Source organism: Accipiter gentilis, chromosome 14 (assembly GCF_929443795.1).
Source record: "Accipiter gentilis chromosome 14, bAccGen1.1, whole genome shotgun sequence".
In the NCBI taxonomy this organism is placed as follows: Eukaryota; Metazoa; Chordata; class Aves; order Accipitriformes; family Accipitridae; genus Astur; species Astur gentilis.
In genome coordinates this window covers 13,909,643-14,198,000 of record NC_064893.1, presented here as the reverse complement: position 1 = coordinate 14,198,000, position 288,358 = coordinate 13,909,643, and the positions used below count along the sequence as shown (strand labels likewise).

At 43.2% G+C, this 288,358-nt stretch overlaps 5 protein-coding genes across 15 annotated transcripts in view; 2 read left to right on the top strand and 3 right to left on the bottom strand.

The window, feature by feature from the left end:
* Positions 1–9,792: 9,792 nt before the first annotated feature.
* On the top strand, positions 9,793–76,090 carry EEPD1 (endonuclease/exonuclease/phosphatase family domain containing 1). Its single transcript, XM_049817006.1, has 7 exons — positions 9,793–10,786; positions 45,255–45,306; positions 63,635–63,745; positions 68,042–68,176; positions 69,430–69,562; positions 75,045–75,239; positions 75,348–76,090. The coding sequence occupies exons 1-7, from the start codon at positions 9,933–9,935 to the stop codon at positions 75,545–75,547; spliced, it is 1,680 nt and encodes a 559-aa protein (XP_049672963.1). The 5' UTR covers positions 9,793–9,932; the 3' UTR covers positions 75,548–76,090.
* Positions 76,091–84,225: 8,135 nt separating this feature from the next.
* MATCAP2 (microtubule associated tyrosine carboxypeptidase 2) lies at positions 84,226–114,900 on the bottom strand. Of its 3 annotated transcripts, none has more exons than XM_049816147.1 (7): positions 114,627–114,900; positions 106,888–107,570; positions 96,410–96,553; positions 94,144–94,276; positions 92,634–92,939; positions 92,018–92,115; positions 84,228–87,541 (listed from the first exon to the last, which is right to left on the bottom strand). In XM_049816147.1, exons 1-7 carry the CDS (start codon positions 114,649–114,651, stop codon positions 87,380–87,382), a joined length of 1,551 nt encoding a protein of 516 aa, XP_049672104.1. In that variant the 5' UTR covers positions 114,652–114,900; the 3' UTR covers positions 84,228–87,379. The 3 variants fall into 3 exon arrangements, with proteins under 3 accessions (XP_049672106.1, XP_049672104.1, XP_049672105.1); XM_049816148.1 differs by lacking the exon at positions 84,228–87,541 and adding an exon at positions 91,397–91,762; XM_049816149.1 differs by lacking the exon at positions 106,888–107,570 and having other exon boundaries at positions 84,226–87,541.
* An 11,834-nt stretch (positions 114,901–126,734) lies between these two features.
* Positions 126,735–159,817, top strand: ANLN (anillin, actin binding protein). 3 transcript variants are annotated; one of them, XM_049816136.1, is made up of 25 exons: positions 126,735–126,842; positions 131,613–131,766; positions 132,123–132,407; positions 132,845–133,191; positions 133,897–134,116; positions 135,044–135,237; positions 135,374–135,481; positions 135,968–136,088; positions 137,577–137,693; positions 138,259–138,485; positions 139,046–139,197; positions 139,508–139,655; positions 140,306–140,441; positions 140,786–140,968; positions 142,775–142,901; positions 143,878–143,926; positions 144,006–144,062; positions 145,538–145,576; positions 145,940–145,961; positions 146,949–147,061; positions 148,718–148,771; positions 152,181–152,267; positions 153,805–153,912; positions 155,936–156,108; positions 156,496–159,817. In XM_049816136.1, the coding sequence occupies exons 1-25, from the start codon at positions 126,825–126,827 to the stop codon at positions 156,617–156,619; spliced, it is 3,363 nt and encodes a 1,120-aa protein (XP_049672093.1). In that variant the 5' UTR covers positions 126,735–126,824; the 3' UTR covers positions 156,620–159,817. The 3 variants fall into 3 exon arrangements, with proteins under 3 accessions (XP_049672093.1, XP_049672094.1, XP_049672092.1); XM_049816135.1 differs by having other exon boundaries at positions 126,767–126,874; XM_049816137.1 differs by lacking the exon at positions 148,718–148,771.
* Positions 159,818–161,383: 1,566 nt separating this feature from the next.
* AOAH (acyloxyacyl hydrolase) lies at positions 161,384–241,991 on the bottom strand. Of its 4 annotated transcripts, none has more exons than XM_049816145.1 (22): positions 241,883–241,991; positions 241,295–241,449; positions 227,225–227,320; positions 222,667–222,727; positions 221,483–221,582; positions 213,289–213,348; positions 207,365–207,435; positions 204,933–204,993; positions 204,370–204,440; positions 203,113–203,161; positions 202,625–202,673; positions 201,404–201,498; positions 193,045–193,136; positions 190,586–190,668; positions 183,978–184,014; positions 182,903–182,977; positions 176,586–176,758; positions 173,680–173,738; positions 173,540–173,599; positions 171,859–171,955; positions 167,995–168,071; positions 161,390–161,761 (listed from the first exon to the last, which is right to left on the bottom strand). In XM_049816145.1, exons 1-22 carry the CDS (start codon positions 241,912–241,914, stop codon positions 161,633–161,635), a joined length of 1,782 nt encoding a protein of 593 aa, XP_049672102.1. In that variant the 5' UTR covers positions 241,915–241,991; the 3' UTR covers positions 161,390–161,632. The 4 variants fall into 4 exon arrangements, with proteins under 4 accessions (XP_049672100.1, XP_049672102.1, XP_049672101.1 ...); XM_049816142.1 differs by lacking the exon at positions 161,390–161,761 and adding an exon at positions 161,793–166,060 and having other exon boundaries at positions 241,883–241,966; XM_049816143.1 differs by lacking the exon at positions 167,995–168,071 and having other exon boundaries at positions 161,384–161,761; positions 241,883–241,966.
* A 23,826-nt stretch (positions 241,992–265,817) lies between these two features.
* ELMO1 (engulfment and cell motility 1) overlaps positions 265,818–288,358 on the bottom strand; it is a 311,101-nt gene continuing 288,560 nt past the window's right edge. For all 4 annotated transcript variants that reach the window (XM_049816140.1, XM_049816139.1, XM_049816138.1 and 1 more), the window contains 4 exons: positions 280,956–281,063; positions 277,279–277,361; positions 271,729–271,806; positions 265,818–267,122 (listed from right to left, as the gene is read on the bottom strand). In XM_049816140.1, coding sequence (XP_049672097.1) covers positions 266,922–267,122; positions 271,729–271,806; positions 277,279–277,361; positions 280,956–281,063 — 470 coding nt within the window. In that variant the 3' untranslated portion in view covers positions 265,818–266,921. The remainder of the gene's footprint in view (positions 267,123–271,728; positions 271,807–277,278; positions 277,362–280,955; positions 281,064–288,358) is intronic.

Genomic DNA, 288,358 nt, shown 5'->3' with positions numbered 1-288,358 from the left:
GAAGAATGCCCCTGGCACTGCTGAGGGACTTGCAAACACCTCAGAGAACTTGTGTCTGAGTATTTACTTCAGCTTATGATCCTGCAGTAAGTTGGTGGAATGTTTCTGCCGGGCAGCGCACCCACATTACACATGCCAGAGCCTCTGCCCGGCAAAACCAAATGAAATTCAGAGCTTAATGAAGGTGAAAATACAGTACCTTCCCTGATTCGAGGGATTTCTTCTCTAACAATGTTTCTTTCGTGGTTTGTCCTTGTGATACAGTCATCATTGTGCCTTAAACAATTACCAGCTTCAATCCAAAGGGAATCTGCAAATTTGTCTCACCTTACCTAAAAGCAGCAAGGACAAAAGAATACAGACAGAGAAAAACTCCTTCCCCATTTCTTTTCAGTTTACTGCAAAGACATCGACAACCCTCAAGTGTTTGTCTTTGCAGAATCAGCCTTTTCAGAACCAGATGGTATCAAGATCAATTGATGTGAATGCAATTTAGTGTCCCTGCCAACTGTTAGCGTGCACGGCTGCCTATCTCAAACACACCCTGGGAAGGCCATGTGCTGATACCCTTCCTCATTGCTGGGCAATCCCCTACACTCCAGCTAGTCATTATCACGCTAGAGAAAGTTGGATTCAATGAGGGCAGTGCAGATGGCAGATCCTCATGCACAGCATGCAACGGCAGGCTCAGGTCCAAAGACCTCGCAGAGCTGGGCCAAGAGCCATTAGAAACCTGCAAACCCCTATTGATATGATAGATAATGACTATATTGAATTTGTATAAAATAAATGGAAACCATTCCGGGTTCTCTTTTAACCTGCCTTTCTAAAACCCTACTGTCCTCCGCTATTAGGAGTAATGCCTGCAAGCAGTGAAATGCAATGGGAAAAGCTGCAGGGAAAAAAAAATAGTATGAGTGATGCCTTGGTTTGCAGAAAATCAGTCTCCCCATCCCTGTGCAACATGAAGGTGACAGTGCACCTAATAGCAACTGCTTGCGTAGTTTGGGTAACTCATCCCTGACAAATGTAATGGCCTGAGAGGTGAACTGTGGGCAGCCTGACAACTTTGCCTATGAGTGCTGGATGTCAGGCAGGCCAAGGGAATTGGCATATCCAAAAGAGGTACCTGACACCCTGAAGCCCAAGGCATGAAGGTCGCCATGCCATCAGGCCTATACTAAGAGTGGAGCGAGTTCACATCCAGTTTGGGATGGCAGTATGGTATACATACTGAAGAAGCAGCGTTTGTCTTCCCTGAGGTGTTTGACTGCCACAGCTTGCATGTGTGTGTGCATGAGAAAGATTCAGCAACTGGCACCTCTGGGATGGCACCTTAGTCAGCTTAAGCGAGTCATTCATCCAACCATTTCTCTGAGCTTATTGTCCCCACTGAGTGTCCTGTCTTCCTTCTGTCCTATCTTAGGAGTCATGCTGGTGAGATAGCAGCATCCCCTGACGTCACTTGGTAGGTGGCAGGATAGGGATGCCTGGCACCTTGCAGCATCAGGAAACAAGTACGTCTCCTGAGTCACAGGAGGAGCACCCCGTGTCCCATAATCATCTGCCACTGTGTAGGTTAAAGGCAGGCATGCTCCATGACTAACATGGGAAGAATGTGGCTTAAGTACCAGCTGGCAAGCATGTCGATATGTGACATGGCTATCTGCGGCATGAGATCAGAATTAATCAACTGCATGTTTCAGGACACTTAGGAGAAGTATGAAAATCTGATTTCAGGTTACATAGTGAGATTGTTTTTGAAGGAGGAGGTTCCTAAACCACAGCAAAGCCTGAAAATCCATCACAGGAAAAACTGAAGTCCCACAATATTCAGAACAATGTTTGCATAGAAATTACAGCCAACCAATATCTCCTGTGTTGTTTTCATGTTGAGTCATGCTAACGAGTACACCAGGTGACTAGGAATGAACATCCTGCAGAGTGTGGGGAGCTTGTACTGCTAACAATGCAAAAGCTTGTGTAAGATCGTGACAGCTATTTTTCCTCATGGCTCTTCAAACTTTGGAAAAGCCTCTTCAAAGCAGACGATACCTGGCTAGAATAGGGTTTGGAGCTGTGGACATGACCTCAGCTGTAACGTCACATACAGTGAAAAGAACGGTCTGATAGCTCATGTAATTTAAGCCCTTATTTAGGCAGCAAACTCCTCACCCTGGGCTATGCAAGGTTTATTCCTGTCCAACACTACTTCATAGTCCCTGCGATTCAAATTAAGCTTTTTATCAGAGTATATATTACTCAGCATAAGCAAGGACTAGTATATAGGCTTAAAACAGTAAGCACTTCAGGGCTGTGTGTTTTGTTTTGGGGGAACTGTTTGGTTTTTGCAACTTGTACAACATCTGGCAGTAATTCATCAATACTTTGGTATGGTGGCTCTAAGCATCATGTTCTTGACTGTAATTGTGTCATTGCATACCTATCTTCCTAAATCATGTTGTTAGGATTCATGAGATCAGCTAGAAACAGCCTTTACCTAATAGGCCCCCCTGCTGATTCCTGTTTACATTGTCGAGCCTTTCCTGCCCCATCTGTGGCTCAGTTATTCCTCAGTTTGAATGGATACTGTGGATTTCTCCTCCCTAAGTCGCTACCAAAACTCACCTTGTCAGTTTTGGCACATCCCTCTGTTCTGTGAAGACTCTTTCGAATTTTGATCCCACCCGCCCAAGTCCTTGCAGGCCCTCCAGCTCGGTGTCACCCGCAAACTTTGTAAGTATACTCTCTTCCACCCCCTTTGTCATTATCAGCTGTTTCTGTCCTATCCCTCAAGCCAGTCACCCCATCAGAGAAAAAAGTGAGTTTGGTAAAGCCACACTGGTGGGTTTTTTTGAACACCTAATTATCTGTCAAGAACGTAAAATCCTTATCTGTGCCAGGGTCTTCCCAGGGATCAAAGCTTGTTTTAATGGGTCCTTCATTTTTGGTTTTAAATAGCTCAGTGCTGTTCATCTCCAGGTGCTTAGGAACTTGCTTGTCCTCCACTGGTCCAGTATTACTCAGACGTTCTGCTGCCCATTCCCCCAGATGCTGCTGACCTGAGTTCTCCTGCCTTCTCCAAGCGGCCATCCTACAGGACCTGGTTCTAGAGGAAGACCTCTATACTGTCCTGCTTTCTTACCTCCTTCATTCTTTCATTTGAACAAACCTGGCTTTCAGATGGACAACCATGCGAGTCAATTCCATCAACAGCACAGGTCCGCCTGCTCGCGTAACTTGGCAGAGCACCCTTTTGAGTCATTCTGGGCATTCTTCCTCTGTCTTTATGGGAATTGGATCAAACCTTCACAGAAGATGTTGTAATAATTAGGGAGCTAGGTGTGCTTGTCAGGGAGGTTCCTCAGAGAAGTTCAAAGTCTGCTGGGAGTGGTTGAGGCCATGAAACCATATTAATTGTTGGTGCAGGACTTGAAATCCAAGAGACAGATTTTCTCAAGAGAGTAGTGCAGAGATACTAATTTACGCAAGATACTAAGTTTTGTGTGAAAAGTCTTAAACAAAACATTTACTGTTTCTTAAACCAATGACCTGATCCTCGACAGAGCTCTGGCTTTATACTGAGGCTCTGTCCTCTGCAGATCTCCTCTGAGAATTTAGGGCTAAGGGAAAATTTGACTCTACTTTGTGGTTTATTTTCTTCTTAACAAACAGAAGTTTATACACGAAGAGGCAAAGACAGGAAACAAATGAATCTTAGCACAAGTAAACAACACAGAGACCTGACTGACCTCTCCTTACAGCTGAGAAAATTAGGAGAACTAAGAGTCCAGGTTTTGTCTCTCTGAATAATTTCACGGTCTGAAGCAGAACTGCCCATGTGAATGAGAAGTAGAGCCTGAGCTCTTAAGTTTTTATACCAAAAAAAAAACCCCAAAAGCAAAATCCCTGAATAGCAGAAGTTGTAAGTAATAGATAAGTCTGGGCGGAGTTGCATTGGCTGCTACAGTAACTGCAGAATCATTTTGAGTTAAAAAGCTGTATGCATGAGTTAACTAATATTCATGAAACTCTTTGAAAAGTCAAAAGTAAACATGAATTTTTTTAAACATTTCTTTAAAATTTGTTAACAGGACTTTTAATTGTGTTTAACTCTTCATGTAGTAGAAGGTAACCTAGTAACAACAAGTAAGGTATAAATGACAAATAATGCAAAATAATAATTTATGCAGTGAAACAACAGAATGATCAGGAGACAGGCTGCGATATTTATCGTTATTTCTGGCACTGAACATTCACAAGTTACCCTGCTTTTGAAATGCAGATGTTTAGAAGGGACTAATGAAACTCCCTATGAAGTCCCCGGTTCACTATAAATTAGTGCGCTGACTTGCTTGCATTTTAAATCCCTATCTGTTAGCAAAAGGCATCACCTAAAGACATTTGAAGGGTAAGAGGTCTATAGGAGAGGCAATGTTTGACAGGCTGGCTGTGCAGCTGTTGATAACCAAAGCCCTGTGAAGTGCTGAACATTACACTGAACGTCTCTTTCCAGCATCTCTGCTTACCTTCCCTCTCCTCTTGCTTGGCTATCGAGGTGCCTAAAACCTCATCGCCCATATCTTTTTCACAAAAATCCACTTGATGCTTGCTTCTGGGTGGAACTGCAGAAAGCTTGCCCAGGGTAGCAGCTTAGACACCTAGCTCGCCAAGTCGCAAATTCTGACTCTTCCCTCCTGCCAAATTCACAAAGTAGTGATTTGCAGGCATTTTTACTGGAGGTTTTCCAGACTAGGCCTTAAAGGAAACATTAGTTATGATACAGGTCCCCTGTATGCCATAGTTCTCAACTGGGAAGTTCAGGAGATGCCACCACTGGAGGCCTGGAGCAGGGAAGCTTCTGTTTCTGTATGCACAGCTTCAGTGACTCTGCCCGAGGTGAAGGAAGGACTAGATTTTTTAATTCCTTTCCAGCCCTGTGACCCAAGAGTTATCTGAGTAATTAAGTGTCACCTCAGATGTGGGGGAAGAGTCCCCTGGCTGTCTAAGGAAACTGGAAACCACATCCCAAGCTCTGCTGGAGAACATCTCCTCTGGTGTGGGTTCCTGTCTTTTCCTTCCAGGACGAGCTGTCCCACCATGGGCTGATGAGACAGAACTGTGGGCCAGTGGCTGGGATCTCCTGTGGGAAAGAGAGGTCTGGATTTCAGACCCAACACCAACCAAAATGAAGCCTTAATCAAGGTATAAGGATGAGTCACTTCTGCTCACCCTTCTGAGTGTATTTCTCTGCAGGATGTGACACTCGTAACTTGGCAACCCAGAACCAGTGACATCACTTAATCTTTTTGCAACAAGTTTGGCAGCCATATAAAATGCCTTACAGGAAAAAGAGCTCACACCATAGACACTGGATTCCTAAGAAAAAGCTCATGCGATTGTGTGCTCTGCTATTCTGCTCGTTATCCCCTCCCCAGGGATTTTATTAGCGTGTGGGCTAATTTCAAGCAAATTTGACAGAGGTTAAATGTCTCAAAAATACAGAGTTCCTACGAGTGCCACAACAATTGATGGCCATGTAGAACAGAGACATCCAAATTGATGACCCCACTAAGAGACTAATGGATACTCAGCGTTATTATGATACATCGGAAAATCAGCAGAGGAAAGAGCCACCAGAAATCAGACTTTGTAAGTCCCTCTGCTCATGAAATTGCTAACTCCTACTTGTTATTACTCGTCTTCATAAAAACACTGCCTGACTTCTGCCTCAGGCATCTGTTACAAGTGTTACTGAAGATGTTCTCTCGGAAGGAAAACAATTATTTTAATAGCTCCTTTAAATAAAAATACAGGCACTGCAGTTAATCAGCTGCCTTTTTGAGTCCTTGCCCATTAAGACCTCAGTGCAGCAGATCTGAAAACGTGGTCCCCAGGAGCGTGACTGCTTCTCAGCACCAAGTGCCCTGCTCCCAAAAGCCGTGCAAGTGAGAGCTGAGAAAGGCACTGCTATCATGTGGTGGGCTGGTAGGAATTGCAATTGCTGCCTGAAGACTGAAAGCAAACTCTGTGGTATTCTGTTGAGCAACATCTCCTGGCTCCTTCTAAACCATCACCATGAAACAGAGTTTATTTGTTTAGAGTCTTCCAACGTAGATGGTGCATTTTGGAAAATGTGAAAATAGATTAATAGATTTTTTCAAGACCATCTTAAAATGCTGGGAAGTTATGCCCTTAAAATGTAGTGGCCTCTAGGCTGATTCTTTGCATGACTTAAGCCAAAGGACATTGCTCAGCAGTATCTGCACCCACCCCATCATTATGGGTTCAAGCAATTCCATATCCTCCTTAAACATTGCATTTAAAGGCTTTAAGTGCTGCAGAACCTCCTTCTTATGGAAAAAGTTCAGTTTTTTTCTTTCTTCTTTGAACAATTCCTGCAGGGAAGAGGAGTTTGAGACCTCCAGAGCTGGCAAGCAGATGACACTACCCTACCTCTGCATCTCTCACGCGGCCAGCTGCTTGTCCCGGTGCCACTCAGCTGTCCAGGAACCTGTTTCACTAGATGCTTGGTGGGACAGGGTGCAAGTTGTTCAGCCTAGGAGGGCTCTAGACAGTGGCAAAGCAAGTCCAAGATCAACAAATGACTGCTCATTGGCCCCTAGCTGCTTGCTTCATAACCCTATATAGTGATACACGAAAAAACTCTGCGCAATGGACGATGGCTGCTCCCGAGGGACTTCTGCAGGTGTCCTCCCCTTTCCTCTCACTGCCGAAGCCTGCCTGGCCCTGTGAGGTCCTCCCCAAATTCACACCCACGAAGCGACAAAAGTCAATTTTGCCTACGCTGAGAGGTTTTTAAGCCAGCCCTGGCAGGCAGCCAGCTGGTTGGTAGGCAGCGAGCTGATCCTGAGGAATAAGCCACCCACGGCATATCAGAGCCCTCTAACCTGTTGGGGCTGACAGAGGTCCAGGAATCCTGGAATTGTGGCCACTTGCCACGTTAGGTACTGAGCAGCCCAGGGAGCCTACCTGCCAGCCAGTGAGCACCAGCAGATCACGATCAATCACTTCTTGAATAAGTTTAAATACACTGAGCTTGGGATTGGATCAAAGATAAAATGCAGTATCTACCTGGGTTTTACAAGATTTGTTTTCTGTTGCCTACGCTGGCTGTCAATAACTTTGCCTTTGTTTTTTCAGTCATTTACTGACTGCACCCCATTTTTAGCTTTCTCATGGTAACGGATTTCCTAACACTGATGTCAAGCCAGTCGACTTTTTTTTTTCTTTTCTGACCTTTTAAAATACAAACCAAACCTGCACTTTTTCACAACCTTTGGTACTTCCCCAAAATACCAAGATGTGTCAAAAGTTGACTCAGAGCTCAATAAGCTCACTGTAACTGTCATTTTCATAGTGTTGACAAAAAAAAAAAAAAAAAAAAAAGGGTAAGGGGCTAATGGAGTGATAACTCCCCTTCTCCCACCTGCACTTCACATGAGCACGGGTCATACTCTGGATTAGGTGGTGGGACACTCATTGCATCCCTCTGAGCTGTGCTTCCTCAGCTGCATCCAGTCTCGCAAGTTATCTTGGTGCTGCAGATTCAAAAAATGTTGAGTAGTTGCTGACAGCAGAAAGCGCTGGATGAGAGGGACGTCTGTTATCTTCTTTCTGGACGTGCTCCTGCCTTCTCTCTGAAACACGGAAAACCTAGTGCTGCCTGCAACATAGATGATGCCTCAGATGGATTTTTGTGATTTGCAGCTTCAAAACTTATTTAATGAGCCTGGATCAATTCGAAACAACCTGCTGTAGAAAGCAGAAGAGTATGTTCTCCATTGAGATAACAGCTTGTGGAGCTATTACCGTAATAATACTGCCTCGTGAAGAATACTCGTTTCAACGGTTAATTGTTTCCAGCTCTGCGCTGGTATCATCCCAGCAGGATTAGGCCCAGCATGACTTCTGCTGCATTGGTCGCTGTTATATCGCAGCGCACAGAGCACTTTCCAGTAGACGTGGAAGCATTTAATCACCTAAGTGAGCACTTTCCCCACTCCAACAGTCAGCAGAGAGCCAATACCCTAATGCAGCCAGCACCCATTCCCGTAATGATAATATGCTGACTCTATTGCTCAGGTGAACAGAAATGTGTGATCTGCAGCAGAAGATCTAGTGCAAATGTTAAAGCAGCAGTGCCCCGTGCAATCTGAAAGCCCTGTGCGGTCTATACTCCCCTATGCACGTCGCATTCTCCTTCCCCAAGAAGCTGAACAAATTCAACCGTTTATTTTAGGTGAACCCAGATAATTTCCATCAACTTGCCATGAAAAATACATGTATAAGCCACTATTACAAGCTGCTTAATTTTCATTAGAGGGCCAACCAGGAGTCTTGTTGTTGAAAATATACGTGCACCATTTTTTGTCCAGTTAAAAGAAATATATGTATCCTGTCAGCATCAGGCAGCATCAGGGTGCATAGCTGTCATCTGCAAGCATATGTTGCTCTTTCTTTTGTTTTTTCTCCTTCCTTTCAATTACACCCACCGATTATATTTTGGATTCATTGACATTGCAGTCACTTCTGTGTGGGCATAATCAGGCTAGTTTCAGATGAGCTAATTTGGCTACAGATAGCATTGCAGACAGTGCAGCATAGGACTCGATGCAGTACAAGCTGGGTAAATACTTCAGCGGCTTTACCAACATGGACTGTGGTGGGCTGCCACAGCTCTCAGGACACGAACGACCTACGTTAAAGGCAGCTCAGGCACACGGGTGGTACACAACCACGATGTTGGTGCAGAACGGTGGTACTCTGTCTCAGGGAAGGGTTAGGTAACGCAGTAGACCAGGGGCCAGGGGCTGAAGCAGACCTAGTATGCAGATCTAACACGCCCAAAAGCACCATTCTGCAGGGAGTTTCAGCTTGTTGAGTGCTCGAGCTCACCATTGCTTGAGATGCATGTGGGTGAGGAAAAAGCAAAAAAAAAAAAAAAAAAAAAAAAAAGCAGACTTTACCCAGATGTATAAAAACATAGCGCCTGCAACAGCACAAAAAAAAAAAAAAAAAAAAAAAAAAAAAAAAAAGCCAGTGGAGATGACTGATGAGGCTTTCGTGGGGTTTTAAAACACACTTACGCCCTGCCAGCTGCCTAGAGGCGAGCCCGGGGAACTTCAGGGCCGGGAGTGGCGCGGCGAGCGTCCGAGCACCTGAGAGCCCGGCGTCCCCCCCACCCGGAGAGGAGCGAAGCCTGCCCTTAGGGGCACGCTGACAGCAGTGGGGCCATTTTGGGTCGCCCTGGGCCCTTTCCGGGACGAGTGGCCAGGCCGGGAAGGGGGAGGTCAGTCCCCTCCCGCCTCCTCCTCCGCCTCCTCCCCCCCCCCCCGCCCCACGCAGGCGCTCGGCACGGAGCCGGGGCCGGGGTCCCGGGGCCAGTCCCGCCGGGGCGACCGGCCGCCCCTCCCGCAGTCCCCGCCGGTCCCCGCCGCCTCCACCGGGCGGGGGCGGGGCGGGGGCGGGGCCGGCGCTGGTGACGCCCCGGGAGGCGGGGGCGGCGGCCCTGGCCCCGCCCTCTGCACGGCTGAGGGGGCGGGAGCTCCCGCCGAGCTACTACTACCGCCGGCGGGGCAGCGGCAGGAGCCGCCGTGAGCGCTGCCGCGGGCCGGGCCGGGCCGGGCCGGGCTGGGCCGGAGCGGAGCGGAGGCACCGCCGGCGTCAAGGGAGCGGGGGTGTCCCCGGGAGGAGGAGGAGGAGGAAGGGCGGGGGGTCGCGGGGGTCCGCCTGACCGGGCGTGCGGTGCGGTGTCTGTCTGCGGGGTGCCCTGCAGCCGCCGGGGTCCCCTGGCGCGGAGCCGCGGGGCGTCGCCGGCCTCCCGCCGGGGTCCATGAGTCGCGGGCGGGCAGCCCCGGCAGCGGCCCTCGCCCGCTCCCCCGGCGGCCCGTGGCGGCGGAGGCGGTGAGATGGGGGGCAGCCTGGGCTGCCACCGCTCCATCCCCCGCGACCCGGCGGACCTGTGCCACAGCCGCAAGTTCAGCGCGGCGTGCAACTTCAGCAACATCCTCGTCAACCAGGAGCGGCTCAACATCAACACGGCCACGGAGGAGGAGCTGATGACCCTCCCCGGGGTCACCCGGGTGGTGGCCCAGAACATCGTGGAGTACCGGGAGTACATCGGTGGCTTCAAGAAAGTGGAGGACCTGGCACTGGTGAGCGGGGTGGGGGCGGCCAAGCTGGAGCAGGTGAAGTTCGAGATCTGCGTGAGCAGCAAGGGCAGCTCGGCGCAGCACTCGCCCAGCTCCCTGCGCAAGGACCCGGCCTCCGAGCACCACCTCTCTGCCACCAAGATCAACATTAACACCGCCACCCCGGCCCAGCTCATGAGCATCCGTGGCATCACCGAGAAGATCGCCAACAGCATTGTGGACTACCGTAAAGAGCATGGGCCCTTCAAAAGTATCGAGGACCTGGTGAGGATGGACTGCATCAATTCCTCCTTCCTGGACAAAATCAGGCATCAGATTTTTGCAGAGCGGTCCCGGCCCCCTTCGACGAACACCAACGGTGGCCTCAACTTCACTGCCAAGCCTCACCCCAGCCCCACTTCTCTGAGCCTCCAGAGCGAGGACTTGGACTTTCCTCCTGGGGGCCCAACCCAGATCATATCCACTCGCCCCTCTGTGGAGATGTTTGGGGGCGTGAGAGACGGCAGACCCGTCCTGAGGCTGGCTACCTGGAACCTGCAAAGCTGCTCCAGTGAGAAAGCCAACAACCCAGGAGTGCGGGAGGTTGTGTGCATGACACTGCTGGAGAACAGGTAAGAGGCAGCACCTGACCCATGGCCCCAGCTCCATGCAGGATGGCGGGTTAATGCCTTTGGGGTTTGGGGACTCTAGAGTCCCCCGTGATCCTAGTGGGACTCCCTCTTTCCCAGGATTATTAAATGTTTCTGACTTCTTGCATGGAACCCTGGTTGAGTCTTAATGCTGGGACTGTAGTGACTGTCCCTTGATAAAGCCGCTATAGTCCTTGAAAGGTGGTGGACCTCCTGAGGGGGTATGTGTGTACACACATCTGTGCGGTGAAGACTGAGCTGTTACGGTCAGTCACGTTGGGCCTGCTAATGGTTGGTCAAGGATTGTTTCTCCATCAAGACCCTTTTGAACAAGTCACAGAGGACTGTCTTTCCTGTCAGAAACTACGGGGGGGGGGGGGGGGGGGGGGATAGCAGGGGAAGGGCTGCTCTGTACGTACCCTGTTTCTTATCGTGTTTCCCACAGCATCTTACTGCCGCTTTGGGAGGCAGGATGCAGTGCTACATCCACCTCTCTCAGAGCTGCCAAGCTGAGACCTGCTAGTGCCCCTTCTCCAGAAAGTCTTGTTTGGGTGGTGACCTCCTTAATGTCAGCCTTAGGGCTGTAGTCTGCTCTCCCTCGGATCCTCTCCTCAAATCAAAAAGGCTTCAGAGCACAGTCACATTCGTTTGGGCTGTGTAACAAGCGTGGAATGGCACGGCTTGTCCCGCAACAGTGACACAGCTCGTTAATGAGTGGTCATGGGGCATCTGCTGAACTGGAGGGACTGCTCATCCTTGGGGGTGTGAGACATCCTTGGACAGCTGCCTGGGGAGACTGTGCTGTCCCCTGCGCCAGGCTGGCCCCTGATTTCACTGAGCTAGTGGGCACAGAGCAAGGTCTGTTTGTGTGGTGTGGTCAAGTGGGATGGTACTTCTGGTGTTAATGGTTGAGAAGCTGAGCGCTGTACACTTTTTTTTTTTTTGGTAAGGTAATCAGACAACAGTGCTGGGGATGTCTCTCTTGCTAAACTTTCTGCTTGATACAAAAATGTAAGAATGCAATAAGGATTTTGAAATAACTCTCACCCTCTCCTCTCCATGTGTGAAATCTGTCCCAGCTGGTCTGGCATGTAGTTTACGACACTAGGGAACTAACTTTTCTTTCTGGCTTCTATGCAAACTTCCAGCTGGAAATGAATAGGGGCTGGGGACTCTTGGACTCTGGAAAAGGTGTATTGTGGGGAGGGGAAGTGCTGATGAACCGTTATCTCTGGCAGTGGCTGAGAACTCTGTCCTTTTCCAGTAATATGCTGAATAATGGCTCTTGTCGGTGTGGTTGTGGAGGTCAGGCATGCGAGAAGGATGGTGACAGTGATGTAGTGTCCTGCGCTGCGGTACGGTATTTGGAGTTGGGGATACTTCTGCCGTGAACTGCTTGGGAGCCTGATGCTCCCACATAGGAAACATCTGTCATTTCACAGCCATTGTTGTTTGATAGCCAAAATGGAGATGATAGCCCAGCGGGGGTATTCAGATGTTACACTGATGGCTTCAGCCTAACAGCTTTTGGTATTCCTCAACTGCTCTGCTAGTTCAGGTATCCCATGCTTCCCCCTTCACCACTGCTCTTGTTCTTTTGTGAGCATTGGCTGGAGTGGACCTTAGGATAAAGTCTGGTGGCGTTGGGCATTGGGGTCAGGGGCAGAGGTGGACAGATCTGCTGAGGAAAGAAGCATCTCTGATTATTACTACTCTCAGGATTATTCTAATAAACCAGTTCTGGAAGAAAAGTTACTTTGGTGATTTATTTATATTTATTTACATATATATATATATAATGGGGTTTTTAAGGACCTTATCCAGTGAAGTGTTAACTGTCATTTCTGCATCTTCAGCATTTGGGGGGAAAAAAAACCCCACCCAAAACAGTCCACCTGTTACAAAAGCTAGGCAGAGAAAGTGACTTATAAAATAACCCCGTGTTCACTCAGGCTGGCCACTGCAGAGCGTGACCCTAGCAGTTTGTTTTATTTTGCCCTTAAACTGCTTGGTACTTTGTTTCCACCCAGCTTAGCAAACAGGTACTCAGTTGTACTGGGTGGTGTGAAAGGACTGCCTGACACTTCGAAGTTTAAAAGGAGCCTCATATAAATACTTGGTTTTATTCCATTTTATTGCATGTATATGTGCCATCAATGACACAGGGAGAGTACGATGCAATTGTTTTCTGTACTTGATCCTGTTTGTGGTAATGTGAGAAGCTGGAAAGAAATCAGAGTAATGTGCATCAGCCTGCAAAGCTTTCCCGGGAAAAAAATGTGGGAACAGGAATAAAATCAACACAATGCAGGAAAAAAGTATATGTTGGGAAAAGTCATACTCAGCACCTCAGGGAGGAATTTCCTTTTGCTTGTGCTAGCATTGCTGAGGTCAGTGGAGCTTTGCAGCTGTAAAATAGCCTCAGCTGAGGCCAGAAACTGCCTTTCTGTATGTGAACTCCATGGTCTCCCTCTCCACTTCAGTTGTGTGCGCTGGGAACTGATAAAATGCCTTGCAAGCTAACCTTTGCCCAGGTAAATTAACTTCAGTTGATAATCAGCTGGAGAAAATAATCTCTTGCTTCTGCAAGCAAGGAGAGACCGCTGCACAGGGCTCACCAGCACTTCAGCCTCCTGAAATCCATGGGGTGTGTCTTCAAGGCGCTCTGCGTGCTCAGCAGATGTCCCACATGTGTTGCTGAAGTCTCCACCTATGACCCAAGCTGTTGCCTGGTGGATCTGAAGGCTATTTAGTCCGACAGTAGGCAGGTGCTCTCACGAGCTATGCTGATGGGCGCCTGCTTGCTGATGTACTTTGTGCACAGCCTCCATCACGTACGTAAGCGTGCTCCTGCATGCCAGTCCCTCGTAGTCCGGGGTGGTCTCAGGAGCTGGAGTCCTGCTGGAGGGCCTGCCTCACCTAGCTTTTAAATTCCAGGAATAAAGCACAGTAAGTCAAGAAGACTATTAAAACTGTGTAAAGAACAGTAAAGAATCTTAATTGGAGATCTCGGGGACTTTCATGCCAGTTGAAAGGCTGGTTTGGGATTTGCTTTGGGGTTTGTTTTGTTTGGGTTTTTTTTCATGAGCAGCTCATAGCAAGTAGCTTTGAGTCCCCTTGGCCTTGTTCTCTCAGGCACTAACAATGAGGAAAATTACTGCTCATTTCCAGGTGAGGCTAGAAGATGAAGGTCCTCCTGTCTTCCAGCCCTGCATAGCCTTTGCACTGAGGGAACAGTTGTGCAGGAAGGAAAGAGGGCCATGCCTTCATTCAAAACAAACAAAAAGCAAGAAAATGTCGTCATGTAATCTGCTGAAGGGGGGAGGGAAAAAACCAAACCAAAACCTTCACAGTCATGCCCAGAAGTTCTAAATTTTTGAAGAACAGCAAATGGAATGTATACCAAATCAGTAAGCATGACTACTACCGCTAAGCTATTTTGAAATTCATTGCTGCAGTACAAAAATAATGAAATACAGCAAGGTCCTCACCCTCTTTCTCGTATTACAAGGATCTATGTTTATCACAGTATTTGGAGTGGAGGAACGAGGTGTTTTCATTCAGAGGACTAGAGGGTAACTTTAGAAGAGATTAACATGATGAATGTGGAGGCGAGCGTGACGCATAATTGGATTAAAGTATCAAATGTGGGGTGAATTTGCCCAAACCTGCAACGTTTCTTGCAGGCATGGTTTGGCAAATCTGAGATTTGTTGACAGGGGGTCAGAGCTGGCCTGTCTCTGGGGATACAGGTCATGCCCTTCAGCTGACCTCCATGTCCTCCCCATTCTCAGGGGGATGAAGAAACCAACAGCTTCTTCTCACCAAAAAAAAGGGAAAAATGTAGGGTTAGGGTAGCATGATAAAAAGGGCGAGTGAGTTCAGGTGAAAGGCATGAAGTGTTTTCATGGGGAGCATAAGTGGCCCCAGTTTCCTCTGGCCAAGGTCACTGGAGGTACCCCAGAGCTGTTGTGTACTCCAGGTCCGTAGGGAAGGACACTCTTTCCACTATTCACCCATACCTGCCTCAGGCCTGTCCTTCCTGGCTGTAAACTGAGCTTGTGACTCCCATGACACCTTGCAGCTGACTCTCCAGCTGTTATGTGCTAGGGTAACCACTGGGTGACCACATCAAGAGGGATGACGCAGGTGTGTGCAACACTGACCGATACACAGAGCATGGTAAAGGTGCAGCCTCTAGTTTAATTGCTTGCTTGAAAGTTTGCTAGTGGTTGAGGGCAGCGATCAGTTGCGCAGCTTTCTCAGCACGGTTTGCAGTGGAGGTTTTCCATCTGGTTTTCATTACACTTTATAATACTGAGCAGTAACTTTGTGAAGACCTCTTAATTATTTTTTTTTTCTTGTAAGCACACTTTGCAGTTGAGTATATGAAAACTGAGAGAGTCTGAAAGCCAGAATTTGTACTCTCTCAAAAAGAAAAATTTAAAAAAAGAGAGGGGGGAGAAGAGAGTGTGTGTGGTGAGGTACCAAGATTGAGGCTCAGGTCCATGGAGCCCAGCTTTGTTTCCTTCCAGATGTCAAGCAGTTCAGCCTGCTTTTTCCCTCTGCTGCTTCCTTTGGTCAGCTTCTTGGTGAGGTTACATCTTCTAGATGCAAACAGTATAAGTAATAAAGCCTTAATATCTGTTGCAAAAATCAGAGAACCATAGAAGAACCCAGGCTGGAAGGACCTCAGAAGATCATCTGGTCCAACCTTTGGTGGGAAGGATGCAATTACCTAGCACCCTGTCCAGTCGCACCTTGAAAACCTCCAGGGATGGGAGCTCTTCCACATCCCTGGGGAGGTTGTTCCAGTGATTGACTGTTCTCACTGTAAAAATTTCCTTCTTATATGTCTGTAGAGTAACAAATACAAGTACCAATATAGGGTTTGTACTTAGCACTAATGATTTTTTTTTTTTTTTTTTTCTTTTCTTGGCTTAGTTTCTCAGACAGCAAGCCTCCATGCTTACCCTTTAGGAACATGTCAGCCCCTCTTCCTCCCCCAGCCTTGTAACCAATTAGCTGTTTTCACTTTGGTTAGATAGAAGTGTAGAGGTCTCTCAAAGGTAAGAAATTAACCTCAATTTCCGTGGCTCAGAGACCCAAATTGGTGTTCCTTCTGGGGAAAGGGTAGGTAAATCTCAGTCCAGAATTGCCTCCTGGGAGGTAGCAGGTGGACAGCCACTCTTTGGGTAACCCTCACCATGCCACCATACTCAGAAGCTCTTCTTCCTACTCCTGCCTACCCCAGGTGGGTGTCCCAGGGCAGTGGTCACCCTCAGCACATCTTCTCATCACCTAAAAAAAAAAAAAGGCAAGCTCCTGAACCACTCTCTGGAGGAGCCTCTTTCTATTAAGAGGTGAGGAAAAAGCCGTCTCGTTCAGGTCCCCGCACTAGGTGCTGGAGGCAGGAGAACCACTTTCCCATCACTCCCCTACGTTAAATAATAGGGTGGGGGTTTTGTTTTCCTCTCCAATCTCTTAGTCTGGGCTGAGAGGTAGGGTCATTACAAGGGACAATTATTTACTACTGAGGCTTGATGCTTTGTTTGGGAAGGGCTGCAGTGTGCTACCTTGGCTGCTGCTTTGTAGCTGTGTTTGCTGGCAGGATGATGGAAAAGGATCGCACACACACCATGCCCCCCCCCCCCCCCCCCCAACGGACATCGTAGTAGCGATGGTTGTACTTGCATGCTTTGGAGGCTCAGCACCAGCTTGTATTTGTTATTTCTACTCTGTCGCTGCAGCTCTCAGTGGCCTGGAAAAGCCCCGAGGTGCATCTATTTTATGTTTCTTTATACAGCCGCCTGGTTTTTCTCCATTGGGTTAATACTAGGTTGGAGCCTTGCCAACAATAATTCCCCTGCAAGAAAAGATCAGGAAAGAGGGCCTGGCTTGAGTAACCTGACTGTGCTAATAAGTCTTAAATGCCAAAAGAACAAATACACCCTCTCCTCCTTATGTAATAGGGAGGAAATCCTGCCTCCTGCAAGTTCTGGAAAAACTTGAGAAAAAAGGAATTGTTAGATGATATCTTCTATGTGCACTTCACAAAGGGATTTTTATGAGCACTAGAAATAGAGATGCCTGTAAAGCCACCATTAATTTGCACTTTCTAATACCTCTGAAGACAAAAAAATGGGGTGATGGAAGAGCTGTTGTGTTTGGGGTTTTTTGGGTTGGCTTTTTTGTTGTTTCTTTGGCCTCTACCTATATGAGATCAACAATATTTTACTTGCTGCAGACTAGTGGGAGACTGAAACTGCCTTCTGCATACCACCTGGCAGGGGAAAGCAGCAAGATCTTCTCAGGTCAGACCCTGAGTTACATCATTTTTCCAGTCAAATGAAAGTCTACTGATTTCCTCCTGTTCAGGATTTGGCCCATTCCTTTGTCTGTGTCGAATCACATGAAGGCAGCAGAGCTCAGGGCTAAAAAGCACGACCGTGTCCCTGGGGGTTAGGGCTCCTCTGCAATACTGCTCCCATCTTGGGTAGGGATCCCAGCCCCTTTCAGTGCTGCTGCTGGGGGAACAGGTGATGTCAATTAATTCCATTTCCAAACCTCTGCTTCATATGGGTGCAGAACCAAGACCCTCTATACAGGCACCGCCTGCTCCTTGCTCAAGGGTCACTCCCTCAAGATACTTTGCAGCTCCGGGGTCTTTGCAGGAGAGATCAAAAGCAGCGGGTGGTCTCACAGCAAGATCATGAAGGGGGAGAAATCACACCATCCCCCTGTCCAGACTCTTGGAGAAGGCATCTGGAGCCATGCGTGCTCCCAGAGATCTCGGGGGTGGATGCACTGAGCTGTCTGATCCCGCTTCATCTCTGTTGATAGCTGTGGATCTGGTGGGTTTGCCCCAGCCCCTGCAGCTTTCCTTCCTCAGACATGACACGGGAATGTAGGACAGGCCCTTGAGATCACCCCTGAGCAACCTGCCCAGGGATTTTCTCTTTTAAAGAGAGATCTGGGCATCTTGTTGACTTTGAACAACTGCCTCAGTGTATTCCTTGAACATCTGAGAGGCTGTACTTAACCAGCCATTTTTATCTGCTTTAAAGTTGAGAATGTGACTGGGAAAATGGTATAGTTAAAGGCCAGTTTATCCATATAAAATAAACCTTATTCTTCTCCTTTTTAAAATTATACTCATACCCTGCCACTGTTACTTGTGCCATAAAGCCTGACTAAAATGGAACAGATCAGTGGGGAAAGCGTTTGTTCATATATTATTTTTTCTCCCCACCTGTGTACTTGATACATCTGGCAGCACTTATTGGCTGCATAGTTTCAATCCATGCCTGCTGGGCTATTCTGCACATTTATTTCATGTCACTGGATTCATGTTGCAGATCGCAGGTATTTTGGTAAACGAGTTGCCAGCTTACTCCTGCAGGTCCTGCAGAGTTTGCTGTATTTCATGTGGCAAAGCTTAAATGGGTGGGCTGATTTATGGTAATAAATCAGTGAATTAGTAAGCAATGCTTTACTGCCTGCTCCTGAATCATGAGCAGAGGCCACAAGGCTATAACCTCATCCTGCTAGACTTCTCAGAAAGCTTGTGCCACACGACTGTAGAAAACAGACTAAGTATCTACACATAGGGCTCCATCTTGTAAACAAAACCCTTCAATGCTTTGTGATTCCTCTGCAGTTTGGGGGCTCACGATACAGCTGCAGGAAGGGTGGTTTTCTAGCTTTGGCTTTAAGAAGAGCAATAGGACCGTTCCTGAAGGCGAAAGATGCTGCTACTGCTGTTCTTACTAGGAAATAAAGGTCAAGGGACTAATATCATGGGAATTAAATACTCCAAGTTTCTGAGAAGGTGTGAGCAGAAACTTGGTCATTCCCACTTAAATAGAAGAAAACACTGTCTCTGCAACCAAGTGCTGGTCTGGCTTACTGTGAACATGGGTCTCCAGCTGTGTTAAACAGGGACATTTAAGAGACAATCTGGTTTTACAGATTTAGCTGCACCCTTCTTGATGGAGTTGGGCTTCAGCATGTTTCCTACAGCTGTGTTGTTAGGAGAACCCTGCTTCTTCAGTCTCTATTAGCGTTTCTCTGGGAGTCTTGCCCAAATAATGATTTCAAGGCTTGGCCAGATGAGCAGAGAAAAGTTGGTAGGACACAGATTACAGTGTGCATGTAACTTATTTTTAAGTCACATTGTTCTTCATTGCAATGCAGGTGTAAGCTGGCAGACAGAGGCACAGTGTCCTTACTGAAATAATTACAATATGCTGCAGTAATTTCTCAACACTATTATATGGTGTGGTGATGGAGACAAGAACCGTGGCACATTATTAATAACAGTGCTTAAAAATAGAAACTCAGTAGCTCCTTCATTTCCAGATTTTTTTATTTATTATTTTACATGAGGGACTTTGCTTTCTTTGAATAATAGGTGGCAATCCCCACTGATTTATCGGAGGATAAAAGCACATGGTGGCTTTGCTGAGGGGAGGGTGAACCTACTGAAGACCTCGTCTCCTGTGTTGGAGATGTGGATGTGCTTTCCACCAGCCTTCGGTCTGGTCCCCTCCCTCGTCTCCAGCCTGGGTGATTCACGGTGGGTTCTGAAATGCCCTATAAGGTGCTGAGAGCAGAGTGGGCATCATGTCAACAGCAGATGAACAGTGAAGGGAATATGCAGCTGTGATAAAAAAGATGTTTTCTGTCAAGAAACCTTTTCATCTCACCCTCGGCATATGCAGCATGTCCACATCCCAGTCAAGCTGTGTGGCATTTTCAAATGGCACAAGTGTTTTAAACTGCTTGGTCACTGTCGGGGAGGATCAGCGCTGCTGACCTCGTTTCCATCGCCGCTTCTGGGGGGTTTGTGCAGGCAGGAGCCCAGCATCAGTGCTGAGCTGTTACTTTCAGTGCCTGTGGTAAAATTATTAGAGGCTAGTGCGTAAGAGAAATACATTTACCCTGCTTGTGCCCCACGTGTGTGCACGTTCCAGAAGTTGAACTGTGTATAAAAATATCATTTAAAAAAAAAAAAGTTAATTCTTACGGAAAAAGACATTTGGGATCATATTGTCATCTACACTACGGGAGGTCGGGAATACTGGGGTTACTACGCATGCTGTGTTTGCAGTGGAATAAATGCAGCCAGCTCACGCAGAGCAGGTTGGAGTCCCTCTGTCTGACTGTGCCTGGCACCTCCCGTCTGGAAGGGAGCCTCATGGCTAGGCAGGCTGTCTGTCTGTCCATCCTGTCTCTGTGTCTGTCACGGAATGGCGGGGAGAGCACAGTAATGCCCTCCCGCTTTTTGTGCGGAACAGCCCATGGGGCAAAGCTACTCCTGGGAGCAGTTCCTGCTGTAGGTTTACGGATACAGACGAGGAGGAGGAATTGGAAAAATTTCATTTCTCTTCTGCGTTGCTGTTTTTTGCTCTGTTTTTAAAGGTGTTTCAGGTAATGTGCTCGAGCTCCTGTGCAAATTTAGCTACAACAGCTGTCCAAGCCGTTCACAGCTGAACGGGTTTTTAATGGGTTACTGAACAGCTAATTGATCAACCAGGCTTTTGCCGCGCGCTGTGGCGGCAGCCTTCCTGCCCTAAATCCCTCACGCTCGTGACACGCTGCCAGTCCTGTAAAACTGCTGGGCCCTTTGCTTAACAAGGCAGGGGACAGCACAAACCTCTCCCGGCTGCAGCCTGAAGAGGCTGTTGCTTTTGCTTTCAGGCTTCTCCTTCGACTCCTTTATATTTATAGCTCCGTTTTTCCCTTCTGCTTCCGTGTCGGTCCGTCCGTCACAGGCCCGCGGGTGTGGAGGCGCAGGCGCTCGCCCATCGGCTGCCGAGGGCTTGCTCCAGCCTTGCTCAGGGTAATTGCCGGTCAGTGCCCTCCGATCCTCCCTTGCCCGGGCTCGGCGGGCGTAAAGGTTAGCCAGCTTGCTGCCGAGCTGGAAGCGGTGTGCTGTTGGATATGCACTGGATGTTAACTTAGAAACCTTGTGTTTGGTTTCTTTATTTATTCCATTTAAGCAAATAAGACCAAGCGCTCCGCCTGCTCAATGCCACTGAATTGCAGGGTGTTGTGGCAGAAGCAACTCTAATTTGGTATTGAAAAATGAGCTGTAAAAATAGGCAAGTTTGTTGCTTTTATGCATGCAAGGTCAGTTCCATAGGTTTGCAGTCAAACCTACTGCTCATAGTGTATAAAATAACTACTTTACTCCTCTTTTTTTCTCCTTCTAAGCAGACAGAAATATGGAGAAGCGTGAACCCCCGTCAGGGAGGATAGTCCTAGGTGGGAAGGACCCATATAACTTGATTTAAAACAGTTTGCATTTTAAACAAGGCAGCAATTTTCCAGTGGAAATACCATCTTGAGCTAACATAGGCAGAAGTGGGCTCTTCCACTGGAGGCAGTGACCGGGTCCCACCTGCGCAAGTACCACCTTAGGGAAGTCTTTTGCGTTGTTTCCCCTCTCGTGGCATGTGGGACTGATGGTGGTGAGTCACATACCGGCACCACAATACACGGGAGAGGAAGTACACTGTGTCTGCAAGAGATCCCCACCATGTATAAAACATCAGAGCTGCCGCTGAATTGTTAAAATAAATGTTATTGGCAGGAAAATGCCGCAGTGGCACCTGACTACCCTTTGCAACCTTTATACTGACCAGCCCAACTTTACCTATGATTTTGGCAGCAACGGTAGTGCAATTTTTGGCTATCTATCTGTCTATCTATATCTTCCTGCTAGTCCTTTGTACAGCTCCTTCTCTTATCGCTAGCTGTGTTTACACTCTGCTTTCATCATCAATGGAGACTGCGCTACCAGCACTGCCCGCTGTCCTCCGTGCTGGCTGCTCTCCTGAAAACCCGGCATTGAGCAATGTGCAGCATGTGGCCTGGGTGAGGGCAAAGGGGTCGGTACTGCTGGCAGATAGCTCAGCCTTATTTCCAACAAGTCTCAGAGGGATTTCTTGGTAAAGATTACCCTTTGGTTACCAAAAAAATCCCCACGATTTCTTGGTTTAATTGCTTCTGAGTTCTCTGGTGCAAAGCAGCACCGCAGAAGAGGAAACTATGGCTTAAAGGACAAGATAAAGGTTCAGGGATTGAACAGTCCTCAGTCAGCAGCTTGTGGATTTAACAGATATTTGGACAATTTCCATGCAGAGCTATTGGCAGTAAAAATTCTGGAAGCGTTGCCGGTAGATGAAGGTTGTGCTGCACAAGCAAAAGACACCTCTAAGCATGTGGTGTTTCCTATTTCTTTTTTAAGCTGAGACCACTTGGACTTGGCTGTGGTTTGACTTGCTTCTCCATTCTTTTTGACCTTTTTTTTTTTTTTTATATGTGTGTGTAAAGTACAGGAGCTTTTTTGAGGAGCTGTGTGCAAGGATGGTGGTGGCCCTCTGTATCTCCCAGCTGTGCACTCAAATTTGGCAAAAAGGAAGTGAAAATAAGAGGATGAGCAGATTCCTGTATATTGATTGTCCACAGTTTGAAAGGAAATTGCCTCATAAACCTGCCTCTATCTTTGACCGGACCTTTGAACCTTGTTCTTGTAACCTGAACATGACCCCCTTCCTTGTCCTCTCTCCAGTCCTGTGGAACCTAAAGCTTTTTCACTGGCTTCACTTGGCTTTTAAATTGTCTTGCCACACCTTGAGCGCTTCCGGTTATTGCAAGTGCTTCTTGATCAAGCCTTTGCTTTCACACCGTGAAGGTTGAATGGTATCATCTCCCACCTACGAGGCTGAGGACTTAAGTCTCCTTGGATCATCCGTGATATTTCCCCCCAAATCAGTCTAATGCCGTCTTATCTTTCTAAGATGTGCTGCAGCATTTCTTTCTCCTCCGCTGGAGCCTCTTGCTAGGCAGTTTGAAAATCAGTACCTTTTAGGATATCTCAAGTTTCAGGCCAAACCTGCTTGAAAACTGCAGTCTTGCCTTTTATTTCAGGGGGTGTTATGAATTCTTGCAAATCAAGGAGGCTCCTCTACCACTGCTTTAAAGGAAAAAAGTATGTTTTTGATTTCTGTTCCTCAGAGGTACTTAAAGCTCTGCAGAAAAATACCTTGCTAACTTCCTGATATGTTGGATGTAGAATTATTTTTAACTTGCAAGAGCAGTTGTTTAAAAGGAGTTTGTATGTACGTTAGGAGCTTAGCAGCACAAGTGCTCAGCATTTTTTTCCTATCTTCACTTGAGCCTATCTGATTATGCTGTATGGGTGCATGCTGCACCAACAGTTTACGATTCCTCTTCCATATGCATCTTATCTTCCTAAAGATAGTGTCTGGAGATGTCAGCTCTGTGAGGAGAGACTGGTGAATTTATATCAGAAGAATCTTTTTGTCTAGCAGCTCTTCAACATGGCGCAGTGTTCAGAATATTCTTAAAAATAGAAAGCACTGGAGGAATATGAGCTTTGTCATGGTGGCGTCATTTGTCTTGAGTGCCTAGGTACAGCTTGATTTGGCTGAACCCTGGTATTTGTAGGAGAAAGCCTGAGTAGTCCATACAAGACTCCCTGTGCCCCAGTTTTTAAAGTACTTACTGGTATGTTTTGGGGGATTGTTTGGAGTCTACAGCCAGATCAGCACTAGGCGTGGGTACTCTTAGTACATAAGTGTGTTTTTTCGCTACGAATGCAAGTATGGTGGTCTGAAAACTTCAGTTCTTCTGGCGCAGAGATTTGCCAGATGGCTATACAGTCATTCTGGGGTTTGGGGGGATTTTTTTATTTTTTTTCATGCTCATGAGATCTTCCCAGGGTTATTAAAAGCTAAAGACTTGATCAGATGTCGTCCATAAACTTTGCATGTGTATTTATCTGCTGCAGGGCAATTTAATGTTATTGGGGAGCAAGGGTCATACAACAGCTTGAATCTACTATTCAAAGAAAGCACAGAGGTTGTTGCTTCCATTTTTATTATTCCCAGTACTTGACTCGAGTTTCGTCTCCCAGTTCTCCTGGAAATGCTGCCAAATCCAGAAGTTTGTTCCCACTGAGTTGGTGGTTACATTTTTGACAGTTTGTTTATTCCTCGTTTCCATCCTCCTGGATGCTGCATCCAGTCAAACACTTCTGCACACCCTATTTTTACACCCTGTCCTTCATACTGACATTTTGCCTTATGGGGGCAATGAATGGCAAGCTTGATATTTTAGTACTGTATTATTGCCTATAGGTATTAAATCATTGGTTTGATTGTTTTTATAGATTGTTTCCGTGACACAACTTTAGGAAGCAGTCATGTTAACAAAACCTGTGTGAGGCACACCTCTTCAAATAACCTGAAATGCTTTCCATGGAGCAATGATTATTTTAGCCTCAGAATAATCAAGGAATGGGAATGAGATCTGTGTTGTGAAAGGGTTATAATTTCTGCTCCATGGACTTTGTAGGCCTGCAGGCGCGTAAGCACCATTGAGAAGAATCACTGGAGCCCTCTTCATGTTGCTTTATGTCCAATATTGAATCCAATAAAATAGTCACTGGGGCTTGGCATGCAATGTTCTTGCTCTTGCTCCCTGGGGGTGCCCGCATTGCCACCTTCACCGTTTCTTCACCAGTTTGGGGGGTTATCACCTGTTCAAGCTGGAGGAGATCTCTGGCAGACTGGAGAAAGGCATGGCATTGCACGGGCTGGCAGGGCATCAGGGCGAACCGATGGGGAAGGTCTTTGTGAGCATCTGCACGATCCTGTTTCATGCCCTGCACGTAGTTTGTTAAGAGCTGCTTTATCTGCGTTGGAGCTTGTTACAAACCATGCGAATCATGTATAAAGCTGCATGAGGCATAATTTCACACCACTGCATGCAGCCCATCAAACACGATCTCCTCCTGTCATCCCTTTCTAACATATGATTGCAATTCAGCTCCAATATTTGGAGAGCTCTGAGTTGGGACAAGCAGGCTTTCTCATTCCCACGGAAGACTGGTGTTTCTAAGACTGGTTTGTGTTGCAGCCTCTGACCTAAATGAGGTTAAGGATCTGGACTACACAATTAGCACCCGGTGCCAGGAAAAAAAAAACAAAACAAAGCTAAGCTCGAGCCACCATTCCCCACTCTGCCAGGGCCCGTCTGCATGCGAAGCTCTGCAGTCCTCTTGTATCCTTATGCTTTAAAGACCATTCTTATGTCCAGACGTCTCCGAGCCTGGCACACAGGGGTAGTTTGTGACTGGGAAGCTTTCAAAACTCCTTCCTGCGTGTCATTGTGCAGCTGGAAGCTGGGATTGCTTCCAGCTCACTGAAGACACTCTGACATTGTTCCCTCGTAATCCCCTCCACCTCACAGAGTATGGTTTTTTGGGAGGCTAGCATGTTCCCTTGTTGGCTTTCCACAGTGGGAAGTCAAGCAGCGGTTCATGGGAATAACGTAACCCCGAATTAGCGATGAGCCAAGGTGGAGGGCAGCTATATGGCGTGAGGGTGGTATGAGTACGAGCGCTCAGCTCTGCGGCTTGCTAGCGAGGATGCCTCGCTAGCCGGGCTGGCTCATGGCGGTGCTCCACTTATCTGCTCGCTGGCCTGCCGTCAAGAAGCACAAATGTTCAGCGCGGCAGGGCTCCTGGCTTTCAGCAGGAAGAAACGACACCTCCCTCTCAACCCTGCTTGCAGTCGCTCGGGGGGGTGATTTGCTGCTGGTTTGCTGTTTCTTTTTGTGTGCAGGTAGCCGGGGGAAATAAAAGCAGGTTAATGGGACGGGGAGGAGGGTTCTTTCTACTGAAGTGACCTTTTTTCTTCCCAAAGCCAGGTGCAAGGAGAGAGAGAGGACAAAGTAATGAATATATATTCAAATGCCTTTACAAGGACATCTTTCAGTGGAGGGGTTTGACCTTGGAGGTTTGGATCGCATAATTTATAAGATGGTGGTCTTGAGGTCAACCCACCTGATACCTGAAGGTGCTGCTCCAGAAGACTTCACGCAGCTCTCTAGGCATTTGCAGACCTAAGGAGACTCAGCAAATACAGGTCAAAAAGGGAATTTTTTCCGGCTAACTTATTTCACCTTTTCCTGCCTTCTAGCAGGGCAGGAGCTCAGGTGAAGTGAGAACTTCTCCTGGTACACCCGGCTGTGCTTCTGTTTGCTCTGCTGCCCCTTCTGGTATTATTAGCTGTGGGTGTTTGGAGTGCTAAAGGAGTTGATTTGAGGAGAGGGAAGCTGGGGTAGAATTAAAGCTGAGGTCTGAGGTGCACTGAGGTGTGCTAGAGGAGCCCGTATGAGCAGTTTGATAGTTTGGTTTTTCTTCTGTCTCCTAATTACAAGAACCTGTAAACAGCTTTACCTGTGAGCACCAGCCAGCTCAACTGGGATGCCTGAATTAATGCCATACAGATGTAGGAGTCCCCTTTTGCAGGGTTGGGCCCTAACCTTCAAGTACTGCCTGTTCTGAAGGTTCAAAAATCGTGAAGATAGTCTCTAAATAAATAACGGGATTAACTCAGAGCTACAGTTACAAATTTTGTGATCCATAATCTCACAACTTTTGCGTTCATCCCTCAGAGCCGTGCCCTGTGGAAAAGGCTGCATTCTGTCCCAGAGAAAGGAAAGCTACAATGGGAGGTGGGTAGGATGCTTAACAGCTAAGTCCCACATTGCTACACAAGATCTGCTGCTGTCTGCCGTGATTTGGGGCATATCCTGGTACGACTTGAAGAGCACAGCAGTCAGAGGCCTGTTGCTGCACGTCCTCCAGCTAACAACCCACATCCCTTTTGCGTTTCACATCCTGTAGACACAATGGGTGTTTCCCTTCTTGAAAGAGTGTTTCAGAGTGTTATTGTGTTTTGGGATGGGGGTGGGGGAGAGAGGAAGGCAAAAGCCCAACACCCTGGCTCTGCTGGCTTAGGAAATCGGATGGTTTGCCTACCATGTGAGAGATTTCATCAGTGCAGAGCTGGTGGTGAGGTGGTTCGTGGCAATGTCGACTAATTCATGATAGCAGTGTTTTCCTACATGGGGGGTGGGGGTTGTTTGATCCCAACAAAGTGTTGGCTCACCTCGTGGTGTTACCCAACTCCCTGTGCACGCTGTCTTTGCATCTGTGCAGGCACGTGTCAGCCCTGCTTACTCATCAGAAGAGGTTGTCTCCCCACTGCTGGCTTTCTTGCTGTGTGTCAGGGCAACGTGCATTTATTTGGGTGTTTTATGACTGAGCAGAAATTCCACTGTTGTTACCGTGTATGCACATGGATAACAGCTTCTTACAAGGCTGGAAAGAAAACTGGGTTGTCTTTGTCTTTCAAAAAGTAGCAACTGGTATCCAATAACCCGGATTTCTTTGCGTAGGCAGAAGGTATGTCATTTACTGATAACTGTGTGCCTCTGCTCCTCCTGCGTGGTCTGTCAGACTTCAGCTGGTGGGAGGGTGGGAGGTTTTGTAGTGACCCTTTCTCTGCTCTTTGGGGCTATGGGAAGAGAGGACCCTGGCACCCTTTGCAGTGAAGGGGGGAGCATCTCCGCTGCAGATCTGCTCCAGTGATTGCTCATCCTCTTTTTCCATGCGCTGCCCCGTCTGTCTATCCTGACTATTAAATTGTACTTCAGCCCTATCAGTACAGTTTTTGCTTGAATTGTTCGTGTTTTTTTCTGAAGAGGGGAAGGAAAATTTGAAATTGTCCGTTCTGCTCCTTTCTTCTACCCTGCTTTTCTTGGGAAGGCTGTCCTTAGCATTTTTTTGTGTGGTTGTGTCATGAGGTGTTACATATTTTGTCATCTCCTCCCTATGCTCTCCTAAAAGAGGAAGGGCTGACTGCCACTTCTACTTGTTTGTAGCCTTCCCTCTGCAAGTGTAGAGCTTTTCTCATCCTCCTGTGTCACTACATGGTCATTCGCACAAGCAGTGCTATCCCAGGTGGGATTGCCTGAGTTCATGCATGGCTGGGGAGCTTACCTTCATTGCCTCCCTGAGCACCTTGATAACAGATTGACTTTGCTCTACGGTGTCACCCAGAGACCCATCATACTCCTGCACTCCATTAGGACTCCCTTTTTCTTTCCCTGAGCTCATTCCCTTGCGGATGGTGCTGCTTCACGGTGACCTTATTGAGAGTGAGATGCTAAATTGCAATCTTGTGTTCAGCTTTTTTCTTCAGTGAAGTGCTGGTGAATGCTGCCATACCTGCTTTCTTTTCATTGTCTATGACGTGGCTGGTCTTTCCTGAGTATTGGGGTTTGCAGCATAGGGGAGGGGATGATTATCATCTTATACGTATAGGGCATAGTAGAGTTATCATTTGAATAGTATTTCATTGCTTAAACTAGTGAAAGATTGGTGAGCATCCAAGGGGCCATAGGCAGGTCTGTTTTAGGACAAAGCTGCTGCCATGTTCTGGAAGTCCCAGATGCCTGGTTGGCACCACGCTGGGAGATCCGTGGACTCCCCTTCATCAGGAGAAGGTGTGGAGGCTTTCCTTCTTGCTGAATATCCTGGCCACCTGGATTGCAAACCAAAATCAGTCCTGTCAGAGGAATTAATGTGGTGCTGTGTCTATAAGCTCCAGCACCCTTACAATTGCTGCGCTGCTGCCTAAAACCGCTCCGCTTCATCAGGGCGAGTGGTGAGGGGAGCTGGTCATTGGCTTAGAAAGAATGGGCTTGGAGGCAGAGGCCTTGAGTTTAGTCATGGAGGAATAAGCAAGAAAACAAATGAAATCACCTTTTTGATCTGTATGGGATGTGAAGAAATGCTGGAGTTATTCCCTATTAGAAGTTCAATAAACTCTATTAACCTTTCTTAGACTGCTAGGACTTGCATAATGTCAGGAACCTTTTTTTTCCCCTCTTACACTAGTACAGAGGCTATGGGGTGGATGCTGTTTTTCTCTATAAAGCTGAAAAGACATCTTTTTTTGCCTAACCAAGGGAGATAAGAGAACTTCCTCTTATTAAATCCTGTGGTGATGCAATCCCAACCACATAATATCCGACTGAATTTAAGCACACAGAGACATCTGCCTTTGGCAATTTTTATTTTTATTAGCGAGCGAGCGAGAGTCAGTGTTTCTCTTCTTCAAATGTGAATCCTAGTAACCTCTAAGACGTCTGGCTGGATCCCTGCCTGCGCAGGGTTACTTCAGTTCAGGGAGTTCACGCTGCCCGCAGCTCATGGCAGGCTGCATCCACTCACAGGCAAAGCACCTTAAATGTTTGCCCTACTCACTCGGCGTAGCACAAATAAGATGATGGCGAGAATCATGTGTTTAACAAAATCTCCTTTTCATGTCTCTTTGAAAGGCGTTAAAAAGATTTTATTTTTTTTAAACCCCCCCCCAAGCTCACAAACTTTTAAAATCAGAAGGATTTGGGGTTTTGCTTTTAAATTTACCTGTGTCCTCTCTAAAGGAAAACCTTTGGTGACAGAGCTGACACAGCAGAATCATGTTTATTGTCCCATGTTATGCATCTGGTGAAGCAGATATCACAAGTCCTCCTTGCTTTAGACCTTAAACATTGCTTTAGAGCTTAGTGGATACTAGCAGGCTGGTTAAAGAAAATTCCTCCATAGATGCAGCCCTCTGCAATTTATGTAATGGTTATTTCTACAACCTTCTGTAGTAACTGGTTATTTACCTGCACGCTGGCTGTGTACTGTGACAGTTGTGGCAGTTTGCAGGCAACTGTGTTTAATGAGAGCCTTGTAATGAAATTAATGTCCATTTCCATCTTCCCAGCCTGTGTGATTCTTTAGGTGCTCTGCTTTTTGTTTGTATTTTTATTTATTTTAAATTTTTTAAAAATAACCTATAGCCATTTAAGACTAAGCTGTAGCTGTTCTGTGTTTGGGAATTTATTTGACGCTCTTTGAGAAAGAAGCAGCCTAAAACTTCTGCTGCTTGACAGCCTTGCTGAGAAGACGACTGTGATGCTTCCCGTTGCTGTCCAGTGCTTCTAAACTAGCACTGGTCATCCACAGGTTTTTCTCCTGCCTCCAACCATAATTAATCCTTCACAAAACAGCATTTGCAAACTGTAATCAAAATTATAGCTAGGAACTATTTGGCCAAATGAAAAAAAAAAAAAAAAAAGATTAAAAAAGGGGGTGTGTGCTACAAAAATCAGAGCAGTGATTCAAACAGCAAAGAGTAACTGCTGAAGTAATGAATAAGGCATTAATGCTTTCCTTAAATCTGAAGTAGGAGCCCTTTAAACTATATAATCAGCACTTACATAATACGTATGCTTTCATGCACTGTAAAATGTCTAAATGAGGCATTAAGAAGTGAGGTGGTCTAAGAGGAGAAGGCTGTGGCTGTGGACTGTAGCCACCATGGCTCTGTCCCATCTCCCTCTCTGACATCATGTTGGATGAGTGTTGCCACTTCTCTGCAGCTTCAGGTGGATTCTCATTGCCACTTAAGAAACACGTGTTTCTGAGATCCTCCTGCTCGCTGCTTGTTACTTTTTCTCAGCACCCAGAGCTGATTGAGGTTAATCTGGGAGCTTCTTGTCTGCCGAGTGAACTGGCTTCACTTAAACAGCTGCTGAACGTGGCTTGCTGAATGGGAGCGGTGACTGCTCAAACCACCTTATCTGCAGGTGCAAGAGAAAGCCAGTCTATGCCCTGGCTGTACGTGTTGGGGGTAGTGCCATTTGCTGCCTCTGTGAAGCACGTGGAGGTCTGCGAGGAATAGGGTATGAAGACCCCAACTTTAAAATACACAGGTGGGAGAGCTGCCGTGTAGGCGAGATGTGGCATGGGGAGAGGTTCACCAGGTGGTCACCTTTGACGTCTGGTCAGCGCTGCTGCCCGTCGGAGGAGACGGAGCTCTGCCAGACAGCCATCCCAGGAGGATGGATGCGGCCAGCACAGTTGTGGTGCTGGCGCTGGGAGCAGGGTGCCTGCATGGTGCTGTAGTGTTTCAGCGTGATGCTGCTCTGCCTGACGATGTCCAGCCACGCCGCGCTGTTCCTTATCAAATCGGAGCACTTAGAGACTGACAATATGGCTCATTTGGGTGTTTTTATAACTCTGACAAATGCAGTGGTTGTATTTGTCATAAAGAAGTGGGAAAGTCATGACTGATGCCCTTGAACTTGCAGAAGTTGTTGTAGAAATGGTGTGGGATCCTGGCTTCATGGCTATTCTGCCTATTTGCCTCGAGGTTCAGGAGGCTCCACTTTAACGGTAGTCTTGAGCTTCCACAGCACACCTCTTTTCCTTGTGACCGAGGAGAAACTGTGAGCTGCCTTGCTCCTGTGTACAGTCCTCTGCTGCAGGGAAGCATTTACTGGGTGTCCCATTGTACACAGGATTTTTGCAGACATTAACTGAAAGATGGTTAATCTGCTTTTGTAATGGTGCCTGTTATTGCTAGCGACATAAGCTTCCGTGTATGTACCCATACGACACTCTTGATCTGAAACTTGTTATTCTACATATAAGTATTCCACAATTTAAAACTTTCAGTGATATCTTCCATGGTAGAAACTTCAGATTTCTCCTCTTCTGTAGAAGAAATAGATCATTTTAATGAGGTTCCTTAAATGATGAGGTTTGTTCTGATCTCTAAGTCATGAGATAATAGAACAAAAAGGCTGCAGTGATAAGTGAATGTAAAATAACTCAACTGTGCTGTTTTCCAGTACATATTAGAATAAGGGAAAAACCTTCTGCTGTGCTTGCTTCAAGGGTATTTTTAACATGGCACATTAATAAGCCCATGCCAGAAAATGCCACACTGGTTAGGAGCTCAGCAGAAGCTCAAATAAAGGATTAGTTGCCCTCCACCTCCCCCATTCCTGAGGTGCGACTGACATGACTGTGGTTTCGTGGTGGGTGAGATATCCCTTCTATAGTATCTTTTGGCCAAATGTTTCACAACAGCGTGTAATCTTCTATGGAGAACAGCTTCAATCTTGACAGCAGCTTGCAGCCCGGAAAGCTTGGGAACCACCAGATGAGACACTTATATGGACAACGTGACATCCTGTTATGTGAGATGAGAGTGGGGGGAAAAGCGGAGAAGCTGTTTGCCTTCTTTACTGTGTGTCTCGCTCTGTCCTCTGAAGAGTCTGGCACAAGCTGTTGTTGGGGTGGGAGAAAGAAAACATTACTTGACCCATGTGTCTAATCAGATAAACCCATTCCTCTGTCAACAAAGACCACTGTGGTAGTATGTATTTGCTACACCGGGTAATTATCTTTTATGATAGGTAATAAGTTATTATGCTCTATAACAGTACATAATTTGGGGGAGTGGTTGCTGTGGCAGATGGTAGACCTTCAATCCAGAAGATCCTGGAGAAGCTCAGCTAGGTCAGCAGAAGCCTTTTGAAGTTCAAAAGGAAAGCACATAGCCTAGCACTGCAGGTAAAATAACCCCTTGCTTTAGTACAAGTGGGCAATTGGCTGGTTCAGGATCTTCAGAACAGACATTGGAAGAAGATTCCTCAAGTTGGTGCAGCACTGGAAGGGATTATCTTGAGGCCATGGAGTCAGTGTTTTTGGAGGTTTTCAAGACTTAGCTGGGTGAAGCCACAGCTGACCTCATGATAGTCCCATGTTGAGGGGGTTTTTGCATCAGATGGTTGGTTTTGACCAACATCTCTGTATTTTTGGTTCTGTAGTACTCTTGGAGACAGACACCCAGGATTTGGTGATGGAGGATACTTCTCTTTACCACACACAGTCTCTAGGAATTTTGGGGGATGCAGTTGAAAAAGTGAATGGTAGCAGCCTGTGGAAATAGGCCGTAGTCTGTTCTGCTATGTATGTTGCATACTTTCTTTTTGAGTGGTCTGTCCCTTCTGCTTAGTATAGCTCTGCTGGAAAATTCTGCCAGCAAACCGAGCAGAGGCTGGTTCAAGGACAGCAGCTGGCTGGGAGAGTGCCAACTCAGACAGTTTTTCTGACTTTGAGAATTGAGGAAGGATTACGTTCTCTTCTCTCCCAGATTAGAGTTGCAGCTATGTGACGCATCCCCTGGAGGTTTAAATCAAAACCTTTCCGTGTTACTCTGATACTCAGAGCAAAGGCTATATGAGGTTGTGGCTTTTGGCTAACCAGAGGCTTAAGCTTTGTGTAGCCGCCATCGCACTTCAAAGTCATTATTAAAGTAAAAAACAACTGGACTGATAGAAAGACCGTCTGATCTGCTATTTGGGTTAAAGTTATATAAATGGCACTCCAAATGCCCCATAAGCTAAATTCCCTATTCTAGTGCAGTATCACGTGGTGTTGTAGATGAAGCTGGTAGAATACTTCTGTAATTAGCTTTTCAAAGGAGGCTTTTAACTTCTTACCCTTATGTGACAGGTGGTTTTCTTATCTAATTTGTGCTTTCTGTGGGCTCTTGCAGATGTAACCTCAGTATTGGCTGATTATTATTTTCTGACTACAATATTCTGTTCATTTCTGGTGACCTAAGAGTGTAGCATCAGCATAAACAAAATTCTTTATGGCTTGACTTCAAGTCAACTTTGTGAGTAGCCTTATTCAGTTGTCTACAGCGGCGTTTCTGACAGTTAAAGGCTTGGGTGCGTGCAAGATGGAGGAATGCCATCTTCATTAGTATGCAAAACTCAGGTTTTCTGCCTTTGCTCCCTCTGGCCTGCTTCTTTTCACAGTTTTCCATTTCTTTACTTCACATTTTGGAATGTGTGATTGACCTCAGTTTTAGGAAGATGGATGTATGTTCATATTAATTCAAAGCCTGGGTACCAAATTGTTCTGTTTTCTATAACCTTTAAGTGGGCTAGCCAAGTGACAGTTTTGAGGAAGTCTCATCTACCGCAGCCTTTCCTTCACCATATGGTATAGATGCTATAAAGAGAACAGCCCGGTTGTTGGCAGTGGATCCTGCCGCCATTCCTGTTTGTGGTGCTATAGATGGCTGCGCTGGCTGACACGCTCAGCTCTGTTGACGTGCAAACTCAATAGTGTTAGGCTAGGCCTGCGCTGGAGACTTATGCTGAAGTAGTAGTGCAGAAATGTTGTCCTGTCAACGCCCCCCTTTTTTCACCCTCATGGTGACAAGGCCGCAGTCACCTTGGCAAAGTCTTTTCTTCATCCTTTGACACCTGCCCCTTGCTCTTGCAGGGCACCGCAGCACCAAGGTCTTGTCACCAGCTTCCTGAGCTCCGCTCTAGAAACACGGTTGGGCTGGCTTCTAGCCACACAGTGGGAAGTCCTTAAAACGTACAGGCTGTCTCCTACTACAGTTTCTGCTTTATTCTCTACCTATTGTAAAGATGCACTTCATTTTATCCTTTCTGTTGAAATGTCTTTAAATTTGTACAATGACATAAGCTGCTCGTGAAAGAGGCATAGGGAAAGGTACGCTTGACCAAAGCACCACTCTTGATTTCTGTAGTGCTCCTACAGCAGTGCATCTCCTCAGCAATTTCATAGCGTCTCTCCGAGCACATCTTGTGTACGTTCTCCTAAATTAATCCCTGGTGTTCAGCCTCCTCTGCTGTTTAAGCAATTCCACTTTGGCATGAAGTGTTTTTCAGAATATGCTCATACAAAACACACAATTGCTATGGTGCTCTGCCAGCGTCTTCAAAGTAAGAGCCAACTTTTGAGAGTCAATCTCTTTGTTAAGAGCATACTATAGAAGACTTTGAAGTCTGTATCTGGATTCAGCCAGAAAGCTTCAATACTCTTTGCATAATGGCAGGCTAAATTTTTACTGGCATTCGGATGCCACCAGCTGATTGTGGTTCTCCTGCCACCAAACTGCAGTGTTACTCTTGAGCCCTGCATTTAACAAAATGAACTGGCTTCCACTGTATTTCTTTGTAAGGTTTTTAACTGGGCAAACCCGTTTCTCTGACAGGAGGATGTGCGTGTATGCCAAGGTAATAATGCATTAAGTTTCTGAGAGTGAATAAGGGGACACGAGGAGCTTTCGTAAGAGCTTGATAGTATATGGTTCACATTCCCGACGGAGAAAGGAAATCAAACTATTGCAAATCACATTTTGTCACTTCCCAAGTTCAAGTCTGTTTTGCAGGGACACAGAGGTAAATTCAAGTAGAGTCCCTATTAATCACTTTGCCTCCCAGGGCCCCATAATTTTATTGGTAGTTTTGTTCTTCATGGCAGAACGATAGTGTGGTGGTATGCCCTTTCCCAAACATGCCCATTCAATTTAATTAAGGACAACTCAGTTTTTCCGTTGCCGCAGTACAGCAGCATTGGATTGACAAAGGTGCCATTTCTGGAACTAAGAAGCTCTACCCCAGCAGGGAATGATTCAGAAAATCCGGAAAAAGAACCAAATGTCAGAGACCACTTACACTATAACATAATGCCTATATTTGGAAGCTGTAAGTCACCTTTGATTTTTATGACCATCTAAATTTTTGTTTTCAGTCTTGGTCTCCTCCCTTGTTGGACAGATTTGAATAATTCAGTGCAAGTTAAATAACTTGCCCATGTCCAGTTTTAATGACTCAGAAGAAATCAATGTTGCTGCAAACACAACACTCTTTGTGAACCTCTCTTCCTGCAGAATTATAAGGAAACAGGCATCCTTTGAAAAATAAAAAATAAAAATAAAAAAATCCTAAGACTGTGAACATTACACAGACAATTTTCTCTGATTTCAAAACCACTTGATGTGAGGTGAACCGGTTTGAAGGGAGGTGTTATTACTCTTAGCTAAAAATAGTAAGAAATGTAATATGGAAGAAGGAAAATACATGTTATCGTGATACAAATGAACCTAAAAGCCAGCTCCCCCCTGTTTTAAATACGGCTGACTGGTTTTGGTTTGCTGTCTGTCAGAAGTGAGTTGAAACAACTCCTGCATTTTTTGTGAGTAAATATAACTGTCATCAGATTGTTTCCTGTCCCCCCCCATCCCTGTCCCCCCAGTAGTATTCCTTTCTGCTGCCTGAATTATCATGTAGTGAAGTGTTTGGCACAGGAGTAATCAGTGAAGGAGTAGGTGGAAGTGGTGACCAAGAAGTCTCCTGGGATTGTCACCCCAAGTTTTGAACGATGTCGGAAGTTAAGCTGCATTGCCGCTGCCTGGACCTGGTCCCTGTTAGTAGATATATGCAGACAAGATTGCTGCGCTCAATATAATTTAATATAGGTATTTGATTTGCTGCTTCTTTATTCATTAGGCTACTACTCTGTAATCATTATGTTACTGGCAGTCTCAGGCCTTCTGTGGTTTCATATCATGCGTTTGAGAATTTGGGGGTTATTTTCAGCTACCTAGTCTATTTTAAACTCTTTTAAAATAAAAAAAAAAAATAAAAAAATCAACAAATAATGAGTTAGAACAGATTGATCCTTTTGAGCCATTTGTCTAATTAACCTTTGACTCTCAGGAATCAGCTTTGGTTCTGTTCCATCAAGTGCAGTGTATCCCAGCCCTTAATAACCAACATTTCTTCTGAGGACCCTGGAAGTCTTCCATTACTCTTCCTTCCCTAACTGCTGCCACTTTCTTGGCATTGCACCGGTTTGCAGAGACAGACTTGTAAAAGGATAGGAAAGAATAATATGAGGACAGCAAGAGAAAAGGGCATAGGATGGCCTATAACTTAGCAAAGTGTTTCTAAACAGTGCAGTTAGCTCAGGGCTTGTGTTTTCATTATTCTGCAACCCAAATTGAGATGGGTTAGCAAATCTCTGTGAACGTAATAATGAGTGAATGGAGAGTATTATGCACACCCTGCATGCACCCAAAAGGAAGTCCCTTCTGCAACTTCCTATGGTTTAAAAGTTTGAGGGAATCCTCAGAAAGAGAGACTTTATGCAAGTGGAAATGAGTAGACAATGTCCAGTCTTCTTCCCCCTTTGCTGAAAAGGGGAAGAATCAGGCCTGAGATGTGATCTTCTGTGTGGAGGGGGAGGTAAATAGGATGCTTCCATGCTGCTCTTAATCCTCTCTATGATAGAAACCCCCAGAATTTGCAGAAGTGTTCTGTCCAAGCATCAGTGCCTCACAACTCGGGAGTCATCTTTTCTGGGTAGATGGACAAGAAAAGAATGATATTTCTTTAGCATCATAGAGAGTCTGGGAGTTTTGATAAGCTCCCCTCTTAATTTCACCTGTGCATGACCTGCTCTGCTTACTGACACAGGAAATGTCTGTATGCATAGCAGCAGCATGGATTTTGTCCCTTTGGAAAGAGCCTGGAACGAGTGTTCCCAAGGAGGAGGTCAAGAAGCCTTCCAGGTCTCATTATACTTGGGCATTCATGTGCTTTCCGCTGCTGGTTGTGGTTTGGGTTATTTTGTGAGCACGTCTTCCTCCCGTCCAGAGCGCTAGGGAGAAGTTTGCTGTTCTTGCAACCTCCCTTTCTGGTTTTGCACTCATGCATTGGGAATGAATAATGTCCAGGGTTTATGAATCAGCGTTCTGTTCCTGCTGTGATACAGCTGTGCTGAAACCACAGCATCAGTTGAACATCAGATCCTCAATGTAAAGTTCATAGGTCCTGCAAAATGATGGCTTTGCCACAGGTATAGGAAAGAGAATAGCAAGGAGAGAGCTGTGTGTGAGAGAGGATTGAGAGAGCATCCCTGGACCCAGGGAACTTCTGAAATGGAAAAAGAAAGGAGTGAACTAATTCAGTTGCCTCCTGCCTCTTAGCTTGGGTAATGCTGCTGTTTCCCCCCTTCAACTCTCAGTAGTAACCATCCATAATTCATGTTTTCCCTCTTTTAGTTCCATTACAGTTTCCTTTCTCCCCATGACAAATACTCCAATCACTCACATAATGTAATAGGATCCGTGAATGCAAACATCGGGGGAAGAGTGTTTGTCTGGCCTGTGTTACACCACCAATTTGCTTGATGGATTTCAACTCCTCTGCTCCTTCTATTTACTCCTGGTTCCCTTCCCAGCTGCAGTGTCTTGATCTGCTTTTTGGTTTCAAACCATTCTGCAGGCAAATCAGTGATGACTAGACATTGAAGAACAGCTGCTTTCGTCTGAACTGGGAAACTGCAAAAAAGTAGCCCTAAATAAATTTACATATATATATTGAGAGAGAAAGAGAGAGAGAGAGAAAAAAAATATAAAAATGTTTGTGAAATTATGTATAAAATTTATAATAGCTATTTAATATGTAAGTATATATAATGTATTTATGTAAATACATACTATGCTATAATATAGGTATATATATAAAGTAAATATATATATTTTTTAAAGGAAATGCAGCTCCCTGGTTTTATCCTAATTTCTACTTACTGTAGATACATTTTTCCTGAGAATCTTCCAAATCAATTTGTTGTGTCATTAGCTGGCAGCTAGTCCCAAAGCAATATGGCATCGTATTCTCATCCAAGCCCATCAGCTTACTTCATAAGCTCTCCCGTGGCTTCCAGCAGCCGTTAAGACGTGGCAGCAGCAGACGCGATTTTTCCTTCCATTTAAGGAGTGATTGAGAAGATGCAGATGCTTTTAGTGGAAAAGAAGAAACTGATTTTATTTCCTTGACAGACTTCATAGGGGTAGATGGAGGAAGTTTATGAGGCTGAAAGTCATTAAGCATGCTTTTTTTTCTTTCTTCTGTCTGCTTTTGTTTTTACTGGGGTTTGAGTGAACAGGGTCTTGGGGGGGCGGGGGAAGACAACTTTGCAAATGGGATATGCCAGCAAAAATGAGATGGTTTTTCACATTGCATGCACTGATGAACATCTTAAAATTTACTCATTCACTGTAAAGGCACCACATGTAGGTCAGCCATTGCCCCGGTTGGCATGGGCAGCCCCAATGAGGGAGAAGCACAGATCGCTCTGCAGCCCCCCAGGGCTGGAGCTCGAGTCAGTGCTCAGAGACTTGCTCCTCAGTAATCTCACCGTGTTAAGCATAGTCCGCTGTACTGTGGGTGGGAGCCCGCCATGCCTTCACTTGCCTTTGTGCAAGGTAATCATCACCGTGGCAAGCAGAGTCAAGAAACCAAGCCTCAGCTCTCATTAGACATTAGCAGCAAGGGACAACTCCAAATGTGTCAGCAGCAGCTCTGTATTTAAAACAACCAGCCAACTAAAAAAAACCCCCAAAACCTCCACCCTAAGTACTTCCCGCTCCCCCCGGCCCCATATTTGCTTAAGCAGCAAGATAAATGTTTTTGTGTGTTTGTCACGTTTTGGCTGTTATCATTCCCCACCCACCATGTACTTCCCGAAGCAGCATGCGCTTGGTGCCTAAGCTTCTGCCTGCGCTTAAAACAATTAGAAAACAGTTAATCATGGCCCTTAACCTCAGACTGTCAACAGCTGGCTGCAGCGGGGACGCACCACAGCCCTCGCAGTGAACACATACCTGCGACGGCCACTTCCCCATCCCTTATCGTTCCTCACCCTGTCATCTGGCAGACGCCAAAAGAAAAATAGGGGCTGCGGGCTGCTATGTGAATGGTGATGAAACGGAGCGTGTCCTTTCGGCAGGAGAGCTGGGGACTGAGGTCAGGTATGGATGGGGAGAGCAGGCAGCTGATGGGGAGTGCTCCCTCCCAGGTACCAAGGGCCATTAGCACAGCTCAGCTGCATTTTTTTTTTTTTTTTTGGCTTTTTTTCTTCCAACTCTCATGTTTCGTGCCATTTCTTGGAGCAGAACTGATTTATGAGTGAGGTCAGTTTGTGTAGATATGCAAATACAATTTTAGCATACAAATTTAATGACCCAAGGGGTCTCGTCCTTTTCTTTCTGTTAACTAACTCCAATGTGAGTTTGTCATCAAGCGCTTCTGTTACGTGCATCCATGCTCTACTCTTGGATATGTAAGTCATCCATAAAACTTCACTGTGGGCCCTAACGTGGTTATGGGGATCTTATCTCAAGAACAAAGGGGAAAAGTTTATAGACTGAAAGGGAGGGAGGAGGGAAAGATTTAATCATGCTCAGAATAATGCTTTGGGATTGAGTGCTTTTTGCATAGGCTATTTATAATAATGTCTGTGAGTCTAGCTGAAGCATGATTCGGTACAGCTGCATGCTAAAGAAGGAGCCAGAAAACTAAGAGAAGTCAAATGGCATTTCTTGATGTTGTTAAACTTTAGTCAGGCTTATGCCCCGACTACTAGAAAGCATGAGGTTTTTGGAAAAACTCAGGCTCCGAGCAAAGATGTATAAGCTTGCAAAGCAAATTGAGACCAATCCTCAGTTCACATTGCAGCTGGATGACGAACCCGGGTCGGTGATGACTGTCTATGAGCCACGTGCCCTACCTACCCGCAGGCAGGAGACGGGCAGTGCCGGCTGTCTGGGGAGCTCTGCTCTTCCAGGCTGAGGAGGAAGAGTTTGTGGCTACTGGGAAGGAAAAGCGAAATGGTACTAAATCCAGCTGTGCCGGCATGCCTGGAGACTCACCGTGCACCAGCTGTTTGCAGGCTAACAAGGTGTGGAAAGCTAAGGTGCAGGCACCGGGAGTGCCAGCTTCCAGGTGGGTTCTTGCTGCTCTACCTTCACAGCTGCCCTGCATCACAGCACCTAGCAGCTTCTCTAGGATGCCGTTGTGAGGCCAAGTGTTTGTTTAAATGCGTTGCTGACTCTCTGATCATTGAACTTAATGCTTCACCTTTTTCCTCACTTCGTTCTCGTTCTCTTTTTCTCAAAACCACCAGGTTCTGCGCTGAATGGGAACCTCAGCTCCACTCTGGGGTCGGCTCAGCAGATGCAGGTCACTGTGCTTGTCGATGCAGGGCTCTGCTCTGGAGAGCTTCTCCCGTGACAGTGGCAGCCAAGTTACCTGTGTCCAGAATGGCTGCAATTCTAGTGCTGTGCAGGGATGGTCCAGAAACTGGCTGTAATACTAAATCCTGCTGGAGCACCCTTCAAAGCTAGTTTTGGAGGAAGCAGCTTCTCTTCGTCAGGTGCATTCTGGATGGATCTTGGATCTGCCTTGCGCAGCGGTTTCTGTCTATCCCATCTGCCTTGCTGCGGAGCCGTAGGTTTGCTGCTTTGCAGGCAGATGACCCTGTGGTGGGTCTTAAGAAGGCCCTGACATCCCCTATTGCAAGAGCAGATGGGATTTTGTGAGCAATGCGAACTCAAGCTGGGAAGTGAAGCGCAATGCAAATAAAACGGGATGATGGCTCATGGTGAATAGGAATGCACCGACCAGCAAGGGACCTATTGGCAAGTTTGCAGTGTTGCAAAAGGTTGCTGAAAAGGCTTAAATTATTTCTGGGTATGTGGGATTAGAGAGAGGAACCTAATGTTACGTGGTTTTAAGTAAGAAGACTTTGAGGAAAGGATTGCAACGCTACCCTGAGGAGTAGAAATGTGCTGTAGCTGTAGGCATTTGCTCAGCACTGTGACTAATCTTCTGGAAACCAAAAGGAATTCCCTTAGAGGAGAATGCCGTGCGTCACCCGCAGCCAAAAAAAGAGGGAGTCATGTGTTTCCTTGACAGCACATCATGTTTGCATATTTTTACTGCTGGAGGAGAGTCCTTCATCCTGATCACTGCATGTTTTCAAGTATTTTGAGTGTGCCTGGGGTGCCAGGATATTAATTTCAATAGCTTTGTTTAAATAGATCATGTAAGTAATTGAGTCAGTGACTATTTTTAATAGGGTTTCAGATACAAGTAGGGCCATTTTCATCAAGTTGGTGTAGTTACTTGTGTTACAGTTTTCTTACCAGTGTACTTTAAAGCTCATAGATTAGAGCAGGTGCTCCAGGAACCAAAAGGTTTCTTCAGGAAATATGATTTTTCTATGGCTTTATTCATGAGTTAGTGTTTGTGTACCACAGGTGAGTATGAAAGAAATGATGCAATGGTGTATAAAAAGAGTACTTAAGTCTTGTGTTGTAGACAGCAAGAGCTTGGGCTTCAGCATTGGCTTGTGGTAACTCTCTTTGCATTTCCGCTTTATTAGAGAGTTTCCCCCTCCCCCCAGCTCAGTTACTTTTTATGTTCCCATCTAATCTGAAATCCTTGGCAAACACATAAGCTACAAACAGCATATGTAGTTATGAGCTGCTTTCAGTGTTTGTAGGATTGCTGATGTAGTGCCTAAATAAGCAGCCTGATTTTTTTCAAAGCGTCAAACCCCCCCAAGCAGCAGCCTTGAAAGAAGCTGCATTTCCAAGCTGATATTGAATAAAGTAGCACATACTAATGTTGCTTGGAATTCCTGGAAGAAATAGCAGTAAATAACTGGCTATCAAGAGCAATTTTCCAGGTAGTGGACTGTAATCCAATGCGCAGAGACAGCATCCGTGATGGTGCTTCAAGGAAAGAAGCATCTTGCAGCTGGTTATATGAAGGCTGATATTTGCATTTGCTGATTCCTTTTGACCCAGAAAAAATACCTGGTGTCACCTGGGGAGGAAAGAGTAAAGTACTGGGCAACCATTGAGCTCTGTAAATTTGTAACAGTAGAGGGAAGTCTTTTTCTCACCAAGAGTCAAACCAATGTTTTTGCAAATCATGTAACAATGTTGAAATCAGATTTTCTTCTGGTCCTGCACATGCAGTATCTCTGCAGCACGTAAACATTTTGTATGGGTTCTTCATCTCTGAACAAGAGTGCAGCATCCCTGTAAATACAATGAGATAAAGTAAAAAGATTCCTGCTCCCTGTTTTATTACTTACTTCTGTGTAACTCTGTATACTTTGTTTTAAATAAAAGCATACCAGTTGAAGGAGTGCTTGTGGGGCTTTACTAGTGTAAATGGGAAGGAGAGTAGGTTTGTACAGTAAGATGATGATCTGTAATGAAAACAGTACTTGCGTTTGGGGCAGTCTATGTCTTTCTTCTGCAGCTATTCAGTGTCAGATAATCCACAATTAACATTCTAGAAATAAATCAGACAATTGGTAGAAGCACCAGCAGCCTTGATTGATAAATTCTACCTTTTGGTGATTAAGTGATTGAAAAGTCTCTGGCTTCAAAAGGAAAAAGACAAAAGTAATTTGCATAACCAAAACCACATTGTTGTACAGCTTGCTGAAAGGAATGAGAAAATGTTAGATTTTACTACGTACACACAGACTTGAAGCAGTCTTTGCAGCAGCCCAGCTGGCTGTGAGCATCCTGGATGCCTCCACATGTGTGTTAGACTACCTCCCTCTCACCTGTCCTGTGTTTTTTCTGAAGTGCACTGTAACAGAGGCGGCTTACCCAAAACTGAGGTGAGCCCTGAATTCCAAGACAGGTCTTGATTGTGGCTGCATTGCTACTGCTCACGCTATTGGACTTTGCTCTCCAAGATGCATCAGCCTAGGCTCCTTCTGAAGTTCAGGGCTGGACACAACACTGCAGTGTTTTTTAAATGGAGGTGCCTTCTTTGCTCAGTGCCTGGCCTATCTTTGTTTTGCTTGCTGGCTGAATTGCAAGGAAAATGATGTCAAAAAATACCTTGTATTGGCTGTGTACTTACCTTTCAGTTTGGCTGCATGCTTGTGTGCGGCCTAATGTGTTCACCAAACGGTAACAAAAAACCGTGTGCCCCCTGCTACTGTAGTGATTGGACTTTCGTGGAATACCTTTTTCTTTTTCCTGACTATCCCATTGTTTTCTGAACCATCTCCACCCTCTCTGTCTTAGTAATAATAGCCTCTACAGACTGGAAATGTGTGGTCTGGGGCTCTTTTATAATTCATTGGATATAGGCTTTTTATGATGCTTTGAAGACGTCTGAAAACTAGAAGTACATTAAAGTGAAAGCACATTCGTGTTTAGGGGTTAGGCTGTGAATACCTGTAGTAGAAAGCATTGTAACACAGTAGAAGGACAGGACTAAAGTTATGTTTTGCCAGCTGCTGTTACAGGATGGATGTGCATAATTAATATATAAGATGTCAATGGACATTCAAGAATTACTCAACATTACTCTAAGGTTTTGAAAGGGTAATAAAACTTCTTGTAGTACATGGCAAATTATATCCTTTGGCAGACTTCTACGTCGACTATTTGCACAGTCTTGAATATGAGCTTTTAACTGTACTGGCTCTTTGCTGTGTCTGTCTACAGAGTTGTGAGAGTCATTTAAACAATATTAGTATGCATCATTTGATTCTTCCACTGCCATGCACATGTTTTTGTATCCCTGGGTAAAGGAAATAATCCTCTGGAGTCCAAGGATAATATATTAAGCGACTGGTTTTAGGACTGGGTAAGGAAGGTGAGCAGTCAGAGTTGCAATACTGGTCTACTCCACAGGTGAAAAGTCTGCCAGCTTTCTGCAAGCCTGACTTGGGGCAGTGTAGCGTAACAGCAGCTTCTGCTCCTGTGGGAGGACATAGGGGATGATGCCAGGATAAGTGGGTTGAACTGCCCTGGGGAAGTGAGGTTCCTCTCTCATTTCACTGACCATATAGCGAATCTAAATGTTAGCTTCAATTAGGCACCAAAGTTGGAGAGAGCTAAAGTTTAGGTGGGCTGAATCGTAACCATGCCATCCTAAAGTAGGTGCCTGGCTCTGTAAGTGGACGTGTTGTTGATTCCTTCTACTCTCCGGCCAAGGCAGCTGCTGTGGGCTGCTGATGGCAAGTGCCCAGGGATGGGGAGGTGTGAGCTGTGGCCTCACCAGTGCTGCCAAGAGGGGAAGGATCAGGATCACCTCCTTCGACCTGCTGGCAATGATTTGCCAATACTTTTCAGGTTCATACCTGTCCTGTGAGCCCTGCAGCTTGGTGGGGGTACAACAAGATCTCTTCCTGAAATTCCTTAATGTGGAAAGGATTGGGCTTTTGCACTACATGGGGATGCAGGCAAGTAACTGAAGTTGGATGAAGGATGGGTAATTTCTAACGACTCATTAAACCAATTATGAAAGTATAGATGTTGTACAAGGTTCTCTTGTATACCTCGATTTAGCTGTGATTTTACCTGTCTTACAGGGCAGAATCCTGCTTGAGTAACTCTCATAATTTTGTTGAAGTGAATGAAATTCGGTGAGCGGGATTTAGCCCTGAGAGGTAAACTTAGAAAAGATTCAGTAGGTGAAGAAATTTGGGGTTGATTAGCAAATGGCATTACAAGAATAATAATTACGGATTATCTCTCTACCCTACTTTCAAACAGTTATGCACATTTCCCTCACATCTCCCTCAGATGTCTTGAGCTTGGTTGTCTTAGTTACTGTACCTCATATATAATATTGTAAATCCCTGGGAATGACTTTGGGACTCCCAGAAACCTGTTGATACTGAAGAACAAAGCTGACCAAAACCAATAGAAATGTTTAGACTCTTTCTCTATGTTTGTTGTTCAGAAGATCTTTCAGTGTTAATTTAGGTTATTAAAAACGTAATGATTAATGCAGTTTCTCTGTAAGGTGAATTCAGATACGCTTGTAGGTCAGAAACGAGAAAAATCTGTTTAGGACAGCTAGTTCAAAGCAAGCAAAGTAACACTGGTTCTCTCTTGCTTTGGTTTATTCTATCCTGAACAGTTTTTGTATCTGTACCTCTGTAGACTCTTTTGTCAACTGAGAAGATAAAAAGAGCTTCGGTTCTGCTCTTACTTGTGTTTCTGTAATGCTTGCGATAGAGTGATTCATTCTTTTTTCTCGCTGTTTTTTCTTACAGTATCAAGCTTTTGGCTGTGCAGGAGCTGGTCGATAGAGAAGCGCTGGAAAAGGTATTTAAAAATATATCTGATAACTCTGTCATAATACATTTAAGCTCTTAAAGCTCTCTGTATTAGTTGGGCTTCCTAGCTTCATGGAAAATCATGCAGCATAAAATAGACATCTTCCTAGCTACATAGTACATGAAGTCAGAGGGGCGATGTTTTGTCCAAGTTGACTGCATGCTTTTGGTGTTTTCTGATTTTACAGTGGACCTGGGGTAAGCAATGCCTCTAGCCTGCCCACGTTAGCTTTCCCAAACTCAGTTCCTTGCTAACAGCTGGGGATAAGTAGATGATTTGAACCCACAAAGATGAATGTCTGAAGCAGAAAGAGTGTCCTGAGGAGCCCCTTTTGAACATCCAGCTCAGGAGAACGGCAGGAGGTGCCTTGGCAGAAACGTGGTTTAATATAGTGATGACGGGATCAAAGCGGCTAGCTACTCAACATGAGCCCTGACACCACCTGCCAAGTATATGGCGCCTGTTCGCCTGAGCTCTCCTCCTGTCTACTTCTTGCAGGGATAGGCCTGCTTTTAAGCCTGATCTTCCAAGGAGCTGAGGGACGTGCCCCAGGGATGGTGGGGTTTGCAAATAGCCTGCACTCGCTGCATCGGGGGCAGAGAGGAGGAGCTGTGCGGAGCCTATGGCTTTCTCCGTCCAAGCAACGTGGTCCTGTTCAGGGGGCAACCCCCCCCCGCTCCAGTGCGTCAGACCCCATCTGTTTAGCCAAGGCACTGGTGCCTCAGAGGCCTGAGATCCCACCTGCAGAGCCGCAGCAAAACCAGTAGCCCCAAAAGGCCGGAGGGTTTGTAAATAAGAACACCTAGTGTTTCTCCTCAGCCAAGGGTATTGCAAACACAGCAGCACCCTATAGATCATTTCCTTCTGCGTGAAGAACCCAACGTTGTATTTACTGGTTTATGGGTTTGCTGGCCTGGAGGGTAGGACTGGGCTCCGAGTGCCCACGCTGGGACCGGTGGGTTCCCTTCATGTTCTGCACCAGCTCCTTCGTCTAGAGGACCAAGGCGCCAGCTGGGAGGCAGTGTGGAAATATGAGAGACTTGGTAGGATTCAAAGAAAACAACTAGATTCATAGCCCTGCTGGGAAGACTGCGGCCTTACGGCAGGCATTGAGCTGGTGCTGACCCAAGCAGCCCCTCTGTGGCTACGAGTGACCTGGCAAGGCTCAGCGAGGAAGGAGGAAGCCTTCTCCTGCCTCAAGCACATCCTGTCTCTGTGAAGGAGAAGGTTCTCCAGCACTGTGTTAAGGCTGCATCTGCCAGGTACTCTAGAAATACTGGGTAAAATGAAATCCGGTGCCAGCAGGTGCTTCAGCCTTGTGCTTTGCCACTGACTGGAGATGCATTTCACAGAGGTCTTTCGTACAACCCAGTTAATTCAAGAGGGGCCTCTCTTCATTGGCTTTGGTGAACTCTGATTTTGACCCAAAGAGGTGGATTTTGTTAAAAGGCGGCGACAGAGGGCTAGGCAGGTGATACTGTAGTTTTTTGCATGCGCAGAAGACACTGTTCTCAACCACTCATTGTGCAAAACAGGTTAACATTCACAAATTGTCATCGTTTGCAGCAGTGGGCTTCTCTGGCACCTTGCACCTTGTCAACTTCCCACCTTTCTGTCGGGCCTATGCTTCCCTTTGGCCCAATGCCTCCTAAAACATGGCTTGGCAAGGGCAGGTGACCTCAGCCTAGTGGGAATGGCTGTTTGAGGCATTGTCTGGAACTCTGCAGGAAGCTCTTCAGAAAGGCTCAGCCTCAGAAAAATGATCTTTCTAAATTAAGCTCTCTGAATATTTGGTATCTGCTTTCATACAATGCCAAGCTTAAAGAATTTAAAAGGCCAGTTTAGCCCTCTGGAAAATAACAGGGCGGAATTATGTAAGTTCAAAGAAGTTTGCTGTCTTTATTTTTTAAATACAGGAAGGGAAAAAAACCAGACTAGAATAAAATCCCTTGTCCTGCCTGCTTGCAGAGTCAGGTTTTGAGAACACGTGCTGAGTTTTGTACTTGTAAATCATTATTTATCACATTATATTGCAGGGATACAGAATGTTATCAAATGATAATATTTTAATATTCATTGCAAGATTGAGTTTTCTGGTTTTTAAAGGGAAGTTTTCTTTAAGATAGCTGTGGACATGATAACTTAAAAGTGTTTTTCCTATAGGACACTTTCTAGTCTGTCATAGATGGCTTTGAACTTTTGTAACCTTATTATTTCTAAAATGCAATGCTCAGCTTTGAAAGTGTTGTTATATATTTTTGACACTTGCATGGAAACCCAGAGTGAGTAGAAGCATGCTGGTGAACAGCAGTGCCCCCTGAAAAGACTTACGGGCACACACTAGTGTTCGTGCTGCAGGCTAGCTCCATTAAATCAAATCACATTGAAGTTAAGTGCATGTGTAGCAAGTCTCTTGAGAACCAGGGCCTTGAGCCAGTATCAGAAGATTATCTGGTGCTGCAAAACACAGTTTACCATCACCTTTTTGAAATGAGATGACAGTCTGGGAGGTGAGGCACACGAAGCAGCAGGCTGTCAGAACAGGCTGGGAGAACCTATTTGAACCATTGGGGTCTTGAGAAGATGGGAACCCCCTGCAGGTATGTTGTGGAAAGCTTTGTCCTCACGTATTGGAGCGCTGCTGAGCTTCAGAAGCTGCTGGACATCAGTTATTTACTGGTTGCTTACAGCAAAAGGGTTTAATGCTGTTCTGACTATCTTAGATACTTTAAATGTTTTTCCCAGCTTGGCCATTGAAAAAAAAAATTGATCACACCTTGAGAAGTTTTGTGTTATGTAAAGACTCTATTTGTTTAATTTCCTAAACCCTAATTTTTCACCAAATTTGGCCAAAATGGCCCTTTAAGCCAAAAATCTACCACACTTGGCTGCATTTATGCCTAGGGTTGCTGAGACAGAACGGATGATTGGCTGGGTGTAATTACAGCTCATTCTGGCTCAGGTCAAGTTTGTCTGACCCTTGGATGCTGCTCATCAGCTGGTTTGTTTCTCTGAGGTGCCATGGGCACCTGTAAACACTGCAGAAGGGGGTGCTGCTTGTGGAGCTGGACCCCAGTGCCATGCTTGCTTTCATTAAAAGGAACAGGAAGATAGTAATTTATCTCAGTGAAACAGGACCAGGTCACATTAGAAGAACAAGAGTCTTCACCTGGAGAAAATTCTGGGTCAGAGATGGGTTGGTTTGTGTTTGTTTTGGCCGTAGCATATCAAACCCATTCCAGCACGTACTCCGCGTGAGTGGTCTCACCAGCAGCTTAAAACTAAGCGCATGCTTACTTGCATTTTGACTTACCTTGAACCTTCAAATCGATCTGTTTTCTTCCCCCTCCCTCCTCACTGAGCTTGTCCCGGCTCCCGTGGGATTGCGTTGCTGGCATGCCTTTGCTTAGAAGTGCTGCTGCTGTTTGCCAGGGGCAGTAACGAACGCAGGCGGCAAGATGCCAAGGGAAAGCTTGTGGTCATGGCAGTCTCCTCCCCACAAGGGTTCAAGGCCACTAAGGCTTTCGAAAGAAGTATCTCAGGCACGCAGGTTTGTTGGCGTCCTTTATGAAGCATCTCTTCCTCTTCCAGCAGCACAGCTCTGGGAGAGACACACACCCCCCCCCCCCCCCCAGAGACACTCACTCTTACCCCAATGTGTTTTTGAGTACTATACTTGGTCTAATTTTTGGAAGTCCTTAATTGCAGATGGAAGAATTCTACTTGGCAAGTGTTAATTGTACTTATTTGGGGAAGGGGAAAAAATAATTCTCCTGAAAAATACATCTGTTAAAGTAATTAGGCAGGTGACATTTCACATTGGTTGCTGGTTTAGCCTTTAAATCTGTAGACCTTTTCCATTGGCAACAAGTATGCCAGAACAATTGTTCTCATTGGTGCTTGATGCCAGTAGGATGTGCAGGAAGAGTCATCCATGTTGTAAGAAAAATACTCTTTGCATTCTGTCAAATATTCCCCCCTGCACCTTTCAGGTATTAACACGGGCTTTTGAGCTCATTTCTCCTTCAGAGGTAGGTTACTGAGGAAAATTAGATAATCTGTACAACAACATTATATTTAGTACCCCCCTGACAGCTTTTTATAAGATAAACCCGCTTTGGGAACAAGCAACAGTAACCCATTATTTTCCTGTTTGCATATTAATAAGCAAGTGCACCTGCTATTACTTGGGATGAGAAAGGACTGTCCACTTGAGTCCAGAGACAGAGCAGTTTGTTGGCTTCTCATCTAGGAAATGCAAATCGTGTAACTCTGATCTACAGTTTGTGGAAGCGTGGAATTCGTCTGCAAAGTGATGATTATTCTGCTTGAAGTTGGAAGTGATCTGCCTAAACTGGCATGAGAGATATGCTGCGTGGGCTGAAGCACGGTAGGAGTTGCGGTGAGAATTGTGATTTTGTTCAGGGATGGTGTTCTTGAAGTTGATGATAACTTGCAGCTTGAAAATCAGGATAAGTAACACAGGTTTTACTATCAAGGTCTGTCTGTGCCAGTGATGGCAAATTTATGCACTGTGAGCTACGTCCAAGACGTCAGTGAAAAGAAAGCGAGAAGAACAAAGTAATTATCAGTAGGCTTACATTTCCTGTATGGGGATTTTCACCTTCAGTGGAGAAGTTTTGGAGGTCACAAATCAAAAGGGATTGAAAGTCTTTCACCTGGTGTTTGGAAGTAGAGGTCCTGTAGCTGTGAAGCACAGCATACATTCTCTAGGCCTCAGGAGAGGCAGTGGCGTAGCTTCTAGCCATCTTACTACAGGCAGGGATCTCTTTTGTCTGCTAGCCAAATGTTACGTGGTCATCCATTGGGCATTTCTGCTGGTGTGGACATGAAGAGTTGAGATGATAGAATGAGAAAACTGATAAGCCTTCCCCTCCAGATACATATTCCGCTCGCCCCCCGCCCCCCCCCCCCCCCAAGTTATTTCTCTTTCCTCGAAGAGAACATCTTTACCCTGTTGAATAAAATGGAAAGCTTAGCACTGTAAGCAAGCAATCCCTAAGATCTGTGCTCATTTTTTTCCTTTTTCCACCTCCCTCAGCAGTACTAATGGCTGGAGTTCTCTTCCGTGATGTGAAATCTGTTTTGTGGGTTTCCTCACCTGTAGGAAAGACTAGATGTCTGTATTTGGGAGATGTTCACTAGATGCAGCCCTTTCCCATCATGCAGAATTTTCATACTGTGCCTGAGGAATCAATGAAGAACAACTGGGGAGGTGGCATTGCTTTAGTGAAAGAAAATTAACCTGCCTGTCATTGATTAGAAGCAGCTTTTGTCTCAGGGGAAATGCAATGACTAATGTTGCCCACGTTTGCAGGGTGAGACCCAGGAGATGGGGACAAAAGGGAGTGCTTGTTTCTTTCTAGTGGCATCACTCTAATAGTGCAATTTCAGCTACAGTCAAAAATGGGTTTGTAAAATGCTGAGCTGCCCTGTGCATTCCCTGCTGTAGCCCTCTCCTTTCTACACAACACACGGAGAATTTTAACTAGAAATTTGCTTTTGTTTTCTTGATCCAGTGTACTGTTTCCTCCAGATATTATCTGAACATAAAAAGTATGACGTCAATTCAGGTTCCAGAATTTCCAGTATGAAATGCATCTGCTGGAGGTTTTTATTTATCTTTTGTCTGCTTTTGAGTAGATTGAGCCAGATCAGTGTTTAATCATGATTAAGCCCATTGTAATCTCTGTTCTTTATAAAATCCCTCTCGGAGCAGAGCAGGTTGTTTATTTGTGAAAGGTTATCCCTAAGAGCTTTTTGGTGTTTGAAAGAGAGGTGCTGTTTTCCATTTGCAGGGCTAAGCATAGACGCATCACTTCTTGCTGTGGTAAGGATATAAATATGTTTGTGTGTGCATTTGCTAGGGCAGTTGGAAGTGACCTATAATATGCCTTGGCATGGAGCAGCTGGTCACCCAAGGCCATTTTTCTGGCTGGTCACCATTTCTTTGGTAAAAGTACTAAGTGGCTGGTCATGGAGTCAATGCTGCCCTTCCAGGCAAACATTATTCCTTGTGTATAAGCTGGCACTGGCATGGGAGCCACCATCAATGTCTCCTGAAGGAAGAGCAGGGCAGGGCTGTTGACACCCCCTCTGCAGGGTGAGGGTCTACCACTGTTGGATCACCTGGAATGTATCTGTTGCCTGCTCAGCCAAAATGTCCTCCACTGTTGCTGCTGTTCAGTTTTTTGGAGAGTGCAATCACACAGCAGTCTCAGAGAGGTAGGGAAGAATTGTTGTTATCCTTGATTCATGGAGGCATGCTGAAGTTACAAGGAAATTGCGTGATTTTGGCAGAGTCACCCAATATGACCGACTCTGAACAGAGTCAGGAAGTGGATCTCAGTCTCCTGAGTCCCAGGCACTCTTCTAATGCCAAGACAGTCCTTCCTCTTTAATGTGAATTTTTTTTTTTTACTGCAGCAGACGTGTACCCCAGGAACACAGTTAGCTCAGGACTGAGTCTTTGTGTGCAAATTTTTAACTACCATAGTCCTCCTGTACATTGTGAGCCCTGCCTTGCAATCTTGTTTTGCTTTGGAACTGCTGGTTAAAAAAGATTATAAGGCAATGGGCAATGAATTAATTAGTTGCTGTAAATGAGTTATATTTACTGCTTGTTCTTAGAACTATCCTTCCCAGAAAGAGGCTGACCCCTCTGAAACTTAAGTACCTTTGGATGTACTCTAGAGTCAGATAAGGAAACAGCAGTCTCGCTTTCAGAGAACAGGAAAAGGGAGATGTAGACTTGGCCACTGACTCAGTGGGGAGCTTTGATCAGTCTCTTCCAGCCCTGTTGCTGCCTCATTTTTCTGTTCCTGATTTCTAGAGAGGAGAGGGGGAGTCAAGTCTATTACAATATCCTTGGCCTAATTCAGCCTTGGGATGGACTTCTGCATAATTTATCAGCTGAAATAGGTCCTTCTGCCCTGTTCCTTCAGAGCCACTGTGGAGTCAATGATTGACCACTCAGAGTAAAAGGAGGTAATTCCAAATAGTCCAACTGATTTTATTTTAATTCTTTTTCTCACCTTATTCCCTATTATTGATCCTTTTGCTCTCCCACACCCTTCCTATATTTCTTCTTCTCTCTTTTCCTTGTCGTGCTCGTTTATCTGAGTGCAGGTAATACACAGGGGTGCAAAGTCTCTTTTTTAGACTTCACCTCCTGGGGTCAAGAAATCTCAGAGTGAAGGGAAGTATAGATGTTATTGTGAAGGAACCATTTTTGGCTTAGTGGAGCTGGAAACGATGTTGACACCGTTTCTTGCAATATGGGAGGCTTCCTTGGGATTATCCCATCCACTAAATTGACATAGGAACCCTGCAGCTATACAGTGTTTGCCTCTGGCCTTTCACTTCTTTTCTTCCTTTCTGTCCTCTAGGAGGGATCTAGATGGCTAGAAGTTTAAGGAGATGTATTGGTGGACCTTATGGCTCTGGCCAGTTCCATGATGATTTCAGTAGCTCTCTGGAGGGGATCTATGAATACTTTGTCTTTCCAGGCCTCTGTACTGCAAACTGTTGTCAAGCGGTCAGCAACATTGGAAACACAGGTTCTCATCTACTAGTATCTCTGGCATCTTTGATCTTGGCTGGATTTTTTTTCTCTTTAGTTGCATTGCCCATCTACTTTCTGATGATCAGTGGACTTCAATAAACAAAACACTAGAAGCCATGCTATACACATCACAGGGAGCCATGGAGAGCACAGTTGCTCTTAAAATGCTGTCCTTGAGGAGGTGTCCTCTTCTCCCCTAGAGCATGGCTGTGCCTCTCTGAGAAGTGGTGGTATGGAGATTAATTGTTATACTAGCTTGGCATTCTTTTGTGAGGCATCTAGTCTTATCCCTGAACAGAAGCCAAACTTACCCATTAGTAAAATGATTCTCTACACTTCCAGAACAAGGAGAAACAGAAAATAAGTGTTTACAAATGCTGGCATGTGTTTTAAGGTGGGGTTTTTTTGTGAGTGGTAGAAGTACTAGGGGTCCTTAGTCAGTCCTTTTTCCTGGCTTTCTTCTACAGGATGGCAGAATGCAAAGCAAGTTCATAGAACAGGGCCGGTTCTGAATAGTCAGCAATTTTGGGGAAGGGTGGAGGTTTTTTCCTTTTTAATAGATTGACATAGCAGCAAGAGTGGTTTAATGTCAGCCCAAATAATTTTTTGGTAGTTTGTGTGGGTTAAGTAATGCTCTCTATGGGAAGCCAGAGTCCATTGTATCTGTTAGAGCAGAACTTTGGTCAGGGTTGGAGGACGGTCCCGTAGACTCTGCGGAGGGTGTGCTAGTGAGTAAGGACAGAAACCCATCTATTACTCATGCAAACCTATAAATAAAGACTGTGCTATTTCAGAGAGGAATCAGTGTCAGATTGGGCTCTTTTAAATTAAAGGCTAGAGGTGTGAAAAAGAATGTAAGAAGTATGTGAGATTATTTTTTTTTAAAAGGTGAGATGACATGTCCTAATGCTAGCAGTCTGGAAGAGATCCTCCTAATAATAAGCATCAAAAAAAAAAAAAAAAAAGTAATGGAATAGGATGCGAGACAGATTTAAATAACTTTACAGAAGGTGGCACAGTGTTCTGTACAGTGGTGTAATCAATGCCTGAAGGAAGAATAAATATTTGAGGCTGGCAATGGTTGTGAGTCATATTATATATTTTTCTCTTCCTTGTTTTTGTGTTCTTACCATGGGAAAGAATGCTGCTCTAAACAGAGATGTAAATCAGTTGGGGAAAACAGTAATACTAACAGTAGGAAAGAAATGGATGGAAGTAAAATGCCCAGTGAATAACTATTTTTGATGCAAGGCTCTGCAGAGGTGGCCAAACTGTGACCTTGTAAAAATGAGGACTGTGCCTTTTTCCTTGTGTCACAGCAGTTTTCTCAATACACTGCTTTTATTCTTTCTCATCCAGCACATCAGCACAGTCCCGACTGTCTTTCCCACCATGTCTATACCAGAAAGGCATAATTTTTTAAATTAAAAAAAAAAACAAAACACAAAACAATTCACTTGCTAACACCTCTGGAACTGAGTAAATTTTTATCATGGGAATGGAGAGAGACCTAGTTATCTTACATGCTTAAGCAGCTTTCCTTGATTAATAACATTCAAAACTGTGATTACCGTTTTCCCTTTTGGTTTTGTTTGTTCTTCTTTTGTATTAGCACATTTTTTCCCCCTCCTCTTTTCCTCTGGCTGAAGGCAACGTGCAGGTAAGGAGATTCAGATCATGGGAAATCTATATAGCTCACTGGTCGGCTTGTTTGTTTGGGTTTTTTTTAATTGGTGAACAAGAACCCATCTCTTACCACTCTTGTGTCTGATGTTTCATAGGATGATTTTCTATTTGCTTTCCATATTAAGGGCTACGTTCTGATAAATTGATTTTCACCTAGTCCCAGTGGTTACTGGGTTGTACTTCGTGGTATGGTTTTACACTGCACCGCAGAAATCGATTCCGGAGTTTCATGTTTCATGCAAAAACAATCGGCCCAGGGATTAAACAAAACAAAAAGCCCAAGCATAAGAGGGGTTCTCAGGAAGCCATCTGGTTGCCCAGTGCCTTATATCTAGTCCAAATGAGCATGCAGCTTAGGTCTCCACACATCTGCTGCACGTTCCATGGCCGTGCAGTAGCTCACTTTGTGCAAGACTTGGATCTCTTTGTGTCGGTCACTGCTTGAAGCAGTAGCTGTAGTAATACACTTGAAGTAGTATTTCTAAAATAGCTGATGCTGCATTGCTCTAACAATCTCCAGGATACCTTCCCTAAGGATTACATCCGTGTTCCCAGAGAGGTGTATTTCTGGTGGCAGAAGTGGCAGCAAAATGAAACTTGTTTTCTTCATTTGGAAATAATGAGTTGGTGAAAAAAAAGTGGAAAAGCACCTGAATATTTACAGCAGACAACATAGTAATAAGTAAATAATTCAGTCATGGGGTGTCTATGACTTTAGCACAGCTAACCGGTTGAGCAGACTGTTTTGTGACAATGTAGTGAAAATGTTTGAACTCAACCATTCATCTCTTGTAAAAGCAGCTTGATGAAAAAGATAGCCTTATAGTCATGAGGGCTTCTTTTTATTCTTTATAACACGTAAGTTTCCTTAGCATGCCATTATTGCTGTTAATGATTATACTGCCTACTTATGCAGAATAAAACAATCTCTTGTAAAGGCTTCAAGAATAAATTGCAAAGATTTGTGACCATCCTTGAGCCTTAATTCCCTGTATTATGTTCAAAAATTTAAAAAGTCCTTACGGGTATGAAAAGAAGTAGTCAGGAAATGTCTTCTGCAACATGAGTGTGTCCCATGAAGTATGAGGAAAAAGCTCAGCTTGTGAATGGAAACATGAGAAAATAAGAACCCACGAGGAGGTTGGCAAATATGGGTGTTCTCTTCCATAGTGAAAGGGCAGCATAGGTTTCCACCAAGCATCTGTGAAGACAGCTTCCCATTAAATGGAAAACTGGCTGAAAGATGTTACATATCCCATTTTGACAATAGGTGGTTAAGCATCCCATAATTGTTCAACAGTGGCCCCAGCTCTTAAAATGTCTTAGGGGAGTTACTGCATTGCCTCTTTCAGTTGTTGTTGTTTCACTGCTCTGCACCAAAGGTTTCCGTGTCTTCCTTTTGAAGATCTATAAAAAGACATTGTTTATATAAATAATCACTTTCTTTTAGGATGAAGGTAGGAGCACATGCCAGTGAGTGATCTGCATTGTTGTCCGGGGAACACTATGATTAAGGGCGAGCATAGAACTGGTTTTATGAGCTACAATCTGTTTTTTTAATCATATATTCAAAGATAAAGAAAGTAATTTCCTCTCAGATATTAGAAAGAATTAAGCAGTTGGGTGACTGTGTTGAGCTGTAATTCATCTGGGAGGGCAGTGTAGAAACTCACTGCTAAATTTTTCCAAAATAAATACTTGAAAAGGAAAGCAAATACCTTGAGAGTGCAAGCTTAGGCTCCTACCACTCCCCAACTGATCCTGTAAAGCCTGACTTTAAAAAAAAAATCTGATTTGATTCAAACAGGTTTGTGTATGGAAACAAATCATTACACACTTTTGATCATTGAGATAATGTTAAGCTTATCAGCGTAATTATTTCCCACACATTCATGAAGTACAATGGGTGAGTAACACAGCAGTGGCAGGAGAGAGGCACGTGTCCAGCTGGATTCACATCCACGGGCCAGTTCAAACCAGGGCCAAGCTCATGAAGGGGCTCAGATACCTGACACACAGGAAACGATGCCTTCACTTTGAAAAACTTTCCAATCCTTTAGCTGCTACCTAACCCCAGGGGTGCCTAAATGATGGAGTCCTCTGATGCTTTGCTTTCACGCTCCTCAGGTAAGCGGCATGGTGCCTCTCTGCAGACCCAGAATTACCCCTGCCTGAAGCAGGCAGAGCAGGCTTGGACAACTTCATTTCTAGCCTATGATAGTTGGGCTTGAAAAACGAGCCTTCCTCATCCTATCTCCTCTGAGGAGCTCAGTCCCAGAGGTTTCCATTCTTAAGTATTAAGCTTAGAAGTGGTCTTTGCAGCAAAGCCGGGAATTTGGGTCGCCATGTGGCTGTGGGGTGGTGAGGCTGCAGTGTGGTAAATGTTTGCTCTCTGGGCCATAACATGGTGCCTGGAGCACTGATTTCAGAGCTGAATGAGAATCTGATTCTCAGAGGAAGGAAATCCTTCCTCTGTGGGTCTCTGAAGTACTGGGATGCTCTTTAAGCAGCAGCAGCAGCACATTTTCCAGGAAGAAATGAGTCCTGCTCAAGTTGATGAAAAAGCCGTAGGTACCTTCAGATGGAGGAGGACTTGGGACCCCAATATGCATGCACGTTATCCTGGCAAATGAGCTTTGTATGTCCATAGCATGTAAAGGCTCGCAGAGGTGATGACTGTGCCTATAGGTGCTGTATTATTTCTGAAGAAAGACACTTGTTGAGGATTTGGCTGGGCTGAAGGGTTCTGCCTCGGTTTTGCTGCTTGCAGTGAGTTTATAGAGCTCTTTGAAGGATGTGGCTAAATAATGTTTGTGAAGAACATGGAGGACGGCAAGGATTTATTGGATCATGAATCTGGATGTTTTGGTTTAGCTCTAGGAACAACAAACCAGCACATAAAGGATGGGAAGGTATTGCCCCAGGTCTCAATGACCCAGTGCAAGCAGGACATGCTAGCATGGCAGAAGGGGCAAATAAGTTTCCAGGAGTAATTCTGTGGCTGCTGCACTTTCAGTAGATTGGTTCCTTATCTTTTTTTTTTTATCCTAGAATTCTTCTCCTAAACTTTATAAATTTTTTATTATTTCTTCAGCTCTAACTTCATTGTAGAATTATGTACAATTATGTATAAGAGGGAGAAGTACAAAACTTTTTACAACACTCATGTATAGATATGGCTGAGACTGAAACTGGTTCCCTGGAGGGCGTTGCTGTCCTTTGAAAACACTCATAATTATCTGTCTGTCAGACCCCCATCTGCCTGCCAAGTTTTATTTGTCTTTATGTAATATCAATACTTGAACAACAGAAGCAATAACTACTATGCAATCTTTAATGAAGCCTTCCTAGAAGGGACTAGTTGAATGGGCATGTCAAAAATGTTATATCTTAACATAGAGCCACCCTGACTTTCCCTCGTGTTATTTATATGGTTCCTCTGAATAGAGTTTGTGAGTGCATCCCCCATGCCACTGGATACATCTATTTCTTGTGTGTGTATTTTTTGGCTACTTTTGCAAACAGGAAGGGGATACGCTCGAGGGAAAGGCAAACAAGCAGAGAAGGCCTGAGACGACAGTGTTGTCAGTGGGAAATGGGATCCAACATTGAGTCTCTGTTTCGGGCTTTAACCATAATAAGGCTTCCTTCCCTGCTGTTACATTCGGTTATAGGAGAATCCAGATGTAACCGAAAGGCCTGATGTTCCTCTGTGTCCCCTTCCTTAGTTGCTCCTGCCTGTGGGAAGTGGATGCAGTGTTACTCGGCTGCAGGAGTGTGCTGAGCATCCTGGCCCCGCTGCATCTTGCATCCCCTCTTGACTTGTCTTGCGCTGCACCAGGACAATGGTCCTGAAGCCTTCGACCTTTCCTTACCCCTACCTCAATAGACAGTTCACTGAAACACAACACCCACAAATCTCTGCACCCCCTAACTCTGCCTCTTCCTCCTTGCAAACATGATCTAACGAAACACTCTTCTTCTTCTGGAGCATTGGTGTCAAATCAGGATGCTTAACTTGAACACCAAAGGTGTTGATTTCAAGTTCTCAGAAATATTTGTAACTTTTCTGCTCCTGGCTTTCTAGGTCAGGCTTCATTAGGGTGCACCAACTGTAGCTGTGTCCTGTACATGGTATATTGGATTAGGATTACAGGTCTTCGAGACTGCTTTTTCAATTGGAAATAAAAGTACAGTCTACTCGTCTGAATAAAGAAAAGAAAGGATAATGTGCATTTAATTAATGAACATTAAGTACATTAATTCCAGGAACATGATTTTTAGCTTATACAGTACCCAGTGATGGAGCAGGGAAGGCATACATATATCAAAGGATGGATTAAAAAAGAGCAGTGCCAGATGGTCTCATGAAGCCACTGTCAATTTTGTTGTATCTTCTATCAGAAATATGAGATCATGTTTCAGGATGGGACTTCTATTGGAGAGGGTGGGGGGCTTCTCCTCAAGTGCCACTGCACAATTTACAAGGTGTATCTTAGAGCTCTTCTGTTCACCCTTTCCTGAAACACCAAGTCCATCACTGGGAGATGCTCTGTAGCACAGAATAGCCCTTACCTTGGTGTTTTCCAGCCCATGACCTGCAGATTCCTGTGGGCCACGAACTACTAGTAAGAGCTCCCTCCGAAGTAACAGGAAAGTGAGCCCACTACCAGAAGACTTAAGTTTTTCATGCACAGGTACGGATTTCTACTTCAAGATTTATCCAGGATCTATAATTTGAAAAAAGGTGGTGAATTTTGACCTAATAATATAGTTTAACATCTTTTTTTGCTGGTCAGGGTCTCCTTTTCAACTCTTGCCAGCTCCTACACTCAAACTCCAAGTCTCTTTCACCATGATGATGTCAAATCTTTACTAATGTGACACCTCAACACAGCTGAGGTGATAAGGAATTGATAGAAGTTTCATATGCATCGCTGGTACTGATTAGAGCTGCTCCCTCTAGTGCCTGTTAAAAATAAAGGAACTGTGTATATGTGACATTTAGAAATGGAATATTTATTCCCTAGCTCTCATCTCTCCTCTTGGTTAAGGGGAACCAAAATAACCTTTGCTTTGTTGTTTACTGCAGTGCCCTTTTGGCCTGAAAGCTTCTGTAGTAATTAACCAAAACAGACAGTTAATTGCTTTGAGTGCCTTTCTAAAGTTCAAGCGGTGGTTACTGCACTGAGACGTACCGTGCCGTAACAACAGGCTCACCCTGGAAGCTCCTCCTCACTGTTCCTTCTCTCCTTGCCCTCCTTACAGCCTCTGCTCTGACTCCAGGTCTGAAATGAAAGTGTCCTCCAAAGAGAAATCAGCGGCTAATAAAAAATGTGTAATTTATTAAGCCCTAAAACATTTTTTCCTGGGTCACGTTTAGTTTCCTCAGGGTTTAGGAGCAGTGCACCCTCTTTTCGAGCAAAAGATGCTCAGCTCGAGGATGGTTGCTGACTCAGTGCAGTCCCCAGTGCTGGTATTACAGGAGTAACACTTGACAGGCAAAGGTGTTCAGCACGGAGTGGTGTCATCCTCTGGAAGAGATGACCCTGTTGTGCCTGGTTTGGGACTAGCCGCACAAATAGCACCCTAAAAGAAAACAAAGATTAACCAGGGCATCCTGAACAAGAGGTGGTGAGATCTGCTCATGGGCTAGTGCAGGGTGCTCCCTGGCAGCTCTCCTGGTGTGCACAGTTACTGCACTGGAAGAGATTTAACTTAATGCACAAATTAGCTGCTCTTGCTGGCAGTGCTTGGAGTGTCTTGGGGCGTGTTGGGGAGTCTGTAACTCCCTTATGATCTCAAGCACGTGCCAGCCCAGCATATGTTCTTCTCCCTGCTCCCAAATTAGTCCAAGACCCCTTGCCTTCCTGTCTCCAGTCCCTCCTCCAATGTGCATTTCCCCAGCTTCTTCCAACTGCCCTCCGTTCTTTTCCAGTGTCAGTCATAAGCTCATTCCTTCATCCCCAGCTCTGCTTCTGGAGGGGCTGTGAGCAACAGGCAGTTGCTCCATATCAGAGTGGACAAAGAGCAATTACGTCTTTGGATCCTCTCTTCTTGGGAAAATAACGTGTTGCTGATGAGCAAAGGCAACGGGGTTTGTCCCGGTTCCTGGGGTGGTGGCCCTTGTTGGTGCTTTGCGTGCCAAATGGGGGCAATGGGCAGGTCCCTGGCACAAGGGGGTTGACCTCTCAAGAGCACAGGCTGCTCCTTGCCTAGAGCATGCCTGGAGCCTGGTGCTGCTTCTGTTCCTGTTCCCTGGCAGCACTGCCTGTCCCACAAAAACCAGTGCCCAGCTGGAAGAGAGTCTGCGGCAGCCTAGGTGTCATACAGGGCATCCTTGTAAATAAACCCTGGTGCTGTTGGTATTATGGTATGTGCGTGAGTTTTGACTCGGTATGTGTAGGATTTAATGAAGAAGCTGACTGAATTTCAGGAACCATGCAGCCTGAAAGGCTCTAGAGAGAAACAAAACTAGAACTTTTTTTCCTTAGGAGGATTTTGGAAAAAAAAAAGTTGTTCTGATTGACTGAGATTTTAATTTTGATTTTTCTTTACCACTTGAAGAACTGCTCCTCAAAGGGATCGGTGTAGCTCTAACTGAGTTTTGCAAAGGAGGAAAGGCATTTTTTTCATTCCCAATGTGGGCTAGGAGTTGCCTGTGTATTTTTACTGTACGAGGGAAAGCTTAATGTTGTTTGACATTGGGTTTTGTGGCAGAACAACATGATCTGAGAAATGCCCTTCTCACTTCAGTAAAAAACCATGACCTAAGCAAGTATGCTGTCACAGCTTCAAAATCTGTGTGCCTGTAAGCCCTGGAAAATGGGCACAGATTAAAGTCAGCTGCTGCAACCGTACCCAGAACAGGCTGACAGCTTTTTTCTGAACAACCCGTGTAATCTTATTTATCATCTTTCTAGTTTCAGCAAAGTTAAATCAAGGCCTTAAAAAAATAATAAATTTGGAGGGAACAAAATATTCCAACTAGTTGATTGCAGATGCTCTTTTTAATAAAGTGATGGTTGCTGTAGGATTTATGCAGCCCTGTCGTATACTTTGTGCTGGCTGGACTTTATAGGCAGCTGCAACCCAGAGATAAGTTAACTCTTTTGTCAGGTTACAGTTGAACTCCTAATTTCAGCAATTATTTTTTGCTGATTTAAACTATTTAAATGTTAGAAAACTCATTCATCAAATTCACACTGTTTAAAGTCACCAGAATGACATCAGGAATGAGTAACTGTTGCTGCCATGATTTGCTGCGTTTGTTAGGGTAGCACCTGGCAATCAGCAGAGAGCAGAGCTCTGTTTCCAGGCCATGCAAACACCCTGTGTGCCTCCTTGTTTAATGAATCAGGCCAGCCCTAGTGCTGCGTGAAGGTATATAATAGACAATAATGCAGTACGTTAATGCAGTATCTTAATGCAGTCTCTTGAATAAGAAGCCCCAGCCAATCTCTGCATTTCAGAAAACTGTTTTAAAAGGTGTGCCAAGCATTTTTGCTTTGGGTGCACAACCAAAATGACTCTCAGCCCTCCGAGGCAAAAAAAGGTTGCTGGGTTGTGTGTATCTGAGAAGTCAGTGCTTACAGCTTGAGCCTCCGGGATGCTGAACTTGCAGACAAGGCAGTTAGTGAAAGAGCAGGGTTTGATTTTTATTTTTGAATCAAAAGATAAAATAAACATGAGAGTAGCTGTCCCACCATTTTGCTGATACCCACGTAGGAAACACTTATATCCCTGCAGTTTATCGCTGTAGCTCTTCAAACTCTGGCAAGTCCCACTGCAAAGAGTCAGTGTGTACAGGAGGTTATCGTTTGCCTTGAAAATCCTTCTTCGTTAAATTGCTGCTTGATTTGGAGGGACATTATGGATACAAGATTTTGTTGGAGGATACTCTTTCACTGTGAAAACCTCTGCGTTTCAACCAGTTTCTCCAATGTCAGATATAACTAAAAGATGCGCAGCGAAAGTCCCTGTTGCTCTTTCACAGAGATTGCTTTTTCTTAACCCCTTTCCCCACGGCCCGAGCTGCTGCGTGCAGACCCATCTGCCTGGCCAGGGTGTTGGGCTGCTTCCTCTCCCTGCCAGCCTCCAGCCTAAGTCTGCCTAGACCTGACATCAGCTTTGCAAAGGGCTGTAGCTCCTCCTATTAAGCTTTATTTTGAAACTCCTGGCAAGAATTATTCCATATTGTCCGCATCAAGGGCTTTCAGATTCTAGATTTTTCTGGGTGAGGGTTTTTTTTACTTTTTTTTTTTTTTTTTTTTTTCCAATCTCAAGATGTTAGCCAGGTGGACTTGGAGACTTTCCATGGTGTCCACAGATACAGTATCCCTGATCTATTGGGCATTAGGGCACAGCCTCTATAGCTCTGACTGTATGCTTGGACACATAAAGGTATCCGAGTGCTGTGGCAGTGCAGCAGTGTCCAGGAAGCCTCTGGGGAGCATCAGAAGGATATGGTGTGTGCAAGTGTGCAGCTGATCCCTTCGTGCACGGGAAGTCTCAAGCGTGTGTCCCTGGCATAAAGTCAGAGGAGCCTTAACCCCAAAACGCCAGCTATTGAGCTTGGGCCATACCCTCCCTCTTGCATTGTGCCGGTGGCCTTGGTGTTGGAGTGGAGTCAGCCATGCTACGGGGGCTTTCTGCCCCCCAGGAGGATTCGGCAGCTGTCCATGAAGCCCCTTGGGGTGTGGGATATGGTGCAGTCAGCATCTTTGGAGACGGCGCAGAGGAAACTCCTTTCCAGTCAAACAAGTAGCTTTGGGGAAAAAAAAGAGTCCGAGGGAGAAACGTTCTACTCGCAGCATTTGCACTGAGTTATTTTAATTTTTATTTTTCTCCAAGTAATGTCCAGTCAGGGGTGAGTCAGCCTGGGATGTGGCCCAGACCACCTCCTTTGTGTGCCTTCAGGGAGGGCAGAGAGCACAGCCTGTCCTCCACGGTGTCTGCCTCGCTACATGCTTTATTTTACAATTTTTCTAAAACCCTACAAAGCTGATCTTTTTTTTTTTTTTAATCCCTTTCCTCTCTCTCTAGTTTTGTATGGAGCTGAACCAGCCGACGCTGCCAAACATCCGCAAGTGGAAGGGCCCTAGAGGATGTTGGAAGGGTGTTGTTTCCGAAAAACCTTCAGGCCAGCTACACAAGGTACATTAATCCCTAAGTCTGAACTTTGGCTTTGCTTTTTTTTCCCCTCTAACCAAGGACATATTTGGAAAGTTTAAGGCAAAACATTTCACAAATTGTTTTTGGCAAGGTTTGTATCTGTTGTTTTTTAAGCTGACTCTTCCTATAGCTTTCAATTCAACTGTACGATTGATTTTGGAAGAATTGTTTTCCTCAGCTTGTGGCACACTTGTAAGGAGGAAGGTGTGTGTGTTTGGGGTGGGTATGGTGGATAAAACCAGTATAGAAATATAGAAGAAAGGCTACATATTAGGGCAAGGAAAGAGTCCTTGGTTTTGCCCTGACAGGCTGCAGTACGTCTGAATTTTTTTGTGCTAGTCACCTGAGCTTGTTCCCTAGCACAGCTCTGGCTGGCATTCAGAAGGGCTCCCCATTTTCCTGGTTTGCAAGTGAAGACCCCGCAGAGGGGCTGTGCAGCCTGCCATCCTCAGCTGGAAGAGGAGCTTGTCTCATGCATTCCCCAAAGTGCTCTGCACAGGTGTTTAAAATGCTGTGGACTCTGTCTGAAATCTGCACTGTGCTGCACTGTGCTTTTCCCTGCAGCATCTTCTGCTATGGGAATAATATATGTATGTACTGCAGTGAGGTACTGATTTATAAGATGGTGACAGCTGCACCTGCTACCCTTGACAGTATTCAAGGTATAGCTACGTTGGGCTGGACACCACTAACGGTGCCCAAAAGCAGCCTCTCCCAAGGGAAATCTCTCTTTTTTCCCTTTAAGGGCACTAATGAGTTTTCAGGGCAAGGTCCTCCTTGGGCTCAAACCTGTTGTTGCTGAACAGGATCATTCTCATGATGCAGTTATTGCAGCACGGATGTTGTTGTGGGGTAGAAGCAGGAACCGAGACCTGTCATGTAATGAATGGTGCCTAGCAGTACACAGGGCTGTCTTCATCTCTTCTGAGCGCTGTCGTTATTAAATACGTGGCTGCAGTTGTATCCCATAATCACACTGTTTAGAATCCATGTTTCCTTAATTTGGTTTTTCCAAATTGGGTTGCATCACCGTTCACTGTTTTTGGACTGATGTTTTGGGATGTGCACCTCCTTTTATTGCGCTTCTGAGTAAAACCCAAGAATGAGGGAAAAAAAACCCAAACCCCAAACTAAAACCCAGCACCTGAGCAGCACAGGGATTGGAGTCTAGCTACTACTAGATAGAGATGGAGGGTCTGAATGTGCCCAAGGTTTAACACAATTCACACGTAATTCTGATGCAGAGTGCAAATCCCCTTCAGGACATTTTTATTCCTGGCTGGAGTTTTCCTTTGGGATCTCTTGTTAGGCCAGAACATTAAAACACTGAATTTTAAAAGTTGTGCAAAGCTGTTGAAGTTGTTCCCTCCACTTTTTCTTTTTTCCCAAGAATTATTAATAATTGCCTCAGAGTTTCTATGTTAAATCCAGAGTCTTGAGTCAGTTCTTTCTTGAGCTGTATTTCCAAAGATAACAATGAAAGTTTTGACTATGGGCTGAGTAAATACAAATCATCGTCTACCTTGTTTTACAGGTAGGGATGTAAGGATGAATGGTTCCCAAAATTATGGGAGAAGTCTGTGGCCAAGTGTATTGGTTTTGTCTGGCAAGGTTTTGGTAGCGGGGGAGGGTTACAGGGGTGGCTTCTGTAAGAAGCTGCTGGAAGCTTCCCCTGTGTTCGAGAGAGAGCCCATACCAGCCGGCTCTAAGGCCAAGGCCGAGCCAATCAGCGATAGTGGTAACGTGTCTGTGATAACATTTTTAAGAAGGAAAAAAAGTTGGGACAGGGAGGAAACAGCCGCCGGAGTGAGGAGTGAGAACACGTAAGAGAAACAAGCCTGCGGACACCAAGGTCAGTGAAGAAGGAGGGGGAGGAGATGCTCCAGGCGCCGGAGCGAAGATTCCCCTGCAGCCCGTGGTGAAGACCCTGGTGAGGCAGGCTGTCCCCCTGCAGTCCAGGGAGGTCCACGGTGGAGCAGATATCCACCTGCAGCCCGTGGAGGACCCAACGCCGGAGCAGGTGGGTTCCCGAAGGAGGCTGTGACCCCGTGGGAAGCCCACGCTGGAGCAGGCTCCTGGCAGGACCTGCGGATCTGTGGAGAGAGGAGCCCACGGAGCAGGTTTTCTGGCAGGACTTGTGACCCTGTGGGGGACTCACGCTGGAGCAGTGTGCTCCTGAACAACTGCACGCCGTGGAAAGGACCCATGCTGGAGCAGTTCGTGAAGAACTGCAGCCCGTGGGAATGGCCCACGTTGGAGGAGTTCGTGGAGGACTGTCTCCCGTGGGTGGGACCCCACGCTGGAGCAGGGGAAGAGTGTGATCAGCCCTCGCCCTGAGGAGGTGAAGCGGCAGAAAATAACGTGTGATGACCGTAAACCCCATCCCTGTCCCCCTGTGCCGCTGGGGGGGCTTGGTGGTGAAATCCGGGAGTGAAGTTGTGCCCAGGAAGAAGGGAGGCGTGGTTGGGAAGGTGTTCTGAGATTTTGGTTTATTTCTCATTACCTTACTCTGGTGATTTGTAATAAATTGAGTTAATTTTCCCAAATTGAGTCTGTTTTGCCCATGACAGTAATTAGTGAATGATCTCTCCTGTCTTTATCTCGACCCGCAAGCTTTTTGTTATATTTTTCTCTCCCCTGTCCAGCTGAGGATGGGGGAGTGATAGAACGGCTTTGGTGGGCACCTGGTGTTCAGCCAGGGTCAACCCATCACACCAAGCTAAGAATAGAAATGTTACCTACTGACTCTTCATTTTAGCTGCTTTAACAGAAATCTGGCTGTGCTGGAGAACCCTCCACTAAGCCAAAAAGTCTCTTCTACCCCTTGGGTTAGTTAATGAGTCCGTCAAGTTTGAACACTGTGTACACCAATGCAATAGAGTGAAGTAACCAGTGTCACCCTGAGTATATAGCATCTTTGGCACAAGCTGGTCTCAGGACATGCTACAGGGCTAAATAATGCAAAATGGTGGATGGTGCTTCAGGCTCGTGCTTCCACACATCCCTGGCGTTTGGCCTTCAACCAAGCAATGACTTCTGACCACCATGTTAATGTGAAATCTGGAGCCAGGAAAAATAGTGAACAGCTGTTGACAGCAGTTTTATTCTTCCACATCTTTTCTTATAGCAGTTTTCAGACCTTAGATTTACAACTGGTGGAATAATTTTGTCAGTATTTTAAAGGTGAGTTACCTAATGGAGCTACCAAAGGATTTTAGCCAACCTTAAGACTTTATTTCAAGGCTCATGGGAAGTCAGCAGAGCAGATAACACTTGTTTATTTCAGCTGAAATGGAAAAAACTCTTCCTTGCAATGGATTTAACTACGATTTGCTAAGGGAAGCAGGTATGAATGATACCAAGGAAAATGGTGTCTGGGTGATGGGAGGAGAGGCTGACAGGCTTTCAATTAGATACTGCTGCTGGTGCGACTGGGGCAGGCAGCTTTCTGAAAGTGTCAATTCCACATCCTGAAGTAATTAAAAAACCCCATGCAGGGTGATAGAAACAGAGCTGAAAAGAGCAGAGAGCTGAGCATGAAACATTCGAGCTGGAAGAGAGAAGATTGACAGGGCTGAGAGGTCTAGACCAGATTTCATGCCAAGAGACGGAAGAAGCCCAGATATTTTTAGCTTGCGGGCAACAGAAGTCTGTGAAATGGCGTATGGCATGGGGAGAAGGAACAACTGTGCACAGCATCATCTACGCAAAGCCCTAGCAGTCGCCGAGTGAGACCGCGAGGTACTGAGCTCAGGGTTAGACAAATAATCCTATGGGTAACAACCTACCACGTTATTGACCACGCTCAGGAGAATCCAATGCCTTGCTTGGACTAGGAGAAAGCGAGGACTGTATCAGCCCAAACACATGCACAAGACGCGACATCTTTATCTTTCACCCCTGCGGCGGTCCTGAATGTGCTCCACCTGTATAAGGAAGGGTTCCTCCCACATCTGGTTGGAGTTTTGGCCACGGTGAGATAAAGAAGTGTTTTCACTGTTCTCTTGATGTCCTACCAATAGCCTAGGATGCTGTTTCTCCTTTATACTTGGGCACAGTCAGTTGCGCTTCCTGCCTTCAGCAGGCGCCAGGCCCAGATATAAACCTGCATCATCTTTCACTGCCTTTGCATATTTTGGCAGTGATGTACACCACTGCCAACAGAAACAGTGGTACGGAAACTTTTGGGTGAAAGTTTCATCTAGGGGGCTGCATTTGGGAAGAATGTTTTGGTTTTGCCTTCTTACTACTAGCTTTTCTCTTTTTTTTTAATTCCAGGGACCTGAATATTCCGGCTTCCTCTGGGATACAACAGCTGGCATTGAACTGAAAGATGCCTCATCTCAGGAGAGTGCACAGACTAATGGCAATGGGAAGCACTCATATCCTCACCCGTATCTTGCACATTTCAAGGTAACTGTCACTTGCAGAGTTTAGCTTTTATTAAAAAAAATTTGGGTAAGACGGAAAGAGACAAAGTCTTCCAACATAAAAATTTGCATGAGGTTCTAACCCATCTCATCACTTCAGCACTCTCTCATGAATTATAGAAAGGTGCTTAGGGGGCCTTAATACATATGGCAGATCACCAGAGTCAGTCCTTTCCCGTGCTCCTGTGGGAGCAAACCCTGCTGCAAGGCAGCATTCGGGCTCATGAGGGTTGGTGGGTCTTTGGTAGCATCCACAGCCCTTGAGAGAGTGACAGAAGTCACCAGTCACCTTGTTCTGTTTTTACTAAATTAACACAGCAAGAACGAGGTGCATATCCAGCAGCAGCCAGCCACAGGGCTGTGGTTCTTGTTACTGCCACACATCGTGAATGGAAATGGGTAAGTGTAGTCAAAATGGATATATATAAACATAGAAGGCACAGCACTCCTGAGAGACTCTGGCTGATCTCTCACATGTTTCCATTTTAAAGCTTTTTCACTAGGCTGAACCCATCTCAAAGAACAATCATGCATTTTGGAAACTGTTCTCGTACATGTGCTAGTGAGCATACAGCCCCCTTCTCTGCACAGGCTGTGATGAAGGGGTCCAGTTTGGGAACTCGACATCTGTGGTAATGCCTCGAGAGAAGCATTAATAAAATAATTATAGATAAATAATAATTATTGATAATTAATATTAATTCATTAATAATGTAAACAGGTCAATATTAGGAGCAAGTATTACTTGTGCCACATGACAAAGTGAGTCCCAGAAGGTAAGCAGAAGATTGCAGGGAGCCAGCAGCCCCTTTCAAGGTACATTAAGTTTCTTGGTTAGTCTCTGTGGTGTGCCAGAGCTAATCACAAGAGAGTCATAATTAGCCCATGTAATGACCACAACGTTATTTTTAGCTTATTAACAACTGATTTTGCATAAACTGATTTTCATAAGCAGGCAGCGTCTTTCACCATGCAACCGTGGTGGAAAGAAGCTGTTTGCTTATGCAAACCACTTTCCCCAGAACTGAAAGGGTTTCAGGTTATTGCAAACAGAGCTGCAAAATGTCTTCCCCCTTTTCCTCCCAACAAGACCAACCAAAACACACCACACACATAGTGAAGTGAGTCCTAGTCACCCAGACCTAGTGAAAGTACTGGGAACAGGCACGTGGTTTTGCTTTGTGACCTTCTGTGCCCTCTCTGCATGGCATTGATTTCTCCTCCTTCCTCCCCCAGGTTGGGATGAATGATCTAACGCTGGTTAACCTTCACCTGGCCTTGTCACCCTCAGCAGGAGAGAATACCGGGAAGAACCACAACAGCCACAAACTGGCAGCCTTTGCACAGACTTTGCAGGAGACTCTGAAAGGTTCGGCGTTTTTTTCCTGCCAGCTATCACGTGCACACTGGTCATCTTATCTAATCAAAAGGAATTTTAAAAAGATAATAAAATCTGTCTCAGTTCAGGTTTCACAAATATCCTCAACAGCTTCTCAATGTCGTTACTGGTATTTGAATTTGAGTGATCCCTAGCCTGGCAAACGTGCTTTTCCCCTGCTCATTGTCTTATAGTCTCTCCTAATTAACACAAACAGCACAGGGGCTCCTACTGGCTTTGACACCATTTTTTCAAATGAAGTTCCTTCTGATTTTATGCTAGTGTAAGAGCAAGTTCAGCCACAAAAAAAAAAAGACGACCCTATTTTAAGTGCTTTGTGGAAATGACACCTACATGATATCAGAACAAAGCTTAATGGCTTTTTTCAAAATAAATAGATTCTATATATTTACTTTTGGATAATTGGAAGCACTTTGGAAAACCCAGTGCAAATCAGGAGATGGCTGCTAAGGAGAAAAGAGACCAGCAACGAAATCCTGCTTTGGTACCTGGATGTAATATGCAGGATAATTGTGTTGCTTTCAAGTAAGTCGCTCTGGGTTTACACCAGGATGAAGGACACCAGAATTCAGACCTGAACTAGAGCAATGTAATAGCTAGCTGAATTTCTTTACCTCATTTCTGAGAATTTGCTTCTTTCTTTGAAGCTTGCAAATTAAATTCAATTTCCTGCAAAGCAGAACAGCACATTTCAGGTTCTAAATGTTGCTGATTTTGTTATAGGAATGGAAAAATCTAGCCCTTCATTTACTACTTAACAAAGATGCAAAAGGGTTACATGGTTATATGCCTGATGATTTTCAGCTTGGCCCAGTTTCACAAGGTTGGTCAGTTGGAAGCATTAATATCCCTCTTGTATAACACAAGAGGCATTTGCAGGTTTTATGCGTGTTCTGTTGTTTTTCCTTTTGAGCTGCAAGAACTTAGAGCTATTTTTAAGTGCTACTGATTTAAGTATTTGTCCACATACCTTGAAATTGGAAAGGATGGAAGTAAACAAAAGGATTGTTTGTTTAATCCCCGAAGGCTGAACTGAGACACAGATAAATGTGTAGCTCTTCCGAAATCAACGGATTTGCATTTCCACTGCATCTAAATTTAGACTGTCAGTGTTAGGGCTTTTCTTTATTTCATGTTTTTAGTTTCATATGGTAGGCACGTTACCGGAGCATGCTTGTTCTTGGCTTAGTCTTTCACAAAAGAAGAGATTCAGATTCCTCCAAACTTGTGGGATGCAGGTCATGTTTCTTAAACAAATGGTAGTGCACATGTGTTACTTTGAAGTGCTGAATTACCCTGCCAAAATCAATGTCATGCTTAAAATTACTGCCATCCTTCAATTTCTTCCAAATCAATCCATAAAATATGGGTAATAAAGACTGGTTTTTCTGAGGGTACTGCAGTAAATTGGCGTTTCTGCTCCCATTTTGCTAACGGACACCTACTCTGTTATCTTTCATTCTTACAAAGGGGCACATGTGCATCTGAGGGAATTTGGTTACTGTCCACAGCCTCCTGTAATGCAGAGCAGTAGTATCCCTATATTTCTCCCATCAGACCAGTGGGTACTGGTTCCTTTTCCCCCCTCTTTCTTTTCCTTTCGGCAGTACTGGAGAGATGCGGTGGCTGTTGGCTGCTCATAGCTAACTCTCTGCAGCAGCCTTTCTGCCTTCTCTCAAGCACTCCACCTGTTCCATCTTCAGTGTGATGAGCATGGGTGGCACACAGATGCTGTGTTGGGTGTACTGGTAGCGCTTGGACCCAGGGACTGGGGTGTTGGCTTAGTCATCTTCTCCCATCTGGCTTGGCTGTATTCCATGGGTTACCCATGCATCAGGCACTAGGCTTAGAAGACCTTCAAGAGGAGGTAGGGAGCCTTTTAGCAGCCCATGTACCATCACATCCTTCTCATCACCTGCTTCTCACTCTCTCCAGGAATTATGTGGGGGTTTAAGGGTCTGTTTAATTCAGAGGGGACTCATTCGGGGCATGTGGAAATCAGGGAGAGCATCCTACAGGTGTCTCTTTGGACTGCCACGAAGCAAAGGAGGGTTTCCCAGTTCCTGCAGGAAAGCAGATTTCAACATTGCAGACTTTCTGCAGGCACCAAAAGTTCCTCAGCTGATTGTGTTGGCACACCGGTGCTCAGCTGCTGCGACACAGGGCTGATTTAAGGCAGTGCTTTGCTTTGCTGGTCGAGAGCCACCCACAGACACTGCTAAAAGTTGCTGGTGCTTCAGTGAATTTGCAGATGCGTTTGGAAACAGACTGGACTTTTTTCCTCACTAAAGAGTTCTCCATTGACAAGGGCAGGGTTGCTTTGAGCCCGATGGGTCTCAATGTGATGGCGTGGGAGCACACCTGAGAGGTAATGGGAGATGTGCCTGTCTGCCAGAGACTGTCTGCCACTGTGTCCCACCAGAGAGAGGCTCTGGGTCCTCGTGGGATGGGGTAAGTCTGTGGGAGGGACCTTTGCAGCAAAAGCTGGGTCGGTGAGGGAGTGCTTGCTGATGTGTCCTGTGGGAGGAGGAGGACCGGATCGCATCAGCTGAGGAGCCTCTGGGCTGGGCTGCCCAGTCCCGAGGAGGAAGAGGAGGTGGAGGAGCGAGTCCTGCCAGTCTCAAACTCTTGTCTCATCCAAAAGAGGAAAAATCACATCACAGCACCAGTAGCATTATCTCCATTTTCTTTTTTTTCCCCGCATCTGATTGTAACTGTGGACATTGTGACTGCAGTTTTTGATCAGTTATCATCCCTTGTTCTGGGCAAGGGCATGAATTCTTCTGGACCTTTTGCTAAGTTTGGCCAAGAGCTGTTGGGGCTGATCCGTGAGACCCCTGAGAGCTGCAGCTGCTGTGTGGCGGCTCTGCTCCCTGCCTCTGCTGAGGGACCCAGGTGCGACTGATTAGGCGCAGTCACGCACCCGGGAAGATCCAGGCAGGTTTGCTTCCTTCCCTCCTGCTGCTTGAGGTCCGTCGGGGTCTCAGGAGGCAGACAAGACATGAAACTGCTGTGCATGGCTTTGCTGTCACAGGAGCTGGCAGATGCAGAAGCAGGGCTGAGAGTGAGCCAGAAGAAGGAGAAATGAAGTTGGTGGTTATCTAGAAAATTGGCATTACCTGCTTTTCCTGCTTAGCACAGGGTTGCCTGCCCTTTTGCGCAGTCATACACAGTCATGGGGAGCCCCAGAAGCTCCTGTGAGAGGGGACCAGAAGCAATCCTTTTCTTCTCCGATGGCAAGTTGGGTTCAGCTTCTTTGACATGCCCCAGCCTATTCCGTCTATGAACTTTACGCTGCATTATGATTTTATGCTTAGTTATTCTGCATGCAAAAGTTTAAACAGATGAAGAATACAGTGATTCCCTCCCTGGGCCTGCCTCAGGCTGACTGCTTACGTCCTTCCGAGCACATGTCCAGGTGCTGGGTCTTTTATCCTCTGCTATTTCTAAACTGTCCAGAATGGAGCAGTCAGTTAAAATTTTCACTTGTATGTTTGTTTCATAGGTTTCTCGTGTAAGGGAAATAGGCTTGAGGATTTGATAAAAGAAGTGCAAATATTTTAAGACTAGACTAGACTAGACTAGAATATATATTTTGTGGGGGATCAAGATACTGCTGCTAAGATTCCAGCCCTCAAGGATGTGCTCCAGTGGTTTCTGTAATGGTCTTTCCCCACTTACAAGGCTGAGCTGAAAGCATGGAAGGAGCCAAGTGCTCCCTCGGCCATTAAGCAAGCATTAGTCCTGAAGGACTGAGATGGTGTGGTCACATTTCAGGCTTCCCAGTCCTGACAAGTGAGTGGTCTTGGGTTTTTGCGATGAGATGCGTGCAAAACTGCCAGCTCCCAGAAAGTGCTGTCGTCCCATTAGACAAGCACTGATTTTTCTTTTGGGTTCTGATGGAGCTCAAAATAGCTCAGGTTAAGATTTGGGGGTTTTATTTCTTTTAAAGGTGGAAAGGCCACTGTCATGAACACTTTATAGAATAATATTTAATCCTCATGTCTTTTCCAATATTATCTGTGACTTGCAAAGGGTAGAGAAACCACAAAATGTTTCACTATCTTTTCATCGCCCCTCTGCATCTTAGCAAGCAGCATGTTTTGAAGTATTTGTAAGTCGTACGCTATCAATCTCTCCTCTCTCCTGCCCTTTCCCAATTCATCTTCTCATGCAGCGCAAGACAGGAGTGGAATAGATTTTGTTGTTGAACTTGCGCTCCCTCTCCTGGCTAGCTACCTCTGCAGCAACAGCACAAACGGGAGGTTTAATCGTGAGCACTAGGGATGGTAGACCAATCCGTCCATCCAACCCATCTCCTCCCACACTTCAATCCCAGGAAGAAAAAAGCGTACAGACTCTCGTAGTCCTCTTTTCTGAAGTCAGCTTTGGGATAATTTTTGGTGCATTTTTGCCTCCTTTTAGCATCTTCCTTCTTCACCAGTACCAAGCTGTAAGGCAGCAACATCTCTGATTAGCTATCAGCATTCTTGAGTTTCTCTTGCCAGACGTTTCTGGCAGTGGTTTGAGATGGGCGCTGGGACATTTGCATTGTCCTCTTACCCCAGTGCACAGCTGGGATGTCTCTGTCTGCAGCTGTGGAGCTGGGAGAGCACACATTGTGGATATGAAATTAGGGTCCATAGTTTCTTTTTTCACTTCATTAGGGTTGGAAATAAAATGTAACTGAGGTAATTTTCTATTCACATGAAGACAGGATTTTTTTGATGACAATTTCAAGTAATTCCCTTTGTTTCTTTGAAAATTCAGCCCTAGACAAAATCTAAGACATCCCAAATTCAGCAGTATCCCTTTAGTCAGCCAGGCAAAGGAAAGCTGCTGTAATCGGTGTCCATGTGGTTTGTGAATTCATCTTCTGCCATCAGGCTTGCAGGCTGCTCCTCAGGCTTGTTCCTTGGGATTTTTTAAATGCAGAGGGTTAGAAGAAGCACTGCACTTTTGGGACTCTGGTATATACCAGCTGTGTATATAAGGCTGTGTCTTCCTGGGATCCTCACAAAATTGTCCTTGACTCTTACAGAAAATCTATGAAAAGACAATGTCAGGACAAGTTAAAGCCAACATGTGTTTCTCGCAGAAAAAGAAAAAAATAAGCTTACAAAGTCACAGATCTCTAAAAACCTCGAAGACCAGAACTGCTTGTCTTTGAGTTTCTCGCTATCAGTGAATAGCAAGCAAAGCATGCCAATATAAATGAGATGATATTTAAAAAAAATGAAATGTGTACTGGCTGTTTTTTATTGTCATTACAGAATGGCCATGAGCCAGAGAAAAAGGCTTTAAACAGCATTTCTTTCAGGAGTTCAGAGTAAAGTCAGCTTTGCTACTCAGTATTTATATTTTAACTCCTCCCATTTATCCTCTCTCCCTCTTGTACTTAAGTGATGGATGTCTATTCCTCCCATTCATTTCTATTTTTCCTGTTTTCTAGGAGAAAAAGACGTGATCATCCTTGGAGATTTTAACCAGGCCCCGGACAGCAACGATCACGACATCCTGAGGAAGGAGAAGTTCCATCACCTAGTCCCTTCCAGCACCTTCACCAACATCAGCACAAAGAACCCACAAGGATCCAAGTCACTGGATAACATCTGGATCAGTCGGAGCTTGAAAAAGGTTTTCACAGGTAGAGTTGCTTTTTAGTGAGGTCATGTAACCTTTAGTTATGTTAGTGGCATGTGTCAAATTTGAGCAATATTACTTACCTTTTTCTCTGTGATTCTTTTTCATGCAGGCCACTGGGCTGTTGTGCGAGAAGGTCTTACAAACCCATGGATCCCTGATAACTGGTCCTGGGGTGGGGTGGCTTCGGATCACTGCCCCGTGCTTGCTGAATTTTATGTGGAAAAGGACTGGAACAGGAAGGAGGTGACACGGAACGGGAACGGCGTGATGGTTGAACGCAATGACTCCCACGCTAAGCACGAACGATGACGTGAACTTGAGGGTGCCTCTTCTGCTTCCCAGGGAGCAGTCGAAGGCTCTGTTCGCTCGCAGCTCAGCAGTGGAGCAGGACTGCCTCCCCCTCTCCCTCCCTCCCGCTCTCCTCCCCACACCTAGAAAGCATCAGTACTTGATTTTGATGGCCCTGGCTTTGTGCCCCTCCTGGAGAGTTGTGGGGTGTCTCACAGCAGCGGAGCAATCTGCAGTTTTTTTCTGGGGACGCAGTGGACATTTCCACACCTGGAGATTTGAATGAGAATTGTACAGAAAATAAAGTGTACTTTTAATACTGTACAGGATCTGTGCGAAAACGCAGCCGAGCAGGGCTTTGCTGTGAGGGTGAGGTGGGAGTAATGGTTATTTTCCTTTGCCTCCTTGTAAATTGAGGGAATAAGAGAGGCCCCAAAGAGAGACACCGTGAAAATTCTTGGCAAGTCGCAGATGCCGTTCAGCACTCACAAAAGCTGCCGGAGCTGGTCCCTACGTGACCCAAAATGAGGCCTGAGTGGTCCCTCTGGCTCAGCCTGGAGAGGCCCTGTTCCTCCGCAGCCCCATGTGGATGTGGGCACCTCTTGTCCTTCCCTTCCTCTCTCCTTATGCTCCTGGCAGGGTGCATTTTGCTCCAGAAGGGCTTCCTGGAGCTTGGCTTTGGCTTTTTGTTTGGCGTGCAACATTTAGTGTTGTTTTTTTCCTGCACAGTAGCCTTCAGGAGCTGGGAAACCACTGACTTGTCTCTCTGCAGAACCTGATCTACTTCTCCAATACCCTTTGCTTTGTTCCCAGTTGGGGATCTCACAGGAACAGCCCTTGTCCTCTGGCCCTCCAACTGGCATCAAAGAGGAGATGTAGCCCTAAATCTTTGTCTAAGAGTCAGGTGTTCTGAGCAGCTCTCCAAATCGGGGAGAAATAGGTCATACATTGGTGGAAGGTCTATAGACGAGCCCACATTCATGTGATCACAGCAAAGGCTGACATACGTGTTGCACCAACCTCTGCCCCTTGATTTTTTTAGGGGTTTTCAATTTCTCCTTCTGGAAGAGCAGGCAGTTATGCATCACTTTCCTGAGCTGCTTTGCTGCATAAGCCTGGTCCAGGCATCACAACAGGGAGTCTGAATACAGCGTACGGTCATCGTGCATATGGCAGGGATGGGGTCTGCTTCTCAGGAGGTTTGTTTCTGTGCACGTCCTGGGAGGACTTCAGTCAGCAAGCTGCCACAACAGCACTGAGGATGGAATATTAAATTTGCCACCTACATAAAATTTTTCAAGTAGCAGTTAATAAACAGTGACCTAGAAGGGAAACATCTAAGGACTGGAAAAAGCAATTCAGCATCTGCAAAAGAAATAGGTTGAGTGTGAAAGGCGCTGAGCTGCCTGCTAGCCCAGCGCCGCCTGCTCCGGGCTGCAGATGACCACACATTTTGCTGCTGAGTGGAAAGGAAAGCTCTCTGGCATGACTTATTGGGCTATAAAGGGAAAACTACTCCTGACAGCAGTGCCACACCAAAGGAGATGTTGTACCTGAGGGCTTTAGAGCAAAACAGTCTCATATTCTTGTAGCTTTTTCATTACTTTTAACATTCTGAAATAATCATCTCATTTCAGGTAGCAACAACTTTATAAATTCACATGCAAACACACAGTTGAATATTTCAAACAGCTTTTCTGACTATACACAAAACTAAACCTGGAGGAAAGTGGAATAGTCTGGGTGTGACTCTCAGACTGAGGGAGGTTTCACTGACATTTCCAGAGGTTAGGTGAATGACTAAGAGTTCAGAGCATCAGACCAAAAATCTAGCTTTATGTGATCAGCATTCCCTGTTGAAAATGGGAGGACCAGGCACTTGTCCCTGGTCATTAAAGAAGCCAGCATGAGAGCTTGGCTCCAGCTTTCATTCTGCATCCTTGCTGCTGCCTTGTCCTGTTCCACCAGGCACGATTTTGCTGCTCCCCCCCGCCCTTAATTTGAGCAGCCCCAGATCCCCAAGCAACTCTGACTGGACCACTGCAAAATACAAGTGAGGATGCAACAGAGTAGCCTTAGTCAAATGAATACCACATGCGGTGAGCAGCAGTAAAAGTCCCAAGAACACACTCACACTCTTGTACCAACTAGTTTTTGGTAGTGTTTCCCTGCTACAAATATGTTTGGAGGCTGAAGTGACTTTATAGCTCTAGAAATGAAACTCAAAAGGGCCAGATCCCATTTAACCTGTTGCAGGTGTAAATAAATGCCGAGGCACCAAAGCCTAGAGAAGCACCTGCAGTCTTCTGTGCAGGTGGTGGTCAGTAAGCAGCAGCACTTAGAGTTGCAGGAGGGGCCCTTGCTTTGGATGAGTTGCCTGTTAGCATGGGCTGACAGTGGGGGAAATGAGCTGGACTGCTCTCATAACCCATGTGTGAGTTGTAGGGAAGGTTAATGAGGCTGGTGTGTAGCCCAGAGATTGCTCAGCCCAGCCTGCTGGGAGGAAACGGGGAGCTCTGGAAAGGTGATTATTTAGTGAATAGAAAGATGCCTTGGAGTAAGATGGGTCCTACAGGATCAGAGGAAGGAGGATAGAGGACTTTGATACTTGCAGGTATCTCTGCCTTGCATGTAGCATCAGTACGAGGCATGTGCTTGGTTACTTCATGTTGGGAACCAGCATGTCTTGATAGTTTCACTGGTTTTAAAAAGTTTGCTTTGCTTTTTATGTGTGACACCCTTGGAGGATGATGAGGTGCTTTTGAGTCTGATGGATTTTGGAGTTCCCAAGAGCATTTGTCATGTTATGGTGCTTCAGAAGCTGAAGTGGTGGCTGGCTTCCTCCTGTGACTGGGGAAGCAAACCTGAATAGCAGTTTTGTTTCAAGATGCTTATAGTAGAAGCTAGGCTAGTCCAGCTTTCTGTAGCTGTATTGCCCTGGCAGTGCCAAGGGAGGCAGCACAGAAATGGTGAGCCTTTCTTGCAAAAGGCCTAATACAGGCTCTACACATTGCAGGTTTTGGGCTCCCCTCAGCAGCCCAAATTTTGGGAGGGTGGGTCCTGCTTCATGAGTAACATCACTTACAGCTACAGACTGGTTTGGTCCAGGTTTATTTTTTCTTAAGAATAGTCACTTCTGGAAGGCGATTCAGCTCACCAGTGCACAGCAAAGGGTGGTGGAGTTCTTCCCAGCCCACTGCATGTGAAGCCTGGCTGCTTTCTTACAATGAAGTGCTGCCTTTTCCCTCCTCCTGACACATGCCATCCTTGGACCTCCCCTGGCCAGGTGACATGGTGGGAGCTGATGCGCAGCCCATGGTCCCTGTGGTGGCTGTGGCTGGTGAGGACCTGCAGCGGTGGCTTCTGTAGAGGAGCTCTGTCCTTCCTGATGGGCACGGATGAGTTTTCAAGTTGAATTTTTACCTTTTAGCACCTGCTGGAATAAAAGCTTAAAGCAGTGTCCTGCTTGCCAAGGCTGAGAGGGCCACGTCTGGTGTTTGGCCTCTTCTCTTTGCTCCCCATGGTAAAGACTTTTAAAATATTCACAGCCAAATTATTCTCCTTTCCTATTTGCTCTGACCTGTTTGCTTCAGGGCAAAGGCTCTGCTGTGCCCTGTGGGCTTTTTAGGAGGATTTTTTTGGTGAATGTCCATTTGGTCACTTGGCTTTGCAGTGGTGTTGCACCAAGCGGTGCTGCGAATCATCTAGAAAAGGAGTTGCAATACAGGAGGAATAATTTGAAGAGCTGCTAAAACCCTCTGAGGAGCAAACACAATTAAATAACTGTCCTGGAAATGAACTTCTAAGATCCAGAACCAGGTCATGGCAGCAGTGGGTTGAATGAATCCTGGTGCAGCAGGGGTGGAAGCTTGATCACACAAGGTAACCAGTCTTGGTCTTGGCACTCTTGAGCCCTCGCGGGAATCAGGGCTCAGTGTTCCTAGAAAATGAGAGAAAAGGGTCAGCCCAGAGGATTTCAAGGTTTTCCCAGACATCTAAATGCCTCCTTTTGAGAACAAGTTGATTTTTTGATTTTAGAACTGGTGCTTTGAAGGAGCAGGCTGGCCATGGGCAGGAACTGGATGCGATGGGAAGCTGAGCTGCTGGAGCAGCAGCTACTGTTCCCTGGGGGCACTTCAGGTCATATATTTAAGCACCCAGAAATTGGGTGGAAATGTCCTGTATTTAGGTTACAGGCTTTTCCTTAGCTGCAGGAAGCAAGGCAAAGCCATGCAGGCATTTCCCAGCCTTTGACTTTCCAGATTTCACACTTTTCATACAGTTTCTAGATGGGAAAAACTTCTTAGGAGGCTTGTGTTTGTTTTTTCCAAAGCAAAACACAAAGTTCTCCCCCGTGCAAGGAGTCACGTTGACTGCAAAGCAGAGCTCTAGTGGGAAAAGTAGCCTGCAGCAGCTTTTTACATCCTCCAAAGAGGTGCAGCAGCTACTCTTTGTGAATCTGCCGCTCTTGGGGCACGACTGAAGCACCTTGCCAGCAGGCTGCACAGCTCTCACTGTTGCCGCTCAGGGCTTCTGGACTGCGTCCCATGTCCCGCAGAGCAGGACATGACCGCAATTGCAGTTGGAGCCCTTGGCCACTTAACCAGCTCCTCTGCTCATTCCAGTGGGTTTGGGTTGGGTTTCCTCCCTGCCCTTAAAGCACTTTAGGAAATAATAAGGTTTAACAGCTTGTAACTTTGGAGCAACTGAGAACATACCTTGTACGAGGGAATGGCAGGCACCCTTGCAGAGGTGTTGCTACAAACCTTTCGCTGTTCCCAGTAACATGTTGGCTGCTGCCGGTTACTGCTTTGGTTGTAAGTAATGTCAGGAGGCTGTAACTCTGTGATCAGGTGCCTCTTATGGGAGGCCACATGTATATAGGACAGTATATAATATAAAGACACATGCACATTCCAAGCAGACCCTTTTCTCATCAGGTTATAACATAAGATAACAAAAGTCTTTTTGTTTGGTTGGGTTTTTTAGGTTTTTAAGTAATCTTTACCTCCATATCCAGAAGTAAAAAAGCTCTTGCGTAGAATCAAAGCAGCTAGAAGGGCTTAGTCCAGAGTACCCATGGGTTACATGTACACTTAGGAAATATGTGGCTGGGTGGCCCTTTGATGACCCATCCTGCTGGCCATCTCGTAACCCTGCATGATGAGATGTTCCCAGCCTGAGGGACACCCAAAGGTGTCTTTTTATCAGCTATGTGAAAGCACAGGGGGCCTTGTTTAAAAAGAAAATAAAATGGAATGTGCACTGACCTGAATGGCAATATTGTTCAAACCTTGTGTGAAGAGGTGACCCAAGGAGCACCAGCACTGAGCTCTCAGAGCATTTTCCCACCAGTTTGTAGGCAGCGGCCTTCAAGGAAGCTCTTCCTTCTCCAGACCATCCCTTTACACCTCCTTCATCCATTGGCACGCTGGCAGACAAGAGGGGCTGCATTGCAGCTGGGTGTTTACTTTATGTCCCCCTTCTCTTATTGCTCAAGGCTATCAGCCTGCACCCACAAAGATCACTCACAGCATGTGACTGGCTGGGCACCTCGGTACTCCTGCATACTCTCGTTTGGGGGAATCTTAGCTGATTCTTTCAACTGTAGGACTAGTATTCATTTTCCTAGTAGTTTTGTGGTCATGCTACTCTTCCCCTTTGCATGTGAGGTTTCCCCAGCTGCTTTAAAGGGACTTTTCACCCTGTTGTCATCCACCCAAGTGCTCCCTTGGGTCAGGAAGGTGCCAGAGGAGAAGCACTTGTGATAGGTTTCCTCCCTGCCTTCTGCCCTGTGCCAGGGGCAGGGGGTTGGTTGTATGGAGGCATATGGAGACCCAAAGGGTGGCAATACTGGTCAGCTGATACACACCGTGCTTTTCCTTGTCTGTCACCTCTGGGATGGAGAGAGTAGTACACCTGCTTGTAGCACAGTGCTTTGCTTTATCCTTAGAAATAAGCCTGTCCCACCAGGCTGGTGACCTGCCATTGCTCCTTTCTGTTTGCAGCAGGAAGGCAGCCATGTAACAGGCAGGGCTCCGGATCAGGAAGGTGTGACCAGAGCTATGCTTAACCACATTTTTTCACTTCAAAACAGAAGGAAAAATGTTTCTTTTGCTCTTGGGACAGCTGAGGACCTATGAAGGAGCCTCAAAGAGTTGGGGGGGGGGTGGGGGTGGAGGGGATGTGTGAGAGATTGCAAACAGACAGGGAGTGGGGGGATAGCGGGAGCATGACAACGGACAGGCAGGAATGGCACGGGGGCTCCCTGAAGTGACGTGTCTAGGACATAGCTGCAACACGGAGGGTTCTAAGGAGAAGGGTGGAGAAATGTCTAAGCAAGGATGCTGGGAGCCAGAGGAGTGTGGGGCAGAGAGGGGCTGGGAAAGTAGGAAGGATGGAGGTAAGAGAGCAGATGGAGAAGTGAATCACAGCTGGAGGCTTCTCCACATGGTCCTGTGTGTCTGGTGACAAATCTTGCCCAAATCTGGAAGAGCTTCTTTTCTGAAAGCTGTAAAGAAAGGTCAAAAATACAGGGGACCTCAGCTTTAAAATACTGCTGGGGGGAGAGGAAGGAGAGGAGGGTGACTCATAGATCATGTATGGATTTTTTTAGTGGGTGGAAGTGACTTACTTTCTAGGCTTAGAGATGGATGATGTGGTAGTGAACATATTCTTAAGATAAAAAGGAAGGTGAAGGACTGGGATTAAATAAAGCCTGAAGGATGAGTGTTAGAGACCAGGACAAAATCCAAGCAGGAAAAATAAGCAAGTAAGCTGGAGGAGACAGCCTGACTGGTCTCTTGTTTGGGATTTGGTGTGAGATGGAAATTGGGCCCTAACGTATATACATGAAACCCTCCAAGCACAGTTTTCAGAGCATTGCTGGGACAGGGCGTGAAAGTGAGCCCAGCTCTGCTCTATTAGACTAGCTGTGCAGGGGGGCCGGTGTTGGCATGTGCCCTCTGTTACTCCTCCAAAGCCCCATAGCATCACACAGGCCAGCGGAGAGGGTCCCTGCGGGGAGGCATCCACCCTGCTCTGACCCTGTGGTGTGAGAGGAGCACTGTGGCCTGGAGCCAGCTGCTCCTGTGTCACTGGTCGTGTTTCTCCCACCACTGAATTTTTTTAGGCATTTTTTTTTCTCTTCAGAACCCTCTCTATCCACCCCAATCCTGCTCACTTGCGTGAGCCCTGACTATGTGGTCTCCCTCCATGTTCTTTCCTGCTCTGTATGGTGGCCAGAGTAGTTCTAACTTCAGCCTTGGTTTCCTCATTATCTAAAGAGCTGAAATAATGCTGTACTTTGCCCTGCATGTCCATAGACTATTCAGGAAAAGGGGCATAAAGTGTCTCAGAGGGGGGAAGATACAAAATATTTCAGCAGCACCATGAGAAGTGAATTCAGACAACTTTAATAGGAAGGGTATGGCTGTGCCTTGAAGGGTAATCCTGATGGCATCTTTTTATTATTGAATCAATGTAAATTAATGGGTTTAAAATTCAATATCCAGATTTTTCTGGTTTTAACCTAATATAGACTTTCAGTTGTGAAAAGTCCATAATTGTTCAGTGAAGCCAAAATAGATTTTCCCCTCTATTATTAAAGACACACAATCTCATTTTAAACTGCATACTGAAAAGAACTGAAAGAACTTCTTAATTTGGTGCTAATATATTATGAAAATTATTAAGACACTTCTAAATGCACTCTTCTCTAAAAAACCCCAATTGTTCCAGCTGTTTCCTTTTGCTTTTCTCTTGCCTTAGACAGTGCCTCTCTCAACTTCCACCCTGACTCATGTGTTGTCAGACTTCCATCCTGGTTTCCAGCATAAATGATTTCCAGCTTTCCCACCTCGCCAGGCAGGCAAGAGCATCACCGAGACCCTTGGTGCGCCAGTTGCTCCTGAAGCTGCTTGCAGGGCATCCAGCTTCGCAAGCCTGGCACTCGAGTGCCAGAAAAAGGATTTCAGAGTTGCAGTAGTCCTGCAGATCACCTGTAACAAATGTGAAGTTTATTCAGTACTGAAATATACCTGCCCAGCAAAGCTCAAGCATTGTGTTTCATGCTGCTGACACTGTAGAAGGGATATCTAACATGCACTAGGTGAGGGAGAAGAGTGGTGATTTGGGAGCCTGCAGAGGGGGGAGATTTCAGGCTGAGTTTTCCAAACTGGCTAGTAAGGGAAGGGGAATGTAATGCAATAATATTTAGCTATCTTGCAAGGCAGATCAGCTAATGACTTTTAAAGAATTTCTATTAAAAAGAACCCACAACCCTTTACTGTTATCCTCACTTACATGTGAGGGAGCTGAACCATAAGGAGATGACAGGACTCCCTGGAGATAAGCAAGCACATTTTATAATGTGAAAAGGGACAAAGAGCCCTGAAATGAAGCAGCGGGGAAGAGGGGGGCTGCATCAAAGTGTTAAAGCGGAGCACTTGGAGTTGCCATTTCCTGCATGGATGGTGCTGAGAAATGCATCGCAGCAAAATGGTTCCGATGATGCCTCAGACTGTGTTCTAGAAAAAGGGAGGGTGTGTAATTTCCTCATGAGCAGCCAGGCCTTCTGACAGAGCAGAGGGAGGCCTTCTGACAGAGCAGAGGGAGCTGTACCTGATGTAAGACTTCAGCAGAGCCTTCATGACTCCAGCCCCAAGTGGTGTTTTTCAAACTGCATCAGAAAGCCCATCTCTTCCATGCACATCTTGGGATGTCCAACTAGCTGTAGAGCCAATGCCATCGAAAGAGAGTAACACTCTCACACCACACAATGTAACACTTCAGTACTCTAGTCTCTCATTCTTTCATTTATCTTTATTTGTAAAAGTTGTATAAAATGCCTTTTAAAATTGGTCTGGTGAAACGGGGAGGCTTTTCCAGTGTTGACTAGGTTTCTGTATAGGAGTAACGTAGAAGTAGCAAGACATGGATACACAGCAAAGCAACTGAGCCAGACTGCTAGGTAAGCCTGTCATCATCATTGGCATCATGAACTGTGTAGTGACATGAGCTCACGTCCACTGCTGTCCGTACACTTTATTACAGAACTGCGGTATCATGACTTAGTAACCAGCCTCTTCACAGTGGGGGGAAAAAAATTCAGGAAAATTTACAAAAGCTACACTTCAAAATTTGAAACACTTTTACAAAGGATGAAGAATGAATCTGATGCCAAAACCAGAAGCTGACAGCTTCATCTATTGCTAAGGTATTACTTTGATACCAACCACTTCCAGACTCCAACCCTTGCACAAGGCAAATCTATTTCTAGAATAACGAAGAACAGAAGTTCTGTGGCACCTACTAGTTTGAAGAAAACGTGATGCAGGTTTTTGAGTAAAGCAGAAAGGCTGTAGTAGTGTTTAGGGCTACAGAGTGGTAAGAGTCAACTGGCTGTTGGATGAAAGGCTGTAGGCATGGTATTTTGTGGCAAAGCAGGGTGACTAGCACAGCCTCCTGATTTCAAGGACATGTTATGTACATACACTTAGATTATAAGATGTTATTACTGGGGGAGGAGGAAAAGCACTTTGCTTATGTAGAAGTCACTGGAGGAAGGCAGGGATCTCTCCTGTGAGAAAAAAATCAGTTCAGAAAATCAGTTTCAGACTGAAAAATCAGTCCCTTTCATAAAGGACTGGGCCCTTTGCATACCCCTGGGTCAGCAAAGTGAGCCAGATTCTTCCATGGTGTAGCTCAAACGATCTCTGCCCGATTTACTCCAAAGACAGCTTTTGACTGCAATCTTTGACTCAACCTCAGCCACGTGTGGCTTCCTTGCTGCTTCTGGCAAAGGAGCCAAAACCTGGAGCATGTGGGTGTGTGACTGCAAATGGTTCCTGTCAGGCTGCTGCAACACGATGTCTAGTCAGCACAGCTCTAAAACAAAGCTAGGCAGGCGAAGTTACCAGTGATCAAACTAGACAGCCTGAAGGGGGAAGGAGAGAAAAAGGGCTTTTATTTCAGCATACAGAGGCTGAAAGGCTTTCAGCTCATGAACAATACTGACAATACAAAATTAAGGCTGCTGTGAGCAGTTCTTTGTCCCTGCCTTGAAAATAACCAAATTTAGTAAATTTATGCTTGTTGAGTGCATTTTCTTTTTTGAAGCAGTCAGCCAGCCAGCCACTGCAAACACACCTGCGATACCAGCTAAAAGGCAGCTGTGTTTATGGAATTATTCAAAACCCTTCAGACCTCTTAGCCAACTGGGAGCTTTCCTCACAGATTTTCCTATGGATCAGAAAATGTGTTCTCAAGACTTTACTGTCATGGCTGGTAATGTCCTGGGTGTAAAATAAGGTGGGAAGGTTATTCCATCCATTTCATTAAAGAACAGGATAAGCAGGGAGGGAGAGATACCAGGGCTCAGGTCCATGCAAATGTGGTATGGAAGAAACCTTGGCTCCATCTACTCGCCTTATCCAATGCCAGGCCTGTTACCAGCGGGCCAAGGCAGAAGGGGAAGAAATGGAAGAAGTCCTGTCCAAGGCTCTCGCTAGTTCCTGCCCAGCCTCTCCTACCATAGCTGCTTCCTGGGATTCCAGAGGAGCCCTGGTAAAATGCTTTCTACTAAAACAAACCCCTTTGTCAGAATGCTTACAGTGCAAAACTCAATTTGCATCAATAATTCCATAATACCCTGGAATCAGAAAATATAGTTTATGTAGTAAGTCCTCCTGGGTCATCTAAGCTATTTATCATGTGACTAGCCATGCCTTACAGTAAGGTGCTTTCTCTTCTTGGTTCTGGATGTAGCACTGGCAGTTAAAACAGAGGTAAGGTTGCTTCAGAGTGGTGCAGCACTTCTGTTGGAACACAGGAGTAGGGCATTTGTGAGTCATCTTTCCCCCCCATTCACATCTTGTTTCTTCAATGATCTCTGCAAGCTTGAGCTTGCTGTAGCATGGAGGTACTGCTCAAAAAGTTGACTTGACCCTCTGTAGGCTAAGGTGACCCAGAGAAGAATTGGGTGTTGCCTGCTGTGCTGAATTATGTCTCTGTGTTCCTGAATTTATTTAAAACATATAAGTAATGAAATCACAGTTCTGCCCAATCCTTCTTCTAAAACACTGCCATATTGAACTTCCTAGGCATGCTATGCTTGTCCTCAAGAGGGAGACCCTTTCCAGAACTCAGCTGCCTGAAACATGTACTATACAGATGAAGATGTGGAACAGTGTAACTTTTTGAGGGATAAAGGGGGATACCTGCTTACAGTCATTAAAACAGCAATAGCTATCTTTTTTTTTTTTTAAATGCTAAGTCTTCCAGTAAAAAAACCCAAAACTTTTTATAGCATTACAGACCTTCAATCCTATGGCACAAAGACCTGCTTCTGTGCACTGTGTTTTTAAACTTTCTTTTTTCATTGTAATGATGACCAAATGGGAAAGAGTAATGCAGACAGCAATGTAGCATAATCTACAGCAGTTCTATCACTATGAACCATGAAAGCTATAAACAAAGAAAGGGAAAACACAAGTGAACTAAGGGGGATTTCTCCCCTTTCTCCTTTTCTCCACCTCTAAACCTGAGTGGGAAAAGGCAGTATCTTACAAAAGGCAGTGTCAAGCACCATACCTAGCATACAAAACAGAGTGAATGATTGGACAGATCATTGCAAAGGAATTCCTAAGCCAAATTTTGAAAAATGCATAAACCCTTTAAAAAATAATCAGTATACAATCACAATACAAAAGGAAAATAAAGGGCCTTTTTTGGAATTTCACATATTCTGGCCACCCTTCCCTCTTGCCCCACCCCTCATAAATCCATTTTTGCATGCTCTGGGAAGTCCAGTTCTACATCCTCACAGAGTAAGTGAATGGTGGGCTAATACTGTTAATTTATGAGATCCTGGAGCTCCTCATCAGTCAGCTCATTGACTTCCATGATCTTTTCCAAGTGCTCCATATACCGGGCATGGTCTTGCAAAAAGTGTGGTACCCTCATATTCTCGATCACAGCTAATCCTTTGAGGCGGTCCACATCCTCATACGAGATCTGTAAGGAAGACATGGATTAATTTCCCACTATAGTCCTGTTACTTCTCTGCTGTGGCTCTAAATTCTCTCTTGTTGATAAGAAAAAATTTCAGAGCCGGAGGATTTAAAAGCTCGTGAGAGTCCTTTGAAAACACAAGTAACTGTACCTCAGTGGAAGATGCAAAAAAAAAAAGTGATTTTTAGCAAATGCCTCCATACTTCCCAATTCTGCTTTTGATTCAGTCAGTGAACAGACTCACAGGAACCTGAATGAGAATGACCTACAGCAGCTTCAGGAATAGAGAGGGAAAGGATGGAGCACTTGTGAGTCTTCGAGTCTCTCCTCAAAGAGGTGGAAAGATTGACATGAGAATGGAAAAAACACTGTGCCAAAGATTGAGGAACCAGAAAGGGAGTGCAGGACAGGCATGGCACAGGCTCCAGCTTTGGGAAAGGCATGGTGCCAGCTGACCAGAACTCTGATGTTTTTGTTTTCACTAGGTTTTCATTAGCTTATGCAAAGCTAAATTAAAATGCACCTCTAGTAATTAACTACAGCATGGGCAACTTAAGCATCCCAGGTTGGTTTTTTTTCCCAATCAATAGCAGGGCAGAGACTGGGTTTGCCTCTTGGCATCAGAGCCTTCTGGGTATAGGTGTGACACTCTCAAACGTTTTCCAGCTACTGCAGGGCCTACTACTTGTTTTCTAATGAAAGCTGAGATTTTTCTCCGTAGTCTTATCGTTCTATGAGCTAGGACTTCAAGTTTTGAGTTCACAGTAGCTCAAGGTGCTGCGAATGACAGTCCAGAAAGGATGAATGCCTTGGCTGTGCAATAGCTAGACAAGCTGCTCTGCAAGCACAGAACAGGACTCCTTGGGCAGCTGTCCAGCATGATGAAATTCATGTGGTTGCTGCTTTGTCTCCAGGCTGCATGTTCTGGGCACCCTACAGACAGAAGCATATGTACTGGCAAAACCCACGAGCCTGGCTATGCTTACTAACTGGCACATCCTATTTCCTCACAGCAGGTTTGTGCCAGGTGGCTTGAGAATGGAGCCTGCTCCTTCCAACCTTTTTACCCCGTGTTTCTTCTAAGGAGCACTGCACGGTCAGGGTTCCCTGGAAACAGCCTGCCCTCTTTGCAGGTGATGGTTTCTATTTGGGAAAGATTAAAGTGAGCACGAACGATCCACCAATGTGTAAGGGGCATGGAAGGACTCTCTGGAAAGATAGGACTATGTAATCCAGATTGCTAAACCTGATTCATAGATGCAGTCAGAGATAGGTGCATATCTTGCTGAGGATAATGGGAACAAAGTCCACAAAAAGAATGAATTTGCAACTGGGTACATGTGTGCTTTTCTAGCTGCAATGACAAGATGCATCCTGATTAAAAAAAGGAACATACACCCATGCCCAGGCTTATTCAAGTCACTGAGATACTGCTGTTTAAAGATGCTGTGACATTACACCTGATTAACGTATTTAGAAGTAGATACAGAGGAGCTATACAAAATCATACCATCTCCTCTCAGTCTGGAGACACAGCACCAAATGAGATTAAATACTGACCTTCCTTCCTGTCCCAGCTTGAAATTCTACCTCTTTTCCTCTCAAACAAAGGAAAGAAAAAGGACCCTTTGCCCCTTGTATTTATTTTCAGGGTTTTCTGTTACTGCTGCAACCAAGAAATAAGTATCTGTGATCTGAGGTATGGTTTGAATGGGATGTATTTCCCCAGTCCTTGCAATTGCAAAAAAATGACAAAAGTTGACATCTTGAGGACATCAAAAACATAATCTCATCGTACTGCAGCAACAGGTTGTCTTCCTTACTACATGTAATTAAAATCATTGTACTAGGTAAAAAAGACTGAGGCTAAAACAGGCTTGGCTGTTTGTAATGTGTTCTCATTCTTGGGAAACACAATAGTAGGTGACAGTTTGCTGCTTTTGCTTTTTAAAACCCTGGTAGTTATGCTATACTAAAGTGTACCAATATCTGCATTCTATTTCTCTTTAATATTACTTGCATGCGATTATTACATGCATGTTTTGCAGTGCTTCCCAAATTTGATTCTTTCCTGCAAAGTTTTAAAACGGCTCCTTCTAAAAAAAGCATCTTTTCTCAGGCTTCAAGCTCTTTTCTTAGTCACTTCTAGGTACACCAAAAAGCTTGCTTGTGTGCTGTTTCCATGCACCGCTCTCTTCTACACTGTAAGAAATGTCAGAAGCATCAGGAAGGCATGGCTGCCTCCATCAGCCAGATCTCTAGCACTCAGATGAGAAGAGAAGACACAGAAACTTCAGCATGGCTCTCTTAAATACATTCACATCAGAAAGCGGTGCTCTGATTTTACAACTTTGTTAACTACCTACTAAAGCACAGAAGCAATTTGTTGTCAGCAATATAGGTGACTGCTTTCGTTTCCTATTGTGTTCATAACTTTATTGTGTTGGCAGTGAAAATATGTCTAAGGTAGGCATGCGGGGAAAGATGAGCTCACTTGTTACAATACAATGCTGAGAATCTTCAAAAGGCAATGAAAATTTTCCCACTAAATGCTGGGCTTCCTTATGTTTAAATCCTGTGCTTTTTCTTCTAACCTGAAAGATACTCCAGCCAAGCTTAATACTCCCTTTGGAACAACCTCATCCTCCTATTCCGCCCTAAACAAACAAATTGCCCTTTAGAGTGGCAATAAATGCATAATAACCACAGGCTAGATCTCAGTGCAAGTTTCATATTTCTCTACATTCACAGAACTTGTTTTTCCTGAGAGTATATGGAGATATTGGAGCAGGGCCAGTGAAGGGTCACTAAGATGATTAGGGCACTGGAGCATCTCTCCTACAAGGACAGACTGAGAGAGCTGGGACTGTTCAGCCCGGAGATGAGAAGGCTCAGGGGGATCTTACCAGTGTGCGTAAACGCCAATGGGAAGGAATGACAAGGAGTCAGGCTCTTCTTGGCAGTGCCCACTGGCAGGGCAAGAGGCAATGGGCACCAGTTAAAATGCACAAAATTCAGTCTGAACCCAAAACTTTTTTTTATGGCGAGGGTGGTAAAACACTGGCACAGGCTGCCCAAAGAGGTGGTGGAGTCTCCATCAGGAGAGATATTCAAAGCCCAACTGGGTGTGGTCCTGGGCAACCTGCTCTAGTTGACCCTGCTTAAGCATGGGGGTTGGACTAGATCATCTTGAGAGATGCCTGCAGACCTCAACCAATCTGGGATGCTGACAGCAGGCACTGCTCTTATACACAAATTTCCAGTTTGATTGCAGAAGATGTGTGCAGGAAAAACACTCAGAGCAGACTTTAAGATCCCTTGATTTTAGAAGTTGTAAAGTCAAGCACTTTTAAATTATCATACTGATAGAATTAAATTGCTTGTAGACCCTTAATGTGGATGCCTTGCCATGTAGATTATAGTGGACTCTGTAATTATATGAAGAATGACTTATTATGTTTTTGAAGTGGCTTGACAATCCTGTAGACTCCCTGAAGAGAGAAAGGGGTAAGGCAGTGCAGGAACAGTATGCGCTCAGTAGTTTAGCAGACAGAAGCTGTGTTGAGTTAACCAGGCTTAGAGCAAAAGGAAGTTTTAGAGAATAAAGTCACAGAGACTTATTTGACAGTGCGATTTTATTTTCAGAGCTTCCTAACTTGGTTCAGTTACCAAAATAGTTCTGCTCACCAGTGTTTCTGACACTAATAGCAAAACTTCTTTAATGTGGACCAAAACCCTCTATCATAATATGCCATTTCCCTTTATCATCCATTGATTGTTAAGTAGGCAGAAATGTTGGTACACCAGCTCTAAATGCAGGTATAATAACATAAATTTGGATGCTGGTTTATGTGAATATGAACCCTGCTTTATGAACTGTGGAAACTTAGCAATCCAAGGATCTGGTTCAGGAAGTGTGACAAAGTTTCCACACACTTTAGTATGATTTTGAGAACAAACAAGCAATGACAGTTAGAATGGACATAAAATATGTTCTGTGAATATAGTAATACCATGTATTCTGGGGAAAAAACCCAAACTGATATTTGAAAAACATCAGAGGTGCCACCAGGGAGAGAAATTTGAGATTAAAAACTCTTTGTGGTAGAAGGGGATGCATTAGCATCAAATGGTTAATTTTGTTTTCTACTAGGACCACCACCTCATCTAGCACCTGTCCCACTTGCCCACAGCGGTCTGTTGTACTGCAAGTCAGGCAGTACCCTGTAAAGGGAGGAAAGGAAAGTCTGAGAAACATGACCATAAAATCTTAATCTGATAAGCAAGGAATGAGAAAAAGCTGATAGAAATTTTTAGGACCTCAAAACATTTGTAACTTGCACTGTGTAATACAAGGTGCTATACAGAACAGAGATTTCTAGATCAAAGTAAAACAGAGCACAATGACTCATAGCTCTTTACAGGCAGGCTCGCTGAAACGATAAAACTGTAGCCTTTGGTAAGAATGAGTCCACTCACCTTTCCAAGGGCTGTCAGAAGATGGAAATCAATGGACTCCCTGTATCTCAGGATTCGGAGGATGCCATCCAAGTACACCTGATCCTTATTGAAGCAGCCTAAAAGGAATCAAGACACATCACACTCTGTCAGGGTTTGTTCAAGGCATATTCTCAGAAGCCATTATGAGCAGAAGAATTTTATTTTTAAAAGTAGATATTTAAATCCCAGACTTTGAAAACCTTCCCAAAAACTAACTAGAAGGCTAAACCCACTAGCCAGAGAATGAAATCAGACACAGAAGACAGTGTCTGTAAATATCAACAGCAACATTACATCTCTTGTAATAAAAATGAAAGGAGGTCAAACTGTGAGTATGAACTTTTTCATGGTTATACCCACTTCCAACAACAACAACAACAAAAAACCATTACTGATTCAGTTTGAAAGTCTCTTGGATGTACATTTTCAGCCCTGTTTTCAAGAGCAGAAATCCTGCTGCCTCATTTCAGAAAGCACGGAGTCCCATTTCTCCCTTTTGCAAAGGTTTTACTGTGTGACATGATGAAGGAGCTCAGTAAATGTTCTGAAAACCTCCCTGAAGTACAAAAATAGAGAAGACAAATAGGGAACCCACCTGGTTGTGATGTGTCAGTCCACCCTCTTTTAGCTCGTACGCAGTAATCCCACCTAGTATTGGGGTCCTTAACAAACTTCCCCACGTCCTGGAAAAGCTGACTGAAGGACATTTGGCTAGCCTGATACACTGTGTAGTAGAGCAGGGCAGCTCTCCAAAGAAAAGGGTCTTTGCGGAACAGGACACTGTGAATGCTTGCTAGCCCTTCTTCTGTAGGGTTGATTGGTTTTAACCCGTGTTTTCTACGTCCGTTCCAGTTGCACCAAGGCTGGCTGTTGTTGTTAAAACCCCGAAAATAATGAGTTCCTGAAAAGAAAGGAATATGGGACTTAGAACAGTAGCATCTAATGATTTTTTAAAAATTATAAAATATGGAAGGAGATGCCTATTTCAGAACTCTGAACTACTAGGACTGGGCACTGGGAGAAGTGCAAACTTTAGCCTTGTCTACAACAGAGAATTTTGTCAGAGCTAGATACATGGTGCAATTATTCACCTGCTGACTGCAAGTGGGACTTCTGAAAATGCATAAGGAATACAAATGCCAGCAGGACTTGAGTTCCCAAATCTGTGGAAAGGAATTTTCAAAAGGGTCTTTCATGCTGAATGCCTTTAGCATAGGCTAGGCATTGTAGTGAACAGAAGGAAGGAGAATCAAAGTAAGGAGGCAGAAATGTTGCCTCTTGAAGGTGATTAAACAGCCCTACTGCACCCTTGGAAGACACTATATCCCTTTACAATATGAGTAACAGTGGTTCAAGGCAATTGCAGGTCTTGTTCTTCAGTTGAAATTCAGGCACTAGCCAAGTTTATCCACTTTTGATGTACTTAATTAAAACAGATTCACTGAAAAGTTTGTAGAAATTTCCCACGGGGCTGGGCCAACCTTGTGTAATGCAAAATGAAGGCAATCTTACACCAGTTTAGGGGTTGCTGGGTAAATTCTTCATACCTAAAGCATGCCTACATTTGCAAGCAGTGCAGCATAACAGAAGAAAATTTGTAAAGTGTAATGGCTGGTGCTGAGGTTGCAGGGTCACACTATTTTCATTTCCCTTTTTTTACTCCAGACTAGCTGTAAATTGCTGTCATGAGCAAAATGTCCCTGAACAGTGACAGCACAGAAGGTATGCCCTGCCGCATAGCCTCTGGGCTAGCATCATCTGAAAGGATTACACTTTGCCTGCTCCAAGGTTCCTCTGGCATGTGAACTTCAGTGCAGTAAATGGGACTAGCTGGTAGACTCACTTCAAAAGCTGGCTCCTGCTCTGACCTAGAATGCTAATGTACATGAACCCTACAAATCCTCAAGTGGATTATCTTCCTTTTACTGCTTGCTGCACTGATAAATAGGTTTCTCTTTCCCTATAGCATACCTACAGCATAGGTTCTTTAGACAGGGACATTCCTTCCTTCTGTATATGTGCAGTGCTTGGCCCATCATTGCAAAATAAGTAAGAATGCATGCAAGTACTCCCCTTTGCCTGAAGAACTGATGTCATGCTCATACCAATTTCATGTCTCAGCATCCCTTCCAGCCAGTGCTCTCGTGCAGTGGAGATATTGATAGTGAGAGTGGGGCGGCCATTCACCACTGTCATTGAGGCTCGAGATAGCAGGTCCTCCGTGAGATGGACCACAATCTGAAGATGAGAGAGTTCAGGTAGCAAAGACCTCTCTTCTCCCTCCTATTCCTGCTTTTTCCTTTGGCCCTTCCATTATTTCATTTCTCTTTGGTCCCTTGCCCTTCACAACTCTTCCTTGCTACCAGCAATCACCTACGAGAGACACTTCTGACTCCACTGAGTTACCCCAGTCATCTGTGCTGCTGACAAAACCTCAGACTTTAGTAGGACTCAGCATGAGAGTTAAGATAGACAGCCATGAGACTGCAAAATTTAATATGGTAACACTGACTAGATTCAGGGGGCAGGGAGCAATCATATGCAGAGTAAATCAGAGGAAATTCTATTTTTTGAACTGTGTCTAATTATCTTGGTATTACTGAGAACTGAAAAATATTAGATAAGCACACATAAATTGACTAGTTATCTATATGCTTAACTTTTTAGTTGCAATTCTAAAGCCACATGAATGAGAAGGGGAAGTACTGTGTACTTTGTTTCCTGATACATGATGCAGCCTTGAAATATTATTAAAATACTGGTATTGTTTTGTTTTATACAGGAATGTAGTTCTTGTTTTCATGTTTTCTCTTGGAAAATTGGTAATCAAAACCAAAATTGCCAGAGAAGAAAATTAATGCATATTGATATATTTTGTTATTCGAGTTTAAAAAGACTTTTTGAACAAGTGAGTGGGAGGGAGAAGGGAAACTCTCTTTGTTGAAGACTAAGCACCTTTCCCTCTTCATGTAATGCCTAAAGAAACAGTACTGCTTAGAAGAGTACAAAGGAGAGTACCTACAAGAGAGATCTTTTTTTTAAATATCAAAGTTAACAGAAAAGGACCCAAGGATCAAAGGCATTAACATGACACTTCCCTGTATTCAAAACCCACCATTCAGCTTCAAGTTCAACAGCAAACAATCAGTCCCATAAAAATTGTATTTAAGACACAGGAAAGATAGGTAAATCCTAAAGCATTTAGATTTAAAGCACAGGTACCACTTAGCTTTATTAACATCTCTTCAACTGGAAAGAGTACTTCCATAATATTTTAGACCATACTAAGCATGATGTATTACCCCTATTTTTGCAGAAAAAGTAAAGCATTTCATTAAGAAGGACATGGGATGTTTGATGAGGGTGTAGGATCCTGCTTCCATGAAGACAAACCAAGACAAAAATGAATGCAAAGGGAGATAAAGCACAGCAAAGACCAAAAATATGATTTTTTTCTGCTTGCTCTAAACTGTAGTTTTATAACCTCACTCTTAGAAACACAAGTCTAGTATCAGTGTCAAATTATAGTCTCCCAAAAAGGTGTGTCAAGTTTAACCATTTCTCTTAATAATATTATGTTTACTAATTAAACCTAGTTTCTGGGAAACTAATTTTTGTCTCTTGAGCTCACATTCCAGACTCTTCTTGCTCATTGCCAGTGATCTTGTCCAAGTCTTAGACTCTGTCAGCTGGTGTTTTCATTTGGAATAATTCTCTTTTTATACATTCAATTTCATCTGATTCTTCCAAGCAATTTTATGTAACTCAGTCAAACTTGACTTCTTAAATCCCCAATATAGGAAGTAAGATTTTCACACAGGGCTCTAAAAAATTAGCTGGTTAAAGTCAGGAAAAAACAGCACTCAAACCAACTCAACAAGCCAACCTCTTTCAGACATTTTTATTCACTTATGTCACTTTCATTTGTGTTGCTTCTTATAAATCAGTCTCTTGGGCTGCTGCTTATTTTTCTTGGCCTTTTCTTAACTCTTTCCTTTGGTGTAAATAATCTGACACAAGAGAACGGATGGCAGAACTGATGAATAAATGGAAATGTGCTAGTCTCCAAGTAGCTGAAGAAAGGAGGGAAGGAAGGGTGTCGTTCTTGGGTACTCCCAAAAGAGGCGAGTTTAAGAACAAGCATATATGAATCAGAAAACAGGCTCAGAGGTGGCTGAAGCATTCACAAGGAATTTGCATCATTTCAATTGTTCAAAAATTAGACTGGGCACAGCCATAAGAAAAATATGATGCAACGAATATTCTTGTAATTATGGAGGAAAGGCCTCCCAAATGGCTCCTCTGGTCCATCCATGGGTAATTTCTAAGATCTGCATAAATGTTTCTTTTCTGATCCATTGTATGACTTACCTCACCAAGACAGCCTTCTTTCACCATATATTTCCTGACATGATTCCAGATGCGACTTTTGGTCAGCAAGCTGCCTCCAGTGGCCTGTTCAAATTTTTCATAGCTTCCGTATTTCTGCAATGTCCGCTCCATAATGTTAATGGACTATAAAATACAAAAGCATAGCAAATATGAATGCAGTAAGACCCCTGTGTCAGACTGGCATGTGTACTCTCTCTCTCTCTTATTTTAATCTTCTTTTTTAACTCATTGGGAGTCACTATCAAAGTGTAGTCATTAGATGCAGGCTGACACACTTTGTAATCAATTTATACCATCTTCAGACATACCTCAATGCCAAAGTACTGAAAAAAAATTCTGATCAACTCATCTTGGACCCACATACATCAGCATGACACAGATGATTATCAGTCTAGTGAAATAATACCCATTTTCTCTTTAATTTTGGGAATGTTGTACAACTGCTTTGTAAATCAGACACAACAGGTCACAAGGACATTTGCAGTTTAAGTTGTCAGCATGTTTCTTTTTATGGCTTTCCAAAGAATTTTACAAAGATCAGCTATTCCTGTCATCTTGCTTCATTTCTTGGTATATTCTAACTTAGGAATCCTGAACCACGATTAAGCAGATGTGTAACTATAATTTTAATGGTAATATTTCTACTAATAATGTCTCTTCACGATGAAATCCTCTCTACCATGGGTGTCTGTTTCAGAAAGGAGGAAAGAGAACAGGAACTTTCATTTAAGCCTTTCATTTATATCACAATACTTCTTTATAACCCCCCAAAATGAAGGAGGCATGTTTCTTTAGACAAATAAAGTGGCATCAACAATCCTCTTACGCATTGCTGCTAGAAGAAGTCACTTGTGGGTGGAAAGCAGAGCACAATGCCTATAATGTGATCTGAACTCTGCATGTTGAAGATGTTACTGGTGGGGTGCAAAATGTTAATTCCCAGCAATCTACTCCCCAACATGTCATTTCACACCCTTAAAAGAAAATGTGGTATAGAATAACTTCTTGTCCAGCAATAGCCCAGCTACAGGGAATGGCTTTTTTCATAGATTATGGTAACAGAAGCTCCCAAGAATCTCACGGAGAAAAAAATATTACTGATATTACCTTAAAAAAATTAATGTCCTTGCTAAGAAAATGCCACTAATGATGAAGGTGGAAATCTCGCAGACTGAATCTCTTTTTACGTTGTACACTTATATCCATGCACAAAGCTGGAAAGATGGTTGTTGTTTCCAGTTATGTAATTCTGACGTTGTCAGATTGGCTTATTGTCCACAAAAATAGGATTAATTTTGTACCTCTCACAGCTACTAACAATCCTATTCTAATTTTTTTCAAGTCAAAACTAAGAAACCGTGAGTAATTGCTACTGAAAGCCATAAATGCTAGCTAGATGTATTCTTAAGGTTCTGCAGCTCTTTGATGAGAGAAATATCACTTACCTGAATGCCAGAGAAATACTGCACCTAATGTTTAGCATTTCTTTGTCCGTCTCTAATATTTGTTATTAAATTTGAAGGGCCTCCTGGTCAAATCTTAATTTCTTTTTCAAGAATGAAGAAAGCAGCATAAATTACTACCTTAACACAGATTAAAAGAAAAAAAGGTTTAGCTTAAAGAAGGCTGTTGTTTTGGGGGGTTAAGCGGTCTAGGAGCAAAGAACCTACCTCCTGTGTCTCACTGCTGTGATCTCTATCGCCACTGCACCTGAGTCTCCACAGTAAGTTTTTATTTACATAGAGAGCATTAATACTGAATCGGAAAGTCCAAGATCTATACCACCAGTTCTTCAGGGACAGCCCAGCAGCACCGCAATACGTTACTCACAGAACTTGGCCAAATAGTCAGTGCACGTGGCCTCACAAGAATGGTAGAAAAAGGCTCACCATAAAGCCACCCAGTGCTGTTACATGAACCCTGTCTCCTTTCACTGTCTCCTGTGTGGCCGAAACTCCCTAGCCACCATGCTAGCTCCAGCAGTAGTTTCAGCCTTCACAGGGACTTGCACTGGACCCCCTGGGGGCCTGGCGACATTTGGCTGGTTCTCAGGATCTGGCCCATTTGGGCAGCTGTGCCCTTGCACTTGCAGAAGCTAGGAGTGAGAAGCAGTTCTTATGAAGAAAGGCACCAACAATGAACACATTCTTTTCTTTTTCAAGTTTTCTTTATAAGATTAGGTGTCAGGATGTCTGCAGAGAGGTATTATAATAAGAGGAATGCTGTGCCACCACCTGAGGCACTGCAAATTATTTGGCTTTGCCTCTCCCTGTTACAACACTGCAATGAGCACACGTGGTGGCACACAGCCCCGCTCGGCACCAAAGGTAATACCCAGGAGAATCAGTAGGCACCTTGCTGACCTTTGGCTCGATTGTTTGCAGAGAAAATAAATCCTACTGCTCCTAAAGACAAAAGGTGATGGGACTGCTGCTATGAAAACTGCAATGTCCTTCTGCAACTTAAATCATGTTTTTCAAGATGAATGTATGAAAAATAGAGGATACACCCTCATCTGGTGCAAATGGGGTAGCTCTGGCGTCATTTTGCTGACCCACTGCTGTAGGTATTTGACAGAGGTTCAGTGCTGTTATTTTTGCTGTTACTCCCATTAACTTATTGCACAGAAATATGAGTAAGGACAACTACACATCTGTACTGGTGACCTACGAGGTAAATGGGATTTTGGTGTCAAGTCTTAACATTGCTTGTCACCTAAAAATGACCTCAGATAAATGAAGCGAGGTTAGTGTCTAAGTATTAAAAAAAAAGAATACGAGTCCCTCATGCAAGGCCTAATGTTTCTGGAGACTAATGACACTTTTTTCTAGCAAAATTTAGGATCAAGGGCTAGCTGTAAAGAACAAATCAGAGCAAAATCTAGTTCTTGTTTAATAGCTTGTATATTTTACCAAAGGATTTTTTCCTTTTTTTTTTTAAATTACATATGAATTTTTAACTTCTAAAAGCATTGGCTGTTTTATAAGTTTTTCAGTGTCTGCAAATGCTGAGGCATTTTCCTGCCTTACACAAAATCCTTGGTTATAAAGAAGCAACCAAAAATTCCTGCCCCTATCCCAGGAAATTCATTCTCAGCCCGCAGCCTGAGTAATTAATGATAACAGTTCTTCTCTGTCCTTTGCAAGGTGCCGGATCCTTAAGATACTTATGTTACCCACTAGTTGTTTGGTGTATCTGGTTTCTCTGAACAATTAATTAACTTTATTTGTTCACTCTGGAAGAAGTCATCTCTGAATTAACCTTCTGGCATGAAATTTGTCTTCACAACTTGTTCATATTAAATTTCAATTAAGTCTATTAGATTAAACACCCTAAGTACCCATTTAAATTCTTGGACACTTCAGTTTCTTTGAATGTACACCAGTGATTTCCATTCCTAAAGAGACTTGCTGCCCAGCAGCACCACATTTCGTCTCCTGAACTTCTTCCTTTTCTCCCCATCTCTTCCTGTGGCCAATTCTGTCTCTCAGTAATAAATTATGGAAAAAAAATCATTATAATTAATAGCATTTTATAAAAATCACAGTGAGATGAAGCATTAAGATGTAACAGCACTTACCAGAGAACCACAAACCCTGGAGGAGCTACACTATGCAGTGTCCCCCAAGCCCTCACTTTCTGAGATAGGCCTTTCTATGTTCAAATGTACAGTTGTACAGAATGGCAATTCCCCTCAAAAGTTTTCAGTAATATGATTTAAAACGCAGTAGATCCTGTGGGCAGAAAGATTTGGCTTTAAATTCTCTGGAACTTATTTACTGCAGGAACTGATGCAAGGATGGATGTTATTTTCAAAAGCCACCAGGGTTTGGTCCTTTCCTTCTTAAGGGTTTTTAAGGCATCTTTCAGAAAGTATCCAGCACTCAGGCTATACCTCTCTACTAGTAAATCAAAGACAACCAGGATATTGGCTCAAGTGCTGGAAGGGGTCCAGCCATTTAGCTGAATGGTTGGTTGGCCCCCAGGCACAGTGTTGCCTTAGGTGAACCAACACTCCTCTCTCAGGCAACACCTGGCTGTAGATGGCTTCCCAACAGAAGTGGGAACAGGGTCACTACATTTTGATGCCCATCCTGCCTCTCAGCAAACCAAATATCAGGTCCAGTTCAGTTTCACATCAAACAATGAAAAAAAGCTTTTCCAACAATGCGATGGCAAAGCCTTTGGATGGAGAAGAACAGGCAAGTATGATTCACAGGCTAAAGGAAACCAATGAAGATAGCAAAAGATAAGAATTAGGCTTGAAGAATAGCAAAGATACATTACACACTTTTTGAAAAGAGTAGGATAAATCTAGAGGGCTGATCAAAGTTGAGTAGGGGTGGATGAGAGCAGGTTCGGTGAAGCAGAGGACTGCCAAAACTGTTTGAGAGCAAGGGGGCAGTTTCTTCTCAATGTGAAAGCCCATAAAAATAACGGTGTTTTGAGACTGGCTTGTAAACTTTATTAACCAGTTCTCTGTTTTGATGCTGTTTATAAAGACATTACTCCTATGAGATGAAGCATTATGTAGGTTTATTTGGTAGTGTTATCCCAGAGGACCCTCCTACCTTAGAGTGCAGGTATTTTCTAAAACCAACTCACCACAATAAACAGTGAAAAAACAAGCACTGAACGGGCGTTAAAACTTCCTGCTTGGCTGTCTGTAACAGCAAATTCCCCGGAGCTGAGACCTACACGTGCCAAGGGAGGCAGCATGAGTTTGGGAGTCAGGAAGCCCAAGTTCTAGCTCTGCCTGCCTGTCTGCAGGCACCCTCCTGAACTCTTCCTGGGCAGTTTAAAGCTTTTCCTAAATTGCTGTGAGACACTTTAATCAACAGCACAACATGAATAGAAGGTTTTCAGATACATCCCCCTGAAGAAGCACAGACCCACTCTGACCTCTCCCACTTCAACCCGGTGCAGTGTTTGCAGCTTCAAAAGGAAGGGTGGGATAGTGAAGGGTGCTTCCTCTACCTTATGTGCCATGCTGAGTAACCTATATCCTGGCAGTCCAGCCACCTCCAAATAGGTGTTGCAAGTTTGAACCCATGCATATTGAGAAAGTCATTAAACTTAAGCCTTATGGCTCAACATCTATTCTCTGGGGTAGGAAATTACTAAGAAGGGTGCTCACCACTATCACCTTCTCCCTTGACTCCATTTCAAGCAAAACAGAAGAAGTCCTGATGATTCTTTCCAAGTGGGCAGGTGTGACTCTGGAAGCATTGAAACAGGGACAGCCATCACATACACACACACACACTGCCACCAGCACACAAATCTCTGGGGAGTGGCAGATCGCCCCAGCACCGAGATGGGCTCCATCGCCAGTGACGTCACTGGTTTTGACACTTCTTGTCACAACCACCCCAGCTGGTGGTGGTTCCTGAGGGGAAAAGGTTTGGGATATTTTTGGGTCCCAGGCACTGAATGCAACATGGAGTCCTTCATTTGGGGTTCTGCACCTGTCTCTGAGGTGAGATGACTCAAAGTCAGGTGTTGCAAGAACTTGCTGGGAAAGGGCAAAATCCAGCCCAGCATGCCAGCTCTTGCCTATTCCAGCATCCAACTGTGAGCTTATTTTCCAGCCTCTGGGCCAGCAGAAAGCAAGGTACTGATATTGCCAGAGTTCCTAAGGCCAAACTGTAAACTCTTCAGCAACAGGTAAAAAAATGGAAAAAAAAAAAAAGACTATGTGGCTGTGCCAGCTTACTGGTTAGGAGTAGTAATTTCTGTTATTTTCATTATTATCTAAAAGGTCTGGTTTAATCCCTCTTATCACTACCAAAGAGTGCCAAAAGAAGCAGCGGTCCCAAGACAAGTCCTCTTGCACAGCAAACTCTGCTGATGCTCAAGAAAATCATGTCACAGAAGCACTACCAAGAGCAAGACGAGGATCTGTTTAATTGATAGGTTTAGGTTGTGGTGGTAGTGGCTTTTTTAAACAAATTATTTACAGCCAAGAACGTCTCTGAATCCCAAGTCACCCATGTGCAGCAGCACAGCTTAGTTACTTGAGAGTTATTGTAGATACATGCTCATGAATCATTTAAGGCAACCACCTTAGAAAATGGGCTCAGTGACCTAGGTGTCAGCCCCCTGCATTCAGTCAGCTCATCCTACATTCAGAAGCAGCCCTGCTACAAAAAGGTTACAGTCTCTGCTGAGATTTGCAAGACAGACAAGGTTTGCATGTATCATCACTTTACTTTCCTCCCTACATAGCTTATTTGCTGGAAGCCTCCCAGGTGCATCTTTAGGTAACATGAAGATGTACCAGATGGAACTTGTTAGTCTAATCAACAGCCATAAAATGGTGGCTGCCCTCCTTTTTGGGGTCAAGTGGAAAGGAAGGAGAGAGGTAAGAGCAGATTTTTGAGGCCAGTCTACTCAGGCTGTAGTGTTTTGAGTTTTATTCAGTGTTTTTAGCGGCTTTTTCTTTTGCATGCTTGTTCTCAGTGTGAGAAAGAGCATTGTTTAAGTAATTTAGAGCTGGTAGAAATATTTTTAATGAAAAACTTTTCAAATACTTTGTAAGGAATTAAAAATTAATACTCATTTGGGTTTTGTATGAGACTGTGTCCTGAAATAAACCTATGCTCCTGCTGTAGTATCATCTGACGTGGCCTAGGCTCTTTCAGTGGAAGAGAGAAGTTTGTGTAGAACTCTGACAACTTGCCCTACTTGGATGGCCTGATATGCTTTGTCTTAACACACTTACCTATAAACCTTACTTTAGGAGGGAATTTGTTACCAGTGCAGAATGAGGTGTTTTACAATTAACTGCTCTTCATAGCCAGTGACACATTCTTGAATCTTCAACGTGCCTAAGCTGTGACATCACCTGGACATTGCAAAGGATTACTCAGTATTGAATGTCATGTTGTTTAGCCTTCCAGCTCCACCTAACTATTTTTTCAACATCTGATAAATTTGCTAATTGTAGGCTACTTGTATTAATGACTTAACAGCTGTGTAATACAAATACTTGCAATATGGCACAACTGATTTATTTATTTACTAACTCAAAACTGCTATATTTTTAGGAGTACAAGGGAAAAGGATATACAACTCTTTCATGGGGGGATTACTCATTCAACAAAATAATGATTTTAAAAAATATATATGTATATAAAAACAGATTTCCTGCCTTCATGTACAATTCAAAGAAACAGGTGTTAACACACAGGTTACTTGAAGTTGCAACTTCCTTGTTGATTTTGGTTCAGCAAATTGCAACTGTTAAGTTGCTCTGCAGACACTGGGGACAATTACTTCTAGCTAAGTATTGTCACCTCTAGCATCTGTGCAAAAATAACAAACACGTTAAATGTTAAGAAAACTTAACAATGAAGGACAAGTAGTTTGAGCCAGAAGGAGCACTAATAAGAAAACTTGCATAGCACTTATGAGTACACAGTTGCTGCACTGACCTTGAAACACAGCACTAAGAGAATCAATTTCTGTAATATTAGATATGTTAATCAATGTGAAAAGCTACAAGTCTACATACTGGTTTTTATTCTCAAGTTCTCTTCTGTAAAAGCACATATAGTGTGACTATAGTGTGACTCATGAAAGAACCTTATTAGGAAGAAAACAAGTAGAAAGAGAGAAACAAACAGAACAAAGTATGAGAAGATGAACATTAAAAAATACTGTTTTCAAATGTATTAATAATTAAAAAATGTTTACACTATGTCTGTGAAACGTCAATCAATAAAAGTGTTGGGCTGTGCCCAAGGTTTAAAATCTTTGATTTGACTAGAGGCCTGAGGGGGTGAAGTGGGTACTCATAAGCCTGTGCATTCCCCATTGGAGCACTGCTGTGTTAATAGTTTGAAAATTAATAGTGTTCTTTGCCTTTAAAAAAAAAAAATGGGGCAAGGTGTGACTTGTCTTCCAGATATGTTGCAGTAATGCTATATTAACCAATTCCACAGACACACACAAAAGCAGAAAGGGCAATAAGAAAACACAATCTGTTTTAATATCCTAGCAGGCTATGCACAGCTGTGGGTAAAAATACTTTTGAAATTATTAAAAATCATCTAAAATTCTGAAATGTCAGGTTTTGAGCTCATTTCACAGAACTACCCTAAAAGCCCCCTATAAAATTGGTGAGTTCTGCCAGTAAAAAGCTAGTTTTACAGAGATATTGGTCACAGAAAAGCAAGCAAGTCTAAGTTGCTGTGAGCACCTTTTATAGAATAAAATATGAAGAGTTCCATTCCTGCTCATAGAAAGCAAAGCTTCCTAAAATAAGTACAGCAAAAAAAGAAAGCCAAAAATGTTTTTTTAAAAAAAAAACAACAAAAAACAAATTAAATTTATCCTTGTTGCAGGAAAAAGGACAACTATACACAGTTGTGTTTTTACAGCTGACCTGAATCTTGACACTATGAGTACTTTTTTTGCAACTGAAGACATCTTTCCTGAACTTAACACTTCTTATAAGATACCTACATGTTTCTTCTGACAAGTAAAATCTGCATGGGAAAAAAAACATAGCACTGGGAAAAAGCAAGTGCTTATACAATATTTGCTGATTAAAATTTTGATTCATGCTGCTTTTTCTGGATAGTAAATTTGCATGGAGATGAAAATTTCTAAAGCTACTTGTAGATAAAAAAGAGAGAGTGCCACCTGCTGGGTTTGGAAATGTGTTAAAGCTGCTTTTTTGGTCATTTATATGAAGTGCAATACTGTTGTTCAGTATTTTTAGGAGTGGAACTTTTAAGTAATTTTTTTCTTGCTAAGAACTTCTGTAAACTACATCTTATGAAACAATTTACAGCCTCCTTGGTAAGTTTCAGAAATATCATACTTAATTAAATATTAAATCCTTCACTGCTTTTTATAATGTTTTTATAAAGCCTTTATTTTCCCATGCGTTGTATGTAAAGGGGAAAAGGTAGAGCTACAAATTGGAATAATATTGAGGAATCATTCGTTGTTAAAACATTCATTATTTAGGTGTGGGTTTTTTTTATTAAAAGAAGGTTAAATCGATGATAGGTGTGCTCCATAAAATCATCATGCATAAAACAATTTTTAAGGCTCTGCTACCTCCTACTGAAAGGGATAATTTGTATTAAATTCAGTTTGGCAAATTAATTATTGTTGATTTGCTGTAATTTATGATTAATGTTGCTAATATTGCTATAAAAATTAAAGGAAAATTTGCTAAAAAGCTTTAGTCAAGGAGTAGTTTTATTTGGTGTCAATATGATTTAGTTGGTTGTTTAGAAGTATGGAAGCTGATTTTAGGAACAGAACAGCTGTTCTCTGTTCTCATAAGAAAATAAATTCTTAATGAAAACCCAGCTATTGAGTTTTTAAAATTTACAGATATTTTTAATGTGAAAGTGCAGACCAAGCCTTACAATACAATGACTTAATGGGTAATAACACCTACTTGTGTTCTTGGATTTGGACAAAAAAAAAAAAAAAGCATACACTTTACAAGTCAAGAGTCAGTTATTAGAATCCATGGTACTTCATGTATCCTTTTCACCAGGAATTTTGGGGGTTTTAAAGTGAAATATTCATATCACAATGAAACTTGTGGAATGGCAGGATCTATTCCCAAGTTAAGTATCACTTTAAACATGAGATTCTCTATTTAGAAAAGCTTGTCAGACATAAATAAGATCTTTCTAAACCATTTTAAAATAGCAAAAGTGGGAAGATGACTGGTTCTGTTATTATATAGATAAGCACTGGTTTTTGTCACTTAGGTCAAAGTTGAAAGCAAGGGTTTTGTTGTTGTTTTGGGGTTTGTTGTATCTCAAAGACAGGCAGGAAGCCAGGGTAGTTACACAAAATGGGAATGTCTGTAGCTCTATTACCAGTGTGGCTGCATGTTGGGGGGGGGAGAAAAAAAGAAAAAAAAAGGGGGGGGGTGTCTTTTTAAATTTTACCTTTCTCTGGAATGGAATTGTCTGCTGTTGACTGAGCCTAATGTATATGCAAATATGCTTTCAAAGTTGATTAAAACAGGGAACATCAACATATGCTTATCCAATAACCATGACCTCAAATAATTGCTGTTCCCTCCCAATCCCTGTGTCACCAAGAGGATTGGCAAGACTTCTACACTGCTTTTTTCCTCTGTTCATTAAAGCCTATTTAGGCATTGTATTTTTCCAGTATTGGACTCTGCTTCATTGCCTAAAAAGCCTTCTTGTCTTAAATTATGTTTCATGTAAACCCATTTTTAAGGACCTGTACCTTTATCCTACAGAATCCTGTAAGTATTAGGAAGGCTTTCATTTTTTAATCAAAAAGTTGTTCTTTCAGTTCTACTACTATATTCTCACCTTCCATGCATTTTTCAAACAGTAAGGGAGGATGATAAGGAGAAACAACTTGCTAGAAACAAAGCCAAATACCACCTTAATAGGCATAGGAAAAAATAACCAGTGGAAAAGGAGGGGAAAAAGTAACTATACCTGCTTAAGAAATCGGTCAGATGCATGGCTGTGCTTAGCTAACACGCTTGGCAGAGCGGGGTTTGCATATTCAAATTGAGGATTGTATGTGAAATCTGACTTGAAGAATTTCATCTTCTCTTTCTCTACATTGGAAGGCTTGATTGCAGTTAGTAAACAGAGTTTTTGGCCTGAGACATCACTTTCTTTTCCATGGCTTTTTGAGGACTGGGATTGCTTTGGCTTTGTTAGATTAAAATGCCTCTTAGTTCTATTTCTGGGTCGTGATGGCAGTCCTACGCTGCTCCCTGCAACCGAAATACTGTTTGTAAACTTCATGCTGGTAGACGCTGGGCCAGTGACAATGATCGAGGGCTGTCTGTTTGTGCAGTACCACCCACCACTGAGCAAGGGTAGTGGGACTTTGACTTTGTGGTGCTCATTGCTTCGCAAGGTGGTAGAACACTTGGTAGTTTTTCTGTGTTTCTTGTGGTGAGCAGATGACTGCTTTTGAGCGTGGTGTTTTTTCTCCTCTTTGCTCTGCAGAAGGACATTGTAGCTACTGGTTCCTGTTGTGAAAATGTCCTTAAGGATCCCAGAAGGTGGGTGCTGGAGGCTGTTTTCATTATTAATGTTCAGCTTATGTTCTTCTGGACTCAGGACTGATTTTTTAGAAAGCTCAGTCTTAGGCCAGTGAAGTTTTTCTGCATTGAGGGGGGGGAAAAAAAAAAAGCTGAGGAAAAATTTGATTGTTTCATACAGCAATACTAATCTTAAGGACTCAAAACTGCAACATAAATGAAACACATAACTTGTCTTAACTGGAGTCACATCAAGTTAATCTTGACTTCTAGACATATGGGAGAATTGTGTATATATCACTTTTGAACAATTAGACTGGGACTTGGAAGATCCAGCTAAACAAGTATTTTATGCTTGCAACTCCATGCGTGAGTGCACTGTTGGCAGCTAAGAACTAACTTGTCTAAAACAAGACTCTGTGCAGGACTTTAGGAACATTTACTGTTACATTAATAAATCTTTAGTTTTGAGCAAAATCTGATTGACCTTTAAAATCATGCAAGGAAAGCTTTGTGTATGGATAAAGACTAACTTAAAAAATAGGAAACTGTATAGGAGTATGTGAGCAGTATTTACAGTGAAGTCCCACAGGGATCTGTGCTGTGATATAAGCAGTCTGGTGTGGTCTCATCTGCAAAATCCGATTCACAGAATTTACTCTCATAAAGGATGAGAACATGGGAACGGGCCCGCCACTATGAACAATTTACAACACCGTACAAATAGTAATATAAGTTTAAAAGATTTCAGTTTCGCATATTCCTTCTTAATACAGACAGTAAGCTATAAAGAGGAGAGAGAAGAGAGATCAGCTAGTTACAAACACACCTCTGAGAATCCTTAAGGCAACACTGTCATTTCATCTATTCAAAGTTGTTTTACAAAAACAGCTGGCTTTAAGAAAACACTTGAGAAGAAACATTGTAAACAAAGCTGAATGCAAGAAGTGAATAAGGTTCCTTTAATGAATGAACCTTCCTTTCTTGCTTTGCTCTGACCCCTGGCATAGCCTTCGGAGGAGGTAGGTCCCTGGTGCAGAGTAGCTGCATGGAAAAGTCATTGAGAATTAAAACTGTATTTAATATTTGTGCTGGCTTGTCAGAGAGAAGTGACCTCTCTTCACTGGTTCTAACCATCCCCTTCTCTGGCCAACCACTTTATCCTAGAACATTAGGTGAGCCGAAAGAAAGGGCACAAATAAATCCTGCCACAGAGCAATGCTTCCTACTTCTGCACCTAAAAAGAAACAATTCACGGAACAGGAGATATGGCCGGGACCTGATTAAAGCCTGCAAAAGGGATTTGAGCTTCAGCCCACAGTTATAGATAGCTGAGCTGTAATTACTTTACATAGTGTAATTATACTCTGAATGGAATATTAGCAAGAGATCATTAAATGCCTCCAAGGGAAAAAAAAAATCAGTAGTAGTTTAATTTCAGCTTTATTTTCATAGTAAAGTTAGGTTTTGCTTCCAACATAAGCACCATGACAATGTATTTCATGCTGTTGGATCTCTGTCAGTTCCATGTCAATCTGTGTTCCTCAGATCTCCTGAAGATGCTGCTCTAAAAAAGTAAAAAGACAGAGGCCCTATTTGCATGAACATATGATGGGAAATCTGCAGCCTGGGTGTTTTCTCCACTGGAAAGAGAGAGATATAGAAGCATTAGATTATTCTCTTCCACTAAAGCATGCATATCTTATGCAAGCTTAGTTTTGTTTCACAATAAGTTTGCAAATCCTCTTTCTATGCTTGGTGCAGGAACATGTTTCTTGGCATTCCTGTTCAAATTCTGTCAGATTGTTCTCATCACATACATGACAGCCTGTCTACATGGCTTATCTTGCTTTACCATGAGCTGTTGTGGTGAGAAACCACAGTTCCCATCACAAGGAAAACACCATCAAAACAACTACCATAAAATGAGATGCATTTCTTAGATAACAGAACAGGATGGCTGGTCTCGCGTATTTGTTTCTTGGCAAGTACTTGAGGTTGACTTCAGGCCTGTACCAAGTATTAGAGTATGAGAATCCTTACCTTTAAGAAGGGCAAATGAAAAGGAAGGTTTCCAGAATGTCTGAACACAGAAATATTACATTTCTGAGCATGTGACTTGGCTTGTGTAGGCAAAATTGAAGTTGGAAATTACACAGCTGCTACTTAAAATACAGATGAGATAATAATGTAACACTAGCGACGTTAACATTTCACCTTCTCTACTAATCAATTCTCAGAAGCCACAAAGAGCAGAGAAGCCTTATATTGCTACTACATAGGGAATAAACTGAATTAATACCACGTGTATCTAAGAAGTGATAAAGAGAAACAGAATTCAAAGAAACAACTCAAAATGGCCTTAAACAGCCCCCAACCTCTTCTGTCAGTTCAATACCAGAAATTCATGACAGTAAGCTTTCAGAGTACACTTGGCCAGTAACAAATGCATTTATATCTGGATAATTTCTGAACATCACAAGTCAGAATTCTCCTTCAAGTGTCACAAATGGTGGTCAAGTGCTGAACATGCACTAGCAGGTTTCGCATGCGTGTGGTTGACATCAAAAATAGTTGTCCCCAATTCTGTAGTTACTTTATATGTGCAATCTCATAGCAAAGTGGTTTTTCAGCTGCCAAACTAAGTATGGCTATCCTTAATTTTCTCCCGACGAAAGAAGGATACTGTTTCATGCGTATTTGTTCTGGAAACCTGGAATCAACAGATAATCCAGCAGATTTGAAAGATTATATTAGATAACACGGCAGTTTTCACACAAGTCATTTAACTGCCAGTCTGAATTTTTTGATTGGTCCTGGGAATATCATTATTTTACAAAATAAACTAGAAAATAATATTTAAGACAACATCAAAATCATGTTGCAAAACACCAAAGTTTAAAGTTCTTTATCTAGTACATTTGTTTAATCTGTAATAGTCCCATTTTAAACTCACATCTGTAAGTCAGACAGCATCAACCAAAATAAAAATACACTGTCTTTGAGGAAACTCAGCTTATTAAAACATTTCCAGGAGTTTCCAAGGATTAGCAATGCCTGGTGATTGAAACAGAGGTCTAGTATTCTGAATATAAAAACAATTCATAGCACAGCCTGTGTTCTGGAAACGTGCTTCAGTGTTTTAAGAAGTACTGAGATATCATACCACTATAAAGTAGCCAGGCAGAGAATGGATTATCAACCCACATTAATCACAGATTGGCCAGCAGTGATTTCCAGGTTTTAAACTCTGGATACCATAGGACAGATGTCAACAGATTACTTCTAAAATGTCTGAGAAAAGCAAATTGAAAGTCACTGTACTATGGCATAATTCTATGCTGCATATCACGCTACATATCATATAGGTTTTATCTTTTGTATCTCATCCACATGTGTTCTGAGAAGTACAAATTTGAATTTCCTGACTTCACATATTTCAGTTTTTGCAGCAGAATACTGACAAAGAACATATGCCCAAGCCTCCAGTTACCTTTGAGAACCTCCATAAAACCATGTAATTTATGTACAAAGATTCTCTTCATTGGTCTCACTTCTAAACACTCGAAGCTACAAAGCCCCAAGTCCTTCAACAATTAAAAAAAAAAACCACAAAAAAACTAACATAGTCTCTCCCAGAAAGATTTCCCATCATGTTTACTTCCACTTATCTATATTTTGTTTCTCTCTGCAGCAGCACAGTAATAAAAACATAGGTCCTAGAAACATGGCTGAATTGCTAAAGGAAACAATCTATCAGGTTTGGAGTGGAAGGTGATGATGTAAAAAGAAGCAAGGAGGGGGCAGAAGAGCTGCCTGTCCCCATGTTGGCATCATTAGGGTACCAAGGGACAGAAGACCCTCCCGCTCAATGGAACCTTGCTCTGTCTTGGCCTGGAGTAGAGTTCTGCCCCTCTTTGGAGCCACTATGTTTGGTTTCTTCTACCCCTTAAGGCGGGTTAGCAGGGCAGCCAGCCAGTGGCAACTTCCCCCGTGCGTCTAAAGCATCTCACGTGAGAGCAGGTCATGCTGTAGCCAAAATCCCATCGTTCTCAAGATATTTGCTGGAATTGGCAGTACTGGACTTACTCCATCCTGCAGATGCAAATGTACCATGTGTCACAGAACAACACAAAATACCACAGGCTTGATTTTGCCCACAGGGGAGTTTTACCCCTGTGTAACTTCATTTTATATACATGTAGCTATTCCAGTGTCACAGCAGTACTGGAGAAGCGATGTGGCCCAAGACTGCTAACAGAGGATATGTGGGAACCACAAATCTCATTATAATTCTGCACTAATTAAATACTTTCCATGTCTAAGTTGCACCCCAGTCACTAGCTGTGAATCTTGTAGCATCACAGACACTGCCTAATCTTGTCAGAGGTTATTTATTAGGAAAAACAAGTTAGACTTTATGTTATATTCAGGAGGTAGGTTATATTGTTGATTTCCATCCTTTAGAAATTGATGAATTGAGCTGATCTTTTATTATAATACGTGTGGTAAAATCCCAACGTAAGAATTTTTCCAGACTTTGGAGAGTGTTATAGAAAAATCTTCCTCTAGGCTACTGGGTAGCTACTATCCAAGCAGCTTCTTAAATACCTGTTCCATAGATGGAATGAGGTTAATGATAGATATTTGTGGGCACAGATCTCTGTGTCCAGCTAGCCTTGCTCTAAACAAAGTAGAGAGCTCCTGCAGTTTTCAAGCAGCTGTCACTCAGGTTATGTACGCATAATGGACAAATCCTTTCCAAACTGTAGGTGTGATTCTTACAGTGCTTAGCAAAGATGTTCTTGGAGCAGATCCTCCTATCCTAGGAATGTAATGGTCTGAGCCACTGCTTTTGGTTTTCAGTTCACCATTACCATGTTAGAATACACTTGAATTTTTTATGTGTAAAATCAGAAACCACTTCCAATAGCTTGACTTGAATTTTCAAATTTATAGAAATGCAGATAATGTATGTGATCTGTCTACTATTAATGTGAAAATAGTGAAGTTTGAGAGATGAGAAGAAAATACATGGATGTGACAAGTAAGATTTCTCCTTTGACACATTTTGCAAATGTACAATTACATTACAAAGAAATATTTATCTTCAATATTCAGATAATATGAATAGATTAACAACTACATGTAGTTTATGAGCTCTAGACTGTATGGTTTGTGGGTACAGAGGGCTGTAGAAAGAATATTTTGCAAAAAACATGCAACAGAGTGTTGTATATGAATCTATAATGTTCTGCTGCCTCTCAAACACTACAGGCTTATGTTTGTGGCGCAAGAGAATCTGACCAGATTCCTGTGGTCTATTTCCTCACCACTATAAACACCCTTAAGGTTTACAAACACTCAAACTTTGAACAGAAAGTGTCAGGCAACTTGAACTAGACAGCACTGGAAGCTCTGTCTATAATGACTGAAAATGGTTCAGCTATAGCATTAGTCAGCGAGCTCCTGTAAAAATACTGGCATTGAGCTATTTTCTATTTTCACAGCATATTAGTTATTAACTACAGCCTGTATGATGATGTGAATTTTGACATTTAACCTAAGACGACTTTTTCCCCCCAAATATCCACCTATTTACTTTCCTTCTGTAACAGCGTTATCTGTCATTCAACTTTAATTCTGAGCTCCAAAACCAAGGGCAAGTTTCAACTTATAGGTCTGATTCATTAACTGCCAGTGTTTGTAAATAACTCTGAAACATCCAGCATTTACAGGACTCATTGGCATGATTTTGGACTGTGCAGTTTTGTTTTTTCTTCTTTAAAATTACAATGATATTTAATATGTACTCTTTCTACCTTAAAAAGTATGAACTGACTTGTAAGCAATTTCTTGCATGCATGTTTCTACACTGCAATATATTATGTAAGTGACTCCAAATTCAGGTTCTTCAAATTGAATTACATGAGCACAGTAATAATCAGTGAAAGTAAAGACTTGGCCCTAATGAAATGAAGTAACAAACTCCCATTGATTTAATAGACTTGGGATATAATCACAAAACACTGATTTATAGACAGACCTGCACAGGACAAAGCTCCTATCCAAGGAGATCTCTAGCTCACTCTACTGCAGCACGGGTGTGTTCAGGAATATCTGGTGGAGGGGTATGGACCCCAAATAACTATCTTTCCTTTAAGAAATCTCAATCCTTTAAGATTACAGTTGCTGTTGTATGTCTCTAGGAATGCTCTGTCTGATTCCATGAACTTTAATTCTACTGCCATTACCAGAAGTAACATCCTACTGATATCCATGCAGAGACGGAACAGCGTATAAATTACGCAGAGGAGAGTAACTGTAAGAAATATCGATTATGATTGTGACAGTATGGTATGAGGTACACTAAGCTATCTCCACCGGATCTCTTCTAGATAGACTTCCCCATCACAAAGTAACATTGGCTTGAGGCAGCTGAAGTAATGACACATGAAATGACGTCAAATTCAAACAAGAAACACATCTGAGTGAAAAATTTGTTTTGCAGCAGCAACTGCATTGTAGGTTTTCCTACATACCACAGACGCACAGCACTGAAGATAATAGTTTTGTGTGGTATCAAATACTTTTCCATATTATCGTTATATAGTCATAATACAGGGGTTTACATACACATAACTTCTGTGAAAACACAGCAAAGAGGAGAGCCAGAGTGAAAGACACCAGATGTAATTAGTAACAGTTTTATTAGCGTTCTGACTTGCATCTTCTGCCCCTCGCTCCGCTGAAAGGCAGGCGGGTGTCACCTCCCCGCTCTCCAGTGCCCCTGGGAAGGGACAGGGCCTGCAGGTAAACTCAATGCCGTCCCCATTCACCGACGGGGCTCCCGCCTTCCCTCAGGTGCGAAGCACCTCCCCGCCCTGTCCCCGTGGAGCAGGTACTCTCACGGGAACCCCTCGGCTGATTTTTTTCTTTTTTTTTTTTTTTTTTTTTTTTTTTTTTTTTTTTTTTCCCCCGCGGGGGAGCAGCCACCAGCACCCCACCTGCCTCAGCTCCCGCGCTCCGGGCGCTGTGGAGAGCGCCTGAGGGGCCGCCACCTCGCCCCTCCTCCTGCCGCCGCAAGCCCCCGGCCAAGCCGGTAACGCCCCAGCCGCCCCGGAGGCGAAGCCGGTGCCCGGTCTCGCCTCAGGCTGCCGGGCCGGGAGCGGTACTCACCGGTGACACGGATGGACTCCAGCATGGTGCTCCGCGGGCAGCTCTTGCCCCTCTGGCTTCCCCCTGCGCGGCGGGCTCGGCCGGGGCGGGCGGCGGGCTCCCGCCTCCTCGGCGGGGAGGAGCGGGGAGCCCTGAGGGGAGGCGGGGGGGGAGGCAGCGAGCGGCGCCGGGCGCGGCGCGGGCTCTGCCGGCCTCGACGCCTCACCGAGGCCGGCCCGGCCCCGCCGCGGCCGAGGGAGCCCGGCTGGCCCCTGCCCGGCAGGCAGGAGCCGCTCCGCCCAGACCTGCAGACTACAAGTCCCGGCACGGCCTGCGCCGCCCGAGCGCTGGCGGGGGGGGCGGCGGGGCGAGCTGCATCCTGGGAGCTGTAGTGCAGGGGACAGGGCGGCGGCGGCGGGGCGGCCCGGCCGGTGTCCTGGGATGGCGGCCGGCCAGGCGGGCGCCGAGCTGCAGCCAAAAACGTCGCCGAAAGAGCCGGCTTTACCACACCGGCACGGCTCGGCGTCAGGTGCCGGCAGCACCGGCGGGTTTTCAGCGTCGTCCGCTGCAGGAGCCTCACAGGCGTAACTTGCACTGAATCCAGCGTCTGCGTTGCAGTATGCCGATAGTTATCAACTGTCGCCACTGCTGCAATTGATTAATAATTGGTATGATGGATAATTATCCGCCGGGCCTGAGGCAGGCGGAGAAAGGGCTGCACGGGACAGGGGTGCTCAGCAGGGTACGTGCCACCCTGGGAGAGCACGACAAGGAGCTGTTGTCTCTCGCTGAAGAGACGGGAGGAATTGCATCAGAGCAACAGTTTGGGGCAATGACTGATTTTAGTAATCGGGAAGGTTATCATGCATTGACAAGTAATAAATAGAATTTACAGCAGAAGAGAGACTTTATCTTGCACCCTCCTGTTGCTTTACTTGTGCAATCTGTTGCTTTGCTTGTGAAACCTTTCACTCCTCAAAATGTAATCGGCACATTTTAAAATGCGTATTGAACACCAGTTAGGAACAAGTTATTCTACCTTAGCAATTACAGTTGTGTAACCAACTAATGTAGGCATGGCGTAGGAAGATTTTGTACTCTTCATGCAGACTTAAGGGCATGACTGAAGTCAGATTACACAAGAATACATTTTAGTGTGTTAATGCATTTACTTTTCTAAATGGTCAACACTTAACGGAGAAATTTAATTGAAAGTGACTTAACAGCACAGAAGTGCTCAACATACATTATGTGAATGTAGTGATCTGCCAGGGAGAGGAGAGCTGGGAAGTTGTGCCCTGCTTTGGTTGAATATCTTAAATGTCTGCCACCTTCCCTCCCATCAATAAATTCATACCTGCAATGCACTGTACACACAGATACTCTCCATAACATTGTCCTATAAAGCATAAGGTCTGGCTGTATCATCACGTAGCAGGGATCGGAATTCCACAGATCACAGCTCGTTGATACTTCTGAGAACCCCTTTCTGTGTCCTACCTGGAAAAGTTTTACTGAACTTCATGAATCCTTCTTACAGACATTTGCATGTATGCAATCATATGACTGAACAGATGCTGATCAGATAGTTCTGTCTGCTTTCATAGCACTTTTCAGAGGCAATAATTAAAAAAAAGAGTTTAAAGCACATATTTTCATTTTATTTACTAGTGCTTCACACACAAAGACAGGCATTCTTAAGACCAGCTACGAAAACACTGAGGTGTCATTTTTTTCAGTCTGCTAATGAAGAGCTAGTGATGAAATACACTTCTACCTAGCTGACAAATTTTACGTCCCTTTTAACTTGAATTCTTTGAGGAACAGAGAAGATATATGCTCTGTCAACATGGCTAAGTTTAACCTAAAATACCCTCTAAAGTACTTTGCTAATACTGTAGTCTCTGGAACCTGCAGCCTTGTCTCCAAATCGCAAATTGCAGGAACTGTAGAAACACTTCTAAATTTAGAGAGGCAAAGCTATCACTAATGGGTAAGAGTTTGCTTGTGATACATGGCAATGACAGAAAAAAAACCCAACCACAAACAAGTGAATCATTTCAAACAGTGCAAATAATCAGCACAGCCAATGAAGAAATGATAGATGGCTGCTACAATGTGAAGTCAATGTACCATTTTACCATAACTTCCCAATGGTTTTGCTGTGTAGACCCTAAATTGTCCTCTTAGGGATGATACTTCATATATGCTTGGAAGCCACAGCAATGAAATCGGGCACTTCAGCTTTTGATGTGTATTTTACACATATATCCCCTCTTCTCGCTCCCTCCGGTGGATGCCTTCTCTCCATGTTTCTCATCTCCTGCCTACTTCTCTCTGGTGTCTGTGCATCCTTTTTCACTAAGTGCTTGGGTATTCAGTCACCCCTGAATCTGCTGCCTCCATCTTATTTTTTCTTTTCCCGCTAGCCTCTTTCCTTTGCAGTGTGGCTTGCTGGTTTTGTTAGGTCATGCTGGCTCCTGGCTCTTGCAGGAGGATGCCAGAGGCAGTAGCAGAAGGCATAAAGGCGGGATGCTGAAAGGCCACCTGCCCCTGTTTTCTGCTTTGGCTCCGAGCAAGCTTTGTCACGTTTGTTGATTAAAGGCATAATGTGGAAAGCTCAGTCAAGAAAAAACATTACTAAGTATCTCAATGTGACAAGAATGCTATATGTGTATATACATTTAATGTACCTCTAGCAGTTCTGACCTCAAAGGCGTCTTAGCTTGCAAGTCTGTCTGGACGGACAGTGGGAAGAAGATGAGGTACTCTATCACAAAAAAAAATAATCCTGGAGGCTATCAGTGCAGCTGGTATGGATCGCATTGTAGCAAGGTGAGGGCACATGGGGACAAATGGTAAGGTTTAGGTGAGCCACACTGTGGAATACAGCTTAAATAATCCAGTTCCACAATACAAATAGTTCTGTATCTTGGTATCACATATCCCTTGTTAGGAGACAGAATTAAAACTGACATGCATCTTATATTTCAGCTTCAACATAACATTACTTCCAGAGATAATTTCAGATTTACCTGGTCATGACTTCAGAGATAATTTCGTATTCACCCGGTCAAATATACTGCAATGTCTTGCATGCAGAAGAGTATCTTTATAGGAATATTATCATCAATAAGCTCTGCAACAGGTACAGTCTGGAAGAACAGGGATAGATTTTATTGGTCTCTACATCTGTCACAAGATAACACTGCAAAATTCAAACACACAGAGAGACATATATAAATATATATGTATTTATGTGCATCTGGATTTTAAGTATATATATACATGCACTCGTTTTAATGTTGGTTTCATTTGGTTCCTCCCCCATATTCACACCAACATCTTTCTTCCGCTTCTTTGTGCTGACAAGAAAGAATCCCTGAGGAACTAGGAAAGCTGAGAATGAGAGTCCTTAAATAACTCTGCATAATTTGGCACAACTTCAGGGCCATCAGAGCGGCAAGGTTAGCCTCCCCTCCCTGACTTAATGATCCTTAGCTGGCTGAATATCTTCTGACCAAATAATTTCATTGACCAAGTGGATCCAACTGACCATCCTTCCGAACACATTCTAGAAACTCCTTCTGAAATGTCTGAGATTGCCATCTGATTCCAGATGGGTTGTACATTTCTAGTACACAGCAAAGGCAGCACATGTTTGTGGGAGCTGCTTACTCATAGTCTTATTCAATGGGACTGCTATTTTAAGATGCCTTGAAGAGCACAACTTGATACAGCTCCAGTATTCAGATTGATTTATCCACTGAATTTGTTCCCGCTTTATGCTAAGGAGGCTCAATACCATAAACTCAGCCCAACAAGGGAAAACAAAATGCAGGCAAACCTTGCAGTAAAGTTCAGAGAAGTGAAAGCAATCTAAGATCCTTGTGATGTGAACCTACAAATGTAGTTGACCGTTGTCCGTTATCATATGGGGAAAAGAATAAAAAATGTCTATTGTACACTCACAAATGCACTTATACCTACTAAGAAAAAAGAGGCTGCTTTCCTGTGGCAGAGAACTGGCTTATATAGATAGATTAGTCACAGTAAAGCATGCACCTGCTTACGTATGGACAGTATGGACTGATGGACCAATACACCCCTCTTGACCTTTCCTCCTCTAACCGTCTGCCCACTTCTGCAGCAATGCCTTGTCACTACAGGGGTTCTTCTGAGAAAGGCAGGATGTTGCCGTCAGCAGTGGCAGGCAGGACTGGCAGGCAGCCCGAGTGCAGACTGTCTGCTGAACCACAAACGCCTGCAGATGAGTCAGACACCTTGCTGTGGCAACACAGATACCAGGTCAGGCAGCACAGGGATAACGACAATCTGCCCCCAAATAATGAGAATTTTTAAAATGTTTATACTTTGTCTTTGGGCCTTTTGAAGTCTGCCAACTCTTTTGTGGTACTGAAATAATTTCAGTTGAGAAGCAAATGTTTTCACAGTAATGCGTCACCCTTTTTGGCTGATCAGGTGGGGACTTCACTTGCTCCTTAACCAACCTGAGAAAAGCACAATGTTCCTCTCCCTGTTGCCGTTCATTTCCTTAACCCTTCCTCTTCCACACCGCCTGCCTGATCCCCTGTTTTTCGCTGGTCCAGGCTGTGCAACAGACTTAGAAAATGAAACAGGGATATCCAAGAAACACAAAACGCCATCCTAGCAGCTTCTTACAAGATGCAACTTGTGCAGTGATAGATATGACTACATGGTGCTTTGAAGAAAGAGGCCTCACCTGCATGCTGGGGCCAGCACTGTCCTAGAGCTGGAGTACCAGTGCTGGGACCAGAGCACCCATTGCAGTTGACCCCAGTGGGCAAAGACCCAGCAGCTGGGGAAAGAGCGATGATCTATTTCTTCATCATAGCATTTCATTTCATGGTACATTCAGATCCTCTCACTTAGGACAGGATCTGTAGAGCAGAAGGGGCTTTGCTTGGCCTGGAGAAGGTAGTCTGCTGGTAAATCCCATTTTCAAGGAGAAGAACTGGACTTAACGAGGGGCAAGAACCCAAGGTGTAAGCCCACTCTCCTTTTCCAGTTTCCAAGTACAGGCCTGGCACTGCTACCTAGCTTTACCTTGCAGGTTCCTGCATAGTTTGTGGGGTTAGATGGGACTATAAAACAGCTGGGGCTATGTTTATTTACTCCATGGTGAATAATACCTTTCAAGTGGTACTAGTGACAAATTCAGCTGATGGAAATAGTCTTCAGGCCTGGGAGAAGCACAAGCCAAGACAAAGTTCTTTTCAGACTTTATTCTCCTCTCTCTCATGTCTGTTTTTTGAAGATTCCCTGGGTACCATTTTATGATGGTGTTACCAGAGTCCCAGAGTTGGAGCTCCAGAGTCTCTGAGTGCAGGGCAGTGCAGAGCACACACACCGTCTTGCCTTCTTTACAGATCCACTGACTTCAAAAGAGATTTTTGGATTAGACATACAAGAAGACAAGCTGCCCATACCAAGCCACTTGCAAACCATAGTCAGGGAGTAGCAGCTCTCTTCATGGCCCAAGACCTCCATCATTGCCATGTGGGCTCTGACTCCAGGCAGCCAAAGCCCCTGGAGGTGTGGAGAGACATGTTCAGGGCTCTGACAATCCTCACCACCACTGGAAGGACAAGGGAAGAATCATTTAAAATAACCTGTTGGCCATTTCCACTCCCTTTGCCTTCTTTCATGCTTTATTGCGAGGTGAGGCAACACTGCATCATACCACACCCAGACATTCAGTGACATTGTATTTGTACTATAGACTGCTACTTTATGTTTTACTCCATCAGATGCTTCTGTCCCTCTCATCAACAACGAGCCATTATCTTATTTTCCTATTCCTTTAGTTAATCTATTTTCCACCTCATAATAGTTTTTTAAGCAAAAGCAGACAGAAATATTAGAGATATTTACTCATCTACAACAGCCTCAGTGTAATTGCATATGTAGTTTCAACTGAAGCGGAGATGACTGTATTACCACTGTCCCTCATGGGTATGTGTGTGGAAAATATCATCACCGTTACATTTTAATTGTGTTTGTTCAAATTTCGGTAGAATTCGTCCCACTGAAAATAGCTTCTTTTTATTTCAGTTGTGCATTTTTTTCCAAGTATTGAAAAAGAGATTTCCAAAGCAAAACACTAAGCAGCTTAAAATCCTGTCTAAGTAGCACCCTCTAGTGTAAACACGCTACTATTGCAGAAAAGATTTCATGTTGGTGTATGGGCTTTTTTCAGACGAATGACATGGAAAGTAAAGAGAAAAAAAATATCATGAACTCCTGTAAAACCCATTTCATATCCTTAGGTCTTTCCTTGTTTAGCAAAGCATATAGTTTATGCTTAACTTGGAGCACCTACCTTAGTTTTTTAAAGTAATTTTGTAGGTAACATTCTTGGCCTTCCTTATGCATCATTTATGATTTGTTTTATGTGTGTCCTATAGTTTCATTTATTTATTTAAAACATGAGAATAAGATGGAAAGAATGAGGTCAGAAAATTAGCACCTGTTGAGCTTACAGCATACTGAGTCTTCAACAAAGGAACTAGAACTGACAGAACACTTTTTTTGGTGAAAAATGGTTTTTCAACAAGAATCTCCCAATTTTCCCATCTTTCAGAAAATTATTTCAAGAATATAAAATGTGATACAATTTGGCTGGTGAAATTGCTGATGTGATTATGCGATTACTCTGTTTGCATTATGCTGCAGAGTTGTAAGCAAGTACTGTAAATTAACATAATGGTCTAAATTAACACAATGACACTTAAGTACTCTCAGGCCCTTTGCTTCATTTAAGAATTTTTATGTCAGCAAATGGTACACCTGTGCCATGTGGACAGAGAAAGAAAAGTGGGTATTTTATAACTGAGACACAAAAGAAGGAAGTCTAATTCCCCTTCTCCTGTGCAAATCAGTCAGGAGACCTAAATGAAAGGTCCTGAGAAACTTTCTGTGACTTAGTGATACAAATGCAATATTAGGCTAAGAAAACTGTGAACACAGTACGTCTTTTCAGAGTGCATGACAGGCAAATGTTTCTTAACTCCCACAGCCTTGTAAAAATGCACAGTTCAACCATCCAGAGATTTTTTCTGAAACTGAGTCCACTTAACTCTCTTTTGCTGTTAATGAAATGAGTTTTGTCTCATTCCTTGTTTCACTATTTTTCCATTTTAATGTATTTTCTCTTCTGTCTTTTCCTCCTGTTTTCTTTGTTATCCTCCCTTGTTATTTGCTATTCTCCACTCTTCTCTTTTTTAATTCTTTCTCCACATAATGTTTTTGCTTTTCCCTCCAGCTTCAATTTCTGTGTGATTTTCCCTCAGTCGCTCCTCATATGAGATGGTGCATTTCAGCTCTGACAACAGCTAACACTAATCCATCCATGTCATCATACAGTAATTTAGTGTAGAATATAAATGACAGGGTGCTTTTCCAACTTTTAATACAAATGTTGTCTTCAGTGAGCCAGTGTTTTCTTGACAACTGCCCATATTCTGCAAACAACAAGTGAGAGAATAAATAAAATTCACACTGTTTGAAATTCATTCTGTACATTCTGAAAATGTAGCATATCTTCCCCCAGCAAATGTCCAGTTTAAGGGATCCCCCCACCCCCAACATTTACCAAGGTAGATTAATAAATGAAGCCTTTTGGTATGATAAAGCACAGTCCCAGCTGAAAGTTGGTCTGTAATGGCTATGGGGTCTCACATTCCTTTAGTCTGGTTGAGCTGGTTATCAATTTCCTACTTGGGCTACTAGAAGAGATGCTTGTGCTCTGAGCATTACTAATTTAGATCTATGTCACGCTTTGGGTTACTTACTCAAAAAACTTGTCTTATTCCTGACATAAATATATTCCTTTACTGCATAATGTCAGCCTAAGTTGCCTCTGTGATTATCACAGGAGTTGACAAAAGCAGTATAATCGCCTTTGGCTTGCCACAGAGAACAGGTCCTAAATGCTGCCCATCAAAATGTTTCTGATTATGTATAGTCGCAATAGAAAATACAGATTAATCCAAACTGCTGTGTTTTGCCATACTATGGACCAGCCCTTCTAGTCATTGTCTGGGAGTGAAATTGCCTTTTCCCAGTCCCAGTCTCTGGCATGCTAGGATATTCAAGAGGATATGAGGGCACAATTTGGTCTTCATTTCAGAATCACTGAGGAAAGGATGGATATTATATTCTTACTGCTCTTCTGTAGTGCAGGATTCCCTTATACAGGGGTCCCAGTGTGGAGCTTGTGAAGAAAGGAATATCTTATGGCCTGGCTTCATCTTAGGCACCGAGAAATGGAGAGTCAGACGTGCACTATGTATCCTCCAGGATCCACTCAAGGCAAAAAGATGGTGGGCTAGGGGAAAGGGATGTGCGTGCTAGTGGCACAGTCCTCAAGAAGCTCTGTAAGGGCAGCCTCCTTAACTCTTCCCCAAGGTTAAATCCTTTGTCTGAAGTCACTAGAAAGAATTAATTCTAATGGTACTATTGTCCAGAAATAATGATGCACAACACTGTGTACTAGACTATACATTTACTTCTCCTCTCTATGGCATCCTATGCAGCCATACTACCAGTGTGAAATGAGTATCAGCATCTTGACAGCTCTCCATCTGATTAGTGGAAGAGTTAATTTTCTGGCAAAAATTGCCTTTTGAAGGTAAATCTAAACTACAAGGAATACTACAATCTACTGTGTTATAATGCACTGTATTACCATTCAATAGATTGAATCTGCTTGCAAGGGCAAGATAGGTGAGCATCAACTTTCACTTAGAATTATTTAGCTGTGAATAAAAGGAAATTAGACATTGGAAAATACTATTTTTCTCTAAATGACAGGATTACTGAGATTTTTCTGTGAATCAAAGGAAGCATCTTGCTCATCTTTCCTTTGGAATCAGAATCGTGAACTCAATTTCTCAGCAGACAGGAAGTTTTAGGAAATATTCTCTGAGGATTACAGAATGGAGCTATACAGTGGACTACACTGGGATGAGCATTTTTGCCTTCAGTATTTTACATTTATGATTGCATCGGTATTGTAAGAAAGCCAGAGCTACAAAAACTTTGGCTAGTGCTCTCCTTATTAATTAAAAAGTGTTCTATTCTTATAGAAGTGCTATACTATAGTATATAGTATAGCTATAGTATAGTATAGTGCAAAATTCTATAACCTTCCAAAAATGAAAATACACCCCTGAAAACAGTCAATATGCTTTACAAATTTTGAAGGAAAACTTGGGAAAGTAAAAATGTTTTTCTTGCCATGTTAAAAGACAAATGACTGGCTTCCATGCCCATGCTCTCAATTCCCATGAAAATTGCAAGCCTGCAAAAACCATTCCCCAAGTGCTTTGTATTATGTTATTGTTACAGAAGGGATTACTTTTCATTAGCCAACCCCTGGCAAGAAGAACTCTTAAACCATATCACGTAGGGTGAGGAGACAGTGAAGGGTGTGATTCACAATTTTGAATGCAAAAGGCTGGCATAAAATATAATGCTGTTCAGCGGGCAGAGCCGGCTCATTGTTCTGCTGGTTTCAACATGGCATTCCTTTCTTTCCCTTTCTTTTTCTTTATGCCTTCAGACTGTGAAACATCAGTTGATTTTTCCCATAAGACGCAAATAGTTTTATTACTTTATTAAGAAAAAAATAACCCTGACTGGCAATTCCATTGCTACAGGCTGTACCCCTTACCATTAGGCAGACAACAGATCTCGTAGCCATTTTATAGCAACGTTCCTGAAAAAGACTTACTTTCTTTGGCTCTTTGGAGCAATAAAAGGATAAGATACATTTACTATCCACTGCTGTTCTGGAAGACAGGTGTAACCCCTTGAGAGGATGAGAAACTAAGTATTCTATTTATTTCTAGCAGGGCCCCATTGAGTCTGGATCAAAATGATGAAGAAATTATTGGCTCTGTAGAGACCAAAATGAAAGGACATTTGTCACATGCACATTGCATTGACATTTTAAGCAGTTATACACTCCTAGGAATCTCAATTTCATTTTTCAGAGTATACTTTATAGAAATATTTTTTACAAGAACTTTATTTTACAGAATAAAGCATTATTATCTCCCTCTCTTTTAATATTAAATAGCAGATGAGATTATTATGTATACTAACAGTGCAGCTAACACCATTTTGGTTGGCCCTCAGACTGAGCATCATGTGCTATGCCATATCATCTGAAAGATGACAGCAATGGATGGAGCCACGTTTGGAAATGAACCAATGATAGCTGGAGCTGCACTGCATAAATCTCATAGATCCACATTTAAAGCAGAAAGTATGCAGTAATTCTGTTCTGTTTTAAAGGACTCAAATTGTGCATGACTCTTCTTCCTTCAGGATGGCAGGAAAAAGACAAGACTGAATGTTAATTTTCTCTTTTTATTTTCTGCCGATGACTTCAAGCTCCATATTGGCTATTTAGTCTTCTGGTATTTGCCTGCATTGATTCTCTACTGCTCCATTAAAGGAATGCTTCTGCTATTTCCCAGTGATAGCTATACCTAGTTTCTCCTGAAGGAAATAAAGCCTGTCCTTTCTTATCACTGTACAGGCTGGTTCATAGATTATGAATGAGTGATGAGTCTCACCTGGTAAGTCCCAATTTTCAGCCTGGTGTGTGAACAAGTTCTGATGCTGGATCTTGGGCTACTCTAACCCACGTTTATCTGAGAACAGTGCAGGGATGATCGTTGGCCAGCGTGTCCAATCTTGAACATTTCTTCAGAAAAGGATTATTTGATACTGTTTTTAGATTCTGCTGCACACTGATGCCATGCTGTTTGCAAATAAGGCATTGGAAAGATTTTCTAATGAGGGACAATTAGAAGAGCGCGGTTTGTTTAGCAAGGCAAAGTAAAGGTTGGAAGAAGAAATGACTGCTGCCTATAAATAATCCAAGAGGCAAGAAGCACAACACTAGGGAAGAAAAGCATTCATGCAAGGTAATGAAAACTATTTGCATACAAGCAAAAAGGTATAAAGGGGTACCAATATGTATGGATAGACTGGAAATTTGATGAGGTTGAATCACTTGGGCTGTCAGGCTGATAGCAGCCTCCCAGGGTGAACAGCAGATACCAAAAACCAAGCTGTATTTGCAATTGCATTCCAACACATTTATGGGAAGGGAGTTTGAAGTGGTGCCCAGATAGTGAGGACGGGATCTGTGCACCTGATGGGTCTATGCCAATTCAGCATCCCTGACACTTGCATATTAAGAAAAGTCTATCAGTGAAATGGAGACGGGGACAGCAGGAGAAACTGGTGGGTGAGACTGGATGACACCATTTGCTGTAAAGCAAGCAGAAGCATAAAGGGCACGAGAAGAAGCTGCAACTTTCACAAGTGCACTGGGATAAACATGCTCTCTGTTCACAGAATTACATTAAAATCATTCTTTCCTGTCAATGCCAGCTGAAAAATGAAGCTTCAAATGAAAAAGGCTTGGGAGACACTCCTGCTGAGTAGCTGCAGCAAGATGTGCAGTCAACCAGGCCGTATTGCTCTACTTGCCTGTAAAGGAGGCAAAAGCCTCAAATTTCTTTTTAAAAAAAAAGGCACAGTTTGCGCCCAGCTAGGCTGACGAGGAGGACTAAGGGAAGGTGGCAGGGCCGCCGTAGCTGGATGCACTCCCTGCACGCCACACACGGAAACCCTGGGCGGCACGACCACACGCAGGGGTTCAGACCCAGAGCCCGGGGGTGCAGCACGCGAGGCCAGGCCAGCTCCCGGAACCGGGAAAGGGAGAGGGAGAGCCAGCCCGGCCGCAGCCCGGCACAGGCCCGGGGAACCTTCCCACTCCCCGCTCTCTCCCTCACAGGGAAGAGAAGCCGCGCGGAAGAGGAGAGCGAGCACGGCAGCCTGCTGTCTGATTGGATAGCACTCCTGTCAATCAATGCCCTCTGCCGCGCGGGGCGGAAGGTTGTGCGCACGCGCGCGCCTCCCTCCTCCAGTAGTGCCTGCCTCTGATACGGCAGGGGCTGGTGCCGGGTTGGGGGGGGGGCGGCATGCCCCCGTGTCACGTGACTGCGCGGCGGCCGCGGGCGTGCGGCCGCCTCGCGCATGCGCATCCGCGGCGGGCGCTGAAATTCAAATCTGAGGAGCGGTTGGGGTGGTGGTTTCGCCACTCTCGGGCCGTCTGAGGGAGCGCGAGCAGCAGCAGCAGCAGCAGCAGCAGCGATGGACCCATTCACTGAGGTGAGGGCATGGCGCAGGCCGGCCCCCGAGCGGTGAGACTGTGGAGGGGGCGCTCCTGGGGCTTGATCCGGGGCGAGGGCGAGTTGTTAGGGGCGGGGGCCGCAGGGACAGAGGGCAGCTATGGCTGGTCGGGGGCCGCAGGAGAGCGGCTCCTTGTGGCCGGGCTCTGGGGGCGGAATAGTTTCTCCCAGCCCTGGCTCCTGGCTAAGGCCTGTCAGCGCCTCTCATCCCCGTTGACATTACTGCGGGGGGTTGTGGGCCTGTAGCCAGCCTCTTTCCCTTCAACGGCCAGACGCTTCTCTGCCCCCTCGTCTTGCTTGTGTTGGCACCTCCAATTTTGTAGCCGCCTAGGCGTTTGTGGGGCGTCAGATCTCTTCCAGGAGAGGGCGGAGGGGTTATTCCTGCAAGGGTTTGTGAAGGAGAGGACCTTTTCTCAAGCGGGCTGTGATACATGACTGCGTTTCCTAGTGCTTTAGTGTTTGCTTTTCACGTGAGTCTGACAGATAAGGTTTTCGGTTGAAACAGAAGGGACCCTGGAAGCTAACTGGAGTGGTATTGATGCACATTGTGCCTGCTGTATCTAAAGGTCGAGTGTGAAGTTTACCCAAAGTAGCGACCATCTCATTAAAAATGCCTCCTATTTGACTTTATTGCCACCTGTGATTGGTCACTTTCATTGGCAGGCACAGTTCCTCTTTTTTTAAAAAAAGTAGTTGTCAGGGTGGATTTGCATGTGTGTGCTTGAGTTTTACAGAGGCAAAATTGTAACAAAATGAATGGAACTGACTGACTTGAATCTGTATGCAGGTTGGAGTTTCTTAAAGATGCTGTGCTGTACTCTGATTTTATGTGTGACAGATGTAAAGCTGTGGAGCTGTCTTGTGACTGCTTTGAGAAATGTCATAGTAGAAATGGCTTTCAGTCTACAGCCTGCCTAAACAGAAACCTAAACTACTTTAGCAAAAAAACCAAATCAAATATGTTGGGGAAATATTCTCTCCTCCCCATGAAAAAAACCTGTATAACAAATTGACGTACTTTAAATAAATTGAGTGCCCCAAAAAGGAGACTGCACAGATATGATTTAAAAAACTGAACAGAAGGTATTGATCTGAACATATTTTCTAAATATGTTATGCCAAGGCAGATTTACCCTACTCCCATGTAAAGGCTTGCTAAGTATAAACATCTAAAACCTCCTTCCTTAGCTGCTAGTGAGTGACATGATCTGACTAGTCTTAAATAAACTTCAAGTCCATACTACTGAATCAAGTTTAAAATGGTTTTGCATGCTGGGAGATATTCCAACCTCAACACGCCCTTCTTGTAGATAACTGACTGAAAAGTTATGACCAACTGTGAGGCCACTCCTCAGAGTAAACTTTATTCAAATGTGAGCTTGTCTTGCAGAGTGCTTAGAATGTTGCCATATCAAGAATGTTTATGCTGTGGAGGACATTGCACTGTTAGTCAGATTTTTACACAGTATTAGTGTATTAGTATTGAAGTTTAATAACTTTCCTCAAAAAAGTTTTCTGAAAAGGAAGCTTTTTACCACCTACTATGAACTATTTATGTTCTGTTGTTTTTTGGTTGTTTTTTTTTTTTTTTTTATATAACCTTTCATTAGCTTAACTACTTTCAGATAATCTTTGACTACAAATTACCATGCTCTTGTTACTTGCAGGGAAGTGGTGAAGCCTTGTAAGTGTTGATTATGTAAACCAGTGTAATTTGATCCTTAATTGGCCAAAGCATGCTGTTAATTCAGTGTTTGCTGATCACTTTACAGTAACAAATTTTGTCCCCGTCTTACTGAATGTAAGCTCAAATAGATCTTGCTCTAAGGTTCAGTGGAATGCCTTCAAATCAGACAGTTCTGAAATAATGTTTATTTTGATTAGTCTTACATACAAAAACTAATAACCTTCTGAATCTCAACCAAATTATTAATACAGAACGCACTGAGGAGATGGTGCAGTGAATACTTTTTTAGGGTCACAATGAGCATACTATTTGTGATTCAGTTTATAGCTGACTGTATAATTCACATTTCTTGCACAAAAGGCTTTGTGTTTGGTACTACAGAATCTTACAAACAGTCTAGTTTATTTTGCACTTTGAAGTACTTATTAACATTCATAGAGCCAAGTATGGTTTCCTAGCGTGAAGGATGACAAAAGAGGAGTGATGCAATTGCTCAGGGGAAGATTTGCATATGTGAAGTTTGGAGTTAACTGTTCCTTCAATCTCGTGGATAAATTTGCTCCCTTTGCTGCATTCTGCTAGTAAAGCAGGACAGTTAGAACAAATTCTTCCAAACACATATGGGCCTGAGTATCTTCTCTAGTGCTGCTAAAAATGTACTTTAAAACATAGTTTTTTAAAACCAAGATTCCCCATCAACATTTAAATTGGGAAGGCCTTTTCTGACTTTTAGAAGGTGCTTCTACAATACAAACAGTGATTCTCTAACTGCGACTTAGTAGTTCCCGGATTCCTATGTGTAATGAAATAGCTATGTCCTACTCCGAAACTTTGGCTGTCATCAGAACACTTGGAGAATGTACTTGTAGCAAATACCCTGTTGGTGAATTTGAAAAGTAAGTCTCAAGTTCTGGTGACTGGCTTACTCATCATGTGTAATAGTAGAGTTTGAATTATGGCAGTTGCATGGAAAACTTGAGAAACGAAAAGCCAATAGGAGCTGGAGTTCAACAACAGAGGTGTGCATTCTTGGGAAGTGACATCCTATTTGTAATAACTGAAACTCCATTTTACTGAACTAGCAAAACAGAAAGGAATGTGACTGCATTTGAATAGAACTGTAGGAATACTGTTGTGGGAGATCTACTTAACCTTGTGCAAGAAGAACAGTTAGTTTATATAGCTTTTAAGATTTTTTTTTTTAATGTGGGTATTACCTGCACTTTGTAGCTCTGCCTTTTGGAGGTTGAAATAAGGAAACTTGACTTGTCGATGCAACTAGTATTGAAGGCACTCCTGGCATTTCATGTTGTCATCCCTCCCCACTTTTTTTCTTTCTTCTACCCTCAAATCTTCCTTTTCTATGGAAGTTAGGCAAGCTGATTTTTGCTTTCACAAAAAACTGTTGAGATTGACGTTCCATTTGTCCTGTGTTGTCCTACAATGGAACATTGTTTAAGACTTCAGCCTTAGACAGTTAAAAATGTGAAATGTGTATTTAATTGCTGTGCAACAGGACACGTAATGGCTGGCACAGTTCTCACAATAATTTATGTGCCACCAAACAAGTGCAGTTTATATGCTTCCCTTTAAAGGCCATTAGTTCAGTCACACAATTGCTTGTCTCAAAATGCCTTAAAACCTAGATCAAAGGAGTAATTGAGTATCTTTTAGGTGTGATCAAACTGAGTGATAATGCAGTATTTTAAAAAAACCAACCAAAACACAACCTTGTACTTCATCCAATTATTTAAAACTTGGATGCTATAAGGAATAACTTTTCCACTAGTGTGGAACATTTACTAAAACAGCTCTGTGGTATGGAATATGATCATAGTATTCAAATTTCCAATGGATAAGGAATGAAAGAGAATGTTGTTAAGTAGCTTAATTGGTATATCTTTATATGTTCCTTTCTATACAGACATATTGTGATAAATAGCCTGTTTATTAAGACAACTAGTTATAACATCAATCTATTCTTAAAACTTAAGCTTGAGGAAGAGAAATTCACCTTTTGATTTAGAAGGTGTAATAGTAACATTTTCTTAAAGTATTAACAACCATACATTTAATTTGTTGAAATTTTTAAGACCACTTGGAAACTACTTCAATGTTGATTATTTTCTTAGAGGGTTAGTGCCAATCGGGTGATTTGATGATGTACTTTAGCGAGGTGCCAAAAAAACCCTACTAGCAAGACTTGACAGTTCAAGACTGTCATGTGGTGATTCAGTTAAAAAAACCAAACCAAAACAAAACTACTTTCAAATGTTTTTGATTACTTCAGGCTCTGTAGAAGCCTATCTTCTCTCTCTCCTCTCTCTCTCTTTTAAATTCTGCCATTACTTGTGTCTCTTTAGCCCGGTTTCCTTTGAAAGCCAAGCTAATGGGAGACACTAGTTGATTTGATGACTGGAACTTTGAATCTACTGGCTAGCTACACCTCTTAATAAAAGAGTAGGTGTCTCAAACTTAACTGCTTCTACAATTTTCATGAAAGTTTGTGGCTAGGTGAAAAGACCCAAACCATTGTTTCTGTGAAGAAAATGCTGCAGCCTATTGTCTTTCTGGTAGGCCAAAGAACTTCAGATAACCTGCAAACATGTGCTGACTGGCCAGATAGCAAGGAGGTAGCTTGGAATGTGCTACAGTGTGAGCTACCTTTTATCTAACAGGTACTTGCGGAATACGGGAGAAGCTGTAGGCATTGCAATGGTGATATCAAAGCATGGAGATCGGAGGTTATCACAGTGAGAAAAAGGAGGTAGACAGAAAAAACATGTAGTTGGCAGGGTAGAAAACATGTTTTGTTTGTTCTGCTTTCAGGAGGGACAGCCAGTCAGAAAACCAGGCTTTGAATATTTCTATCGTGTTGCATTACAGTAGATCAGTTAGCAACATCTGAGACCTGCGCTTGTCTTAATGTAGCCTTCACTATAAATTTCTGGTATTGTGGATCTTGGTATATGCTATATAAATTCAAACATTTTTAATTTGAGCTATTACTAGTTAACACACTTATTGCAATGTATGGTAACACATGATTTGTTGACTACTCAGAAACTCCTTGAAAGAACCCGTGCCCGGCGAGAGAACCTGCAGAAGAAAATGGCCGAGCGGCCCAAGACAGGACTGAGACCCACAATGCAGACCAAGAGGGTCAGAGAGCCTTTGTTAGAAACTGGTAACCAGGCACCTCTTCCTGGTGAAGAAGGTATTTTGCAACAAGTTTAATAAAGATTGTCTTTTCATATAAGTCCCATCTCCTTTTTTTTCTAAGGGCAAGTGAAAACTCTTTGTGTTTATCTTAAACATTGATGGATGCAGTTACCTGACCACTGGGAATGAATACGGCTAATGTTTAACTTAACCTGAGAGCAGATGCTCTAAGTAATTAGTAACTTATTTAAAAATAACTGTATCATGCGAAAGATAGTGCCTTGTCCTGGGTAGAATTTGGGAAGGGCAGTTTTTGGGGAGGCATATCATTGCATTACAGTTTTGTGCTGTCTCTGAAAATATTTTAGATTGTTTGAATACTAATTTGCTTGAATACTCTGACCTGTACAGCGAAACCTGGTACAAAGCCATCACCATCGAAGAGGCTCTGCCCTAACGATATGGAGACTCAAGCTTCCAGTTTGGAGAACATACAGCCAGTTCCCTCAAGTTGCACAAGCAATCATTATCCTGAGATGACTTCAGAGTTGCATGTAACTGCTTCTAACAGGGCATCATTGGTTCAGCCTCTTGAGAAAGGAAAAACAAACACCAAGTCAGAAACTCCTGCAGCCCTTTCAGTCAAAACACGTATGCAGAAATTGGCAGAACAGCGACGCTGCTGGGATAGCGAGGGTATATTTCACTTGCTAAGCATTATTGGTATTTCTCAGCATTTGCATTGATGAATATGTTTGCTAGCAGAAGATAATTTTGTGTGTGTGAATGCTAATGTTTTTGTAAAGAATTCTTAGACACTGGGGAAGGCCTAAAATAATGAAACTGTTGACTGCAGCTTCATTTTATACATAATTTTTTCCTTACTAATGTAGTACCTTGCTCATAACAACAGTGACATAAAACTAGTAAACTGCTTGATTAGAAATGTGTTGTCTTTGCAATGAGCTTTAATTTGACTTGATTAGTCTCAATGCCTTCAGAGCTAGTAGCTTGATTCTGTTCATGGAAAGAACATCTAACTGTTGATAAAATTAATACACAGCAAAATGCAAAAGATGCAAATATAACTCAATATATTTTAGTAGCAAAATAAATGTGTTTTCTTTTTCCAGATCCCTCTGAATGTGTTCCTCTGTCTTCCCTCCAGTCAAAAGATCTGTCTGTTTCTCCACCTAAGCAGACATCTAGTGCCCTGGCAAGTGATACCCCTATTGGGAGAAGAGGCCGTTTAGCTAACCTTGCTGCTACAATTGGTTCCTGGGAAGATGACCTAAGTCATCCATCTGCAAAGCAAAACAATGCACAAGAACAGCCTGGCACTACTTGTTTATCCAAATTGTCCACTACAAGTGGAGCATCTGCTAGAATCAATAGTAGCAGTGTAAAGCAGGAAGCTGCATCCTGTTCTCAAAGGCTTGTTGAGGCTTCTATTAATAAACCAGCAAACTCAAAGATAGAGGTGAGTGTCTGATTTAGTTGCTTATTAAAAATTGATTTGAGTAGTGGGGGGACAAATGTTAACCCATAAGTGTTTAATCTGAATTTAAAGACTTGATGTGAGCAACCTTAGTCTATTTACAACGTTTGCTTTATTGCAATCCCACGTGCCCTTTTCTAATAGCAGACCTGAAACACCTTAGAATCCCTTTTATTGATACTTAAAGTCGAGTGTACTTAAGTCGTGTAAAATTTGGTGTCAGAGTAATTGGTTGCTGCCCTTTTGACCATGAGAAGGGGGCTTCTTGCAGAGATACTGGGTTTCACTCTGTAACTTCATGTAGCTGCTTGCCTTAAACTGTAAATATTTATTGCTATATGAAAATTTAGTCAGAATGCTGAAATTAGCAGTACCAGATACCTATTGTTCAATTTATGCCATTTATGAAATGACAATATCTGCAGTGTGCAGTCTTGTTTAGGGAAATGTGGGAAAATACCTAAAGTAGCTGGCAAAAGTACCTGGAATCAAATGCTGAAACAATTTGAAATACTGGATAAAAAAAAAATCTACGAAAAGCTTATAGCATTTGTTCTCAGCTTTTTCTATTGTTGATGGAAGAGGTGTGTTATAGTATGCTATGCAGAATGCTTTCATTCTTTTTCCTCTTGAGAGAATAAGAATGTACAGTCTCATCTTAACATTATTCCTTTTTTCCTTGTTAAGGAGTCAAACAATTTTTTAACACAATCCTCAAGAGTCACTGTTCCCTGTTCTAAAGAATCTGAACTACGACAACAGCTAACAGAGAATCCCTGCCCTCAGAAAGCTGAAAAGCGTACACAAACAGCAAAATCAACTTTGCCTCAACCAGTTCAGTCCAAAGTAGAGCCAGTCAAAGGAACACATGTACAACTTGAACCTAAGGGTAAACCCACAACACCAGGTAAGCTGTTTTTCAGCTTCAATAAATGTTCATTCAAATTAGGCTTGTGTCCTGTGTTGAAACTACATATTGATTAAGAATTTATGGTAACATATTACATAACGCTTATTTTGTGCTGTAACTTAAGTAAAATCCTGAAGAGCTCTGTGATAATGTTGTAAATGAACACCTTCCATATTTTGCAAGGGTATTTTCTTGGACACCATTTAGTAACTCTTGAGCAAAATCAATGTAACTTTTCTTTCTATGTAAAAATGTATCCTGGTAGCATCAGTTAATTGAGACTATTCAAAGCTTCTTTAAAATTGTTGGATACTATGTGTATCCAATTGATATCAGGTAAAGAGTCTGCATATGTTAGAAGAAATCAAAGCTAAATGTCACATAGATGTTCTAACTTTACATAGTGTCTTTCTTTTCAGTGGTAGTATTTGTGTTGAATTTAAAACTGGGCATGATCACTTGCTTCAACTGCTTCAGAAACTTGGACTAACAACTTGATGTCTTTAAAGCTATGGCCAGTAGAGCAAGCGTGTGTATCTATGCTGACAATAAATGACCAGCTCAATAAAGTGGGGTAGATGCCAAACAATGTATCTGTACTAGAATGCTCATTTACATGAATGATGCAAGTGAGGCTGGTTGTAGAGGAAATGTTGAGAAAGCAAGCCAGTTTAAATAACTGGTGGATCACATGTGGACTTTAAGAGAAGGACATCTATTAGCTCTGACTTGCTGCTTTATTAACTTCAGTGTTATGTGGTGATTTGCACTTCAGGTTTATTTGTATAAACTATAACGGAGCAAGAGGTGTAAAGGAGACAGCCCAATTGCTTCACTGAGAACCTTCAGCAGGATGCAAAATTGCAGTGATTTCTTTCTATGGTTTTGAGAATTTCTTTCAAGGCAAAACAATTGGTTTTGTAGGGGGATCAGGAATTAAGCCCTTCCTGGAACGCTTTGGGGAGCGCTGTCAAGAGCGTAGTGCACGGAGTCCTGCTACGAATACTTCAGGGTGCAGAACACCCATTGTTACCCCAAATACAAGGACAATCCAGGAAAGGCTTCTCAAACAAAATGAGAATTCCTCTACTGCCAGTTTAGCACTCCAGCTTAAGCAGGTATGACTTGCTATGTTCATAGCTTGCTTATAAGCTTGGGGAAGATTCTTACTGCTCTGCACCTACCTGAGGAATTTGAAATGCTTTGACATCTTAAAGCTGTCAGCTTTTCCCCTGTTCCTCTTTACTTGCTTAGGAACGTGAACGAGAACTTGCATGCCTTCGTGGCCGGTTTGATAGGGGCAATCTGTGGAGTGCAGAGAAAAGTGAAAGTTTGAAGAAAAAACTTCCAGAAGCTGAAATGGTAATGTTACCTACATGTATCAAAAGATGATAGTCTGTGAATTGCTTTAACATGTTCTGAACACAGGGACAGATGTGCAAATGTAAATAAAAGATAAAAACATATTGCTTTGTGAATGCCCAGGCTGTGCAACACTGCTTGTCAAGCGGTTTGTGTGATTATTAACAAATTATTAGATTTTTTCCTCCTACAGAATCAATTAAGGAGACAAGTGGTGCTGCTTTGAGCCAATTGATTGACTTATTTATTTGATAAGTGTGGGGTTTTTATATCCTATAACTTTAAAAACAAAAGAAAGCTCCTTACACATACTCAATTTAGTATTTAGTACTTCAGCTGAATTTTTTATATAAATAAATAGGATCCTTGATATTGGATAGGCAACTTTTTTTTTCTAGCAGGTATTAAAATGTGTTCCTGTCTGGCAGTTTTTTTAGTCACTTTGACCATTACCTCCTGAATGTACTATGGTTTTATTTTTGCCAGGAAAGCCAATCTCAGGCTAGTCCAAAACATCCTCCTAGTTCGGATGCCACTGCTTTTGGATCAGCAGAAAACAAACCAGCAGGTGACATGCAAGCAAAGTCTCCCAGTGTTGAGTCTTCAGGTAAGAACTGTCACTGCCTGTGGCTAATAGTGGACAGAAGCACTACCCTTGACGTTCATGAGCAGATAGAGGCGAGTAGCACGCACTGATATATAGAACTGGACTTCTTACTTGGTCACCTCCTTATTTTTCTAAACCTTCTTGTGTGATGATAATACTCTGCACTCCTATACCATTTGAAAGATTGGCAAGGCAAAACTGCCTTTTCGTTTCTCAGTGGGTTTACCTGTATTTTATACTTCCATGTATGATAAGTGTAGGGAGAGTGAATGAGAATCGTCAGTTACAGATTTAATCTACACTGTACCTGAGTATCCAAATTTCCACAATAATCTAATGGGAGGGAACTCTTTCCTTGTCAGTACCCCCTTATGCTATTAATTCTTAGAGTAGGGGATCTGAAAATAATTCAGAGATGCTTGTGACATCCTTTGTGGTGCTTACTGAATTGACCTCATTTTGGCTGGGATAGACTTAATTTTCCTTCTAGTAGCTGGTATAGTGTTATGTTTTGTGTTCAGTATGAGAAGAATGCTGATAACACTGATGTTTTCAGTTCTTGCTAGTGTTTATGTTAACTCAAGGATTCGTCAGCTTCTCATGCCCAGCCAGCAAGAAGGCTGGAAGGACACAAAGTTGGGAGGGAACACGGCTAGGACAGCTGACCCAAACTGGCCAAATGGGTATTCCATATCATGTGACGTCATGCCCAGTATATAAACTGGGCGGGGAGTTGGCCTGAAGCAGGGGGTAGATTGCTGCTGGGGAACTAACTGGGGAACTCGGCAAGTAGTGAGCAATTGCATTGTGCATCACTTGTTTTTATTATTATTTTCATTTTATTATTGTTGTTGTTATCATTATTAGTTTCTTCCTTTCTGTTCTATTAAACTGTTCTTATCTCAACCCATGAAGTTTTACCTTTTTTCTTCTGATTCTCTCCCCCATCTCACTAGGTGGGGGGGAAGTGAGTGAGTGGCCGCATGGTGCTTAGTTGCTGCCTGGGGTTAAACCACAACATGAATGGAATAGCCTCCAGTTCTCTGTGAAAAAAGAGTGAACTTAGTTAATGCTTCTTATAGGCATTACAGGCAAACAGGCTATCAAATGTGATTCTAGCAAAACAGGATGATGTCCTGCTGTTGGATTTTGGTATGGTGGTTTTTGTGTGTTTTTTTGTTAATTTGTTTTTTAAATTTTCCCTTTTTGCTCTCAAGTGGCTGCACTCTACTATTGTTTCAGCATTGTTTCTTGTGCTATCAGCTTTCTGATTTTAAGATAGAAGTCTAGCTGTACAGGTTGTAGAGGGTATGTATTCTAATGCTTTTTTTTGACAGCAAGCTAACTGGAATACTTAATCTAGTGGGCTGTTTGTAAGTTGTCAGCTGTACTATCAAACCTCCAAAAGTCAATAACTAAAAAAAATAAAAAATAAAATCAAAGGCTAGGCATAATTTTCAGTGACTTCTTTTTTTATAAACTACTTAGATGCTTCTAAATGTGAAGAGACTGATAAACCCAGTCCTCTGAAGACCACTGAGCCAAAGAGCCCTCTAGAAGCGATGTCTATCTCAAAACTTGAACAACTTGCTGAGAAACCAAAAGGTTAGTATTGAGTAGGTATATATTAATACACTTAGCTATCTGTTGCCACTTGTCCAGCAGAGTGTTAATATCCTTCAAGTCTGAACAATTAATTTGCCATACATCTGCTGGTGCTCATGTGTGTTTTGTAACAAGGTTTATGTAAAACAAATCGGGAAACTTCTTTTATCATTATCGTTCTCTCGTGACATTCAAGTCTTCAAGGAATATTAAAATGCTGATACTAAAAGTTTATTGCAAAACGACAGAAATGACTGCTCTATCATGGGACTTGCAGTTAAGTTTCAGACCTGTTTGAACTAAGATGTTGAAGCTTGTTGAACAAGTGCATCTTTTTATTCCCTTGCTGTATCAATTACGCAGTATATGTGATAATAGTATATTAAAATAAGGATGGAAGTATACTTTAGAATTCTATATGCCTGACTATAATAAGGGCTTTTTAATCAAACTTACCTGAAAAGCAAAAATAGTTGGCTTATCTGTTAACATCTTTCCGCTCACTTAATGCGAATGAAGAGTTCAGTCTTGATGCTACTAATATCTTATAAACATCACCCTTCAGATGAAGTATACGAAATTGAAATGAGTGTGGATGATGAGATGAATAGCTCAAAAGTGATAAATGAAATTTTTGAAGTTCTTCAAGAAGATGGTCCAGACATAGAAAAGCTGAAGAAAGAAATGAGCATGAGCTTGGAAGGTGAAAGTGATGAGGAGGAGCAGGAAGAGTCACTGAATATTTCGTCAATGTCTCTGTTAACCCCTCTAGTGGAATCTGTTGGTCCAGAGGTAAGCGTTATGAGGAGGTGGGGAAGGGCTTGTTTATCAGAGATGGACAATTTGCTTGTGAACGGTGATGTTTTGTTGTTTTGTGATACCTGGGCAAATAGAGAAGTTACAAATGACACTTTGCTGATGAAAACTTAATGAAGTGAAGTTGTTTTCCTCTGAAAATAGCATAGCATACGGGATGCTCTGCTAAGCAAGTGGTTTAACTTCTGCTAAATCAAGCTTGAGTATATGCATCTATTACTTGTGCTGGACTTCCAGTGGTATACATGCATTCACTGAAGTGGTTACTGATGAAAATCTGAAGAGAAGTAATTATGTAATGTACCAGTTTGGAAACTAAGGGTAAAAATCTTCTTGAGTTCAATGATCTATTGGTGTCTTTGAAATAAATAAATTGGCTTGCTCCATGTCCTAGGAAATATTTGTAAAATGTCTGTTAAATAGTATTAAGCAGCCTCCAAATTTACTGTTTATATGCAAAACAAGTAAAGGTGAGAGAAAACAGATAATGATTAATGTAGACAGATATCTGTAATATAACCTGTTCTTCTTCCCAGGCCTTTGTCTCTCCTTGTAAGTCAAGTGGTGAAGGCAGTAGTATCAGTGATATAAGTCTGAAGTCTGAAAAGTTCCAAAGGACTAAAGTCCCCAGGGCAGAATCCGGAGACAGTATTGGCTCTATGTCAGAAGATCGCAACCTTCCATATAGGTAATAAACACAAAACCCCACACCTGATTCTCGAAGTGTACAAATTAAGACACTGGCTTTCTTGACTCTTCTAAAGAAGCATACTACTTAGAAAAAAGCTTTGTTTGTAGTTTAAGATCTCTGCCTTTATCAACGATTGTCTCTGTGTAATCTTTATGTTGCTTAAACTTAAAATGAGCTGATAGAATGCTTTTTTAAAAGCCATTTAGGCAAGTTGGAAAACATCAAAACCTGGCACATATGTACGTATACAAAAAAAACCACCTCACTATGCCTGTGAAACATTTAATGGGGTTTCTTCTTTTAAAAGCATTGATGCATATAGGTCTCAAAGATTTAAAGAAACCGATCGTCCTTCAATAAAGCAAATCATTGTTCGCAAAGAAGATGTTACTTCTAAACTAGAAATGAAAAAGAATGGCCCATCTGATCAAGTCAATATAAAAAAGAAAATGCAGGTATCTAATACACTTCTTAATATTCTTTTTCTAATTTACTATTTCCTCACTTAATTTCCCCTGTGAATGTCCAGGACATTGATGTACTGCTTAGAACTGCAAAATTAGGTTGTTAGCATAAATATCTAACAATAGGGAATGATACTGCATAATTTGAACAGCTAATGCATCCCTTAGAAGGATCATGCTATGGAGTAAGTCTGGAGAGAGCAAGCCATTGTTTTGAGATGGGGATGGGGAATCTATATCTTATTACTGCCTTTGAATTAGGCAGGATTCATAACTAGATACTTTCAGTAGGCAATATTCTGATCTTTACTGGTGCCTTGTTCACCTACATTGCTGAATTTCTGGTTAACTGCTTCTTCCCCTGGTGAAGGGAAGACTAGACTGGATGTGGAGTGTACAAGCGTTGAAGTTATTGACTCCCCACCATATTTAAATCACCTCTGAGGTCAAAACATGTTGTGCTGCAATATTCTTTTGCAGAAGTAACTGTAAACTGCAAGATTTTTGTAGTTTACTATCTAAATGGTCTGATTTTTCTGAAGGATAGCCCCAAAATACTAACCTCAAGACATTTCCATGTTTGAATGTAACACTAAATCTCTCTCTTCTTGCTAATTATTTTTACTACTGGTTTACTCTAGGAGCTGAGTAATGAGATCAACATGCAGCAGACAGTGATTCATCAAGCCAGTCAAGCTCTGAACTGCTGTTTTGATGAGGAACATGGTAAAGGGTCACAAGAAGAAGCAGAGGCAGAGAGACTTCTTCTCCTTGCAAGTAGGTTTTTAGACACAAGTTCAATTCTTTGTTGTGAACACTTTGGGAAGAATTGATGAACTCTGGCAATGTATTTATTATGCTACCTTGTAGCCACTTATTTATAGTTCTTCACCTGGAAAACAGGAGAGGATATTATCTGTTCTGTCTCAGCTTCTGTCTCTTGCTTTCTATAGGCAAGAAGACATTTTTGGTATCTTTATTGCCCCTAATACTCCTCCTATTCTGGAAGATGATTAACATTTCTGCTGAATTTTACATACTTATGGCCAAAAAAAAATATAAATTGTTCAGGACTGCTTGTTCCTCTATTACAACTATAATGAATTGATTTCTCTATGCAGCTGAGAAGAGAACTGCTTTATTGGAAGAACTGAATAAACTGAAGAGTGAGGGACCTCATAGTAAAAGAAATAAAGCTGCTTCTACATCTACTGAATTTGCTCCATCCAGGGGATCTGTTTCCATTTCAGAAATGCGTCTACCTTTAAAAGCAGACTTTGTGTGTGGCACGGTTCAAAAGCCAGGTAAAACTAGCCACTGAAAGCTTTACTCCTTCCCTCATCCTCCCTGCATATATTTCTGGTTCATTCTAGGTTTTTTGTCTTCTGTGTTGGTGTTTCTCAGAACACTGGGAGCAATGAAAATTTACTAATTACATTGAATTGATCTGCTTTTTTGCCAAGTTTTCAAAATTTTCCACGGTTGTTTTAGTTGCATTCTTTTCTGGCTTGTGAGGTTCAAGAAACTTATCAAGACTTTCCCAGCCAGTCTTAAGATCTTTGTGGTCCTCTGTAACCTGTTGGGGAGGAAGTAGAATTTTGTATCTCAGGTTGTCTTCTTTCTTGCTGCCTTGGAATTTCTTTGATGGATGCAAGTCTAGCACTAAATAAATTGTGACCTCTGTGGTGTTGTGAAATGCTCATTAAGGCTCAATTTTTTACAGTCCTTCTGTTAACAGCCCAAAATACTTAACTTACAAAGACTAGTCTTCCATTATCTTGTCATGTTTAAGTCATTAAAGCATTAAAATGTGGATTTGTTTCTTCTTTTGTTCTGGAAGAATATCTGGCAATATCTCTCTGTACCTCTAGAGACTTACCCTGGAACATAGTAAGCTTCTGTCAGGGGGTTGTTTAAAGAATCTGTAAGCCTACCTGTGCTATTTTACATAATGCTACAGAATATGATTGTAGCTAGACAGGTTCCTACTTGTTGCCTCACTAAAACTTGAGGACAAAAGTCATTGGACAAGCTCTTGTTTAATATTAGTTGCAAAGCCTTCTACTAATGAACTCACATGTCTGTCTTGTTTACTTGTTTAACTGTCCTATGAAATGTAAAGTGTGTTTTTATATATTCAAATAAAAGCACAGCCAACAATATAAATGTAAATTTATGATCTAATTTATACCCCCACCCCACTCCTCACATGTTACAGTTCTTGTTGCATAAGAGAATTCATCTCTGTTTATAGGAAAGCGTCCCTAATGGTTACAAAAATATAAGTTTCATTTCTATCAGTAATTCTCAAAACCAAATTGTCTAAACAAACAGCTATGAACTATTTGTCATCAAAACTTTCTTCTGGAAGTGCAGCATTTGCTATACATTGTGTACCAGAAGCTCTATTAAGTACTTTCATCTCTGAAGAGAACATCAAATATAAAGAGTACAATTTGATGCTTACTGCAGTCTTCAGCAGTTGTTCTGAAAGTTGTGACTTGTCCTATACAACAGAGCATTCAAACTGTTTTGGCTTGTTTGTTTTTTGAGTTGGGTTTTTTAATGCGGTATGACATTATGCAATGCTTTCTTGCTTTACTGCTCAACAATTTGGTGCACAAATTCCAAGTTATCTCCTGACACTATTGAGATGTGTGCTTGTGGTAATCTTTCTTTTTTCCACCCATATTGAAAAGTTGGGGAAATGAGTTGTCTGGATAACCAGTTCCTTCATAGGACTGAAAAAAGCATGAGAATGGGCAGTAGTGAAAGCTGCTGTCTAGTTAAGCTGGCAGGCCTAGAAAGTAACAACAGAGTATAATGTACTAAGATTAACTGATGAAACTGACAAAGTTCTTCCTCTCCCCTCTCATGTACTGGGTAGTGTAGGTCTGGCCTGAGATGCCCAGGCAGCAATGCAGTTGTGAATCCTGTGGAGACAGTAGGAGAAATAAATTGTTTTTAGAGTAAGTTGATAAGCAAATCTTGACTGTAACCAAGTGTTTAAGTAGGGTGAAACAGATGTGTTTAATGGCAATGCAGTACTTGAGGGGTTTTAGATACTTGGACACCTCTTGCTAACAAACCCATCTGATATGTATTTACAGAAGCAGCAAATTACTACTATGTAATAATACTGAGATCTGGAGCAGAAAACATGGTTGCAACTCCATTAGCAAGTACTGCCAGCTCCCTGAATGGAGACGCTCTTACTTTTACTACAACATTTATTATGTAAGTATAAAGAAACTGTTTCGGAACCAGTTTCAACTCTGATGGTGGAGCATGCATAAAAAGGTTTAAAATCTTCTTATAAGGATGGCATATTCTGCAAACAAATATGGTGAGATCTTGTGGTATCGGTATTTCCTGCTCCAAGAAATTGCTGGAATGCAAAAGAGTGGTCTAGACTTATTCTACCATCCATCATCTAATTTGTCTCTTGCTTTTTTTCTACTTTTGTTCTCTCCTGGAACACCTGCAATGACAGATGGATTGCTCTGCCTGAGATTGTGTCTTTTCTCTTTTGCAGCAACTAACATTTTATATAGCTATTTGGTTTTGGTATCTGGAAAAAATAGTACTCTTAAAACTAAAACTTCAACTCTCATATATTAGCTAAAAAGGTGTTGCGAGTTCAAATGGATGGTTGTTAGTAAAAGTCTTCCAAAATAAATAAGCAAACTCCCTTTTTTAAAGTCCAAGCCAACTGGAATTTTTGTTTAAAGCTCTTTACTCAAAAAACCCAGTCTCTGTTTCTAGAAACGTGTGCCAGGAGTGGACTGAAGGGTGCAATCTGAGAAATGGTAGATGTATTCAATCTGAGAAATTGCAGATGCATTCTATCTGCCCCTGTTCTCTCTCCCCTTTTGTTCTTCGAGTTCTTGCTTTTGCTTCTCAAAAGCATCTTGAAATAGTAATACATTCAAGTCTTAAAACCATCAATGCTGCTTGCACTGAAGAGTACTATTGTAGAAGTGAAAGGATCTCGAACAGCCATATTGGCCTGCAGGAGCAAACTGTTACTAATAAGAGATTAGCCATTAGTCAGCACTATGACTAAGCTTCTCTTGTGTACAACCTAGCTGCTCCCTTGGGCAGTTTTAAGGAGTGAAGAAGTAAAGAGTAACTTAAAAAAACAAACACCCCCAACAACCCTTTTTGTTTCAGTCTGTGTTTAACTTATTTTTTCCCCTCTCTTCCTTTTTAGGCATGATGTGTCAAATGACTTTGAAATAAATATAGAAGTTTACAGTTTGGTATGTATTGGTTCCTGTCAAGAGGATGTGTAAGGGATAAGGATGTGTTGTACTTTCTTAATACCTTCTTTCCTTACAGGTGCAGAGAAAAGAAGTTACAAGCACTGATAAAAGGAAAAAGGCAAATAAATCTAAGGTAAATGAAACATGAAAATCAGTATTGTATTTCAACAGAAGGTACACTAGGAAGGCTGCAGTGTTCAGGGAGAACTGACTAATAGTCCTAGAAAATCTGTCGCTTGCTTTTACTCTTGTTCTTTCTTGGAACATCTGCAATGACAGATGGGTTATGGAGTCCTGCAGTTATTAGTAGATTGGAACTGCAGCACTTGGTTAAGTCTGAAATATATTGGAGAGGAAGGAGAACTCATCTTACTAGTTCTGCCAAATGCTGTGCTTTGCAAACTCTCATTTATTAGGTGTGGTGCCTCTAACAGTGATTTAGTGTCCTTATTCTCCACTTTATTTACACTACACCAGTCAATATGCCCTATCCTGCAGTTTGATTTGTCTTAAAGGCTCTATTGGTCAACTGCAACACTTTTCTTTCTTCCCAGTGTTAAGTAAAAGCACTAGATACTTATTTTTTAAAGAAAATGTTTTAACTCCTTGAACGTAAACATTTCAGCTTGGATAGGGTGTACATTTCAAGTGTTTGTGCTTTATTAAGGCTTTGTGACCCCAGACAGGCCAGTGGCTTTCAGGAGGTGGTCAGAGGTTTTTTGGGGGTTGTGTTTTTAGTTGGGTTTTTTTCCTTCTTGTCATTCTAATAGCTGGGCACACAGCGTATTAATGATTTTTAGGCTTGATTTCTTCCTTGTCAAGATACCTGTCACTTAATAAAAACAAGAAACTTGAGTGTCTTTCAAAACAGTTGGAATGAGTACTAAAATCCTGTCTCTGCAAACAGAAATAGGAACTTTCTTTAATGTTTACTTACATTTGGCACAGTGAAAACATGCTTCCATCTATCCCCCAATAAAACCAGTTTGAAGTCTGGGGTTTCTTTCCTGTGCTGTAGCTTAGAGGAATCTTTACTTAAAACTGAATGTTTTTGTGGCACTGTAGGTAAATTGTTGTTGTGGGATTATCGGTTTGCTGATGACATCCTGTATATGCTTTTTTGACAAGCTTCTCATACTTGTCTTTCAGCTTCAAGAATAGATGAGTACATAATTCCAGTTCATGTTTAATACAGTCTCGCTTAAACTTTGAGATTTTTCCACTTCAAAATATAGATAATGTACAACAGTAGCACATCGAACATGTCTGTACTTGTATTGTTAACTCTTATCTTTAATAAGCAAATGTAACTTCGAAGCCCTGTTACATGAAGGAAAGAGGTCTACTAAGTTTGGCTTTTTTTAAACACATGCTGTCCATCCCAAGCTAATGTATACTTAAACTTTTTTGCAGTAAATATTTCTTTAATATGTAGTATTCCTTCCACTGAAATACATCCCGTCAAAAAACAAGACTTACTCATTACAACAACTAGTATCCATTCAAAATTTATTTAGATAAGCCTTCAGTAGTTTCACTGTCTAATTTTCACACTAACATGGACAAATTCAGTAGCAACTGCATTTACCTTCTTATATTCTTTTGTAGGTTATCACTCCAAAGAGATTATTAACATCTATTACCTCTGTAAGTATGAATGTAATATTGTAGCAAGATCTGGTTATGACTACTTTCAAAGTCTATGTTCTTACACTGAATAAGGCTGTGCCCATAGTAGGCTCTTTGTGTCCCTTAGTTGAAACTATAAACTGTCCAGCTTTCTGCCAAACTCTTCAGCCATCAGCTCAAGAAATAGGTAACAGCTCTAAATATGCAATGCTGGCAATATATATGCAGTTACTACACACTTATTCAGATTTTCTTTTCAAGTTGTTTTTGTTTGTTTTTTAAAGTACTTAGATCTAGTTTCTTTCTAACCTAGCTTAGTATTCTTAGAAATTGTCAGAAATTACTTTTCCACTAAGCTTTTATTTCCCTCTCTCTTTCTAGAAAAGCACCCTTCTTACTCCAGGTAAGTGAAATCTAAACATCTTATGCCAAGATGAATAATCTACACTTGCTGTCTAAGGCAGTGTATCAATAAATAATACTTGTAACAGATGATAATTTGGGAGTAATAAACACAGAATTATGTCAGTTTGCCAGCCCAGAAACTGACCCTGTGTTTTTTTCTGAGTTACCATTATGTTTAATGGAAGATCTCTTCACAAAATCAAAGTTAGTATCTCGTAAAAGATGCCAGTGGCTCACATTCTTTTCCTGAAAAGGTGAACTCAAACAAATTTTAAGATTTTTAAACTAGAGTCTGATGTCAACAAAGTAATACAGAGCAAACTTGAAAATACAAACAGATTCTGAAGTATTGCTTCAGTGTGTAGTGTTTTTATATTTCTGACTATTGGAGAAGAACAATATCTCTGAGTGTTTTTCTAGCTACATAAAAATGTGTTATACGCTTGTCTGACTACAGTATAAGATACTTGACCTAGCTTTAGTACAAATTGCAGCAATAAGGAGCTCATGAACTAACTCTGTCTGGAATGTCTACCATGCTGCTGCAACTAGTCAGATTCCTGTGCCTGAGCTGTAGCACTTGTTTCTATTGATATAAGTGCAAAGAGGAATATAGGTGTGCAAATTCTGGAAGACTGCAGCTTGTCACTTGGACAGGTTAAGAGATTTGAAAGTCATGTTCCTACTGCATGGCATGTGTACTTTGTAGTGTGCCCTAGAGTGCTCTCTGTCCCCCTGAGACTTCTTAAAATGCTTTGTCTTCTCCTTTGTGAATATTTCAAAACTTTTTTCTGAAAGAAAAGATCTATTGAGGAGGAATGGTGTGCATCAACATACTGTCTGAATGTGCTGCTGGGCTGCACTGCAAAGAGTACTTCTGGAGTACTGAGTAGGGCACGCACACAGTAGTACAAATAAAGCCTTTTTAGGCCTTGCAGCAGCCTGACTGCGTGTTATGACTTGACTTTAATTTCTTTCTCTGCAGCCATGGCCAGTCCAGGTGGCCCTAATGCTGTACGCACTACTAATTTCATCCTTGTTGGATCCCACAAGCTATCGCTGTCTTCTGTAGGAAATGCCAAATTTGCGTTGGACAAGGTAATGGAAATTATTGGTTACTAATCCAAAGGTAATTGCATACTACTAAAGAAATGAATATGAGTCTGAGTTTACTGTTTTGAGGAGAAATTACCATCCTAGAACTGAAACATACAGTTTTATATATATATATATGTTATTTATATATATTAAAAAAATTTCTTTATAGTTGTTACTCGTATTTAATTTCGTATGTCTAAATGTAATTTGAGATACAACAAAAAAAGACTTATGTCAGATGTTCTTTCTTTTCTGTAGCTCGATGTAAGGTATACTTATGCAAAGATAATGGAGGCATTTGGTTACTGATTTGCTTTCACTCAAAAAAAAATATTGACTTATGCACTTGGCATCTCTGTACATGGTCTTCATATTGTTTGTTGCTTTTACAGTCTTGCAGTTATCACTAAATAAGACACTAAGCAAGTTTTAATGATAATGAAGTATTTGAAATTTTCTGCATTTAATTGACTTAAAAATTGCTGTTTGAATATACTTAGGAGTATGAGTTTCTTTTCACATCCCAATTAAATTTGTAGAAGCAAACCATCTTAATATTTTTTGAAAGAGAGCTATTATTGAGTTTTATACCATTAGTTCCTTGTCTAAACAGAATGTTTATTGGCTCTTACCATTAGAAGTTAAAAAATACATTCTTACATTCATTGCAATCTCTAACCTTGTAATATCTTGTATCTAAAACCTATTTTAATAGGTGTTTATGCCAGCAGCTACCCTAAACTAACTTAATTTAATTCAAAAGTTACTACATCTTATGGTAGTACTAAATTACAGCTTTATCCAAACAGCAGCATAAGAATGAATTTTCTTCTTGGCTAATTAAGTCTTATTGTGATGATAGTAGTATTGCAATCATAGATTCTGAGATATGAAGTAACAAGAATTGGTTGTTTGCACATAAGATTAGAAGCAAAATATCACAATAATCCCAACTTGCTTTTTAGATGTTTTACTTTTTGCAGATAGAAGCAGATTCCTTTACTGAAACAGTTCTTAGAGCTTAACAGTTGAATTACACTGCTGTTACTGACTGTGTGAACTTCAGAAGTACCAAATTTGGTTCTTCAGCATAAATGTTCCTCTTAACCAGAACTACATGTAGAAATCTTACTTTGCGTATGGCTTGGTTATTGGAAACCCCTTGCTCTTAGAATTATGGGAATCAGCTTTCACATTGTATTCAGCAATTTGGGTTTGAACTTTTTTAGTTTACACTTTAGGATAGGACAGTGGACTGGACTAGTAAGTTGTAGCACAAGCACAAGGTTCAAATAGAATTCTAGGGAAACCATCATTTGGTTAATTTTTTCCAGGTGCAAATTTTGACAGTTATGAATAAGAATTCCTCTTTTTCTCAGATAATTTAACAAAAAAATTATCACCTCTGTGAAGCTTCAGTTTTGACTTGGCCTGTGGCTGTACCAGACAGCTGCTTTTTAACTTGCTCCATGCATTTGCAATACAGAACAAACTGCTGCCACAGTAGGGTTTTTGAATTTCAATCCTCCCTTTTATATGTACTGTTAAAATTCAGGGTAGAAAGGACCAAAATGTATTCGTGTATAACTGTGTCTTTTTTTTAATAAACCTTAACTTTACATTAATTGCATTGAGCATGTTTCTTTTTTCCCCTAGATAAATTTTGAAGGGGAGGAAAAAGAACTGTTGGGCTATATGTTCCCAGACAAGGTTGCTATGATCCTTTAGTTTGCAACTTCAATTAGGAAGCTGCTTCCTAGTGCATGTTGCTCATGTGTGTCTGGCCTTTTTGCAGTATTTATTTTTTTTAATTCTTCTAGCAAAGTGCATACAAAGACTTACTAACTAAACATAACGTGTTAGGAGCCATTAAGACTTGCAGAATTCTACTCCTTGTCTTTTACAATAAGAAGCATGCTGCTGGAACTCAAAGTTACTTAGGCCACCTAGGGTTTTTTCTTAACTAGCAGGTGTCTCTTCCTAGATCACTAGAGAAGGGGTTTTCTTCAAAACAAATCAATGTGTCTCTTAGACTGCTAGTCAGGAAATCTGAGCCAACTTCTTGATGAACTCCACAGAACATAGAATCAGCTACTCTGCTGATAGAAGACCAGAGAAAAATGACTGGCAGCCTAACTATTGGTTTAACTCAACTTGTTGCCACTAAAGAAAATTAAAATCACTTGGGAACTACATATCTTGTTTCTTATTCTATTGAGACCTTGTTCTGTCAAGACCTATCAAGATCTTTGGCTTTTTTAAGCGGAAAGCAATCATAGAGAACTAAAGTTTTGAAAGTACTAAACATATCAAAATGTGAAGTTCTTATTTGTACACGTGCAGGTAAAATATTTTACTTGGAGTATACATTTTTGGTTTTGGGAATTATGTAAATTGATAATTGGTCTTTAATCTCTGAAAGTAGTTTTTAGTTAACTATTAACTCAGATCCTTCAGAAGAAAGTGTTTTAGATAACTTTGTATGTTTTGTCTCAAAATTAAGCAAAATTATCATCTTCTATTTGTAATCAAAAGTCTCCCAAGAAACCGAATTTTTGCAAATTCTTTAGAGTTATTTTGAGTATCTTTACAGATAGTCTTGTACAACAGTAAGCCAACTTCTTATGGTAGATATCTGAATGACTGCATCAGAATGCAAGTTAGCCTAGTTATGAGCTTCAGTGTTCATCTAGCTGGATGTTCAACAAATTGCTTTCTTTCCACCACCTCTACCCCACTTGCCTTTGAAGGGGATATATTGTTGACTAGAATGTAGTATTTTCTCATTATGTGTACAGGAGGGTGTTTTGAGACCTGCTTTATTTAGTAATTAGTAATGGTGTTGTAGGCTCTGCATAATTGATATGTTCCATTTGTTATACAGCCTTTTCACTTCATTGTCACACAGCTCTTCATTGGTACACTTCAGAATCCACAAAATAGATTCTTCTGTCCTGACATAAATTAGAAAGTGTCCTGGTTTCAGCTGGGATAGAGTTAATTGTCTTCCTGGTAGCTGGTACAGTGCTATGTTTTGAGTTCAGTATGTGAAGAATGTTGATAGCACTGATGTTTTCTGTTGTTGCTCAGTAGTGTTTAGTCTTAAGTCAAGATTTTTCAGCTTCTCGTGCCCAGCCAGCGAGAAAGCTGGAGGGGCACAAGAAGTTGGCACAGGACAGAGCCAGGGCAGGGCAGCTGACCCAAACTGGCCAACGGTGTATTCCATACCATGGGACATCACATTTAGTATAGGAAGTGGGGGCGGGGGATCGCTGCTTCAGGACTAGCTGGGTGTTGATTGGCGGGTGGTGAGCAATTACACTGCGCATCATTTGTACATTCCAGTCCTTTTATTATTGCTGTTGTCCTTTTGTTAGTGTTATCATTATCATTATTAGTTTCTTCTTTTCTGTTCTATTAAATCGTTCTTATCTCAACCCATGAGTTTTACTTTTCCAAATTTTCTTCCCCATCCCACTGGGTGGGGGAATCAGGGGAAGTGAGTGAGCGGCTGCTTGGTGCTTAGTTGCTGGCTGGGGTTAAACCACAACAGAAAGGAATGCAAAACACACAAACCTGAAGTGGGGAATTGGCTAAACTTCCTTGAAGCCCTTGTTGAGAGATGGATTTTACTGTGATTAGGTACAATAGAAGCTAACGTTCCCTGATGTAGCATGTAGGTTTATAGTTGTCTTTGCTGATAAAAATCCAGGACTGATGCAACTTATTTTTATTATGTGGAAACATTGTACTATTTTTGCTTCTCAAATGGTCATGCAGACTCCTGCCTGGTGCTTACAATTTTGCTGTACTGTAGGGCCAAATACATGAGCACGCCATGCATGCTATCTTAGTTGAGTATATCTACCATGTAAAAATTATTTGATCACCTGCTTGTGCACGTGTATCGTGTCTGGGAGGAAGCTGCAGCATGCCTACAATTCAAAGGTGATTGAATTAATTTCTAACCATAACATCTATTTTAGTGTTCTGCAGGCTTCACTGAGGCCTACAGATGTACACTTTTAACTACTTGGGGTTATTCTTGTTCATCTTAACTACTAGCAAAATTTAATTCCATTTGATTGACATTGATTCCATGGCTTTAAAAGCTACTTCATTGTTGTGTACATATGCCTATTCCCTGGCAAATGGTTCTTTCTTTGTATTTGAGCAGCAACTTCAACCTTTCTGGTTTTTCTAGTAAGACAAAGCAGCAATGTTTCTGATTTTTATTTTTTTTTTCCCCAAGATTCTTACAGTATTGCTTATTCAGATTAAACAATAAAATATGGTATGTAGAATGCCCTGCAGATCATTGTTTGCTTGTTGAATTAGCAATTTGTCTCTTAGCTTCTCTGTGGAAAAGAAGGGATGTGATTTCTTGACAGTAGTGGTGGGAGCACTCAATGTAATAGGGTGCTATGTGTGGATGGATTGGGTAAAGTACAAGGCAGTCCTTGTTGGATGCTCCTCCTCAAAACTCTTGAATATCAGATAACCATTTAACTAATCTCTGGTACAGTAATTAAGCTGCCCTTTTGTTTGGTTGGTTTTTTTGTTTTAGTGGTAGAAGATAGGGCTTGGAACATCTTGTGTTAGAAATGACTTAACACGCATCTTCAATACCTTGAGTGCCAGTTAAGAAGAACTGCTTTCATTACTTTTTCCCCTTCTAGGTTTTCTTATACAAATATTTATCTGAGTAGGCACTACTACATCAGTATCTGCCAGAAATGCTTACGGCATCCAAGTACTAATCCTGTTTAAGCCCACTTTGATATTTTCCACACAGCTTAATGTCAAACTGAGGCAGAAGCTTGCAGGGTGTGGACTGGTGCCTTGTGTTGCTTTTAACCACGCTTGGAGTGCCTGTTTTTCTAAATAGAAGCATGTTTGTGCATATGTCCTGAGCAAACTAATAAGCAAATAAGTCTTGAAAAGCTTCTAAATTAACCTGAAACAAAAAGTGGTTATTACTGTCTTGCTTGAGACTGCTTCTTTCTGGCTGAAGATCTAAGAACAAGACAATGCTAACATCCTGGTGCAGGTGGCTTGCTTGAACTGGTAGAATTGAGACATGTCAAAATTAAATGACTTAATGTTTTACTTTTTGCAGGTTCCTGTTTTGTCTCCTTTGGAAGGTCATATATATCTGAAGTTAAAATGCCAAGTGGACTCCTCTGTGGAGGAGAAAGGCTTCTTGGTAAGGTATTCACTTCAAATTCCTTCCCTGGGAATTACAGATCCTATTAAATGTAGTTGCTTTTTAATTTCGCATGTGTATTTGTAGTGATTGTGAAGCTTAAAACTGGCTTTTTTTTTTCTCTCTGAGCCAGACCTCAAAATTTTCCTAGTTTATCTTTTAAACATGCTTATATTAAAGCTACTTTTCAGGATTTTATATATCTTTTTCTTTTAAATGCTGTTCACTTGTTATTCTGAGCTTCAGTTAACCTTGCTATAAACTGTGATGTGAGATGAGATTCTAATTTCCCTGCCAGAAGCTTTTACAGGTCATCTTGGATTTTTTTTTTTGTCTAGTAAAAACAAATTCTCCCTAGCAAAAGACTTTTTTTTTTTTTTTTTTCTTCCCCCACTGTGTTCACAGACTTTGGCTTACAAGGAAGTGACAGTATTTTTTGAGAAACACCTTGAGCAGTTCTCTCTCTAAAACTGGACTTAGAAAATACAGATGGTACTTGGGCTTAATAGGTGGAGCTGTTGAGATAATGTACAGCAGATGGCAGTAAATGTGCTAGGAAAATATTTGAGCGAAACACTAACATTTGCTGTTATTTTGGTGTTTTCAGAAATCAGAATCTCTTTAGATTCTTTTCAAGCAGTTTTGTCTCCTTTCCCTTTGATAGAAGTTGAACGGATTTCATTAGGTGCAAACATTTCACATACTTTATGGTATTTGCTATCCTGTGCTTTTGTGTACTAATTTAAGAAAGTCCTTGTTTACTTCTAATATACAATATGTAAAACCAACAGAATGGTGTACATGCATATTAAGTTTTTTTTCAGAGTAAGGGTTTAGAAACTCCCTGCACCATTAAAAATTATAATCTGAACTGTGAAGAGTGAAAAACACAACATACAAAAATTAATTGGAAAAAAGTTCTTTACAAGTTCAAGGGATCAGGAATAGAAGTTGGACACTAAACTTGCCATTTCAGTACTAAGGAAATGGGGCTTAAAACTGGCATAATCCTGCATCCAGTAAAATAACTGCTAACACAAACATTTAAAAATCAATTTCTTTTAAACTGACTGGACTCCTGAGTGTGGCCTGTAGAATACCCAAACACTTTGTAAACATGAATTATAAGCCAAAGATTACTTAAATACCTAACAATAATAAATTAGGTTATAGTAATACATGTTCTGTGAACCATTCATCCTGTATCTGCTATAAGTAACCTTTCATTATCTTAAAGTAATGGGAATGCTTACCACTGTCAATATGAAAATTTGGTAGTTTGAAATAGCAGTGATAGGTGCATTTTGAGCAAAAGGCTGCAAACTTGAGGATGATGGCATAAGCCCACTTTCTATGCTATCTGGAAAATAAATATACTGTACCAATAGAAGTCTTCCCCAGTATACATTTTTCCATCTCTATGTTTACTCCTATGAAGGGTTGTACTTGGCTGAACCATTCCGGTAGAAAAATAGTTTAGTACAGACCAAGCTCAAGATATAATGCTACCCCCTTTTTTTTTTTTTTTTTTTTTAAGACTATGTTTGAAGATGTTAGTGGATTTGGAGCATGGCACAGGCGCTGGTGTGTGCTGTCTGGAAATTGTATATCTTACTGGACATATCCAGATGATGAAAAACGAAAGGTAATGCCGTTTTAAAAGCTCAAGTCTAAAGTTCTGTAGCACCCTACACAACTGCTGTTCATTTTTAATGATAGTAACATTTAGGCTTAAAACAGGTAAGTATATTCAAAGCATGAGAATCAAGGTCATAAAGTTTCCTTGGGGACTGGAGGGGACTTGTCTTCATAGATCAGGGCAAACTTAAAAACTGAGCACTTCATCTAGTGGGAAAGGGGAAAAGTGGAGAAAGATCCATATTTAATTTCTCCTTTAGTCTTAAGGCTTTCTGTTGTGCTTCTTGTATGACTAATTGAAATTCATCAGACTTGTACAGCTGAATAAGCAGACTGTATCTAGTTGCCTTAAGTTTTAGACAAAATAATAACTAACTTAATATGGTAAAGAATTGGAGTGGGCAACCCTTCTATATTGCAGAAACATAGCTGTGATTATGAACTATCTTATTTGTGGTGATTGTTTTCTTGCAGCTCCATGTTATAGCTGAAACTGGTGCTTTTTAAATGGTTTTCATGGAAACCTAAGTTACTGTCTGGCTAATGAGACAAATCAGAGGTTCATCTGTCACTGAGGTGAACCTTCTTTTTTCCTTAGCCTGTTTCTGCAGTGTGTACTGACGTATTTCCAGGCCCTTTTAAAGACTGCTTTCAGGAGGATTTTTCTGACTTAAGCAATTTACCATTAAACTCTTGCTTGTTTGTTGGCAGAACACTTTCTTTCCCAAACTCTGTGGCAAACTCTGGTCCTTTTGGGTCTTCTATGCCAATCCAGATGCCTGAGTTTAGTTTCTTCCCTGCTAACAGAGGAAGACCATATGCTGATAGTTGACATTGCCAAAATATATCAATGTATTTTCTTTCCCTGCCAGGAAAGAGGGAAAAAATCTCTGCCTACTGGAATAGAAGATAGGCAAAAAATTTGAGTTAAGCAAGAACAAGGTTCCTATTCTACTTCTGTCTACAAGAAAGCAGCTTTGGTTTGTTTTCCAGATTCTGTTCTTGAAAATCTTCTAGGCTTGTAAGGATCACCTATATTCTGTTGATATACTATATCTACAGCAGTATTAAATTCTGTCCTTATTAAATTCCTCCCCTTACCCCTACTATATCTGTTCTATCATGCAGAGATAGATGTAGCTCAGCATTGTCAGTATTGGGCAATGATTGCTTTAAATAATGGAATTTTTTAAAAAAATAAATTTCCCATGGCTGTACATGTATCACCAACATGCAGCCTGTTTCTTAATGTTCTTTGGAATAGAACTATCCTTCTTTTTCTTGTAACTCAGGTTATTTTAACTATCTATGGAATAGTATAGTGAACATGCCCAATAAATAGCAAACTCTTCTCCAAGCCAAGAGCAGTTTGTGATGTTTCCCTGATAGATATTCTGTAGGTGTGAATAATCAGAGCCAAGGTCTGTAACTAACTTTAGGCATAGAGTTAAGCCTCTGTCTACAGTCAGCAGAAAGAGGTAACTACCTTGAATTTGAAATGCTTTTTGAAGGGGTCTAGATATTGACTATAGAGGGAGCTAAAGCTGCTGGACTTGTCACTTAGGTGCCTTAATTGTATGTTTGAAGATGAATCCATATGCTTATAGGCTTTGACAAGAATGATGCAAGCATCCCTAAAGTGCTTTGTTTTCTGTAGGCTTTGACAGGGTTTACACGACCAGTTTGGATTTTATTATGAAGTTCTCCTGAATTTGAGAGTTAAAGCTTTTTATTTTTTTTTTTTAAGGAATAAAGAAAAGGGAGGCTATATCTTCCTAGAGCCTAAGCTTTTGGTAAGGGATGGATTTGTTAGCTGTATTGTATGTGACTGAGGTAGGCATGTTCTGTTGTCTATACTGTCTTGCTTCAGCTATGACTTGTAAATGCAAGAAGTGGAATCCCTCTCTTGGAATGGAGTAATTGATTTGGAGGGGGTGTCACTCAATATGGCAAAAATTGTCAAAGCATATGTTGTTCAGGATTACTCTTGATTGCAGTGTTCTTGACTGATGAACTAACTTCACTTTCAGCATCCTTTGGGCCGGATAAACTTGGCTAACTGCACTAATCATCAGATCGAACCTGCCAACAGGGAGTTCTGTGCCCGTCCCAACACTTTTGAACTAATAACTGTCCGACCTCAGAGGGAGGATGACAGAGAAACTCTTGTCAGCCAATGCAGAGACACACTTTGTGTTACGAAGTGAGTGGATAAAATCATGAAGGTTGTGGGATGTATGGGAGGGGTGTTTTGCCTCAAGTGACAGTTTTAATGACATAGGAGCTTTACAACATCAACTTGCCAATGCAAAGCTCATTTAAATGCTAAGACTTTGGGATGACACTTGAACTGTTTGGTTCACTTTTAGTTCGGTTTTGTCTTGCTGTCCCATTTCAGACTTCTGAGGACAAAGAACTCAACTTTTTCAGAAGTGGAAATGCCAGGTAGCTTGGTAGCAGGGTTGTGGAATATTTGGCTTCATTTTTTCCCCTGCTATTTGGGCTTCGATAGATGATCAGCTCAACATTTTTCAGAATAAGCAGAGGTGGAGAAAAATGCATCTAATCTATTGGATTCTTTCCCTTTTAGGAACTGGCTGTCTGCTGATACTAGAGAAGAGCGTAACCTTTGGATGCAAAAGCTTAACCAAGTCCTTGTTGACCTTCGCATGTGGCAGCCTGATGCCTGCTACAAACCTATTGGAAAGCTTTAAACTCAGGAAGGAAAATATGAAGAAAATATGTATGCAAAACCCCACAAGAACTACACAAAAAAAGAACTTAAATGAAAATGTGGGAAGTCCTCTGGGTCACTTATGCTTTAAATCTGAGAGAGTATTTAACATTATACAGGACTATGTTATGCAGTATTTTTATTTCACTTTAAGAATTTTAAAACTCTTTTACTTCCTAGCTTTTAAGTATGGTAGGAAGCAATTAGCTGTTTCTAAATGTGCTAAATATTTATGTAACTCCTTTTTTGGAAGTCTTTTTTTAGCTAAATACATTCTCTTCTTCAAACAACTAAATTATTGCAGGAAATCACACTTCAGGGCAGGAAGGGGGGGCAAGCTAGTGAAAAAACAAGCTTACTAGATAACTCAGCTCCCTGAAAAAACCAATAGCTCAGAGTTCTCTAACAAGGATGGAGCTGAAGCATAAGACTTAATATTGGAGCATTTGTCAGGTTTTTTTGTAACGATCAGGCACAGAAGTTACTAGTAAATTTTATTCTACAACATGCAATATAGGTATTTCTTGCTTGCACAGTGTCCTTGTCAGAACAAACATGCACAATATATTCATACTTCTGCAATTTCTTATACAAACTTCTATAGATAAGTGCATGGCATGTGTACTATATGGTTTACAGGTGTGGAATTATGTATGCAGTATATTGCACTTTGATAGAAATGAAAGGTCTTGAATATTTTTGTTAGGACTGATATAAAACAAAAACCAAACAAACAAATTAGGTTTAGGGTTGTATATGTCAGTGTTTCCTGGGACTCATGGTTTGTACAAGCTACAATTCTCCATTTGAGAACCAGGAATAGGTTGTAAAAGTGCTTGCTGCTTTTTTTTTTTTTTTAATAAAACACTATAAAGCTGCTATGTACCAACTAATACTCTGCTGGCCTAAAGTATGGGTCTTTCTCCCCCTCATAGACATGTCCATAAATGCAAATAAAAACAGTACTTCAGAACCATCATTAAAATGGCAAAACTTCTCAGTTGAAACTTGCAATTTTCACAGCTATTTGCTGGGCTTAGTGAAATACTATCTCATTACTTCACTATTGCGAATACAATAGTGGAATATTTAAAATTGCTATTGCTGTTATATATTCACACTTGAAACACTAAATTCTGTTAGCTTATCCTATTTTCATCCTGCCACTTTTGTACTTGCTTTTAAATCTAGTTTTCTTTCTGATGTCTTTAAATGTTTCCAAACTGTGTATTGAGATTTATTTTATTCATTTAAAATAAAGAATAAGACACTTTCTGCTTCTTTCATAATGTCATCTATGTGTTAGAGATACTAGTTTGTAGGCTAGAAGAAGAAGAGCTGGACTCCACACAATGTTTAAGAAAGGATTCCATTCAGTATGTGTATCCCAAAATACCACTTGATTTGGGAAGATAATGTGATGCCTCAGGGGTAGCTAGCACCAAATTTTGTAGTGGGAAGCCAGATTGTCCAGGGGCAGTTTCCATGAATTGCTTCGTTAATATATGAATGTAGAAGCTGCTAGAGACCAGCAGTTTGTCAAGTATGGAGAGGTGAGATGGTTCCTTTTCTCTTGTGATAGAGACATGGCGGTAGAGTAGCAATAGACCATGGATGGTGGAACAGCAAATTTCATCTGTGAATACACAGTAGGCTGTCTACTTAAAACTTTGAAGTGGATGTTAATAAAAAAATCATTAAATATAAAATTATGAAATTAATCCATAGAAAGATCTTAAGAATGGAACTGGATATATCTAAGGGAATGACACATCTTTATTTAGGTTAATTGGGCTATTATCCATTGTAAAAACTAATCTCTGTGTCTTCATTGCCCAAGATGAAAAATTATCCTCATCAAGGAAAGGTAGAATGTGTAATGGGTGATGTAAGTTAGAAAAGCTGACCTGGATGGTGAGTTCTAGACACAAGCTGTCAGTGGCAATGACACGTGCTACTGTAGCCAGCAGAAGTGTGTGACTCTAGCTGAGCAGCAAGCCTGCATTTACAGCTTTACTGACTTGCACTGCTGTGTACCTCCTCCCCTCCTGCATGCCCCTGCTCTTTTAAGGGTGAGCTGTGGAAAATTTTTCAAAAATGTTGGCAAACATTTTTTTTTTCCATATTTGTTGGAGATACTTTTTGAAGAGGCCAGATGGCGTGAATTCAATAGCTTCAGGTAGCTATAGACGTTCTGTACCTCAAAAGCAGTTCCTACTGTCTGATTTCAAACAAAGCTTAAAGTTTTGTAAAAATGGTTTATGAACAGAATAACCTCAAAAAAACCACTTACTATTTGCAGTGCATTGGAACTAGCCAGTGACATAATTCTTCCTCTATTCAGGTGCTCTGACTCTCCCCCCAAAAAGACCTTGATATAGACCGTTTCTTCTAGAAATCTGTACTGCTATAAAGTTTGAATTTCATGAAACTACTTAGCTTTCTGAGAGAAACTTCTTTTTTATTCCTGCTTATTTCTCTCTTCCCCATGCATTTGTCACATTCAACCAACCTAGGTACCAGGAGATAGTCAAACTAATGGAATAGACTAGGATTCATAGTTTGTTACTGCTTTAGAATAAATAAGCTTTTACAGAAGCATTTCTTTAAATATAGGACACATTTTTAGAGTGGTATTGGTAAGTGATGGATGGTTGGGGGTGCAGATCTTCAGCTGTTTTTTGCATTCTTTGAAATAACGGAGAGGCACAGCGGTTGTAAAAGCTGTCGGCTTAATAGGCCTGAAATTCATCTTTATTTGCAAATGGTTACTACATTAGTTACAAATCAAATTTCTGCATCCAGCCTAATTCTGAACTGCAGAGCTCACCTCTGAGGCATGAGGACATAGGGTTTGGTTAGTGCTCCTTCAGCCAGTCATGAAGTAACTCAGAGACCCTGTATCATGTATGGAACAATTATACTGGGCAAATCACAGAGCTTTGCTTTGGGATTCAGCTGCATGGGTTTCAGGTTGTCTTTGAGAAGATGCTGTTCTAATTTTATAAGAAAGGTGTTGGGTTTTTTTTCCTCCATTGTTCAGAAATTTAAGATGTTCACTAATAAGAAACTCTATAAATGGAAAATGCTTTGCTCTGGGCAATGAAGCTTATTTTAGCTGAGGAAATTTCAGTTTTAGTAGCTTGTAAAACTCCTAATTGGCATTATTAAATCCCAACCTCAAATGAAATACAATCATTTGCAATGAAATTGCCTGAAAATTTGGCTTCTAAACACATACTGTTCCCTTCCCCCTTTTAATTGCTACATTTCTGTATTTTGGTGTAGAGGAAATTATCTGATATTCTGTAATTATTGTCTGTGCTGTACTTGTTCTATAGTAAACCCATGTGCATGCACTTGTTTCTGTCCTTGAGCTGTTTTTAATGAAAGATAGGAAGCCTGGATAGGTAATAAAAAATTAGGTTGAAGGTGTTCTACCTGGCCAGTGCGCATCAAATGTTATGCTGTTTGGTGGAGAGAATGTGTACAGGAAGCAGGTAGATTTCCTTCCAATGCTAAATAGTCTTCCTCAAGCATGCCTCTGTGGAGTTGAAACTATTTCTTGGGAGAGTGGATATTTTGGTAACATCTAAACGCCTTGAATGAATTGGGGCCTTATTAGTAAGTATCATTCAATTAAGAAATGTATTCCCTTTTGGTTTCCTAAAGTAGGTGACTTGAATATTTACTTAAATGCTAGCAGTTGTCCCAAATGAATTTCTATATTAATAAAAGATGCAGCATTGACTGTACTCTAAAAAAAAACAAAAGGGAAGAGGATCTAGGATAGCAATAATACCTGCTTCAATCAAAATAACACTAGCCAAGTCATCTTCTGCTTATTCAAAATACTGAGCAGATGCATCTCCTACAGCTGTGGCCAGTGTGCTAAGGTCAATATGCAGCCAGGCCATCTCCTTTACTTTGGACTGCAGCCTAAGAGCTGGCTCATGGGTGATGCAGCCTTAAGCAAGGGATGTGTTCAGAACAAAGAGCAGATTTTGTTGGGTTTTAGTCATGGCATGTTAACACTTTCTATTTACCAGATTTTTTTCCCCACCTGTAATTAATGCCATTTTATGCTATCTGATCCCTTCATCACCAGTAAGGCTGTGAGTAGGGTAGAGCTGTCTTGTAATTTTTTAATATTTATTTATTTATTTGCTAAGAGCATTGGATAAGCTGGTGAAAAACTACCAGTAATTCTCAACCTTCAAGTCTGTGTATGAAGTAGAACAGGTAAGGGCTGCCCAATATCTTCAGCGATTCCCTGGGTCGTGCCTGTAAAAGATACAGGACTGGCTGTGTCATATTTGTTAGGAAGCAAGAGAGCAAAGATGTACTAAAGGTTGAAAAAGCAACCTGTTTTAAATACATGAAGGGTTGTCAAGCTACTACCTTGTTGGGGGGGGGGGGGGGGGGGGAGAACCTGTGCTTAGTCAGCCTGTACTAATGCTGCCAGGCAAATCAAAATCCTAGTGCCTTGTTATTCCTGACACATTTTAATAAGCAAATAGCAGCTAAATAATGTATTGACAGTCAGGGTAATTACATACACACAATTTATAGCAACATAATGAGTTTGGGTTGCCCCCCCACCCTCCCCCATTTTGGGGATCAGATTAACTGTCGAAACACTACAAATGGAAAGCCCAGAAATAATGTTCTGCGGGGGGGGGATAAAACAGAGGTAGGGCTAGGAGTTTGTGCTATATAGAAAAAAATTGAACAGATTTGCAAACCAGTACAATAAATGGTCAGCTGGCAGGTATCCTTTGATTTTTATTTTTGTTGCTCCACAGAAAAAGCATAGCCTACTAGTGCAGGTGAGATACAAACCGAAAAGAATGCTGTTGTGTTATGTCTGCTGCTACTGGCTCCGATAACTTGGCCTCCCCCTTTTTTAGTGTGTGTTGTTAATCATCTTGTTTTGTGGAATGCACTGGGAAGCATCACTGTAAACCATGTCAGGGCTCTGGCAGTTTGGAAGTCAGTGTCCACCTTGATCTTTGAATATAGCTTCAATCTGGTCATTGAATGGATTCTCCCTTCCAAGCACTTGAGGCCATTCATGTAGCACCTTCTGCCAGGTAATTCTTGTTCCAAGGGCTGCAGCAATCTGCAAACAGCACAAATACTATCAATTTCTTGTGCATTTATAATGTAGTTGTTTCATGCCAGCATTTAGGAGACCCTACCATAAAGAAGACTCCCTGTACAGCCATGTGATGAACTGTAACCTCTAACCAAAGAAAATACCCCACTCCAGCTGCCTGAACAGGGGAAAATCCTTCTGAACAGTAAAAATAACGTAAGGACTGTATATCTGCACCTCCCTGACCAGCCATTTGGTCTAATGATACTTTCCAACCACTTTCTGATGCCTATGAAGTCTGTTCTATAAACTTCTACTCAAAAGCCCTAGAGTCTGATTTCCACCACCCCCCCCCCAAACATCTTGAAAGTATTTCAAAAGCACCGCTTAGATATAATGCATAAAACTCTTGCAAGTCTGAAGGAATTCATGCTCCTAAATGCCTCTGACACTTCTAATAAATATTCTCTCTGCTATCCTGTAAGGAAATCATGGGTGTTGAGGCAAAAGAGGCCCAACTATATTTAGGTTCAGAACTACCCAGTTCTGATGCTCTAAGTTTGTGCCTGCTGCTGGTTGTATTCAGAGCTTCTTTCCATGAGACCTGTAGAAGTGGTAAAATAGCTTTTCTCCTTGATATTAGAACTGCTCCAGCTTTCATAGAGGTTTTTGCCCTAGAAGTTATGCACCAAAGAGTAACTGTATCTGCTGTATGGCCAGGGTGAAAACCATCCAGTGTAGCAGGAAGGGGAAGAGAGAACAGCCTGATTCTCCTTTAACCAAGTTTTCTCACCCTGCTAACGTGGTTTTGTTTTAACTTCTGACCTACAATTATATTTTGCGTATATGGTAACTTCACTTTCAACCCTAAAACTCACTCCGACATTGATTGTGATTATGAGGTTTAAATAGAGCTAACAAAGCCTTTTTTTTTAAGGGCCAAGATGGGTTTATGGAATCAAATTATTTGAACACTGTTATTTTGGACTTTGGGAACAGACTGGAGCCTTTGGGGAACTTTTAATGCACTTCTTTTTAAACTCTGTGCTTTTGAAAGAACCTGTAATGAGGGGCCAGGACACAAAAACTTTCTTTTTTTCAGAGCTCATGTACAAAGAGACACGTTTGTGGAGTGGAAGCTCTTAGACTCTGGTCACTCAAGGTCTCGTTAAGCTAATGGAGGAATTGGGGAAGGGAGGAGGGATAGGGAAGATGATTGTGCAATAGGGTGTTTTCTACTGGTCAAAATTTCTAATGTGACCAAATGTGGTTGTTCTGAGATACCCTATGGCTGCCAGAGGGCTGCGACCTGTCTCTGTCAGAGTGGTCCATTCTGGCATGGTAGTCTCCAAAACTCCTTCACAAGTCCCTAACCCTTCCGTATGTTTTTTTTAGCAGAGTGGGTGGGTTGGTTTGTTGGTTTAAGAAAACCTCTACTATCTTGGCATGGTGCACCCACTGCAAAAGTATCACTGAAGGTATGCTCTACAGTGTTAAGGCTACTGCTGACTGGCAATTTAAGGCATATGTGCTTAGACTGCCCTAAATTATGTAGGTCCTGCTCAGACATCATTTCATGTGGTCCTGATTTCAATAATTTACTCTGGATGAGTAGTGTGGCACAGAGAAGGGTTCATGATTCTAGAAATCACTTTTCTCATAGGTCTCCTTTAAATTCCAAAGCTCTTGTGCTTTGAAACCTGCTACAATTTGTATGTTTTTTGCAATTAATTTTTTGTGAAGACGACAACCCCTAAGCAATTTTTTTGTTTTTAAAGGAAATATTACCCATTCCTCATAGAGCTCTGGGTGACTGCAACTGGGAGGTGGCTGTGTTACTTCAGCAGCTTCTGGCTATCTGTTCTCTCCTTCTGCACCAAACTGGCGATGGGCATGCTTCTCAGCAAAGTGTAAATATCCAACTTATCTGATATGCATCACTTCAGGGTTTTCTCTTTTTTTGTGGCTGGAACATGTTTTGCTATGACTTAAGGAAAAGAACAGGAGAAGCTAATCACACTCAAGCTGTGCTTTCCTGCCTGTACATAATCATTAAGAATCTTCCAAGCGTCTCAGGTTCCAGTTTGTAATGCTCAAGGCTTTCGCATTCTCCCTGGTAACTTCATAAAAGCAAGAAATGAAGCTGTTTATGCAGGATCCTGTTGAAATGCATGGCCCTGTCATCCAAACAAAGCAATCAGCTGTTCTAGAGAGAAGTGATGTCCTTGAAGCCACCTGGCATTCACAAGAATTTGCAGTGAAATTTTGTAGTAAGGAAGAGATGCTGAAGAAAATCCCCGGGCTCCCTCTACAGTCAATTGGAAGAGAAAGTCAGATTTCTTCCAAGGATAATTGAGTTGGACTTCAGGGAATGGCGTCTCAACGACAGCTCTAGAGGGAACTTAGCAGGACTGAGTGATACGCTTTGCTTTTAGGTGTCAAAAGTAAATGGAGTGAATTTCCTCCACCTACGGCCTGAGCTAGGTGTGTTGGGAAAAAAAACTCATGGAGCCCAATTTTAGCTTTGAAACTTAAGAGGAATGCAGTTATGCCAAGAATGACTGTTTTGTTTGTAGCCTTCTGTTTTGCAACTTAATAAAAACATGCGGGAAACCCCCTTCCCCGCCAAGAAATTGGCAGTAAGGGAATGTGGTTCTGGGCCTGGCTAAACAAATGAGCACTTAGTGTTTATCCCTTCTTTCAAGGATTTTTTAAATATAAAATACTGCCTGGAGCAGGGACAAGGGGTCTAGTTTTTCCTGCCTGAGTGTCCTAACCTAGCCTTTTTCCAATGGACAAAAAACCAGAATAGCTGCTAATGGGATGGGGGAGTGTTGCCTCTTTTCTTATTTCCTTTTCCTTCTCCTTGCAATGATAAGTAAGCAAGCATCAGTTAGGAAGGTTTAATTCCCTCCCACATCTCTCCTGCATGGCTGGACTGCTGGGCTACTGCATATACATGCCGACACCTGCTTCTGCCATTATACCAGCAGCTTTTTTTTTTTTTTTTTTTCATTAAAGAGACAGCAGGTAAACAGCAGGTGAAATACAGGGGCTGACATTAGACACCGGCTTATCCTGCCCACTGCTGTATCATAATGACTAGGGATCACGGCACGCTTCCAGCTCACCATCGGCAGAGAGGAGCACTGCAGTTCTTATATCCCAAACTCCAAAGTTTCTCCACAAGAAGGCAAGAGCTAAAATGTTTGTTTTCTGTGGAGTGTTGCTCAATTCAAAAATTTGTGTATATTTGTCAACTGCTTTGAGATCTTCAGAGAGAAAATTCAGTAGAAATGCCCAGCCTCGGTCTTATCTGTTGTATTTATTTGTCAAGCTGTATGTGAGGTGTGGGGAATAGCTGCAAAGATTGAAGCAAGAGCCCCCATTAAGTTGATGAACTGCACGGCATCAATCCTCTCCCAGTAGGCTGCTCTATACGGTATGAAAGCCGTACCTGGCCAGAGGCATTCACGTTGGTACAAAGTAAAACTTTCAATAAAACTAGTACGAGGAGCGAGTGAATTGTTTATCATGTCTCTCAAGCGCACTCTTAAATATCACTCTCTGCTCACACATCCCCTTCTTTTTATTAAGAGAGGCACTCTTTCGGAGCAGAGTGCTACATCTCAGTCCAAATAGTGGTATGTTGGTAACAGACTTCCGTATACTACCAGGAAAAGAAAAATGGATTTAAAGCGGTGGATGTTTGGATAAGGGTAATTAATAAATCCTAGAAGGGCAATAACTCACTTGAAGCAAGGCATATCTACAGCTGGCACCTTGACTGTAAGGGAAAATGTACCTATAAAAGCATTAACGTCATCCTAACAGCCGGAGTGGGAGATCATAAGCACTGCAGGATGCCAGGTCCAGAGGGAGTAAAATATGGCAGCGCTTGGCTGGATCCTGCAGCTCAGCACTCCGGGGGCTGCATGTAGGTTTGCTGCTACCCTTCAATGCCCTTTTGTAATTCTCTTTTGGCTTAGGCAGGATCCCTTTAAGATAAATACTTGCTGCCTTCAACTTTATTCTACCATCTAGCTGCTGGTGGGATATGGGATGCGGGCAAGAGCCTGAACGAAAAGCTGTGATCTGGCAAGCTTGGCTCCCGTGGTGGCCAGTTGCTGGGGGTTATAAGAAGCCTCAGGCCAGCCTCAGGGTAAGACATAAAAATAACGCAAAGCCCTTTTCTTCTTCACTCCAGGCTCTTCGTATTGCAGTTTCCCCAGATGGCAGGGTTGGGAATGGGGTCCATTTCATCACTGTTTTCACTCTCATTTCATTTGCCAAGTTTTCTCTAATTGCTTCCTTGCAAAAAGCCTGCAGCAAAAAAAAATCCAGATACATTTTTCTTCACGTCCCCAGGCTGCGAGCTCATATTTTCATGCAGCTATCTCTTGGTACTGTGTGGTAGCCAGGCAGGAATTTCTGCTGTGAAGGAGTCTGTCTTTGAATAGGAGGCTCTTTTGACTTGGCAGGGCTAAGCAAGCCACCATATTGCTCCAGCTGACCAGCACAGGTTGTGTAAAAACTAGCACTTAAAGCACGCATTTTGCCTTTGGACTTCCCCCTGCAGGTCTCCCCTGGCTGAACGGACAGCACAGTCAACAGGGAAGCTGCTGAAATGTTGGAACCCACCAGTGCTTGCAATGCATGCCCATTGAAGTGCTTCTCCAGGAACTGCTCTTTCCCAGTGCGCAAGACAGCATTGCCTCAGGTTACTTGGTGACGGGAGTATGGGACTGAATATATGGGGGTGTTAGCTCACATCATTGTAAAAATCAGTCCATAAATTCACCCCGTGCTTTTGAGCAGGGGGAGCTGCCAAGCAGCACTGCTGGTGGCTGGGTGGCATAGCAGGCTCCATCATGCTGGGGTGGAAGAGAGCACGCAGCTGGGAGCATGGAGGAAGGCAGTGGTGCCCTAGGTGACAGCCTTCTCCAAACTGCTCCACAAAAAACATCACAGAGGAAACATCACTCCTCCTTCTCCCAGCTGCCACCCAGACCTTCACCCCTGGGCAGGGCAGGCATGTTGGGAGTGGAGCTGGCTGCTTGGAGGGCACGTTTCCCTCATAGCAGCAGGTAGCAAGAAATTTCTGGACCTGTTGTTAAGTATATGGGATGGAGAGCAGCCACTGCTGCTGCTGCCAGGCAGACCCCTCTGGCAGGAAGGGGAAAATCAGCTCTGCTGTCGCTGTCCCCTTCCATCTCGCCCACTTCCTGCAATTCGTCCCCTCGTAATTTACGCCAGCCTAATTCTTGCTCTGAAGAGTCAAGATTGAAAAGCATGGAAAACAGGAGCGGTCTTTATTTTTGGGACCTGCCCACCACCCCGTGTTTACTTAGCAGTGGGGGGTGACTGTGTCGTGGCCGGCAGGATAGCCCCGGCCAGGCTGTGCCCATTGCTGCTACTGGCTGCATGTGGGGTTTCAGCTCACATGCAGTTTTTCTCAGGGCGGCATGGGGAAGGCTGGCTGCTGCTTTCCTTTGCATATGTGTTTGAAATCTGAAGCTAGTGTATAGAAAAAAACAATTGGCTTTGTTCATAGCGGATTGCAACGCATGGAATTCTTTCTTCACGTGTTTTACAGAGTCCGAAAAAAACGCTTCAAAGTGAATACGGTGGGAACGAGGCAACACCACACTGGGTTATTGAACCCGAGCAAGGCCTTACAGCAGAGCAGCTGCTTCTCCTTCCCTTTCATTTATTTCTGACTGTAAACCTTTCCCTGCCACTTGTCCTTGGAGGCCGAGCAAGCAGGAGAAAACTTCTTCCTCATATGTAGCTGCAGAGCATAAAGCAATTTAAATGTATAGCTTCAAAAAGAAAGCTTTGTTCCAGGCTACGATGGGGAAACCCACGGCCTCGGAGGCTGCAGGGGAGGGGCAGGGCTGGAGGGGGCTTTGCACAGGGCTGCATCACTGCCCTGATCCTGCAAAACTCCCGCGGGTGTTTGAGCAGGCAGGTAGCCAGCCTATGTGGCAAGGATCTGGTTTTGTGGCTTAAGACCTGTTTGGCCAGGGTACTGGTCAATGAGTGAAAGAAAGCAGCAGAAGACCTTGCAGGAGTTAAAGCAGAGTGCAACCGGCTGAAATGGAGATGTCTGCTCTGGGGTTAAAGCCATTGTCTCTTTTTTAAAAGAGAAATCCCCCAAACCTGCATCCCCGTGGCATGCTGAGTGGGTGCCTCGGGCAGCAACGGGCGCCAGCGTCACGCCTGCTCCTGCCCATCTCCTGGGACTGGGTTTTTACCTGGCTGGGGTGGAAGCCATCGACTGGTTCGATCAGCTGCCAGGGCTCACCTCCCATCTTGTGCCACTCCTCGGCCGCTGCCAACAAGGTAAGCAGAGGGGTTATCGCTGGTAAGCACGTAGGCGCCCACCTGGAGATGTACCCCCCCCTCTTCCTCAAAGCGCCGATGGTATTTTTAAGCACACGACAGCTCTGCGTGATGATTATGATAATTCATATAAAGTTGTCAGAGCCAATATTGTGTACAATCCCCTCTCCTCGGGGCAGTATTTAAGCCTTTATTGTTAATTTTTTTTCTCTGTGATATTTATGCAAGGAAGCGCTTTGAACATAAATGATCGTAAAACAATTCACTTTCCCTCCCAACTAAGATGCATGCTGTAGCAAGTAAAGCTGTAAATTATTTAACACTGATTTAATACTTTTGCATTTCCCATTTTAGTTGCATCTTCAGCAGTGCAAAAAAATAAAGAGATAAAGAAAACTTTGCTTTTTAGAGAAAGAGGTGGTAATGCCATATTCACATGGGCTGATGTCTGCAGGAATAGACCGTCATTTTCAGTTACTTCTCTTCTGAGCGGTCTTTTTCAACTCCAACAAAATAATCTTTTGAATTACGTAAGCATGACATTCAATGCAAATGATGCTGTGCTGTAAGCCCCAGAGCCATTAGTGAAGTAAAAAGCTTTCTCTCTTCAAAAGGGCTGTGGAGTGATCAAACATGGGACTAGTGGATATGGCATTAACAGACTGTAAATTCAATAATTTCTTTTATAATGACAGATTAAGAATTCTTAATAACATTATGCAGGCATCCTGTCAGGACAAAAATGTTGTTCATTCAAGCACCACAGTTTTGACCTAGACTCACCGCTGTTTGTTGGACCCTGTCAAAAAGTGATGTCTGGGTCCCCATACTAACTTTGAATTCACAGAAGGGCAATATTCCCACTTTGACTATAGGAGCCTACTTAAGAAGCTTTAGTCAGTCAACACCCCAAGTAACCTGTTTCAAGACACAGGGCTTGGAGCTTTGTTTCAAACTTGCAGTATGTTGGGCACAACACATAGTCACCTTAGATTACACCATGGAGTGCACATACAGATGCACAGAGTGAGCTTGTCTAGCTCCTTATATATGATGTTATACATTGAATACGAAGCTGTGTATTGTGTTTTACTTTGTAGAGGGACTACTGTTCCAGTGCCAGAAATAACAGAGGGGTAAGCAAGATGAGTAAGGTTTATATCAAGATAGGTATATTTAGACCATTATACTTGACCTCCTCAAATCCTAGAGCAGTTGAACAAACACCCACCGAGTTTGTCTTAAAAGTGGCTATTGCCTTGGCTAGACTAGTCTAGAGCTTGCTCTCATCCACACCAAGAAAAAGCCAGAACAAGCAACCCCTATTCCCTGTTTATTGCACTGCTTCTCAAAGGAACCACTAAGTTCTTCAGCCAAAGGCAACATCTGAGCTTGAATGTCCATGTAAATCTAGACTAAATGCTACTATACTCAAATTTTACTCCAAGCAAGCTGGGAGCTGCTACATATGTATATGCCCATGCCAGCCTGAAATCAATGCACTTATCACAGTATGCAACCACTGCTAAATATTTGATGTCTGGAAACTTTAGGGGAGGATTTGCAGTTGCTTCAGAAAAAGACCAGAAAAATGGGTCAGCAGCCTTAGCTAGCTTTTGAGCACACTCACGAACTGACAGGTTTCCTGATGGCAAGCTCGAATTGTTGGCTCCAGGGCCGCAGGAAACTTTGCAAAGTGTCTTTCAGAGCTGATGTTTGCATGTGCATGTGTGATTTTGTTTACCTCATTTATTTAACACAATGTAATCAAGAACAGCAAATTATATTAAGATGTTTCTTTTTGTGAAAGCAAATAAATTACCTAAAGTTAGTAATTTAACTTATTAAAGTAAGTTGCCTACCCAGCAGGTAGTTTGTTCCAAATCCTAATGACTTGTTAAATATTAAGTAGCTGAGGCAAAAGCCGCAAATAGACTTGGACACCCTGAAACTCTGTGCTACGGTATCGAACTTGACAGTGGAGCCCACCAATGTGAGATAGTTTTGGACAGAAAGACTCCGTCTCCCATCCTCCCTTCTTTATCTTCTTCTCTGTATGGTCTGCATGAGACCCAGAACAAGCTTTTTGAATTGGGTTATGTAGGATAAAATAAGTTTATGAGTTTTGATAGGATTTGGCTGCAAAATGAAATTCTTGCAATAATCTTAGGTGTTTTGGCAGCTTCATGCTTCCAAGGACAGCCAGGCACTGATGAGGAGAGGTGTTAGAGATGTACACCTTGAAGTATTGCCAGGATGTTTCTGTCCCTTCATGGCTCTAGTTTTAGCTGTCTGCATGCTGAGATTTAAAATATACTCCCCAGGCAAAATTTTTGCAAGAAGGACCAACATGGAACTACCTCTCTATGGGAATATAAAAACAAGGAAATGCAGGTCAGGGGTTTCTCCCAATTATTATATACTGGTTTTGGTATGTAAAAATTCATGCTATTGGGGAGGGCCCCCAGGTGGCCAGGGCTGGAGCTCCTGCCCCATGAACAGAGGCTGAGGGACCGGGATGATCCACCCTGGGGAAGAGCCTACGGGAGGTGATGAGGATGGGGCCAGCCTCTTCACAGCAGCGCAACAGTGGTTGCAACACGGGAGGTTCAGGCTGGATACAGAGGAAAAGCTGTTTTCCTACTTTCCCATCACTAACTACTTGAATATGTTTCCCACCTCAATTGCTCACCCCATGCTGATTTTTTTTTAAGAAAAGAAAGAGCCAGTGTGTTTCTCCTTGTGATGAAGCTGGGCTGATGCTGGGTGATGCCTCAAGCTGGACCCACATACATTTCATAAGGGAAGCGGAGCTGAGAGGGATCCAGGGACAGGCATCTGACCCCAGCCCCACAAAGACACTGTCCACTCATGCTCATGGTAACGAGGAAAAGTTTCTGGTTCTTTTACTTTTTTTTTTTAAGTGTCAGTTGCCAAAGGAAGTAATCTAGGTAATGTGCTTACCTAATGTCACTTAAGATCACAGAAGGATGAGTGTTGTAAGCTCTTCTAGTCAAAAGTTACAGTAGTACGTAGGTACTTAAGGAAGCATAGGAAAGAAGCTAGTTCCTCCTGGGACAAGCGCTTCTACTTTTGAAAACAGTGAGTTAAGCGAGGGTGGCTGTGTTATTCAGGCAGCAAAACTGGCTGAGAAAAGTTCTCCTTCCTGAGGCACTGCTCATCCCAGAGGAGGCAATATGAAGCCCGGTCAGTGATGTAGTACGCTACAGCTCATGAAGACCACCTTCACCACTGCAGATATGCCGTCTCCAGCCTAGATGACCTGCTATAAAAGCAGTGCTCAAAAGTAAACCCAAATCTTATGGACTGAGATGATAGCTTTGAGATTTGGGTTTTTTTCTTCATCAGCCTGAGAAGTTGCTGTAGACAAGCAGGAGGCATTTTTAGCAGAGGCTTATCTGCTGTCCCTGTCCCCTCACCACCAACACCCCCGGTCACCCAAGTGCAAATGGCCAGTGTGCCGCACACCAGGGTTGTGGGTGCCAGCATCTGGGAGCAGCGGGGCGGTTGTGGTCCCCAAGCTGGTGGTGGGGTGGGGGTCTTGTCTTGTCAGAGGTCTGAGGTTAACCCAACCAGGGAAGCTGGGAGATGGTATTAAGGGTCCCCCCTTGGCCCCAGCCCTGCCAGCAGGGTCACCTAGGCTGGCTGGCTATGCTGCCCTTCTCCCAGTACAGAGCTAAAATAGGAGATGCACATTAACAGCCCAGCACTTGACTAAATACTTTGTGAAAAAGACGGGGGAAAAAGCAACTTACTCTGTCTCAGTGGGAAATCCATGTAGAAAATATCAAAGTTGGCAAATTTCTTAGATCTTGCTATTTCTTTCAGGACATTGGAAAGTTGTAAAGCTCTCTGCAAAAAGTAAGCAATTTAATGATGATTCCTTGCTACTCGCAGTGCTTTGCATGGATTCAGCTTTTGTCACTAATGCGCAGTCAGGGCTTTGAAAGCTAATGTGGCCCTTTTAGGTGGGGGAAAGGAGGGGACATGGGGTGGTTCATCATAACATAGACTTGCATGAGCACCACCAGCCTTTGGGCTCACCATGCAATACATCATTGCAGGTTGCACTGAGGCCGCAGCTGATGTAATAAGTTTAATACAGCATATGGTTATTTTACTGGCAGCCACTTTTAGTTGTGTCTCTACGCCTATATAAATATTCTGAATTTCTTGGCTTGAGAGGCCTCTTGACAAGTGGCAGCCCAGTCATTTCCATTCCTCTTAAAGAAAACTGAAACTTTTCGTACAGGAAAAATAGTCTTGTTTCCCATTACTCTTCCCACTACTGCTTATCTAGCCAGACAAAATTCTGCTCTTACTTTCAGCAGAGTAATTTACCTCCATTGAGCATCTACCTAACTGATATATCCAATGTGATTTCTACAGCTGTAACAGAGATCAGGATCTCCTAAATATTTAAATTGTGCAGTTTGGATAATAACATAGACAATTAGTTTCAGACAGGGGCTCAGAAAGAAGATTAATTCATACCCTGCAGACATATGAATTGTTCATGGACAGAAGTTACATGTACTGTATGTTCTGTATTGTTGGTATGAATATATAAGCTGCAATCCTGCAAAGATTTAGGAAGGTGCTTAACTGCCTTTTCTGAAGTCAAGAGGGACAGGACATAAAACGAATCACATATGTAAGGCTTGGTGAAATTAAGGCCATATTTTTTGTTTAGTGAATGCAAACATCAATACAATTATACACAAAGATGACACCTTTGATTATATTTGGTTACTGGCTCTTTTACATGGCTGCAGGGGGGTGCTGGGATTAAAAATCAGCTTGTACCGTAAGGGAACAAATGGCTGATATTATATGACATTCACTTCTGCAGCCAGATTTTTCGGGTGAGTTTTAAGACATCTCTTTTTTGTCTGATCCCATTCCTGCACTGAGCCTGGATGCTTCTTGGTCACACCATCTGGTGATTAAGTCCACAGAAATGTGTCTGAGGAAGATTAACACAAATCCCAAATGAAGACAGGGTAAGGCTCTTGCTCTCGGGGCCTGCTCCTGCTGCCAGAAAAATCTACGCAGTTGGTTTTTCATACTCAGAACTACTTGATTCGCAAGCCGTTTCTTTCTGATCAGGTGCATTTTCTCCTTAAAGAACGTGAACTTGAACAGTTTTGTCTCAGGGAGATTGCATGCCTTCAGAATAAATTTGGTCAGCTGAGAGGTTGGAAAGGGAACACATTTACAAATGCCTTAACTTAACCATGCTGCCTCCCAGAACCTGAGAGGTGTTTGAAAGGATGGGTGCGGACGTTCCCCCATCTTCTCCCTGCCTTTTTGGAAGAAAAACGTGTGCTGATGTCTTGCCTTTGAGATATTAGGCTTATATCCTCAGACACAGGGACAAACTGGAAGAGCATCTGTGCAAGAGCATGGTCCCATCACAGCCTCGTCGAGACTTACCTCTGAGGTCAAATTCCTGAGGGTCTCGTTGGGGGTCAGCCAGCCGCTGCAGGGGCTCACCTAGGCAGGCACGGGGAGGGGAGCTTCAGCAGCGGGCTGAGAGGAAAGGGGGACTCATAAGCTACAGCCAGAGACCTTACCTGGAGGCAGTCGAGGAAAGAATAAATTTGACTGTACGTGATGTCCCTGTTCAGCTGCCCTGCAAAGCACAGAGAGGGAAACTTCACGTGCCTGATGCCCAAATGTAACTTCATTTTGCAGGTCTGTGTGTTCCCACGCATTAGACCCCTGAGTAAGGAGAGGTACCCTGGGAGCATCACCACCCCCTGCCCAGGTTACCCTCCCACCACCAGAACCAGGGTGCGACAGAGGTGGCACTGATGCATTCTTCCCGTTAAGGCACCCATGTCCCCACAGCACGCAGAGCTGCATTCGCTTCTCCTGCATCCCTCTCCAGCCTTTCACGGGTGATTCGTCTCGCATGCAGGGTTAGTCATCACAGCCTGCGCCAATCTCCAAAGTGCGTGACTGATATTTTATCCATTAACGTGTCTCTCACTCTCCAAACAAATGCAGGGGTTGCAAAGATCAAGGGAAGATTGAAGGTGCCTGTGTATACTCTTGAGTTTTGCATTTACCTCGGAGAGGTTAGCCTTAAAAGGGAGGAACAATTTTGCTGTCATGGAGGAAAGTGGATATGCTTTTGTGGGTGAGAGAATTCAAGCACCGAGTCAAACACCCTGCTGACGGTTCCTAAAATTCACTGCAGTAAGCAGTAGCCTGGCTTGCCAAGAAAATGACCCATTTTCTCGACCTTTTTGCTTCTTTGGTAGCTAAAACCAAGATGGAAATTAAATGGCCACTCAGTTCTCTGAGTTGGTAGCTCACTGATCATCCTGTCAGGCTTTGGTTTTTTTGCAGCCCTGAAATATGCAATTTTTGTTGTTGTTTTGGGAACTGCAAAGTACGATCTTTCCCAAGTGAAACGGGTTCCTCAGGTTGCTTTGCAGCAGCTCCCCCATATAGATGTGATTCCAGCCTATCTCATGGCTACCCATCACCCAGCAGCAGTACCAGCTGCCTGGGGAGCAAAAGATGGGGACATCAAAGATCTAGTGTCACTCACGGACATTGGGGATGTCCCAGACCCATGTAGCCTGGAAGATCGGGTCCTGCAATGGGCTGTCGGGGACCAGGGATTCGGCAGAAAGCCATACCGACATCTGGTTGCACCTGACTGTCAGCCAAGCAGGGAAACCTGCTTGCAACCCATCGGAGAATCTGCCAGAAGTGATCTCTTACTGCAAAATGTGTTGCTTAGGATTAATTGGGTCCCTTCAAGGCAAATCAGCCCCTCTGAAAAATTTCCAGCTGGTCCTATAGCTAATCACTCCCGATTTGGCTTGTGCCAAAAAATGCTATATGTTGTCTCTGATAATTAGATATCCAGTAGAGGAACCGTCCCTGTGATAAACATGTACTCAAGGAACGAAATGTGTTTATATGACTAAAAAATAATTATCACAGGCTCCCCCTGCCCTGAAAGGGACATGAATTTTCCTGTATTTTTCTTTTTTTCTGTTTTCATTGGTAGTAGTATGATGCTTATTAGAGAAAAACGTAACAAGGTCTCAGGAATAGAAATGGAGACCTCAGACTTCCTGAGAAAAGGCAAGTACTTCTGAGGGGTAAAATAACCCATAGTAGATAACGCAGAAGCTGTGGGGCCACTGGCCATGACTGGGGAACCTTGGGGAAACCACGGCACAGAGCCTGCTGAAAGCTCTAGTACCCAGTGGTTGCCAAAATCATCTGAAGATGTAATCTGCCTTTTAAATGATGTGATTTAGCTTCTCTCTCTCTTTGCTGATGAGAACTGTGATGACAAGAACTTTCCATTGCTCAGATGCCAAAGAGGTTCCTTTTTACCCAAATTCAAATAAGAGCATGCTTTTGGTCTAAAATTTGGCAGCAGAATGTCCACGATGGTTCCTTGTACACAGTCTTGACGGGAGTACAAGGGACTTACTTTAGCTGTTTGCATAAAAAATTTCTTTGCTACCTGCATAAAGTATTTCACATTCTTTATCCACTGTGGGGGGGGCACAAACTTGTAGAGAAGGGGTTCTGCAACCAACTTCCAAGCTTCCCCACCCCACAACCTCCCACATCCCCAGGGAAATGTTTCCACACTGATCCCAGAGGCACAGCTGTCCGACTAACCAAGGGTGGACATCACATATCATTGCATATGAATGCAGCCCCCTGTGATGATGTTCCTCCTTCCTGCTTGGCACAGGATGAAGCCAAGGAGCAAGTGGTCTGTTAATGGTCAGACATACAGTTTCATGCATGCTTTGAGATGACAGACTCCCAAAGGCAGCCTCCAAATCTCTGAAAACACTGCCCCAAAGCACCTTACAGCAACTGCAGCCTGAGGAAAAGCCCCAAAAGATGCCTGCAGATGGTGTGAGGTTCAATCGTCACACCTGTAGGTAGCGTAAGAGGTGGCAGGCACCCAGCGCTGGCGGAAAATTTATATCTCTAATATCTAACCAGTATTTCACACCCCCCTGACTTAATCTTCTGTCCTGGTCCACATCCAGTTTTACCAAGACATCCACCAGTCAGTGAGTGGAGGTGTTCACCAGACATCCAGCTCTCCACCTGTAACAACCACCGGGATGAAGTACAGGCAGGCTGGCCACAATTTTGGACCAACGCTGAGGCAAAACAGCTTGTTTACACATCCACAGCATGTGTTGAGCCTGGCTGGGAGCTGAGTGGGTCCGGCTGGTGTGGAACTGGAGGGGGAACCAGGCAGGATAGGAGTCTGCCCTCTCACTGCCCTGTCCTGCACTGGGGATGGTAAGCTGGCTCTCCTATTTCTACTGCACAGCCAGTATCTGTCTCATATTTCTCACTTCTTCTCCATTCTGTCAGGTTTGCTTGAAATTGTCAATAGATTCATAAATTATTTAGGGAGACAAGGCAACATGAGCAGTAGATGATAATCAGGAGGAACCCCGCAACATCTCATATTTACCTAGAGGATGGTATCTGTCATGCAGGTTATCCCAGAGAAAGCGGCCATCTACCAGGCCTGTTAAAATCACATGGCTGCCATTTGGAAGACGGGAGTCCAGATATCGCAGAGCTTGCATCACGTTGGAGAGCATTTCTTTGGGTGTAGTCATGTGAGCCAGCGTGTCACGGTTCCTGCAGAAGAAGAGGATGCCAACAGAGCTTTCTGTCAGGTAATACTGTGCCCCCCAAAAGGCACCTGAAACAGTGGCATTTTCTCCTTTGCTGCTCTTCCACATTAAGTTAGCTAAATAAAACCTTATAAAAATGACGCAAGGTGTTTTAGTCTCTCATTGTTATTGCCAAAATCAGAAGCGATATAGAAACCTTCTTTGGTGTAATTCTTTTCCCTACTAAAACCAGACGGATGCATCCTTTTTTAATAGAGTGGCTTCCAGCTGTGGGTTAAGCCCGGTGGGCAGCTAAGCATCACACAGCCGCTTGCTTGCTTCCTCCCCACCTCCAGTGAGATGGGAGAAGAGGAAAGGAAGAGTAAAAACAAGAAAGCTTGGGGGTCAAGATAAAAAACCCAAACGTTATTGTTCAACAAGCAAAGGAGAAGAGAGAAAGCAAGCAAAAGTAGTGATGCAAAGGCAATCACTCTTCTCTTCCCATGGGTAGACTGATGCCCAACCAGGCAGCCAGTTCCTGAGCAAAAGATGGCTAACGCCCTCCTAAGATCCCCTCCTCTCCCTTTTTATTGCTAAGCATGATGCAGGGTGCTGCTGCACCTAGTTAAGAACATCCGTGATTTGGCCCTGAACCAGGGGAAACAGTGCTGCTCCACACACATGGCTTCAGGGTGCGGGATGACCTACAGATGGGTGAAAGGAGGGCTTCTTTCCCCGTGGTTTGCTGTCTGGAGCTTACATTCAACAAACTCTTTGATTATGCCAGGTAGAAATATCTATGGTAGCTTTATCTCTCACATGTCCTATGCCTCTTATTACAGCTCTGCAGGAGGGCAGGAGACCAACAAGGGGTCTGGACAAATGTGGGAGACTGGAGGGAGGAGGAGGAGGCCAAAGGGAGGAGGTATTTAAGATAAAATAGTCCTCAGAAATGTTCATGAGGGTATGGGAGCTGTGTCAGTCTTCCGCATGGACTGAACACCCACATTTTGTGGCTCACTGGCAGGCCTGAACATCTTTGAGCCAGAGTCCCAAATTCAGGCTTATCCTTTGCCTCTTACATTTAGCTGTAAATGCCGCAGTGGCAGAAAAAACCAAAATCTTGAAGTTGAAATAAATTTCAACTTATACAAGAAAAACAAACAAGCAAAACCACTCCAGGCTGCCTGAAGAACACTGCTCTAGTTATGTTATTAAAACAACTACTTTATTGGAGAAAAAGTGTTCACTCACTCCCCCCATGAGAGCTATCACCACGCTCTCATGGTGCATGTGTCCGTAACAGGGGCTATGAGCAAGCGGGTGAACACAGCCCCGAAGAGTCCATCCCATCCCAGCAAGAGAGGACCTGCAGGTCTCTGGCACGGGGGGAGACCCCAGCTCTGGCAGCACCTGAGAGGCAGAGGAGGGTCAGCTTGGGGTAGAAGCCTTTCGTTGTCTGGAGATGACTCATTGCCCTCTCTTAGAGCAGTCAGTGGGATGGAAAGGAGGATGCCATTGCACGCTTCCACAAACCCCAGGCAGCTCCAGGGTGGTCTGGGTCCCTTTGAGGCACACGGAGCAGAGCATGTAAATCCATAAGTTGCCTTTCTTGAATTATGAAAGACAATAAAGCCATGTGTTTGGAACATAAGCTCTTAAAAGAGCCCCCAGAAATAGCAGCAAGGGCACCATAGCCAGGATTTGGAGCACATCCATGTGGGCAGCCATGCATGGCATGGACCATGTACCTTGGGAAGCAGCTCTCATGACAGTTTTGGTCCTGCCTTGGTGGTGCAGCTCAGCTGTACCAAGGCTTTCAGAGAGAAAGCCTCAACAGCTGCTGAGGAGCTGATCTTGTTGCTCAAGAAGAAAGACAGATGATGTCCTTCCAAGTAGTGCATGAGGTTGCACTAATGTCCATCCTTATTGTTTTAGTGGTTCCCACATTTTCACCTCATGGGCTTGTAGGGAAGCAATCAGCTTAGCAGTAAGGAGGCTCCATCCAGGTCCTTTCCATGGGAATGTCCTATAAGTTCTTTCATGGCTTCTCACCGGTAAGAGAAGGGCACACTTGATGCTTGCAATGCTGAGTGAGCTACTGGAGAATCAGGTAAGATTTCTTGTCAGTGACCATAGAAGCAGGAGCTTTCAAAAGGGTTATCTCAAGGCATTAGAAATGTTTGTGCTTGGGCGGGGGAGGTGGGGGTGGGTGGTGGTGCTGAGTCCCATGTGGGAGGACCGCGTTTCCTGGCAAGGATTTGGGATTCTTCAGTGGGCTGCGTTTTGCACACAAAATAATTAGACGAGTTCCCTGGGCCCAGAAATTTATCTTAATGCAGTGTGTGCTGCTGAAGCATTCGAGACTTTCTGGTTAGGGAGAACTGAAAAACAGCATTAAGATTCAGGCTTATCCTTGTGAGTGACAGCCACCCAAGCAAGGTACTTTTGAGATAAGACTGTGGTTTTGCCCTTAAATTACTTCATTTTGCCTACAGGTGTTGCAGCACTTGATTTCAAAATACTGCTCTGATGTAAGGCCTCTCCTGCAAGTAAACACATCAGTGTGAGCTGAAATTAATGACATTCATAACTCCACTTTCTCTTGTCATTCTCGGCTGAAGTCATGCAGATATTTCAGTGCATTTCTTCACATTTCCTTTCTGAGCCAGGCTATGAAATTAAAACCGACCAAGAAGCAAGCCATCTTGTAGGCATGTTTGTTTTGGGCTCTGCTGTAAGAACTTTACGGTGTCTGGGTGAGCACCGGGGACCTCACACGGTCGCCCTGGGAGGCAGCAGCCAGGGATGGCCTCTGCCCACCTGGGATCTCTGGAAGCTGATGTTGGTCATGGTTCATCATGTCAGAGCATAGGAAGCGGACATTAGTGTTAGGATTCTTGCCGCTTTGATTCTGGGTATTTTAGGGAGCACACCCTGCTCCCCTAGAATACATGAATACACAGTAATATCCTTGGATGTGCACACAGCTGCTGGATGTCCTAACACCATGGGTACCCCAGCTGTGCATGCATATACCACAGACAGCCTCGTGTAATTTGTGCGAAGCTTTTGCAGCTCTCCTTTGCCACAGAGACCTCCTCCGATCCCTTATAACAGGGTCTGGCATAGTCCAAACACAGCTCTTCACCCTCCTTCTGCACAAGGTTCATGGGCCTGACCTGCCACATTCTGCAGGGCAGTGATTCCCCTCTCCCTGTGACACCAATCCAAATAAATACCTGCCCCCAGCCAATGTTTCAGCCATACGCCCACTTTCTAGCCACATGCTGTTACATGCTACATGCTACGTGCACGTACATGCAGAGCTGGATCCACAGTGCAGGAGGTCATCTCCAGCTCATCTCAGAGGGGCCGTATGCCCGGGACACAAGGACTAGAGGTGTTGCACGCTCACATACTATTTTTAGGGCTGAAGGGGTGCAGCCGTGCTTTGGTGACGGTAGCCTTACAATAAGGGAACATTATGCTCTTGCTGATGCCAATGTTGCTTTGTACAAGTTCCCTTCCTGGAGGCTTCCTGCTCACCCCGCTTTGCTGCTGTCACCTTTCTTTTTGTTGCAGATGCCATAACTGCAAAGCTGGGAAAGAGAGCCTGGAGAAATGGTGCCTTACTCCAAACGCAACTAATACGTGCAAAAACTGTACAGCATTTGAGACTGCTGGTGCTCATTATTTTCTTGTCTGAATTTTTTTTTGTTCCAGGTCTGTGTGTCCCACATGGTGTCCCACACTTACACCTCAGTGGGCTGAGAGATACTGTTGCCATCTGTCTTTATTTTTCTAACCCCCCTCTTTGGACACCACAATGTGGAGACTACTGGGAACAGGTAACACAGGCTGCCAATTTCGTTATCTTTCTCCTCTATAAACATCCACATTACTCATTGCCCTGCTCTTCATATGGGATGAAATACTAGCATTTTAACAATGCTTTGGCTAAAAGAGCTGTGTCTCCGGTGTGCTTAGCACACTGCTTTCTCTTGAAGGTAAAATACAGGATAAGACCAGAAAGGCTCTATTACTGCAGTTTAAAGCTGTCCTTGAAGAGGTTTTTATTTGTCAAGCCCTAGGTTTGAAGTCAAGCCCATCGGATGCTCTGCATCCTTTGTAACCTCTGGGTACATCAGAACCAGGGCAGCTACACACAGTGACTGGGCGCTGAAAAAATCTCTCTCCACTGTACATCCCACTCGATGGAAGCAGCATGGAAACAGCTTGTTGCTACAGAAGCTGCAGTGTCTTTCCTTGTGGAGTCACAGGGATCACTACAGCCTGATAGCCTCTTTTGATGCTGCAAATGTTTTGGAAAGAAAGACAGTAGAGAGAATTTGAGCAGACAAAAGTGTCTCTGCCAGGTAATGGATGCTGGGATAAAAAGACAGCAGAGTTTCAAGTAATGAATACTGTTTTGGAACATACAAATGGGCGAGGCAAGGCCAAAACGGTTTAAATTTGTGAAAAAAATTCTTTTTGCTTCAGGCAAGAATAGAAAGCAGCGTTAGAGACAGGGGATGTGAAAGGACTAACCTGCAGAATGAGGAATAAAGCAAAGGAAAAAGATGTGCTTTTAGCAAAGCTAGTAAAAGAACTGAATGGAAATATGTACACAACAGAGCCTGGGCCAAGCCTAGGAGAAGGCACCTCAAAAGTCTCTCCAGCAGGAGCCACAGACTTCTTGCAAAGGCACTGTTTGGGTTGGGGGGGGCTCATCATCCTTGGGGTGGTTGTAATGACACCTCCATAAACTTCTCAATAAACAGATGCCCAGGACAGTCTTGTCAGCAAGTTGCAGGAGGTCCGTGACTGTTTTTCCCACTCAGTTGAAGGGTGATGGCGTTACTTTTGAGGATTTGTGTGTCCTTCCCCTAACAGGAGGGTCGTGCTGAGGGCAGGTTTGGCAGTTATGGGCAGAGGCACAGAGAGAGCATGAGCACCAGAAGAAGATGCCAAGGGTAAGCATTTCATGGGAGGCTGTTTCTGTGTGCCTCTCGCATGCAGCCAGGGAGATGGTGGTGCCAGGGAAGGACCTAAAAGGTGGCCTCTGTGGTCCCACTTCTGCCCTGGCTGAGGGGTCCCAGGTGCTGGAGCACAACACTTGATGTGCAAAGTTTGAACCCCAACACTTGCTGTTAGGCAAAGTTTTAGGAGAGCAAAGCCAGGATATTTTAATGACAAAGTCTGACAGCCTGCATCATAGCTCCAACTTCATTATACAACCTGCAGGTGAGACTTTTCAAAAGCTTTGGAAGGGGCCTTCGCTGAGTGTGCGTCATTTATTAAAATGGGTGTTTTGAAAGTCTCCGCATCAGTCAGATTTATTTCTTCTGCTTGAAAGAAAGCCTGAAGTTTCATCATGGTGAAAATAATGACACACTAACAACAGCACTTGGACCACCTGCAAAACCAAAACTGCAGTATGGTTTTTCTGTGCATTGGCCTGGTTGCAAGGTGTTTTCCGCCTTCCCACTACCAGGAGAAAGGGAAGCATCCAACTAGTGACCTCTTGGCATCCCTGTGAGCATTGCTAATGGATAGTGCCAGAACTATTAGTTTTGAAAGCTTTGGTTCATTCTCCTGCTGAGCTTATGATGCGAATAAAGCCAGAAAGACAAAACACCTCATCAGGAGAGCACAGCAAAGACTGCAGGCAGCGTGCAGCAGAGGCAGGGTGAAAATAGACCTCAACAGGGGACTATGTTGTCATTCTTCAGAAAAGGTAAACCAGCCATGCTCTACCTCCTGACAGGAGGTGACACACTGGGTAGGACAGATATACATGCTTTTAAACTCTTCCCCCCCCACCCCCCCACCCCCCACCCCCTGTTGTTGTTATACTTCATTTCATCTGCTAAGCTAGAAATATTCAACTTCAGACATGCCATTGGCCACTTTATTACTAGCTTGTAAAAGAAAGAAAGACAGATAAGCTCCAAATGAGGACTGGTAGGTGGTTATGACAAATAAAGGTAAGGCAACAACCAGTATTTTCAGCAGAAAAATAAGAATAAAGCACAGACCAATAGCAAAGAAAAATACCATCACGGGGAAGTGCAAAGCAATGAGACTTGAATGCCCAAGCAGTCAGCAGTACTCTAAAGAAGTCAAGTTTATGATACTACAAATGTTAACTTGGTTTACACCTTACCCATTGCAGACATCATTCCCAATCGTAGCATAGATAACTATGGCTGGATTGTCCAACAGCTGGTTTCTGGCCAAGCTAAAAGATAAATACACAGCTATATTAGTGGGGAAATATGTTCTCAGTGTCTGAACCACACACCGTGCTTGTATGAGATCACATTTGGAAGTAGCCTGTTTAGACTTGGACAATGCTTAGATGACTATGCTTCGATGTTTGGGAGAGGGAATTTGGTTTTTTTTTACACTGTGGTTTTATATTTTAGCAAAGTTTCTTAAATATAGGTGTGTTCACTTCTCCCTTTTGCCCCTTGTGAACTTGTCTTTTTTCACTGTTTTTCCTTCTGGCTTTCTATCTTCTTTGTATTATTCAGAAGCGAAATCAAGTAGCTTCATTTTGGGGCAAAGACATAAGATGGAAAGTTTTTAATCATCAGACATGGGAGAGGAAGACTATGTTTGGCTGACAACTAAGTTTATGTATGTGTAGGATTGGGCTTAAAGTCAACTCAGGGTGTGGGTTGAAGTACACTGCTAGAGGGCAAGGATTCATTACTACTTTTTCTGGAGGAGAGAACAATAAACCCCTTAGGATGTGAACTATACCAGCATCAAGCAAACTAAATCAAACCCAACTGCCCCACAGCCCACCCAAATTCATCTGAAAAGGAGACTTGCTGCCTCTCACTATCCAGTAGCTACTCAATCATATCCATATGGAGATAACACAGTGGACCTGCCTGTGTCTTTCTACATTGCTACCAATCAGGAGTAATGCAGTTAGGGGGACCCAAAGCACAGATTTAGGGAAAGGCTTAGTCTCCTCCCTAAAATGACTGGAAATGCTCTGTTGGCTTAACTGCGCCAAGATCAAAGCCCTGGAGACGGTGATATCCACACTTTAAAAAGAAGAAACAGCCAGTACTTCAGAGCACAGTGGCCAAGGGAAGCTGTGCTTTTTAGGACACTTGTGGATAATATGTTCCTTACAGTGCTTTGCTTGTTTCTTTTGAAGAAGTAGAACTCCAGCAATGCTGCTGTACCCCCCACTCAGCATTTGAATCCCATTAAACACTCACCTTTTTATTAAATAGAGGAGGTTTCCTGAAGAACCACCTGATCACACGTAGCGGGAATAAGAGAAATAGTACAACATCATTATAGTGACAAACAAAATGAAGTGCAAACCCCAGCTTCACTGCATATTTCCAAGAATGTAGAAGCATTAAAAATAAAAATGGAACAAGTCATCTCTGTAACCGTTTTGGGTGCCGGCATTAAGAAGTAAAGCTATATCCAGGGAACCTGCTGCCTCTTACCTGAGTCCCACCTTCAGACTGTAGAAAATCAAACACTTTTAAGTGCTGGGTTGTTTGGATCTGGCTTTTAATCCAGATCTGGCAGCTTCTTCCCATCTGTTGAACATAGTAGTCTCTTGTAAACCAGCCAACCTGACTTGTCAACAGTCAATCTACTTTTAACTTTCCCTATAAATTGCAGAGGGAACTGTTCTCACTCTTCTGAAAGAGTAAGTGTCTCACAGCTATACCACGTTGGGACTGATTCAGGTCCTAAACATAGGCACCAAGTGCCATTTTTGACATCCCAGACTATCCAAGACACCTGCAGCAGGGCTGGCAGATACAACACGGGATGCCTGAGAGATTGTGCACTTCTGGAGAGGCAGCTGGAGGTGGGAAAGATACTGTAAAGCATCTTAAATAGCACTAGACACCAACGTTTGGGTGTCTGCATTGCTCTCCCCATGAGTGGCAGACTTAGGATAAATAGTATTAGGCCAGCTGCACCCTTCCCAAGAAGCTCTGCATTTCAATGGCAATTCACCCAAATGCTTAGACACAAATCTGTCCTCCTCCAGGAAAAGAGCTAGCTACACCTAAGCATCTGTGAGCGTCTGCAATCTTTCATTTATATTTTGAATGAGAAAAGCATTCCCAATTAGGAAAGCTTTTATGCATAAAAGTTACTAGTGAGTCTTTAAAGGCTATGCATACGCATCCCAGCTATCCACAGTGCACAAATCAAGCTCCATCACCTGCAATGCAAAAGTGATAGCAAACAAGGAGCCAAAAAAGGCTTTATGCTTTGTTCAAGATTAGACTAGGACTGTGATTGCAAGAAGCTAATCTCACAGCAACGTACAAACCCATAAACTTCAGAGAAGCAGGCCCTACAGGTTGTACTTGCTTCTATTTTGCAGTATTTTCACTCTCTCCTCTTGTATTATACTCGCTCTGTTCTTTGCTCAGCTCTTCCCTGGTCTCTCTCTCTTCTCTTTTCTGCACTATGCCTCTGAAGCTTGCTTTGAGGAGCAAATCCTGTCCTCCCTGCAGCTCTTGGGGGGGAAACTTGTGGACAGAACATCATTAAATCCCTGCTGGATTGGTATAGGGGAAAGATCTAAGAGATAAACCCCTAAGGTAGCAGTAATACACTTTGCATTTTAATAGTGGTGCCTTTGTTATTATCACTCACAGTGATGCCAACCACATATATCAAGGAATCCTTTATGTTTTGAATAATCCAGTTCTTCCAAGCTAAAAATGAATCTATTTGTCTGCTGCTTCTCTCTTAAGGGTTGCTGGTCCATTCAAAATCCAGCCCTTCTGTCGAGAAGCTCTTTTCAGCAGAATAAGAGCCCCACAAAATCCTTAGAAAATACAGCTTGGAACATAACTACCGCCAGTTGCTTTTTTCCCCTGTTTAATAGCCCTTTTTCAGCTAGAGTTCAACATCCCTCTGTCAAGCCATTCTGCCGCGTGGCTCCCCTGACTGGGACTGCAGTTCCAGCACAAATAAACTATTGGGATCTCTAGAAATTAAAAACATATTTACAAAAAAGTAAGAAGCTGTTCTTGGGTATGTATTACCTCCACAAGCGTAAGCATTAGCAGAGTTACAGCTCAAGTGAAAACATCAAGAAAATAAAGGGCTCTTTTAGAGAACTGTTTTCATGGGTAAATTGAGTCTTCAAGGAAGTTTTTTGTGATACAGAGATGCAGTCTGTGATGAAAACATTCAAGCAAGAAAAAGAGATGAAGCAGAACAGTTACCCTTACACTGTTGAATGTCCTGGCAGCTATTTCTGGATGTCCCCTGTCCCACTCTCTGTTTTCAGACTGGTGGGGTTTTTTAGTTTTTGTTGAGGAGTCAGGGTTGGGTTCACTTCTGCTTGTGAGCAACCCCAAATTTCATAAATCTTGGAATACTTGAGCTGCACTTCTTGATTTTCTTGCTCTTAGACCTTGTGGTTGACAAGGAGCAGCACTAACATGCACTGAAAGAGTCTGGGTCCAGATAGCACCAAAAGAGCTGTGTGAACAAGAACGGCTTATTGACTTCCAATCTTTTGCTCCCTTATGCTGTAAAAGCAATGGAAATGTAAAGGTGCGAAGCAAGAAGTCTCTGGGCTTCCCCAAATGAACTCCAGGTGGACTAGAATTTCCAAGACAAATTAAGAAAAAAGATCAAAATTATTATTTCTTAACTGGTTTTGAAGCCAATGTGAGATATCTGCTGCCTGATGTCTCTGTGAGCCAGAACATGTGTTAACAAGGCCTAATTTTTCTGGTCAAAGGCAAGAATCCCAAAGAGACAGATCAGACTACAAATGGCAAAGGAATATACAATACCCGTGTTTTGAAATAGCATATATTATCCAAGTATCTCATGCAAAACATAGATGACAATCACAAGATTGTTCTGCAATTATTTAGAAATTCTGAGGGTATTCATTTTCCCTGTATTTATCTAATGATTTTGGGGAATATTTTAGCAACTGATTTTACTATCAGGATGCTTCTATCAAAACAAAGGATATTCAACAAGTGCTGGAGAACATTTAGAAGAAATTTCTGACTCCACACCAGAGCATTCATGCCCAACCCTCACACCTGAGGATCCTGCTCAGCAGTCAAAAACCAGAAATAGCACATGGCTTACAAACCTGTGCAAAGCTGCTGGAAGGCAAGACACCAAAACCACACTGAAACAATAAACCAGTAAAAATTATATGTAGAAAACTGTTCAGCAAGCCACTTTGATGGAAAACATTGGTTAGGACTGTGAGCTGCTTGTTGTGCAGCCACCAGCTGAAAGCAGTAACGGTGACACAGAACAGATTTGTTACGAATTATTAACATATATCTCATATACCAAGTGTCTTGTGGGGTGCCTGGTGAACAAAGCTGATCACCCAAAATGAACGTCAGCAAGTCTGATGTGAATATGTTCATGGGTAACATACACAGACTGCTGAGACCCTCCCTGGCCCTGGCTGAGCACCCTACCCTACAGCCAGCTGCCGAGGAGGTTCCACCACCTCCAAGGGCTAATGGGATTATTTTAAGAAAGGGAAGGCAGAAATCCCACTAGCAAGGAGGTAGGGGAAGCCTTCCTCCAGGGTGAAGATGCATGTCCAGAGAAGGGCAATGGGGGAAAGTCCCTCCGTGCTGAGCAATGACACAGCACTGGTGCTTCTGTAGGGTGGGTGGAGACAAGCATTGCTCTCGGTCCCTGCCTTGACTTGCCATCCCTGGGCTCTGGTTCTCGGCTGCACACCTCCTCCATCAGAACCACATCTCTCGTGTCTCATCCTCTCATTGCTATATGTAGGGCCGTGAAGCATCATTTTCAGAGGAAGGTTAAGTTGTCCCAGGTGGGGCTAGGGCAGGTTGGCGGCCAGCTTTTTGCTTTACTGACACTGAGAGAGGCCATTTAAATCCTCCCATTCGGGGAAACTATGACGGCAAATGAGGCAATAAAAGCGGACCTTTACAATGCGGTGTCAGTGCAATGATTAAGAGAAGATGCTGAGGGAAGATATCCTGGGATTTTTCTATCACTTGTAATTTTTCCCTTTTAAAAATTCCTTTCTCAATTTTCTTCAGAGTCTTTTGCCCTGACACACGCTCACCTCCTTTTATACCCTGCAGGTGTCTGTAAGTGGAAAGGAGACATGTGAAGTGAAAAGAAAAAGGAATGATGCACCCAGCGAGAGATTTTTTTAATTTTTTTTAAATCTATGAGGAAATTGGGAAAAAGGAAGAGCAGAAAGTACAACCCCCATTAACGTAAAGAGAGAAGAACAAGGTAATAGGGTATCAGGTACTGACATGAACTGGATATAAATGTGAAGAATGATTGACACATAGTCATCCATTGACCATTTGGTTTGGCCATTTTTTTATTCTCTCACCAGAAAGCACATCTGGAGGTCTACAATAATGCGAGCCACCAACTCTAGTGCCCTGCGACTTACAGATGAGAAAGTCAGAAGTGCCCAACCCATGACACCAAACACATTGTAAAACACTTGTGCAGAAGACCTGAAGACTCAGGAGCACCATGTGTGCCACAGCAAAGAGGAGGGTGTATAGGAGGCATTGCCAGTGGCATTGGTGCTGGCACCAGGAGGCAACTTTTTAGGCGAAAATGCCCACCTGAGCCTGGAAGTGATCCTTGCATCACGCTACCAGTGTGTGCAACCTCTTCTGCCTGGTAAGATCTCTGTCTGTCGGAGGTGGAGGGCTGGGGCAGAGCCTTTCTGATCCTAAATCTTGCAGGAAATCCCAAGCATTTAACAAGTTTCTAAGTAGCACTAGGGGCAGCAGTGCTCCTCACTTCCAGCCGACATGACTCATCTGTTGGAGAGGAAGCGCATTCCATAAAGCGAAATTATCTACCCGAGGAGAATAACTTTTTCCAAGCTTCTGCAGCCAGTTTTCTGAAGCATGAAAATTAATTAAATACAATAGAAACACAATGTGATAATCACAGAATAATCAAGTATCTTTTAAACCTGCTGTTGGGAACATCACCTAATCCAACACACAAAATCTAACATCATAAACCTTAATTTCTAAGGGAGATTACTGTTATCTCTTCACACAAGCCTTTGACAAATTTAATAAAACTCTGTCTGTAAACAACTCAGGATTTCTGTTTTGCCCCCCATTCCTCCATTTTGAGAGCTATTCTAGGTTTTCACTCCTTGATAGTAACCTTTTTTTTTAAATTTCCCCTCCAAACAGAGGTAGGATTAATGAAAACCTATGTTCTTGTACCAGAACTATACTTCAGTTTAAACCATTCTTCCCACTTTGTGGTGTTTATGCTTCAAAAGGATTCAAAACGGTAATCACTTTTAATATTTGCTCAGTTGCCAAGGTGCCTTAACATTCCTTCAGAAGTCTCCATTACCCTAATCTTCCCCAAAGCCCTTCTCTGTGTCTATTCCCACCAAAGTCAGTCCTCCCTAGGTGAAGGGGGCCAAATTCTGAGGTATTATGAGCGGCTTATAGGAGGAAGGAGAAAATGCTGTGTGTGACACATCTTGCAATCTCCTTAGTCTCTTTCCAGCTCTATTCTTCACTCCCGGCTGTTCCTTGAAATTCCCCTTTGCACCCAACACCACTTTCTCTCCACCACTTCTGGCTGACGAGCCTCTAGTTTACAGACAAGAGTCTCATCATTAGCTCTGACCTGCATGTCTTGTACAATTGTATTTGTTGCAATCGCTGTTGCTGCTGTTCCCAAGCTCATCTAAATTATTCCTGTGTGAGGATGTGGCCCACTCCAGGATGGTTAATACTTGCAATTTTGCATCATTCACAGATACCATCAAGTGTGCGCCTTGGGCTTTGCTCTAAGGTCACCACTCCAAATGTTAAACAGCGTTAGCCTCAGGAGAGATGCGTGAGGGACACGGCTCCTCTCTCAAACTCACTGCTCTTCCTTGCTTAGCTGGTTCTCTACCCACTTCTTATTTCCTGTATTAACCTTCTTCTTCACTGTACACAAACATTTCTGTGAGGTACCATGCAAGACACTTTCCTTAATTCTAAGTAGATTAGGTCTGGTGCATATACCCTTGACAACACAGGATGCTATTTCATAGAAAGAAGATGTTAAGCCAGCCTCACAAAATTAATTGATTAAAACTTAACAGCGTTAAGTTTTGTCCCAGTTTTGGTTTACCTGCGTGTCCTTGATTACTGCTTTAAAATCTGTTCTAAGAGTACATTAAGATGCCTGCACCACTGACCTCCCCGGTTTTGCAAGAGGACTTCTGTTTGCTGGTCTCCCACTCCAAAGGATGTCACACAACATCACGGACACCATTGCTATGAGACTGATGACTGTTTTGTGCCCACTCTGCCTGCTGGTGTGGCAGCCCCGTGAGTTCCCCATGCTACTGTGGGGTGCAGTGTAGGGCCCTCCTGGCATCCCCTGCGGGAGTGCAGAGCCGGGGGGTGCAAGCAAGCCGGGACCACGCCACAGCCTCTGGAGGAGATGGAGGGCAGACCTTTTAGCTCCGTCACTACTAGTGACATCCTTCTAAATGCCCCCTTTTGGCCATGACCTCAAAAAACGCGCACACCCCCCCACCCCCCCCCCTAGGGCCACAGTGGGGTACACTGGTTTTTAGCCCAGTGGAAACTCTCAGTCAGTGTGTGGATAAAAGTGATCAAGCCACACACCTCCCTACTCAGAGCCAGAAGAAAAGATGCTGAGTTAAATAAGTGCTGTTCTTTATTTTTCCATAAGAAATGCATGCAATTAGGAAGGGGTTTCTCTTTGTTTCTGAAAGATGTTTGTTAATGTAGCATCAAGTATCAGACTAGTAAGGTTAAAAAAAAAAAAGAAGTGAAAAATCTTAACATACCATTTTGGGATATGTTCTGTAAGTCTCTGTGATTACAGCGATTTCTCCTGCGTAAACGTAGATACAGAGAGTCTGTCCAGCCTCTGAAATAAATTGAAAAAATGCAAGCTGCTAAACTCATATGATACTGATGAAAACACAGCTGATATTAAAAATGATGTTCTTGTCTCTGAAAACTCTGTGCCCCAGATATGTATATACTTCAATTTCACCATGTCTCTTTTTTGTGGTCATAAATCCTTTTCATCTTGGACAGGGTGGCCTAAAATGGAAGCCAAGATATCCTCTCAGAAACTACAAATTGATGGAGAGTTTCTTTGAAATTGTTCCACCCAGGATGCTTTTATCCTAGTCTTTCAGATAAGGTGTTTTAAAACCTTCTTGTTATACATCATTTATCAAAACAATCCTGTTGATTGCTCACTAATTGACTTTTCAATTGGTTGTTATGGAACCGTAAATAAAAGAAAAGAAATATTGGCAGGGCATTCATTTCCCCATTCCATAAATCTTGGACAGATTGATCTGAAAACAGGTTATGCTTGATTCTGACTAGTTCTCTCCTTTACTTTGCACTACTGAGAAAAATGAAAATGCAAATGAGAAGGATAACAGCCTAAAGGGAAGCCGATGAGAAGACCACACTCCCAGCCACGAGCACATGGTCATCTCCACTGGGGCTGCTGATTTTGTGTTTGAACTTAGACACCAAAGGAATCAGATAACTTAAATACCATGGCTTAAGAACAGCAAACCTGGATGAATGCAGAGAAACAGAAGACAACGATAAGTTTTGAAACCAGCAATAAAAAGTAACTACCTACAACACAGAAACACATGATAACATCAACTAGTCACTATGTAATGGGCTACACAAGAAACGCCTGAGCTCTTTGGTTTTCAGCATAGTAGGCGGGCAGACAAGGAAAAGCAAACAGACCTTTTCGGTCAGAGAATATTAGTTAAAAAGCGGTGTTCCTGTTCACTGATCAGGGGTGGGAAAGATGGGCTTGGAGTAGATGGGAGCCTCCCACTGCACAGTGCCAGCCAGTCTCCACCACACTTACTCATTGTGGTGTGGGATTTTGAGCTACTTAAAAATGCCTTAAAGTCCCAAACAGTCCTTTTTTTTTTTTTTTTTTTTTTTTTCCAGATGTGGAAGAGATTAAAAAAGAGATTAAAAACTGAACACTGAACCAAGGCCTATGACTGACAACTTCGGGGTCAATACTAGGCTCTGATCACCTGTGAACTTCAGATTCTTCAGAGCCAGTTAAATACTGTGTATTGAGTAGCTGAACATTGTAATAGATTTTCAAAGGTCAGTTTTGCTGCTGACTCTTAAAGAAGAGATTGCATAGATGTTCTCTTTTGGCTTGTCAACTAGTATACCACCTTCAAACATACACTGTGTGAATGTAGCTGAGGCTGGGAGCCTGGTTTTCACGCAGAGAGAAAAAAGGGAGCAAAAAGTACAAGTGTGTGGTGCAACAGATATTTTTCCTCGAAAATAATATATTCTTCCAACTTTTTAATTCTGTTGGTAGAAAGCCTCTTTAGGCTTGACTCATGCTTGGTTTGACATTTCACTGTATTCATGACCTATCTTAGACATATAAAATAAAAATTATCTGAAACTCAGGCCAGACCAGGCACTGTTGATGATTGCATCCTTTAGTTCTGGCAGGAGTCAAGGACCTCTTAATGCTGGCCAGAAAGATGATTAACAAACTTATGATTTTTTTTTAACTTCATGGTTAAAACTGCAGACATTTCAAGGTGTTTTCTTGTGTTTGGACTTTATTTTCCTTCTCTCCTGGCAGTGCCTTCTTTTTTTCTATCTCTCCCTGAATCCTTCCCCATCCACATGAGCCAATGTAACACGGCAAATTAGGTCACAGGCACTTCCAAATTCTTTTGCTACTTCCCTCTAAATGGGGGGGGGGGGGGGGGGGGGGGGGGAAGGAAAGATTGCCCCAAAAAAGGGAACACCATGAAATAACCCTGGGGTTACTATTCATTCCATTGTTTCAGCAGCAAAAAGGAAACAGGAGGAAGAGGGAAAGAGGGGAAAAAAAAAAAACTAAGAAAAGGGAAATGCTGACTTTTGTTAGTTTCAGCAATGCCCCCCTTCTCCCTGCCCCAGAATTTTGAAAAAAGTGAGTTTGGTTTTTATTTCTTCTTTTTTTTTCTCCTTCTAAATTACAATTTGACTAGCTCTAAAACTTACCCTGAATTTCAGGAAGACTGGGCTAGAGTACTGTGCATTGTCTATATATTTAAAAGATTTTTAAAAATCCCTAGATCCAGTGACGATCTTGACTTTAGAAAGACCAGAAGCAGAGCTGACTAGCATTTTTATCTTTCCTTTCAAGCACTGCTTGTTTTTTTTTTTTCTTGCTGTGCTTTTAGGGACCTTGAGACTTGTTACGACTTGGCCACCCTGCCTGTTGGCTTACCCGATGGTGGAATTCAGAAATCCAGTGATCTCTGAGAACTGGGGCCAGTCAAGCTCGTCAGTGAAAGCCATTGGGAGATTAGCAAATGATTTCTGAAAGAGAAATTTTTAAATCAACATACTTTCACCATCACAGACAAAAAAATCTTTTCAGCAAACTCGAGCACTTCTTAGCTGCAGCATTAGCCAGACAGCAGCAATCGTAACTATAGCTGTAGCGGTAATTATTTACGCATACACTTAAAAAGCTGACTTTTGTAAGATGGGCATATCAAGAGATGGAGGAAGGAAAAGCAGAAGAGATATCTGAATTGCATCTCCTGGCACCTTTTAATTCTGGAGCATGTACTGCAGGTGCAGACCACCAAGGCAGCAGCTGTTTGCTGCAGCATCCCTCCTGTCCAAAGGTGGGTCTCCTTGGGCACAGGAAGAGATGACAGCATGATGTCCCCAGCATATATGGCAGAGGGATAATGTCAAATTCACCTGAAGGTCCCTTGCCCTCTTCCAGCAGGATGAACGGTGAGCATCCGACCCCCTAAAAACCTCTGCCTGGTCCTCACTGCAAATTTCAGGGACGGCACTGAAGTAACAGAGTCTGAAAAGCCCCTGAGCATGGCAAGGACCAGGGAATAAAACACATGGTCTGCCATAACCTTGCCACGCAAACAGATGCAAGCTTTACCCTTCTCTGCTTTTGCTGGTATTAGTCCCTAGTGCTTTTTTTAAGTGACTGCCTCTGCGAAAGCCTCTATGCAGATGCAAGCCATGTTGCACATTCTAAACACAGTGCCCTGTTTGTTTCCACTTTGATTTCTGAATGTGTCAAAAATCATAAAAGGTGAGAAATATGGCCTCGAGAAATTGCACCACCCCAGAAGGATGAGAACATGGAGTAAATTTTCAGCTTTTCCTAGTCTGGGGTACATTCGCAAAGACAAATGCATAAATCCAGTTGGCTCATACTGAAAAATTGCTGATGAAAAAGGCAATAACCAAAAGAAGGTCAAAACATAAAATCAGGAACTTACAGGCTGGATTAATCCATGTTATTTACAAACTTTATTTTCTTTTCAAGCAGTTGTGGGGTTTCCTTAAACCCTTACTGCTATAAGCAGCAAGCAGGTAGGTAATTCTTTCAGCAAGAGGATCAGAGGTAGCTGAGGAGCCACAGAAGAGCTAAATCTTGCAGTCCCCACCAAGTCCCCATTCCCAGAAAATTATTGTTTAGGTGAATGGGAGCTATGCTCAAGGCCAGGTAGGATGGGGCTTTGAGCAACCTGGTCTAGTGGAAGGTGTCCCTGCCCATGGCAGGGGGGGGTTGGAACTAGATGATCTTTAAGGTCCCTTCCAACCCAAACCATTCTATGATTCTATATGCCTACGGGTTTTGACTGGAAGACAATAGGGAGAGACACAGGGAAAGTGGAGGAGAGGCGAGAAAAGGGGGGTTGGGGGTGGGGGGGAAATCCTGAAGCCAAGCTCTGAGCATCCTAATGCACAGCAGATGCCAGTTTAAAGCATGTAACAGCATATTTGACCTACTTACAGTAGATCTGCATTAGTTACCAAAGTGAAAATGGGTCTGGCTTAATTATCTTTCAGTTGGTTCTCTCTCTCTCTTACATACATACATATGTCCTTGTGTGTATCTGTATATACATATTATGCATATACAAATCATTTTTTTAAGACTAGAGGGAACTTCCAAATCTGCCTTCTTCAAATCTGATAGACTTGTGTGCAAACAAGTGCTTAATCCAAGGGCACAGCTATGAGCAGAGGTGGAGGGGTACAGTATGGCTTGGCCATTTGCAATACTCGCCTCCTCGTAGCTTTGCATTAAAGGTGACAGAAATATTGAAATAGTCACGTAGCATAGAGCAAACTATAGATATGATCTCTTACAAGTCACAGCATATAAGAGTATAAAAAGAGCCAAAAATGATTAAATATTTTAAAACCAAATCCTTCTCTGACCAATTCTCTCATTATTTCCTGCTGGCATTCCAAAACATTATTTCATTGGACAAGTCCCAATAATTTTTAACTGGTTTCCAGTCCCCACCCCCCGCCCCGGAAATTTAGCTTAAATACGAATTAGCCAGAACCTAATTGAGTTGCAAATTGGGTTGGAAAGGAACATTTGAGCCCAGAATTATACTTGCATTTGAAAACTGTATAGACATTTAGCATTGACACTGTTCCAGCAAACCACTTAAAGCCAGACTTTTGAAGATATTTCAGGACCAAAGGGTGAAGATGAGTAGTTAATGGAAATGCTAGACCTTGAACTCTGCAGCGATGTAGTTTGGAAAGCATGGTCTAACAGACTGCATTTCACTTAGTCTCAGATGCAAATGTGTCCCACTCTAGAGGTGGATCTATGTTGACTTTTTTCTGAGCACATCCTTGTTTAAATACCATTCTCTAGACTATTGTGGCTGAGAAACTGTGTTTCAGCCTGTGTGCCAGATTTTAGCAACGAATGATTAGAAAATTATTCCAGCCTAGCTTCAAATGCCATATTTTAGCCTCAAATGCTCTAGATGGGTCCCAATTTGAAGGAACGCCCTCACCTCCTAGATGTGTTCTACCTTGAAATACAGGGCAGCCAAAGCCATGGCTGATGCTAAATGCACACATGCCAAGCTGCGCTTAAATGGAAGAAAGTTCAGGGTTGCTATGGCAAGAGATTTTCAAAATCAGAACACAACAGGGCACTGGAAACTTAATACTCATACAAGCCTTTAGAAATGCCAGCCCCAGAAATCCTGAAAGCACTGAAGTATCCCTTAATTTGAAGGGGAATTGGGTATTTGGTTTTATACTGACTTTAATGCTGTTCAAATCCTTGTGATAGCATCAAGTACCACAGACAACTTTCTTATTCTAATTATACAGATAAGCAAGCCTTAGAGCTCTTGAGAAAAGCACAGCCTATCTTTTTAAAAAGCATGTATGGCATTTCTACTCTGTAAAGCTGCAAGGGACATCATAGGTTTGAAATTAGCAAAATTACTACCTCATTTCCCTCAAAATGCAGCAACTTAGTCATCACAATACTAGCTGGGAGAAACTTGCCTGCAATTCACTGGATTTAGAGGGAAGCTAGGGAATGTTTTTAATACGGTGTTCACAGATCAAAGTTCTGTTTTTTCTAGTGGTGCAAAAAAAGAAGTCAGTAGGATAAGTGTTCAGGACATCCTGAACCTTCATTTAAAGAAATGCTGAATTCGTTTAACAGGAAATATATAGCATGAAACAGTTTAATGAAACCTAAGAACCCGTTAAGTTTGTGGGCAAATAGATATTTGCTGGATTACAGATAGATGTGGGATTCATTTTTCTCTTTATTCAGCATGAAATAGAGATCCAAGAGTTTTAAAACGCATCTTCCTAGATAGGGTATAATTTCTAGCACATTTATAAATACAGTGCTTTTATCTCAAGATAAAATTGTCTCTAAAATGAGATTTAAAAGTAAGCTTCTATTCCAGACATATAACAGAAAAATGCTGCATTTAGTAGCTATTTGGAAGTCAATTGTAAGCAGATGGACAGAGCAGCAGGAGCACAATATCCATCGCCAGACACACCAGTGTTTTCAACATTAGCTTTCCGCAAAAACCCATCCACCTCAAAAAAAACCCCCACAGTATTTCTTCTGCTTTACTAAACCTCATAAAGTGCATGTCTACCGCATTACACTTCATTTTCAGTGTCCAAATTTTCAGGTCAAAGGAATGAACATTCAGCTCAAGTCTTGCTGAACCTTTTAAAAGAAGAAAAGCCTGGCAAACCCCAAACCTATTGACAAGAAGAAAGCCAAAATAAAGTTGACTCATCCCCTTCTTCCAGCTGTATAATTCTCTTCTTGTCATTGTACTCTGGGTGTTTGCGGATTTACTGGAGTGATGGCAGGTTAAGGACAGAGCCACATGCTCAGCTGCCTCTGCAGGAACATGAAGGCAGGTATCCTCAGTGATGGTCCCAACATAATTTTTCTCTGTGTTGCTGTACCTCAGCTAGATCCTTGTAGGGTAGACTTTGGGACACAGCAGTACCAGCTTGGTCAAAAACTTCAAAATCAAGGTACCTGCAACTCCCCCTAGTGCTACACAGGGTGGGGTTTTTTTGTTATTTGGGGATTTTTTTTAACTGGAGAAATAACATGCCTGAGCTACAGCTTTCAAAGGTGCGTCCACCTTGTGATGGACATTTTCCACACCAAGTAGTGTCTCCGTACACTCTTTGTGGGAAGAACATACTCTAAGAGGAATGATAACTGTATTTGTGACTGGCTCCTAGGTAAAGTCTTTAGAAACAGCACTGGGAATCATGAGTCCCCACTCTGCTATAGTGCACGTCTCAGCGCATGTGACAGATGAAATGGGCTGGGAGTGCCCACAGCTGCACCAGTGCAGGCAGGCTGGTCCTCAGATGCTTGCAAGTGCCCCCTCCAAAACAGCCTCCTTGACTAATGCAGGAACATGATTCAGGTCTCTGCATTTGGTCACTTAAGTTTAAGAAAACAGGAAGACCAGGAAGGAATTAGGGGACTTGATATGGGCAAGTGAATGATACAACTTGATGCATTCCTTCACGTGGGATGTATGACAGAAGCATGTCCCCCTGCGCTGGATTACTCAGGGGGATTATTACCCTGTGAGATGCAAATGCTAAGAGGGCAGCAAGTTCCTGATTATATAGGGAAATCCAAAATCCAGTACATAACAGCTTCCCAACAACAGTCTTTGAGATGGTGGTGTGGGTATCTGAATTCCAAAGCTGTTCAGCCCAAATACCCATCCGGTCACCCTCATGCTAATCATCTGGCTACCTGAATGACATCCTGAGCCTGCTTCAGTTCAGAAATTTCTCATTCACATTCTCTTTCTTCCCTCACTCATTGTTACTGCTCCTTTGCAAGGTAGGCTATGTGCAGCATAATCAGGGGATGCAAGCATTCTGGAGATCCTCGTAACTAAATTCTCAGCATCTCTCCTGAGAAACTATTTCCTCACCTAATTGGCTTTAAAACAGGAATTAACAGCTGCCACTGATGTGGTGCTGATTAACAGAAGGGTCAACAGCATTGTTACCATATGTAAATTTCAATTTACACTTGTATATGTAAACACTTGCGTATGTGAACATGTATAAGGATAAATATAAATAAGAAATATATTAAATAGGTCAAGTATATAAAATAGATACATAAAAACACAGAAAAAACATTAAAGTAACAAAATAATACACTTAATAAATCTGAATTAACAGGCACACAACTTTTTCCTTGTACATATGATAAAAATCCTGACGGGGTCGGGGGGGGAGTCCTTCTTGGAATTCCATGTAGAGGGTTGAGTTTCCATTGAAATGGAAATTAAAGCTTTGAACTGACTCTAGTATTGACTGTAGAGAAAACCATTTGATAAACTAATTTTTATGTGTGTCTTATGAAAGAAATTTTGGCAGAATCAAAGTGAAGTGCCTTGATTTTGACAGCACAGCTGAACAGCAGGTATACAAGGTTTATCCTTCCCACTCAGAGCCCTAACTTCAAATTCTTGCTGTGGTCCCAGATTAAGGATGTTTTCTGTGACATTAGGACATAGCCTCTCTGCTCTCTCTTTAGTCACAAAACCATCCCTGGATGTGCTTAGAAATTCTCCTTGAGGAAGGCCTTGCACTGGAAAAGGATTGAAGCCAGCTAATTTGTTAATTAAACCTACAGATGAAGGGCATTCCCCAGTGGTATTTAATACTACACATGAAGAGACAACAGTATTGCACCTTCACAACCCCAAGGCAGCTAAACTGTTGCTATTGTCATTCTACACATAGAAAGCAAGACACAGAGTACAAGTGAGGGGAAGAGGCAGTAACAAAGTCTCAATTAGCTCTGAAGTTTTTTTGCTAGCACTTTTGTGCTCAGGTGACAACTTTCTTACTTAAGGTGAGCTGCAAATTATATAACTTTGTACTACTGCTAGAGTTTAAACAGAGATACTAGGGGTTTTTGTATGACTGACCTCTCTGTATATCTGCATTAATATTTAAGTAACCGCTGTACTTCTGCCAGGTCAGTAGGAAAGCCTGCAAATAGTCCTAGAAAAGAACCTGCTCTTTCCTCTCCTGTATCTCATGTACCCCAGACACCTGGGTGGCTGTGCAGTGCACTACCATAGAGCTCAGCTAGCTGTAGGAGGGCTGTGTTTCCTGCGAGGTAATTAGCCTAGCCCTGCTCTGTCCTGGGTAGCTATAACCAACTTTTCCAAGTTCCGCTACATTACTGCCATACCCCTGTCAGAGGTCTGTCTGATGCTGCCCAGCTCAGGGTGCCCAGTGTCTGAAGGGACATAAGGTTATCTATACTATCCTCTTTTTGTCATCTTCTGCTAGCTCCAGTAAGTGGTATTTTAAGCAATACCTTAATGCATCCCTTTCTTACTGGGCTCAGAACAGACGCCAGCCCCAGCGCCTTGTACTGGTGCATGAGAGACCTCTCTTCCAGGACTGCCTTGCGACAGCTCTGGGTCTGCATGTGAAGCCCAGGCTTCTTTTTCACTCAAAAGTTGTATTTAGCTTCTCCAATTCCAGTGAAGTCTTAACTCCTTTTATTTTTATATACACTGAGTGGAGTGACTACGAAAGGCCAGAGAACGAACATGTCTCTCTTTGCCCTCCTTGCCCCAGTGCAGGGCACTAGCTCTAGTCTGGAGTCACCCTTTCTGCAAAGGAAAGCAGCCCACTTCTCCCTTTCCAACCAGTCCTTGATCTTCCCCACATGCTGGCCAGACAGTTGAGCGCCGAGAGCATGTATTTGTTGAGCCTTACACAGTGAGCACCAGTTGCCTTCCTGTGCAAGATGCTCTGCACCCATCAGACAGTCACAAGGTGCCATCAAAACTCACTTTATAATCTGCACTCCTTGAGCCATCCAGCTAGAGGACCAGCAAGCTTCAAGCAAGAGAAATGCTTTCTAAACCTTCATTACAGTGATAATAAAATGCTGACATAGTCTAAAACTGTTCTTGCCTACATGGCTCTGCTACCAGCGTTACTGCCAGAATCATCATCACCATCAGTCTTATTACTATCTTTATTAGACAAGATAATCTCAGTTATCATTAGCGCTAATTTATTATGCTCATCATCAGCTCTGTCATCAGTGCCATTTGTCTAATTGTTGCTCATAAACGTTTAACAAAGGAAAACAACTGCTAATCTGCAACATTTAAATCAGCTCCGTTCTGGGAGGAAAAGAGGGAAAATACACGAAATTCTCAGACCTCCAACAGCACTATAACTACTGACATTTTGGAATAAGTATTGTTCTCCAGAAAATATCTATATCCTTCTTCCACAGAGGCCAGTGGAAGAGTAACAGGTTTTCACCAGGGAAAGTGGGCAATGACGATCCACTCACCCCCATGCAACCGACCCTTGTGCAGAGAAAGACAACACACAGTCCTCCCTAACTAGGCAGTGACACTGGCTCGGAATAAGAAACAAGAGTGAAGGACAAAAGCATACCTGTGCGTTTCTCTCCACCCCCTAATTGCAGTGTGCTAGAATGATCTTTTCCCCTCAATTATTTCATTCTATGCCAGTGAACTGCAACAGCTGAGGCTCAGCATAATTCACAGTCAGGCGCATTTTGTTGTTGTTTGAAAATGGGAAGTGCTGGGATACTGCCCAAAGATAGACAACAGTGTGGTAGTGATATTTTACAGTCACTACAGAAATTCTTTCCTTTAGGACAAGTCCATCGTAAACCCTTGGATGACCCTCGAACACCTGCAGATGTATTTGTTCAACAAGCCTCAGAGCCTGAACACCGGAATTACTAGACCTATTGCACATATGCTACAGCTGAGGGAAAACAATCCAGGACACATCATTTCAAAGCCAGATGCTGAAAACAGAAGTTCCCTGACTGTCAGCAGGGTCACTTCTGCAACACTTGCACAGCAAGGAGCCGTACCAACGAGCCTGCTAACAGCAGGACGGATCCCACAGACAGCATGGGTCTCCTCGAGCCACAGGCATGTGCATGGAAAGGCAGATGTCCTGGTTTGTGTCTCTGGCACAGCACTGGGCCACTGAAGCCAAACTCTTCCCTGACCCAATTGCACAGATGTCGGAGGAGCAGCAGTAGTGCAGGGCTATGCTTTTTTATCTTCAGAAGAGCAGCTGCAGGAGGGGACTGGCACACGTGAGACCATAACTATAAATTCCAGTGCAATGAGGCATTTTGCACTTGTTTCCCTTTGGCAACCTGTGGCACAGGGGAGAAAGCAAACGGCAATCAGCAGCAGAGCGGTTTCAGCAACCCAAACGTGATTCCTCACCGCTGACATCTGCGTGACGGTCATCCACTCAGGAGGGATGTGGAAGTGAGCGCCAGCTGAGTCTCCCAACAGCACGACCCCTTGTGAGTCCGCACCTAATTAACACATTTTATTAGTCGCAGGAGCAGAAAGAGCAAAAGGAAACAGATCATGGAGAGCAACAGCAATGGCAACTGATGGAGTCACAGGCAACTGGCTACCCCACCCTTCACATAGCTGAAATGTTCAGACCCTGCAGTGGGATTTTTGCTCCATCTGCAGCAAAAACTGACTAACAGGCATATGCCAACAACCCTAGAGGAACAACTGGGCACTGGGTGTGAAAAATGGGGAGTGGTCTTGCTAATCAGAAAAAATCTTGGTTGTATTCAAGGATGGATGGGTTATTTCAGCAGAGATTCTTCTGTGCAGCCAACATTTATTTTTACTAGCCATAGAATATGCATTAAAAAGTACTTAAACATTTAGGGAAATCAGATTACTCAGGAAATTGCTCAAAGCTCTTTATAACAGAACTGGGTGGTGGATGCATTACTCATACAAGTATTTCTACTGGAACAATCTGGCTGGTTTATAATTAATGTTACTTAGCATTTGTAGATTGCCTTTCATCTAAAAATGTTGAAAAGTCTTGCCAGGCTATGGTTCATCCCCAGGATGCTGATTTAAATGTCAGGCAAGGTGAACAGCAACCGGCAGTCACGGCTGTCTAGTAGGTGTGTTACTTGTGCGTATGTGTACACACAGGCACCCACATGGCTGTCAGGGAGATCAGCTGATGTCACCAGTTCAGCTCTTTAAGGCCTTCTCCAGAAAAGAATCAGCATCATTGCTGATTGCTGGAATTTACGGCACTGGGTCAAACTGGACCCACACAGGGATTAAACTGCTCTCCTGAATCCTCTGGGTTAGGCTTCAGGTAGCACAGAAGATGCTGAGGTGACGTCTCTGTTTGCTGCTGTTCCTGATCTATGTATTTCAACTTAATAACTGAACTGGCTTTTCACAGGAAACTACAAGTAGCCTGTGCTTTTCACGTTTCATCTTTGCCCATTCTCAAGTTAAAAAAAAAAGAAAAAGATTTTGCCATTTTTCCTTTCTCATGAAGTTGTAAAGCCTGTTGTCTTTCCCTTACATTGGCAATGACTGTGAAAATATTAAAATATTTATGAAATTAATACAAAAGACACATTGTATCTTGTACTGACTGGAAAGATTTACCTTTGCAGAATTTCTCCTCGTAGGGAATTCCATCTTTTGGATCCACGCCCTGTTGGAGGAGAGAAGGGGCAGATGATAGTATCTATCTAGCACCTGAAAAATGGCAGTGCAAAACAGAGGCTGAGAATTTAGCTCTTCTTGAATGTTTGCCCGAAGGAAGCACAGCATCACAATAATCATGCTTTCCATTACCTTATTTTAATAAGTATATGTACACTTAAATTAATTATAATAGCTATAATTTAAATAATCGTAAGCATTAATAAAACAAACTTCACTCATAACTGCTTCCCCTTTGTTTCCTTAGTTTTTAATAAATACAGTTTTATTACTTGGAATATCACAGGCAGTAAATAAATAGGAGTAATCCAAATCAGTTAATAAACCAGAATAAATATAAAGGAAACATTTGCAGACTAATTCAAAAGGAGGAAAAAAGAGAAGCAGCAATCAGGAAGGCAGTACAAGATGCAACTTCATTTACTTACCCATATGCCATTGCAGTTAGAGTCACTTTTCACATCCCAGTTATCAGGACTAAAACAGAGTTACAAAAGAATATACAGCATTACAGAAAATAAAACAAGAGGGGCTTTTAAGCAAATCGGAGCCTTTGTGCCAATTTTCACTAAGAATATAAAATAATTAGAAATTCCTTTCTGCACAGAAGGGTTTTTTTCCCTCCTTTGAATCCAGGAAAGACAATTTTTCCCAGCAAAATGCAATATTAATTTAAAGTTAATACTGGAAGTTGCTGAATAAAACTTACCCTTTTAGTCTGCATATTCACTGAGGTGAAGTGAATGGGGATGATTTTTGCAGAAGGCAGACCCTTTTTCCTTGCCCTTTTCCTCGCTTTTAAGTGTTCACTGAAATCCACCAAGCCCCTCACTCCAAATTCAGTGCCGGGTAATGAGGATTTGCTCTGGCCCATAACACACTATAATTATCTCAGGCCTCTTTTACAGGGAGACTCCATCTATTCAGTCCAGCACTGCACACAGGCCCTGTAAGCACATTTCAGCTAACGCAGCTGTGCCGCCCAGGCTGATGGCACGTAATTCTTCAAACCCACACACTTAAACTCAGCTCATCCGTTTAATCTAAACTGGTTAATGCCCAGGCTTTAAAAACAGTCCTGGTTAACAACTTCTTAACAAACCCGTGGTAGAGGAGAGCTCTATTTTTGGAAGAGTATTTTGAGCGCAGGGTAGAATAGCGAGAGCGAGGACCCACGGCCACGCTGTTATGACTGGCTGTGCTCGCTGTTTCAGGTGTGCATGGAAGTCCATGCTCAGGCAGCTGGCAGGTATTCACCTAGAAGATACTCACTGAGAAGGGCACATATCTAGCTCTACATTTCCACCAACATAACATGAGGATTGGATGCTGGAGCACCACTGTTTCGCCCTCCCACCCTCCTGCTCCCTGAAGTAGGCAGAGCCTGCATTAGCTCAAGTGGCATAAGGCTCGTAAGCCTCAGCCACTTGGTTTCCCTCTCCACCTTCGCTCTGCCTGATTAATTTTGGCTGCAGATGCTTCAGAGAAAGGAAAGAAACCTGTGCACCACCCTTGCTAACGCACCTCATCTCTGGTCTCGATCATCCCCACTCGTCTCCATCACAGCGAAATCAAGCAACAAGCAGTGACGTGCTCCCTTAGAGTATGGCCAAAACAAAATCTGGAGCTCATTCTTCAAGAAGCCACAATTATTAGGAAGCCTTTAAAATAATTAAAAGCTTTACCGTCTGCCAGGGTACACAGTGGTGTTTTTGTCGTTGCAGTCTCTGCCTCGCCAGTGATAGCCCCTCAATGTCTAAAAGCCAGGAGAAGCACACAGATAGGATGGTCATTGTTACTTTTGCACTTTTAATTTAAAATATCTAAAATGAGAATCTAACTCAAGGTGTAGGAATAAAACCCAGTAAATGGGTTGTATTTCAGAGTCCCTTTGCTAAGCTTTAATAAATGACACCTTGCACACTTTGGTGCAGAAATAAGGCAAGCTGGCAATTTAATTTGTTTTTCTTAAACGACTTTATTTCACCTCTTATTAATTCCGTAAACAGACCACTCAGCAGCAGAGCAATTTGCTTCGGCAGAGAGCACAGCTTTATGTGTGCATCTCCCCAGGTGGCATAAATGAATGATTGTTTTTTCATCCAGAAAAAAACCCCAAACCCACCATTCACTTCATTCCTATACCTATTTTCACATGAATGAATAAGGCTCTGCAGAAAGTAAGAGGAATCTCATAGACATTCTCATTATCATGGCATTACTGTACCAAAGGAAAGGCTTTGCTTACCGGGAAAGTACTAAATTTATCTCCATCAAAATCTTCAAAAGGCAGTTTATTTCTCATAACACTGTAAAAAACCAGAAACAACAAATGCAATGTTAACATATGGAGGGGAACCTGTTCAGAAAGAAAAGAACATGGTAAAGCGTACAGAATAGGTAATAGCTAGCACGTTGTTCATGGCTCCATATTCAGTTTTAGCTCTGTGCTTGTACTTCAGCAAAGAGAATCTGTCCAAAGGAGCAAATTCTGATTTCTTTCAATATCTGCTGACTGAGCTCTGGAGGTGAGGCTGATGGACTCCTGCATGGCTGCAATGTCGAACCTTTAGTCTCTAAAACAAACTAGGACATCAAATCTGTGGTAAAATTAACTATAATTTTTTTTTTTTTTTTTTTTTTTTTTTTTAATAAATACTACACTCAGCCTGGCAGACCTTGCAAATCTGCCAGATATAAAAAACTAATGGAAGTCCTTCTACCTGGGAAAGAGCTGCAGAATGGGGTCTCGTGCTGATGGAGACTAACGTCCTTCTTTTGTTTAAAACAAATGGCAAATACCTGCTCTCATATTCAGCCCTCAAGTCTACACTGTCTCTCTCCTGTTGTGTTCAGTCTAGAAAACTTGCAGTTTGCATACCAGGCTGCAGCTACACACACACAAAATGCTTATTTTATAGGGTAAAAGTGGATTTAATATGAAGAAGGACCATACACAGTGAATTCACAGGTGGTCTTATGCTCTAACTGAGGATCAGAGTTTCATCTTGCAATTTCTTTACCTAATCTCACAAACTTCTGGCCATGCTGAAACATATTTGAGAAAAGTATTTTACCTTGATTTGAGCAATGGAGACCTGAGCCCTCAGTGGTCCCCCCCCAGTGCTTAATTACATTAAGCTTTGAAAATTACATCTTTTTTTTCCATTGTGACTTTTGTTTCCAGCAATCCTATAGGTTTTAGCAATACCTGAAGCAGATGTTAAAATGATGGTGTCAGCTCTGTGCCTCTTTCTTTTTAGCTTGGACACATGCTAGCTTTCACATGGTGCTGCCCAAGCATGGCACCTCTCTTTGGCTACGGGACACAGCTCAGCTCACCTGCATTGAGCAGCCTTTCATATGTGGCCCAGCAGGCAGCACTCTTTGAATGATATGCTACTCAGCCTTTCCTTGGAAGGTTTCCTTTCCAAGTTTTTCCAACCTTTGGAACTCATAAGAGATGTTGAACCTGGCTCAGAGACCAAGTAAGTTAAATGAGGGTGGAATCCTCAGACTGTATGAGCATCAGGATAATAAAAAAAATACAGAGAAGACAGGTGACGTGCATTCCTGGTGGGGCTTGTAATCCTTATTCTGTCTATAATCAATAATTTCCACGTGCTGTTTTGGGCTACTTCTTCTCTGCAGTAAGGTTCAGGGGCAAGGAACTGGCACAGATCCAGACCAGCTAAAAAAGTCCAACTGCCAAACTCGGGTTTTGTAGCTACAGAAAGAAGAAAGAAAAAACCAAAGAGAGTGAGAGAGAGAGAGTGCATGAGAGAGACAGATCAGAAGAGTTGAACGCATTCAATCCCACATATGATATATAATTTGATTCCTGCTTCCACTGTCTGCAGGGGTCAAACTCAGATTATTTGTTCTGACTTACATTTCAAAGGCACTTACAAGATGTTTCATGTTAATCAATCCATTCCTGATAAACTCCTGATATTTCCAGTTTCAATTAAATGAGCAGAAATAGGTGAGCAAGTTAGTCTTGGCAGTGAGATCGGTCAAAATACACTGCTGATAATACTGATTTATTTTTAGATTTGCTTGACTCCTCCTCCAGCTCCTTGGAGAACATTGACAAATATGCTTTAGGAGTAATAGCCCAGCTGATGTCCTCAGCCTTTCTCAGAAACGGACTCAAAGTCAGCACTGCCATCAGTTGGTTTTCCTGTCCACCATCCACCCAGCTTTCTTAAATACCTTGAGATCATCCTACACTTTACAACTGCCACTTAATTCATGTTCCTCACAGAGTTATATGGGTGCTGGTGGCCTTCCTGCGCTGAGCCATGGGCACCACAACTGGGTGAAAAAAGGGAAGAGAAGAGAAGGGAAGAGAAGTCTTTTGGGCTCAGGAAATCTCAGGAGAAAATTGGCTCCCTCTTGGAGGTGTCATATCTTTGAGTGTGTTGTGTATTTGATGTCTAGGACCTGCTAAAATCATGCAAATTTTTTAAGTACTGAAAAAGCACAGGGATCCCTCTGAGGAATCTTACTTACCTGACCTCTGTGCAGCCTCCATCTCTGCTACCTGGACAGTGGTTTTAATAAAGAAACCAACAGAAGTAAAGTATAGGAAGCTTTGTTAACTGAGGATGATTTTTTTGAAGGAAACAAATGTACCATATTCTGTTTCTGGTTAAGGACTGAAAACTTTATACATACTATTTAATCTTCTCACACAGGTTAGCCAGAAGAGGAAATGCACATACACTTGAGAACCCCGTGAAGCTTTTCTGGAGGGGAAGAAAATAAAAGAAGATGGATGCATTAGTTCATAGAGGCGGCGTGGCTTGGGATATTCTGTTGCAGTAAAGTCCAGAGCTACATCATGTATTTTCTGCCTAGAAGCATCTGAAAATGCCAGTGACACCATTAAGGATGCTACATGCCAGAGGATTTAGACCTGACATAGCAGTCAACTTAAGGATTTTGACTGAACGTTTTACAAACCAACTACTCTTCCTTTCAAAGAGCAGTAAAATTAAAAAGGAAGGAAGAAGCTCCTGTGAAACTGTCTCCTCTCATGTAGCCAAGTTATTTTTTTCATTCTTTGTAAAAATTACTGTTCTCATGTTTGATAAACAGAACAGTATCTGACACATAGAGTGAAACTAGTGAAAGCAACCCATTGTGGGCCATGAGGCTGGTTTCTGCACACTCAGGGAGGGGTGGATAAGCCAAAGGTCAGGAACAACCCCAAAGAGAGGAGAAATGGGAGGATCCAGCATGTGTATAGAATGCCCTTGTTTTTTTAATGAGATTTTTACCTGGAAATCTCATAACTAGATTTTATCTTGGCCAGACCTGCAAGCTGTAGAAGACAGCTGCTGCAGGATAAACTCTTTCAACTCTTTCAACTCTTTCAATTAGTAGACCATAGCCATGGGCCAATCCAGTTGAGGTTCCAGGTAGTGAGGAGACTTCAGAAGCTGCAAGAGAGCTTCCGAATGAATGCTCAAGTTATGGAATCATTGCGCTGCAATGGCAATCGGTCCCACAAACATGCTGCTCATATGGCTTCACTGTGAGTTCAGGTGGTCTTTAAAAACTGAGGGCATTCAAGAGGTCTATAAATACAGAGGGCTAGTCAGTGCACAGTCTAATTAACCGTATTCACTAAGGCTGCATTCAGCATGCAAATATGGAGCAGAGGGGCATACTCATAATTTTATGCAAAGAAGGGTAATTATTTATATGGCCATAGCACTTACAGCTCTGTCCTTGGACCAACTCCCTTGTGTTACACACTTTATATACACAGAAAAAAATAAGATGGTCCTTGCCCCAACAAGATTATAACCCAAAGCTAACATAAAACAGAAGATAGAGGTTGGATACAGCTCAGGAGAGGACAATGAAAGGCTAAGAAGAACTTTGAGGGGGCAGGGGAGTAAAGGCAGTGGTGCCACAGTGCGTAGGGCATTGCCCTTCAGCTCCAGGGAAGGCAGGAAGGTGTTTGTTTGGAAATGTAACAAGGGATGATGGACATGAGGATCTCGTGCTGCCCAGAGCAGGAGGTCACCCACAGCGATATGTCATGGCCAGGATCTCAATGTGGAGAGGAGGTTTGGGGTAGTGAAGAGGGGGTACAAGCCCTAGTACAAACTTGGTAGCCAACATTTGCACTGGTGGCTGAAGTGACCAAGCAGCAAGGTGAAGATGAAGAAGCGTGGTACCTTGTGGGGGAGACCTGCAGTGGAGATGGAGCTGTAGCAGTGTACTTTCTGAAGGGTGCGATAGAGAAATCAAAGGAGAAAAAAAGGAGGCAAGTCGGGGAGACAAGAAACCTGCAAAACCCCCCCACCAATTAACTCCCTTCAGCTCTATCCAACACTCAAATGACAAAGCTGGAGTCACACCAACCTGGAGGGGGCCATGAGGTAGAGGGGGTGTTGGCAGAGTCAAAGGAGAAACCAGAACACAAGCACAGAAGAAGCGGATAGAAATGGCCAAAAGCAACCAGGGAGCGGGGGATTTTCCTTGAGCTGAAAGATCAACCTGGTCCCACCGCTGCAGCTGCAGCTGCCCTGTGCTCTTCCCCATCCCTCTGCAACTCTGTATTTAAGCTCCCTGCCAGCCTGGCTGCCTCAGGGCTACGTCCTGCAGCATGGCAGGTACACAGACCTCCTCTTTGCTCTCTGTGTGTGCATATGCATGTATGGCCAGGTAGGCAGAGAGAGCGAGAGGCAGGCAAGCAGGATGCCAGCTTTACTCAAAGAGCTTTGCAAACCTATGTTATGCCTTCCTGGAATGAGGAAACAAACTACTTCCCCCACCTCCTCCATGTATGACTAATCCCAGTGCTGCCTAAAAAAGCACTAGAGGCTCTTAAAGCTTTCCATCAGGGCAAGATTTGCAGTGTCTTCATTTGAGCTGTCGGCTTTTCATTTCAGCCTAAGTCACAGCATGCAAAGCCTTTGAAGTTAAGGCATCCGGAGCTGAAACTGCACCAGAAAGAGAAACTACAGGGCTTGCAAGAAATAAATACATAAATAAAACCTCCTTTTATTCTCCTCACAGGCTGCATTTAAAGTCTACCCTTTGCTGTAAGTAGAATAAAATCTTTCCTGCCTTTTTCTCAGCTAGTCATCTGAAAATTGTTGCTGACTGGATCTCCGTTAGTTTCAAAGGAAGACTATCCTGCAGCCCCAGAGACTGCCTAACTTTGGTGGGAACGGTTGGCATGATGGTGCCCTGGAAGTGGTATGGGTGTTGTCGAGTCAGGCTTTGAGGACCAGCTGCAGAAGCATCCTGGAGCACAGCAGCCTCTGGCTCACCAGCCTACATGTCCCCACCGCACATGGGACAGGGAGGTTCAGACAAAATGCTTTGGCTCTGTTTGGGAATGTGCAGGAGAGAAGCTCATCTGCTCTTGGAGGGTATCTTGGGCTACTCTCAAACGATAGCAAGGAGAACAGGGTTAAAAAAAGGGATGATCTTTGCATGTGCACATGTAAGCGAGAGAGCGGGAGAGCACAGGTGAGCAGGCACCTACAGTGCCCTTCCCAGCAGAGCCAGGCTACGATTGCAGTATGTGGTTTTGGGAGGAGGCGGATTACTTGCCCCTGCGTAACATAGGTGGGTGGCCAGGAGACTGGTTCACATCCCCCTGTGCCTTGCAATTCCCTTTTGGCTCCCTCCGTAGCTTCCCACTTCTCCTGCTGCTGGGCTGTGAGTTGCAGGCACCACGTAGTGATGACAGGATTGTATGCCTGGTGCTTTGTTCTTGTGAAATGCTACAGCTACGACTCTATTCGTCATTCTTTCACTGCTACTGCTCAAAGATGCCTCTTGGTATCTTCTCCACCCAGAAGAAAAGTTAGAGCTAGAAGTGCTCACAGTGATTGATAACACCGTATTTTAGTCATTGCCTGTTAACATTGCCTTCTGACATTTCCATAATTATTTTAATTGGTTTTACAAAAAAAGATTGATAATGAGCCCCTAATGCTTCTTGGTGTTTGGTTTAAGCCAGTCACTCACAGATGGCTCACTACTTTCAATGAATGGAGACATTTATTAGATTTTTTGGGGTTGTAGCCTCTTTCACTGCATCTCTACATCTGGAAAATACCTTTTCTTTTTCCCAAATCCACAACGATCCTAAGAAATGCCTGGTAAATACAACCACCCTGAAAGCCAGACAGACCTCCCATTCTCATTACCAACAGTCATAATCATGTCTCTTATGCACAGTCACACACAGATGCCAAGCAAAGATGAGGACAGCTAACTTGCAAGAACCTCTTCAGCAGGCTTTCCCCAAATGTACAATGGGGCAAAAGCAACCAAAATAGCAGATATGGGAAGAACGAGCAGATATAATTTAACATTTCTGTCCAGCATGAGCCAGAGCACAGAAGCAGCCAGGTGAATGTTTTTCTCTCTCCACTGGTGTGGATGCAGAGATGTCCTGCCACAGCCAGAGCGTTCTGAATCCTCACCCACACATTCAGCCAGACAACCCTCTCCCCAGGCAGGGAGAGCACCTCAGCTGCTTTGGTCCTTGCTCACTGGTATGTGTATGTGCCTGGGCAGGTGAACACTCCATGATTTGGCAGCAGTCAGTTTGTGCAGGTGATTTTCTTACCATTTCATCACATGCTACTGCTCTGGGATATGGGGCTTATGCAGGCGGGATACACACCGTGTCCTCTCCTGGAGATCTTCCTTTGTGTTTCTTACTACATTGTTTTTTCTGGATTTGAAGTAAAATTAACTGCAACCCAGCTGAAGGGGAAGTTGCGAGAGACAGTAATGCCTCTAGAGATGTTATTTTTAATTTCCAGCTTTAAAATAAGTTTCAGCAAGGGTCATTGCAGGGGACGTGCTAGGAATAACTGCAGGAGAGGCCCCATCAACCACATGATACTTGTTTTAATTTGAGCCCTGTACTGTGGGTTCAGGAATACATTGACTGGAAAAACCCAACTATAACCAAGGCCTTGCTGCTTCTAGCTGAGGCACAGTCTGCTTGTCCCTCCTGCTGCTAAATAGGCAAGTAGGAGCAGGAAGAGGCCAAGGGCGTTGCAATAGAGAGTAAGGGAGATATAGGTGCATCAGGGCATCAAGCAGGTTTGAGGATATGGGACAGCGGAGGCAACCTGGAAGGAGACCCCATTGCTCCCAAAGACTGATGCCAACCATGTCAACCTACCCAGGACAGCCTGAAAGGACCTCAGAGGCCAGAAGAGGCTGGCCACGCGAGGGACACGGCTCGATATGCCAAGGGTAGAAGCACAAGCAAGGGAGCAAAGTAGCCCTGCGTACTGGGAGGCAGCGGCCGCATGCTGATCCCTCTTCATCCCCACATCGACGCCCAGGCTCAGGCTAACAGAGAGGACCTCCTCGACTCAGAGAATCTTGCTGCAGGTGTTAACATGGGGACTTGCACCTCGGGGCAAAGGGGATTAGAAATTTCATGTAATTTGAGCGGCAATCTCAGGCCATCAGTAGCACAGTGCTGAATAGGAAGGAAAATGAATAAGATCCTTCTGGTTGCTGCTCTGTGGGAGCTGAGACCTGTCTCTTCAGCACATTGTTTATTTCCCTGGCTTGGCAATTTGGCAATTGCCCAAAGGCTAATTAGGCACCTCAGTTTTCACTTTTGTGAGCAGCATCACAGCAAGGATTCAGGAAGAAGCAGTATCAATAATTTCTTCACAAACAGCTAAAACATTTGCTCTGCATAAAGTGCCTGAAGACAACTGGAAGCAAACTCGATGGCTGAGCTGACTCATGTAAGTGAACCCAGCAGAATAAAAGCTGCCCTTCTCTTCTCAGCTACCCTTTAGACATCCTCTATAAATCTGAAAACTGGTGGAGGCAGAAAGATTTCAAATCCCAGTTTTCAAGTTTAAGAGGCAAAGGCAGCCTCTCACAAATAAAGGAAATATGTGCAGAATTTGCATTCAGGCCATTGCTTGAGTTTCAGACAACCCCAAAGTGCAGTCAGTCACTGTGCTCTGAAGCAGTGGCTCAGTTCATGAGGCTCTTACATATGGCTATAAGGACAAGGTAGGGATGACAAGGGTCAAGGAAGAAACCTGAAACAAGGAGGAACAATAATAAACACTGCAAGAAGTTTGAAGGACAGAAAAGCACAGGGCAAGGCTGAGCAGGAAATTCTTGCTTTAGTAAAAAAAAAATCTAAGAATCTACATCTCCTTGTATTTTGTTTTAAGGCTGGCTGCCCCACCAAAGGCCAGTTGGGCTAGTACAAGTGAGTGTCTCAGTGTGGAGCTGCACTATGGAGCTCACAGATTATATCCTCAGCTGCTGCATGAATTTCAGACACAAATTTATGTCTTGGATGGATATAGACAGTTACCCCTACACTACAAGCAGTCTGCATTTTTCATGAGTTTTTTTCTGTTCTCCCCATACTTTCATATTTCCTCTTTATTGTCTCCCTCTCCTTCTTCCCAGTGTCATCTGATAGAGCAGATCCTATACTAGGCAGGAGTGAGTCAGCATTCAATTCAGTGATGATCAGGTGAGTTCACAATTAGGCAAAATAAATGAGGACTCACTCCTGATAAAATGCAAGTACAGTGTAAAACACCCTAATGCCACTGATTTCTTACCAGATCCTTAGAAGTCTTCATAATGCTTTTTGCTTTCCTTATTGCAGCACTCAGTCCCACCTAGGAGAGCAAGAACAAAATTAAAAAAACCCAGATCAGTATCCTACCAATTTTTCTCCCTATTTCCTACGTTTTTCTTTTTTTTTAATATATCAGTCACAGCACAAAAATGATGTATGAGTCCACAAACTCATCATCAGTTACTTTTTATTGGACTAACAATCAGTTATCCAATCATTGCCTATGAAACTCCAGTTGCAAGAGTTCATTTATTTTGCTCCAGGGCATCATTTATTTCCTAAGGAAAACTCCAGATCAGTTGAAGAGCTGAGATTCATATCCTGACTGCAGTGTGCGAGCTGCAGAGGACAGACTTCTCCAGTGACTCCTGCTAGAAGAACAACTCAGCCATTAGATGGCTAAAAGAGGGTTACGCATGCAATGTCGGTCTGACTTGCTGTGGAAGGGTACAGAGAAAACATTTGGTCTTGCGTGGATAAGAGTGATACTTGGCTGAGGTTCACCCCAGCACAGAAGGACCACACTGGTTTTTCTGCCACAAGGATTCTTCCTACCCATGGAGGTGAGGAGATGCCCCAGATATGCTCAAGCATTTCAAAATGTTTAACAACTGTTTAACAGCTCTGATGAATAGCACATTCTAAGTTCAGCCACATCTTCCCATAGGAAAAGAGATCTCACAACTTCAATTTAGGAAAAAAAAAAAAAAAAAAAAAAAAAAAAGGACAGTCACAGGGGTCTGAGAGGGGTCATTTAAGTTTGTACTACGAGTGCCCTGTTCATGAGACAGCCAGTTGCTGAGTACCCCTGAGATGAGATCAGCTTGCAGACTTGGGTGCAAACTTCAGGTGAAAGCAAATGCTTTTGGCAGGGTAACACCAGAGTGCTCCCCCCTGCTGCTCCATTTTCACTTTTGGACAATATTCTTCCATCTCAGTGATGACAATTCCCATATGTTGTCCTGCATTTATTAGGCCACCTTTGCAAACAGTCATATCTGTGAGGCAATATCTGTGTGATGGTCTCCGTCCTTCACCTCAGCATTCAGCATGAAGGAGGCTAAAAATACTGCCCATTTGCCCTCTTTTCTGAAAGAATAGCTGCTTTTGTTCTGTAGGCTTTGAGGATTGGTAAAAAAAATAAATACAAAAAGGAGATAAAAATAAATTACTTTTGAAAATGTTTCAAATGGAAAGAAAAATCCAATGTATCACAAACATATTAGCACTTTGTTTCTGATCAAAATTGTTAGCAAGGACAAACTGTTCTGTCTGACAATGACCTGCCATCAGTCCCTCCTACAGCCCAGCCTAAGGATGTAAGTGTTAGGTTAACATCAACTGGGTCTGAGGGCTCCGAGGTAAAGTTTAGCACAAGTTTATATTTATCTGGCTAGAGCTACAGGAACTCCACATGGGGAAAAAAGTATGCTTTGCCAAGTGATAGTATTAAAGCATTTGGAAAAAAAGAAAATATCCCTCGACTGATGGCACCTTAGTGAACAGCGGGCATGCCAGCTTGGAATATTAAAGCAGCATATATTTGCATTTAAAGCAACCATTACCAGTATTTTTTTAGTGGGGATAGAATTTAGCATGTCATTATAATTGATTTAGGCAGTGATCAAAGCAAATTAATTAGGTGTGATATTCAAGGGTCAAAAATTTATAGTGAGCAATATAAAGGGATAAGGAAGAATAAGCACAAGCAGCAAGGAACACAGACTTATAAGTTATTGGTTTTTAATATATGTGTCACATTAATATATGTGCTTAATATATGTTTTATTCATCGTGTCTAAAATCTTATAAAAATCTGGCTATGTCACAAATAGATGAGAGATGCTAGGAATGAGCCAAGACACTGTTTCCCAGTTTCTTCCCCCTGGGCAACTGCTGTCCCCAAAACCAAACACGCATCCTACATTTGCCATAGTTATGTTGTACCTTACCAGCTGCTCTCATTTCTGCAATAAGGTAACTTCAGAGACAGATGAGGAAAATGGCTTAAAACTGAGTATGATGATGAAAAATTTCCAGAGAGGTAGGATTTATCAATCCCTTTCTGCTGGGCAGGGGAGGAGAGACGTCCCTTGCTCTCAGCAGCAGAGCATGAGATATGGGCACTTCAGGCAGCGACAGCAATATTGCACACAGAAAGCGGAAAACAAGGGAGGCAAGGCTGAATTGCCCCCCATGTGCAGACAATGCTCTCTCTGAAATGCGAAAGATGAGAGCTTCTCCTGCTGCAGAAGCTACTTCAGCCATGACTCCAGGGTGGGCTGTGGAGGACTGCCAGCTGACACACCCGTCCAGGAGAAAACACTCTTGGTTTCACGGGTCACCTGTAATCCCTGGTTGACACCAGCACGTCAAGCCTACCACCAAAGGCCATACAGCCCACACAACCTCTTTTGCAGCAGCCTCCCCTCTTTCCCATGGCATGAAAACACCACTGAGGAAGGGGCTCCCTCGGCTCCAGCAGCTGATGGATGAACTGGCAGCCGCTGCCCGGAGGCTGTGCGGGTGTCCTGGGGAGCAGCCAGCCCCATCCGCCCAAATCGGCACAGCCCTGCTGCCCGGTGTACAGAAGATATCCACAACATGGATGGGGCTGAGGGCAGGGGAGTCACTGGGATTGCATTCACTGCCTTCTTTCAGTGCTCTCCACAGAGCCCATGTATTCCCAGTAATGAATTTTTTGCAAACAAATCTAAACATCATAAACAAACACACGAACCAACTCTAATTCTCTCTCATTTATCACCCTTGTTAGCCAGCTCTTTCCCAGGAGAGCGGATATTTACAAAACACTCCAAGTTTCCCTTCCAACTCATTTTCATCATCCTTTTACCAGGGTACACATACCAAGGTACCAAAACACTGTAAAGCTTGTTAAACAGCACTGGCAAAACTGGGATTTGTTCTATTACTCACACCTTTCATCCTGCAGAGGCTGCGGGGGAATCTTTACGATCGCATGGGACAGCCAAACCAAACAATATGTGCTCTGGACGCAAAATCGGGACCTTCCGTACAAGGCCAGATCTAAACCACGTGAAGCCTGACTCAATCCTTTCTCCTCCCAGGGCAATTACTCTGACTTCTTCTCATTTTACGCCACTTGTCTCATTTGGACTTAGACTCTGGGCATTCTGGATGAAAAACTTTGATTTACTTTTTCTAGCTTGCCTCTGCAAAACACAGTCAGCATCCATGAGCAACTCTTCCCCGTCCTCACACTTTTTGTCTGCCAGCCTCCCACCCCAAATGCCGCTGTGTCTGTGGGGCACCCGAGACTTATTTTCAGGGGTCCTGCCTGGGGCAGCTTCTACATTGGTATGACACAGCTGCACGCAGCACCCTGCAAACCCCACGCCACCTTGTTTTCTTTGGGTTTATTTGGTGGAAGGTTGGGGTTGTGTGGTTTGGTTTTTTGGGGTAGTTTGGGGTTTTTGGTTGGCAGGGGGTTTTTTGCATTTTATTTTCTGCCAATGAAGAGGAGCAGTGGAAATGGTGAGAAACAAGTGAAAGAGAAAGAAATGGTGCTCAACCTATGCATTCTACTATCACTCGTCTATAGGTTGTTTCTTCAGGGCTTAGTTCTGACTGCAGCAGAAACGACACACATTTCAGTAGATTTTACCTATTTTCAAAAAGCAAGGCTAAAAGGAGGGCGTCTTGCTCCCCAGGACCTAGCTTGCCTCACAGATACTTGCTTTACAGCCTGTGGTCTCAAAAGAAGGAAACGGGTCACAGCCAAGGTCTACCTTTGGCTGGCAGCTTGCTCTTACCAGGAATGCAGAAGCACTCCCGCCCCGGAGTTTGGTTCTGCCTCACCTCCTGGGAAGCAGTTCACATTTTCACTGAAAGAGAGAGAGGAGAGAGAGAAAATAGCAGGAGTATTTTTATTTTATGAAACCCCAGAGGGTTTCTTTTTTCCAGCCAGAATTGGTTGGCTCCTACTTCGTCAAAGAGCAGGCTGGCCTCAGTAATGTACATGAGGGATGTGGCTTTTGCTTTTTCCGAAGTCAGTGAAAGACCTGACAGAGGGGATATGAACCAGCACGAGCGCTTCTGGCAATGAAGCTTATTTTGTTAAGATAAAATGACATTAGCATAAACATGTATATTTTTGCTGACATAAGATGACTCCCAGCAAAATCCTACTGCTGGAGATTAAGCTAAAATCTGCCGTCACAAAGTGTCTAATAATCCAGAGCAGAAAAGTCATGGGGAGCAGAAGAGGCACTCCGAAAGGCAGAAAGAAGAGTACAAGCTCCGTCCAACACAGGCCACTTAAGAGATTGCCAGCAGCGGGACTCCAGTGCTGAAGTCAAGCCATTAGTCTGGCCCCAACAAAATCAATTAAAGTATTGCCATTTAACTGAACAGGCCAGCTAGCTTAAAACAATCTAGAGACAAGCTGAGAATAATCTCCTGCAAACCTGCTCGCTCCCAGGGCCAGAAGGGGAGCTTGGTAGGCAGTGCCTAAAACCCCTCACCCTGTTTCAGCCCTTTTTGCTCACTAGAGGAATGTCCCTGTATCACAAGGACCTGGTGCAGAAAGTCCTCCACTATGTGAGCAGATAAACTTTTTTGACTAAAAAAAAAATATCCAGTCATCCTAAACCCGCTAGCTTGGATACCTGTACCCACTGTCAGCGTTTTGGAGCGGTGCCACAGCTAATGTCAGAGTATCCACTGTTGATGTAGCTTACACCACGAGGCATATTGCAGCAGCTTTAGATACTGCCCAGTTTTCAGCTACCTATGGTAAGCATACACTTCTGATGCACCCTATTATTTTGCCTCCTCACTTGAAGGAGTCCCCGTGTTGCTACCCTCATACTAAGGGTAGAGGAGAACCTCTTGTTGGGCAAGAAACACGCAGCAGGAGAGATATCGCATGCACATCTACCTACACTTCCAGCCCTGGCCCAGGCTCTGCTCTATGGGCCACTGGTGGCAATTAGGGGCTCACAGGACCCCATTACAAGTGACACCCGCTCGCACAGCCATGCTGGTGACCCAGGAGCCGCAAGTGCCCCTTCCACTCTTCCCCACCAGCATCAGGGGTCTGCTCCTGAAACTGCCTGCCAGCAGGGCAGCCCCCCTTGCCCAAGCCCCTGGGCAGCCCCCACAGCAGAGCCACACTCGCCCCGGTTGGATGCTCTCCTCCTCCAGCTCCACGCTGAGAGCATCGCACTCCGTGTGAACGGAGCAATATTTTTTTATTCATAATTAGAGCCAAGTCTCACAGAAAAATTGCAGAGTGCTAATGGCTCCAGGCAGGTTGGCAAAAAAATTAATTTGGGCTAATTTGTCAGAGACCATGGAAGTATGTAATATAACGCACATATCATTCACTCAGCTTGCAGTGTCTCCATTATGTAGATAGGTAGTTTGCAAGGCCTCTGAAGCAGGGGCTCTTCCTTCCTTGAGACACGCGATCTCACTAGAGCAACATTACAGAAACAGAGCAAAATAAACTATTGACTGAAAAAGCAGCTACATGTTGATATTTGCCACCTTAAAGGCAATTAACAGCTGAACATTATACTGCCTTATAAGGGCAAGTAACTCTGTATTTATTTTACTCCCTTTGCCAGTACAAATATGATAGTAATTCTGGGACAATGGGCATCCAAAAGTCTAAATGAATAAACAAAGTACCTGAAAATCAATAGAGTTGAACAAAACAGTCATTAGTATTAAAGTCGTGTTCGAACACTTGGCAGGGGACTGAGCCAACATTTGCAGGCTCATATAACTGAAGTGATCAATCAAATTACAAATCAAAGAAGCAAATATGAGGTAAACTGCATTTTATGCATCTGCGTGTCTGACTGCATATTAATTTTTTCACCCATAATTCATCTTTACTCAGTCTGACTTGTCACAGAGTTACTGTGGGCAATTTATCAACCACTTGAGCATGAACTCTAAGCACTGCTCTTCTCCTCCCATCTCCCCCAGGCTCCCCACACTGTCTCAGGATTACCAGGTGAGCTAAAAAGGAGTGCACAGTTGCGGTAGAAAAATCGTTTTGTTGGTAGAGTTCCCTTATTCCTGGTGAGAAAAAAATACACCTTGACAGAAAGGGATTTAACTACCCCTTGGAAGGGAGACGGTTTGCTTGAGCCACTCACTCAGAGGGACAATCTCCAGGTCATGCAAATGAGAGTCCAAATTTTGTTTAAAAAACAAAACCAAAGAACCCCATCTTCCGTTGTTTTCCTTGCAGAAAGTGCAGTCGCTGGAGGCGGAAGGAGTCGACAGCTTGGTCCCACACCTGCTCTGAGAGATGGGGAGAGCTAACCAAAGACAGCACCCCCCATAAGCGGCAGCCTGTCCCCTCTGGTTGATAGGCAAAGCATTTCACCACAGATCTTGTAATTTCTGCACTGCAGCCACCTCAGTTTAAAGAGCCTCTCTCTCCAGACTCGTTAGCCTTGCTCACTGTGCAGCCACGGAGAGGCCATCCTTTTCCTTAAGTGCAGTTCGTTGCCTGCATCCTCTTTCACTCCAAAAGGTACCTAGCACTTCTGCTACTGGCAAAAGCCAGGGTGCAGGGTGTTTTCTACTTCTCTTTATTCCTCCCCACAAGCAAGTCCATACGAAAATCTTACCCTCAGGCTGGCAGCGTGGTGCATGTGCAGCCACCACTCTACAGCTCCTGCTGTCCTCCTGCGTGACCACTGAGGGCTGGGGGAGCCTGCCAGGCTTTGCTGTACTCTCACTTTTACCTTCAGGACTCCTAATTTAAAAGGGAGGAAAAAAAAGAAAAAAAAAAAAAAAAGCCCCGCAGAGTCTTTGCTACTGTTACAAGTGCAGGGGAGGGAAAAAACCTGCAATTACCAGGGCAGAAAGTGCTGGAGACTCAGAAATGTTTGTGGGATGAGTAAAGACCTGGCAATTATTAAGGGAGAGCTTGCTCTGATGTACCCTGGGGAAGGGTGGAAGGACCCATGAACTGTTTTACCAGTTCAGACACAGAATTTCTGAAGGAACCCATTTGATGAAGTCTGGTTGAGTCAAGTTAGTGTGGGCCCTCTCTGCTGCCTGCACTCATCTTCTTTCACCCCTGCCTGGTTGCACACCCATATATCTCTCTGTTGGCATAGCATAGAGCATAGTAGTCATATGGGGGACACCTGCTATAAAATAAATGTTACCGCTGTACTTGGAAGGCAAGTGTTTCTCCAGGTCTTAATATTGGCAGAACTAAATCCATATTGGAGATGAACCATGGCTCATCGAAGCCCATAAAAAGTCTTTGACGGATTTCAAGGCCTGTTGGATGAGGCCTTGTGTAAACCAACTTATGCAAACTTTCAGAAATCAAATATGTCTTCATCCATCCAGATGCAGGGAAAAAGATTTCTAAAAATAGATGTCTAAGTGAATCATTTGCTTTGCAACACTGCCAAACAACCACCATAACTCACACATTTTAGTATGACCAAGGCTGCATGATGACTGGGGGAAAAAAAACCCCAAACCCACAACCAAAAAAAGCCCCAGACAAACTGTATGTGTTTAGACACCTATGGAGATTTGTAGGTGTCTGAGTAGCAAAGGCCTAGGACATGCAATCAAGTTACTGCGGTGTAGCAAGTAACCATACATCACAAAAGCAGTGGTAACTAAGTAAGTTTCCAGCCTGTGGCAAAAGGTTATGCACTTTACCTTAAACCTCTTGCACTGCAGGCTAATCCCAGTCAAATAGCCCTGCTTTTGCAGCGGGTAACTAGCACCTACACAGGCTGCCAGGCAATGTGGGGATAACTTGTCACACCATGGTAACATGTTGGTATGGATGAACCTCAGCTGAGTACCTGGTTTGGGGTTGTTGTACCGCTTAACAATAAAATCTGGAGAACGTGAGATCTTATTTTCCCTACTCTTCTTCTCTGACCTGGACTGGTACAAGAGAATTTGGCCCTGTAATTCCCACTCTCTGACAACCCTGTTGTTGATGCTCCACACAGCTAATGCGCATTATGTACCTTTCGTTCAAACAGACATTTTCTAGAAGCGTCCACACTCAAAATGTTGAAGTTTATTTCCCAGACAATGCACGTGCACTGGAAGCCTCCATACTATTCAGTTCCAGCTTAGAAGACCTTCCACAATCTGTAGCTTTAAAAAAAAGTTGAAAACCAACTCACCTTTGGAGGAGCATAGAGATGACAAAGCAGTTGTCCTGGATCCTGTTTACACAGTTTCAAGGAATGGCAGACCACATCGGCATTCATTTCCCTGTCTATGCTGAAGGAAACAGTGCAAAAACAGAGACTATTACTTTCTTCTGGGTGCTCGAAGGTAGAAGCTATTGCCATGGGAAGTTAAATCTCCCCAACGCCAAACAACAACCTCAGCTCACTTCACTGTGGCCTGTAATCGCTACTCAGTACAGTGTTGGGTCCTAATGATTTTCTGCCACAGCATCCTATTCAGCATTTAAAGTTGGATCCCAGGATGATGAAAAAGCACTGTGCTTTATATGCAGCACCTGAATCAAATACATTATGACTGTTCTGTTTTTTAATCAATCATAAGTCTGACAAAGATTTAAAGGTTAAAGTTAATGCATATGCAATTTGGCACATAAGAATGTTCAATCATTAACTCAAGAAAATAAGCAGAAATCCTTCAAAGATCCTTAACCTTTAATCACCAAGCACAAATGCTAGGATTGTTTCTTTCTTTTTGGGAGACACCTCTGGGCTAATAAGGAATTAAATTAAAATGTTTGATTATAGCACATCTTAGTCCTGTAAGCACTTTGCAGTCCCTTGGCTAGTTTTAAAAATAAAAATAAAAACCCTAGGGAGGAAGAAGGTCTAGCAAAAGCTCTGTTAATTAAACTAAGAACTTTCAAAGAGGAATCAAATGACCTACATTTTATTTTTTTAATCACTTACATTACTTATTAGGCTTCCCCAAGAGTGTGTATCAAGGTCGGGTCTGAGAGCATGTAGGGGCTGACAATTAGAAAGCTTGATTAAAGGTAGAAAGGAAAGCAAGAGCCAAGTATTACAGTAGTGTGACTCTGTAGAACCTGTCTCACACACACTCACACAAATGAGCTGCATTTGAAAAAGTAATTACATCAGATGGGCCTGATCTGAGACTCAGATGGAGTATGAAAATGGTTACCAGTGGCAGCCTGTGTTTATTCACTCAGGGATAGCTATGCCAAATGTCAAACTAGAATCACTCTCAAGCATCTCTGCTTTAATAATAATAATGTGATTTTAAGAATGAAACCCCTGCACTTCAATCCGACAGCACATTTGTATATGTCAAGAACAAACTAAGCAAAGACCTGAGAGAACCCAGCAACACTTACAGTTCAGCTATGTGTGGTCCATAAAGTTCAGCAAGTACGTAACAGAAGCCTTGCAGTTTTTCTAGAAAACATAATTTTCTTTAAGTAATCGAGCACGGTGAAACTGGTTTTATAACAGTCAAAATACAGCGGCAGTTGCTTCATTAAGGTGAATGCTGATTTATCTTAGGGGAAGGTGTGTGAATCTATGACCTCAGTAAAGCACCAGAGAATGGGAAAACCTGAATTTCTAACCTTACCTAAAGCCCTTCTCTGGCTTTAGGCGAGCCACATGATAAAGACTAAAAAGGATAACTAGCATTTGTTAAATGTTCCAGGTATGGCATCATGGAAAAGTTGAAAGGAATCATACATGCCACAGCATCTTCTAAGCAGTTTAAACAAACAGCTCAGTAGGTTTGCAAGAAGAATGTAAACAAATACATAAATCAAAATGCAGAAAGTGATGTAGGACTTGATGCTACTGATAGAGCTGCCCCGGAGCTTCTGGGAGTTTGTAAAAGTTAAGAGATATGTTTTGTGTAGAGCAGGAGTTGTGCAGGGGTAATTGCATTCAAACAAGTATTTGACACTTTTCATTTGGCTTCCTTTCACAGTCTGCGGCTGTGTGCCTTTTTGGGGTGCTGGCTCAGGTGGCTTTCGTTAATCTGGGTGAAGCATGCCCTCTGTAAGACAGCTCATCAGAGATTTCTTTAAAGTACTGTTGTAAAAAACCTGGTCCCTGCACCTGAGCAAAGACACTTGTGGAAGAGATTGGGGTTTTGAATACAGGTAGGGCATGATGGCAGCACAGGTCTGATAGTTCCTACGGAGGAAAATTGACTGTTTCTTGGCCTGAAACAGGCAAAGGCTGGTTAACCATGCACATATCCTGCAAAGGAGGTGTCAGGCCTTGTTTCGGCAGGGGTGGTGGTGTGAAAAGTCACGAAGAGGCAGGTTCATACAAGTGCAGCGATGGCAAACTTGCAACTCCTGAAATTCCTGAGAGATGGCGTTTTTTTTCTTGCACCTCCATTACCCAGTCAGATAACTATCTGTACTTGGGGAAGAAAACAGAGTATCCTTATCTTTCCCAAAGAAAAGCCTTAGAAACCCCCAAAGCAGCCACTTCCCTCCAACTTTGGGCTGAATATTCAATTTTAGCCAGCATCAGGCTGGACGTGCCTAGGGCCGGGGGTCTGCTGCATCTAAGGGGGGTAGTTTTTCTGCAGGGAGGGTAAAAAGCCTCACAGCACTGACTCCATCAGCAGGCATGGGTGTGCTCTCACTCCCGTGAGAGTGGGGGAAGGTGGCTGCTCTCCTGCCAGGACTGCAGACACCCCAGCTGGCAACCTGTGCCCTGAGAAAGGAAGACTGGGACCAGAAAGGCGTAGCAGGGAATGAAAAGATAATTCCCCCAACACCCTCCTACTCATATGGTGTTGCAGGCAGTTTCTATAACTACAATAGCTGATTTTTCTTATCCCATGCCAGGTGTTTTATTTCAATCAAGTTATTAGCTTAATTTCTTTGCCTCCTTTGCCACATAAGTCCTCTCTATTGGCTCTTTAGAAGCAATCTGCAAGTTAAAAATTGGTCTCCTGGCTAGAATTAGATTTTATTCTTGTTCACCTAAAAGGAAAGACATTGCAGTCATCAATAACCCTGTATTTGGTATCATTGCTGATTAAAACACTCTCTGATAAGGCTTGCCCCTGGGGCACCTGGCTCCCTATAGTAGCCCACAGGAGAAGGTGGCTGGCTTCCCCAGCACGTCCCCAGCGCATCACAGGTGATGGTCTCCTTCCCAAACCAGCCGGTTTCCATAATGTTTCTGGCCCTGGAGGAGCCAGCCGGCTGCTGTAACCCATACTGGTGGCTGTGAGGAGGGGAGGGTTTGGCTGGCTGTCAGCTCTGGGGATCTGATGTTGGGGGTCCGCTGGTCACACTGATTTCTAGGTGTTGATTTCCTTATGCATATGGGAAGCTTGACATGTAATTACCCCATGGTGTAACAAATGATAGGTGGTAAAAAGAATTGCAATAGCACAAAATTATCACTAAGCACATAGACTCCTCTTGGAAAATACAGATGCCATTCAGACTTTGGCTTCCAGCAAAACAGACCCAAGCCACAGGCAGTGTTTACAGGACTTGCCCTCTGAGCCAGCCCGCAGTCATATGTTCACAAACCTCTGGCTCTGCTAACACATACAAAGAGAGGATATTGCAAAGGGAAAGCTCTGTTAGGAAGAAGCTGTTTAAGTCAGAAAGGAGGGGAAGACGGAGAGAAGATGATGAATAACTTTGAGTATTCAGGGGCAAGAGAAGAGCTTAAACCAAACTAAATGTGGAAAATTCAGAGAAAATTTAGAGTATGCTTCCTTTTGCCCTGCTTTAGGTAAAAGACATCCCCTAAACTGCTCTGTTCTTCCATGATAAAAATCCAGAGGGTTTTCCTCTATAGCTTCGTAGTCCTAGAAACACAAATTCTGGCTGAATCCCAGAGGATAAATATTTGCAAGAAAGATGGTATTAATCACGTTGCCATTTCCACTTGAGCTCTAAGGTGTTTACACAGCAGTGGCCAACGCAGAAACAGAGCATGACTCAGAGGCAACAGCAGAGGCAGACGGTCTCAAAGCACATTTTGGGTATCAGACACCTCTGTTTCATCAGGCAGACAACCAGTATCCAGGTAAACATACATTCTTGCTAACATCTCTCAGACTGTAAATACTGCCCATTCCCCAGACCTGGTGTTTCTCTCTGCTCAAGAGCCTCCTTCACTCATGGTGTTACTGTTCTTATTTTCATAGGTTTATTGGCTATGTCACTTGAATCACACATGTGGCAAATGTTTCCATATAAATAAGGATGCAATTGTGTTTTCTATACAGCCTATGGGATTGACAGGTATTGAATTTTTCTCTTTTAGTCTAAACATTTTTGTTCTTGAACATCATGTAACTTCACTGAAGTCTTGATCCAACCCCAACTTGATGTAATTGAAATTATAGGAGGCCCTTTTAAAAAAAAAACCACATAAGTTCTTATTCTCTTTTGGGGCCTAGGAAAATTTCCATTGGCATTAATTTGTTGCTGTTATTCTTGCAATCAGTTGTAGGCATGTGTATAATAATGAACTTGTTCCTTCAGGTGAAGTGGCATGGCCTGCTTTAGTAGGTTGCACCTTGTGAGCATCCAAAGCTTTTCTGTTGTTTCAAAGTATCAAGAGGACGCTGTTGACTCCAGCTGGGCTCCTCTCCAAGGAAAGGACAAATTGGTTTATACTGTAGCTCCTGCACAATCCATAGGATTTTTCATTCCTCTTAAATTCAGGGTCAGTTTTCTTCTGTTGGGTGTATCCATGCATCTCATAGAAAGTAACTGGATTATACAGATTTAACTAAAGGGATAACAGGATTTTATATGTGTAAAGAATAGCAGCTGAAAAGAAATATCTTGACATGTCAGCAGAACAAGGTCCACTGAGTGAATCATGAACATAGAGCTAGCATGTCACATTTTAAAGAAGAAAATTGTATTTTAATAGCAGGATCAGTGCTTCTAATTGTAACTTCATGGTTATGTGCCTGTAATTTAAAACACTGAGGATATGACTTATGGAATAGAAATCAGATAAGCGTCTTTCTAACAATGAATGAATCCCAGCAATTACCTCCCTGCCCCATCCTGCATCGGGAAATCCTCTCTTGGAAAGGAGGGAATTAATATTCTACATGCATCTTCTGTGAAACTAGGGTCTACAGAGCAAGATGCTTTCTCAGAGATACAATTCATGAAGTCCTATATAAACGACTTTTTAAGAGAAATCCTAAGCCATCTTTTTACATTCATAATGTTAAAAAGATTTCATGAATGTGAGATCTAGTTATTTAAATAGTTATAGGATTGGTCTGTGAGGCACAAAGCTATTCTGGCATTCAAACTGTTCTCTAATTAAGGATGTGCATTCGGGCAGCTAAGCTTCTTTGGGCAAGTAAAATAAAGGGCAGAAAAAGGAGAGTCTACATACATTCATATGGAATAGCTATCGCTTTTGAAATTTGTATCATGAGTTACATTTCAATAGTTTTTCTGTGCAGACCAAATGCTCGCATCACACCTCTCAACCTCAGCTCATTTTTGAGATTTTACAATAGCGGCTTCATATACCTGCTGAAAACATTTTCTTGTTCACAACTGCTATAAAAACCCACATCAACAAGAAAGAAGAGTGTCTTGGCATACAGTGAAACTATTCTTAATCTACTAACAAAGAGACAAAGTGGAGAAAAAGGGAGGGAAGAGGTCTGCATGCATTGGTGCTCATATGCATGTGGGCTTAATACAACCCCATTCACTCTAACTTTGGGACAAAATCCCAGCTCTGAAGCCAAATAAGCTATGACACTGACTTCCCTGCAGATAGCACCTTGCTATCTTTCAGCTACCTTCATTTGAGATGCTGCGCAAGAAGTAGATAAAGCTTTTTCAGACTCCACATGTGAATTTTTAATTAACAGAGAAATACAGCAGTACCAACATAACATATGGCGTGTTATTTGGTACTTACCAGGTATGTAGTTGCACAGTCTCTCCATGGCTGCCTTGACTGTACTGTTGTGCCACTGTGCAAGCTGTTCAATTACAGACACCACAAGCACACATCCTTCAAACAAACAAACAAAAAGAGTAAATGCAGTTATGTGGGAATGTGGTGAAGCACCCTGCACCATAGAAGTATTTCAGGCATCTCTGGGCATTTTATTTCTTAAGATGCTCCATGGCAGATGAGTGTTCAAGGGGAAAAAATACCTGTGAATTGCTGTCTTTATTCAAAAACTGTAGGTTATCACAGAGAGGATGTTGATGCCAGAGGAGTGCACAGAACAGCCTGGCTTTTACAGCACTGGATGTTGTTCCTGAAAAAATGATTTTCCATCCTTTCAAGGGGGGACAGCCACTATTACAACTGCCTGCTTGGCCAGCTGTTCTCTTGTTATTTCTCACAAGAAAAAAGGCACAGGTCTGTACTTCATAGGACTTCTGTACCTCTCCACAGAAGCCACACAGATAGCTATCAAAACTATTTCCTATGACCTATGAAGCTAGTTATTTCTCATTGCTAATCTGGGTGCAAGCGGGGCTAAAGCCTAGTTGCTCCTTAGACTAGCTGTGGCTGAGACCCAAGAACTTGCACATTGTAGTGAAGTATTTCTTGAGATGTACAGCACTTTTTCTGATATTTTTGGGCTGAAGTAGGTTCAATGTGATCCCCACATAGCAATCATTCAAAATCCACGTGATGACCATAAGTGGTTCATTTCAAGTCGACTTTAAATTGCCATAGGCCAGCATTGTGCTCTCTCTTTCTGCAGTGACTTCACCATTTTATAAAGAAACCACATTTGGTGATGCGAAGTCTGACCAATATAGTCAGACCTGGCAGCCAGAGTGAGGTCCCTGCCTGGACTCAGAGCCTGTGTAACAGAGGTGGGTATCCCAGGCAGCCAGGAGACAAGGAGCCAGGATGCCAGGCTCCAGCAGCCTGAATAAAGATTTCTCTTTGAAACCCCTGTAGCTGAACCCTGTTTCCTCCCCTCTGCAAGAAATCTCAGCTCTCAGGACTTGCTCTGACAGTCTAGAAATGGAGATGAGCTGCAGCATTTGGATGTAACTGCAGATGCATCTTTTTCCAAAGCTCGAAAGAATTAATATTCAGGTTTTCAGACTAGCACAACTCTTCAAAGTGAGCTTTTAAATTCCTTCCAAGTACCCCTGCCTACGTGCTATTAAATCAAAGTGCTGGTTTTCAATGTAAATACCTTCGATGCTCCTATGGATCAAGTAGCAAGTCAAACAGGAGGTAATACAATTGGAACTTGGTGTAGCACCAGTATCTGAGTCTTCTATTACTTCTTCTACACCAAATACAGTAATCCAGTGGAAATTACAGTGAACTTGCCACCTCTTTTGCAGGGATAAAATCCCACTTCTCCATACTCATTAAATAAAACGCTCACTCAAAGTCCTCAATGGAATGATTTATAAAGCATGCTAAGAGCCATTACCTCCTGTCAGCCTGAAAGAATAGGAGAATAAAAGGAGATAGATACAACCAAGAAAAAAACCCTGAAGCAAGTAGTTCCTTCTTCCCTCTCCCCACCCCTAAAAATAGCCACAGGCTAGCCCAAAGAATTAACAGTTAATTAAAATACAATAGCTCATTAAAAAAAAAAAAAAAAAAAAGAAAGTAGAATAATAAAGACCCAGACTAAAACCTGGGCTATCCAAGTTGGAGGGTGAAGTGTTCTCAGGACTTGGGCTTGAAGAAGACCCCAGGGCCATCTGGTCCCTGTTTAACCACCAGCAGGTGCCTTAGCACAGCCTAATCCCATGCCATGCCCCAGGCAATGCTTGTGCTTGTGCTAGGGACCAGTCCCCAGAGCACATTTGGGTGAGGACACCCAGTCAAGGTGAGGGGGGCGTTGAGGGGTGCAAAAGACTTCCTGCTGTTCGGGTGCAAGCCATGCCCTGCACTGGCCCCAGAGACTGAAAACAGACCCTGGCATCGCATAACTTGGTTCTTACAAGGCTATATTATTAACACACACGAACAACCTACAGACAACAAAAACTACCCTTCCCCTGCCTTCTACGTCTGTTTTATTCATGGGGGTGGAGGTTCAGAAAAATTAAATGACCAAATGATGCCTTAACCACAAACCCACATATTCTTTCTGTGCCTTCCTTTCTTCTCTTACCAAGGTCAGGCCTTCATCTAACAATCTTGCTGTCTAGAAGTCAGAAAGACAAAAAGGAGTGCAAGCAGAAAGACGGGAAGGAGCTAGTCCTTTGATATTTTCTAAAGGAGGCAGCTTTTGTTGTTTTACCTCTCATTCTTTTGCACTAGGAGCTTGAGGAAGCTACGATGAGGATGTGCCAGCATGCAGCAGACTCAGGTCCAAGAGTCTATGGGGGGTGAAGATGAGGAGAGAAGGAAACTTGGGAGACACTGAGATTAGCAATGTTAACAGAGGAAAATGCTCCAGTGGGCAGAGGAGTTGGGAGAGTAGACAGTCCCCAAAACACAGGGTGAAACAGAACTGAGCACAGGGGCAAGTGGGCAACAGCGATGGAGCGGTCACCGATGCGGCTCGAGGAGTAGGATGGCCTGACCATACCGTGAAATCGCAAGTCTGGATGCAAAGTGAGGGAAAAGCCCCCGTTGTGAGCACAGACGTGAGCTCAGACACAGGGGGGGCAGGTGAAAACCAGGGGAATCTGGGATGTCGTGCCCCTGAGGCTCAGTAACCTGTCACACCAGGAAGCTGACAGTATCATCGACTTCAGCAGAGAAATATCACTCATTTTGCCCATCCTGTGTAACCCAGCGCTCCTGCACCTTCAGCCGGGGCCTGCCAGCACACTTTGCAGAGAGGACAGTCTGTCTCCGGCCTCCGGCACCTCCTCATCCTCTGTGGGACCAGAAGGTGCCGTGCACTGCCGCAGTGAAGCTTGCAAACTGCTGCTGGTGTGAGTGGGACGCTGCCCGCCTCCCTCCGCTGCCCGCACCGCAGCTCGTGCTTCCTGTGCTGTGGTGGGTCTGCTCCAGACACGAGCAGAAATCAACCTCCGCAATGTCTCTGCTTTCAGTTACAGTGTCCTCGGGTGCCAAAATGTTGGCTCCAGCGCTGCAAGGAGAGGTTTTATTTCAGTGTAAAAGCTGGCCCGATAAAAACAGTGATGCAACAAGCCAACCCTCTTGCATCGGGATTGACCAGCTCATGACGTGGCCCCATGCCTTCCCCCGCAGATGAGGAGCGAGCTTGCCTCTGGCTGCAGCACTCAGCCCAGCAGCACCTCAGTGCACTGCTTTTACACTGAATTAGAGTTATTCACCCCAGGCAGCCTGCCTAATAATTTGTCTCAGGGTGGGCGTGCAAAGAGGCTCCTCTCTCTTTGACTTAGATGTTGCCCCCATGACTCACTTTCGTTATCACCGCCAGATCTTCTCGCCTCCCATAGAGCCAGTGCAGAGAAAGGGGCTTATGGACAAAGAGTGCAAAATAACCCTGGTGTTTCCATTTCCTCTATTATACAAGAAGACAGTCTCCACTGAAGCTGTGAGTTTCTCTCTCATATTTGTCAAAGTACCGTAAAGTGGGGAGAGGGGGGAAATAGCTATTTTTGGTTCAGCTCTGCTGAATAGAAACAGAATTCTTAATCAGAGACACAATAATGCAGGTAACCCTACACATGGAGTGGGCTCCCAGAAATTAAATGGAAATTTTTCATGTTGATTAAGTCAGTTTGACACTTTTGTGTCTATCGAACCAGGCCCAAAGGGAGATATGCTTCACATGAGAGTTAACGGAGCCATCGCTGAGTTTGTGCAGTACTTAATGCACTACCCCGGGCTACTAGATGCTGTATGAATATAAATAACAATAATAATAGCCTGACTACTTGGGAAAAACCCACAGAGCTGAACTCCAAAATGTTTGTTCTCATAAACTAGTCTTTACTATCACAGAGAGGGTGCTTCTGGTCATGCTACTACACCCTCCCCGCCTTGGGCACCCACAGACCACACCTCAGTTATTCAAATGCTCCCCCACAAATGCACTTATTCCAGATGAACGCTACACTTCATGGGATAAGCTGATAAAGAAAGTCTTAACTGATTTTCAAAGGGGTCTGTGGTTCCATTTGGAGCATCCTCAGCTTCAGGCATTGTGGCTGAAGTCTCTGGACCCGGATTTGGGAAGTCTTCCTGCCCTCCGGTGGAAAAGATTCTCCCCAGGAACGCGTGCCACCAATGCGTGCTATCGGCTGAACTGCTCTCTCTTTCCCCCGTCTACCTAGGCTTTTATCAGGTGCCCTCGGTCCGCCTCTCTTTACTCCTCGTGATCTGCTGGCACTTCTTATTGCCCCGCCATGGGCCATGCCTGCTTTGCTCTGCTGGCCTCAAAGCCTTTCAGTTAGAATGTCATCAGGAGCAGCTTTTGGGCTGGAGATTGTAAATTACTCATGAAAAGAGTTGAATCCTGGGAGGAGGGAGAAGGCATGTCTAAAGGGACTCACTGTAGTCTAGGGAATCTAACCCACCCAGGCTTCCTGGTATTTTGGATAAAAACATGCTCCCCCCAGTAATTCAGATTTATCCTCTAGGAGAACATATCATCTCCTGTGTTGGGCTATAGGTAAAACCTCACGATGTTAGTGTCTATAAAGTTAACTCAGACTACCCTTTCTCTTTTTAATCATATATATCATCTTCCTCTGGATTTAGTGGCAGAAAAAGAATTCGCCGTTGGCTGCGGTGTAAGAAGCCACTACCCTCTAATGAAATCAACAGAAATCTCCCTGCACACCAAATATCAACAGAAATGCTAACCAGTTATTCTAGCCTTTAATGGGTCTTAATTCTGCTGGCTAAAAAATGGAAAATAATTAGTTAGCTAAAAAGGACAGGGAGAAATCAGCTGTCTTTGACGGGAGAAATCTCACTGCTTCAATTACTGATGATGTGTGTGAGAACATAAACTTTTTAATACTCTGGCATCAGTAGAAAAGCACTTCCAGATCTGGACAGTCATTAGCAACTATTGCTTTTAATTTAGTAGCTACTTAGATGTGATTTATTTCTCATCATGAGCTGGGCACATATAAGGCAATGTAGATAGGCTTCATAATTAAAGGTTAAAAAAAAAGCTCTAATTTTTTTTTGCATATGATTTCTTTAGAAACAAGTTTCAAGAAACTGACTCTGCTGTTGCACTTCAGTAATAGTTTTCAAAGCCTTGACAGGCTGAAGGATGTTTTCTCTGGAAGAAATTCATTGGTCTTATAATGCCTACCAGCCATTAGAAACTAGACTCTGGTATTAATAAAATGCCTGTCTCTTTTAGCAATAGTTTTTCCCATCTGCTATTAATTTCTGAATAGATAAGAGAAAACCATAACCATTTTGCTCAGCAGCAGTAATCTGAAAACTCACACGTCAGGAAGTACTTCTCTCCGTGTATTTGAAAATAGCGTGTAATAATAAAATGACATTTCCAATAAGCTGGGGAAAAAAAAATCATATCCCAATAATAAAATCAGAGCTAGAGAAATTCATTTCTTAGCTGTGAAGCCTCTGGCAGTTTGAGCAGACTATTTAACTTAATCCACTTCTGCCGCACATGTTTGAAATGCTCTATAATTAGAATTACACCTAGGGATGTCAAGAAGTGTCTGGATAGTGAAAGCTGCCTCTCTAAGTTTCAGATCTGTAGATGTATTTGTCCAAGTAAAACTCTGCTAAATGGGATTTCTGGCACCTGGCACATCCTCCTTTGCCATCCTTTGCTCACATTCCTGGGTGCTGGCGATCTTTCTTGCCCCTCCAGCCATATTGCTGTTCTTCAGCTGTAAATTAAACGTACTTCCAGGAGCACAACAAGGATATAAGCCCAGAAAAGTGGCCTTGGACACCAATAGTTCCCCGCAAACCCTGCCAGCCAGGCTGTGGTCACCCTGCTCACTTGCAGCAGAGCAGGAGCTGGAGCCTTGCTTGGCAAAGCAGCAAACCTCTGCCTCAGATATCTGTTTGCAGCAGCAAGCCCCTGTATAAATGAACCCATCTATCACATTCCTGGTTTTATATAGAAGGTGAAGATTTTCCCAAAACGCAGACTTTACTTCTTCCATTTATAGATGCTCCAATGCATCTCTTAAAGCCTACAGATGAGGAGTCCCCAGAGCCTGTCTACAAAAGACAGCACTGCTACTCCTTGTGCAGATGCTGTTGATCTGGTGTAAAAATACCTCTTTCCAAATTCATCTAATCCAGTTCCAGTTCAACCTGGAACAAGACATTCCTGTTTGAAGTAAGAGCATTCACATGGGGAGCCAGTAAGAAATAAAGTTTTCTCTTCTGACATGAGGACATGCACGTAAGTATTCTAGGTGTAGGCAGACCACGGATATGCAAACTTACAATGTTTTCTTTTTCACTATATATTTCTTTCCTAATACTTCCCAATACGCATTTTGCCTTCTTTCACTGCTTCTCAGCACCAAGCTGATACTTTCCAAAGAACAGCCCTTTATAACCTCAAGATTTCATTCCAGCATGGAAATATTCAGCTCAAATCACATGCAAAGTTAGGATAGTTATTTTCCCATATACAGCCAGAGGATTTGTTGCTTTGAAAGGTAATTTAGAAAGGGATCCGAGTGTAAAAGTCTTTTAACTCACACTTTGCTTCCTGTTCCACTTACAGTGTTAATATATTTCATAGAGATACTAAAGTGATGGAATATAATTATAGGTATCCATATTCAAATATGTTGGCATATACAAGACCTTTCCCCCCTAAATTTGCTAAGTGTCATAAAATATCTTGGAAATGCTAAATGGCACACTATTACCAAACCTGTCACTGGGCCTAAAATTACATATAGTATACTGGCTAAAGACATTTTTTAAATACTAATATCAATGTAGCACTATTTCTAGTGTATTGTAGCTCTGTAACAAAACCAGCAAACCCTGGAATACCAATTATCATTTCTGTTGCTCATGCAATAGCATTGAGCCACTTCGGACCCCTAATTTCAGGGCTCTATTCGTTCATTATCATTTCCTTAAGACACCCAATGAGGACTTTGATACAGTTATGCCAGTACAGAAAATTCAGTTTTCATCTAGTGGAAGACTCTGGTATCCATACCTGCCAGCCAAATGTATCCCTAGTGTTTCCTACATTACACTTTAAAGAGCCCCATTTAACAAAATCTCTAACCCTAGGCATTTCCATCTGCATTAATTAATAGGGGCGGGGGGGGGGAAGTATGTATGTGTGCCATTAACACAGTTTTCTTTTCCAAATCAGGAAAGGGTATTAAAAATTTACCAGAACCTGAATGGTGGCAGGGGGACTTAATGTAACTGGATAACTTCATCCTTGTCACAAAGGTTTGACCATTGTCAGATTCTGAATGCACAGAACTTGTTTCAGCTATGCAGTTCCTAAAACCACTGAAAGTGATTGTTTTAAACATAAGCTGAAGTTCTGTATAGGGCTAACATATGAACAAGAGCAGGAGGCACACACCTTGTGGCAATCAGCAACCAAACAGACAATCAATACTAAATAAATAACATTATCAAAGAAAACTTATACTGAAGACAAGCATCAGTAATGTAAAACATTCAAGACTGCCCATGTCTACAAATGCACATATAAATATATATGATTGTGTATTTACAGACACGTACATGTATATATGTCAGTATCCTAAGCACACCTTTTTATTGTGATCAACAGATATATTTGCATTACAGCCATAAACTTTCAGTAGGACTTGTGGTGATTTTGAAAATGAAATTTTACCATCAGTTGCTGAAAATTATGAATCTTTGTAGAAAATATTCCTATTTTAATAGTTGTTTTAGTATCTCTACTGTACTACTCACATGTCTGTGGTCTTTCTTTCTAAAGTATAATCAGAGGAAAAAGTGTTATGGTCAAATTTGGTATTTATTACTGATCATCAGGCCAAATTTTGCTGCTGAGTAAACTGAGCAATGTCAGTGAAGTGAACAGAGGTGCTGCAGCTTGGCGCTGGTTTAGCTGTAATCAAAGTTGATTCCCAGCCTTTCAGAGTAAAATACATTGTAGTGCTACATTGATATCGGGCATGGCCTTTTTACAGAACTCATTGAGCTGTAAATTATATGTTCTGTCATGGTGCCTCCTCAGACAATATGTGCACAGCCACTTTGTCTGAGTGCAGTTATTAAAAGCCTCGAACTCCATTTGGCATGTTCCATTGTGTGAAGTTATTGGGAACTCCAAATGCCACCGGTCCTGCTGCCACTCCACGGGGCATATTTCATCCCTGCACTCATGCACAGCTAGATGGAGGCAAACTGTTGAGGACATTGACTATCACACAAATCAACACAGGTAGAGGTCGACATTTTACGCTGCTGGGAAACTTGGAAACATTTGCTCTTTAATGTAATCAGAGCTGAAAATACGTTTCAAAAACGGGCTTCTCCACACACTAGGAATTATGTGCTCCTGGGTGAATGGAATAGGTGACCCGCAAAGATTGCTGAGAATGGCATTATATCGAGCACAAAGATGGGGAAATTTGCTTCCCTGGCTGCTGACCCTCAGGATCTCCATTCGCTAGCAAAGAAGATGGAAAGTGCTGCTGTCTGGCTGTATTGAGCGCTCCCTGACCAAGCACCTCATTCCAAAAAGGGCAGCCAAAGTTAATCACCAAAGGAGCAGGGCAGCCTGCTGCTGGGGAGAAAATAAACAAACCCTGCTATTTGCAAGTGACTCTCACAGTCACAGCACAGAACCCCCGAAAAGCCAGCCTGGATGTAGTCATTTTACACCAGCCTCTGCCCTAGCAGCTGATGTATGGCATCTATGCCATTCCTAAGGGACAGGGTGGACACAGATCTGTTAACATCTCTAATGAGGTCTTCTGCAGCCTTCTCAGGAACTGATGACAGTGCTCACTTATCACTACCATCAGAAAATTTTCTTCCTAACCTGAATGTCCCTACTGGTATATCCATTTCTGTTATATCTTGCCATAGCTGTTACAAACCTGGAGAATGGATCACCCCTTTAATGTCTTTGAGGACAGATATTATGCCTTTTCTCAAGTTTTTCTTCTCTACACTAATTAACTCTAATTTATTCAGTCTTTCTTTATAGCTTATGTTTGTTTTTCTCTGAAACCTCCTGTCACTCTGCATCATTCTTGATGCACAGCCACAAAAGCGAAGGCAGAAATTCCTCTGAGGCGTTGTCAATGCCGACGAAGGTAGCAGGTTACTTCGCATGTCTTGCAAGCTAACTTCCATTCACATACCTCGGTGGACACAGTGTGTGTGTTCTTCATTACAGCATGCCATCGTTGTGCCGCTACAAGCCCAGATGATCTTTCCTAGGGATGCTACCCAGCCAGTCATTCCTTATCTGCTACGTGTGTCACTGAGTATTTCTGCCTAAGTGTCTTCAACATACCCATATTGAAATGATCTTTTTGGGGAGGCAAGTACCCCAAGTTTTCAAGATCGTTTTGAATTTAATCCTGCCCTCCATTGTACTTGGAAACGTTTCCAGCTTTAGATGAGGTGCTGATTTAATAGCACACTATTTCATTAAGCTAATGAAAATATGGAATGATACTATGTTCAAAACAGAGGTCCAGGAAAGACCTCATTTTGTACATCCTTCCACTTAGGGAGTGAGCCACTCATAATTACTCTCTGAACAAGGCCACCCACCAGTTTTGTCCTGCCCTGTAGAAGCTTAATCAATGTCACATATCTCTCAGCCATTAGATTAGTGCTGAGGTTGTGCCAAAAGCCGTACTCAAGTCCAGCTGTAACATCCGCTACTTCTTCTGTGCCTACATGCCATTATCCCATCAGCAAAGAAAATTAAATTGATCTGACACTGTTTCTCCTTGATAAATCCAGTGAGGCTCTTACTCATATTTACTTTTGAGAGGTGCTTTTATAAAGTTTTATTAACTATTGAAGGATTTTTCTAGGAATTGATGTTTAACTGACTGATCTACAGTTCCCCAAATTTCCTTTCTTCACCATGTTGAAGAGAGATGAATACAGCAGTTCCCTCCTGTCTTTCAGTGTCTCCCCTGCTTTCTGTATCCCCCAGGGCAGCTTCTGCCTTTTCTGAGGTTGTTTCAGAAACTTCTGGATGAATTCACCCTTGGTAGAGAACAGGGCAATTTGCAAAGACCCTTTAAGGGCCCCGTTGCAATTCGGGGTGGTGGGAGGTGTGGAATAAAACCTTTAAAAATTAATCAGAAATAGTAAAAAAATAAAGAACATGATCTTTGGTATGATGAAACATTAACATCAGTGTCAACAGTTACCAGTGTTTCTGTACTGTCTTTGGGTACCTTAATGTCAACTTAAAATTTTCCTTGCCCTGTGAAATGGGCAGTATTTTCCTCATTTGACAGATTGGGAAAGTCAAAGACCGGAGTATCTGAAGGACTAGCTCATTCATACTTCATTTTTGAGAGAAAAATACACAGCATCTCGTTCTCAGGATGCCCAGCTGAAATTGTCAGGCTGCACCTAGCAAAAGGTTTTCTAGGTCTTGTCCTGAATAAATCCCTTAAGCCATACTGCCAGTCAGTAACAAACCCAAGAACGAAAACCAGACCTAGAATCCAGCTTCCAAACCTGTGCACGGAGCAAGAACTCACCATCTTTACATGAGGAAAAACAGCTTCCTGGGCCTTTGCTTATAGGAAAACTTACTAAAGCCCTTTTATCTATCAGAAGGAAAAAGCAGAAGAATGTATCATGTGAAAAGCATGCAAGAGGCCCAGAGGAAGGGCCTGAGCTTATCTCATGGTATGCAAAAATAGGGGCATTTCTCCAGTCTGGGGAGGCAGGAAACAGTGACGGAGAAAAGAGATTGCAAGATGTTGGGAAAATTCTTCTAGTGACAGGGCCAAAGAAAGACCATGTAGCTATTTAAGAGCAGGTTGGAGATGGTTAGGAACTGCTTAAATATACTACATCTGATACTGTGTCCAGGAGGATTATCATCAGGTGCTTTCCCCCTCCTTTCCCTAATTCTAAAGGGCGGTAGTATTAAATCCCTTTTTAGGTGGCAACACTTTCCAGATGCTTTATTTTTACACTGAGTCAATTATGAAAAGACTTGCTCTGCTTGAAGCAGCCAAAATTTTCAAGAAAATGTAGCAAAAAATGATGTGACTTTTTCTATAGTTACTGAAGCTGATTAAAACGTCTGTCAAAATGTTTTCTAACACAATTAAGTTTGCTGTAAAAAAGTCACCTTCTTTTTTAGACAAGTAACAAGCAGAAATGTTTTGGCCAGCCTCTCCCTATGAGTCGCTTGAATTGTTCAGCCTGCTGTCACACCATGCATACCCTCCTCTCCTCCAGCCCTAATCTGTATCAGCTTATAGGTGCCTACCCAAAATATATTTCCCAGGATGTGCTAAGGGCAGGGGAGTCCCTTAAAGCATCCAGCTGCTTTCCCTGTACGACCAGAATTTACTGGGGCAGATGGTGCCTACCCAAGGAGACCTCCTAGCAAGGGGAACAGAAGAAGAAAGCAACCAAGTCATATCGAATTCAACAGAGGTACCGGAGCTGCATTTTGCTCTCCTGTCATATCATTTCCACATATTTCTTCAAGAAGTGTGATACTTTCAGTGGAAAGGCCTAATGGAAAATATTTTCTTCGTTTTGTTACTGAAAGAGCATCCATTTTCTGACCAGCTTTAGCTACTAACATAGCAATCTCGATCATGCAGGTGGTACACACACAGGAGTGATCAGTAATGATTATTCAATGTGCAGCCACCTCATTTCCCTCAGAAAAGAGAGGCAAATAACTTTGAAAGATTAGGCACCTGACCACACATCTAACTTGCATGAAAAAATCCATTTCTTCAAGAAAATCTCCTATACATTCGGCAGCGGGCATTTCTCACATTAAAATTGCTGCCTCGATCTATAAGACCAAGAAGACACAGAGGAAGTTCTCACGGCCCTCTCCCAATGCCTTCCCAGACGGCAAACTGAGTTGGCAGGGTCTGGGGTCGAGCTGTTGAAAGGAAATCACAATCTTCCTCCTACAGATGAAGCTGATCTCGGCTTCATTTCTGCTCCTAAGAGGGCTAGTCACCGAATCAGCCGCAAGAGCTGACATTAACCCTGCTCCACGCCATGGCTGATGGTTACATCAGCTCCTCCATGCTTTCCCTTCCCCACTTGTGAAAAGGAAGAGACACAGATGGCTTGTCAGTGTTTTCAAGAGTTAGTCAAGAGAGCAGGTAATCAGTGAAACTCCAGGGCTGGTCTAGCAGGCCTGCCTGCGTGCAGCCACTAGCCCTCCCTGCCAGGCCCAGCCCGTGCAGTTTTAATGCTCTGCATGCTTCATTTGCAGCTTGTGGTTTACAGAGGTGCAGACGGTCTGTTTTGGTCCTGAGTTGACCTCATGTGGATGCTTTTAGCTGAAAGGACACCTCGGAGAGAGCAACTGGTGTGGGAGGCAGGTTTTTTGGAGTCTTCCCACTGAACAAACACGCCAGAGAAATGCAACGGGGCTGGCGCAGCTTTCCTCCCTTCGGGAGGGAAAAAAAAAAAAAGCACAATTTAACATGTGCAAGGTGACTTCAATGCAATGTGCAGTCACTTTAGGAACTTAGAGCCTTGCTGGGTCAATAGGATGGAAAAGGCAGATGATGCTCACACCTGACATTTAAAAAACACCAGTGTAAAAATCATACAGGCGAGCACGCTCACTGCCTTTCCCATGTCATCAAAAATGTAGCTGCCTAAAGATCTCGCCATTAAAAACCACCACTTCCCTCTCACTCTGGCAGCTGCTCAGTCACTGCTTGTGTGGCTGCTGGCTGAAATAAGGCCAGTCCCTGACAGACGTTTCTGTTTTTCACGACTCGCTTTCATTTTCTGGGTGGTGCTGGAACCCTGGCAGTGGCTGCGCAAGCCTCACCACCCCGACTTCGCTCCACTTTCGGTTCACCCTGCCTGCCAAAATCTGTAGGGGCACTGTGGATGGCTCAGAAGTGAGGCAAAACCCTGTTTTTATCAAGCTTAGGATTATTATTGCTAATTGTGTTCCTTGAGCCACAGCGAAAATCATTTTGGGCTGAAAGGAAGTATTTCCTTCTGAAGGATGGAGAACCGTGACAGGGTTTATGTTTACAGCACAAAAGTGCCCAGTGCCCTGAAAAACTAAAAGAATACAAAATAAAATGTTGGATCATAATGCGTAAAGCATATCCGTCATTTAACATTTGCTCACATAAAAAATATAAGCTACAGCATCTCTCTAGGTACACAGAGTCTCATGCCAAGGGCATTTTTGGTGCAGAGATACCCACAGATCACGTTGACTTCGGTGTTACTGGTGTTGCTTTGGGACTCGCTTAGTCAGCGGAGGCTATAGGATACCCCCAGCTATAGCTTCCGTGGAGATCACAGTCACCAAAGTCGCACGAGAGGGGGGTTGGCAAAACACAGTCACCCCACTTTAGTAAAGGTCATGCAGATGCGTGCACTCGCGAAAAGGAAAGGAAATGTGAGCAAACAGCCTTTGGCTATTTCCAGAGATGACCATCCAGACCACAAAGCTCCCTGGCCCAAGTATGGACCACCTATTCTTAAGAATAGTTTCCCAGGCAATGAAATCAATGAGGACACCCTGGGCGAGTCCAAGGGAAACCATGCCTTCCTGCAGCTAAGCAAAATGCATCGTGAACCCTAACAAATACTAGGACCCCCATAACACCTTGTATTCGGGTCCCAGACGTTAAAGCCTGCTTTTCAGATGCCATTCCCCGCAGAGCAAAAACATGAACTTTGGGAAGCAGCCACTCAAAAACAAAATCATAAAATAACTCCAGACTCCATGCTGGCCTTGCAAAATCTTCAGTGATTATTTTGCCAAAGACTATGAGTATTTTGCAGTACAGCTGTTGAAATAGATAAAGGAGTGATTTATGATGTGCATAGCAATTCTCAGCTCACCGGTGGAGTAACAAATGAACTAGTCCAGCAGGCAAACAAAACCTGAATACATACCGACACAGGTGTGTCCTTTGTACAGCCCGGAGGAGAGCGAAGCGGCCGGTGGGTCATTTCCACGGGGGAGAGGGGGGGAAGAGGCAGCCTTCAGCAGAATCGGGAGCCAGAGGATGCAGAATAAATTAAAGAATGTTTGCCTAGATCCCCTCATCCTAAGGAAGAAAAAAAAAGGAAGAAATCAGGTGGGAGGGGTGCACGTGGACCTGAATTCCATTAATGCTCAGGGAGCATCCTGCATCCTTGTCTTATTAGCAGCTTGAGGTGAAAGGAGACTTGTGCGCCTATATAGCTATATGTAATGCAGGGACTGCTTGCCAGGCGGGGACACACACCTCTGCCCTCTCACAGAGTGCACAGGGGATCCCGCACTCGCGCATCACAGGTGCTCTCCTGCCCCCTGCCCTTCGCACACCCCCCAGCCCCTCTTCAGGCCATTTGGGGTGGCTCTGCAGCCACCCACCACAAGCCGGCGAGTCCCGTACACGTGGGCACCCCACGACAGGGCTGGGAGGATGCCCCCAAGGCCCCGGGTTGCTCTCCGCACCCCCATGCAACCCCACTGCCCCATTTGCAGCTCTTCCCAACCTGCTGGCCTGGGAGGACCACGAGGGTTGCATGAACAGCTCTGGCTCAGCGCTCCCGTGTCTCCTGCAGTAGCAGCGGATGACTAACGACCTTAAACCACAGTAGTTGCCAGAGCCACTCAGCGTTAATAACACAAGACACTCCCCTGAACAACTAGTGTTGCGGAAAGGAAAAAAAAAACCAGCTCCACAAACCCTTCCTCCCACCCTCCCCGCTGTCACTCCTCTGCCTTCCACCACTGACAAGAAAAAATATGTATCTCTGGCTGCTTCTGCAAGATTTTTGACCAGAGTTTCCATTTGGGAGGACCGGGTGTGAAAAATAAAAGAAAGAGGCTGCTCGGGCTGGAGCTGCGGGGGTGGGAGGGATGGGGCTCCCACGCTGGGGTTTTGCCAGGGCTTTAGTTCTGCTGGGGTCGAGCCTGGGGGGGGGGACAGGAGGCAGCTGCTGGAATAAGAGCAGTGGGAGCTGAACCCCGGTTCTCTTCAGCTGTGAGCGCATTGGTTTGCAGACCCCAGCTGCCCACACGGCTTGAAAAATCCTGAGCTTTTCCTGCTTTGGCAGTCACAATAACGAAAGGTCTCCCTGCCTCTTTTTTTTTCTATTCCCCCAGATAAGGCAGAAACCAGTCATTCCCCAGCCTGAAGCAAAAGCAAAGAGTAAATCATGTATAAATGACGTCACTTTAGAGGTGGAACAAGTCCAAACAACTAAGTCCCAGACACTGTGGACGCAAGGATGGCTATAAGGATACGATGTAGGACTGAGGCACTGGAGGGCCAAAGCTACATCCCACCTCTGCTTCTGCCTTTTTGTATAACCCTGGGCAAGTCTCTTACCCCCTCCTACCCCCTCAGCGGGCCATGGGTACTCGTCTTTCCTTTCCACTCCTTACTTGGCTTTTTCAGAAGTGGGCAGGCTGTTGACATGGGTTGCTAAAGGGCAATGAGGAGCCTGCCTCATCTGGCATCCCTACATGCTTCCTGGGCATAATTAAAGGAGACTCATAAATGGTTTTGTAAAAGGAAAAATAGAGACTATATTAAAATTAGTGATTCCCTGCCAAAACTTCAGACATTCCTGCAGATCAATCAACACGACCACACAGGGAGCCTGACCTATGACATTTTTAAAGACAGTCCCGGATAGTTTGCCTCAGCTTTGATAAGCAGGATTTGCCTTGTGATAATGATAATATAATCCAGTGGCTCTGGGGAAAAAAAAACCTACACCAAAAAACCAACAAAAAAACCCCTGTTAAAAGCTTCAATGTGAATACAAATCACTCCATATCTCCATTCTCTAAATCAAGCCATTGGCTTCCAAATGTATGCTCTTCTTCTAAAAAAAAACCCCCAAAACAACAACAACAAAATAGAGGTAATAGCTGTTGCCTGAGTTTTACAGACCTGTTCCTGCTTATCATTCTCCCTATAGCTAGCAATGCTGGTTTTCTTTTTTTTTTAATAGCAGATAAACAAAAATCATAGTGCAAAGTACCTTATCCATATGCCAATCCTACTGAAATCTGCAGGATGTTTTTCTTAACGCTGTAAAAACTTGCTATAAAAAGACACTGTGCTACAGTGACTGCAGCTCCATTAAACCCTTTTTAACACACATATCACTTGGTTCCCAATGACACTTTGAAGTCCTTTAAAACTCTGCATATTGGCTCATGAGCACTTGCTGCAAAAGCAGAGTTCTAATAATAGGCAAGAAAAATCTTCCTAGCAGAGAGGTCTTTGCAATGGTTTCCGCTTTACATCTATAGCAAAATACAAATCTAAACAACAGCACTTATAAAGTATATAGATAGATCCCAAGCTGCTCCCAGGCATGTAAACCTGCGAAGCATACAGCTCTAGCCCGTAATTGGTTGTGTTATTTTCTTTCATTTCAAGTTGTGGAAAGAGTGGTGAGATAACACACAATCATGTGTAACACAGAGCTGGTTTTCGCTATACCTTTTGTGTTAGCCAAGCTCTTAAACCAATTAAAGAAAAACCCCAAAGCTTTTACAATATGCAGTCTGGTCAGGCAAATGAGGGATTTGCATGCATAGATTCAGAGGCCAGCTGGGAAGGTGACCCCCCCTGGTGTTAAATCTTTCTCCTTCCCACTCAAATCAGACAGCAAGCCCTGCCTTTTGCCAAGTAGATTTTATATTACTTCCAAGTCCCTAAGACAGTAAAACCTGAAGCCATCTTGGTACAGCAGCGAAGGAGCACATGACTTTGTCTCTTAATCTTAGTAAGTGCGTGAATGATCTTAATGGGAGGTTAAAAAAACACGTTAGATCTGTCCCAAAGGGATTTGATCATAAATGCTTCCATTAGGCTTGTGTACAATATCTAAGCCAGGGAAGCAGACCTGGGACAAGGGTGACTCAGGACGAGCTGCCTACCTGGAAATAAAGAGTGCAGCAGCAGGAGCAAGGGAAGACCAGAGCTCTGCCCTCTGCAAAGCACCAGGGCACAGGGGTGATGCCTGAGATGTCCCCTGCCCAAAAAGGTCTGGCAGGGTCACCCAACAGCTTGCGAGCATCTTTGTCTCCCAAGCTCTCTTGTTTTCTCAATGTGTTTGCAACCTGGGCTTGCACCAGGTCCAGCTGGGAGGCAGGAGAGTGTAGCTCCAGTGGGTGCTCAGGGCCGAGCTGCATGGGGCTCCTGGGCCCCTGGGCAGGGTGCTTGGGTGGGGGTCCTGCATGGGGCTGCTCAGGGCTGTTATAGCCCAGGGGTGCCCCAGGGCCCTGACACTTGCCTTGGGGGACCACAAGAGCCAGGTGGGCTGCAGGAATGAACTCTGCAGAGATGCTCCTGGAAACCCTACAAAGTACCTGCCTGCAGCATTACACACCTGAATAGAGTTGAGAATGCAAACAACATTTTGTCTCTCTCTGGGCCTCCACGTGTCACTTCTGAAGAGGGGGGGAGGACTGTGTAGAGCCAGAGGTGTGGTGAGGACCCACCTCTTGCAGATGGGAAACCCTCAGTGCTCTGGCAATGACCCAGCTCCGCAGCCAGACAGGTCATTCACACACTGCTAGACAGAAGATGCAGGGTCAATTGAAGTTTTCCAAGGCTGAATTTAGACTAGGGATAATAATTACATAAATAAAAAAAGTGCACATATACATCATATATACCTCCCCACACAAACTGCTACTTCCTACCAAGGAAATGGGGGGCCTGCACCTCCCCCCATTTAGCACACAGAGGAGGGGGATGTACATTAAATTCTCTGTAGGGTTTTGGTAAAATGCTGTTCTGAAGGAAAAGTCCTGCAGCTCTCTGCAATTTGCTCGCAGGATGTCAGGACACACTGAGGAGCTTGCTCATCTCACCCTGCTTGATGCAAGAGATTATTACATCCTTCCAGTTTATGTTTCTTGGGGAGTTTTACCGCATGCGAGGGTCCACAGAGCTAAATGCCAGTTATCTTATTCCCACATGCAGGTCAATAGAAAGTGCAACGCGTGGGGGACACACCACGTAGGAGAGGGCTTTGGTTGGGGGTCACCGGAGCGGGCTGCAGGGGCTAACGGACCATGACGTGCCCCATTTGGTAACTCCCAACTCAAGGTCTCCAGCCACACCCTCAAGTCTCTCTCAGTTTAGGCAGAGCCAAGAGAAACTTGCATACACGCGTGGCTGCCAAAAACCTGAGGCAAAGCAGACGAAGCCAAGCAGAACCTAACCTGAATTTCCACAAAGGCAGAGCAGATGGCAGCAGGGCATGTGCACAGCTAGTGAAGAAATACAATCCCCGTGGCTGATCCCAAGAGGAGGAGTGTGTTTGCTGGGGTCTGAAGGACCCACAACACTCCTCTATTTCCTGTACTTCTGTATTAGTTCCTGACACCTAATGTACATTGGCTTGGGTGGTGGTGACAAATAAGACAGTGGACAGGTAAGGTTTCAGGCCCCACCTTTACTGCCCCTGATAGAGATGCAATGGAACCGAGTTATGGTTTCTGATTTTCTGAATAAAGGCTTAAACACAATTTAAGAGTCACCCTTTCCCCAAAAGGGGCACTTTCATGCAATTGCCACTAGAAATGTGAAACAAGATGTGAGCATGGAGTTATTCTCAATACTGCTTTCTCTAATGGGTCCCTAAAGACCTGTTTATGTATATAGTAAATACCTTGAAAAAAGCTCTCGAAAAGAAAAAAGAATGGAAAATATTTGCATGAAGTCCCAGAACAGGACATGTAAGCATCGATATGTCTTCTGTCAGGATTAGGGACCACTTGGCTGACAAAGGGAGACACTCCCTTGAACTATGGATAGTCATCTTATGAAAGGAGATCAGCTGGCAGTGTGTACTTATCTATCCTATCCTATCCTGTCCAAGTCACTGCACTTTTTTTTTTTTTTTTTTTTTACACTATTTGGTTAGATTTCTGTTACATATTAATTTTTAAGATATATGCAAGGGTTTTTTCTCTCTGTCAAATTCCTGCATGCATTTTTATGATAATTTAATGTTGTCTTGGAAGGCCTTCTCTCCTCCTCTCTCTCTTCCCCCCTCTTTGACGTGTTGTTCAGTTCTTAAGAGAATAGACATAAGCCTTGTATTTTTGTGTCTGGAGAGATAAAACCTGCAGGAAGAAGCCTTTAGACCAAAGATCCTCTCAGTTGCTTTTCTTTCTTTTATTTTCAAAACGTCGTCCTTTGTGCCCTTTGACTCTGAAGTTCCCACTGGTTCATTGCATTGGTTATTTTTCATTACGGCTCTCTGAATTTCTCTGTCATAATCATCTCTGCGGTTGGTGCATTATCTCTGGCATGGATGAACATTTCCAAAGCCCCATGTGGATTTGCTAGTGCACCACAGCCAACTGAGTCATTCCCTCTGCCCCAGTTTCCTTATCAGTTGCTGCTTTCAGTTCAAGTTATGCATCTATTTCAGACTCTCTCTCTACCTCATTGTCATTCAAAGCTGCAGGGAAAGCATTTAAACCAATATTTTCCTGCACTCATATCTGAAAATTTGTTCCAAGCTATTGGCAAGCTGTAGCTGAGATGATTATCCTTTATTCTGCAACCTTTAATGAAATTAACTGTCCCAGCTTGCAAGAGCTGTTGATATCTGCGCTCTTGGAAATGTAAATCACTGACATGACTTACTTGAATTTGGGGTATAACAAAATGTGGGAACAAGACTCTCAAGGCTTTCAAATAGGGAACCCGTGAAAAATACAGCTGCATTACTGGCGATGCAGTACATTTCCTTAGCTGATCAGTTTTAGTGCAGAAAAACAAACCTGGCTGTTGTGTTCTTACTATGTGTAGATGACACTGTAAATTCAGAAGTAACCTTACCAACATAAATTTTGCACTTTGAGTTGTGTGGGCACAATTGTGGGCCTTTTCAGATGTAAAGAAGACCTAATTCTTGCTATTATCTAGACAAAAGAAACAACTCTGGCAATTAAGGAGCAAGAGGGTGTGGCAATATTACTGAGAAAGGACTAATTAGAAAGGCTTAGTTAGAGCCCTTAGATAACAGAGTCACTCAGAGCCAGCTGTAAATACAAGTCAGGAAGCCTGGGATGGACTCCTCGCTGCCCTGCAGTTTGGGTACTCATTTAAATCCTGAAGAAGTAAGAGCCAAGCATTACCAACTCAGCGTGATGGCATTTTTCTCCCATTATTGCCTTGCCATAAATAGCTAGTAGCCTGCTAAGCAAGCCAAAATCTGGTCTACTGCATCGATCCCTGCAGAGCTATTGCTATTGCATTGGGTTTTTGTCAGCCTCCTGTTACGCTCCTGGTTTAGTGCTGATTGAAGCTATGGCAGAGGACAAAAAGCTTGCCCCAGATGCTGTCAGGTTATAAGTGTTTACAAGGGGAGTGCCACGACATCAAAGGAGAAGAAAAATAAATGTTTGATTACGTTTGTTCCATTTGATCTTTCCTCCAGTAATGCAAAAAAAAAAAAAAAAAAAAAAAATGCAGCTCAACAGCCTCTTGATCCCAACACAGAACATGTGCCAATAAAAGATAATTATTCCCAGTGGTTGGGTTAGGGAACAGTGGTAAATGTCATTGGAGTCATTTTTTTAGCGCATACCAAAGTTCACAAGATTATTTAAACATATTGTTTGAGGCTCGTACCAAGACTTCTGTGCTCAGAAACAGGACCTGTACAACATATGTACTGTTGATGGCACTTCACAGTTCAATAATAGGGTGGGGGATTTTTTTTTTCCTCTTTTCAAAGGGACGTTTCACTGATTTGCTTCCATAATAAAAGACCTGCAGGTGAGCTGGACAGTTTCCATCAGCAAAATGGCCCTGCAGGGATAGTATCCATCATCCACAGATGAATATGCAAAGGCAGCACAAGCTGATTTTTCAAATATTAATTAGGCAAGTCACTGGTCAGCCAGCCATGTACAGAGTTTTCATGCTCTGTGGGGAAGTCAGCTGCATGAAAGTACTGAAAGCACTTGGAGGACTATATATCCACTAACTAAAACAAGCTGAGGTTGAGGTTACAGTCAGTAAAGATTGCACCGACCTCAATGATAATCTGGTCTTATACAGACAAGCCAAACTCAGGCATGAGGTCAGCCCTTAACACTTGCTCTTTTGGATCCGTCACTGAAAATTCATGGAGGCCTTATTTGCACTTGTCTGTCTTCTCACTTCCAGCAGATATTATGCTGAAGTCTGACATTGATGGTTTAGTCTTGCATATATATAAGAAGATGACACAGGCAGCTGGTTTTAATTACCACCATTCCTAGTCACCTCACCATAAAGCAGGAATGTGCCTCTCCAAAACAGCTCTGCATTCAGAAAACCTTTCTTCCTTCTTTCTGCTTCCTTACCCTGGCTGGGCATCCCCCATATTTATCTCTTCCCAGCATCAGACTCAGAGCTGTATTTTCTTTTTTTCTGGCCCGCTCCAGAAATTAGGGTATTAGGGAAAACACTCAGTTAAACACAACAGCACTTGTTCAGGCTCCTTCTGAGGGATGTGGTGAGGTGAGTGGCTGGGGCTCGATGCAAATCTGACGAGTTAATTCATCCCAGAAGAGACTTGGTCCTGGAGAAGGCAGGCATGACTCCTGCCTTCACAATGAGCAACAGCCCTGTGAGAATCAAAACCAGTGGCACACTGACCATCAAACTGTAAGCAAGGGAGAAAGCAGGCATCGCATCACATTTTTTCCCCACTCAAGCTGTGCCCTGAATGCAGAATATTTCCACCTGGTCTCTGGCCCCTCTGCACATATTGGAGTCATTAAATCATCGATCAAGACACCGTCCTTTGTGTGTGGTGGGATGGCTGCCTGCCTGCCTGAGTCCCTCGCTCATTATTGGCCTTCTGTGGTCCTTTTCAGCCAATTCAATGAAATATAAATAGCATTTCAGATAAATGTTCATTCTCTTATAATACCTTTCCAACATCTTTCTGCTCTTGCTCTGGATGCATAAAAAAGAGCTGTAATATCTTTCAATGAGTTACTGAATCCTTTTTGAACCCTGATATATGCTCAGTACAAGGTTTATTAAATACGAGGGATATAGGCATATGCATTAGCAAAGTCTAGTCAACTGAATTGTTCAGACAAAATAAGCAGGCAATCTTCTGCCTTGCAAATCAATCTGTCTGCCACTGTTAAGTGCTCCAAGCCTGCTGATGCTGGATCCACCTCCTTTTTCTGCAAAGATATGTCCACAACCACTAAAAAGTATGGTCCAGGCTTTCCTGACCCTTTTTTCTGGATACCACAGCAGGGATTCTCTTTTCTTAACCTAAATAATGTAGGGTGAATGCTGTACAACCAGCTGATAAGTAAAGAGAGGAGGACTCAAGAATGTTACCCTGGGTTTTACTGAAACGTGACACAGAAGTAGTATCTCCCCCATCTTCCTGGCTTAGAAAACAAATTAACCCTGGAGTATTTGTGGATTTTGTCTCTCGGTTACTTGTTCACCACCATTCATCATTTAGAGTCAGCGTTTATGTATATTCAAAGCAACCATCATAAATTAACAACAAAGCTTGAGGGTATTAAATAACCTCAAATAAAACTCCTTTCCCTCATTGGAATAATTTCTCATAATGAGAATACCTGAGTAAACACCTTGGTGTAACTCTATGCCCAGAAGATAACAAAATGGGGACTGAGTGACTTTCACCCTCCAAACTTCACCACCCAAAGGAAAGGGAGCCTCTCCATCACTTTTAGAAGTGGAAATGCATTTTGGGGACCAAAGTGACAGACACCCCAGCGGCAAGTCTGTCACTCTTCACTAAATTCCCATCACATAAAGCCAAGGAAGAAAACAGGTATGTATGGGAGATCTCCGGGCCCTGAATTGAACATAAACCAGCAGCCACTTCTAGCAGCGATCAGACTCCAAGAAATGTTTTCCAGGAAGCAGAAATGATAATAATTATATAGCTGGGCATGCCCAAATCTATTCCATGCATATCAGAAACATCTCTATTTGCGGTCTGTCGGTGCGCTTCTTTCTGTGCAGCAGTGATGCTGCAGATTCCCAGTAGGGAGACTGAATAATCTTGCCTCCGAGTGATACAGCGATAGTGGTGTTAGTAAAAGTCCAGATAAAAGATAATGTGCAAGATAAGAAATTTCATTTCATATTAGGAGTTGGGCAGGCAGTACACCAAAGTTTCTGTTGTGGCAGAAGTGGAGCACAGTGTATAGGCAGGTGTCCCATCAGTGTGGCTGTGGTTAACACTGGGAGGGGTAAGCCTGGGACCCCTAGCCACAATAAATATTTATGCAGCTATCCAGTGATCTGGGTATCTAGGTCTCACCAGTGTTTTTCTTCTACCCAAGCTTTTCCCCTTTTCACCCTCTGTAGTCCTCTGTAGCCAAATTCCTGCCTTGAGAGTCCTCTGGAAGGGAAGTCTCCTGCCCCAAAGCTCTGATGTGGAAATCATGAAAGCTGGTTAAGAAATTTTAATGATCCCATGTTGCAAGTTCCTGGGCACTTAGAGATGAGGAAGTGAGAAGAGGTAGGAAAGATACAGAGAGTCATGTTCCTGCCCAAAAGTGACCATCTGGGTTTGGGTGTCTCAGTGTTTGGTTCTCTGATCCCCTCCTGACAGATGGGTTTTGGAATGTTTAGCACTGATGGTCTGAAAATCAAATCCCGGTGAAGCCTTTCAAGATGAGCAGCCAAAACCCAGAAGCATCGCTGTGGCAAAAGTTGTATAGAGAGATTAGGAACCATTGGATACCAAATAGGTAAAGGAAAGTTGCCCAATTTTTTTTAGGATATACAAAGAAACTACTTTTCTCTGAAGCTGGTGTAATTTCCAGACCTTCAAAACTAGAGAACACTTGCCCTAGATGTATTTGGTGCATCACACTATTTTAGGCAATAATTCATGATGCAAAATTCATAATTCATGTGTCTACATCATTCCTTTGCTTTAATCCTACATCCAGCAGTGTCTTTTGATGACTAGCAAAAATAACTACAGTCACCGCAGATGAAGGTAAGCCGTAACTTTTATCTAAAACTGTCTGCCTACATTTATTAGGTGACTGCTTGTATTTTCAGAGAAGTGACCCAATCCTGCTCCTGCCAAGAATACCAGCTGCTCCATGGGCTCCCAAGGCCCTACTTGTTGGGATGGCATCCTTGGTTCTCCCCTGCATCCCTGAGGAGGATCCACCTCACTAAAGGGCTCCCCTAGCACGGTGGGCTTGTTTTCTGCAGAGGATGCTGAACATTTCTACTCAGGATGCAGGAGGGAGGATGCTCTGGACCACAACAGCTCCTCCACGTTGAGCTGTAGCTCTCAGGAGAGCATCAGGAGACAAAGGCAGAGGTGTACTCCCTTGCCCTAGAGGTGCGGGTTGTTTGGCACATCTTCTACAGACTGCTGTTGAGCTGCTGTTCAGGCTCTCTCGACATGGATTTCACTCCCCGCCGGTGCAGCTGGTGAGCAAGAAGGCCACAGGAAAACACATTGATATGCCAGGAAAACTTACCTGATGGTGGGAGGTGATGGTACCCAGGTGAAAATGAATCATTCCCTTGCTCTCAGCAAGAAAAAGCAGAACACACTGTGAATACGGGCTGTTTGAATTGCTGGTTTGGATTTACAATAGGAAAGATAGCCAGCAAAATTTCCAGCCGTACTCCGCCCCCCACTCCCCAAGTTTGGCAAATTTTAAAAGACTAAATTGCTGGAATACCCCAACCCAAGACCTTAGTCACTAAAATCTGACCTGCTAATTGCCACTGCTTATAAAGTAGATAAGTTACGGATTCTTTCCATTCTCACCTTTGCTTTGGACTTTGCTCCCCTTGGCATAGTGTGGTCACTCAGACAGTAATGTTTGGTCTTCAGGGCATGACTGGTGGGTCCTCAGTCTTTCCAGTGGTGGTGACTGCCTCTCCACACTGACCATCTGGGAGCACCCATGTTCAGAGCTTCCCCTCGCATCGTAGCTCACTCCTAAGGTATTTTGGAAAGAGAAGATAAGCCCTCCAACAGAAGCCTCTTATATATTTGCCCTAATGGTTCATTTTCCCTGTACACAGGTAGATAAGTTGGAAAGAGAAGATAAGCCCTCCAACAGAAGCCTCTTATATATTTGCCCTAATGGTTCATTTTCCCTGTACACAGGTAGCTAAGGCTTTCATTAATCCTTAAAGCTGCTCACTTCTGTTTGGGACACTTGCGACATATCACAGAGCAACACTGCTGTAACATAAATACATGCTTTCAGCATTTTTAGAGAAGGGCAGTGAGACAGGCAGAATTACTCTCTATTTTCAATGAAGGAAAGACTCCACACATATGCATGCATGCGTACACACTGGATACATCCTGGGAGAAAAGACTTCTACCTGGAAAGTCATTTCTTCTGTCACATTTACAGGGAAAGAAAAAAAAGGAAGCAAATTCTTTTTCCTGTTGACTAAAGAAAAAAGATGTTATCTGTTAGTTTATCTATCTGCAATAGTTAATTCAAGGGCTTTCAGGCTTTTTTTGGCATCTCTGCAATATAAAGAGAAGGAAAGATTCAATATGTATTCAAAAGGACGATTAATCTTGAAATGAAATGCCTTATTGTGCTTTTCAAGGAGCAAGCCTTCAATTTGAGGGACTTCACAGGATTGGTCTTGCTCAATTTTAAAAGCTAATATTGGTGCTAATAAGTAAATGTCATTTTTATGGCTGTTTCTACTTCTATCTCGCAAGCTAGATAGACAAATATAAATCAATGTCTTTATTTACTTCAGGCACTGCCCTGAGGGATGCAATGGGCACTTTGCTATCCATCCCAGAGCACTGCGGTCATGGCAGAGGTGTGTGGATCTGGATCAGGGCACCGGGCAGTGTGGGATTGGCTCCTCCGGTAAATGTCTTTGCCAAGGTTTGCTGGGCTTACCCGTGAGCTGCCCAGGCAGGATCGTGCCCCAGGGTGGAAAAGGCAGGATGCAGCCATCCCTGCAGGGAAGCTGGGCACGCAGGGGTGGAGGGACCCTGCCTGGATGTGGGTTCATCCCCGCCAGCAGCAGAGAGGTTAATCAGCAGAACAAACCTGGGAGCTGCAATCTCAGCAAGACAAGGGCTTATTGTTACCTTTCATTTTAAAATATTGCCCGATTGTTTGGGAACTTTATTTCTTTGGTGATTCAGCCACGAGTGGGAAAGGTGCTGTGACCCACTGAATGGCCTATCCATCACACCTACCGGTCTCGCCGTCCTGGGAGGGCAGGGACCGCCGAACCTCAGCTGCTGGGCCCACTTGCATTTCCAATGCTTGGCTTCTCAGCTCCCCAGGTGTGACCCAGCACAGGGGTACTGCCTGAGAGAGAGGAATGAGACCATGGCATCAGCTCCTGTCCACGTAGTGGGCACGCACTTGGTAGGACCGTCCCTGGATGAATTGTTTCCCGAGTTAGAAGCAGACTGGTCACTACAGCAAGTCTGGGGACAGGGCACGATGAGCTGAAAGAGCAGATGGCGGGGACCAGCTCAAGCCCTTGCTGAAAGGCCACATCTCTGCCTCCCCTGGTGAGAAGGATGCTTCATCCTTTCTATCCTTGAGCAGTGAAATGCCCTGCTCCTTCTAACACTGTTTTCTCTCATCTTCTTCCAGACTGTGCTGGCATATCAGTCCTAAAACGTGCTGTCACCCATGGATGAAACCAAACAGGCAGCCGTCCCTAGAAGGTGAATTTTGGCTGAGCTGAATCTGCAGCATGGATGAGCATCAAATGCCATGTATGACCTGCACTGGGAAAAAACCCCAAAAGGTTTTTTGTGAAATACAGGTTTCCCAAATACCCTTGCTGCTTATTTTGCAGCACAAGATCCAGTAGCTCCTCTCTGCTGGGGATTTGGAAAGCTGTGCGCCTCGCCAAAGTTAGCTCATGCCCTGCAGGATCAGGCCCTAGACTGCATATAAATCAGTTACAGGTGCTTGAATTAAGAGAATTAATTAATAAGAACTTCCCATCCCCTGGAGGTTCAGACCACAATGAGGCAGGTAGAGTACAGGCCAACATGAAACACTATTAATCCTGCATTTGTCCCAAGTGTGACAGACCGCTGGGAGCTATTCTTTGTGCTCCTACCAGGGGAAATTGCTGGGACAGAACAGACGTTATTCTCTCTGTTTGCAGGGAACAGTTCATGCAAGACATTAAATTTCCCGATGCCATCACTAAATCCCAGGATCCTTCTCATGAGTTATTCAGCACCTGTCACTCCGGTCTTGCACACCTGTTTTATCATCCTCACATCCATGTCTGTCTTTCAGAGATGAATATTTATTATCTTCATTGCAACAGAAGAATCAAATCCTCTGTTACTTTACTAATGCAGTTCCTTTCTTGAAGATAAGCATACCTGTCTTCCCAAAAGATTAACTTCTCTTTTTCATTCCAGGATATTTCAGGAGCAAATTACAGCCTGGCTGAAACCCTCACCACATCAGTAAGGGAAACAACATTTAATGTCTTCAGCTGGGCTGTGGGCATCTGAATACATGCTAGACCAAATGATACCTGGTGCTGCACTTCTGGCTCATGTTAGACAACGCTGCCACAGGGCTATGGCTTCGTCCAAGTGCAAAATGTGGGGTTATCTTTGCATTTACTGTTCAGGGTGTGCTGGAAGAAGACATGGTGCATTACCAAACTGGCTGGGAGACAGGGATGGCTGCCCACAGAAGCCTGCATCAGCAGGCTTCAGAAGCTCGGAAAGTGTAAAGAACACTGATGGAAATGGGCCTTCACTAACACATTCAAGAGCCTGGAAAAAGCCTTTTTAATGCGCTAATGTGTCAGCAAGAGAATTACGAGTCCATTAACAAGTGGGGAGCACCTATGAGTTCTCATCTCTGTGTTGTAATTTTTTTCTTTTCCAATACATGGTATAAAATCATGCTCCTACAGCATCTTGGGTGCCCTGATATGACATTAGCAAGACAAGACAGTCTCAGAAGCACTAAGGTACTAATTTCCATCAGGAACTTGGCCAACGAGGCAGTTATGGACATGCCTTCGCTCCCTTTACAGCCCGTGAAGCGCAGCTTCAGCCCCATCCAGCAACGCCAGGGCCCAAAGGAGCCACCTTTGGGCTCCTGGACCTGGAACGAGGTGTGCGAGTCTCACGTACCGCGGGAATGCTGATGGCAGCAGGAACCACTTGCTCCCCCCAAGATGACTTTCCTAGACAGCAGTTCCGCTCAAGCAGCACAAGCGGGGAACCAGCGGGTGCCTCAGGATGGCTCCCACAAGGCAAAGCCACTTTTTGCAGCCCTCGTGGAGGAATTAGCACAGTGGACAGATGGTGCAGCCACTCAAACTGCCTCCTCTGGAGCAACTCTCCAGCAAGGCACTGTGCTAAATCATCTGTCAGTGCCTCTGCTCCGGGGGGATCAGTTTTAAAAGGCCCTGCAGTGCTGCTGTACTGGTACCCTGCTCAGTCCCTCCAAAACTCAGCATCAAGGGTCTATCAAGCCTCATCAAAAAGCAAGAAGGATGCAATTCCACCCCCCACACCTCCTGCCTGCTTGATGGGCTTGCTACTTGTTGTATAAACATCTGGGAAACTACACTCTGGAAAGCACTAGAAAATTGTAGGCAGCAAGTGCCTGCTGGCGAGGGCTCTCCTGGCACGGCAGGCACTTGATGCCAGTCCTGGGGTAGACGGGACGCCTTGCAGGGCTGTCGAGCATGAGCTAGTGCTCGGGTCCAGGCTGACCACCGTGCTGCTGCTGGCAGTGCTTAATTTCTTTGCTCTGCATGAACAAAGTTATTAAAACCACAGCACTTTCCTTTTTTTCCAGTCAGGGTGATCTGAATGAATACTTGCCAGTCACTTGACTAATTAGCTTAATTCAGGAACCTGTCTTCAGAAGCCCATCGCTGAGAAACCTCCTGAAGTCAGGGAAATTAAAAGTGACTCAGGTTTGATTAAAACTGAACCAAACCAATGAAAGGAATTGCTGCTTGCTTTCCTTTTTCTTTTTCCCCATGAGCACAATTTTAATTCATGGCTGCAGCCAGCCCTTCATATGCAGCAAAAGCTGGAGGGTTGGACTGCTTTCTTCATCAAATCAGCTTGTCAGAAAAGTATTTGGGTGAAACTACTGCAATCCATTCTGCATGAGTTACTGTTGGTAGACTTGTTATGCGTACCTTTTTACTGCAAGTCTGCTATACAGGCAGGCAGGATGGTTTTCCTCAGGCGATGCAAGTTTGGTGATGGAGGTTCTGGGGCAGAATTTCTGATCGGGGGGGATGGTATCCAGACTGCTGCAATTTGGCTTCTTTTCTGGGGAGGTGGGGGAAGCCACACAATTTCTAATAGAAAGTGAAAAATTAAAAAAAAAAAACAAACCCAAACCATTTTCTTTCAGCTACAACTTTCTCTGGCGCTTTAGATCTTAAAACTAAAAGGAAGCCCTGAAATACTAATTCTTTACAGAAGGAGAACCGTGACCTATGGCAGTCCAAAAGCTGTCTGATCAGCAAGTTTCAGCCACTTTAACTTCTCAGTTTCCCTTCCTAAATCAATGATTCAACTAAATTCACTGATTTTGTGTGCATTTGCTGATGGGAGATTGTTCCACCACCCCTTTCCTGGCCAGCTCAGGGTCACAGCAGTGCTCCCCTCCCTGTGCTGCTTCTTGCAGCAGATTGAAGGTGATGAAAACACAGTGATGGTGCATACCCATGCCATTGGGGCACTTCCACAAGGCATAATAGCCATCATTAAAAAAAATAATAAAAATATAAAATAAGGCCTTAGAAAGGCTGCTTTGTCTTGCACAATACTTTTTTTCTGGTCCCCGATGCACAGCTCAGCATTTTGGTGTTGTCACCTTCTCTTAGATGTTACCCTTACTTCATCTTTGTGTCCGAGCATGGTTACAGGTATAAGGTATTTTTGATGGCGAGGTTTGTGTTGCCTCAACCTCCCCTCCCCACATCCCCTCCCATGCAGTCCCACTAACCTGCCAGCTTCTGTCAGGATGCTCCCAGCTCTGATTTCCTCCATCCCTTCTCATCATGATGCTGCCCACTGGAGCATCTGACATTGCCCAGCTGTAAAAGTGCCGTTTTCAGTCTGGGGGAATGGAGATGAGGCACTTGTATCCTGTGTATGCATGCATGTGTTTGTGTGCGTGCATCCACCTGTGAGCTGTCAGATGTGATAAGAAGTTGGAGGTTTGGAAATGGTAAACTCTTACAGGTTTGATGAAGATCTCAGTGTGGAGGACTCGGTAAAGGGCTTCATTGAAGGAAAAGCTCGGGCTGAAAACAACCTTCATGGATGCTGGAGAAGCCATCCACAAGCCAGCCCATTTTAATGCCTTAGTTTTCAATGGACCTCAAATTGTACTGGAAATGAGAGAATCAAGTGCAAGATGGATGTTTACATGAAAACTGGCTTGGCTGAGTTGCGCATAGGCTATTTGTGATCGGTGAAATGGTGGATAGGTGTAAGGTATCAGTGCACCCACCCTGGGCTGAGGACAGAAAGGGGGAACCCAGGGCTTTGAGAAAGGTCAGAGACTGACAGAGGGTATCATGAGTCAAGCAACACGTGCAGAGAGACCAGCACGGGTAAAAACCAGCCAAAGTAATCCTACTGGCACTTTTCAAATGTCATACTCCTGGCAGGGAAACCTGTCACATGTTCCCCTGCTCACAGCTCCAAGCTTTTCAAATGCACCAGGCTTCTGCTGCCTGGGGGGAAAGGGGCGGGGGGGGGGGTCTGCCCTGGGAAAACCCTGTGGATGAGCCATTTTCCTCTGGGAAAGATACAAGCAGTCAGCAGCTTTGCACAACGTACTGTGCCCGCATCCTCAGTGTCCTCATTTTAAGCATTTAAGGAAAACTTATTTTTTTGAAGCCTGGCAGATTCCTACATTACTTTTCCTGACTTCTTCAAAAACTACCCCAACACAACAAACTCCCTGCTAACTGGCAGGGAATGAAGTCCCACAGGCTCAGCCTCCCACCTGCTTGTGGCCTGCTGGTGGGACAGCAAAGATCTCCAGGGTGCCTTCGTCCCTTGGGGGAGGTGGGTGGGAAGGAGTTCTTAAATCTGAGGCATTTCAAGAGAAACTGAGAGGATACAGACACACCTCGTAAAAAAATGCTGCTTCTTATTAAACAAAAGCCAACCAGCCTCCTTCCCCCTCACAACAACCCAGAGGACTCCCAAAACATAATCAGTTTAGGCTGAACACCATGTTGCCTACAAGATTAAAATTAGACTCACGAGGTTTCATCAAGGGAGAGTTTAACTGTGGTGCTCAATCAGGCTGCAAAATCCTCTAATGACAACTGAAATAAAGTCATTCAAGACACATCCTTAAGCATCACAGGAAAGAAAGCCTGTCCTTGGCTGCATCCCTTGGCACAATTATATTAGGTGTTTCTTTTCCCTCCCACCCTCTACATGCACTGCTGTCTTGTGGCCATACCCTCCCCGGGCTGAAACTCAAAGCCAGCATCCTGTTTGGAACAGGCAGCGCTGGGTCCCCCAGCTTTATGACTGTCCCATAGGTCATGTCTTATAGGAAATGGTCTATAAATAAGAGGCAAATAGGATGAGAGAGGGTTTGGGTGAGCCTCCCAACATGAAGAGGCTTGTTTGGCTCTTCCAAGACAGTATAAAACCACAACAGCTACTGTTCTCTGCACAGCACGGCCAGTGAGGTGGCTATGGTAAAGCTGAGAAATTCTCTGTTGAAAAGCCACATCAGCTCAGAAAACTCTTCTACTTCCAATAGCAACCTCTCCACCTAGAGAAAGATGGCTAATGAAATGTTTCCTTTGCTCTATGTGTGTCCCTGCAAGCTAAGCATCACCAGAACAGCTCTGCTCTTCAGAGACCTTCAAGGCCTCCCAGCTAGAAGTAAAAATAAAATGTAAATATATATTACTAAACAAGTTTAAAACTGTCCCCAGTTCTTTTTAACCTTGCCCTCATGAGGCTGCCACAGGACAGCATTCCCTGAATCAGCACTTTGAAATCACCTTGCTATAAAAATTCATGGTTCTTCCAACATCCATTTTACACCTGGTCTTGCCCTAACAAATGTGCTTTTGACACCACTCTCCTCTCAAATTTCAGCCTGATTTCATATAGAAAGGGTTCCCATTTCAATCTTTTTACCTCTGTGTAAGTCCCAAATATGCGTGAAGCAGCTGGAGTGATGTTCAATAATCAGGCGGCATCTTTTTCAGTCTCCTGAAGTAATCAGTGGTACCCAATCCAATTACACATCAGACAGAGAAGTCATTACTTGCATTGCCTCCAAGGATGTTGCAAAAATTCAGTAACAGGTAAAAGGGCCTTTCTGCTCACAGAGGCCCTGATCCAGCTAGGTCCACAAGCACCCACCTAAATTTAGGTGCCTGTTTATCAAACTGAAATCAAGCCTCTTTTGTTGTGTGGGTAAGTGCTTTGTTAATCAGGAAACTTACGTAAGCTATGTGGCTGTTTAATATTCAAATATAATTATCATCTAGAGAGGGAGGGAGCACTGAGCGAGTCTCATCCTGATTTAGCAAGCTCTGGGGAAGGCAATGACAGCCCAGCCAGTGGTAAGTGACAAAAACTTTGTCCTACGAATGTCTTCCAGAGTTTTCAGGGATTTTACCCTCAGCACATGGAGGCTGTGTAACTGTCCAAATCATAGAATAGAATCATAGAATGGTTTGGAAGGGATCTGAAAGATCATCTAGTTTCAACACCTTCCACTAGGCCAGGTTGCTCAAAGCTCCATCCAACCTGGCCTTGAACACTTCCAGGGATGGGGCATCTACAACTTCTCTGGGCAACCTGTTCCAGTGCCTCACCACCCTCATAGTGAAGAACTTCCTCCTTACATCTAATCTAAATCTACCCTCTTCCAGTTTAAAGCCATTACCCCTTGTCCCATCACTACATGCCCTTATAAAATGTCCTTCTCCAGCTTTCCTGTAGGCTCCCTTTAAGTACTGGAAGGCTGCTATAGGGTCTCCCTGGAGCCTTCTGTTCTCCAGGCTGAACAACCCCAACTCTCTCAGCCTTTCTTCATAGGAGAGGCGCTCCAGTCCTCTGATCACCTTCGTGGCCCTCCTCTGGACTCGCTCCAACAAGTCCATGTCCTTCTCATGCTGGGAGCCCCAGAGCTGAACGCAGTACTCCAGGTGGGGTCTCACAAGAGTGGGGCAGAGGGGGAGAACCCCCTCCCTCGACCTGCTGGCCACGATCCTTTTTATGCAGCCCAAGATGCGGTTGGCTTTCTGGGCTGCAAACGTACATTGCCAGGTCATGTTGAGCTTCTTGTCAACCAACACCCCCAAGTCCTTCTCCTCAGGGCTGCTCTCAGTCCGTTCTCAGCCCAGCCTGTATCTGTGCTTGGGATTGCCCCGACACATGTGCAGGACCTTGCACTTGGCCTTGTTGAACTTCATGGAGTTCACAAAGGCCCACCTCTCAAGGCTGTCAAGGTCCCTCTGGACAGCATCCCTTCCCTCCAGTGTGTCAACCACACCACACAGCTTGGCGTCATCAGCAAACTTGCTGAGGGTGCACTCAATCCCACTGTCCGTGTTGCCAACAAAGATGTTAAACAGCGCTGGTCCCAATATCGACCCCTGAGGAACCCCACTTGTTACTAGGACATTGACCTAGTGTTGACCGCATTGAGCTGTTAACCGCAACTCTTTGAGTGTGACCAGCCAGCCAATTCCTTATCCACCAAGTGGTCCATCCATCAAATCTATGTCTCTCCAATTTAGAGACAAGGATGTCGTGCGGGACAGCGTCACATGCTTTGCACAAGTCCAGGTAGGTGGTGTCAGTTGTTCTTCCCTTATCCACCAACACTGTAACCCTGTTATAGAAGGCCACCAGATTCGTCAGGCACAATTTGCCCTTAGTGAAGGCATGTTGGCTTTCGCCAGTCACCTCCCTATTTTCCATGTGCCTTAGCATAGTTTCCAGGAGGATCTGCTCCATGATCTTGCTGGGCACAGAGGGGAGACTGACTGGCCTGTAGTTCCCCAGGTCTTCCTTTTTTCCTTTTTTAAAAATGGGGGTTACGTTTCCTCTTTTCCAGTCAGTGGGAACTTCCCCAAACTGCCACGACTTCTCAAATATGACGGATAGCGGCTTAGCCACTTCATCCGCCAGGTCCCTCAGGACCCGCAGATGCATCTCGTCAGGTCCCATGCATGGACTTATGCACCTTCAGGTTCCTTAGATGGTCTCGCACCAGATCTTCCCCTACAGTGGGTGGCTCTTCATTTTCCCAGTCCCTGCCTTTGCCTTCTGCTACTTGGGCAGTGTGGCTGGAGCACTTGCCAGTGAAGACCGAGGCAAAAAAGTCGTGGAGTACCTCAGCCTTCTCCATACGCCGGGTAACCAGGTCTCCCGTTTCCTTCCAGAGAGGGCCCACATTTTCCCTAGTCTTCCTTTTATCACTGATGCACCTATAGAAGCTTTTTTTGTTGCCCTTGACATCCCTGGTCAGATTTAATTCGATCAGGGCTTTAGCTTTCCTAACCTGATTCCTGGCTGCTCAAACAATTTCTCTGTATTCCTCCCAGGCTACCTGTCCTTGCTTCTACCCTCTGTAGGCTTCCTTTTTGTGTTTGAGTTTGTCCAGGAGCTCCTTGTTCATCCATGCAGCCCTCCTGGTGTTTTTGCCTGACTTCCTCTTTGTTGGGATGCATCGCTCCCGAGCTTGGAAGAGGTGGTCCTTGAGCTTCACATTCCCCACCAGCCCCTCCTTGTTGGTGAGAACAAGGTCCAGCATAGCACCTCTCCTCACTGACTACTCTATCACTTGGAGAAGGAAGTTATCATCAACACATTCCATTCCAACAGGGAATGAAGGGAAATCCTTTTCACTTACAGCTCCTTGATGCTGCTGTAAGGGGAAGGGCTCTTTTCTTATGTCAGATGCTTAGTATTCCAGGCTTGCTTCTGACAGCTAGCTAAGATATCCCAAGGTCAGTAAGGGCTAGATTTAAGGGCTAGATTTTTTTCTTTTTTTTTTTTTTAGACTCTCAAGAATGAAACAAGAATGGGATAAATTCTTGTATTAAATTCTTGCAATACGCATCTTAGATGTACGACTTTTACATGACAGTGAAGCTAATGGCATTTACTTCTCAGTGCAGCAGCAGCAACAAAAGAGAGAAAGGGGGGAATATGACAGTACAAGTGTCCTCCTACTCCCAACACCTTCCACTGCTGGTTATTGCTCAGGGTTAACAGCTTGCACCACCACAGCTGGATGCATTAGAGCCACCCTCTGATCACTGCACTCCAATGCAATGATAAACCAAAAAGCAGACTGGCATTTGGGCATTTCATGCCCATGCCCCTCTCTCTCCATCTTCCCCTGCCTAAAGGGGGTTTAATTTCTCCTCCCTTCCATCCCACCCTCTTTTAAGAGCTGTTCAGTGGCCAGAGCCTGTGTGATCACAGCTGGTGGGCTACACGGCTGCTGCGGGCACACAGGGCTCCCTCAGGCCTCAGCCACCTGCCAGAGAAGACAGGGATTTGTTCTGGGCAGTGGATCCCACCAGATTTCCATATGAGCCTTCACATTCCCATACACATGTGACATGCCTGCATTACCTGGGACAACTGACAGGAGAGAAATGTCGCTGAAAAGCACCCTGGGCAAGTAAAATGCAATCCTGGGTACGGCATGAAGACATGAGAAGATTTCTCAAATAAAGTGATCAGGATCTTGCATGGTCATTTTGCAACCCAAAAAAGAGTCATCAATTACCTTCCTCTTTGCAAGAGAATGTTATTTTTTCTTGCAAGTCGTAAGGTTTAATAAAAGAGTTCTCCATATTGAAAATGGAATTGCTTCGAAAAGCAGTAATGAAAGCCCAGAGAGTGCAAGCTCTTTGACACATAGCTTGCTTTTGTGTGGAATTACTTAGCATTGCTGCTCTTCTTGTCCTTTACAAGCAGGACAAGCAGTTGACTTTAGAAGATACATATTTTTCTTGATTCAAGTTTTCTGGTAAAAGAAAATATTCACTTTCAAAAGCAAAGTCATTTCAAAAACAGGAACTAAAATTACACTGTTTTTTTTTGTTATTCTCTCTCTCCTTTATGGCTTTTACAAGCAATTACCCACTTAATGTTTTGAAATTATACAAGAAACTTCAACAGCAATTTTTTTTCCTGCTGTGGCTCCTTAAATGTGAAGCCTTAAAAGCTTTTCCGGAACACACAACAGCGTGAGCAAATGAATTTGCCATTTTCATTCTCTTTTTTTTTTAAATGAATGGGAAGCAGCGGGATACTTGTTCATCATTAAACTTTTTTTAAAAAAAATTTGTAATGGTGAAGTGAGCCTGTATGACAGCTCTAGAAACTGAAGGCAGGATTCTTGTTTGCACCACAGCCCTTCGTGTTGCTGTGGGAGCACTTTTAAAATAGCTGCATGGGCCATTATGCCAACGTGTCTCTCGAGCCTCTTCTTTCTTATAGCAGGGTGGGACACGTTGGGGGAGACAAATTTAGCATCCCTGCTCATGTGACTGTCCCACATGATGCATAACCCATATAAAAAGCTGGACCACAAGAGGAGATGGGGCTTCTGTACGGCAGGGCTGCAGGAGGAGGTGAGCTAGAGCCACGTGGCAGTGCCACAGCATCCAGCCTGCCCCAGACCTGGCCCCTCACCCCGGTCAGGCTGTGTCCACCCTGCTGAGTCCCAGGGCAGGAGGCAGGCCGCTGGGCTATGTTGCCTGCTTGCAGGAGGCCAGAGGGGTGTAAGGAGAGAGCCAGCTGCCGGCGCCCCACGGTACACAAGTGGTGTTGATGTGCCTCGGTGTAATGCGGATGGGCACAAGGTGTTGGTAAAAACAGCGGGCTGCGTGAGCAGCTCTTCTCCCACCACCTCCCCTGGGCTCCTGGGGTGCAAACTGGGGCACTCACCTTAGTGGGGGAGGCAAGTCTAACCTTTCTCTCCTGCTCAAGTTTTACCCCGGAGGAGGGTTTCGTTTGCTCCTTTCGGATCGTCACCTGCTAAGATCAGGGCATCGGATTGCCACTGAGCTGGCAGCGTTCGGCTCTTACCAGTTAAGAGCGAAAGGTGTTTCTTTTGACAACGAGCAATGCCCATCTGAAGCACAAGCTCTGCAGTCTGTAAATAAAAAGCAAAGGTTATGCACAGCCAAGCCATCCAGCTGGGTCAGGAAGACTGAAAAAACAACTCAGATTCTCTATTGTGCTCCGAGTCTTGTCTTCACACAGACAAGAGGCAGCATCAGTGTCTTCTAAAGAAATGTGTTCCTACCTCCATCCCCCACTCCCAGGACCCCTCCAAAATCCCCTGTGGCAGGTAGTGCCTTTGCTTCCACTCATTTCTGACCATGACTACCTTTCCTACAGTCTGACAAGGCTCCAGAGAATAAAACATCTGAAACTCCCACACCTCATGTTACACATCCCTGTTCTCACTCAGACAGAATCTTCTGTCAGGCCACAGTCCCCTCTAACTTCCTACTCCAGCGTTTAACTCGGAGGCTCTTTTTTCTTTACTTTACCATCCATTACCACCTAAACCAACTTACGTCTCCTGTTAGATCAAGGCATTCATAAAATACTGCAAACACAGCTTCAGGAAGGCACCTTCCTTAGGACCCTCATGCTTGAATTCATACAACATTCTCCTCATCCTCCTTTTTGTTGCGCTCGTAGGATGTCATTTCTCTCCTCACCTGGTGTGAGGTCAGTCAGGATGTTTGCCCCAGAGCCAGCTGGATGGAGCAAAGTTCACCTCAGTTGAGGTCTTCTGCATCTGTCTAAACTGGAACCACCCTCTAAGTCCCTCACTAGCACAAGCCCTGATCTTTGCAGTCTTTTTCAGCTGGGTCTGAGTAGGAGAGGAACTCACACAGATAAACATATTTCAGCAGGTGCGGTGGGAGGGAAAGGGCTGGTGGGTTCCTTGAGATCTAGACCCAGCACTTTTGGAGTAAGGGATACTGAACTTCGTGAAATACCTAGAAGAACATGAGGAGGGAGGGAATCCATCCTGCAAAGCCCAAACTTCCCCAGTACCAGTCTGCTGCAGCCAGAAACACTCTCAATGGAGGAAATGGAAATACAGGAAGACAGTTACTCCAGCAAACATGGTAAAGGCAGCAGCCTTAAACTGACCACGAACACATCGGTATGCTGTGGTTTTGGATTTCACAAAGGGTCCTTCTCACAGGAAGGCTCATGTACCCATGGCAATGGAGATCTCTGGATGCAGCTCATCCTTGTCACCACAAACAAACAAGTAAATTAAATCAGATACAGATAAAAAAGGTTCCACCTTTCCCTCTCCTCTTTGTACCAAACAATTCAGAATTGCTAGGAACCATAAAGAATAAAAGACAACTTCAGAAGAAAAACAAAGTTCCAAGAATCATCACAACTCAGATTTTTATTCAACAGTGAAGTTGAAGGGAAATATTATTTTTTCCCTTCGGGGCAAATGTTCCAAATGGAAATTAAGTAAAAATATTGTCCCCCAAAAGTACTCACAATGAAATTAGTTTTCATTAAATATATTTGTTTGGCAAAATAAAATAAAAAAATTAGAACCCGTACGAAAAAAATCCCTTGCAAATTTCCAACACTGTAGCAATGACAACAATGTAAACCTGGATGTTTGGCAGTTGTAATTAATTTGTGGAAATTACTGTTGAACTTTGGACCAAGAAAATAAAAATCACTTCGAATAGCAACAAGCCAATTTTAGAGGCAACTGAGGCTTAGGGAATGCTATAGGGATGGGACACACTAGTGGCTTCATACACAGTTTGTGCGAGTGATCTGCTAGTGTGGGGCTATTTAAGAGCTGGGAGGAAAAGAAGTTAAAAGCTGTTGCAGCATTGCAGCATATGGTACAGCAAAAACCTGCAGACTTTCCATTCTGGGAGCCGATCAGTTGGGTGAAGGCTGGTGGTAAGAGTCAAGATGACAGTGGAAAGAATAATGACAGTGACGAATGGTGCAAGCACTGGGAAGCAGTTAACGATTTTCGTCATCACATTGGATTCAGTTGTGAGCAGATTCTTGGGAGTGTCTGGGGTAATTTTCTGCTTACAGTAGCTGCTTCTGCTCCCTACCTCCCTCCTCCTTCCAGTTAAAGCCTCTGCCCTGCCAAGTGGGTTTCACAGGCATGCAGTTTGAAAACAACGTCCTTTAGTTAAGAATGTCTATTCCAGTATTAAAAATGTAAAAAAAGTCCTTGGGAGGGTGCTTCTTAGTGGCAGTCTTTGCCTTAAGCAAGGCCCACGGCCTGCAAGTACAAGTTAATTAAAGCAATGTGGATTTGGATGAGCAATGGGGAGGATGGGAATGGGGAAAGAAGGGATGCAGGGAACAGGGAGGAATGCAAGTGTTTCAACACCCCTCCCCAAAGCCAAAATCCAAGGTGCACACGTGGGTTTCTTTTTTTCCTCACACTCTTTTTTTTTTTTGTAATATCTCTCCAGTTATAATATTTCCAGTTTCGAAGCAAGTTTCAGTGGCAGCCTCAGTTACAGTCATAAACAAAGTCGTAGTTGCTGGGCTCCTTTGGGATAGGTGGGGGTGCATCTGGGATCTGTATGTTTTCCAAGTCAAGGAGGCGTAGCTTTATTTCCATGCTGAGCAGCGTGTCTAAGTCATTCCGTGTTAGATCACTCAACATATCCTTCCCAAGGAGGGCGTTCAGCCCATCGGTCCATACACAATACTGCACAGGAAAAAGATAAAAGCTATCATTAACAGACTTTCTGTATGCACACTGCTTGTCTGGTGTGGTCCTCTACGGTTATTGCCCCCACAGGGACTTAAAAAGAGACCTAAAATGAGGTTGATTTGTTTTATTAGCTCGTATCGTGAAAAAGGCATGTTCCACTGAGCTGCTCAGAAAATGGAAAAAAAGTTCCCTAAAAATGGGAAGAAATTACAGTATTTATTAGTTGGACAACTTGCTATCTCCTCCAAACTTCTTGTTGAATGTTCATCAATAGTTATGGGAGAAAAAACAATACCTAAGTTAGGACAATGAACCTCTGGAGATATCTCCTTCTTCCCCTCTCTTCCTTTCTCTTTCCCCAGTACTTACAGAAAAAGCCTGATTATCTTACACCAAACTTTTAATTCCAAGACAGTTAAGTTAGGTGAACTGAATCCCCCCCAAATCCTTCTTGACCCTTTGTGTAAGAAATCCTGTACCAACTATCCAGCTTTATCGTGGTTTGCTTTCCAATAGATTAAGTGGTATCAATTTACCTACACAAAGATAGGCTCTCACATATCTACGCCTACAGTACCACTATTGTACACGAAATGACATACTCTGTAAACTACACAGTCAGTCAATGCTGTGTCCTTCATGAAAATTAAATGCTAAGCTACCTGGTGTAATTCTAAATGCTGCAAATGCTGAACTAAAACCTCTTCCTTACCGTTAGCTTTTTCCTAATAGGAGATGCCATCTTTCCCAACAGCTGACAGCTTGTGATAAACATGGGTTGAATAACCATTTTAAATAAGCAACAAACCCAAGGGAGATTGGTGATCTAGAGTCAACTTCTATCAAATAAGTCACTTTCATTTATTACTACAAGCCATTTATTCAACTATGAACAGAAGTACTCAAACGATAACATCTAAAAATAAAAATTGCAATCATGAACTTGTGTTCTAGTTTGCAGGAGAAAATTAAATCAACCGTAACTGCATTTTTATCTTACAAATACTTCTGCTAGATTTCATGCCAAAAAATGGATTTTAAATTTAGCTGACCATTTGCTACATGATACAGCCGAGTTTAAAGATAGCCACGGTTGACTTCATCCTACAGCAGAACTGAGGATTATTTTTAAGGAAGAGAGAGAAAACCCCCTCTTGGGGTATGTCTTCATCCAGAAAAAGGGCGTATTTTTAAAATAGGATGGTTAACACACTTGAATATTCAAAGTCAAATCTGACCCATTTAAGTCAGTAACAAAACAGTAGCAGAGCTAGGATTTCACCCAGAACACGTGTCGGTAAACCAAGCTGCAGCTTCAATATGAGATTAGCTATATAGAAGAGACTTCAGGGTTCAGGCTGTCCTGCTAACAAGTACTAAACAAACAACTTAGCCTGCCTATTCTAGGCTGTCAAAGTGTGTCACTGAAGACTTCTAAAGCATGCAATTTTTTTGGAGTGTACACAGAACATCAGGAAAAGAAAGAATCTGTCCTAGAAATGTAATTATTTTTGAACAACTATAATTTTTTATGATCGACCTGAAATCTTTCTCTGGGAAAGTTTTGCCAGAATTCACTATGAGGAAAGGAAGAGAAAGGCAAAAGGCTCTGCTCAGGTTACAGAAGCGCAGAGCATCCATTCAACAGATGCAGCCCCTGGTGTAAATTGTCCATCACCTGCTCAGTAAGTATGGCCAGCGCTTTCTCTGGGGAGGAATCCCAGCGAGCCAGAAAGCAGAGCTGCAGTTCTCTCCTCTTCCAGGTATAACTCATTCAGGGCCCACAGAAACCAAATTCTGGCCACAATTCAGACGAGTGCAATGGCCTGGAAAAGGGGCTTCCTCTCTAATCTCCATATTGGCAAGTGCATGTAATTAAACTCCTGTACTTTTTGAGCAGACAGAAATCCTAATGAGATGGTGGAAAAACAGAAGCATTCATTCAGAAGCTTTTTTCTTTTTAATATGCAAACCAGACTAAGAGCCACTGAAAAATTAATTTACTACAGATTTTCATAAAACTCCAATGAAACCTAATTATAGCCTCCCTCATCAGTTTCTCTGTCAAAAATCAAGGATAAGATTAATCCACCTTTTTGCTATGTAGTTGAAACCAGCTATTAGTATTTAAATGAAAAATAAATATGAGTGAGTGATCTCATCGTGCTAAATCCTCTGGCTAGCAGTAAGCTCCAATAGATGGCTAAGGATATTGCCAAACTTACGTGTGCAGGAATGACGTCCAAATCTCAACAATATTGGCTCAGTAATGAGACTTTAGTAAAGAAATACCTTGGGAGTCAAGTCAGTGGAACCAGATAACCAGAAAGGTTGTGCAGGCTCCATCCATCTGGATGCAGCCCTGAGCAACCTGGTCTGGGCTCATTCATCGCTGACCTGCTTTGAGAAGGACGTCGAACTGGGGACACCCCCAAGGTCCCTTACAACCTGAATCATCCTGTGATCCTAATTCAATTTTTCTTTTTAGGACACACTCAATTACCACATTCAAACCTCACTCTACAATCAGGAGGACTGCAGAAGTACTTGAAAAAACGCTGAAAGTCTGATCTGAAATTGTCATGTACTAACATAATTCCTGGTGCTTCACATAAAGCTTTCCAACTCTTGAGATGTCATCCACCAAAATCTCCCAAGCTGACAACACTGCTAAACTAGCACTTCTACTGACACGCACCCCAGTTACTTTGATGAAGAGTCATGGGCTTCATAACATGCTACTTGCCTTTCCTTGTGGGTGCTTCCTCTGAACACTTTTACTTTTTGCTTTAATTATAAACTCACTCTTCCATAGGCCATGGAAAAATAGAGAGGAAGTGAAATGCCCTTTTGAAAACATTCATTTGGAAACTGTGAAGTAGCAGCAGGTACTGCTGCCTCTGGCCATTTTTTTGAACATACTAATCTTGTTTCGAAGAAGCTGCACAAGATCAATAAGCCAAATAAGGATAATAGGTATGTTAACACAATCATGAGCAATTGGGTTAGTGCACCTCACAATGCTACTGCCCTTCAGTGGGGTGCAGTAGCAGTTTTTGAACATTTAGGTCATTAAAATACACTTGTAGCCGTAGGCTATATATGAGATACAAGTGGCTGAAATATTTGTTGATTTTCATGACCATTTGCTTTTATGAGCTGAAACAGATTAGACTTCAGTTTCTGGAGAACTTGTATCAGAAAGCATCTAACATATGTTCAGTTCAGAGGATGAAGGCAATCATGCTTAGACCTACAGCTCTAATGGCACATTATGCCTGCGATCCTATTGCTACTTTCTCTCAGATCAAAACTGACCTGCAAATACTTCTCTGGAATGAACATACTTGAAAATGACACTCAAATATTAATCCCCAGGAAAACCCAAATGAGCATAACTTAATTTCCTCTCCTAAAATTAACATTTATTTGAAGGTTTTAATCCAGAATTGCAAATGTTGAAGCTGTGTAACTAAATACACTTCACTTGTAATGCAATGTCATGCACTTTAATAACAGTACAGTATAATGCAGCTTAATGCAATCTTCTATGTTTCATCATCTTAACACAGTGTCCTGAACTGAGACCAAATGTGATACCACAAAATAAGCGTGCAAATGGAACACCAATTCTTGTTGCTTTAGAAATATGAAGGAAAAACTTTATTCCTTCTTTAATTTTTAATATAGTGCATTCTCCTAAATCTTTACTTGGAAATTCTTTGAAGAGAAAGACATCCAATGCTTCCACATTATTAGGTAAATTAGATCCACTGCCTTCCAAAAGGCAACAATGTTGTTTATTTCCTTGTGTTTTCATTCAAGACAAGTAAGCAGGGAGGAGGCTGTCATTCTGCTTTGCTATTGGTATTTACACTGTCTTCATACAAGTGAGACACATTGCAAAGCAACTCCCTATGGATATGCAATAGAGAGGACCTTCTATAATCACCTCTCATGAATGGTATTAAGCAATGGGAAACTAAGAATAAGTGGATACGTTATTCTGGAGAACACAGGTCTTTGGCTGAAAATGACACCCAACAATGGTATCACCTCCCCTCATTATGTTGGCATCATCAAGATGAACTAAGGATGGCACTGATTCTTTAAGAGCTTGGCTGTACAAATCTTCAGTGTTGAACTAAAGTTCACTGAAATGAACACACAGCAAAAATCCTCCAGGGTAGACCAGACCAGGAGAAACCTTTACTACACCAGGAAATGGTGAGCAAGGTCTGTGGAAACTGTGAGGTCTGCCCAAGTTCTCTTCTTTCTCTGACTTAAGAGTTCATATTTCAGTAGGCTTCTGATCTCAAGATCAGAAATACTGATCTTGAACTTGGACCCCCATGTGCTGTATGATGTACAAATACAAAATGTGTTCCTTCTGTGGCTCAGGATATGCATGAAAATTGCAGAAGGTCTTGCTCCCATACTGATCCCTCTGCTTTCAGTTTGTTGTGAGACCTGACACAGGTTTAGACGGACCTGCACTCTGTGCCAGGATGACCATTCTTAGGTTCTTATAAAGCTGATTGCTGCTATAAAGCAACTCAGAGGGCTCCAAAGAAGTTTCTGTACTTTGAACTTGACTTACCTCATGCTTGTCTGGAGCAATGAAATTCAACTGGCCACTCGAGTCATACAATATAGAGAAAGCAAGCTCTAGCACCTCCTGTAACAATATAAAGACACATATATTAATGCTGCATGACAGAGGGACTCATACATTCAGGTCTGTTTTTCTTTCCTACGAGTTATTCCCCCAAACAAGTGGAAAAATAGGTTATGGTACTCTCCTGCCTGGCTAAAGCTGCTGCAGTACCAGACCGTTGCAACACCCTGGCACAGCAAGAACCCCACCACAGATGCTTCAGTCAAAACAAACTCACCCCTGTCAATGCTGACTGTAGCTCACTTGGTCATGGATTACTTTAGCATTTGAGTTTAAATTTGAGCTAGGCAGCAGTGAGGACTAAAATCAATATAATGCGTAATAGTACACTTGCAACAAACTCTTCATGAAGACCCACAGTTTTTTCAATTTGTATAGATTAAATTTGCAAAGTTCTGCAAGGTTTGATTCCCTGTGTCAAAAATCTTGCTAGGACAGCTAATCTCCTGGTATATACTTACACTCTTTTCACTGCTGGAAATCTATTAAATTATTCATTCTCAAGAGACTTCTGTCATTTTTTTTCTACCTGAACCAGAATCAGTGGCCTCAGTCAAGTTGAACTATCTGGGTTACTTTAAGACCCAAATGAATCTCAGGAAAGAAAAAAATGATCATCTTTTCCCCCCTCAGCGCTGAAGCTGGAATTTCAAAGGTGCCAAAGTGAATTCATCAAACACTGACCTCCTCTAAAAGTCAACTGGACCTGGGTTCCTATGGGGAAACCCAAGCAACCTGAATAAATAACGAACTTCCAATGGCCAGCAGTGAGCATGTAAAGATGTTGTGGTATCATGGTTACTGCACACATCACTACAAGTGCCATTACAAGGATTTAATAACCTGTAGGCTAGCTAATATGGATATAATAACTCTGTGGAAAAAAGACCTGGCTACAGAGGAGAGTGCTGACGTGTAACTGTGATCTGTATGATATGTCCTGTTCTTTACGCCTCTTGGCTTCCTGAGCCCTTTAATACTGATCGCTTTTGCTGACTCTCAGCTGACAACAGTCCCTACACTGCTAGCAGCGACAAGAGCATGGCTTCTTAAATTTGCTACACTAACTTTTAAAATGGAAGAATTGACTGCAGCATATACATTGCTCTAGATTTCTACCCCTGATCTCCTGGTCTGAAACAGACATAGGTCTTTGGATTTCAGTAAGGGTTGTTTCATTTTTGAACTTGTGTGATTAAGAGCAGAGCCTGAATCACAAAACTTGCAATCCTTAGGGATAATCTTGGATGATCAGAGATCAGGCTCCTCACGGGAAATGCTCTTGGTTGCTTTGAATTTAGTTATTGGGTCCAACTTGCTGCATTGCCAGGCCACGGGAGACAAGTCTGTGTTAAATCCCCCCAGAAGCTGCAGATACTAATAGTGCTGGTGTACTCAGCAAACAAATGGCTCATGGCTTGCATAGCCTTTCTGTGTTTTAGGGACGTCTCTCAGCCACATTATTAAGAGTGAAGTCCTTTATTACAGAAACAAATTTACCTCTGCCCACACAAACATGGCATTATCTTCTCATGGAGTGTTATAAAATACCGACAGAACATGCCAAGTCATGCTACTGAGGTTGTGAAAATAAAATTTATCACTGAAAAAAGGGCTTGTATTGCTCTACTGTGATGTTCCTGAATTTCATGAAGGTCAACAACAATCCCATAGGCCTGACCCCGCTATATTTGTCCTATGGGAAATTCCAAGCGATTGAAGTTTTTGTTTATCTCTAAGAAAGGAAAAGGAGAGAAAAACCCTGTCTGAAAGAGGAATATGCCAGGGAGCCATGGGCTTGGTCATTCCCAGTCAGGCAGAGAATGAGAAAGGGCTACATTTAGGGCAGTGAGCTTCCCTTTATGAGGGAAAGTGGGAGTTTGGCAGCCCTGGCTCCAGTTCAGCTTCTTCGCTGTTTGCTCTGGAGACTAAAGGCTCAGGAATTACAGCTTCCAGGTGCCAGCGTCTGTGTCACCTCATGCACAGCAAGCTGTCAAAGAAAAAGGAAGCCTAAGGAGCTGGAATTGCCAACTGGCCCTCCACACTGATGGTGGTCTCAGTGGTTGAGCTGGCTGACTTGTCAGGGACCCCCACCTGGTTTTGTTCCATTCCCATCAATGACAGGTGATTTTGAGGAACTGGCAATTCCTAAAGGAGAACTGGTCAGTCTCTATCAGCCATCTGTGGTTTTCTCCTCCCTTTTCTGTCCTACTTCTCAACCTTTCTCAAAGTCATCCAGCCTTTTCCACCAGCTTCTCTGCTCTTTGTTTCTTTCCCATTCCTTCCAATCTGCTCCTTCCCTCTTTGTTTCACTTTCCTCCTCCCCCACCTCAATCTGCTGAACTCGGTCCCTTCCCTCTTTCCCCCCTTGCACATGTCAGACCTCTGCCCTTCCCTAGATGCTTGCCAAACGTACCAGCATTGAGACCCACGATGTACCTCTTTTGAGCTGCACTGAAAACAGGGAACAAGAAACTTTGCACCGGGTGGCTGGGCACTTCCCACTCCTTGGTTTCAACTCTGCGGGGAAAGCTGTTGCAGGTGGTATGAGGGGACGCTTGCTCTCCCATGCCCAGAGCTTGTCTCTCCCCCAGTCTCCACTAGCTCCTCCCGTGGGCCAGAGACAAGCTATTTTTGGTGAACAGGCATTTTAGGTGCCTACAGCTGAGTGATCCCATGCAGCCAGAATGACCTTACTACTCTCTGCCTACTCTGTTGTCAACAGCCTTAAAATGCCCGTGTCTTTGCTGAAGGCTGAGACTACAGCCATGTTAAGTTTGCTTGCCAGAGCCAGAAGATCCCCCCCAGAGAACTATCTATATACATGCAGCGCAGGGAACTTGTTCAACCAACATCAAATAAAAGAGGAAGGAAGCTGCATTCAACAGGGAAGTGAGCAGAACCATTTCTGCTGATAAAAAGGCACCAAGCCTGAAGCCCGCCATATCAGGAAATAAAGGGTAATCAGAATACACTTCGAAATACATGGCAATGTTTTTTCCAAATTCCTCTCTCATGCTTTGTTTTGAAGGCTGCAAAATCTAATATATTTCATTTCCTTGAAATTCATTAATATTACCTGAGAGTCAGAAATGAGGGCTTTAAAATTAAACCTAATTTAAAAACACAAGCAAGATGACCAACAATGGATTCAGGTCTGGTCCTATCAAGTTGTTCCAGCTTCATATGCATGCAAATTCCAATTCAGTTTAATTCTTATTTATTTCTAAATGGTCCCGCTGCAAGAATAACGGCCATGTGCCGGCAAACGAAGAGACGCTGAAGCCTTTGTTATGGACATTCTGCCAATTCCAGCTACGTTCATAGCAGTGGCATTCTGCCATTCAATTTTCTTTTCTGCCAATGAATAAAGATCAAGGCGGTCGTTATATATGTACAAAGAAAGCACAGGATGAAAAGGCCTCTTAAAAAATTTAGCACCAATTGTGAAATTTCAGGAAGTGAAAGGTTTCATACACCAAACTCGGCAAAATTGCATTTTGTGTCTGGCGCTTATTTTTTTTTTTAAATTTTAATTTCATTGTCCACATTAACTTGGTACTCCACAAACAATGATATGTTATTCCTATGATGTCAGTTATGTATTGCAATATTGCGCACCACAGTTCGATTGGGATGACAAGTAATCTCACACATTCTACGATTCCCAGGGGAAGAAACAAGGAATTGAGGAAGGGCAAAAAAAAACAAACCATCAAAACCCCACCACCACAGCAGAAATAATAAAAACATCAATATTATTGCCTGGATCACAAATGGAATGCTCCAGCTGTGGATGCAGCCATGCCACGTATCAACTCCTGATCTTCACATTCTCAGCCAGAAGTTTTATGCCAGTCCAAAGCAATTTTAGCTGAGGATATGGGGTGATGCTGACAGCTGGGGACAAACTGATCTGCAGCATTGCTATTTAGCATTAAATACTATCTAGACATTACTGCTCCATAAAGATGACACATTTCCATCACTGCCACCCACTGCTTTCCGTCTTCCTATCTTTTCTTTTTCTGCGGACATATGAATGCTAAGACAAGGAAACACTAAAAATACTTTATATGCATCATATAAATGCCCCAGCCAAATGCTGTTAATGGTTCAGCTGTAACATGAGGGAGGAGTTGTATGCAATCTATTGTGTGCATGAGTGTGTGTTAGTGCCTTGATTTAGATAATCGACAAAGAAAAATACTCCTGTTCTTGGCTTGGCTTGATTTTTTCATTTCTGACCATGTAAAGCCAATGCTGAAAGGAGATGACTGTATCCTGACAGACTTAAAGCAACTTGTGTGTATGAGAAACAGCTGCAAAGAATACTCAAGATGCTCTGTGTATCTGTGTATAGTTACGGAAAGAAAAGTTGCAGCTATGGAGCTGCAACAGTTGTGTGATGTAGTTTTGACAGTGCCTTTTCATTTTCTATGGTTCCCATCAGAACTGTTTTTTCCAGTATTTATTTGAACACTAAATGCACGCATCTTATTTTTAGTGTTGAACTTCACTATTTTGTCCATCAAAATCTCTTTCTTGTTGGACGCCTAATTTCTCAGTTTCAGTAACTAGAAATTCTGATTCAAATCCTCTGATCTGGTTCCCAGACCTCAGCGTGTGGCTTTAGGTCAGACTGAATATCATTAGAGTCTCACTCCTTCTCATAAGGTCAGACAGCATGACCTGATAGAAAACTTATGAATGTACCTCATACAGTATGGTATGAAGACCTTCACCACTAAAGATGTCAGACTTTGCTAATAACTCAATTTCTTCTTGCTGTGGTGGGAATTCTTACTAACAAAAATGGCAAGATTCTGGCACTGTACAATTTGAGTCCTACTGTTAGTTTACCATTCTTGATCTGAAACTCTGAAAGGTAGCATAAATCTAATTTAAGATGACCGTTATCTCCTACCCATTTTTTCCCAAATGCACTGCTGAACACATCCTTACACACCTTATTAATTGCCCAACATTTACCTTACATTCTTTCGTTGGCAGTTGTTTTTCTACCTGACTGGACCTGAAGGTATCATCAGCTGGACATTAACTGCAATTTTGGCACGTGCCAGTGCTCACTGAACGTGAGCTCATCACAGGATACATCTGGAACAAACTAGTTATTTATCAGAGACAATATAGGAGTAGGTACCAACAGTTCATTGCTAGTCTGCTCTATAGCAGCAGTCAAAACTGCTTAGCTTTATTGGTAGAAGACTTCACCACTAAAGACTATCCTAACGTGCTCTGGGCATATCACAATGCACATCTGCCTGAGCAAAGGTTGGTAGGCTGTCCCAATAATTTAACTCAACTGGTCTGATTTGAAAACAAAGTGTGTGTGCATACACAGAAAAGTGGCAGGCTGGAATGAAAATACCTGTATTACTTCAGGGAAGGCTGAGTTGACAAGCTTTATATTCTGCAGGGTGTGTGTTTGTAACAGTTTGAGAACCATACCTTGTTTTGTTTAAGAGCTCCTTTCTCCTTCATGTGAGGGCAGTCTTTCCCAGTCACAACAGCTTTTATATCTGCCACTGGTACTGCATTAAAAAGAAATAAAAGCAAAACCCAGAAAATTAAGTTATAACCAAGGTGTGTAAAAGCCACAGAGTTTAAAAAAGAAGCAAGACTAATGTGTTAAAATTGCCACCTCCTTCGCCATTTCTAGCCTGTTGTAAGAAAGAAAATGACTAGAATAGGAATCAGTAAGTCTTGAAAAAATTTCAGGCATCCAGATAAAAATCTGAGTATGCTTTTTCCTGCCTGTTGAGACTACTTTGGGTAAGAGTGTTTCTTATAGATGGGTACCTGTTTCTGGACACTTTTTTGTGCCTACTCATGTATCTAGACAACATATATTGTTTTCTGCCTTACTAAAGTAATATGCCTGCCCTGTTGTTGCTCTTTCCCAGGCATCCAGGTAAAGTCTCTGCTGGAGAGAGGATGCTGGGCAAGTTGGACCCTACCTCACTCAAAGTGTAGTCCTTCTGTTAATGCCTGCATGAATTTTTCAAATAGTTTTTTATTTCACTCCCATCAGCAGTTTAGTTGCTTGCTGGTACTAACAGGAATAAGGACTACTAAGGCTTATAACGATTCATTCCAATTGTTTTAAAATGTGAAGTGATCAGAAATCACTGGGGAAAAAAAGGGTAAAAAAAAAAATATTGGAAGCTGCTGCCACTCAGATTCACTCACAGAGTGAGGTCACTAAAACATAAAGATAAATTTCTCTAAGTTTCAAGTGGAAGTCAATTTCCTAATGGTAATTACATTATGGAGAATCTATATGCACCACAATACAGTATGGTCTGCGGAAAAGCATCATTGATATAGAACAGCATAATAATATGAAAATCCGTTACTGCCCAGTTCTTTACAAACTCTAATGGAAATACTGGAGAGGAGAAATGCATTTTCTCTTCTACTGGGTGCAGCAACATTATATATTTTATTACAGATTACTTCAGCACTGTGGTCAAATGGATAGCATGGGATATGATAGATGTTTTTAAAGGACCTTCTTTGCATGGAAAACTAAAAGAAATGGAAGTTATTTGGCCCTTCACTACTCAACCTCTCCTGCCTTTAGTCTCAGCATTTCATGCTGTGGCCCTGCTGACTTTTTATGTCTCTGATACTATCCTACTTTTTGGTGAAGAAGAGATACCATTTTTGAGAGGGGAGAGCAAGCAAGCTAGGACAAACTGGGAAGCAAAGGAGATATTTGACTGCAACTATGGTAGAAAGGTCTTCTTAAGAAGAAAGAGTTCCTGCCATTTGCTGACAATGCCCAGAAAACTAATTTCTCTTTTTGCATAAGGTAGGGTTTTCTCAAGTTAGATCTCTCAACCAGGAAGGCTTTTCTCCAGGTTTCATATGCTTGATCTCTGTAATCTTGAATGCAGTTACTATGGGAAATCACAGACTGATGTGACATCCTGATCTTTATTTATCTGCAACTTGGCTTATTCCTTGCTTTGGAAAAATAGAATCAAAGACTTCAGATGGTATCAGAAGCTGACTACAAGATGCTGGAGGGTGTGAGCACAGATGTGACGTGCTCACAACAGATAAAGCCCTGAGAAAGAACGCAGCTGTTTTCTGAGTCTGCACAGCTTGTTAACTCTGCCAGCCTGAAGAGAGGGGTGACATTCACAGAAGTGAAAAGGTTAAACCCCCTGCCATGTATTTTTGGAGAGAGACACTAGTTATTCAAGCTTCACAAGGAGTACACAAAATGCCCTATGCTGCTTCTCTTGGTCCTCCATTTTCTCACCTGCCTATTCTCTTTCATCTGTTGACCTGCTCCCAAATGCTGACAATCTGGTCATCATATTCAGACCTTAATAGTTCAAAATTCGATGTAAGTCTATCCAAAGAACACCAGAAGATTTCTGGAAAATGTTCTGTAAAATTCCCAAGCCAGTTTGGCCTGACACATTTCAAACAATTGTGCCACTTTATAATCTTGTATCTTGCAATATTCTCAACTCTGTTTAATTAATCTCTACTGTGGGTGGCACTGTGATGAATCTCATATCCTTCATAGCCTGAAAACCTAAGATACTGATGAAATAACCATATCTTTCTCAAACTGCATCAGTATCTGCATTGCCAGCAGGCATGCACACACAGGGAAGATGTGGGTCTGGCCCAGTGGTTTCTGAAGTAGGAGCCTTCTGTCCCCATGGGATCCTGACATTTCCGAGTAGGCTCAAGAGCCTATGGAAAACGCAAATGCAAGATGAAGCTTGCAGTCAGGCTCAAGGGTTTGAGTATGGAAGCATGCTCAAAGCAAACAAATCTGGGAACTGCTGGTCTCGTAAAGGTGCCTGCAGGTCATGTGTGACCTTCATTATTCTTCTGTCATTCTGACGCTACTGTAACATTCAAGAGCTATTTCTCTAAGCCTCATCCAGAAACATAGCGTCTTCCAGTGCCAATGCAGCAATGTGAGCCCCTGTCCTACATTCTGACAAGACTGCAGTAAGAGCGTGAAACATCCTTGAGGCAATCTGTAAGGCAATGAAAACAAGGGAACGTGACTGCGAACTGCCAGGGCTCCAGCATCAGACAGACTCTTCCTCCTTCCCTCCCAGACTGCATCTGGGAGCACTTAGAAATTTTAAAAGGTGCTGTCTGCAGACAGGTTGGGGGAGCAGAAAAGAGAAACAATTATTTGTTTTACTAATATACAGGAGAGTTTAAATCACTGGTTTTCTCCTTTCTCAATTTTCAGGCTGTAAAACTTCCAACTTCTGAAAAAATAGTCTTTCTGCCATTCCATGAAAGAAGTGGAGCTACCAACTGAAATACTTGTACAAGCGTGTCTAATTTGACAATGCAAAGAATGGCATTTATTACTAATGGAGGTTCAGAAAAGAACAAAAAGAAATTATTCGTTATTCAATGCTTGAAGTCACTTTCTGGTGACAGAACTACTTTGGTCGTTATTTCCGTTACTATAAAAACTTTCCCAGGACTGCAGATTAAACCTCTACAAATCGTGTTGAAGGACGGAGGAGAAATGATCATGACAGCACAATCTTTCTGAAGGGCTCTAAAATTACTTTTATCCATAAAAAAAATCCTGACAAATCCCCTGGTAGGAATTGTCACAGAGGCATGTCCTCTCCCAGTTGGGTACACAGTAACGGTGAAGTCCTCTCAATACTCTTCACAGCAATGTGTCATCTTTAAGTCTACTCATCATGATAATGAAAAAGACCTCTGCCTGTGATGGATTTCTCCTCCAGTCACTAGACTGTTTGCCACAGAAGAAACATCTGTCTCTGTGGACAGGAATTGCTTCTGAATATGCCCAAGTATTTTTATTTGACATCTGCAGTTAGATGAGCAATGAAAATGAACTGTGTTCCTCCCCATGAAAGGCATGACATTTCCAAGCTGAATGGAATTATAAACTCATTGGAGAGCTGACCTCAGTCCTAATACACACATGCCAAAACCAGGAGAGCAGTGTTTGAATGCAGGTGGAAATGTCCTCTGCTCTCTATCTCCGTAAGCAGAGCTGTTGATAATGTTCTGCATTAAGAGAAACCTACTACAAGTTATAAAGAAGAACTAGCATAAAAGAAGCAAAAGTAGCACAATCTTTGTGCATGACTTACATTTATCTTGCAAGGAATCATGGGGTACTTCTCCCTGGGGACTTTCTTCCAAGTCTCCGTAGTGCAAGACCTTGTGATTAGGTGAAAGTCGACAATACCAAAATTTGTCTGTTAAAGTAAACGCATTAAACAAGGTCACTAACATGTCTTCATCAGCATAGGAGAAAGCTTACTCAAATGAGGCACTACAGGGAAGGACTGTCTTTTTTCTTTCAGAAGGAGGAATGTGTGGGGTCTATGGAAAGTAGAGCTCAGTAGTTTTATTTGATTCAATGAAGCTGGCATTAATCTACCATTTTTTAATTGACTTAGTCACTGGCTCAAAAATAAATACTAGCAAGAAACAATTGACTTAGTTTTACATGATATTATATACCCTCATGGACAGAAGACTGGCAAAGTAACCACTGCTTCAAGTGGATAACTTTAATGTACCCATAAAAGCTTCATTTTTAGCACCCACTATGTGAAAATTAAGCCCTGCCAGCTGTCTTGTGTGGGACACCCAAAACCTGATACATTTGAAATATCCCATACTTTATGAAAATTATGACTCATGTCTTTTTATAGACATGGGAGAACACCCCCATATTTATGGAGGGACTGGACATAACAAACATGCAAAGATTTAAAAAGCAGACGTTAACTCCCTTGTCCTGCAGATAACTCAGTGCTTTGCATGGTCACAAATATACGTGTGACCACCCAAGTCACACTCCAGTTTACATTCCAGCCCTTCCTAGGAGATATATATTTACATCTCCTGTCAACTCCTGCTTTGCAGGATATAATTCCCCTTAACATTTTTTCTTAAAATCTGCTCCCACAAAGAACATCAGCTTTGCAGAGCCAGGCCACCACACTGCCTAGCGTGCAAGGGTGGTGCTTGCCAAGTCCCCTTCTAAAATGGCAAGAACAAGGTTAGCCTTTCTCGTCAGAGCACTTTCTATTTAATAAGTAGATCACATAATGTTAAGCTGTCAAAAATACAATCTTATTACATCCAAGCTACCAATCTCCAAAAGCTCAGAGCAAGGCTAGATGTTAAAGTGCCAGGGGGTGGGGCAGGGGGGACGGACAGCTTCTCTGGCTCTGTGCTTCTCTTGTTGCTGGCAGCGCTGATGCCATGCCAAGCAGCAGCCTAAGGGACAATTTAGAGGAAATGCTAGCATTGAAACAGCCCCGCAGTGCTGCAATCTCTGGGAGTGAATGGAGCCACAGTTTGGATAAAACGTCGGAGGAGCTGTAAAACCACCAGAGTCAGCATATGTGAGCTCGTTTGGGATGTTAGCAAAGGAAGGACTTCTTGGCTCTGTTAGTAAAATACTGGCTTCATGGACCCAACTCCTTTCTAAAGGACACTCTCCGGTCCCTTGGCCAGCCATTTAAAACAAAATGCAATAAAACACAGAGAAAGGCAATTCAGCTCTGAATGGCAAAAGTGGGCTTCCGCATGCCCTTTTAAATTTCTTTGTCATGGTGGGTAAAGATGTTTTTGGGGAAAAAGCCCACACACTTCAAACCACTTTCTGAGTGTGAAGACCCTCCTTCTACAGAAGGGTTTCGAAAGACCTTGCAGACCACTGGCAAAGGCTCAAAACAGCAATGGGAGAGATTCTGGTTATCTACTTCACAGGCAAGTGCAATCTGAAAGATTTATGGTAGAGAGCCTGAGATTATGATTTTGTGATGCATACAAAACGAGCTGCTGAAATATAAGCATCCTTGGACTGTAAGCAGTACATACAATGTTGCACAGTACAGGGTCAAGAGGAAAAACTCACTTGGAAAGCTTTTGTAGGGATTTGAAACTAGAGCAAACAGGAACCCTCATTCAGTAGACTCTCACCTGAAGAGCACACACACAGTCAACTCTTTGGACAGTTTGTGTGTTTCAGAAGGATGCACGTGAAACTTTTCTAGATTTGTACCTTTTACAGGGAACTCTACCAGAACCATATCAAAACCTGGTGCTTAAAAAATATACCCTGTTAAATTTGATGGTAGACCATCATGCGCCTTGCCCACCTAAAGAAAAGCCTCTAGTAACTGTAGCAGGAGGCTTTCATGTCTAGCTTTAACTGCAACCTCATTGTTTATTAGGCTACACAAAGGAATATACCTTTCCAACTCTAAAATTAAAAAAATAATTCTTTCTAATAAAAGCCAACATGGTCTCACTACCTTCTCAGTGACCTGGCCAGGAAGATGGTGCAACTGAAAAAAACAACCCCAAAACCCACAAATTCCTTTCAATTTAGCACAAATGGGGCTGGTGATGTTAGCAAGGGTATGAAAAAGTTTGGCTCTTCAGCCTCCTAGGGATTATAGTGTTTTGGTAACCCTGGTCCTGTTACAATGCCCTGCTCCAACAATAAAAGAGGGAAAAAACCCTCAATGAAAATGTCTTGCTTCATTTTTAGGAAGGAATGGTTTTATAGGGAGAAACCTTAGCTCTGAAGGCTTGTGGAGCCTTTTACAGCAATTCCCCATAATCCAAGGTTAATGAAAGAACTAATAGCCATAGACAGTATCTGGAAGCATGTCCGGCACAATTCTCCTGTGGGCTCACTAATAACTGCCATTGTGCCACAGCCTTACCGTCAAGAGGAAAACCCTTAAATGAAACCTACAAATGGAACTAATGAGGTTCCCTCAGCCGCAGCCACTAAATGACTGCACCAGCCAGGCTAAGGAGGGCCATCAGGACATGAGTGATGGGAAGTAACCCTTGCTTCCACAACCACTTCTGCCTTATCAGCTGGGGTGGGTTTTTTTCAGCTGCACATGATGTTACAGTTTATCAGACAATATCCCACTTACGTGAGATCTCAGTGCCTTGGAGGGGAACAATTTTAAACAGGAGGCATGTTATTTTACCATAGTGCAGGTGCTGAACACAATTTTATTAGAAAATTAATGCATAAAATAATGCTGCAGTCAAAATAAAAATTATATGAAAATACGTCCACTGACAAAAAGGGTGAAGAAATTTTAATTACAGAATAGTACATGGGAAGTGACCAGCATTTACTTTCAGCCCTAAATTGATAAAAAAATACACAGAAGCTCTTTTCTACCATGATTAGAAAGTAGTGCTTATAAAACAAAGAAAAACTACTGTCCAAACCCTCCAGAGCTCTTAAACCCAAGTTCGCAGAGTTTAAGTGCCACAAGAGGCTTTAAAGATGGGGCAGGCATTTCTCAATAGACCCTGTACTGCACAGCTAGCAGATCTGTCCATGCGTATGCGCACAGCTGGAGTGGGGCAACTGTCAGTTCAGGAAGGAATGGAGTTTGTTTTGGTTTTTGGCCCAGTCTTATGAATTCACCCCAAAGCCTAAGTCCCTTCTATGAGCTACAACTCTCATTTTGTATCCAGTGTTACTACAACTGCTCTCTAAAACTCCTCCTCAGCTTAGGGACGGCTGTCGCTAACCACAGTCTTAAGAGATGATGCGGGCTTGCAATTTCATTGCAATTTTTGGACACTACATCACTTACACTTTCCAGTGAGTCCTTATGTCTTTTAGCTCACTGACCACTGATGCAATCACATTAAGGTGCGATTCTTCTCTGGGAAACAGAATTAATCATTCTGGTTTTTAACCTGGAAAGGTTTCAAACAAATTGTTGTGATTTTCAGATAATAGCTAGGGCAGCCAGTGGGTTTAATATATTGCAGCACTTTGTTTAAGATTATAGATGAGGTTAAAAAGAAAAAAAAATCCCAAATAACAAAATCAGCTACAATTTGGTTAGGAGAGTAATATTCAAAACTGTAACGAAACAGTAGGGCACAGAACATTTTGCTGATGGGCTACACAGTGCTTGGCCATTCACATAGTGTGTTTCCAAGTGCTTTAATGGCCAATGACTCATATGCCCTTAACAATGCTATCCTTGGTAAAGAAGTGCTGTGGTTACAACAGAAGTGCTCTACAGTTAGAATCTGGGGAGAAAATAGCTCAGATATGCACGGACAAAAGTCTGAGAGTATACATTTTATCCCAAGATATATTCCAGATCACTAAAGCAGTTTTTTGTTCAAAGAAAACCTTCCTCATGGATTTAGCAACAGGAACACACTTTTAAATAAATCAGTGAAAACATATGTATTTGTGTAGATTTTAGATATACGTACGTAGACTCACCCTTTTTCTTTCATTGTGTTGCCTTTTTCTAATCAACTGTAGTGACACATTTTCATTCTAACTGGTCTTAACTGCTTAGATGAAAGCCAGCAAGCCCTGCAGATGACTGGCAAATAATTGACCCGTGGCAATGCTGGAGGCATATTTGGTTAACCAGTTTCTCTCAGCAAGTCATGCACTCACAGAATAATATTTTTTAAGGGACTACAGAGGGTGGGATGGAGTAGCAAAGCAAAGAGGCTTGGCAGAAAAAAGACAAAGTGTGGATTCTTGTTCAGGAGGTTGAGTTAGTTATCCTAGCAAGAGATGGAAAACCTGTCTTCACTTGATTTTTTGGTTTTAATTTAAGCTGTCTCTTTCCAGGTTACTTCCAGGGTGCCTTGTGTTTTTAATTTAATGGTGTGTATCACCAGGCTTTCCTCCCCTTCCAAAAATTACTGCTCGAGAAACCTCATCTTTGGCTGCAAACCCACTTCAATAACACACAATTTCTCTATAATCTTTATAAAGCTAAAAGAGGAATTTATTTCCAAGAGCGCACCCAGCAACATAAACTACAAATGTACTGGATGACAGCAGCAGAAGTATCTATTATCCTCAATAAAATGCCTTTATCTGCTACTTAGCTCTACTGGAAATAATAACTTTTGGGGTTGTAAAGTGCTTTCCAGGCTTTCACTTCAGTCTTCTCCCCTTTCTTTTCAGAATTAACTAAGGAAGGAGAAAGCTGAAGAGGCCTATCTGCCAGCTGATGTCCACAGTCAAGGAACAAAGTGAGGATTTGCTGTTTCATTTCCAACTGATTAGGAAAGCTTAATAAAAACAGGATTTAGTGCTGCAGTTCTCCTATGCAACCTTGCAAGGGAAAGGCCATATATTCTTTGAAAGTGCTAAGGATCCTGCTGGGACAACAATGATATTTCTGAATATTGGCTACAGAGAGATCCCGCTGATAGGATAATCCTGTGCCAAAACACAAAAGGCAGAGATCTGACTACAGACACCTCACAGCTTTATCTTCAGCATCTCCCCCAATGAATCACCTGTTGGATTAGAGGCTTTCCAATACCAAGTATGTATGCATGTATTTCACCTCTTCTCAAAGGGCTGTAAGAGGCTCTGTAAACTCCCTGCTCATTTTTTTTTGTAAGTAATTTTTTTCAACTTACTGTGACTAACCATGTGTGTCCTACCACATGTTCAAACAACAGTCTTAACAGAAGTTTGCTCTGGAGTCTTTATTGGGAAATAATGCCTGTTAATTATTTTTCAAATGGGCAATTTAATGCTTTCAGCTTCTCCTGTATAGGGCACGTTTCAGGTTCTTCTTGTACAATCTGCAGATTTGCGACATTTTTTCCAGGATTGTCTCAAGGGAAAAAAAGAATCATAGGAAAGGTAAAACAAGCAGTATACATACTAAAGTAAAACTCCTACCTGATCTTACTACTCTTACAAGTAGGTTGCCACATAACAGGCAAATCGTGGTGCCTCACAGCACTCCCCATTCCTGTTTCAGGTCCATATAAACCTGGATGGACCACAGCCCTTCGAGGGCCTTGGTAATGCTCCGTGGCAAGTGAATTCAGTTGGAGCAGCGGGCAGGTGACGGGGGTCCTGAACCTCCAGGTAGCACAGGGCATATGTACACAGAGGTGGGTTGGGGGAGAGGAAATGGAGAGGTGGGGTAAGGCTAACAGAAGACACGCTCAGGAATTTGGAACTTGTACTATTTTTATCAGGACATTCACAGGAATTGTCTGAAAGCTTGACTGTCCCAATGTTTAGTACCACTAGCTAAACCTCTGGTCCTCCATTCACTTTACTTCATCTCCTAGCTCTTGACATCATGACAGCCCTGCTCTTACAGCTTGCTATGCCTGGGGTACAGGAGACCCTGAAGGATAAAGGCTGATTTCAAGACAGCTGCTTCTGCTTTGTGCCAGCTGCCACTATTTACTATTTGGACTGTGCCAGGCACTGTACATACCTAAAAAAGGATCCCAATTGAATGGTTTATACACCAAACACACTTGTGTTTACAAACCATGCTTTGCTTCTTCATTAGATTGCACACCGTTAAGAGTTTACTGAGTTTAGTCCTGGTGGCCTCATGCATCATTATCTTCTGCAACAGTTGTGTCTTATCCCTCCCTCCCAGGGTATACCTGACACTTCTGTTTCAGGGAATACAGGGAGTCTAAGGTAAAGCACACACAACTCTTAAGGGGATATGGAAACATGCCCTTCTAAATGGGCTTGTATCTGACAAAAACCAATGTATTTTAGAGAAGGTCAAGTTCTCTGAGGCATGGTTGCAGGTTTTGTTTCCAACGAATTGTGAACTTTTTGGCCCTTTATAAATATGACATCAAAGCAATTAATCTGGTGGCCTATACAATTCACTCCAAGGCATGATGCATAGAAACCTTCTCAACCGTGGACCAGAAGATTAGGTTGATTTTTTTTTTTATTATTATTTTTTTAACTTCAACTCCATTCATATAATTTGAACCAGTTTATATCCCTTAAAGCTTTTGATCCTATAAATCATGAACTAACAATAGTTTAAGATAAAATAAAGTCTCTCTTCCTCTTGGAGATCTGCCAAAAGAAGAATGTTTGCCACAAACCCTGCTCCTTCCCTAGAATTTCAGTCATTTGGATTAAGGTTCTGAAAAGAATAAAATAAACAACCCTCATTACTGATAGCCAAACAAACTATGCATGACTTCAGCTACTTTCACTCCGTGAATATGCTGCTGAAGGGAAAACATGTATCATGCTTCCCTATGAAATCTGTACAGAAAGTCACAGTGGAATATTAATGCTCTTCCCCTAAACTCTGTGCAGTGGGCTTCATAGGTGTCTGTAGGCTTGACAGGATACAAAGCTGCAACACATTTTTCTGCAACTCAACCCTTTCACATAAAGGCTTTGAAATTTTCCAAAATAACTTCCATACATTAAGGAAAATTGCCTCCTTATTTCTAAGGAAGGAGGCATTGCAGGAATACTAATCTTTGTGAAGAAAGCAGTTTTCCCCAATTGATCTGAAGGTCTCAAATATTGATCTTTGTCAGTTCTTAACTCTTAGCTTTTGTAAATTTCTAACTTATATTGTATTTACAGCAGAAAACAAATGGCAATCTGTATCCTCACAAAATGAGGGTTTTAAAGGGAAATTTTTGTATACAACTTGTAATTAATCTGCTGAATTTACACTATGGTCCCATTATTTTGTCCAGA

Coding starts and splice junctions, on each gene's coding strand:
- EEPD1 (XM_049817006.1), top strand. CDS start 9,933: ATGGGGGGCAGCCTGGGCTGCCACCGCTCCATCCCCCGCGACCCGGCG. Junction 69,563..75,044: donor TTTGCAGGAGACTCTGAAAG/GTTCGGCGTTTT, acceptor CCTGTTTTCTAG/GAGAAAAAGACGTGATCATC. Junction 75,240..75,347: donor CTTGAAAAAGGTTTTCACAG/GTAGAGTTGCTT, acceptor TTTTTCATGCAG/GCCACTGGGCTGTTGTGCGA.
- MATCAP2 (XM_049816147.1), bottom strand. CDS start 114,651: ATGCTGGAGTCCATCCGTGTCACCG. Junction 96,554..106,887: donor CTGACCGATTTCTTAAGCAG/GTATAGTTACTT, acceptor TGTATTTTATAG/TCCATTAACATTATGGAGCG. Junction 92,116..92,633: donor GACTGACACATCACAACCAG/GTGGGTTCCCTA, acceptor GATTCCTTTTAG/GCTGCTTCAATAAGGATCAG.
- ANLN (XM_049816135.1), top strand. CDS start 126,851: ATGGCGCAGGCCGGCCCCCGAGCG. Junction 126,875..131,612: donor CGCAGGCCGGCCCCCGAGCG/GTGAGACTGTGG, acceptor TTGACTACTCAG/AAACTCCTTGAAAGAACCCG. Junction 144,063..145,537: donor AAAAGGCAAATAAATCTAAG/GTAAATGAAACA, acceptor ATTCTTTTGTAG/GTTATCACTCCAAAGAGATT.
- AOAH (XM_049816142.1), bottom strand. CDS start 241,914: ATGCAACCCTCGTGGTCCTCCCAGGCCAGCAG. Junction 204,441..204,932: donor ATAAATTTAGTACTTTCCCG/GTAAGCAAAGCC, acceptor CCTGGCTTTTAG/ACATTGAGGGGCTATCACTG. Junction 184,015..190,585: donor ACAGAACATATCCCAAAATG/GTATGTTAAGAT, acceptor ACGTGTGATCAG/GTGGTTCTTCAGGAAACCTC.